This window comes from Aotus nancymaae, unplaced genomic scaffold (assembly GCF_030222135.1).
Source record: "Aotus nancymaae isolate 86718 unplaced genomic scaffold, 86718_ANA_hifiasm-v0.15.2.pri h1tg000250l, whole genome shotgun sequence".
Taxonomy (NCBI): domain Eukaryota; kingdom Metazoa; phylum Chordata; class Mammalia; order Primates; family Aotidae; genus Aotus; species Aotus nancymaae.
The window spans coordinates 2,248,074-2,463,986 of record NW_026988665.1 but is presented as its reverse complement, the minus strand read 5'-3'; the positions used below and the strand labels follow the sequence as shown (position 1 = coordinate 2,463,986).

Sequence of the window (215,913 nt, the reverse complement as noted above, 5' to 3'; positions counted from 1 at the left end):
AAGTGGGAAGTCCCGGGCCCCAGAGCTGGACGGTCGGCCAGGTGGTCCCCGGAGGAGGCAGGTCCAGCGAGGCCTGCGGGCTGCAGGACGCAATGGGCGGGAGGGGGTTTGGGGCTCTGCGAGGCCGAGGGCCCTGGCACCTTTTCCCCAGGGGCCGGGGGTACCCACGCTGGCCTGCGTACTGGGCAAAGGCGAGAGGGCCACACCGCCGCAACCTGGGTGACCAGCTGCGACCTCCTACCCTGGGGGAGCCGACCAGGCGTCCCTGTGCAGGACTCTCCTGTCTGGAGAGGCAGCCAGGACCTGCAGGTGACCCCGGGGCGGCTCCATGCGTCCTCCTTCCACTGCCTTGGGGGTTGTCTCTCCTTGTCATCGCCCTCCACACTGTCCCCCCACTCTTCCTGTTCACTCCGTTGGCCCCCACAATCGGAGGCCAGGCTTCTCTGTGTTAACACATTAGCCGGGTAAGAAGGTTATTTCCTTAAAAGGGATATTAAAAGGCCGGACTCGGTGGCTCATACCAGTAATCCCAGCACTTTGGGAGGCTGAGGCAGGCACATGACTTGAGCCCAGGAGTTGAAGACTAGCCTGGGCAATATAGTGACACCCTGTCTACAAAAAGTAATTTTTTAAAAATTAGTCAGGCATAGTGGCCTGCACCTGTGGTCTCAGCTACTTGGGAAGCTGAGGTGGGAACATTGCTTGAGCCCAGACGCTTGGGGCTGCAGGAAGTGGTGCCTGAGCCGCTGCACTCCAGTCTGGGTGACAGGGACACACCCTTTTTTTTGAGGCAGACCCTGTCTCAAAAAAAAAGGATATTTTTTTGTGTGTGTGCCGGGCGAAGTGGCTCACACTCGTAATCCCAGCCCTATAGGAGGCCAAGGCAGGTGGATTATTTGAGATCAGGAGTTTGAGACCAGCCTGGCCAACGTGGTGAAACCCCATCTTTACTAAAAATACAAAAAATTAGCTGGGCACAGTGGCAGGCGTCTGTCATCCCAGCTACTCAGGAGGCTGAGGCGCAAGAATTGCCTGAACCCGAGCGGCGGAGGGTGCAGTGAGCCTAGACTGCACCACTGCACTCCAGCCTGGACAATGGAGCGAGACTGTCTCAAAAAAAAAAAAGAAAAGAAAGAAAAGGGACTTCTTTGTTTTCTGGAAATGGGTTCGTTGGCCCACATTTTGTACCAAAAAAACAGCTAATGTCGCTCTTGATGTCACTTCCTTCCATCTGGATTTGAATTCCATACAACTCAGTCAAACTGTAACTCAAAGAAGGTGGCTGCAGCCAGGCCTGCTGGGAAGTGTCTCCAATCAAGCAGAGAATTCCTCCTGCTCCTCTGCTGAACCAGGGGCTCTGTGCAGGGCCCTAGCATGGGCAGTGCCCACCCAGAGCCTCTGCTTCCCTCTGCGCCTCTGGCTTTGCAGGGTCCTGGCCAGGGACCAACACTTTCTCCAGACTTTGGGCCCCTGGGAAGCAGCCAGAGGTGTGCAGTAGAGTGAAGGTGTGGGAACAGGGCACGGGGACAGGTAAGGGCCTGGAGCTGGCCTCTGAAGCTACCTCCACCTTTCTGGACTCTGAGACTTCCTTCCTCCAAGACCTCCGAGTTTCCAAGGCAGGGCCCCCACCCCACCCCACCAAAGATCAGAGCAGCCATGCCTAGAAGGAGCCAGCAGGGTCTTCTTTTCTCCCTGAGCTTGAGGCGGTCTCCCACCTGCTGGCCTTCCTCCCTGCGGCTCCGCCCAGCAGCTGCTCAGGCCAGTCACCTACTTAGGCCACTGTGCCGGCAGGCAGCGGGTCAAGGCTACAGGCCCAGCCATAGCGTGGAGTAGGGTGGGATGGACTTGGTGCCTGCCCAGAGGAGCCCTGGCCTGCAGGCAGGACAGGGACCTCCCAACTTGCTCCCTGGCCCCTGCCACGCTGACAGGCTTGGTCAGCTGGTCATGAGTGTGTCCCTTATTCGATGAGTTCCTACCACCGTGGACACTGGTGGTAAAGGACACGGGGAAGGGAGACCAGGTTGTGCCCTGTGTGGCTCCATTCCAGTCTGAGAGACAACAGCCAATCAGCAAACCTGCTAGTACAGGAGCGAGAGCCTTCAGCTCCCCAAAAGGCCTGGAGGGGCTGGGGCTGGCTTTAGGCAGGGAAGGCCTCGTGGGAGGCTGGCCTTGGAGTTGAGACACCCCACCCTAAGGAGCCAGTAGTGTGGTGATGAGCTGGACGGCGCTCCAGGACCAGAGCGAGGAGGACACTGGCAGAGCAAGGGGTCCCCCAAGCTTTCGGGGAGCTCGGAAACCTAGGTGGGGAAACGTCTCGCAGACCAGCTCTGCTCCACCCTGCCCTGCCCTGCCCTGCCCTGCCGCCACCCACTCTCTCCTCAGGAAGCAGAAGGAAGGCCTGGTAGCAGCCAGGCACAGACTGCCATTGGCAAAAACATGCTTAGTTACTGGGGAAAAACACCTTCAAATGTGAAAATAAAAATTGCTCGAGTAACATAAGCTTCGTAGAAATTTAACTTTTTTTGAGACAGAGTTTCACTCTTGTTGCCCAGGTTGGAGTGCAATGGCGCGATCTCCGCTCACTGCAACCTCTACCTCCAGGGTTCGGGCAGTTCTGCCTCAGCCTCCTGAGTAGCTGGGATCACAGGTGCCTGCCACCGCCAGCTAATGTTTTGTATTTTTAGTACAGACAGAGTTTTCCCATGTTGGCCAGGCTGGTCTCAAACTCCTGACCTCAAATAATCCACCTGCCTCGCCCTCCCGAAGTGCTGGGATTCCAGGCGTGAGCCACCGTGCCCGGTAGGTAGAAATTTTAAAAAGACCTTTGTCTTACTTTGGATTCCCCCAAAAGTAGGCCCTGAGACAAATATTTTATTTTATTTTATGTATTTATTTATTTTGAGACAGAGTCTCGCTTTGTCACCCAGGCTGGAGTGCAATGGCATGATCTCGACTCACTGCAGCCTCAGCCACTCGTGTTCAAGTGATTCTCCTGCCTCAGCCTCCCAAGTAACTGGGATTACAGACATATGCCACCATGCCCAGCTAATTTGTGTATATTTAGTAGAGACAGGGTTTCACCATGTTGGCCAGGCTGGTCTCAAACTCCTGACCTCAGGTGACCCGCCAGCCTTGGCCTCCCAAAGTGCTGAGATTGCAGGCGTGTGCCACCCTGCCTGGCCTTTTATTTAATTTTTTATTTATAGAGATGAGATCTCACTATGTTGCCCAGGTTGGTCTCAAACTCCTGAACTCAAATGTTCCTCTCCTCAGCCTCCCAAAGTGCCGGGATTACAGGTGTGAGCCACTGCACCCGGCCCAAGACAAAGATTTGAGTTCAGTGCTTTGCTTGGGAGGCCATCCAGGGAAGCACAGGTAGGGGTCAGAGCAAGTGAGCAGGGGAGGGGAAGCCAGGCCCTAAGGACGGGGCTGCAAAGCCTCTTACCCCTGGGCACCTGGAGCTGAATCCTCAGGGTAGAGCTCAGGGCTCAGAGCCATCCGGTGCTGCCCTCGTCAGAGCCCTAAGGGGGTGAGGGACCAGCACTGGAGCGGGAGATCGTTCCCCTCAGGAAATGAGCTCGGGGTCGCCAGAGTCGGTCTCTCGCTGCTAAAATATGGAAAGGGAAGAAGGAACCGTGTGGTATTGGATTGGAATTACCAGTCCCCGCGTGATCTCACACATGCCCATATGTATAAAGCAAACCGCTGATGTAAACGTGTCGGCCAGGCGCGGGGGCTCACGCCCGTCATCCCAGCACTTTGGGAGGCTGAGACGGGTGGATCACAAGGTCGGGAGTTTGAGACCAGCCTGACCAACATGGTGAAACCCCGTCTCTACTACAAATACAAAAATTAGCTGGGTGTGGTGGCGCATGTCTGTAATCCCAGCAACTCGGGAGGCTGAGGCAGGAGAATGGCTTGAACCCGGGAGGCGGAGGTTGCCGTGAGCTGAGATTGCACCACTGCACTCCAGCCTGGGTGACAGTGAGAATCCATCTCAAAAAAAAAAAAAAAAAAAAATGTGTCTTGTATAAACATATCCACCCTCACTCTGCCCACCAAGAGGAGGGCTACCTCAGCAGCAGTGAGCGCACCGGGAGCCTGTTCTGAACTCCTAATTTTCATTCTCTGAAGAGAACCAAAGTTTGTTTGTTTCTTTGTTTTTGAGACGGAGACTTGTTCTGTCGCCCAGGCTGGAGGGCAATGGCATGATCTCGGCTCACCACAACCTCCACCTCCTGGGTTCAAGAGAGTCTCCTTCCTCAGCCTCCTCAGTAGCTGGGACTACAGGTGTGCGCCACCACATCCAGATAATGTTTTGTATTTTTAGTAGAGACCGGGCTTCACTGTGTTAGCCAGGAGGGTCCCGATCTCCTGACCTTGTGATCTGCCCGCCTCGGCCTCCCGACGTGTTGGGATTACAGGTATGAGCCACCGCGCCTGGCTGGGAACCAGAGTTCTTTAAAGCGGTGGCTGACTCCAGGGCTGGGAAGGGAGAGACAGTAAGGACGAGAGGCGAGGCACAGCGGGTCACGTGGAGAGGGCCCTGAGCCACAGCCCCCGTCTGCCAAATCCGACCCAGTAACGACAGTAATAGATAGTAATGGTAGTAATGGGTTACAATTATCAAATAAAATAGGAAGCCGTATCTATACACATTTTAATATTTATCAAAATTAATATATTAATGAATTGAAAGCTTAAAAAAGCTATCTACATGGTTTGAAAGTATCAGCTGGGCATGGTGGCTCACGCCTGTAATGCCAGCACTTTTGGGGAGGCCAAGGTGGACGGGTTGCTTGAGCCCAGGAGTTTGTGACCAGCCTGGGCAACATAAAGGCCTTGCGTCTACAAAAAAGTTAACAATTAGCTAAGCGTGGTGTGCAGCCCTGTAGTCCCAGCTACTTGAGAGGCTGAAGCAGGAGGATCACTGGAACCCGGGAGCTCAAAGGTGCACTGAGCCATCATGGAGCCACTACACTCCAGCCTGAGCAACAGAGCAAGACCCTGTCTCAAAAATAAACAATAAAAATAACAAAAATTAGCCCCGCATGACGGCATGTACCTGTGGTCCCAGCAACTCAGGAAGCCGAGGCAGGAGGATTGCTTGGGCCAAGGAATGTGAGGCTTCAGTGAACTAGGGTAGCATCAGTGCCCTTCAGCCAGGACAACAGAGCGAGACCCTGTCTCTAAAGAGGGAGAAAGAGGGAAGAAAGAGAGAGGGAGGGAAGGAGAGAGACAGAGAGGGAGTGAGGGGGACGTAATCTCCCCCACAAAATGCTCATTCGTCACAAAGGGAAAAAGAATGTAAGTTCCAGTGGAGACACGGACCCCACCTTAACCGAGCTATCACAGCGGACTCCGTGATCCTGGCTCAGTCAGAATCCTGCCCCACCTGACAGGCGGGAGGAGCAGACCATGGCATCACATTTGTGCCCTTCCTGCAAAGATGCATAACCCACATCTGTCTGTGATGAGACCTCAGGCAGGGCCACATGGGGAAACTTCTCCAAAGAACAGTCAGGGCAAAGCCCAGGCAGGTCCGGACCAATGGGGACAGAAGCTATGATGACAGCTCAGTGCAAGGTGTGGACCCAGGCTGGTCTCTTTACTGCAAGGGACATCACTGGAACACCCAGAAAGCCCTGAGCGGGGCCTGGCTCCGTGTGATTTCCTGACCTGGACCGCTGTGTTGGGGCGTGTCCGAGAATGTCCTTGCTCCGGGTGTGGTAGAGCGCCGCGCCAGCAACAAACCCTCAGATGCTTCAGGGGAAAAAGTTCCTGTACTATTCTTGCAACTTTTCTGTAAGCTTGAGATTGTGTCAAAATACAAATTTTATTTTTAACGACGTTGGGAGGAGGAGGCACACGTTCTCCACTCGGCCCTGCTGAGCCTGAGCTGTTGGGCAGGCTGCAACCTGGGGCTTTTGACAGCCGAGGAGTGGGGCTCGGTGAGGGCGGGACCAGGAGCACAGGACACCAGAGCAACTGCTACAACTCCGGCCCAGATGGCGCAGGGTCCCCTTCTGAGTCCAACACAGATGCATGCTGGATAAAATAGATTTTTTTTTTTTTTTTTGAGATAAAGTCTCATTCTGTCACCCAGGCTGGAGTACAGTGGTGCGATCTCGACTCACTGCAAACTCTGCCTCTCAGGATCCAACAATTCTCCTGCCTCAGCCTCCCGAGTAGCTGCGATTACAGGTGCCTGCCACCACGCCCGGCTAATTTTTGTACTTATTTAGTAGAGATGGGGTTTCACCATGTTGGCCAGGTTGGTCTTAAACTCCTGACCTCAGGTGATCCGCGCACCTCGGCCTCCCACAGTGCTGGGATTACAAGTGTGAGCCACCGCGCCCGGCCAGATTTGCTTTTTAAATGTTCTGTAGAAAGGCACAAGAAAGGAAGGTGTGCGGAGCTAGAAGTGAAGGTCGCACTCAAGCCACAGTGGTAAGCGAGCACGGAGACCAAACTGCCAGGCTGAGGCTCGGGCCTGTTCTTCAGTTCCCTGAGGGCTACCGGTTAAGGCCAGTCAGAGACAGAGTCATGGTCACAGGACCTTTCTAAATGGGATCTGGAGCTGGGCTGCCATCAGGACAATAACAGCTAAGAAGGGTCTGTCCCAGTCCAGGAAGGGGACATGGAAATTTCTGCCCACCAACCTAGACATGGAGCCCAGAGAGTGAACAGCCCAGACTGAGACAGAAGGACACAGGGCTCCAGGAAAACAAAGAACCAATGGAACATAGCACGCAATTGACTAGATCAAACACTGTGTAGAGGGCTTGTCGGAAGATGTAGGTGGGATGGGCCGTAGGCACAGAGGAAACTCAGCAGATGAAAAAAGAAGGCCAACACTAACTCCAGGAAAAACAAAGAGAAAACCTAAGCAGAGTTCACTACTTGACTCGGCAGTGAGTTATAATACATAGTTATACTAGTGTCATCGACTTAAACAAATATGATGAAATTGCTTATTTGGGAAGACAGAAGAGAAGGTGGGGTGGAGCAGAGAGCACTGGGTAAGAGGAAAACCCTCATTCTCCAGTAACATCTCACCACATATAAAGCTGCTAACCCAAGAAGGAGCAGCAGGAGCACACAGTTTAGAAGTATGGAGAGAGCTAAAACCGAAACCCTGGCTAAGAGCTTTGGAAGAGGCTGATGCCAGGGCAATAGCGAGGCACAGAGGAGGGCTGGGGCCTGCTGAGTTCTACAGACTCTACGGTTTCAGTATTGAAACTGTACTAACTTTGGGGGTTCTTTTTATTTATTTTATCTATATACCTGTGTTTCTTCAGTAACTAATAAAATAAACACACTAGAATTCCAAACTAAAACTAAATAATAGGCCGGGCACGGTGGCTCATGCCTGTAATCCCAGCACTTTGGGAGGCCAAGGCAAGCAGATCACAAGGTCAAGAGATCAAGACCAGCCTGGCCAACATGGTGAAACCCCGTCTCTACTAAAAATACAAAAATTAGCCGGGTGCGGTGGTGTGTGCCTATAGTCCCAGCTAGTCAGTTGACTGAGGCTGGAGAATCACTTGTACCCAGGAGGCAGAGGTTGCAGTGAGCCGAGATTGCATCGCTGCACTCTAGCCTGGACAACAGATCGAGACTCCATCTCAGAAAAATACATAAATAAAAATAAATAACAAAGAAAAATGAGCACACATTCCCATCAAAAGTCACAATCATCTGGGACATTGAAAAATACTTTGAACATGTCATCAATTAAAGAAGGAATCAAAATGGAAACCACAATGTTTTAAATCGATGATGGAAACAGTAGGCCGTACGCAGTGGCTCACGCCTGTAATCCCAGCACTGTGGGAGGCCGAGGCAGGCGATTCACAAGGTCAGGAGTTCAAGACCAGCCTGGCTAACATGGTGAAACCCCTGTTTCTACTAAAAATACAAAACTTAGTTGGGCATGGTGGCACGCGCCTGTGGTCCCAGCTGCTCTGGAGGCTGAGGCAGGAAAACTGCTTGAACCTGGGAGGCAGAGGTGGCAGTGAGCCCAGATCCTACCACTGCACTCCAGCCTGGGCAACAAAGCAAGACTCAGTCTCAAAAAATGAAAAAATTTTAAAAAAGGAAGCACTGTCGCTGAGAATTCCTGGATGCAGCTTACTTTCGTGGTACTTAGAATTTTATAGCCTTCAGGTCATACCTCAAAAAACAAGAAAGTGATTTTTGCCAAGTGAAGAATCTACAGCTATCTTAAAGTTTCTCCTTTGTGCTCACCTGCAATTTCTTTTTTTTGCTTTATTTTTTTTGAGACAGAGTCTTGCTCTGTCTCCCAGGCTGGAGTGCAGTGGCATAATCTCAGCTCACTGCAACCTCCGCCTCCCGGGTTCAAGCGATTCTCCTGCCTTAGCCTCCCGAGTAGCTGCAATTACAGGCATGCGCCAACATGCCCAGCTAATTTTTTGTATTTTTAGTAGAGACGGGGTTTCATCATGCTGGCCGGGCTCGTCTCGATTTCCTGACCTCACGATCCGCCTGCCTCAGCCTCCGCAAGTGTCAGGATTCCAGGCGTGAGCCGCTGCGCCCGGCTGGCTTTCCAGCTAAGGAAGCTGCCTGCAGTTCCATTTACCCTCCCTGTTATTTTTCTCGAGACATCCTGCCCAGGAGAGCCCTCGGCCGCCATGGGGTCTTCTGTGAAGTCAGTGGCCTGACCTGTCCCGGGCCTGCTGGGCTTGGGTGGCCTCGGGCGTGTGCCAGCCTCCCTGTGGTGGTCTTGGAGCCACGGCCTGCTTCTTGAGGTCACTTGAGGTGATGTCTGGGAAGTGCTGGGCAGGGCACCTGCTCCTGGGGGCTGTGGATGGTCCTGCCCTTGTGGCCACAGGGAAGCAGAGGGTGAGACCACGTGGCTGGCCGACCACCTCACTCAGAGCCACAGCCTAGCACCTGCCCACTCCCCACAGGGACGAAGGCAGGTCAGGCGGCAGTGAGGTCACCCAGCCTCGCACAGCCTGGGCCAGGCGTTGGGCCATCCCGGGACCCAGGTGTCTACCCAACCCCACCTTGGCCCACACCCAGAGTGTGACAGGGCCCAGCCAGGCCCCAGGCTGGGAGACAAGGCTGGCTCTCTCAGGCTCCTCTTCCCACAGGAGCCCCCTGGCAGCCCCTGCCCAGGGGCACAGGGACCTTGGGGGCTGAGGGCGCAGCAGCAGGACGGATGGGCTGGAGGGAGGGAGGCGCAAAGAGCCTGCCTCTGAAGATGCGTCCACAGCCTGTGGACAGCCGGGGGACACTGGTGAGGCCCCGCCTGGGGGGCCGAGTGCTGAGCTGAAGAGTCTGCGTGGGCATCAGGCCCTGTAGCCCTCACCCAGTGGACCCTGTCCTGGGGACATCTTGTGCCTCTTGGCATGTGCACTGCACTGCTCACGGCTGCCCGGGGCCGGTGCCACCTCCTCCGTGCCCTCAGCACTTCACTGAGCCCGGGGCCCCAGGGCCAGAGCTCACTCTTGACTTAGCTAAAGCGGTCACGTGTAAAATGGGGGGCAGAGGAGAGGGGGGGACCTGGCCACAGCCTGGGCACCATCCGCGTCCTCCGAGGCCCTGGCCGCTGTCCTGCACCCATACGCAACACTGAGCATCACGAGGTGGGCCCGGGATGCGGGGCGCAGAAGGGCGCTGTCCTTGCCCAGCACTTCCCAAAAAGGGGGCCACTCCCCGCGTCGCTTTCCAGGGGCCCGAGGCTGTGTCACTGTTGGTCAAAATGGCAGAACCTCTGAGTCATCACAGGCACTGTTAACACGGTACCTGTGGGCCGGGCCTGGTTTCCCCGACGTGCTGAGCCAGGTGGCATTACCGCCACGTGTGCACCGGAGCACTCGGAGGCTCAGGGCTGCCTGGGACCCGCTGGAGCCCTCGGCTTGCTGGTCGGCTGGCTGGTCCGGGTGTGAGCTCAGGTAAGGGCGGGGCCTGTGTGAGGGCCAGACGTCGGGAGCCCGGTGCTCCCAAGGGCAGCGAGGGGCCCCTTCAAGCAGGTCCCACCCTTCAGTCACCCACGGCACCTGCCCGCAGCCTGCTACCCAGAGGGGCTGCAGCCTCCAGGCTCAGGCCAGGCCGTCCAGGGAGCCCGCCCCTCGCCTCCTGCTCTGCCTCTGTGTGGATGCCCCCTTCCCCATCCTCACCCTCCCCATCAGCAGCAGACACAGTCCCAGCCACTGTCTGGGCCACGGGCCCTGGGCCGCCCTTCCTGAGAGCAGGGTCTTCCCCACACTGGGCCCCCGGCACTGCCTTCGGCCCCTCAGGGAGTCCCCACCCGTCCTGCTTTCCTGCTTACAAGCTTGATGCACAGTCCAGGACCCTGCCAGAGACCCCTGCCAGCGCCCTGCCCTCCCCGGGCCCGGGGCCTGGCCTCCCCTCCCAGCATCCCCTCCTCCCAGTCATCCCTCCCTGCCAGGGCTGGCTGCCTTCCTAGGAATGGGCAGTGAGCTGACCAATGGCCGGCCTGGGCCCGGTGAGGTGCAGCTGTGCCAGGCCCTGCTGCTGGTGGGGCACAGTTCCCCATGCCAGGAGCCCCTTGGCACTGTGTTTGGAGGGGTGGCTCCCTCTAGGCTGAGGGCACTGCCCTGAGGACCCGTGCTATCACCCAGGCCCCAAGCACTGCCCAGAGGCCCTTACCATGGCCTCCCTGAAGCCCTTGCCCCTCTCAGGGCCTTGGGTCCCCTTCCAGGAGTGGAACGGGGCTGGGCCTGCCCCAGTGTGGGGGCCTGTGCAGCAGCGGGAGGGGAAGCCCAGGGTGGGGCCGGGACTCCAACAGGGAAGGGAGGAAGGGCAGGGGCGCCTGCGGGCACTAGGTCCAGCCCCGCCTCAGGGCCATCCTCAGCGCAGCATCCGCCCAGGGCCACGCTTGGAGGGCAGCTGACATTGGGGGAGCCGGCACTGCCTCCACCCACCCACCCCATCAAGGCCCCAGAGCTGCTCCTGGGGGTCCTGGGTGACTTAGGCCCCTTCCTCTGACATCACGGGCATGCTGGCGCCTGCTGGTGGGGGTGTGGGGTGGGCCAGTCACCCATAAGCCAAGTGACCAGCACAGCCACCTCAGGTCTAGCCTTACGTGGCACCACCCGGCCTTTGCTCCCTCCCAGGCCCCGCCCACCCCCTGCCACAGTGTGGGGGCCCTAGGTTGCAAAGGCCCCAGGCCCCTCTCTCCTCAAGGCAGGGCCGGGCTGGCTCCCCGTACGCCTGAGCCGCACTTGGCTTCCCGAGCAGGCCCCTCCCGCCCCTGCCGTCATTTCTGGCAGGCCCTCTGCGTGAGCTCACGCGTTACATAAGGCATGCAAGCTATGTCTTGGGGGAAGGAGCTCCCCCTACAAAGGCCTCTACGTCCCCTCACCCTCTCCAGCCACGAGCCACCACAAGACAAGGGAGGCCTGGGCGTGAGAGGTGAGACCCGTGCCCAAACCCCTGCCACCCTGAGAACAATGGTGTGTGCCGGAGAGAAGGGACGGCAGCTCTTTGAAGATATTCCAGGATTTAGCACCCAGGGAGTGGCGGCGGGCAGACCCAGCCCAGCAGCTCCACGTGAAAAAGGAGGGGGTCCCTCGCCTGCTCAGGAGAATCTTGGTTGCTGTAGTGGGCAGTTGCCCCCTCACCGAGAGCCACCCTCAGGCCCCCCCAAGAACAGTCGCTCTCCCGGGATGAGGCTTCCCTTCTCGGGGCTGGGAATCACCTGGACCCCTCCCGTTCCGGGTGCTCTTGGACCATCCGAGGGCTCCTGGGTCATTCTTGGCCCTGAGCCCAGGATAGTTCTGCCCAGGCTTGCGAGGCCGGGAGGAAGAAGCCGGGCAAGGCCCGCCGTCCCCCTGCGAAGCCCTGCCTGGGAGAGAGGAGCCCCCACAGACGCTGAGAGCCAAGACAGGGCAGTGTTTCTTGGAGGTGACACCGGGCCGGGGAGCCCCTCACAGCCGCAGGAGTTCTCGAAGGACTCCGCCATCTGGGGAGAGGGGCCCAGCGCCCTCGGGCCCCCTGCCGCCTGCCTGTGGCCTGGGACTTGGGGGGACCCATGAGGACACTGGGACCACCACAGGACGCAGCTGAAGGGAGGTGCAGACAGTGTGTACCGGCGTTTCCGGGGACTGAGCCCAGAGGAGCAGGACAGCCACCTCCTGGCCTGGAGGAACAGGAGGGCAGGAGGCCTTTCTCAGGCAGCCGCCCGTTTCCTCCTCCAAAACCAGGGCAGGAAAAGAGCGTTCAGCCCAGGCCGAGAAAACCCAGCTCCGTGCCCTCCTGCCCCGCCAGAGGCCGCCGGGAGGCCCAGAGTTCCGGCCTGGACGAGGCCTGGGAAGCTGAGCGGCTCACAGGCCACGGCCGCTTCCCCTTTCTCTCCGAGGAAGGAAAAGGCCCTGCAGAGCAGCCCTCGGGCTAAGGCTCTGGTGCCCAAGCAAAGGCAGGCGGCATGCTTGCAGACGCCTCCTGCTGGGAGCCTGCCACGCCCGCCACACCCTGTGCGGGGACAAAGCTCCCGGTGGCTGTGGCCGGGACACGCGGCGTGCGGGTGGCTGCGAGCCAGCAGCCCCGAGCGGCCCCGCCCGCTGGCCTCCCAGCCTGGGCCCTCTGTCCTCCCCGCAATGAGAACTTGTATGCCTCGCTTTTCAGAGACTCGGCTTCTTGGAACTTACACCCTCTTGGGTTTGCTATTTTTACCCACCCTGAGCCTTCCGGTCTCCATGGCGACGCCTCCAAACAGCAGATTCCAGGCGGCAATGACGTCATCTCTCCCTTTCCTGCCGCCCAGGCCTCTGAGGCACTGCTGCCTGGGGCTGGGGGGTGGGGGGCTGCAGGGCTTCCCTGGCCCCCTCCCATTCCCGCCTCGTGCTCCCCCAAGCAGAGACCCAAGGCCTGCGGGCCCCGGCTGGGGCTCTCCTGACTGCGGCCTGCCCGTCTGTCCTCGGAGGCAGCGTCCTTCCTTCTCTCTGCCCCTTGGAGCAGTTCTGCAGGAGCCCTCCAGCAGCCCGGCGGATTCAAGGCAGAAGGCAGCCACCCTCCTGCTCCGGGTCCTGGGGAGGAGGGTGCAAGCTGGCGCTGAGACAGCAACCCGCCTGTCCGGGAAGCCCCCTGCGGCCCTGCATCGGAAACTTGCTCTCAGCTGGGCTCGGTGGCTCATGTCTGTAATCCCAACACTTTGGAAGGCTGAGGCGGGTGGATCACCCAAGGTCAGGAGTTTGAGACCAGCCTGGCCAACATGATGAAACCCCGTTTCTAATAAAAATACAGATATTAGCCGGGCAGGATGGCAGGCACCTGTAATCCCAGCTACTTGGGAGGCTGAGTCAGGAGAATTGCTTGAACCCGGGAGGCAGAGTTTGCAGTGAGCCGAGATCACACCACTGCACTCCCACCTGGTCAACAAGGGAAACTCCATCTCAAAAAAAAAAAGGAACTTGTTCCCAAGAGAGGCAGTGACCGTGGTGGCAGGGGCCCAAGGAGCCCACAGAGTCCAGAGCAGGGTATGGCCTATAGAACGGCCTGCCAGGCACCTGCTGTGGTGCCCGAGGGCGTCCAGCCCCTGAGAGTGAAGCTGTCAGAGCGCCCTGGCCCCAGGTGGCACAGCTCCAAGGTTCCAGCGTGGGCAAGGCAGGTGCTGCAGGGTCCGGCCCCACTCCCCGGTCCCAACCAGGCACCTGGGATGGAGGGCAGTCCCTGTGCCAACGCCCAGTTCCCCCACAGCCGTCGCCAGCTTGTGTCCCTGTCTGGGACCACACTTTTCCCAGCTATCCCTGCAACACAGCCTGCCGTCTGTCCTTGGCCCAAACCGAGGATGGGGACACCCGAGACTGGACGGCCACTGGTGACCAGAGTGGTTGGGGGAGGCTGCCCATTCCCAGGGTCACCCTGCAGGAGAAGGGCCACAGCCCTGGTGTACAAGCATGTTTTGCTGTGGATAGACACCCGCAGAAGTGCCAGAAGGCTTGGCAGTGCCTTGCGAGAGGGACAGGTGCTGCCTAGAAAGCCCCACAGTCCCCAGAGGCCAGGAGGAGCCGCCCCACACGGCCCCGAGGGCCCGTCACCTTGTTGGAGGGTGCTGGGGTCCCACTGCCTAAGCAGGACCTATGACTCAATCAGCCCCACCTCCACCTGGCCTCGCCCCCATAGCAGGAGTGGAGGGAGGAGGGCAGGGTCTGGGGCGGGGGAGGCAGCAGGCAGGGCTGTGCGGCGCTGTGGGTGGCTGTAGCTCCTAGCACAGGTTGGGTGACGGTCGCAGCCGCCCTCTGTCCCACCAGAACCCAGATGGGAAAAGAGAACCCTCAGCAGGTGTCCACCGGCTGATGTCGACGCTCCCAGAAACGAAACGGAAAGAAGGTGGTTTCGAGGCTCACATTCCTGCCCTCCCGCTCCATTTCAGGGATGAAGTCCCAGCTCGCCTCTGTCTGACACAGGCAGGCACACTCGCAGGTCCAGGCATGAGGCAGGCAGGGGAGCCGCCCGTCTCCAGATCCCCCGAAGACCCTGTCACAGACCGGGTGCCTGGAGAGCACCGCCCCAGGGTGCTAGGTAGGGTGTTTCCCACTGGCCCCCCTCCTGGCCCCCACCCTAAGGCTGGGTCCCAGGGTGAGGCGCTGGGAAGAGAACTTTCAAGACGGGGCCCAGTGGGACAGAGGCCTCGTGAGCGTCTGGGTGCCCGGGGCGGGTTCTGTGCTCCCTGGAGCAGATGTGGCTGCAGCAGGGATGTGGACACGGTGCACGTCCACGGAAGCGCCTTCTCCGACAAGCTCTGTCTGGACGGAAAGCAGGAGGGAGGCTGGGCAGCTAAAGGGTGCTGGGGGTACGAGCAGGGCAGGAGGGAGGCTCACACTGAGGGTGTGAAGTCCTGCACAAGTGGGGTGGCCACAGCCACCAGCACCAAGCAGCCCCCTGGACTTTGTACGCCTCGGCCCGCTGCCCTCCTGCTGTTGGCTCAGGCTCCAGCTGTCCCCACCGAGCCCCATGGGAGGCCCCTGGCCTGAGCTCTGGTCAGCCAGGTGTGTCCTGCCTGACAAGGTCGGGTGGGTGCAGCCAGGGGGCTGGGCCCCGATGGCCGCTGGGTGGGTGAGCGTGGAACTGGTTTCTTCCCTGGAGCTGACTGCCTGCCTCCCTACAGGAAGCACACAGACACACCGGAAGGGGCGCCTGTTCTAGAGAGCTGGCAGCTTCCTAGGAGAGCAGAAAAAGTCAAGTCTCCAAATGTCGTCTGTGGGACAGGGGGGTCCATGTTCTTAAAAGGAATAGCCCAAAGTAAGTGGGAGGTGCTGAGTTGGAGGAGGACGTCCCATGAGGTCCATCTCAGCAGCCCTAAAATGGGTGAGGGATGGGCATTTGGGGCCGGGGCCAGCAGCGCAAAGGCCCGGTGGCAGGAGGGTGCTTGGGTCCCTGCCGGACACGTGCAGCGGGTGGAGGACAGAGTGGTACGACAGGATGCAAGGGGTGGGGTGGCAGAGGGTGGGCAGCATGGAGGTGGCACGGGGACACTGTGCCTGTTTGCTGTTGACTTCCAGCTTTGCTCCCCTGGGGGACCAGGCCTGGGGGCTCTTGACAGGCGAGGGTGGAGCAGCTGCTGGGTGTGGTGAGTGGGGGCTGGGCTCCGTGCCTCCCCCCACTGTGGGGGCTCCCCGAGGTGCTTGAGCCCATGACTCTCCATCCCTCCACTTCCCTGCTGGGAAAACTGAGGGCCAGATAAGAGGAATCGATTCAAAACAGATGGGGTTGGCTTTTTGCTGAACATTTTGTTCTCAGTCCTACCCCTCGCCTGGCATGAGCTGGAGTGAGCGGCTGAGGGGAGGGCCCTCGCCTGGCCCGGCCCAAGCCCCTCTGGGGCCCCAGCTGGCTCCTCCCAAGCCTGCCTAGGGACCTGCTGCCCACAGGCCTGCCCACTCTGGCCGAGCACGGAGGTTACATAAACAGGCACATTCGCGACTTCAAAGGGCGAGGTGAGAGGCTGGAGGGACCCAGGTATGGGCTCAGGGTGCTGGGGCCACCTGCGCCACCAGCTGCCCCCTAGATGCTGCAGGGAGGGTCCTGGCACTGCAGGCCTGGCAATCCCCCCTGCCAGCACCTTCCACAGGCAGGTCCACCTCCAGGCCAGGCGCTGCCCGGCGGGCTCTTGTCGCCATGAGTAATATTTAACTTGGAAGGGCCTGTGGACAACCGCAGGGGAGAAGCTAACAAGTTTGGATTGCAATCTGCTTGCCAGGAGCGGGGCAGAGAGAGGAAGGGAGGGAGAGAGGGTAAAGTTGAGAGGAAGAAGGAGGCAGAAGGCAGGCGGGGGGACGTGCGCTCCAGGGAGGCAGGGCTCAGAGGATGCGCTGGGCCTGGGACCCAGGGCCGTGGTCTGTGTGCAGTCAAGATCCTGGACTCCCATGAAGCCCAGGCCCAGGGCCAGGTGCCCATCGTGCCCAGGAGTGGGAGCTCTGAGGCTGACTGGATGGCAGACACCCCCCAGGCATGGGGCTGAGCCCTCCAAGCCTCAGTTTCCCCTGCAGGAAACACCCTGCATCCAAGAGGGGCCTTGGGGTCCAGTCCTGGGGCGGAAACCACCATACACACACCTGCACACACGTACACACACCTGCACACACAGAGGCACACAGGCACACACATGCTCACATGTACACACACAGGCACACACGTACACACACCTGCACACACACAGGCACACACATGCTCACATGTACACACACCTGCACACACACAGGCACGCATGCACACACGTACACACACATGCACACACGTACACACACAGGCACACAGATGCTCACACGTACACACACATGCACACACGTACACACACATGCACACACGTACACACACCTGCACACACACAGGCATGCAGGCACACACATGCTCACATGCCTACATGCATGTGTGCATGTGCACACGCGTGCAAACACACACACACACACACGGCTGTCAGCAAAACGGCCCCGCCTGAATTGCTAAGGCCTCAACCCAAGGCCGGAAAAGTCCATGACGCTGGAGCAGGGATGAGGTCCCAGCCAGCAGGCTGGGGGAGGGCGGTCGCACTGAGCCGGGACAGAGCTCTCCCTGAAGAGAGGCCTCCCGCAGCACAAACCCCGGCCTTCTGTGGGGTCAGCACCCCCGCAGGGCTGAGCACCATGTGCCTGGCTGGGTAGTGCTCCTGCCAGGGTGCCCTTCTCTACTGCAGGAAACACAGCCACTCCTGTGACAGTATCTGCTCTGCTGGGCATCCCCAGCGCCTGCCAGCCACGGAGTGCGTGCCCCCAAAACAGGGAGTTTCCAGTGTGAGAGTGGGAGTCTGGGCCCGGGTGGGGCAGAGGTGGAGCGGGCGCCGGGGAAGGACAGTGCTGGGCCAGGGATCAAGAGCGCCCGGCTTTTCTCCTGCCTCCATCTCCGACCGCCCAGACCATCTGGGGGCAGCTCCCTGACCCTGAGGGCCCAGCGTTCTCACCTAGGAAAGAGGAGAGCGACTTTCACTGTCTTCAGCCTCTTCCAGCTCCAGCTATTATCAGACCATGCCCGAGAAGGCTGGTGGGGGGGAGGGGGATGGTCCTCCTCTGAAGGGTCAAAAGGACAAGATGCCCTGGACGCACAGGCCACGTGGGCCTGCCCAGCTCTGCCCACACCAGGACCCAGCTCTGCCAGCAGCCCAGGAGCCTGCGGCCCCAGCTCCATTGGGCCAGGCAGAACGTCCTACCCGCCCCTCACCGGCCCAGCCCTCACTAGCCCCCCAACTCACCTCCACTCCAAAATATGGCACTTCTCTCTTTCCAATCAATTTTTTTTTTCACGAATGTGGACTTTGACAGGAAACCGTGCACTCCTCCCCTGACCTTGGTGTTTGGGTTTGCCCCTGGGCAAGAGAGTCTCCCCTCTTCCTGGATGCAGTGCAGGTCACTGACCTGAGGCAGGGCAGAAGCTGGCTGCACGCAGAGCTGCACCTCCTGGCCAGGAGGCCGTGGCCTGGGGCGCCTGGGGCTCCTGGGCAACGGTCCTGGACCCTCGATTTCAGCATCACACTCACCCCACGGAAGGTGCTCAAAGCGACCTTTTCCCACTGCTGGGCTCCCTGCAACTGCCTTTCACTGGAGTTAAACAAGCGCATTTTAGAACTCCCGGCCCAGGCCGTCTGTCACAGCTTTCCAACCCATCAGCCCACAAATCAGGCTGGACACAAGTAGACTGGAACAGGGCGCCTGGTGGCAAAGGTGGGGACAGTCGGGCCACTCCCTCCAAAAGGTGCCTCTGACGGGCGCTGTGCAGGGCTGCAGAAGACACACGGGGACCGGGGTCATGGACTCTTAGAGCCAGGGTCTCCCAGACAGGAGAGTCCTGTAGCCTCTATTCCTCCTTCACACTTTATTTCTCAAGGGGAAAATCGACCCTTGCTGCATTTGCAGACAGGTCGGGGAGCACCGACAGGGAAGTGACTTGACGGGGGTCCCCATCCCTGCCGTGAGCCCGGCTCTCAGGTCAGACTGAAAAGGAACGGGGCCTGAGGCTGCAGACAGGTGGGGCGGGGCCTGGGGTCTCCCCCGCGCCTCGCTGGCGATCTGGGCACCGCGGCGGAGGGACTCCCGCGCACACGGCGGAGCGCGACTCAGCCTTCCAGCCTCCGGGCGCGCCACTGAGGCCTGCGGCGCAGCGGGGACGGCCGCAGAACGCCCGGCCCGGGACGACGGCGAACGCTGTGAGGCGACGCGCTCGTGGCTTGCACGTGGAGTCCCCGCTGAAACGAAGCAGGCTCGACGCTGGAAACCGGCTCCAGTCGCCCCCTGCCGTCCGCAGGCGGCGACTGCACGCTCAGGGCCACCAGCGCGGGCCGCCCCGGAAGCGCGCTCGCCCCGGAGGTCACCGAGCGAGCGGCGCGAGCGCGGGGCTGGGCCCGCGGACCTGCAGGAAATTGGAGCGGCGAGGTGGCTGGGATGGGCCCACCCCTGGGGGGGCTCACGGGCGCAGCGACCCCAGCGGGGCGCTAGGACAGGGCCGGGGTGGGGCGAGACCCTGCGGGGCGGGGCGGGGCCTGGTTGTGTGGGTGGTGCCCGGGCGGGGCATGGGCGGTGCCTGGGAGGAGGGTGGAGCTCGGGGGCGGGGCATGGGCGGTGCCTGGGAGGAGGGTGCAGCTCGGGGGCGGGGCATGGGAAGAGCCAGGAGGAGGAGCGGGGGCGGGGTAGGGGGGGGCGCCCAGAGAGAGGGGCGGGGCTTGAAGAAGCCTGGGGAGGGGCGGGGCCTGAGGGCGGGGCGTGGGAGGAGCGTCCGGAAGAGGGGGTGGGGCTGGAGAGCTGGCGCGGGTCTGAGGTGGGGTGAGCTGGCAGCGCGGGAAACCACAGGCAGCGGCTTGCTGAGGCTGCAGCTAAGCGCTGATTTCCCCAGGACCCCGCAGTCCGTCATCCGCTAGTCCCGAAAGCGCTGGGCAGTGGGGTCGGCGGCAGGCGGGGCCCCAGAACAGGCCACGGGCTGTGAGCTGTGAGCTGTGACCGGCGTTGGGGGTCCAGGCTGAAGCCCGGAGGGACCCGGATGGCCAAGTCTCGCCCCACGTGGCCTGGAGGCTTTTTCCTGGCCCTCCTAACCTCAGCCAAAGGCTTTCCTTATGTGGAGAAGGGAGGTCACTATTTGGGGGAACTGACCGTCCCCAAGGCATGTCCCAGAGGGAAGAAATCCCTCTGAGGAGGCGCAGGGGATTCCCAGGCGGCCTCTGCATGCACCTCCATCTAGAATGTGCCACGCCGGGGCCGGGCGCGGTGACTCACGCCTGTAATCTCAGCACTTTGGGAGGCCGAGGTGGGCGGATCACCTGAGGTCAGGAGTTCAAGACCAGCCTGGCCAACATGGTGAAACCCCGTCTTTTTAAAAAAAAAAAAGGAAAAAAAATATTAGAATGTGCCAGGCTGGCAGACCACAGGCAGCCCAGGCCTGGCTCACGATGCTGGCAGAACAAGCAGCCAGGTGCCTGGGCCTGGGGACACCAGGGGGACACTGGTTGCACACGCAGGCTGCAGAGTTGGTGACTATGGGCAGTGCAGCCGCTGGGTGTTGGCTGGGGGGCCGTCTGTGAGGGTCTGTGGAGGCCAGCAAGGGGCTTTCACAGCCTGGAGGCTCATGGGGACCCGAGATGGTGGGAGCTGACATCACCAGCTGCCCAGATTTGAGCTGGTCTCCCAGTCTGGAGGGGTTGCCCCAGGTTGCTTGGAGAGCCAGGCACTTACTTCACTCCTGACCCCGACCCCCCATGGGAGGGGGTTGCAGTGAGCTGAGCTCTTGCCACTACACTCCAGCCTGGGTAACAGAGGGAGACTGTCTCAATAAATACATAAAAATAAAGAGGTGTTGAGGATTGCTTGAGCCCAGGAGGTAGAGGTTGCAGTGAATCAAGATCTCCAGGCGGCAGCATAGGAAAGCTCACATCAAGCTTGGCCACTCAGTCATGACAAGCGGACAGATACCCTGGGCCTCAGTTGGCCCATCTGTAAGTGGGGCCGAGTGACAGCACCTCCATCACAAGGCTGGGTGTGGGGTGAGCAGGCCGGCCCCTGGAGGCAAGTGGTGCGGTGCACTGAGGCCTGAGTCCGGGCTCCATTTGAGGCAGCTCAGAGAGGACCGGCCCAGCTCCCGGCCCCAGCCTGGCATCTCCCCTCTGCTCAGGCCCCAGGCGCAGCTGCATCCTGGAGTTGTTCTGAGAAATCCGGGAACTGCCCACCTCCACCCCAGGCAGGGGGTTCCAGCCAGCCCCAGAGCTGCCCACCTTCCCTGACAGGTGCACAGGTCAGCATCAGGCCAAGCCGAGAGCGAGAACCCTCGTGCTGGACTGAGCTGGAGCAGCAGGGCGGCCTGCACAGGTGAGGCAGCCAGGAACAGTCAGTGCAGCTGTGCCCAGGCCTGGGCAGGGCAGCCACGGGAGGGCGCTGACTGCCGAGGGGTGTCCGGAGGGCCTGCCCCACCATGGAGAAGCCTGTGGAGAAGAAGGCGGCGGGAGCGGGGGCGGGGCTGGTCTTGGTGGCCACTCTCCAGCGTGGCCTGATCCTAGCTGTGCCTTGGCCCCACCTGGGCTGCAGGCAAAGGGCCTGTTCAGAGATCCTGCTGGGCATCAGGCCACTGCGTCCAGTGGCCAGAAAGCTCCCTGGGGCCTCAGGACACTGGGCTGCCCTCTGGCCCGGAGGAAGGTTGCCAGGCCCTGGGCAGGGGGAGAAGCAGAAGGGGGATGGGAGGGGAGGAAAGTCTTAACCAGTGTCCCACTCCAGTCACCAGCCAGCTGGGAGGACAGCTCCCAGCACAGGATGGACCCAGGGAGGAGGACGGACCTTCACGTCCACCTCCCTCACACCACACAATTGGAAATTGCTCACACAGAAATGGGGGTAGATGCCACTTTAGGAGGCCAAGGCAGGAGGACTGCTTGAGGCCAGGAGTTTGACGAGACCAGCCTGGACAATATAGCAAGACCCTGTCTCTACAAAAAATAAAAGTAGCTGGGGCCCCGGTGCACTGGCTTACGCTTGAAATCCTAACACTTTGGGAGGCCAAGGCAAGAGGATCGCTTGAGCTCAGGAGTTCAAGACCAACATGGCAAAACCCTGTCTCTACAAAAAAAAAACAAAAATAGCCAGGTGCGGTGGCTTGTGCCTGTAGTCCCAGATACTGTGAAGGCTGAAGTGGGAGGATTGCCTGAGCCACGGTGGCAGAAGTTGCGGTGAGCCGAGATTGTGCCACTACACTCCAGCTTGGGTAATAAATAAATAAAATGAAAACAGAGAGGTGTTGAGGGTCACCGGAGCCCAGGAGGCAGAGGTTGCAGTGAATCGAGATCTGGCCACTGCACTCATGCCTGGGCGACAGAGCAAGACCCTGTCTCTAAAACCAAAACAGAAACAGAAATAGGGTTACTGACCGTGACCCAGCCGGGGCTTGCGGTGATGAGGTCCGGGTGGCACATACAGAGGGTACAGCTGGGAGGAACAGAGGCCACCTCCTCCTCGGCACCTGGTAGGGGAGAGGAGCCCTGGGCCAAGGCCACGCAGTGCTGGGGTTTGCGGACGGCCCGGAGTCTGCACAGGGGTCTCCTGGAGCCCGGTTCTCCGAACAGTCCCCGAGGGAGCACGTGGGGGAAAAGAGAAGCAGAAAACTGTGCCCACTTTTGGGCCATATCTTTCAGGTCACTTTTTCTCTCTCCTTTTTTTTTTTTTTGAGTTGGAGTCTCACTCTGTCACCCAGGCGGGAATGCAGTGGTGCCATCTTGGCTCTGTATACCGGGTTCAAGTGATTCTCCTGCCTCAGCCTCCCGAGTAGCTGGAACTACACAGAGGTGCGTGCGGCCATGCCTGGCTAATGTCTGTACTTTTTTGGTAGAGACGGGGTTTCACTGTATTGGTCAGGTTGGTCTGGTACTCCTGACTCCAGGTGATCCACCCACCTCGGCCTCCCAAAGTGCTGGGATTACAGGTGTGAGCCACCGCGCCCGGCCTCAAGTCACTTTCTCTAAAAGTCAGCAGTTCCACCAGATGAACAGACACGACCGAAGCCCCTGGCGGTGCCTTCTCGCTCCCTGCCTGCGGGTGACCCAGTCCTCCCGGGCTGTACAGAGGCTGCTCGCCGTGTGTGTCCCTGACCCTCTGGGGGACGCGCAGGGCCTGGGCCACCCACTGTCCTTATTTTGAAATGCTGGGGCGGCGAGGGAGGCATCGGATGCAGCCACCCCATGGCTCCCCCGTGAAGGTCTGCACGTCATTCAGAAAGTTTGGAGCTCACAGCACACAGCTGGCCGGCCTGCCCACGGGACACACCAAGCACAGTTTCCTACAAGTGGAGAGCTGTGCCCGGCAAGCCAGCTGGGTCCTGGAGGGTACAGGGACCAGCCAGCATCTCAGGGCATTAGGGGCTGTTCCCAGCCAGCAGATTTTCCATAAAAGGTGCTGAACAGGGGGCGGGAAAGATGATTCCGCAGAGCCGAGAAGCCAGACCTTCCCTGGGGACTCTGAGGGGCCGCTGCCCCCCGTCCACCTGCACCTCTTCCTCCGAGGGCTCTTTCCAGCTCTTCGCCCACGGGAGCCACTTCCTCAGCTCTGGGCATGGTGGACAGGAGACTAGGGCGCCCCGCCCAGAGCTGGGCTTCCAGTTTTCAAGCTGAACTTGGTGCGAGGTGGCTGGGAAAGCCGGAAGCCCGCTGTGTGTCTCCTGGGGCTGCTGTGAAAAAATGACCACACACTGGGAGCCTAAAACGACAATTATTCTCTGACAGCTGAGGCCGCCAAAGTCCAAAATCAGTGGCCGGGAGGGCTGCACTCCCTCTCAAGGCTCGGGGGCGGCTCCTTCAAGCCCCTTCCAGCCCGGGCCCCTGGCATTCCTTGGCTTGTGGCCGCACCATCCCCCAACCCCAAGCCTCCTCCCCGTGTCTCTGTGTCCAAATTTTCCTATCCTTTTTTTTGAGACGGAGTCTTGCTCTCGTTGCCCAGGCTGGAGTGCAGCCTCTGCTCACTGCCTCCTTCACCTCCAGGTTTCAAGTGAGTCTCCTGCCTCAGCCTCCCAAGTAGCTGGGACTACAGGTGCACGCCACCACGCCTGGCTAATTTTGTACTTTTTGTCAAGACGACGGAGTTTCGCGATGTCAGTCAGGCTGGTCTCAAACTCCTGACCTCACGTGATCCTCCCACCTCACCCTCCCAAAGTGCTGGGATCACAGGCGTGAGCCACCGTGCCAGCCAATTTTCCTTTTTTTCATGGGAACACTGATCACACTGCATCCAAGGCCGACCCTAACCCAGTGTGGCCTCAAGCTGATTGGATTACATGGGCGCAGACCCTGCTTCCAGTCAAGGCCACTTTCTCAGGTACTGGTGGGCATGAGTCTCTGGAGACACCATGCAACCCCCGGCACTCCGCTAGCTTGGTGTCTGTGACTCATTTTCCCCAGAGGACAGGCGCCCTGAGAGGTCTCCACTCCCTGGCTGGCTCCTTGGTGCCAAGCACTCCTCCAGGCTTCCCAGGGAACAGAGCACACAGGACCGCCCTCCTGGGAAGACCAGCCAGCATCTGTGCTCACAACTCTCGAGCAGGACAGTGGGGTGGAGCGAGCAGCCTGGGCTGGGCTCAGGAGGGGACAGGGAACGTCAGAGCAGGGTCCGGGGACGATAAAAGCCCACCCCTGGGTGGGGGCTGAGGGGGGCAGGGGGCTGAGCCTCAAGGATGGAGAACAGGCTGTGGGAGGCATGAGCGGGAGAGGCGGGTTCTCTGGGTGCTTGAGGGGTGTTGGGGACCTCAAGAGAGGTGGCTGGCCCTCTCTGGTCGGGGACGCTGGCCCAGACACAGGCCACGGCTGGGTGAGGGTTCAGAAGCAAGACCGCTGTCTCTCCTGGGCCAGGCCTCTCCTCAGCTGCCCCTGGCTATCTGGCTTTTGAGGGCGAGGGCAGGCCTGTGCCATGACCACACCACTGAGGCTGTGAGGAGGCTGTGGGTACCCGAGAGCACCAAGGCGTACCCCTACTCCCACGCTCCCATGTGTGGGCCCGAGCACCCGCCCTGTGCCCTACGGATCCTGCAACATTTCCCAGGCAACGGTCTCAACACAGCCTGTCTGCCTGACACTCCCATACCCCATAAATGCCACCACATCTGACTCTGGGCGGGCATGTCTCCCTGGCATCCCCGGGCTGGCAGGTGTCGGGGAGCACAGCCCACTGCCTGGCTGCGTCAGAAGGCTGCCCCGGCCTTTGGCCATCCTTGCCAGCAGGCGAGCACTGCCAGGGCACCTTGTATGGGTGCCGTGCCATTTAGCCATGTGGTAGGGTGGAGGCAGCACAGTGCCTTGAGCATGTGCCCAGGCTGCCTGCTGGCCGCAGGTCTCACTTGGAAATTAGGAGGGGGCACTGCCGCCGACTGCCCAGGCCCGCAGCCTCAGGACCATCAGCGCTGCGTTAACCCGATTTGCAGGTGTCAGTGCTGAGCAGAGACTCTGAGGATGCCAGTGGCTGGGACACTTGTTCCTTCAAGTGGAAGGAGTGAGAGAGGGCTGGCTCCCCACCTGTGGCCAGCAGACCTCACCTGGCTTCTGAAACCAGCTCTGTGGGCTGGGGCCCGATCCATTATCCACAGATGCCACAGAGGGTAAGGCCTCCCAGCCCACGGGCCCGCAGGTGTGGGAGTAGGAGGGAGGCGGCTTCCATGCCCCCGCCCACTTGAGCTCCTTCCGCTCTGCCTGGGGCACAAACTTCCGGGCTGAAACAGTCTTTGGTAAACATGAATTTGCATGTGTCAGTGCCCGCCAGAAATTATTTTCCAATAGAGCGAAACTCCCCGTCACCACAGCAGCAGATGGCTTGGAAGAAGTGAGCCTCTTCATCAAGTTCAATTTTGAAACTTCCACCAGCAGCACCAGCAGCAGCGCGGTGTCGTGCTGGTAACTTGGGGATGGGCAGGGCGAGGCGTGTTTGTTGGAGGCGAACGCGCTCACTTGTCTTGAGAGTCTTGAGTGGCCGGTCCCTGTCTGGGCTGTGGGCTGGCAGGCAGCTGTCGGGAAGGCTGTCTGGCGGGAGGGCATTGGGGGCAGGCTTCCTGACAAGCGGAGGCACCCGCCATGTGTCCAGAGCAGAAGTCAACCCCAGCTGTAGGTCACAGGGGCCTGCCCCTTCACCCCTTCCCCAGTGGTGACCTGGAAGGAGGGGAGATTAATCCAGAGCAGCAGATAAGCCGGAGGGGAAGAGCCCCCAGGAGGACATCTGTGACACGTTGTGCTGTCTCTGCGTCCCCAAAGCACCAGCCCAGAGGCCCTGCTTTCTGCCACACGGCACTGGCCTGGCCTGGGGCCCCAGCTCCTCTTCTCTGGTGGCCAGGGGTAAATGAGACCCACTGGGGTGGCTAAGGCCAAAGTGGGTGGGGGCCCCCAGCTTCGGTGCTGTAGGCTGGAGGCAGGCTCAGCCAGCCCTGAGGTCCCCACAGGCCTGGGTCTCCCAGCCTTGGGCCACCTGCAGTGAGAGCTTCCCAAGCAGCCCACGCCAGCCGGGCAGCGCAGGTGTCCCACGTCTGGGCCACTCGAGACCCCTCCCTGCTCCCGCTTCGCTCTGCCCCTCCTGGGCCCAGTGGCTGCAGCACCTGGGTCAGGGAGCTGCGAGGGGCCAGAAGGATGCCGAAGACCCCAGCAAAGCTCTAGTGTTTGGCCTCCCGGGGTGGGGGCTGGGTCCTCCTGCCCAGAAAGGCCCCTGTTCTGGAGTAGCAGCTGCACACAGGGGTCCCTCACATGCTCCTCTAGGACAGGGCAGGGTCTGAGGTCCCCCGGTGCTGCCCAAGGGATGCAGGCATGGCAGGAGAAGGGGCCCAGAGGCTTGGAGCCCATCCGGAGGCCGGCGGTCTCACAGCAGGAGGGCACCGGATGGTGAGGCCACGTGGGGGACCACCCCTGCTGCAACAGCGGGTGCGGAGCTGGAGCAGGGAGCGGAGGGGTGAACGCAGAGGAAGGGACGAGAACACAGTCCCCACGCCCAGCATGGCCCAGAGACCGGAGCAAACCCTTGTCATCAAGGGCCTTCCTCCTGCCTGTTTTTGTTTTTTGAGACGGAGTCTTGCTGTGTCGCCCAGGCTGGAGGGCAGTGGTGCAATCTTGGCTCACCACAACCTCCGCCTCCCAGGCTCAAGTGACTTTTGTGCCTCAACCACCTAAGTAGCTGAGATAGGTGTGCACCACCACGCCCACGCCCAGCTATATTTTTGTATTTGTAGTAGAGATGGAGGGTTTCTCCATGTTGGCCACGCTGGTCTCGAACTCCTGGCCTCAAGTGATCCTCCCGCCTTGGCCTCCCAAACTGCTGGGATTGCAGGCATGAGCAACCACACCTGGCCTTTTTTTTTTTTTGAGATGGGATCTCATTCTGTCATCCAGGCTGGAGTGCAGTGGCACAATCTTGGCTCACTGCAGCCTCCACCTCCCTGGGCTCAGGTGATCCTCCCACCACAGGCACATGCCACCATGCCCCACTATTTTTTTATGTATAGAGACAAGGTCATGTTGCCCAGGCTGGTCTCAAACTCCTAGGCTCCAGCAATCTGCCTGCCTGGGCCTCCCAAAGTCCTGGGATTCCAGGCATGAGCCACTGCACCTGGCCTTTCTCCTGTGCTGGGACGCTGCTGCCAGTCCTCCTGGAAGTCTCCAAGGCCCCTTGCAGACCGTGGTGACACTTCCAGGAGAGACCTAGAAGCTTGGAGCTGAAGCCCGGGCAGCCAAGCCTGTCGGGGAGCCCTGGACACTGGTGTTTGGGAGCGCTTGGTCAGCTGGCTCCTGCCATGTGGTGGACATGGAGCCGTGGAGATTCCACAGCTGCGCTTCTCTGCCTGAGAGCAGGCCCAGTCACCAGGTACCTCCCACAGGGCTCCCTGAGACCACACTGCCTGCAGCAGCCTCTCCAGACCCCCCGGCAGCACTCAGGACCGCATCACCATTCACTTACCCATGTTGCAGGGCCTGGGGGGGTTGGTGCCTCCGTCTTGTTCTGCTGGGAGTCTCCACCATCTAGAACAGAAATGTGTGCTGAAGAAAACCACTCATGCAGGGAGTGGGGACCCCCTGTCAGTCCAGGCCTGGCTCCTGACCCCTGCCCTGAACACCCACCCATGGCCTCCAGGCCAGGGCCACTTGCGTGACCTGGGTTCAGGGCTTGGCCCCACAGCTGAGTTCTGGAGGGAAGGCACAGAAGACGAGGGGCTGGGAGGGGCCTGGTGGGGGGCGGGAACAGCCAGGGAGCCCTGCAGGAGGGGTGCCCAGCATGGCCCCAAAACTGCTGGGGCTGGGCAGGGCAGAAACTGCCACGGAGTCCCAGAGCCCTGAGTGGTGTCTGGCAAGGGCCCTGGACCCTGATCCCTGTAGACTCCAGCCCTTCCGGAAGGGGCGTGCCCACTCCAGGGCCCAGTGGGGCCCAGGCAGAGGCAGGTGGCCTGAGCACAGCCAGGTGTGGCACGAGGGTGCCTGGGCGTCTGCTGCCACCAAGTGGCGGACTTTGAGGTCGCAGAGCCCAGGGTCCAGGCAGGAAAGCCCCTCAGCTGCGCCCGGGGTCCGGGCCTCGGCTCAGGCCTTGAGGCCCCAGTGAGCCACCTAGACTTTGTCACTTCGTCTCTTGTTTCTTGTCTAAGGAGCTTGAGCTCCCCGCCTTTTGTAAAGCGACGGCGGTGGCGACGGCGGATTTCAAGCTTTATTTACTCCTGGAGCGGTCATGGAAGGAGAGGCGGCTCCGCAGAGCCGGAAACGGGGGCGGGAGCTGTGGGGTGCAGCCGGGAGGAGGCGGGGCCCGGGCGGGGCTCCCTCACCTGGCCTCCGCCCCACCGCAGGCCCCCTTCTGCGGTGCTGGACGAAGGAACCCTGGCCTCGGTTTCCTGCAGGCTGGGATCAGGGTTCCGGGGTTCCTACTGTCTCGGAGGGGGACGCCTCACCGCCGAGCGCCGGGGGCGGAGCCTGGGGGGCCGGGGGGCCTGAGGCCGGGGCGGGGCCTGAAGGCTGGAGGCGGGGCCTGGAGGCCGGGGGCGGGGCCCGGAGGCCGGGGGCGGGGCCTGGGGGGGCCTGGGGGCGGGGGGGCCTGGGCCTAGGCGGGGTCTGGAGGCCGGGGCGGGGCCTGAGGATCGGGGCGGGGCCTGAAGCCTGGAGGCGGGGCCTGGAGGCCGGGGCGGGGCCTGGGGCGGGACCTGAAGGCCGGGGCGGGACCTGGAGGCCGGGGCGGGGCCTGCGCTTACTTCCGTCCGGCGCGCAGCTCCGATGGAGGCGGTGCGGAGGCCGCGTCTGGGGCTGAGCCGTCGGAGGCCTCCCCCGGCGGGCGGGTGAGGCCGGGGGCCGGGCGGGGGCGCGACCGGCTTTCCCGCTCCCGCGTGCTTCCCGGAGCCCCCGGGGGCCTCCCTCCATCTTCTCCCCGTAGGGAAGGCTCCCGCCCCCGGGTCCGCCCCCAAGCCCGTAGCCCACATCCTCCCCCACCCCGCCCCGCCCAGGCCCTGTCCCATCATCGCGTCCCCCCGACGGCCCCCATCTCCCCCTCTATTTTCCCCAGGCCCTTCGCAGTCTCCCCCAGCATCGTCTCCTGCCGAGGACCCCACATCTCCACCCCTCCACCGCTCCCCCGACCCCAATACGTCTCATCTTTTCACTGTCTGCTCTAGCAGGCCCTCCCCCAACGCTGCTCGCTACCTCCCCCCACCGAATCTCCCTCTAGTGCACCCTGTCTCCCCGCTCTCTGCTCCAGGCCCTCCCCGGCCTCCCCCACCATAGCATTTCCCCTGCTGACTACCCCCGTCTCCCTTTTCTGTCCGCCCCAGGCCTTCTGGCGACCGCCCCTGGTTTCTCCTGGGGGGTGATGAACGGGAGCGGCTCTGGGTCGAGCTGCTGCGCACCGTGAGCCCAGAGCTGAGCCTGGATCAGGAGCTGCCTCCACTGCCCGCCTTCCCTGGACAGGTGTGTCCACCAGGCCCATCGGAGTGGCGGAGGGGTTTCCAGGGTGGGGGCCACCGCTGGGGCAAGACCCAACAGCTCTGTGTTGCAGGAGCGCAGCTGCAGCCCGGGACCCACTGAAGTCTTCACTGTGGGACCCAAGACCTTCTCCTGGACGCCCTTTCCGCCAAACCTGTGGGGCCCGGGTCGCTCCTACTGGCTGCTTCACAGGGCAGGAGGGCACCTGGAGTCCCCCGACAGGTCCCCTCCCCAGCACCCGGCACCTGATCCCTGCAGGGCACCCAGCCTGGAGCCGCAGCCATCTGTGGGGGGTGCCGTGGCCCTGCGCAGCTGCCCTATGTGCCAGAAGGAGTTCACCCCCAGGTGAGTGAGCCACCCCTGAGCCTGGCCGGTTACCCATCCCTGTTTGGAAACCACAGCCCTTTGGAAGGCCAAGAGGTGGCCGAGCTCAGCGCTGGCTTTTAAAGCCGTTTCACACCTGGCAAGGTGGCCCGGTGCCGTGACCTGGCACGTCGGGTGGCTGTCACAGGTCTGGGGTCCACCTGCTGTCTGTGCTCTGGGGCGAGGGCAGGCTGGGGACTCTCAGACGGCATAGGAGGAAGGCGGGAGCACTGGCCCCCGGTCCACCTGGCCGTCCTGGCAGCTGGTGGCGCCAGCATGCCCAGGCCCAGGCCAAGGGAACACCTTTCCGAGGGTGGGTCATGGGTTTTAAAAATGAAGTTAGGTTTTTTTTGTCTGGAGATGCTTTTTCTTATTTTTGAAGTCCAATGTGTATTTTTATACATTTTTTAAGTAAAGGGTAATGGAACCCAGTTTTGCTGACCAGGTAACCCAAACTGCCCAGTGCTGGCCTCGTGTCTGGTGACCTCTGGGCCCTCGGCCTCCCTAACAGGTACTGGGGCCAGGGCTGGGTGAATGGTGCTGGTTCGTGACTTTTGGTTAGGTTAATGGGCGGTAAGTTTCAGACCTCACGTGGCCAGGAGACTGGTCCTTCAGTCGTGCCTGACGCCCTGGTCTTCTAGAAGCAAAAACAGTTCAGGAAGGCGAAGGGAGCAGAGTCCAAAGTCAGCAGCCAGCAAAACCAAAGACAGGCCGGGCGCAGTGGCTCATCCCAGCCCTTTGGGTGGCCGAGGCGGGCAGATCACGAGGTCAGGAGTTCGAGACCAGCCTGGCCAATATGGTGAAACCCATGTCTACTAAAAATACAAAAATTAGCTGGGCGTGGTGGCGCACACCTGTAGTCCCAGCTACTCGGGAGGCTGAGGCAGGAGAATGGCTTGAACCCGGGAGGCAGAGGTTGCAGTGAGCTGAGATCGCGCCGCTGCACTCCAGCCTGGGCCACAGAGCAAGACTCTGTCTCAAAAAAAAAAAAAGTCCAGGGACAGAAGGTACTGTTGGGGGCCCTGGGGCGAAATCCATGTTCTTGGCTGAAGCCCTGAGCCTGCCCCCCGCCCCCGGGTAGGGGCTTTTGTCTGGATCACCTGCTTTTCCAGATACCCTAAAAAAAGACTCCCGGAGACAGGAGATTCACGAGGAAGAAGTTGCTGCTTTGAGCATTTGAAGCCGTTGCTGGAAGGTTGGCAGATGGCCTCGAGTTTTCCTAAGTAGGCGTCAGCGAAGCCAGGTCCAGGCCTGGCTGGAGTGCTTCAAGCACCTTCTAACACTTGATTGTAGGGAGAGTCAGTACCGGAACCGGAACTCATCTCTGAGGCTGTGGCCGAGGCACGGGCAGGCTGGCTGGGGGACAAGCCCTCCCGTGTCTTCGGGAACAAGGGTTCCCATGGCCACCCTGGGATGCCCTGGGGCTCATGACTGCAGGACCCCAGCAAGGAGGCCGCCTGGCCAGAGCGTCTGGCCTAACAGCCGGACTTGGCCTTGGCCCACCGCCCTGTCCTGTGCAGGCGCCTCCTGCCTCAGCCTCCTGAGAAGCTGGGATTACAGGCACACGCCACCACGCCTGGCTGATTTTTGTATTTTTAGTAGAGACGGGGTTTCACCATGTTGGTCAGACTGGTTTCGAACTCCTGACCTCAGATGACCTGCCCGCCTTGGCCTCCCAAAGTGCTGGGATTAGAGGTGTGAGCCACTGAGTCCCGCCAGTCATTAGGATTTTAACAGCCCTGAGGCCCCTCACATTGCCAGGTGCCTGCCCACTCTGCAGCCCTGCCCCCCAACCCCCTGCCCACACGCAGAAGCCACAGGAGGCTTCTGGGCCGGGCCCTCGCTGTTCTGTAGCCTGGATGTACCACGGGGCCTGGATGTGTCTGCTCAGTAGCCAAAGCCCCATGGACGGGGCAGATCAGGCCGAGGTCTGAAGGCATCTCAGAGGGCCCCAACCAAGGGACACTACCTGGAAACACCGGGACAAGATGACCTCGGTTCAGATCTTAGGACCTTCCGGTGGCCGTGGGGAGAGCATGTGGAGGTGGGGCTGGTTCCCAGGATGGGCAGAAGCGGGAAAGTCTCAGACTGAGTGACCCTCGGGGGCTTCAGAAGACACTGGGTGGGCTCTGCCAGAGAGAAGGCAGCTGCTGGCGGCTGGAGCCGGCCCCGGGAGTGGGGGTCCAGCTATGGTCTGGAGAGGGGGATTTGAGGGCTGCAGTGGCCACATGGACGGGGCACAGGAGCCACAGGAAGGGACACAGCAGAGCCCAGGCTGAGCGGTGCACCGTGGACTCCTGAGACGTGCCTGGTCTGAGGGCAGCGGCTGTAGGGTAGTGAGGGGTGGTGTGGCTGACAGGTGGACACAGGGACACGTGTCCTGTGACTTAGCCGCTCAGCGGAGGTGTGTCCCCAGCAGCGGTGTTCGAGGGAGGGTTACTCTGAGGGGACGCTGACCACTGGGCCTCCAGCAAGATCTAGGCCCGAGTCTAGGCCACAGCCACCCACTATGCGCCTGGACATGTCCCAGGCAGCTGCACTGAGCTCCCCGCCCTGGCACCCTCTGGGCGTCATGGCTGGAAGGTGACTCTCCCGGCTCCCAGGGCCGCACCTTGGCCAGGCCTGGGGAAGGTCACTCCCAGCCACTCCAGTTGGGCTGCGATGGGGCCAGATTGAGGCCAGGGATAGAAAGTGGCTGTGCTGACACCCTCCTGCCCTGCCAGAAGCCCAGGGTGGTGACTCACAGGCCTCAGTGGCTTTTCCCCACCACCTCTGCCTGGCCGGCCACCCTCCCAGTGCCAGCGCCCTCCTGAGGTGCCCGGGTTGTGTGGGGCCTCCCAGCGTGGTGGGTTGGCAGCCTGCATGCCGGTGACTGGGTTCCCCTTTGTCAAAAACACAAATTCTCCGACTTGAGCCGCGTAGCTGCTGCCGGCCGTGTCTGCTTTCCCGCTTCCTGTACACGTAGTGGTGGCGGTGGCTCTCCCTGGCAGGCGGCTGCCCTCCTGACTCTTCTCCGGGTCAGGCCACCTGTCTGCTGGCTCCCTTGGCCTGCAGATGGGCTCCTGGCCCATCGGATGGGCCCTACAGTGAGCACGTTCTCAAGCTGAGCAGGTGCCAGAATCCCATAGGGGGCTTGTTCAGACACAGCCTCCCACCCCCAGCTCAGACGCAGAGGGCCTGGGTGGCCTGAGCATGGTATCGAGGGCCTAGCCAAGAGCCTCTGGCCTGGAGCAGCCTCCTCATGGGCAGGGTGTGGAGATGCTGCCAGCGGCGGGTGTGGTCTCCCAGGTGCCTTAGCCCCCGGGGCGGCCCCATCCCTTACTTCCGAGCAGCCGGATCCTCTCCAGCGGCAGCAGCAGGGAGGGCCTGGGGGTCAGAGGGTGCTCCCTGTGGCCAGCGCGCCTTGGAGGTGGCCTAGTGACCATAGCTCCTCCCTTACAGGCTGACCCAGCTGGATGTTGATAGCCACCTGGCCGAGTGCTTGGCTGAAAGCACAGAAGATGTGATGTGGTGAGCGCCTTCCAGGGAGCCCGGCACTGTGTGCGATGCCCGGACACGCCCTCCCCCTGCCAGAAGCCCCTCCTCCCCCTGCCAGAAGCCCCTCCCCCTGCCAGAAGCCCCTCCTCCCCCTGCCAGAAGCCCTTCCTCCCCCTGCCAGAAGCCCCTCCTCCCCCTGCCAGAAGCCCGTCCTCCCACCTCTCCAGCTTGCGCAATAAAGCAGGCGGTGCACCCGTCTGTGTGATTTTCTGGCGTTTGGTTCAGGGCAAACTCACAGCAGTGAAATCAGAACCAGACAAAGCCCTGGGTAGGTCAGCCGACCCCTTTCACCCAGCAGCCCCACTGAGGACGGGGCAGGCTGGGGTAGCTCGTTTTCCTGGCTTTGTGGACAGGCGTGGTTGGCTCACGTGCCGTCACGGTTTTGTTTGGTCTTTTGAGACGGTCTCGCTCTGTCGCCCAGGCCGGAGTCAGTGGTGCAGTCACGGCTCACTGCAGACTGGAGGCTTGATGATCCTCCCACCTCAGCCTCCTGAATAGCAGGGACTACAGGTGCACGTCCCCACGCCCAGCTAATTTTAGTAGTTTTTTGTACAGATTGGGGGCCTCTTATCATGTTGCCCAGGCTGGTCTCAGACTTCTGGGGTCAAGCGATCCTCCCGCCTTGGCCTCCTGACGTGCCGAGATTACATGCCTGAGCCACTGGCCCAGCTTCCAGTCGGGCCTTTTTTTTTTTTGGTGGAGTCTCGCTCTGTCGCCCAGGCTGGAGGGCAGTGGTGCAATCTTTGCTCACTACAACCTCCGCCTCCCAGGTTCAAGCGATTCTCCTGCCTCAGCCTCCTGAATAGCTGGAATTACAGGTACCTGCCATCAAGCCTGGCTAATGTTTTGTATTTTTAGTAGAGCTGGGGTTTCACTGTGTTCGCCAGGGTGGTCTTGATCTCCTGACCTGGTGATCTGCCTGCCTCGGCCTCCCAAAGTGCAGGGATTACAGGCGTGAGCCACCGCGCCTGGCCCTCAGTTGAGTTCTAATTCCTCAAAGTGAACGTGCAGCTGTAGTGAGTTGTGAGAAGCGCAGGCTCCTGCTCCACGTGCTGCGGGCCACGTGCCGGGAGCTCCATTCCTAGGTTGAAATCCTCACCAGGTGGTGGCACAGGAGGCGAGGCTTCTGCCGGGCCAGGAGGTCGGGGCGATGGCTCTCGTGAGATGAGGGCCCCATAACGGAGACTCCGGGGAGCTCCTTGGCTCCTTCCGCCCTGTGGGACACAGGCCGGAAGAGAGCCCTTCTCTGGAGCCAGAGTCTGCTTGAAGCCCCAGGTCCGTGGTCATGTGTTAGGGCTGCAGGAGCTGAGACTCCGTGGGGGCTCCAGGGCCTCATCGCCACCTGCCAGGGGCTTTGAGGCATCTTCTTCTGAAATGGGGAGTTTCTGGGGAAGGACAGCAGCAGTGGGCATCCGGCTCATGCAGACCTGTCAGCCACCGTCCGCGTGGCTCACCGTCTGGGCGGGGCATGGGACCGGTGTCCTCAGGGAGCTTCCTGTGCACTGCTGCTCAGCCCCCTGGTTCTAGAGAGCCGGGCTCCGCTGATTCAGCCCTGACCCCCCTCTTCGGTGGCCGAGGGAACAGGCCTGGGGAAAGATGTGGTGTGGAAACCCAAGATGAACACTCGGATGTCTGTATTTTCCTTTCAGTCACGGCTACAGATAGGCCTTGAAAGACATGGAACCATAAACACACATCACTGAGGGAGAGAAAACGCTGCACACTGCGATTCCAACCCCAGGGTGTCCTGGAAAGGGCAACACCGTGAGGACCAAAAACATCAGAGGGCGCAGGGGCGGGGAGGCGCAGGCGGGCCCCACAGTAGTGAATCCACACTGTCACAGGCCTGTGCACACCCATGGGACTGACGGTGCAGAGTGTGAGCCCGGCGGGGACTCTGGGTGCGGGTGATGACAAGGGCACGCCCAGCAGCTGTCAGCAGTGCGCCCTGGTAAGGGAGGCTGGGCAGGGCAGGGCAGGGGCAGGGCTGCATGGGGACTCTGCACCTTCTGCTCATTTTGGTGGGAGCCTAAACCTGCCCTGACATAAGCCTACTTAAGAAAATGGCTTCAGGCTGGGCTCGGTGGCTCACGCCTGTAATCCCAGCACTTTGGGAGGCCAAGGCGGGTGGATCACCTGAGGTCAGGAGTTCGAGACCATCCTGGCAAACATGGAGAAACCCAATCTCTACTAAAAAATTAGCCAGACATGGGGGTGGGCACCTGTAATCCCAGCCACTTGGGAGGCTGAGGCAGGAGAAGTGCTTGAACCCGGGAGGCGGAGGCTGCAGTGAGCCGAGATAGCACCACTGCACTCTAGCCTGGGAGACAGAGCGAGACTCTGTCTCAAAAAAAAAAAGTCTTCAAAAACCTTTGCTTCTTGGAAACACCTACTTTTAAGTAAAATAATATAAGCATCTTCATTAAAGTCTTTAAAGGATGTGCAAGACTCTGGATTACCTTGGCCATGGAGGGGGAGTGTCACCCACAGGAGCTGGCCAGCCACGGCTCCACGGGCCGCCGCCCCGCCCCGCGCCCACGCAGGCCCCGCCCCGCGCCCACGCAGGCCCACCGTGCAGCCCCGTCCCCATAGTTTTCAGGAACCACTTCCGTAAGACACAGCATTGTGACCAGAGCCACTGGCAAATACCAGGATTCTTCAAACCACACTTCAGCACATCCTCCACTTTAATTTATAAAACAAATGACTGAATATAAAAGTCTCCCTCTGATGGGCACAGCGTTATTGACACATTGTGTACAAGAGCAGCCCACCTGCTAACCTGCATGCTGTCGGCAACACGGCAGGACGTGGGTATGGGCCTTACGGTTCACAAATCGAGGAGGCTTATGGAAGGCGGTTTGCTTGTCAGCACTTCCGGGACACACTGGGGTCTCTCCCACTTGGTGGGGTCCTGGCAGCCCCACTCCTCCAGCAGGTGTGACTGCAGCGGCTACAGGCCGGGCCCCGCTACCTGGACATCCCCACGCTGGCCTGGGACGCCTGTGAGACCCATGTCGGCTCCTGGCTCTGCCCTGGGGTTTCTTACTTTCTGTCTTTGGAGTTAAGTCCCACCGGCTAAGGTTGGGAGGGTGGCCAAAACGCATCTCCACATTCCGCCCAGAAGCCTGAGCTGGGGGAGGGCGGGGTGGCCAGGGTCTCCGGCCGTGGGGACGGACAAGGGGCCGGCAGTGCGCCCAGCGCTGGCATTCCTGTCCCAGCACCTGGGGCCCGGGTGAAATCCACGATGCCGTGCTCAGTGCAGGCATTGGCAGCACCCTGAGACCCGAGTGTGTCAGGGGTGGCCGGGCTCACCTGCTGGGGATGGCCTGGAGGCGTGGTGCCAACCTTTGACCTGAGATTTTCCTTATCCTCTCCTCCCCAAGCCACCAGCCGCACCATGGGGCGGGGTGGCCCCGAGTCATGGAGGCCTGGGGTCTCTGCGCCTGGCTGAGGGGTGCATGGCAATTCCCACACCTGTGCACCAGGCCTCACTCAGAGGCACGAGGTGCTGTGACCCCCTCTCCCAGGGAGCCCAGAAGACGGCTCAGCCACACCTGGCACCTGACACCTGGCACCTAGCAGACCTGCCTCTAGAAGCCTCAGCTCTGGGCAGCTGTCCCTTCACCTGAGGAGTGGGAACACGGGGAGCGCAGGGGCATCCCAGAAGCGGGAGGCCGCTCCGCTGGGAAATGCGTGTTTCTGGGTGTCTGTAGGGTCATCGTTCAGCTTTAAGGCTGGGGTCTGTGCACCTTTTAGTTTTCCCTAATTCTGAGTACCGTGCGACAGGCAAGAATATTTTCCAAAACTCAAGAGGCGTCGCCCGAGGCATCACGCAGGCACTGCTGAGTGTGTCAGAAACGCGGATTTAATTCTTAGTTTTCCCGTCCTCTTTTGGTCTGCCGCGCTTTGGTGAGCCACGTGTTAGAACTGCTATGATTTGGTTCCCGCATGGGTCCCGTGAGCTGGCTGGCCCAGCCGCCCTCTGCTTAAGGTGTCACTTCACCCTCCGGCCCCAGCGGCTGGGCCCACGCGCTGCAGGAAGACAACGGGAACTTACCGGAACTTAAGACACGGCAGAGTTTGTACAATTTTTCGCCGCAGCAGGTCCCACAGGCACTTAGACCCCCGCCCCGCCGTGTCCCTCTGGCTCCTAAACTGCCCCCCTACGTGTGGGTTGCGTCTGAGTGCGGGGCAGGCGCCACTCACGGAAAAAAGGCATCAGAGGAGCTTCGGCATCATCGGAACATTTTATTCCTCGGGACGCTACACGCTCGCTTTCCTGGCGGAGCAGGTCACTGCACGGAGTTGTGTCTCCGTGGAAGATGTGCGCCTCCGGAGCTGCACGACAGCCCCTCGGCGGGGTCCCGCGGTCCGCCACGACAGCAAGTTCCTCCGGCGCGGAGCTGGCCTGCCGGGCCCAGGCACGAGGGGCCGTTCCGCCCCAGCAGCGCCCGCGACTTCCTCAGCAGTCTCGGCGCGAGCGTCCGTCCCCAGCTGCCCTCGGAGCCGTGCCCAGCCTGGCATGCATATGCGGTGGTGAAGGATACAGTTAAAGGGTCAATCCCGCGTGTCCACAACAGAGACGCACGCAGCCTCACACGGACTCCTCCGTGGACAGCAGCAGCGGGTTGATGTACTCGAAGCCTTCGAACTCCGACTGGTCAATCCTCTTTATGGTATCCCTGCGGGGAAGGCGGGGGTGACCGTGTGTTCATTCCCTTGGGGGAGCAGAGTCACAGTTGCCTAAGACTCCTCCCCCCACGCGCACTGGGGAGATGACGCAGGCGGGTGTGCGTCAAGGGCGGGCCGGGTCCCGAGGGGTGCTCCAGGGTCCCCGCTTTCCCGCCCCCAGTGGGACTTACTCGTCGTCTGGGGTCAGCTGCACGGGCTCGCTGGTGAACTGGGTGTCAAAATTGTCCAGACCGTAGTCGTCTGTGATCTGTGGCTGGAACGGAGGGAGCGCCTGCTTCTTCTCCAGCTTGGAAAAACAATGTGAGAAGAGTCAGCTCCACGCGGCGTCACCCCTACCAGTTCAGTATTTTGCATGCACTTGGATCATGACATGAAACAGTAAGAAACCCGCATTTCAATCTGCCTAGCATTTGAATGCTAAGTGATTTTTCTTACAAAACAAAATATAGGAAATGCCTGAAGTCAAAAAAAGTGTCATTAAGCTGAAAAATGCCAGAAGTGCGGGCCACGCTGGCCACTGGGTACCCGTGCGAGGCCTCCCCCAATCCTGGGGGTCCTTGTTCAGAGGGGCACGAACACTAACCGGCCAACAAGCTGTCTGATGGCGTCCTGGAACCCTGACCATAAAGGTGCGGGACCTGGCCACGGCACCCTGCCCACGCCGGCACCCCAGGGACCCATCTGTCAGGAGCCTGCTGCTGGCCCGTTTCTGTCTATCCAGGCAGCGACTTCGGAATCTCAGGTGCAGCTTGCAGGAGAATGCCAGGCAGGCGGACCTGGGCCGTGGCGCAAAGCTCACTTCTGGCTGCTGCGTACCAGGCCTTGGTGATGCGTCTATGCCAGGGAGGGCAGAACGCCACAACACACACGGGTGAGGACAGCGAAAGCCCTCAGCCCCCCTCACTCACGGCTACGTCCCAGAGACATGGCCACGCCCTCCTACTCTCCCACAATAGGGTCTGAATGCGTCCCCGATTCCCGGCGAGAAACTCACTCCCCAGAGCAAGAGTGGGAGGTGGGGCCGGACGGGAGCCCACCCTCACAGCCGCTTCCTGCAGCTGTAAAGAGGGTGTGGGCCTGGACTCCTCCCTGCCTTCTGCCGCTCGGGGCAGGCGGCCTTCCTCCCTCTCCTCCGGGGACTGTAGTGTTTGGGCGCCACCTTGGAAGCAGAGATCTGGCCTCGCCAGACACCAAGCCCGCTGGCACCGTGACCTGGGACTCCCGGCCTCCAGAGCGGAGAGACCTGTGCTCCCTGGAAATTACCCGGCTCAGACACTGTTACAGCAGCACCGAAGACCGAGGCATTCGCTCACTCACTACCCCGCTCTCCAGCCCACGCCCTCCTTCGCTCTCTCGCTCCCCGGTTCTCCAGCCCACTCACTGGCTCACTCAGTCTAACCCACTTTCCCCCTCATTCCTCGCCTGCTCTCCAGCCCACCCTCAAACACTCGTTCAGCTGCTCACCGGCCCTCCCCTTAGGTGTGTGCTCCTGTGCCAGGCCCAGCTTGCTCTAGACTGAGATACAGCTGTAAGCAGAGCCCAGCCTGGTGGAGCCACCATTCACCAGGCTTGAGGGGAGGGCATCACATCCGCTCTGCTCCTTGTGAAGCCTGGAGCCAGGCATGGGGCCGGGTGGGTGCGGCTGGTAAAAAATGCAGCCACCCTCCAAGGCCCCCATCTCCCTGCTCACTGAGCACAACGGCCCAGCTTATGGGCAGATCACTGGGCACCCAGCAGCCACCTTCCCCCTGTGAGAGCCAAGGCTCCCAAGCCCAGAAATGCCCCCAGTGTGGCCTTGCTTCAGCGGTGCCCTGCCTGCTGGGGGCAACACGCCCCAGTCGATCAACACTGGCACCGCACGGACCCCCGCCCTCAGGACCCTCCAGCTGTTCAAGCTGGAATCAACCTGTGTCTGCCTATTTAGGCCTCCACCTCCGAATCCAGGTGCTGCTTGGCGGGAAGATGCAGGGTGGGGGGCCTGGGCCTCGGATGGAGGCTGCCGGTGAACCCCCCGCTCTCCACTTCGGGCCCAGGGTGGTCAAGAACACCAACGACAAAAGCTGAACTGGGAATGGAATCGTGGAAAAAACCCTCAGAGGTTTTTGGGAACTTATAAACAAATGCTCACATACATTCTACTAATGTGACATCTACTAGGATGTCACAAAAACAGACAAATCCTTTGCACACAAGGCTGGACCGTGTGAGGGCTGTGGCTGTCTGAAAGCTGGACCACCGAGTAGAGGAGACTGTGCCGAGGAGCCAAAGGCAGGGACAGGGCTGTCCCCGCGGGCAGGTGTGTCGTGCGCACAGAAGGGCTGTGGGGACGGGACGCCCCCTTCGTTCATCAGGTACCTGTATTCTTTGCCAGTAAGAAACATTTCCCGATAAAATGTGAAAAAAAGGGAGCATTTCCCAAACGACTTTCCCTCCCTCAGTCCCGGGCTGCTTCAGTTTCCGAAGCAGCAGGGCTGGGCACGGAGCGGGACCCAGCTGGAGCCGCCCAGGGTCCTCCAGCCCCCGGCCCCGCCGGTTCTCTGCTCCAGGAGTTTGAGGTGGCCTCTTTCCCTGACGGCATCCCCAGGGGCCAGCGTTGCCTCTTCTTGCTCCAAAGCCCTCGGTGGCCATCTCTGCAGCTCGAACGCAGGCTCCAGGTCGGGGCCCATGATGCCTGACGTGGTTTCCCACTGCCACCCCTTGCACCCAGCCACAGGCACCCTGGCCTCTCAGAGCAGCGCGTCTGAGCGCACACTGGCCCCGAGTCGGACTCTGGCAGTAGCAGGAGCCGCCCCTATGGCCGTAACCACAGCAGTGAGCTGAGATACAACAGGGTGTCTGCCCCGTGTCAATGGGGCTGGGGACCTGAGAAATGGCCTGAAGGAGGTGAAGACAGGCCTGGGGAGGACGTGTGGGCGGGGCACAGTTGGGCAAAGGCCCCAGGGTGGGCGTGTGCCCCATGTGCTGGGGACCGCAGAGGGGTCACAAGGCCCGAGGAGGCTGAAGGGGAGGAGGCTTCTGGACACAGGAGGACACTGCTGGTCCGTAGGGCTGGGCAGGACACTGGAGGCTTGGTGGGGGTGGCAGGGGTGGGGTGGGGTGAAGCAGCAGGGCTGAGGGGCTGGGCTGGGCACCGCCTGGCAGAGCATGGATGGGCCCTGCAGGCCTCCAAGGGGTCAGCACGCTTGGGGCCGCTTTGGCCAAACTCACTGGCCGCATGGAAACAGCCCAGAGCCAGTTCTTGGCAATGATGTGGGGAGGCTCCCAAGATCACCCTGCGCTGTTGGGGTGATGACTGGTGAGACGTGGGCGGCCACCAGAGGCAGGGCTGGGCCCAGGAGGCAGTGCCCGGGGGGTAGCAGGGGACTCCTGACTCCTGGTGCCCAAACCACAGGAAACTCCTAGAGTGCCCCAGGGTAGTGGCACAGCGCACAGTTGTCTGTGCGTCCGAGTCATCCGTGTGTCTGAGCCGTCTGTGTGTCCGGGTGTGTGCGTCTGAATCGTCTGTGTGTCCGGGTGTGTGTGTCTGAGTCATCTGTGTGTCCAGGTGTGTGCGTCTGAGTTGTCCATGTGTCTGAGTCGTCTATGTGTCTGGGTGTGTGCGTGTGAGTCGTCTGTGTGTCCGGGTGTGTGTGAGTTGTCTGTGTGTCCGGGTGTGTGCGTGTGAGTCGTCCGTGTGTCCGGGTGTGTGCGTGTGAGTCGTCTGTGTGTCCGAGTCGTCCACGTGTCTGGGTGTGTGCGTGTGAGTCGTCCGTGTGTCCGGGTGTGTGCATGTGAGTTGTCTGTGTCTGGGTGTGTGTGTCTGAGTCGTCCGTGTGTCCGGGTGTGTGCGTGTGAGTTGTCTGTGTGTCCGGGTGTGTGTGTCTGAGTCGTCCGTGTGTCCTGAGTCGTCCGTGTGTCCGGGTGTGTGCGTGTGAGTTGTCTATGTGTCTGGGTGTGTGTGTCTGAGTCGTCCGTGTGTCCAGGTGTGTGCGTGTGAGTTGTCTGTGTCCGGGTGTGTGCATGTGAGTTGTCTGTGTCTGGGTGTGTGTGTCTGAGTCGTCCGTGTGTCCGGGTGTGTGCGTGTGAGTTGTCTGTGTGTCCGGGTGTGTGTGTCTGAGTCGTCTGTGTGTCCGGGTCGTCTGTGTGTCCGGGTGTGTGCGTGTGAGTTGTCTGTGTGTCCGGGTGTGTGTGTCTGAGTCGTCTGTGTGTCCGAGTCGTCTTGTGTGTCCGGGTGTGTGCGTGTGAGTTGTCTGTGTGTCTGAGTCGTCTGTGTGTCCGGGTCGTCTGTGTCTGGGTGTGTGCGTGTGAGTTGTCTGTGTGCAGGTGTGTGTGTCAGAGTCGTCTGTGTGTCCGGGTGTGTGCGTGTGAGTTCTCTGTGTGTCTGGGTGTGTGTGTCTGAGTCGTCCGTGTGTCTGAGTCGTCTGTGTGTCCAGGTGTGTGCGTCTGAGTCGTCCGTGTGTCTGCAGCTGGTCCCCACATGCATTTTCATAAACACACTCAGGTCGGCCTTGTGTGTAACACCCCCCAGGGGCACTGAGAAAGGAGAACTGTGCAGACCCCCAGGCAGTTAGTGCCTGGGGCGTAACTCACTGCTTACTATACTAGCTTATATATATAATCACACTTAGTCCCATGTAATCTTTCTACATAATCATACAGGTATTATAGTCAGAGCTGTACCGACACATTTAGTGCCTATTTGTACAATCCTTCCATATAACCATACAGTAGTTTGTAGTAGGAGGAATGCCTAGAGCAGTCACAGAACAGAAGCCGTACGTGGGAAAACAGCCAGACCAGGACGAGAACCAAAGACCCAGGCGGTGGCGTCCCTGCCTGAAAGGGCACACGCTGTATGGCGGGCTTGGAGCAGGAGCCTCTCCTCCTGATAAAGGAGCTGTAGCACCTTGCGTCCAGTTCCTGTGGAAAGTCGGCCTCGGGCCTGAGATCCTGGAAGTAACCGAGGGAAAAGAACCCCTCTGGTGTGACCAGTCACGGCGGCTGTACACCCTGTCAGTCTTTTCTCGCTTCTGTGCCAGCTCAAATCATCCTCCCATAAATATCTTAAGAGAAGGGCACAAGTCTGTCAGCTCCCACCGCATTGGCTGACAGTATCCTTCTATTAGAAATCCTCTGAAGTCTCCAGCCCCCAGATAAGAAGTGTTGCGCACGACACCTGTTGCACACAGCCCACCCCTGCCTCGGTGACCTAATGGGGGTGGACCCCTTTTCTGTACACGACCCTCTACTACTGCGCACGGCATGGCGTCCTACTGCGCACGGCCCACCTCTCTGCCCAGGTGACAATGGGGTGGCCCCCTGTAGATGATGACCTCACTTATGACCCTCCCCCTGCCTGTACCTAATAAATGCAGACGCTTCTGCGTGTTCAAGGCCTCGCCTGTCCCCGCTCACAGGTGGCGTGGCCCCCGAGTCCAGATGCTCTTCTCCAGTTCTTCAGTGTCCTGTCTCTTTACTTCTCAGATCCTGCACCTCAGCACAGCATAAGGGACACCCCACGACCTTGTGGGGCCCAACAGCCCTACAGGCCTTAAATCCTGGCCGAGGTTCCACTACTCAAGGCTCCAGCTGGATACCCTACACCTGCCCCGTGCCACACAGCATGGGGGGACAGAGGGGTTCACGGTGGCCAGGCCAGGGCACTGCTGCCTTCGGCACACTCCAGGCACGAGAGTTTTATGGCCACACAGGTGGGCCCTGGGTAGCGGGGCCGGCACCAGCCCAGCTGTAGGGCCTAGCCCTCCCTGTGAAGTTGCAGCTGTGACCCCCACTCCTGACGGCCTCCACCGCCCCACGCCTCCCACAGCCACTTCCCGCCCGGTCCCACCGCTGCCCAGGCCCAGGTGTCCTTTCTGTGGCCTCCTGTTACCCGCCCTCCTCTGCATCTTCCCATTTTCCCCTCCTCTGTCACCAGCTCCTTGCACAGCACATGAAGTAGCTGGGTTCCTCCCACCGAGCTCCTAGGAATGTGCCTGTCACGCATGGGAAAGTCCAGAGGCTCCCACAACACAAAGCATCAGAGTCCTTGCTCCTCCCTGGAGCCTCCCACTGGCAGCCCTGGACCCACGTCATGGACGTGATGGGGGTGGGAGGTAAACTGTTCCTGGCTCAGAGGCAGAATCTCCTTAGCAACGTGGCAGCAAACGACTCTCAAGAGGAACGGCTGTCACCACACAAACGTTTCCACCCATGGGGAGGCGAGTTAGCGCAGCACTGCCCGGCCACGTTCGACGTGTGGGGTTGGGCAGCAGGTGGTGGCTCGGCTGTTAACCCGCTGCCCCCGTTCATATCAGTGGGGAGCTGGGACCACACTGGGAAATCCAGCACTTCGAATCCCAGACTCCTGATATTCACAAGGAGTACGTAACATGTTCCACAAACCCTCGGCCTTTGCACTGAGCACGGGGGGTCCCGCAGCAACAAGGACTCTCTCAGAGTGGCAGCCGCAGCCAGCAGCCCAGGACCTGCTGTCAGGACCCAGTTCCTTCAGGATGGGCCTGTCCGTCACTCAATGCTCACCCGGGACGGGCCCAGCAGCTTCCCCATGGCCTTTGCTCCCAGACAAACCAGAGGGCTCAGGATACAGGAGACTGAGAACGCGCCTGGACCCGGCGGAGGGTGGGGTCTGGACACAGCCCATGGGAGCCCCTGACAAGACAAAGAAACACATTCCACCTCCTGGTACTTAGGGTAAGGAAGGTGAATCTGCCCTGCTGGTGGGCGGGCCCTCGGCAGACAGGCCTGTCTTCTCCAGGGCAGCGGACAGGAAGGCCGGCTCCAGGAGGAAAGCAGGGGTAGGGACCCGGTGCTGCACATCTCAGTGGCCGCCGCTGACGGAGCAGTGCCAGGGGTAGGCAAGGAGGGGCTGGGGCGGCTCGGGGGTGACTGTAACCCCGTCCCAGCTCTACCCTCGGACACTCAGAGGGGGAGGGGGTGGGCACCATGCGCTTTCACCATCCACCCCACTGCTCCACAGCCTTCCCGAAGTTCGAGAAGGAGACCCTGTGTCCACACGTGGGGACCAAGGCCTCGTGCCTGCCCCATTCCCACAGAGAGCTGACACCCACCGAGGGGCCGTTCTCATGCTATGCCCACTACAGCCCGTGGAACTGAGTCCAGCACAGCACTGAGGGGCCCCAAAGGGACCAGAAAGCAGCGCTGCAGGAAGAGGCAGCCCCCTTGAAAGGCTAGACCAAGACCAGTGGACCGGCAACTGTGCTCTGAGCATCTGCCCCAGAGAAACGCACATGCATTCACACAGAAACGCACCTGCCCCAGAGAAATGCACACGCGTCCACACAGGAACACATCTGCCCAAGAGAAACACACACACGTCCACACAGAAATGCATCTGCCCAAGAGAAACCGACACGGGTCTACACAGAAATGCATCTGCCCAAGAGAAACCCACACGCGTCCACACAGAAATGCATCTGCCCAAAAGAAACCAACACGGGTCTACACAGAAATGCATCTGCCCAAGAGAAACACACACACGTCCACACAGAAACGCACCTGCCCAAGAGAAACCCACACGTGTCCACACAGAAATGCATCTGCCCAAGAGAAACGCACACGTGTCCACACACAAACACATCTGCCCCAGAGAAACGCACATGCGTCCACCCAGAAACGCATCTGCCCAAGAGAAACACACATGCATCCACCCAGAAACGCATCTGCCCCAGAGAAACGCACATGCGTCCACACAGAAAAGTATCTGCCCCAGAGAAACACACGTGGCCAAACACAAATGCATCTGCCCCAGAGAAACGCTGCGTCCACACAGAAACGGTTCACAGGTGTGCAAGGCTGCGCGGTTCACAATGGCCAGTAGGTGGAGCCCACCCGGTGTCCACTGAGGGCAGCTGTGTGACGCGGTGTCCACGCAGCGGTTGGGGCTCAGCCACAGGGTGGAGGAGGCAGCGCCACGTGTTACTGCATGGGTGCACCTTTTGGAGACAACGCTGAGGGGAGGGGCAGGAGTGGAAGGCCACGGTGTGCCCAGGTCCGTTTCCACGACACGTCCAAACCAGGCAGAGCTGTAGAGCCCGGCGGGGTGGCTGCTGCAGGGTGTGAGGAGAGGCTGGAGTGGGTTCGGATCTCCTCTGGCTATGGGGTGATGAAGTGATGAAAGTGATCGAGGTGACGGTCATGTAATTCTGGGACTGCTCAAAACCACTGAGTTCTGGACGTTGGGTGAATGCAGGGAGCACCCACCTTCTGCCAGGATCACCTGGTGCAGCCTAACCCCGCTGACGCCAGCTAAACCAATCTGGCCAAAATAGCCACACCTCTTCCTAGAAGCCACAGAAGCTGACGGGCGGTGAGGAGGCAGTAGAAGCAGGGCTGGTGGCTGGTGGCAAGCCCTTCGCAGCCTCTCAGGCCGGGGACAGAAGTCACAATGCAGCCCGCAGAGCCAGGAAGAAGCGGGGCGACGGGACGCCACCCACGTCGGGGTTCTGCAGTAGTGGGACCCAGGTGGGACTCAGGGCCACTGACGGCCTTCTGAGAGACAGCCGTGGTGATTGTGAGCTGGAGTCACTTGGCGATCGCGGCAGAGACGCAGACCTCTCCCAGCCAGAGGCCAAGGGTGGCCTCGTGGTCCCCTTGAGTTCCAGCTAGGGTAGGGTTAGACTCATGCTCAATTAAGACAGTGCTCCAAAGAGGAGCCCGTCGCTTTGCAGGCGGTCATCTGCCCTCATCCGTCCACTCCCAGTAAAGCCAGAGTGGTTGAGAGACAAGATCGGGGCCCGGCGGGCAACAAGGCTGCATCCAGGATCCGGCTCTCGCTAGAGCCCACAGCGCTGGAGGAGCCCACGGAGCTGCAGGACCCCACGGCGCTAGAGGAACCCACACGGTGGGCTTGGAAGAGAGGGTGGGAAAGGCATGGGGAAGAGTGAGCTGAGACAGGCGAGGGGAGGTGGCTGGGAGAGGGTGCTGGCTCTCCATGTAATCCTACTACGTACCTGCCACCGGCTCAGCCAGGTGGCACCTGGACCCAAGTGTGTGGACCAGAGGGCTTCTGTGGGCCAGAGACTAGGCCAGGTGTGCCTGAGCCAGAGACGGTGCTGGGTTGGGGATACCACCTGTAACCCCGGCTTGGCAGGCCCTGGGCCACGGGATGAGGTTCAGAACCGAAGGCGGAACTCTTCTTCCTTGTGTGACTGAGGCATAAGGTTAAAGGAAGAGTTTGCGAAGCTGATTCTGTAGCAGGTCCTATGCTCAGAACATTTCTTGAACTCCCGACCTCAGGTGATCCGCCCGCCTTGGCCTCCAAAGTGCTTGGTACAGGCGTGAGCCACTGCGCCCAGCCTCTATGCTCAGAACGTTTCTAAGTGTGTGCATCTGACAACCAAATGACCGAGAGTGGCCTTGTCCTGGTTCTGCGGCAGCCCAGCCGGGCTCTGGGGCAGCGGCACGTTCTGACCACCTCACTCCTCATGTGGTGGTCCGGCCCCTCCCTCCCACCTTCCCCCACGGTCCCACACATGCACAGGAAAAGAAAGTCCTTGAGCCAGAATGTGACTTGGGCCATGTGGACAAGGGTCCCCACTGCTCACAGGGGCTGGGGGGTGACCCCCCACGTTGGCCAAGGGGCTGCCTGGAAAAGTGGGGGTGGGGAAGGGGAGCTCCCGCTGCCTCAGAGCTGGGCTTTCTCCTGATCATTTCAACCTCATCCAAAATGCACTTGATGAGGTAGCCAATCTGTTTTTTTCCCTCAAAGAGTGTATCTTAAAGGTTTTATTTCAGCAGCTCTGCAACTATTTACACAGCTGGAAACAAAGTTCACAGACGCTCCTGAGCTTCAGACGGGGCACCTCCCAATAAGCCTCTGCACCCCGCAAACATCCCAGGTGGAGCACACGCTTCCTACACTGACCCACGACCGACACTGCGCGGCCTTCACTGCCTTAACCTGCCAGACACTCACGCCAGCCCACGGTCCGGCAAAAGCCCCTGCGCACAGAGTCCCTCGGAGCGTCCGGCCCCCTCCTGATCACGTGGCCCCCCGGGGGCTGTGGTCACTGCCGCTGGTCACAGGAGAGTACTAACTGCATGCAGCCAGCCAGGAACGGTCCAAACTCAAAGTACAGTTTCTACCGATCGCGTCCTGCCCGTGCACCACTGAAATCAGACTCCTAAATCAACCAGAGCAAGTCCGACACTACCTGCAGGCTCCTCCTCCTTCAATACCAGGGACCCTGGCACTAAAGTGGAAGCTGTGAATGCTGCAACTGCGGATAAACCTAGCCACAAAAACCACAGCAAACACTTCTCTAGAGTGGCCCCCAGGAGCAGCTCTCCTGTAGAACCAACAGGCAGTGTGGTCACAGGCCAGGAAGCACGTGCCACTGGCTCCGAGCCAGCACAGCCAGGGGTCATCAGGAAGTGCTACGGGCCGAGCTCATCCGGCCCCTCACTCTCCTCGCTCCTGAGGACAAAATGTGTCTCCCCATCCCTCTTAGGGGCCCTGGAGGGCAACCCCCCATTCCCAGTTGACCTTTCTGGGAGACAGGAGCCTTGGCTCCATGCAGGTGGGCCATGCCAAGGATCACCCTGGCGGTGCACAAGCTCACACAACCCACCCCACCCACACAGCCCCCACCCTGTCCACCATGGCTGGGGGGTTGGAGGGGCGGGGTTGGGTTGGGGGTGTGGGGTTGGATAGATATCGGGGTTGGGGTGGGAGGTCAGGTTGGCGGTGGGGTACGGGCTGGGGTGGATATTGGGGTTGGGTGGATATTGGGGTTGAGGTGGGGGAGCTGGGGCTGGCAGTGGGGTAGAGTTGGGTGGATTTGGGGTTGACATGGATATTGAGGTTGGGTTGGGGGTGTTGGGTTTGGGGTCGGGGTTGGGTGGGTATTGGGGTTGGGTTGAGGTGGGGCTTGGAGTGGGGGTTGGGATGGGGGTGGGGGTGTAAATGGGCTTTGCAATGCTTTACCAAGTCCCAGTCTATGCTGCGGAAGAACGCGTGGGACTTAATGTCAGAGAATCCAGTCTGTGGCCGGCAGCCGAGCCTCTCTTTGGGATCCTGGAGGTTAGAGTTCAAACAAGGACAAGTCAGCCCCACCCTGGAAGCCCCACGACCCGCTCCCCTGGGTGCCGCTCCCAGCGCTGACAAACCCTCCCCCACGCTCTGACCCACCCGGTGGAAATCAGATGTTTCCTTTACCGAACATCACTTCCCCCGGCACGGTCAGCTTCGTTCCGTTTTCCTTGGGCATCTGCTCTCATTTTATTTTGTTTATTTTGTTAGGTATGAATGCAAACAGGCAATTCACAGAACACAGAGCTCAAATACCGAAGCAGAAAATCAACCCACACGCGCGATATGCAGCAGCCGATGTGAAAAAAACGGCCAACAGCCGTGACTGGGCGCTGCCCCCAACACAAGAGAGCTTGTCAGAGTGGCCAGAAACGTACCTTATTTAAAAATCCTTTTAAAACGTGGGAGGCTTTGACGGAGAGGAACCGGGGGATCCGGATGGGCTTCTCCAGGATCACTGCAAGGACGGAGATTGGTGAGGGCTCTCCCGTGTCATGTGCAGTTTGCCCAGCGCCGCCCAGACTCCACTTCTGAGCAGGAGCTTTGGGAGCTCAGGCTTGGGGCCCCGGGACCCCCCCTTCCTACAGACCAGCAAGATCTAGAACCCGGAGTCCCGCCGAGTCCCCCCAGGCCTCCCGGTTACATGCGGTGGGATGTGTGGCATCCAGCGTGAACCAGCGGCTCCCCCTCCTCAGCCCCGAGACAGCAGGTACGTGGGTGTCTCTGCACGCTGGCCACCAGAGGGCACTGCTGAGACACCCACGGTCCCGGACCCCACATCCCCGGCACTGAATTCTGGACCAGGTGGGAAGGAGCCCATGATGGTGGCTGTGTGTTTTGGGGGCGGGGGCTGTGCTTTCAGCTCTGTGCAGCCATTAGCCGGGGATCGGGGCTGTGCTGCTGACCCAGAGCAAGTGTGGTGCGGTCACCCCACCCCATGGCCACGCTCCCATGTGCACAGCCCGGTGGGCAGCATGTAACAGGGTCCGGCCAGGAGGAACGGTCCCCGGTGTGCTGTGTGGCACTGTGACTCCCAGTCTGGGACTCCACCACCTGCGCCTTTGAAACGGAAGGAAGATAGCCGTGCAGTGAGGGTGAGCGCAGGCGGGCACAAACCTTGGAAAAGGTAGTCCTCTGTGTTCATGTCCGGGTTGTCGGTGATGATGTCGAACGGGGAGCGCCCGGCCATCATCTCGAACATGAGGACGCCCAGCGCCCACCAGTCCACGCTGAACCCTGGGGAGAGCACATGGCATCACCCGACAGGCGCCACGCGGGCCGGTGGCAGGGTGAGCCCGGCTGGGGTTGGTTTTCATGCCCAGTCAACACGAGTGTGAGCCAGGCTTGAGTGGGCAGCACAGAGGCGCCTGTGACTTCCAATCCACTTCCCGGAAGAACCAGCAGCTCGGCCCGGCAGTCCGGCCTCCCTGCCACCGTCCTGGGCACCTGTTCTTCCTCCCCGTCCCTGACACCGTGGAGGTCTCCCAGGCTGTCTCTGGGCTGTGGGTCCTGCTGGGGCGCCTGTGACCACACAGCCATGAGGCCCTGGTGGAACCTGCGGATGGCCCTCCTCCCGTGTCTGCTTTTACAGAACTAAGCTTGAAGGAGCCCCCTCTCTACAGTAACGGAAATCCTCTCCTGTGTCTTCTTCCACGGTAGTTTTGCTTTTTAGAGATGTTCCAGCAGGCTGCTGGGAACGTGTTTCAGCAAATGAGGGTAGGAGACCTTGACCAGTTGTGCCCAAGGATGGCAACTCCCCCGGGGCCCCAGAAGTCCACCTGCTCCCTGCTGAGGTGAGACGCTGCCACCATCCCACATGGGATCCCCATCCTGAGCTGGGTTCTAGACTCCGCTCCAGTCCTCCAGTCTGCTGTCCGTCCTTCTCTGGCTACTGAGACTTCCACCGCGGCAGCTGGGGAGCCCAGTTATCCTGGGGCGAGTCACCTGCCCACCCTGCCTACCCCACCCCCCGTGTGATAGCAAAAGAATGTGTAAAGATGTGTGAAGGCACACTCATGACATGCCTCATTGAAAACTCCAGGATGCAAAAGTGGATGGGGTGTGTACAAACACAGCACACATGTGCACACACAGACACACAACGCATACATGAACGCTCAGCAAAACACACCGGCACACACACACAGGACTGGACACACGTGCCCATGTCCCTGTTTCACACCCATTGAAGGGAGAAGAGCAGAAACACTCAGCGTGCGTGGCACCCTCAGCTGTAGAGGCTGTACCCACCTCCCCCCACGCACCCCAGACACCTGCTTCTCCCCCAGCCAGCCACGCCGCAGCACGGGGGATCAGGCCCCGCCCCTGTCCTGCCCCAGCCTGACTTTGCTTTCCGCGTCTCTCCCTTCCCCGTTCCCTTGGGGCTCCTTGGTAGGAGGAATCCTGTGACCTCCCCCAGGGGCTGCTCAAGTGGACACGGGAGGTTTTCAAGGATTCAAATAGGGGCTGAGGCCAGATGACGACTTCGGGCTGGGAAAAAGAGTGCGTCTGTGGATTCTGGGTGGAAGACGGTCAGGGAACCTCTCCCTGGCTGCTGGGCCGGCCGGAGCCGCCTCACCGCGTGTGCTCTGAGGGGCGGGGCGGGGGCACCGCGTGTGCTCTGAGGGGGCGGGGCGGCGGCACTCACCGCGTGTGCTCTGAGGGGCGGGGCGGCGGCACTCGCCGCGTGTGCGCTGAGGGGCGGGGCGGCGGCACTCGCCGCGTGTGCGCTGAGGGGCGGGGCGGCGGCACTCGCCGCGTGTGCGCTGAGGGGCGGGGCGGCGGCACCGCGTGTGCTCTGAGGGGCGGGGCGGCGGCACTCACCGCGTGTGCTCTGAGGGGCGGGGCGGGGGCACCGCGTGTGCTCTGAGGGGCGGGGCGGGGGCACTCGCCGCGTGTGCTCTGAGGGGCGGGGCGGCGGCACTCGCCGCGTGTGCTCTGAGGGGGCGGGGCGGGGGCACTCGCCGCGTGTGCTCTGAGGGGGCGGGGCGGGGGCACTCACCGCGTGTGCTCTGAGGGGCGGGGCGGGGGCACCGCGTGTGCTCTGAGGGGCGGGGCGGCGGCACTCACCGCGTGTGCTCTGAGGGGCGGGGCGGGGGCACCGCGTGTGCTCTGAGGGGCGGGGCGGGGGCACTCGCCGCGTGTGCTCTGAGGGGCGGGGCGGCGGCACTCGCCGCGTGTGCTCTGAGGGGGCGGGGCGGGGGCACTCGCCGCGTGTGCTCTGAGGGGGCGGGGCGGGGGCACTCACCGCGTGTGCTCTGAGGGGCGGGGCGGGGGCACCGCGTGTGCTCTGAGGGGCGGGGCGGGGGCACTCGCCGCGTGTGCGCTGAGGGGGCGGGGCGGCGGCACTCACCGCGTGTGCTCTGAGGGGCGGGGCGGCGGCACTCGCCGCGTGTGCTCTGAGGGGCGGGGCGGGGGCACCGCGTGTGCTCTGAGGGGCGGGGCGGCGGCACTCACCGCGTGTGCGCTGAGGGGGCGGGGCGGCGGCACTCACCGCGTGTGCTCTGAGGGGGCGGGGCGGGGGCACCGCGTGTGCTCTGAGGGGCGGGGCGGGGGCACTCGCCGCGTGTGCTCTGAGGGGCGGGGCGGCGGCACTCGCCGCGTGTGCTCTGAGGGGGCGGGGCGGGGGCACTCGCCGCGTGTGCTCTGAGGCGCGGGGCGGCGGCACTCGCCGCGTGTGCTCTGAGGGGGCGGGGCGGGGGCACCGCGTGTGCTCTGAGGGGCGGGGCGGCGGCACTCGCCGTGTGTGCTGAGGGGGCGGGGCGGGGGCACTCACCGCGTGTGCTCTGAGGGGGCGGGGCGGGGGCACTCGCCGCGTGTGCTCTGAAGGGGCGGGGCGGCGGCACTCGCCGCGTGTGCTCTGAGGGGCGGGGCGGCGGCACTCACCATACTCCTCTCCCCGCAGGATTTCGGGGGCGATGTAATTTGGGGTTCCGCAGAAAGTGCTCGTCGTGTCTCCAGGGCCCAGGCCTTCCTGTGGGGGCAGAGTTATCGGGAGGCGGTTCCTGTAGACCTGACCCCGTGGGCAGGTGCCCCAAGGCACGCACCTTGCACATGCCGTAGTCCGTGAGTTTGATGTGCCCGTCCGCGTCCAGGAGGACGTTGTCCAACTTCAGGTCCCGATAGATGATCCCCCTCTCGTGCAGGAAGTTGAGGGCGATGCAGATCTCGGCCGCGTAGAACCTGGGGGCGGGGACGCCGTCATGAGGGCAGCGCCTGTGCCAGAGGCTGTGCCAACAGCTCCAGCTGGGGGCCACAGGCTCCCGCCTGCCCCACCACGGGCCCGGCATCCTCTCAGTGACCAGGCCCGGCATTTCCAAGTGCAGTGCACGGGGCCAGGAGGGGAGACGCCAACGAAAGCTCCAGGACACCACCCCACGTGCCTTCAGGTGGCCTGCTGTCCAAGACACAGAGCGACATGGCGGCTTCCACACAGGGAGGAGTGCGGAAATCAGTTTATTAAATAGTAACATTAAATAATTCCAAATTTATTTATTTATCTTTTTTGAGATGGAGTCTCATTCTGTCGCCCAGGCTGGAGTGCAGCGCAATCTCGGCTCACTGCAACCTCCACCTCCCGGGGTCAAGCGATTCTCCTGCCTCAGCTTCCTGAGTAGCTGGAATTACAGGCACCTGCCACCACACCCGTCTAATTTTTGTATTTTTAGTAGAGACGAGGTTTCACCATGTTGGCCAGGTTGATCTTGAACGCCTGACCTCAAGTGACCCTCCCACCTCAGCCTCTCAAAGTGCTGGGATTACAGGCGTGAGCCACTGCGCCCAGCCTAAGAATGGAATTATTACGTGGTTAGCAACTCAATTTCTGGGTGTGTACCCAGAAGAACCGGAAGCAGTTTGTTTAAGAGATTACACCCATTTTCACAGCAGCACTGTTCACCGTGGCCAATGTGGACGCCACTCAAATGCCCCCGAGGGATGGATGGATAAGCAAAGTGTGGTCCCTCCATCCAACAGGGCATTATGCAGCCTGAAAAAGGAAGGCAATTCTGAGACAGGCTGCAGCATGGATGAACCCTAAGGACACCACGTTCAGGGAGATCGAAGGACAAACACTGTGATCCCACTCCTACGAGGGCCCTAGAGTCCCTGAATCAGAGGGACAGAATGCGGGGCGTGCCCATCTGGGGTAAGGATGCGGGGACGAGAGGGAGTGTCTGACGGCCCAGCTTCAGCAGGGAAGAGGGGCGCGCTCTGGAGATGGGGGCCGGCGGCAGCTACATGGCACGAGGTGTGCCCCACGCCACTAACTCCACGCCCCAAATGCTACCTTTTATGTTGTGTGTACCTTGCCAGTTTTAACAAGAGGGTCGTGGGAAGTGCGCCGTTCTAACATATCACCTGCTGTCCCCAGAAGGATCTAATGTGACTCATAAAACTGCATGGAACGTTTTTCAGTAAGGAAATGAGGAAAAGGAGATACCACAGAAGACAGGAAAGGTTCAAGGAGCTGAAATAAGCCCCGAACCATCCTGGAGGCCCCTTGGCTGCTGGGGGAGGCGCAAAGACATCAGAGACGAAAGGGACGGCGGGAGGAACGTCTCAGGTCACTCTAGAAAGAGACCATTCTCGTTCTGCTCCTAATGCTGAGTGAACACAAACAGGGCGGAGGGCAGAGCCGGGCAGAGCCATCATGAAGACAACACGGTTCCAGGACACCCCCGCTATTCTTGGATGAGGCACAGCGCTGCTTCAGGGGCGGGCCCGGGACACTGGTTCCGAGGCATCAGGAGACCCTCCCGAATGTTGAGACTCTGGAGCAACTGTGGAATGTGTCACACTGCGGGGGACGTGGCACCTCTGCCATCCTCCCCGGACCTCCCTCCCTTGAGCTCCCCACTGACCCCTGGAGAAGGTCCCTGGCCCCCTCTGCGAGCGCCCACCTGGCCCCCTCTGGGTACGGCCACCCGGTCCCGTCTGAGACCGCCTACCTGGCGTGCTCCTCGGGGAGCTTCCTCTGCCTCTGCATGTGGAACATCAGGTCCCCGCCGTTGACGTACTCAATGACCAGGAACAGCCTGTGGAGAGAGAGGCGCTGGAGGCTGCAGTCACTGTGGCGGATGGTGGCCTCCTTAGACAAAAGCCCCACAGAAGCAGCCTTCGTGGGTCCGAACACTTCCAGAGGTTCCATCTTGTAGAGGCCTGGAGCGTGGGGGGCCAGGGACAGCAAAGAGCAGCGGGACCACACTGGCGGCAGAAAGGGACTGGCAGGGACGGGCTGCAGGGCGGCTTGCACAGTGCGCAGGTGAGGGAGTCACACAGGGCCTGGACGTGCTGTGTGGACCTGGGGAGCGAAGTGTGGGTGGGCCCCGGAGTGAAGGAGATGGCCTGTCACCAGATGGGAGCGGAGGTGGCTTGGACCAGAGCCGGGGGCTGGGACAGGATCTCCCATGGGCTGGAGGGACCGAGGCAGTGTCTTGCCTGGGGACAGCCCTGCAGGCCCGGGGTGGGGTGGTCTCAAGGCCTGGCTCCATCATGTCTGCGAAACTGGGATGCCACTTCCTGCCTGCCTCTCCCTGACCCCAGCTTGTCCCCCCGGGAGGGCTGAGGGGTCCTCTGAGGGGACAAGCTGGGGTCAGGGAGAGGCAGGCAGGAAGTGGCATCGCAGTTTCGTGGACATGATCGTAGGATTTTAGGATATCCATGGATGTCATCAGGACCACACAGGCGCTCCCATCTCAGGGACTGAGCCACGTGGTTGCTTTTCCTAATAGGGTCTTTCAATTTTCAAAATTAAATTCGCAAACAGTCTCCCAGAAACACCCTCTGGTGGGCACCTCTCAGGTTTTTAGGCCAGCAGCTCCTCTGGCACCTGAATTGTTTATTTGCCTCAGACCAGCTGGTCCTGGCTGCCCCTCGTGGAGCGGGGCATGGACGAGGGAGGCGTGTGGCGAATCTGCCGGTTTCCCTCGATCCCACACAAGCTGTTACACCTCAAGGCACCTGTCCCTGCTCCTGCCCTCCACGAGCTCCCAGGATTATGCCAGAGAGGACAGAGGGCAGTTTACACAGAGCATGAGAACGGCTGCAAATCATCCGTGAAGCTTCTGATTAGAAACAAACTCCTAAACATCAAAAGAGCCCTGGGCACCGAGTGAGGAGCTGGAGGCTCCACCTGGCCAACGGGGCATCCTGAAGAAGCTGCGCCTGTGGGGAGCAGCTCAAGGCTCCATCCCTCGCTTCTGTCTCCCCTGCCTCCACTGGACGTGCCTGGAAATTCTCTGGTAACCTTGCCCTCGCCCTCGGGGATCGCCAGTCCACTGCTGCCTGTTTTGTAAATAAAGTTTTATTGGTACAAAGCCACGCTCATTTGCATACCTATTATCTGTGGCTACTTTCAGGCCACCGTGGCAGAGGGAGTCACTAACAGAGACCCTGTGGCCTGCAAAGCCGAAAATGCCTATCCTCGGGCTCTTAAAGAAACGTTTGCCAATCCTTGGTATAAACAAAACGGCAACGACAGAGCAGCCCTCGGTGTGCCGGGAACTGCCCTCAGCGCCTCTGTGGAGGAACTCGTGCAGTAATGCCAACCCCACGGGAAGGAAGCTCTGTGAAGGCTGCTGACCCCCGGAGGACACCCAAGACCTAAGAGTTCAACAAATTCTTTCTTTTAAGAAACAATTTATTCAAAACCCTTAGAGTAGCCAGGTGCAGTGGTTCACGCCTGTAATCCCAGCACTCTGGGAGGCTGAGCGGGGCAGATCACTTGAGGTCAGGAGTTCAAGACCAGCCTGGCCAACATGGTGAAACCCCGTCTCTACTAAAGATACAAAAATTAGCCGGAGTTGGTGGCGTGTGCCTGTGATCCCAGCTATTCAAGAGGCAGGAGAACTGCCTGAACCCAGGAGGCAGAGGGTGCAGTGAGCTGAGATAGCATCACCGCACTCCAGCCTGGGTGACAGAGCGAGACTCCGTCTCAAAAAATAAAAATACGAAAAACACAAAAACCCTTCGGGGACCTCACTGCAGATTTTTCGCCACCAGGAGTTACACGCCCCAGTGGGTGCTGGTCCCTTCCGACCGTCCCACCCAAGAGGGAACACGTTCACCCAGTAGCACTGCTGCAGTGCGCCCGGAAGGGCCTCCCCTGCCTGTGTGGATTCGTCGTCACTTCATGACAGCCCACGGGACAGGGACATGTCCAGAGAAAATAAAGAAATCATGAATTCTAGAGAAATGTTACAATAAAATGCCTCAGGAAGCTGAGAGAATTTCGGGGACATTTAAACACAGAGAGGAGAGGCGGAGGCTGCTTCCTTGTCCTCTCAAGAGAAAAGCCCATCGCGGGAACTGTGCTGAAAGCCATTTCTCTCTGCCCAAGGCCTAGGACCCAGGCAGCATGCTGAGGAAGGAATTTATTTAATTTGCAACCGCTTAAGCCGCAATGACGGTTTTTTTGTGTGTACAGATAAAACCTTAGTGCTACTTTTGACATTTCTTCAGAGCAAAAATCCACCCAGACAATCTGGTGTTGATTCACTCTGAAGGCAACTCTGCGTGGCAGAGGCTGGGACAAAACGCCCAGCACCCACAGCTGAGCACCCACGGCTGAGCACCCACGGCTGAGCACCCACGGCTGAGTACCCACGGCTGAGCACCCACGGCTGAGAAACCACGGCTGAGCACCCACGGCTGAGCACCCACGGCTGAGCACCCACGGCTGAGCACGCACTGAGCCTGCTCCTCTCCTCACAGGCTTGGCCTACGTGGTTGCCCCGCAGGCTCCATCCTGCATAGAGGCTCTCAGGCAGGAGCTCCAGGCCAGGTCAGGGGGCGTGTGTGGCTTCACCCATAGCCTCTTGGTGACATGTGCAGTTCCAACCCCAAGGGACGCTGGGAAGTGTGGCCTGGTGGGGGCTGGGGCTGCGCTCTGTGTCCCGGCAGCCACACTCGCCATGCTCCTCCCATGTTTGCATTCACCACACGTGAAGAGAGAGGATCGACCAGAGCCCAGGCAGGAGGCGGGAGGCATCTTAGAGCTGTTTTTTTGAGATGGGATCCTGCTCTGTCACCCAAGCTGGAATGCAATGGCGTGATCATGGCTCACTGCAATCCTCCCACTTTAGCCTCTTGAGGGGCTGGGACCACAGGCTCGCACCACCACCGCCAGCCAATTTTTAAATGTTTTATAGAGATGGGGTCTCGAGATATTTCCCAGGCTGATCTCGAACCCCTGGCCTTAAGTGACCCTCCGGCCTCAGCCTCTCAAAGCGCTGGGATTACAGGTGTGCACCACTGCACCTTCCTGTCTGCAATACTTAATCAAATACGCAAATGTGAAGAACGCAGTAAAAACGGATTTATCAACAACGAGTTCTGGCCTCAGGAACCAGGTGAGATGCTGACTGCAGCTGGATCCAGTCCCTGACCCTACCCTGGGAACCACCAGTATCCAACAGACTTGGGAAGGGTAGGGACAGAAGCAGCCAGGGGCTGCCAGAAGCTCCCAAACCCGCCCAGGCGTGGCTGGGGAAGCTCCCAAACCCACCCAGGAGGTGGCTGGGGAAGGTCCCAAACCCGCCCAGGAGGTGGGCCCCGTCCTTGGTGATGTCCCCTCCTCGCCACTCCCCACACCCACTCCGGGAATGCAAAGTGCCCGGCTCAGAGGGAGGAACCGGAGCTGTCTCCTGGAGGCACAGGAGACTCCGCTCTGAGAGTCAAGAAGTAAGGAGATGGGTCCGGGCCGGCCGCCGCCATGTGTGTACAGAAAGTTCTGGTGGAACACAGCACACACATCGCTTGGTACAGTGTCTAAGGCTGCTTCTGGTTAGAACGCAGAGTTGCCACTCCAGGTCCATCTGTGTTAATGCACTTGACCCCATCACCAGGGAGTAAGTTCAGCCCTTGCCCCATTTTACAGATGGGGAAGCCAAGGCACAGACAGATTGGGTGACATTCTTCGGCTCACACAGCTCCTGGCTTATCAGAGCCACCATCAGACGACTTAGGTGGGCCCAGGACCCTTGCTTGGAAACCCCACTTTCAGGTCCTGCCCCGCCTCACAGCAGAGACCACAGCAGTGACAGAGCTGCCCCCGAAGAGGGAGGAGGCTGAGGTCACCTGAGTCCAAGGAACAGGAGAGGAGAATGGAAGATCAGCAAAGGGGCTGGACACAGGCTGGCGGCCCACGGGACACACAGGTGTGGCCACAGCACCGTCACTACAGGGCATACTGGGAAATCAGATTCCTGACTCAGAGAGCAAGACTTTGGGAAGCTGAGGTGGGAGAATTGCTTGAGCCCAGGAGTTTGAGATCGGATTAGTCGGGCAACATAGCAAACCCCCATCTCTAATAATAATAATAATAATAATTATTATTATTATTAGACAAGAACTGAAAAAAGTACGTGAAGACTTCAAGTCTCTTCAGAGAGGATTTGAGTGAATGAAAAGGTAAACTGGGCTCCTGAACGGGAAGATCCAACATGAGAAGGGTGTCAATTTTCCCCAGGTAATGTGTGAACTTAACTCCCAATGAAAAAGGGGCCAGGCCTGGCGGCTCACGCCTATAATCCCAACACTTTGGGAAGTCGAGGCAGGCAGATCACTTGAAGTCAGGAGTTTGAGACCATCCTGGCCAACATGGTGAAATCCTGTCTCTACTAAAAATACAAAGATTAGCTGGGTGTGATGACGCATGCCTGCAATCCCAGCTACTCGAGGAGGTTGAGGCTTGAGAACTGCCTGAACCCAGGAGGCGGGGGTTGCAGTGAGCCAAGATTGCGCCACTGCACTCCAGCCTGGTGGACAGAGCAAGACTCCCTCTCAAAAAAAAAAAAAGAAAATGCCGGCTTCTTTTATTTTCTGGAGCCAGACAGGTTGATTCTAAAGTCCACATGGAAAAATAAACAAGAGAAAAGGAAAAGCAAGAGGTGAAACTGCCTGGATGGCACTGCTGGCTCGTTCAGGGCATCTGGGGTGTGGACCCAGGTGGTTCCCTCTCAGTACTCTCCTGCACGGTAAATGGGATACGATTTCAGAAAGAGGCTGTTTACGTGGTCTCTGTCGGCATCTAGTAGTTCAGCAGCAAAGGCACAATTTCAAGGACGTTCCTGAAACTTCCTCCAACTAAGGAGACCCCAGGTGGCTCCAGGGCCGCCACCCCATCCCTGCCCGCTCCTGGGAACCATACAGGGTGCAGAGGCGTGGGACGTTCAGGTCTGGGTGGAGGAGGGGAGGTGCCACGGCCTCATCTCTGCTCACTACCAGCAAAACCATCTCCAAGCCTGGCAGTGGAGATCACCGGTCCTAACCTGACAGTCTGTGGAGCGTGTGACCCCCAAATGGCAATGACACCTGCCCCCGACCTGTTCTAAGAGTGGCCGCTACCTCCCAATTAGAAACAATGAATCCCTTTCTCCCATGTTCTGCACAGCCATGTGGCCTGCGACACCACAGAAGGAAACAGCAGGGCCCCCGTGTGCTGCAGGTGTGTCCCCGAGGGCCCCTCACTGCCCAGGGCTCCAGGATGATTCATGCACAGCTGTCCACGGTGCTCCCAAAGAGTGCAGGATGCCCTTGCGATGCAGAAGGCAAAGCAACCCGCTGGCTCCTCCCAGGCCCCAGATGCCAGGAAGAGCCCCTTCTCCCATGCACAGCCTCGTGGGGGCCACGGCCCAAGTGTCCTGCTCTTTAGTGCTAGGGTTTGGGTTGGCACTTTTACCGTTTTAGGCAACCCCGCTGAAAAGTGAGCAAACCAGGGCTGATGAGCCGTCACCGTGTGTCGGAAGAACAAAGCTGAGGTGGCTGCGCCCACGCTGGGCCCTACGGGTGTCAATCAGCATCTGCTCCTTCTGTTCTGAGCTCCCGTGACTCTGGCACATGGATGGGTTTTGAAAGGGCGGTGACTCATGTTCCCAAAGAAGAGGCACCTGCCCTTGCTGAGGTCGTGGCCGAGCCTGGCCTTGCTGTGGCACCTGCTGAGCCCTTCCCTCTACTGCCCCCACCCCCATAGAGCTGCCTCCTCCTCCAGCCCCGAGGAGGCAGCACCCTAGGGTCGGACCCTGTCACACCCTCACCTCTCTCACACACCCACAACCACCCCCAAGTACGTCTCCACCCCAGGCCCCAGCACCCCCGAGGCCTCCACATCCAGGCTGGCCCTGCCCTGTGTCTGTCCTGCCAGCACTGCCCTGACTTCTGGGAACTGGGATGACTCCCCTGCATGGAGACAGGCCCCCCTCCCCGCCCCCTAAGGCCTCCCTCCAGGCCATGACAGGCTCCCCTGCATGGGGACAGGCCTCCCTCCAGGCCGTGACAGGCTCCCCTGCATGGGGACAGGCCTCCCTCCAGGCCATGACAGGCCCGGCAGGTCCCTCTGGCTTCTGCGGCCCAGACCCTACTCCCCACGCCAGTGCCTGCTCAACACCAGGCCTGCACTGAGAATCCCAGGACCTCCGTGTCCCAGGTCATCTTGGCCAAGTCCAGCTTCTGAAGTCCCTGGCACCTTCAGGCCCGGTTCTCTTCCGACCCTGACACACACCGTTGCCCTTGTCCTTCCCACAGGACTGTCCCCCATGAGCCCCTCCCTCTGCACAGTCCCAATCTGCTCCCTGCAGGCCCTCCCCGGTGCCACGGCTCCTGATGCTAGTGACCGATTCCAGGGACCTCACTGTCTGCTGTTAGTAACGCTGTCTCCCCCTCCAGAGCCGCGGGCAGGCTTCAAACTGTAACTGATGAAGAATAGCACACAAGGCACAGCACTGGGCGAAGTGCTTGTCACGTCTAAAGCCACCCTGACCGAGAGGAACTCACTCGAGTGTCTAAGTCAGCGACGGCCGGGGAAGCATGTCCACAGATAAGCAGGGCTGTGTGTGTGTTTGTTCTTTTTAGAGAAACACATTCTGTGGGTGAATGAATGTAAAATAATCAACCGTGGCGAACAGTAAGAGGTTTTATTTTAGAACAGTGAGTGAACGGGCATATTTTAGGGTAGTTTGCTCACCTACCATCTGAGATCATCGTGCCTTAGTGAGAAAAGTGTCCTCAGACTCCAGTTTAATGGGGCGGGGGACGCTGAGAGTAGTAACTTCAGCTAAACCTCCAGTTACCCAGTTCTCCTGAAACAGCTTAAACTGAAGTGATTTCAGGTCTTGGAGACTTTAAGGCTCGTTTTAACCCCACTGCTGTGTGGAAAAGGGGGGCCGCCTGTGTGGACGTGGGCTGTGGTGCCCATCAAGCACATGTTTACTGTGTCTTCAAATGTGAATGATCGTTTCTCGCCATCTGTACACATGAGGTGAGATTCATGTTGCGCTGTGACGTTCAGAGACTCTCTATAGCCACCCCGCGGACATGAACACGGCTGGCCGGAAGGGGCACGACCAGATTTGGGGCAAAAAGGAAGCAATTTTGACTTTTTTTTTTTTTTTTTGAGACAGAGTCTCGCTTTGTTGCCCAGGCTGGAGTACAGTTGGCACGATCTTGGCTCACTGCCACCTCTGCCTCCCGGGTTCAAGTGATTCTCCTGCCTCAGCTGCCCAAGTACCTGGGACTACAGGTGTGCACCACCATGACCGGCTAATTTTTGCATTTTTAGTAGAGACCGGGCACCACGTTAGCCAGAATGGTCTCAATCTCTTGACCTCATGATCCACCCACCTTGGCATCCCAAAGTGTTGGGATTACAGGCGTGAGCCACCACACCCAGACTGCAATTCTGACTTTTTCCCACTCGGAGACCCTTTGTGGGAACGAAGCTTGTGTGGAAGGACTTGCAGTTTCATTCCCCAGGTGTTCCCCGACGTGGCCCGGGAGCCGTGAGGCCACCCACAGTGAATGGGTGTCCTGTCCTGCGTGTCATTCACCTGGCCGTCAGCCAGGGGCCCAGACAAATCCTCAGCTGGATGTTCTGGTGAACATCAGGTGGGGGTCTGGAGCTGTGCGGTCAGTGAGGACTTGTGGGAGTTTTCACAGCCCCCCAGCATTTGACTCAGGCAGCGGCCCGTCCTATCCCCACCCCAGAGCTCACACAGAACACTATTGGTCTGTCCATTCAAACATATGGTGCCAACCAGAAGAAAGGCCCCACGACGAGGGAGCGGGCCCCCACGCACCCGCCTCACTGTGGACGGTTGGGTCCCCGCTTTACCAATGCCCACAGTAGCTACATGGGGGGGCGCACCTGCTGTCTGTTTCCAGGGAGGAAATGGGGGTGCCAAGGGTCCCGAGGTGAGGGGCCGCAGAGCTGACAGGCACGTGCCCCTGGACCTCAGCTGTGCTGCCGTCGGGAAACACTGCAAGAGGCTTTGGAGCTATCGGGGACACGCTCTTCTCAGTTGTCTGTGTCTGTGGGGTCCACAGGGGTCTCTCAGGCATTTCCCAACTTGGAAGGCACACGCAACCGACAGCAGTGTAAGCAACGCAGATGAGCAAGCGAGGCCGGTCCGTGCAGACGGCCGGTTCCCACCGGCCCCGCCAGCTCCGTGCCTCTCTGCGACTCCGCGTCTCATCTCTCTGTGACTCCGCCTCGGCGGCCAATCGCCTGTGTCTGTGCGGACTCCGAAGACTCCTTTGAGTGGCTGTAACATCTTACTAGGCCCCTAGTTCACTAGAGAGTTACATACAATCTGACACATGTCCATGTTCTATTTGTATGAGAAACGATTATGTCACTTTTTAATTTTTTTTAAGAGATTGTCATCTAATACCACTGCCACTAAGTGTCAAGTGTCAAATGCTGGGGACTAGAGAACAGACAGCAGGGTCCCACTCATGAGTTCGCTTCTCATGGGGGAGACACGTCTGTAGCTAACTTTGGGGTTAAAGCCGACTCCTAACAGCTGGGGAGAGACAGGCTACCCTGACCAACCACGTGTCAGATACTCTGGAAGTCACTGAAAGATTCAGTTTAAAAAAAAGAAAAAAAGGCAAAACAACTGGACATGTGGAGGAATGACTCCCAGGATGCAGCCCCCCGACTGTGCATGCCACACGTTGTCACAGGACAGTGAGTCGTGCTGCTGCAGGGGTCCCATGGAGACACCCCACAGGTAGCAATTCTTTCAGTTTGAGTTTATGGACCTGGGAACCTGTGACTTGGGAGAAGATTCCAGACTCAAGTGCAGAAGGGGCTGCGCTTTGGGCCACTTGGGTGGAAGTGAGGGTGGGATATTGGACCCTTTACATCTACTTCCCTACGTGTTCACACAGGAAGAGGAACCAAAGCGAAACAAAATCCTTCTCGGAACCTTCCCATTCAGGAAGCGCGGGGGCATTGGGCCGCCTTCCCCGGGCGTATTCCAAAATCACAATGGATGGCAGTTGCTGAGGACAGAGGCCTGGAAAAGTGTGACGGAGTGCACAAAGGGAGCCATTGACTCTCTCTGGGAAGGAGGGTACGGGAGGAAAGGGGACAGAGCCGTCAGGCGCAGGCGGCGTGGGCGGGGGTGCCATGCCGGAGCACGCACTGGGGCATGGGACACTGGGGCCTGGTCACCACAAGCCTCATCTACATGCACAAGAAACTTGGAATTTACCCTAAAAGTAAGTGGGGAGGAAATGAGAGGAGCTTTGAGGCAGGAGAAAGGCACTCAGATCTCTGTTTTTTCACATATGGCTCAGATCCAACATGGGGAAGCCGACAGTGGAGAGCCCTGGGGTCGGGTTGTCGGTGGGGGGGGCCTGAAACACACTGAGGCGCGGAAGCAGTGAGAAGAGAACCCGACCAGGGAGGCACAGCAGGCGGGGCAGGGCGGGGACGGACAGGTGGCTCCTGAGCAGGGCAGGAACAGGGCCCTGAGGTCAGGAGTGCCGAGAGTGCAGTGGAGGGGCACAAGATGCCAGGCGTACAGATCAGAATCGGGCAGCAGAGGGTTGCACCCAGGGCCTGGGACCGCTGTGCTCAGGAAGCCCAGACCGCAAAGCTGGCCCGGAGCTAGGGCTGGGAGTGTGACGCTTCCACATAACGGCCAGGCACAGTGGCGCACACCTGTAATCCCAGCACTTTGGGAGGCTGAGGCGGGAGCCCAGCAGTTTGAGACCACCATGGGCAACACAGCAGGACCCATCTTTATTAAGAAAAAAAAAAAAAAAGCTTTAGGGGCTGGGCATGGTGGCTCATGCCTATAATCCCAGCACTTCGGGAGGCCGCAGAGGGCAGATGACTTGAGGTCAGGAGTTCAAGACTGGCCTGGCCAACATAGTGAAACCCTTGTCTCTGCTAAAAATACAAAAGTTAGCCAGCCATGGTGGAGGGTGCCTATAATTCCCAGCTACTCGGGAGGCTGAGGCAGGAGAATCGCTTGAACCCTAGAGGTGGTGACAGCAATGAGCTAAGATGGTACCACTGCCCTCCAGCCTAGGTGACAGAGCGAGACTCTTGTCTCAAAATCAACAACAACAGAAACACGTTAAAAAGCTTTGGAATAAGAGCCGCTCGCTGTGCCCAAACTGTGTGTGCGTGAACAGGATGCCTTGCGCTTGTGACGGTGAATTCTACGGCCCCTGACGGGACACAGGACAGCTGACTGCACGTGATTTCTGGGTGTGCCTGTGAAGGTGCTTCTGGAAGTCTGCAGACTGAGTAAAGCAGACGGCCCTCCTTGAAGGAGACGGGCATCGTCCGGTCCCCCAGGGGCATGGAGAGAACAGAAAGGGGAGGAAGGCTGCGTTTCCCTGACTACCGGCCCCCTTGCTCCCGGCTCTGAGGCCTTCAGACCCGCACCGGAATCCACCCCGTCGGCTCCTGGCTCTGAGGCCTTCAGACCCACGCCGGAATCCACCCCATCGGCTCCTGGCTCTGAGGCCTTCCAGCTGCACCACAGGCTCTCTTGGGCCTCCAGCCTGCAGATGGTGGATTGTGGATTTCTCAGCCTCCATAATCCCATGAGCCAGTATCTTCTAATAAATCTCTTTACACACACCACACACACACACACACGTGCACACTACTGCTGCTATTTCTCAGGAGAACCCTGACAAACGCAATGCTGAACACCTGCTCTCCGGCTGGGAGTCTGGAATCTTGCTTTGTGTCAGATAGCAAGCGTCGGCATGACAAGCCCTCGACAAAAACCCTGAGTCATCACAATTCGTTGCTGGACGAACTGGGGCAGGGCTCTTGGGAACTTGGACTGGTTTCTTCTGGAATTTTCCCCATGCGCCTTTTTCCTTGGCCAAGTCTCCTTTATCCCTCCTGTGCAGGGCACCAGCTGTGGCTGCAAGTGCAACCACATGGCTCATCCCAGGCGTCCTCCTAGCACATCGCACGTGGGATGGTCTTGATGACTTAATGCAGAACACAGTCAACGACTCTTCAGATAAACACATCAGGTAGGTCAGAGTCAACTGGCCCCCAAAATTCTAAACAAAGCATACATTTAATGTCTCAGCTCACTAGCTTTCAAACGTTTTCGAAGCCACAGAATTCCAATACGTGTAAGGTTGAAGGTGAAGCTGAACATGTTTAAGAAGCACTCAGAAATCCACCTCTCTCGCTTACCTTCGTAGCCCCGGCCCCCGATCCAATGCCGGCACTCAGTGGGATGCCTCCCATAAATACTTTGTAAATGGAATTAAATAACCTAAGTTCAGATCATGAAATTAACATGATACCAACCACGGAGAACAACAAAGAGAGCCTGCTCACCTAAAAACACCCACACAGCCACAGGGAGAACCTCAGAGGTGACATGTGACACGTCACACCAGACTCAGCTTCCGTGCAGTTCCAATCTGAAATCTGCAGAATATCAGAAACGCCCTTCTTTTTCTTACCGACTTGTGGTCTGGAAGCAGGAGTGTAGCCCGACCAGGAAGGGGTTGCTGGATGCCTGCTCAAATACGTGCTTCTCTGTCTGTACCCAGTCGATATCCTGAAACAGAAACCAGAGAGTGGTAATGAGGCTCCTGAACGCTCTTCACAGGCACCTGGACACGGGGGAGGCAAGGGAGGAGTCTCTCCCCTCTGCTTTCGGGAAGACAATGCAGAGAGGAAAAGAAAACACCCATTAGGAACTGCATCACCACCACTGTCACCAACCACCCCACCTCCACCCACACCACCATCATCACTGTGGCTGTCACCATCACCACCACCATCACCGTCATCACCATCCACCCCACCTCTACCCCCACCATCATCGTTGTCACCGTCACCATCACCTTCACCACTGCCATAATCACTACTGTCATCAATGTCACCATCCACTCCCACCACCATCATCACTGTCACTGTCACTATCCACCCCCACCTCCACCCCCAACCACCATCAGCACTGTCACTGTCACTATCCACCCCCACCTCCACTCCCACCACCATCATCACTGTCACTGTCACTATCCACCCCCACCTCCACTCCCACCACCATCATCACTGTCACTGTCACTATCCACCCCCACCTCCACCCCCAACCACCATCAGCACTGTCACTGTCACTATCCACCCCCACCTCCACTCCCACCACCATCAGCACTGTCACTGTCACTATCCACCCCCACCTCCACCCCCACCACCATCATCACTGTCACTGTCACTATCCACCCCCACCTCCACCCCCAACCACCATCATCACTGTCACTGTCACTATCCACCCCCACCTCCACTCCCACCACCATCAGCACTGTCACTGTCACTATCCACCCCCACCTCCACCCCCAACCACCATCAGCACTGTCACTGTCACTATCCACCCCCACCTCCACTCCCACCACCATCATCACTGTCACTGTCACTATCCACCCCCACCTCCACCCCCATCACCATCATCACTGTCACTGTCACTATCCACCCCCACCACCATCATCACTGTGGCTGTTACTATCACCTTCACCACCACCGCCATCATTACCACCATCACCACCGCCAACACTGTCATCACCATGTTCAACATCATCATCAGTCATCACCACCAATGTCACCATCCATTCCACCTCCACCCTACCACCATCACTGTTGCTGTCACCATCACGTTCACCACCAGTTACCACCACCATCATCACCGTCGTCACTACCACTGTCATCAGTGTCATTACCACCACCGTCATCACCACCGCCATCACTGTCAACACTACCACCACCATCACCACCGTCATCACCATCACCACTGTCATCACCACAGTCACCATTACCACCCCATCATCTCCACCACGATCACCAAAGCCACCAGCTCTGGTGGTATGCTGGCCTGTGGCCTCTGGGCTTTGCCCTAACAGTTCCGGGAGGCAGGTATTATTATTTCCAGCTGGGACACAAGGAAACTGAGGTGGAGGGCTAAGCAGATTCTGCCAGGTCCCACAGCTACTAATAAGCCTGGGACAAGCCCACGCCCATCGCCAAAGCACTAGCTCTAACCACAAAGCTGTCACCCTCCTAATTCACTCTGGAGTTCAGCAAGATGTTGCAAGGTCAAAGTCAACTTCAGAGTCACAAAGATCCTACAGCTTGGTCTCATCTTGACCCCAGAAAGCAGAGCTGGACAAGGCTCCCAAGCCCTCCTAGATCAACCCCTTGTCTTATCCTCAGGGTTAGAAAATGACAGTGAAAAAGATGCGTCCAAAATAGGCTGGAGTGCAGGGGTGCGATCACTGCTCACTGAAGCCTCGACCTCCGGGGTTCCAGGGATCCTCCCTCCTGAGCCGGCTGGAGTGCAGGGGTGCGATCACCGCTCACTGAAGCCTCGACCTCCAGGGCTCCATCGATCCTCCTACCTCCAGGGGCTGAAAACCTGGTGGGTTGGCTGTGACTCCTCCACCCCTCCCCCAACGACCCTCACCGGCAGCACCCACCCACTGTGGGCCTTCAGGGACGTGAGTGTTGGCATCACGACCTTCATAGCCCTCAGCAAAACCAAGTGGACACCCTCCTGGAGGCAGCGCTGCTGAGTTCAAGGCATGCCCGGCTCTGTGTGGGGCCGGCACAGCGCAACTGGTGGGAAGGGGCTTGCCAGTGACTCCCCGGGGAACAAGAGGCAAGCCTGGCCCCAGAGAGTCTGGTCTCTTTGTGGGGAGAAAGAAATTTCTAGAACCAACCATCCAAGCATTCAACAACTCCTGGAATCAGGCTCGGCTCCAAAGAGAACCCGAGTCCCCATCTCCGCATCCTGGTGCACAGAGGATGATTTCAAGACAGAACAAAACCGCAGCAGGGACTCTTCCAAATGCCTTTTGTCAGGTCCCTCTAACTTGCTCTCATACCTCCCATTAACTTTCCAGCTGGCTGGGGCGGGCTGCAAAGCGGGTGGGAATCGTCTTGTGCTGCCACTGGCCATCAGCAGGGCCGTCAGCAGGGCACCACACCTCTCAGGCCTCCGTTCCTCCACGCGGGGCATGGACGCTGGCACCCACTTGTGAGCTCATCATCCAGGAATGAGGGGCCGCTGGACAGCCTGTGCACTGCACAGACACGGCCTGCTGGGAGGGCGAGGAAAGGCTCAGCCCCAGCCCCAGCTCCGCCCTCCCAGCCCCAAGCCTGGCAGGCGGGAGGGAGCCCCTCTGTGGCCCATCGGGGCTGGATGAGCACCCACCCAGCTGCCTTCTGTGCTCGCAGCACTTGGTGACAGCAGCGTTCCTGCCACCCACACATCGGCCTTTTTTCTGCTCCTGAGAGACACAACCTGCATTCAACTATAAAAGCGGAGTCCAAAATTACAAGAAGCCAACAAGTGCATGAAGACGCTGAAACCATCAGAGGAACGCAAGTCAAAGCCCCAGCTGCGCGCTCGTTAGGATGGCGATCATCAAAATGACACGTGTTGCTGCGGACCTGCAGAAACGGGCCGTGCGCTGCTGGCGGGGAGGTGACATGGGGCGGCTGCGTGGGAGACAGTCTGGCAGGTCCCCACCGGTTGAACGGAGAATTACCACGTGACCAAGCAACCCCACTGCTAGGTCTGCACTCGAAAGAACTGGAAATAGACTCAAACGGATTCTTGTATGCGAGCTTTGCAGCAGCACCGCTCACGACAGCCAAGAGTGTGGATGCTGCAAATGCGCCTCAGCAGCTGCATGTACACACGTGGGCACCCACCGTCCAGCGGGACAACATTACCCGCCAGGCAGAGAGGAAGGCCTGAGGCGGGCGGAGCACCCACCGTCCAGCGGGACAACAGTACCCGCCAGGCAGAGAGGAAGGCCTGAGGCGGGCGGAGCACCCACCGTCCAGCGGGACAACAGTACCCGCCAGGCAGAGAGGAAGGCCTGAGGCGGGCAGAGCACCCACCGTCCAGCGGGACAACAGTACCCGCCAGGCAGAGAGGAAGGCCTGAGGCGGGCGGAGCGCCCACCGTCCAGCGGGACAACATTACCCGCCAGGCAGAGAGGAAGGCCTGAGGCGGGCGGAGCACCCACCGTCCAGCGGGACAACAGTACCCGCCAGGCAGAGAGGAAGGCCTGAGGCGGGCGGAGCACCCACCGTCCAGCGGGACAACATTACCCTCCAGGCAGAGAGGAAGGCCTGAGGCGGGCAGAGCACCCACCGTCCAGCGGGACAACATTACCCTCCAGGCAGAGAGGAAGGCCTGAGGCGGGCGGAGCGCCCACCGTCCAGCGGGACAACATTACCCGCCAGGCAGAGAGGAAGGCCTGAGGCGGGCGGAGGACCCACCGTCCAGCGGGACAACATTACCCTCCAGGCAGAGAGGAAGGCCTGAGGCGGGCGGAGCGCCCACCGTCCAGCGGGACAACAGTACCCGCCAGGCAGAGAGGAAGGCCTGAGGCGGGCGGAGCGCCCACCGTCCAGCCGGACAACATTACCCTCCAGGCAGAGAGGAAGGCCTGAGGCGGGCGGAGCACCCACCGTCCAGCGGGACAACAGTACCCGCCAGGCAGAGAGGAAGGCCTGAGGCGGGCGGAGCACCCACCGTCCAACGGGACAACAGTACCCGCCAGGCAGAGAGGAAGGCCTGAGGCGGGCGGAGCACCCACCGTCCAGCGGGACAACAGTACCCGCCAGGCAGAGAGGAAGGCCTGAGGCGGGCGGAGCGCCCACCGTCCAGCCGGACAACATTACCCTCCAGGCAGAGAGGAAGGCCTGAGGCGGGCGGAGCACCCACCGTCCAGCGGGACAACAGTACCCGCCAGGCAGAGAGGAAGGCCTGAGGCGGGCGGAGCACCCACCGTCCAGCGGGACAACAGTACCCGCCAGGCAGAGAGGAAGGCCTGAGGCGGGCAGAGCACCCACCGTCCAGCGGGACAACAGTACCCGCCAGGCAGAGAGGAAGGCCTGAGGCGGGCGGAGCGCCCACCGTCCAGCGGGACAACATTACCCGCCAGGCAGAGAGGAAGGCCTGAGGCGGGCGGAGCACCCACCGTCCAGCGGGACAACAGTACCCGCCAGGCAGAGAGGAAGGCCTGAGGCGGGCGGAGGACCCACCGTCCAGCGGGACAACATTACCCTCCAGGCAGAGAGGAAGGCCTGAGGTGGGCGGAGTGCCCACCGTCCAGCGGGACAACAGTACCCGCCAGGCAGAGAGGAAGGCCTGAGGCGGGCGGAGCGCCCACCGTCCAGCCGGACAACATTACCCTCCAGGCAGAGAGGAAGGCCTGAGGCGGGCGGAGCACCCACCGTCCAGCGGGACAACAGTAGCCGCCAGGCAGAGAGGAAGGCCTGAGGCGGGCGGAGCACCCACCGTCCAGCGGGACAACATTACCCTCCAGGCAGAGAGGAAGGCCTGAGGTGGGCGGAGCGCCCACCGTCCAGCGGGACAACAGTACCCGCCAGGCAGAGAGGAAGGCCTGAGGCGGGCGGAGCGCCCACCGTCCAGCCGGATCAACATTACCCGCCAGGCAGAGAGGAAGGCCTGAGGCGGGCGGAGCGCCCACCATCCAGCGGGACAACATTACCCGCCAGGCAGAGAGGAAGGCCTGAGGCGGGCAGAGCACCCACCGTCCAGCCGGATCAACATTACCCGCCAGGCAGAGAGGAAGGCCTGAGGCGGGCGGAGCACCCACCGTCCAGCCGGACAACATTACCCTCCAGGCAGAGAGGAAGGCCTGAGGCGGGCGGAGCACCCACCGTCCAGCGGGACAACAGTACCCGCCAGGCAGAGAGGAAGGCCTGAGGCGGGCGGAGCACCCACCGTCCAGCCGGACAACATTACCCTCCAGGCAGAGAGGAAGGCCTGAGGCGGGCAGAGCACCCACCGTCCAGCCGGACAACATTACCCGCCAGGCAGAGAGGAAGGCCTGAGGCGGGCGGCCATGCCTGCGGCCACTGAAGAAGCCGGACACCAAGTTCACAGAGACTCTGTTCTGTAAATTGCGCAGAAGCAGGAAGTCTACAGAGACAGAAGGCTGATCGGAGGCCACCAGAGCTGACGAAGAGGGGAAGTGGGGAGTGGGGAGGGGGTCTTCTTTTGGGGTGAGGAAAACGTTCTGGAATCAGACCGAGGTGATAGGTGCCTAACACCATACTCAATGTTCGAAAGGCTGCCTAACTGCACACTTTATTTCTTTATTTCTTTATTTTTTTTAGACAGAGTCTCATTCTGTCATCCAGGCTGGAGTGCAGTGGCGTGATCTTGGCTCACTGCAACCTCCACCTCCCGGGTTCAAGAGATTCTCCTGTCTCAGCCTCTGAGTAGCTAGAATTACAAGTGTGTGCCACCATGCCTGGTGAATTTTTGTGTTTTTAGTAGAGCTGGGGTTTCATCACATTGGTCAGGCTGGTCTTGAACTCCTGACCTCAAGTGATCCACCCGTCTCAGCCTCCCCAAGTGTTGGGATTACAGGCATGCGCCACTACACCCGGGCATAACTATACATTTTAAAATGGCAATTTCTATGTCATGTGTATTTTACTATAATTAAAAGAAAAAGGTCTATGAAGTCAGAATTAAGATTTCAACGAACAGGCCAGGAGCAGTGGCTCATGCTTGTAATTCCAGCACGCTGGGAGGCCAAGGCAAGCAGAGTGCATGAGCACAAGAATTTGAGACCAGCCTGGGCAACAGAGCGGAACCCCATCTCTACAAAAAACACAAAAATAGGCCGGTGCGGTGCTCATACTTGTAATCCCAGCAATTTGCAAGGCCAAGGAGGGCAGATCACCAGGTCAGGAGTTCGAGACCAGTCTGGCCAGCATAGTAAAACTCTGCCTCTACTAAAAATGCAAAAGATTAGCTGGGCATGGTGGCGGGCGCCTGTAATTCCAGCTACTTGGGAGGCTGAGGCAGGAGAATTGCTTGAACCTAGGAGGTGGAGTTTCCAGTGAGCCAAGCTCACGCCAATGCACTCCAGCCTGGGCAACAGTGTGAGACTCCATCTCAAAAAAAAAAAAAAAACCCACAAAAAATAGCCAGGAGTGGTGGTGCACACCTGTAGTCCTGGTTCCCCCAGAGGCAGAGGTGGGAGGATCACCTGAGCCCGGCAGGAGGTGAGCCGTGATCACACTTTGCACTCCAGCCTGGGTGACAGAGTGAGATGCTGCCTCCACAAAAAATACAAAAGTTATACAGCTGGGGGGTCACCCATGCCTGTAGTCCCAACACCCCAGAGGCTGAGGTGGGAGGACCACTTGAGCTGGGGAGTCTGAAGCTACAGTGGGCTGTGATCAAGTCACTCCAGCCTGGGTAACAGAGTGAGACCCTGTTTCAAGGGAAAAAAAAAAGATTTCAACAAATAAACCATGGATCCTATAACCAATAAACATCTCCCCCAGAAACAGCTGACATGGGACGGTCTGCTATAAAGAGCCACAGCAGCTTGGTGCATCCAGAAAAGCTGGGGCCTCGTGCAGGACGGAGTGGGGCAGAGCCTCTGGGCAGCTTCCTGTCCCACCCCATCATCCACCCGGTTCAGCTCAAGCCCAGGGACTTCCTAACAAGGGTGACAACATCCTCAAACTCAACCACGGAGACCAGGATCCCATCTTCACCTTTTTTAAGCTCAGACACACACATGCTGTGTGTGTGTCCACTCGTGGCTGTGGTGGGCAGTGCGCTGAGCGCCGTACGGGCTCACAGCCTACCACAGAGCTGGCTGCGCTGTCCAGGTTTGTGGAGCACACACTGGGATGTCCACACTACGGTGCAATCACCTAACCAGGCACTTGCCAGAACACATCCTGGGTGCGACACAATGCATGACTATTGATTTTGCACAAACTCCGTCAACATGAGGCTAGGGTTCTTGTGCACAGATTAACTCTGGTAAAGCCCGGAGCGTTCATTACGACCTTCTACTGTCCTCTCCCCAAGGAGGTGGCCCCAGGGCAGCGCGTCATGGGACCCCGAGCCCCGTGAGATGTGGCACCTACCCCAGGCGGCGTGTCTGGGACCCCGTGCCCCATGAGAAGTGGCACCTACCCCAGGCGGCGTGTCCGGGACCCCATGCCCCATGAGAAGTGGCACCTACCCCAGTCGGCGTGTCCAGGACCCCGTGCCCCATGAGAAGTGGCACCTACCCCAGGCGGCGTGTCCGGGACCCCGTGCCCCATGAGAAGTGGCACCTACCCCAGGCGGCGTGTCCGGGACCCTGTGCCCCATGAGAAGCGGCACCTACCTCATCGTCGTGCACCAGCTCTTTCTTCACCACTTTCATGGCATAAATTTGGTCGTTCTTCTTCAACCGCACCAGGAGGACCTTGGCGTAACTCCCGCGCCCGATGACTCTGATTAGGTCGAAGTCCTGCAGCCCAAGCCCCTGAGAGATTTTGATTCCATCCATCCCATCGATAACTGGCTTAAGGTCCTATGGAGGGAGAACAAGACCCCAGAAAGTGAGGGGGATGCTCTAGGAGAACTCAGAGGACCAGGCATCGCTCGTGTGGCCCCAACAGAGATCTGCACCTCAGAGCTCAGAGCCCCACAATTCAAGTCTCAGCTCTATGCCCCACAGATCCCACCCGCAAACTCCCATCTAAACTAGGTCACAAAAGGTAAGAACTTAGGCCTGTGTGCTTCTGAGGAAGGCCCCAGAAAGCCGAAAGCTGTTTCTGCAGACCATGGCTCTGGTCACAGGTGCAGGTGGGAGGAACCCCCAGGCCCTGAGCCCTATCAGTTGGGCTGAAGAGGTGGCCACAGGGACACACGACCCAGGGCCTGGGCTCATCCTTCCCCACCAGGGCCCTTGCTCAGGGGAAAGAAGGTAAAGCAAATGCAGCTAATGCCTGCCAAGAGCTGCCAGACTGGCAAGCATGCATGATTAGAAATAATTATTAGAAATGAAAAGGAGAAAGGCACTCCGAGGAAGAACAGAAGGCTCTGCCTCCCACCACTATACCTGGCAAGGATGTCGGGGTGGAGGAGGTAGCTAACTGGGAGGTGCTGTTCTGTGCAGCAAAATGGGTTCTGCTTTTTCTGAGACAGGGTCTTGCTCTGCTGCCCAGACTGGAGTGCAGGGGTGCGATCTCGGCTCACTGTAGCCTCCGCCTCCCAGGCTCAGGCGGTCCTCCCAACTCACCTCCCAAGCAGCTGGGACCACAGGCCCACACCACCATGCCAGGCTAATTTATTTCTGTAGGAACAGGGTTTTGCTATGCTGCCCAGGCTGTTCTTGAATTCCCTGACTCAAGCGATCTGCCTGGCCCAACCTCTCAAAATGTCAGGATTGGAGGCGTGAGCCACCGTACCCGGCCTTGGATTCTTCTTTCTAAGTGCCCCAGCCTCCCTCTAGACAGGATGGCCAGGCAGGAGCATGAGTTGTGAGGGTGACATGTGCTGGCACTCTGGAAAGGCGTGGGCTTCGCCGGCACAGCCCTTTCCTGGGTTTTATGAGCCGAGGCTGAGAACGCAGCAAGCTTCTGTTCCCTTCTCAGGATTTATGGGGCAGAGATGGCCAGATATGAGGCTCAAATTGAGCCTGTTGGCTCAAGTTGGGGAAGGACATGAAAGGGCATCAGAGAAGGTTTGCAGGGTGGCCAAATGAGGCAACGAAGGGAAGGCGGTGGTGCAGACACAACTTGATAAAAATTGCAGCTCAGAAGCCAGCCCCTGGGCCACTGCGCCGCCTGAGTGAAGAGGGTGCAGGGGCACAGCTTTCCCCCAGGGTGTGGTCTCCAGAACAACTTCGAGGACAGCTGCCTCCAGGGATTCATCAAGGACATGCCTGAAGCAAGACCCAAGAATAAGGACTTCCTTCTAGGCACCCCTCCCCTCTGCTGTAAAGATCAGCAGTGTCCAGGACCGATCCTACTTCACATCTAGATTTCCATGGCTGTTCTGGAGACAGGCTCACAGGCTTTCCAGAGGACGTCGGAAATGGTAGCGAACTGCTTCGCACTCACCTCGGAGTCGTCTTTAATGCTGTCATGTTTCCGGGATGAGGAAATGTAAGCAACTGGTGAGAGAGGAAGGAAGGAAGGGGCGTTACGGGTGCCGTCAGGAACATGCTGGCAACACAGTGACCCTGTGGGCTTCGCTCCTCCGCAGGGTAGCGGTGAAGGGTGACTCTACACAGCAGCCGAGTCTGATTCTAGTTAGGAGGCTTCTGAAAATGCAGTTTCCTGGGCCCCACCCAGACCTGCTGACTCTGACCATGGGACCTGGGGATGTATATTTGTGACACACATCCCTAGGGTGCATCTGCAGATAATTAGTCATCAGATTTTGGTGTCTAGAGAATGGGTGGGTGGGGGCAGGAGTGGATGGATGGAGGATGAATGGATGCATGGATGGAAGATGGAAAGATGGAGAGGTGAGTGGACAACAGGAGGATGGGTGGAAGGTGGCTGGAGGATGGCTGTCTGGCTGACTAGATGGATGGATGGATGGATGGATGGAGGGTAGACGGATGGGTGGGTGGATAGATGGAGAATGGGTGGGTGGAGAATGGATGGATGGTTGGATGGATGGATGGATGGATGATAGATGGATGGGTGGGTGGAAGATGGCTGGCTGAGGGCTGGCTGGATGGCTAGGTGGGTGGATGGATGAGGTACGGACGTATATATGTTAGAGGATGGGTGGGTGGAGGATGGATGGATGGAGGATGGATGGATAGATGATGGATGGATGGAGGATGGATGGTTGGATAGAGGATGAATGGATGATGGTTGGATGGATGGATGATGGACAGATGGATGGAAGATGGATGGATGGAGGATGGATGGATGATGGATGGAGGATGGATGGATAGATGGAGGATAAATGGGTGGATGGATGGATGGATGGATGGAGGATGGATGGACAGATGGAGGATGGATGGATGGATGGAGGATGGATGGAGGATGGATGGATAGATGGAGGATGGATGGATGGAAGATGGATGAATGGATGGAGGATGGATGGATGGATGATGGATGGATAGATGGAGGATGGATGGATGCATGGAGGATGGATGGATAGATGGAGGATGGATGGATGGATGGAGGATGGATGGATAGATGGAGGATGGATGGATGGAGGGTAGACGGATGGGTGGGTGGATAGATGGAGAATGGGTGGGTGGAGAATGGATGGATGGATGGATGGATGGATGGATAGATGGATGGGTGGGTGGAAGATGGCTGGCTGAGGGCTGGCTGGATGGCTAGGTGGGTGGATGGATGAGGTACGGATGTATATATGTTAGAGGATGGGTGGGTGGAGGATGGATGGATGGATAGATGATGGATGGATGGATGGAGGATGGATGGTTGGATAGAGGATGAATGGATGATGGTTGGATGGAGGATGGATGGATGGATGGAGGATGGACAGATGGATGGAGGATGGATGGATGGAGGATGGATGGATGATGGATGGAGGATGGATGGATAAATGGAGGATGGATGGATGGATGGAAGATGGATGAATGGATGGAGGATGGATAGATGGATGGATGATGGATGGATGGATGGAGGATGGATGGATAGATGGAGGATGGATGGAGGGATGGAAGATGGATGAATGGATGGAGGATGGATAGATGGATGGATGATGGATGGATGGATGGAGGATGGATGGATAGATGGAGGATGGATGGAGGGATGGATGGAGGCTGGATGGATGGATGATGGATAGATGAATGGATGGATGGAGGATGGACAGATGGATGGAGGATGGATGGATGGATGATGGATGGATAGATGGAGGATGGATGGATGGATGGAGGATGGATGGATGGATAGATGGATGATGGATGGATGGATGGATGATGGATGGATGGATGGAGGGTGGATGGACAGAGGATGGATGGATGGATGGGAGGATGGATGGATGGATGGATGGAGGATGGATGGATGATGGATGGATGGAGTATGGATGGATTGAGGATGGATGGATGGATGGAGGATGGATGGATGATGAATGGATGGATGGATGGATGGAGGATGGATGGATGATGGATGGATGGATGGAGGATGGATGGAGGATGGATGGATGGATGATGGATGGATAGATGGAGGATGGATGGATGGATGGAGGATGGATGGATGGATAGATGAATACATGAGGTACGGATGTATATATGTACAGAGGACGGTGGGTGGAGGGTGGGTGGGCAGGCAGTTGTTTGTGAGGCAACTTTTGCGTGAGGCACTGAGTGCACGTAAGTGTTTTATGTCCTGTGGTCTCATGTGTCCTTCCAGGCTCCCAACAGGACAGAACTCACATGCATCAAGTGAAAGTGAGGGTCTTGCACCTCGTGCGGTGGTGCAGGTTTGGAGGCCCAGAGCTGGGCTGTGAGTCCACCTGGTGTTTGAGATCTCTGAATAGCTTCTCAGCATAAAAGAAGCCCCACCCCTAAACAAAACCTCACAAAACTCCAAGGACCATGCCCCGGCCACGCTGTGCGCGCAGCAGCCACCTCGCCAGCCTTTCCCCAGACAGGGCTCAGCTCTACGCAGCAGCCAGACTGCGGAGGTGCCCAGTGGTGGCCGCTGTGCTAAGTGCCTTTGAGAACCCCTGGAGCTGGTGTACAGGAAGAGGCTCTGCACCCCCAGGCTCCCACAACAGTGCTTCACGGAGGCATCCCTGCCCAGCAGCCTCCAGGGAGGGCCAGCTTGCCCTGCCCGTCTCTGCCGGGGATTGAGAGGAGGCCCTGGAGAGCCTCGTCCCCAGCCTCGGGGAAGGGTGGCCAGGCTTGCAGACAATGACCCCTGTAGAGCAGACAGGCCTGAGAAAGGACTCGTGGCCAGAGGCAGATGTGAGCAGGGTGAGGCAACGCCCAGGCTCCACCCAGCCAGAAGGGAGCAGCACCTACTTCCATCTGTCCCCTCGGAAGGAAGGTCGGCGTCCTCGTTCTTGTCGTCTACTGGAGGTTCTTGGGAAGGCATGACAGAATCCTGGCAGAGAGACGGAGGGATGGCAGCGTGACTGAGTGCTGGAGCAGGTGTTATAATGCAGCTTCCATAAACACTTTATGACATTTTGTAATTAAAAAAAATTTTACAGACAGGGTCACACTTTGTCATCGTCCAGGCTGGAGTGCAGTGGCACGATCACGGCTCACTGCAGCTTCAACCTCCTGAGCTCAAGCAATCCTCCCACCTCAGCTTCCAGAGTGGTTGGGACTACAGGCGTGCACTACCCCACCTGGCTAATTTTTGTATTTTTTGTAGAGATGAGGTCTCACCATATAGCCCAGGCTGGTCTTGAACTCCTGGCCTCAAGTGATCTTCCCACCCTGGGCCCCCAAACTTGGGATTACAGGTGTGGGCCACCGCATCTGGCCACTTCAAAACTTTCTATGATTTACATATTTACATATTACAATGGGCATATTGTAACACGGTGTATAAGAATATAATTGTGGCCGGGCGTGGTGGCTCATGCCTGAAATCCAAGCACTTTGGAGGCCAAGGCGGGCGGATCACCTGAGCTCGTGAGTTCAAGACCAGCCTGACCAAGACGGTGAAACCCCATCTTAAAAAAATAAAAAAGTAAAAGAAAAAAAAGAATATAATTGTTACGCTATCGCACTGAATATATGAAAAACATAAACGTTACCTATGATTCTACAGACAGAGGCGACCACTCAGTACTGTAGGTCATGACCTTTCCATCATGTGCTTTATAAACGGGACATTTTGCACAACGCGTGGTAACCCCCCATCCCGATGCCACATCTTGTCCGTAACCAGGCATCCAAGGGCCAACCTAAGGGCCTCTGGGTCCTGCCTGCAGATGGGTCATCATGGAGCCACCCCTATGAGTGGCCAGTTGGGTGGCAGGCGCTGGCCTCCCTTCACCTCTAGCTGGCCACATCTGGGGCTGGTCTCATTTGCTTACGCTAAAGCAGACCTATGGGGTCAAAGGGCATGGCAGGCTTTTTGGCAGATGCAGCTAAAGGACCTCTGGAAGGACTGTCCCAATGCATGCGTGGCCCCCATCCCTGTGCCTGGTGATCCTGGGGTGACACCCCGATCTGGACTCTGTCATTGTCCCGTAACAGAAGAGAGGGCATGTCACCCCCAAAAGCACCTTTCCTCCCACACCACAGCAAGATGCAGACAAGCCACCCTCCCCGACACAGCCCCCGCACGCTGCAGACAAGCCACCCTCCCCGGACACACCCCCTGCACGCTGCAGACAAGCCACCCTCCCCAGGTACACTCCCCGCACGCTGCAGACAAGCCACCCTCCCCGGACACACCCCCTGCACGCTGCAGTGGGGCCCAGTGGGTTAATGTTCAGTCCAGGCCGAGGCCCAGGATTCAGTGAGACGCAGGGGGTCACACAGAAATCCCAGAGACGGCCTGAGGACTCAGTAAGGCAAAGTCAACCAGGCCCCAAAAGGCCTGGACACTTCAAGTCCAAGCACTCAGGGACAGGGGAGGGAAGGTGCCAACCTCATCACAGGCTGGGCACGGCTTCCCAAGGAGGATGCCAGGGAGGGGCTCCAGATGTTTGGAGCCTCTTGGCGTGCCCAGTGCTACTGGGTCAGACCTGGCTCTCACCTCCATAGCCCCAAGAGCCGGTGCAGGACTGGGGTATGAATGAACCGTGCCCCTGCCCCACTGATCAGAGGGTGCCAGGGGCTCGTGGGGGCTCAGGAAGACAGGTCCCATCCGAGACTGCTGCCTAGCCTCACACTGCAGCCCAGAGACAGGACAGCACCATGGTCCCTCTTGAAGAACCCAGGGTCATCAAGGTCAGCTTGGACGGTGGGCTGGCGGCCGCACCCCGGCCCTGCCTGCGCTCCCCAGGGGCTCCCCAGCCCCGCCACTCACCATATGCCTCCTGCAGGTCAGCGGGACGAGGCCGTGGCAGCGCTTATGGACCAGCAGTTTGCAGTTGATGCACCTGTAGCCTTGCTTCGCGAGGCCCCATATCCTCTCACTGCACTGGCCGCAGTACGCTCTCTGCAGACAGGAACACATCAGGCCCAGGCCACGCTGAGCGGCCAGGCAGGGCCTTCCACACCTGCACCTTCTCAAAAGAGGACACTGAGCCGGGCCACAGGTGGCCCCGGTCCCTTGTCCCTTCCAGGCGCCAGGCTGGCCAGAGCTCAGTAGCCCCGTCTTGGATCCATGCCAAGGTTGGGGGAACCAATGGCCCCAAGGGGAGGCATGGAACCCTGCTCTGTGTGAGGGGACACAGGGGAGGTCCCACAGGCAGAAGTCCTCCCGCGTCCCCTCACACAGAGCAGGCGCTGCCTCAGGCAAGGCCCCCTGGCTCGCAGAGGCTGGGGGCTGCAGCTCCTGCCGTGCTCTGCGTACAGCGGTCTGGGGTCCCGTCTAGGGCTGGGCAGAGTGTGGGGGGTGACCCCTGCTTGGCGTTCACTCAGACAGAACCCCCTCCCAACAGCCTCAGAGAAGGCGAACTTGGACTCATGAGCATCTTGAACCGACATGGCAGCCTGCAATTATCTCAGTGTTCTTTGTTCAGTATTTTTCAAGATTTAAAACGATCCTTCTTTATTCTTCATGGTTCTAAACAATTCGAAAATGACAGTAATTATCAGCTTGTTTGGTGATGTTTTCACAAATGTTTAAACGTTACAAAGGGCACGAAAATGAATGTTGTTGGGGCCTGCCTGGGTGCTTGCTGCCTTGCCCAAGTGCCCGAAGGGGTCCTGGCAGTTAAGGGCGCGTCTGCACCATCACCGCGCACCCGGAGTCTCCACTTTAGATTTTTTCCAGACAACCTTTCGTACGCTTTTCCCTACATTACTATTTTTCACGAATTTCCTTCCTATTAGACAGCCTCACTTCGCTCTCGAGTTAGGAAGCAGGGACACAGTGCACTGTGAACGGCCTGCACTGAATTCACGTGAGGAAGCGGGGACCCTCAGCACGTGCAGGCGCTGGGTGCAGCTGAGCAAACAGGGCCCACGCCCTGTACGGGACTCTTCTGCTATCAGGAAGAGCCTGCTTGGGACACCAGCCCCCGGGGACTCTTCCCCACAGCGTGACTAGCACCTAGGACAGTGCCCAGCACACAGTGAGCACCGGGCAAGAAAACACGCACTCACCATCACTTCCAACTTCCGTAACAGGAAAATGAGCTGGCGGCACATCCTTGGCACATGCCACCTACATCAGCCCACCCACGGCAGAGCCAGACTGGGACCGTGCACTCTATCTGAACGAGGGAGGGGTGAGGGGCATCCCACCCAAGACCTCCAACTCGGGGCCAATCTAGCTTAATGCTGGCATCAGGAGTTTTGCCCCAGTCGGCACCTGCTGAATGCAGGGACCCTGGAATGAAAGGAGGCGCTTTGGCTGTGCAGACCTGCTCCACTCTCCTCTGTTTCCACAGCGCAGGAGAACACCAGCTTCCATTTCTAATGCCGTTATTTAAAAATCAAGTTTTTTTGGCTATAACGTGCCTAACGTGCTTGGCTTTCTCTCAGTCACCATTTAACATCTTACTCTGCAATGCTAGGGTCCTATTTAAGACCAAATTCGCAGCCACCAGGTGTCTTTACAAACTAACCCAGGTTGGTCGGGTGCAGTGGCTCATGCCTGTAATCCCAGCATTCTGTGGGAGGCCGAGGCAGGTGGATCACTTGAGGTCAGGAGTTCAAAGCAAGCCTGGCCAACATGGTGAAACCCCATCTCTACTAAAATGCAAAAATTAGCCAGGCGTGGTGGCGGCACCTGTAATCCCAGCTACTCAGGAGGCCGAGGCAGAAGAACTGCTTGAACCTGGGAGGCAGAGGTTGCAGTGAGCCGAGATCACACCACTGCACTACAGCCTGGCAGAGTGAGACTGTGTCTCAAAAAAAAAAAAAAAAACCCAAACAAAAAATTGACCAGGTTCCTTTCTGCGGGGAGCCGCCCTTAGCTGGGGTCAGGCCAGGCCAACTGCTGACAAGGGCAGCGTCAGTCTGTCGAGGGCCAGTGCCCGCCAGAGACCTCGTGTGTGCTTTGTAGGTGAGGCTGCCCAAGCTCTATCAAAGGCTCTTGTTTCAAACCTACATTTCAATGAGCAACATTTCGGGAAACGTGACATTAAAAAAATAAAACCTAAACTCCAAGTTTCCATTCTCAGAAACTTACAGGAATTCATAGCTCAATGGTAAAATGTTTGTCTGTTTTACATGCTGCCAACTTGTTCCCTGCTCATATTTTCTTTCTTTTTTTTTCTGAGACAGTCTTGCTCTGTTGCCCAGGTTGGAGTGGAGTGGCATGATCTCAGCTCACTGCAACCTCTGCCTCCCAGGTTCAAGTGATTCTCCAGCCTCAGCCTCCCGAGTAGCTGGGATTACAGGCACCCGCCACCACACCCAGCTAATTTTTGTATTTTTAGTAGTGAAAAGGTTTCACCATGTTGGCCAGGCTTATCATGAACTCCTGACCTCAGATAATCTGCCTGACTTGACCTCCCAAAGTGCTGGGATTACAGGCGTGAGCCACCGCACCCGGCCTCCCTGCTCATGTTTTCAATGGCCCATTTCCGTGTTTTAGACACACCACAACTTTACCTACTCTGCTGGTCAGAGCCCCTGTCTGGGCTTTTGCCAGCTCGGGCTCACGACAGTCTGCTTCCCACTGTGTTCTGTGGTTTTCGACTGTGAGCTCAGATGCCTGATTCATTTATCGGCGGGAATTCTTTGAGGCTGGCTTGAAGAGGAGCTGCGTTGGCCTCTGCCAGCCACCTGAGGGCACTGCTTGAACCAAGCCTCACAGGCACTGCTGCTCCTGGGTGGCATCTTCTCATTTCCCTTCCCTACCCTCACCCTCTAGAGCCTCTTCTTCTCCAGGGACCCAAGTGGTCACTCCTCTGTCCACTCACGATAAAGGCCAAAGTCCTGGGTCGCCCACCCAGCTGCCCCTGTGGCACGCGTGGCCTGTGAGCCACCAGCAGAGGGGGCTCTCCAGCAGCCACAGCTCGGAGACGTGGCCCACCACGGTTTATATCCCACGTGATGGAGTGGGTTGTTCACAGCAAAGGGAGCAGCTAACTCCACACGCGATTCCCACTCTTGCTTGTAAAAATAATGCTGAGCTGATCTTCCCCAAACACAAACCTCCGAATGATGGGTGACTGCTTATGAAGAGAGGCCGGACAGGAACATGGCAGGGCCACACATTTCCTGTGTGATTTCCAGAGAGCAGGGTCCGTGTCTACCTTACATCCCAGGATCAGCAGACCCCATGACAGCAACCCTGGGCTTTAATTACTTTTAACATCTTCGATATTGACAGAGAAAACGTCGTGTGTTTCCTTGATCACCTGTGGTCAAGCTGTCCTCACCTATAAATTATTACAGTCTTATTTCCTCAGTCATTCACACCCGTGCTCAGCTTCTCAGTCCCAGCAGCTACCAAAAGCCCTCGCATAGGAGCTCTTTAATCCAAAGTGTGAGTTGTTTGGATCTCTTCTGGGTTTTAGGTGCTACACTTTTCCCGTGTGTTTTTTTGCATTTAATTTGTAAAGTAAAAAAATCTGAGAAGTCCGTGTGGCTGAGTCTGAAGACCCTCTGGTCCTCACCGCCAAGTTTTGCTCCAGAGATCTGCACGGCTTCTAGGTTTATTTTTATTTATTTATTTGAGACGTAGTCTCACTCTGTCACCCAGGGGCACAATGTCAGCTCACTGTAACCCTCACCTCCCGGGTTCAAGCAATTCTCCTGCGTCAGACTCCTGAGTAGCTGGGATTACGGGCACACAGCACCATGCCCAGCTAATTTTTCTATTTGTAGTGGAGAAGGGGTTTCACCATGTTGGCCAGGTGGATCTCGAACTCCTGGCTTTAAGCGATCCACCCACCTTGGCCTCCCAAAGTTTTGGGATTACAGGCGTGAGCCACCTCGTCTGGCCGTTTTTTTTAACCTCAATCCACCTGCAGTTTACAGTGATGGGAGCCACAGCCTGGATTTCTGCTCACCTCCCCCCTCCCCACCCCGTTCTGGGGCGGATAATTAACCAATCGCCTCCTCAGGATTTACTGGGGGATCCCCTCCGTCCTCCTTTATGGGAAGTGCTCGGCCCCGGGGGCCCAGCGCCAGCTCCGACCCAGCAGCTCTGACCCACTGAGTGGGCTTCCCTGTCCCCCAGCACAGTCCCTCACGGGGAGGAGGCAGCCCCTCCTCACCTCCTCCTCCAGAACCTCGCTGGCTCTCTCCCTTTGGCTCCCCCATGGAGCACTTCCTTCTCATGGCCCAAGGACAGTCATTTCAAGTCCACACAAAGACCCAGGCAGGGAGCCCCAGTCCCGAGCGACTGACACTCACTCTTTCATCCTCAGCTCACCAATAAAGAGCATGGAAAAGTCCTCCTAGGTGCTTGTTGCCCTTTAAGTCTTGCTGATTCACACAAAACCAAGCGCTTCCCTCCTGAAATGCCCCTTTTAAGTGACAGTAGAGGTGATCTGAGCGGTCCTGAAATTAACACGCAGTGAGCGCTACATGGAGCAGCTCTGAGGTCTGGGCAGAGAACATCACTGGCAGGAGGGGAGATCAGAGCCCGGGCACAATTAGTGGGGAACGGGGCGGGGTGAACCACAGGGCAGTTGCCCTCCCTGCTGCAGGCTTTTGCCCCATCTTGCCTCGGCCTCTGTGTTTGTGAAACTGGCTTGTCCATGCGCCCGGGAGGGCTGCGGTGGGTCCACCTGCCACCCGCTTCTCCAGTGTCCAGAAGAAGGAAAAGCTTCTGCTCCTGGTGGTGGAGAGGGTCACTTATGGTCTGCACCAGCCATCAGCAGAACAGACTTTTCTCCTAAAAGCTGCTCGGTCAAAGGCCAGCACCCAGCGCTGCCTGGAGCCCTGGCCCGTGTCACTGGGTGGGCACATGCAACGGAAGGAGGGTGAGTGGTTCCTCTGTGAGCCTGGGAACAATGCTGCGTGCAGCTCCCAGAGGTTGTGGGGGAAGGAGCGTGGCGCTGTGGCACCGTGATGGGTAATGTCACCTAGAGAACCGGGGACGTACTGCTTCCAGGTGTGTCTGAGGGCGCCACCAGGAGACTGACATTTCAGTCAGTGGACTGGGACAGCGAGACCCACCCTCAGTGTGGGTGGGCACCGTCCAGTCGGCTGCCAATGCGGCCGAGACGAAGCAGGAGCAGGCGGAAGCGGGTGGGAGGAGCGGCTTGCTGGGTCTCTGGCTTTCATCGTCCTCCCAGGCTGGATGCTTCCTGCCGTTCATCCTGCCCTTGGACATCAGACTACAGGTTCTTCGGCCTCTGGACTCTGGGACTTACGCCAGTGGTTTGCTGGGGCATTCTGGGGCCTGCAGTGTTGACTTCCCTGCTTTTGAGGCTTTTGGAATCAGAATGAGCCACCACTGACTTCCTTCTTCTCCAGTCTGCCAGACGGCCTATCATGGGGCTTTGCCTTGTGAGCACGAGGGCCAATTCTCCCTAATAAACTCCTTTCACGTACACCCATCCTATCGCTTCTGTCCCTCTAATAAAGATGCCTTCGCTTCGGACTTCTAGCCCCCAACTGTGGGACAGCAAGTTTCTGTGGTTTAAGCCGCCAGTTATTGGTGCTCTGTTCTGCAGCCCTGGAAAGCTCACACTGTGTGTCCTCAGAGAAGGCGGCCAGGGTGGGCTGGGGGTACCGACAGGATCTCTGTGCTGCAACCCTCCCTGGTACCATTCTCCACAGACACCCCCAATGTGGCCACCTCCAGCCACACTCTCCTGAGTGCCAGCCTGGGCCAGCCTGCCTGTTCACCCACAACCACCTGCCCTAAGCACACAGCCACCTAGGCTCTCCACATCCTGGTGTCCCCAACCTCATCCTCAGGGCCTCCCAGACACTGGCTGAACTCTCCCGTGCCTGCCACATTCTTGGTACTCCTGGCATCTCCTCTGCACCAACCTCCCAGGCAGTATGATCAGATGCCTCCTTCTCCAGGAAGTTCTCTGGGCTCTCCAGGCAATGCCTAGGTCTTCCCAGCACTGGCCTGCTCATCTTCTGGAGTCTAGTTCCCTCCACACCCGTCTTCAGTCACTCAGGAGCTCGTCCTGCATCTCTGCCTGGGTCAGCCCGAAGAGGGATGGGAGTCCAGGGAGTCCAGACCCATTCTTGCCACATGATGGGGACCGCAGAAACAGTGGGCAGGAGTGGCTCACATGCACAGAACTGCCTGATGGTCTAGAGGGCTGACCACGGGAGCAGAAACAGGGGCAGGTGACCTGGGGGCACTCCAGGAGACGGAGGGGCCAGATGCCCAGCAGAGGTTGACATGTGAGACCACGTGGCAGGTGGGCGTGGAACGCAAAGGTAGCCCCGGGGCCACCACTCCTGACAACCGGGCAGCCTCTGGGAGGCTCTCTCGCAGTGACACATGTCCGTGAATGCTCCTGCCACTAAGCATAGGGAGGGTGGGGTGGAGACAGAGGAAGCAGTCGGGCTGGGACTGAACCAGCACGCAGTGGCCTCAGTGCCTCATTGGGCTGGAGACGGCTGGGTTGGCAGCCACGTGTCATGGGGACAGACTGCAGGAGGCACAGGGCTGACTGGGAGGTGGCATGTGAGGGGCTGTGGGGTGCTCTGTGTGGAATCCCACAGTGGGGACAGGCCCTGTACACTTCCATGCACCCCCAAATTACTCCTTGTGTGGGACAAACTCCAGGGCCACCAAGGCACCCCAGACACCTCCCCTTCCACTGTGAAATAGAACAATTACAAAAGCATCTGAATCACCCATTTTGTAGGAACTAGAAAAGCATCATAAACAGGAACAAGGGACGTAATCTAAGCGTCCTATGTAAAGGGCCCCTGTGGGCGGCCAGTAGAAAGACAGAGGGCCAAGCAGGGATGGGGGCTGAAGGAGCTTCCGGGGCTCCCGGACACTCTTGCCACCGACATGAAACCCTGTGTGCAGCCAGGAACACGTATCTGGCGCTTCATGTGGAATGTGGCCACCCTACTCTGGATGCAGGCAGACTGGGGCCTCAGGCCAGCGAGCCAGCTCTGAGCCCTGCTAAGAGTCACATAGCCTGGCAGACACAGACGCCATTCACTGGGCAGCCTCCATGCAGGGAAAGGCCCAGAGAGCACTTCCCGCCTCAGACAGCCCTAGCCAAGGCCCCATCCTGCACCAGAGAAAGCATTTCTGTAACTCTGCCCTCAGGCACCGAAAAGAGCTCAGCCTGGGCTCAGCAGGACGTGCCTCCCCTCCTCTCTCTCTGCTTTTAAAAGTAACAAAAGGCCCCTTGAGGGACCAGTCCCGAGGGGCACTCACCCTGTTAAAGCGCTTGGCTTGGAAGAGATGGCCGTTGGCACGGTACAGTTTTCTCCATCTTCTGGCTCCTCGGCGGTAGATAGATTCTGGAAAGGATAGGAGAAAGGCATAAAGAAACAGGTGGCGGCCACAAGCCCACACAGGGTGCAGCTGGGACAGGCCACTGCTGTCCAGGTGATGGGGGCCGCAGCATCCTCCCAGGCTGGGAAGGCAGGGCTGGAATGGCGGCCTCTCTCTGCCTCCCCTCACATGATCCTCACAGTGTCATGGCCTCAGCAGCTGCAGACGGTGGCCCAGGTGAGGATGGAGCTGGAGTCCTTCCGGCGGCTCACTGACTGAGGAACCGTGAAGTCGCCCCAGGCTAGCACAGGCCGGCCCGTCTGCCCTCCCCCTGTTTTCCTCTCCACCCTACTTCTCCCCAGGCGGCCCCATGAAAAACAGGCCTTTTTTCCACACAGGGACAGTTCAAATGGGCCTCGATATTTACACATGACTGTCAGAGGAGAGAGAGTGGACGGCACGCTGGGGCCTGAGCCAGCCTAAGACACAGAGCGCCGCTGAGTTCAGCAACTCGCCAGACACAGGCGGCGCGAGGCCCGGGCTCCCCAGTCGAGTTTCCTTTAACCTAATAAATCTCAGGGCAGGAGAGCCAAGCCCACCGCGCACTCATTTCCATTCGCGAGTTACCGGAAGCATCACCTTTCTAACTCGCATCTGACAGTCGGCCCACGTGGACGGCGCTGCTTACGGAAAATGCTGGCAGCAAGCCGTAGCCAGAAGGCTGCTCCTGTCCCTCCTCGTAACCGGGTCTCCCTTCGCACCTCCGAAACACTTTGAAGCGAACGTGTGTGCAAACAGAATCTTCCGAAACACAACATACAACGGGAAGCTTTGTGCTTTTATAAAATCCCATCATAAAAGCGACTTTCATGACCCGAATGAGAGTGCCGCGAACACACTGAAGTGTAAACTCTAACGGAATGTTTTTAAAACAAGAGAATGACTAGCTCTGGCTGGAACGGCTGGAATCGGGTCACACGGAGGGGAAACCTGCTCCTCTTCCTCTAAACGGGAGGCTCAGTGCAAAACCCAGCAGTCAGGGGTCCTCGGGAGCGCGGGGTCCCGACGCCCTGAGCACAGCGCGGGACTGACACAGGCCTGGCGACACAGGCGCGGCTCGCAGAGACTCGAGGGCAGCCTGGGCCGTGCGGCCTGCGCCCCTTCCGCCCTCCACCCTCCCGGGCGCCAGGCCTGGGCTCCACACGAGGCGCAGCCCGGGAGCGGCCACTTTCGGCCCCGGTGGCCCTCAGCCCTGAGGAGGTCGGGTGAGCCCCCACGTGGCTCTGCCCACGAAAACGGGGCCCGCGTCTTGCCCTGACCAGCCCACAGTAGGTCCCGGCTCCACGAGTCCGCAGGCCTGACCGTCCCCTCGGGGGGCGCCCGTGCCCCTCCAACCGTCTCCGAAAAGAGAGAAAAGCGGGTGGAGCGGAGGAGACAGAGGCGCTATGGGCCACAGAAGCGAGGGCGCACAGCCGGGGGCGGAGCCGAAGGCGGGACGCACAGCCGGGGAGGTGGAGCCGAGGGTCGGACGCACAGCTGGGGGCGGAGCCTAGAGTGGGACGCACAGCCGGGGGGCGGAGCCCAGGGCTGGATGCACAGCCGGGGAGGTGGAGCCGAGGGCCGGACGCACAGCCGGGGAGGTGGAGCCGAGGGCCGGACGCACAGCCGGGGGCGGAGCCGAGAGTGGGACGCACAGCCGGGGAGGTGGAGCCGAGGGCCGGACGCACAGCCGGGGAGGTGGAGCCGAGGGCCGGACGCACAGCCGGGGGCGGAGCCGAGAGTGGGACGCACAGCCGGGGGCAGAGCCGAAGGCGGGACGCAGAGCCGGGGGCGGAGCCCAGGGCTGGATGCACAGCCGGGAGGCGGAACCAAGGGCTGGATGCAAAGCCGGGGGCGGAGCCGAGGGTGGGACGCAAGCCAGGGGGCGGAGCCCAGGGCCGGACGCACAGCCGGGGAGGTGGAGCCGAGGGCCGGACGCACAGCCGGGGGCGGAGCCGAGAGTGGGACGCACAGCCGGGGGCAGAGCCGAAGGCGGGACGCAGAGCCGGGGGCGGAGCCCAGGGCTGGATGCACAGCCGGGAGGCGGAACCAAGGGCTGGATGCAAAGCCGGGGGCGGAGCCGAGGGTGGGACGCAAGCCAGGGGGCGGAGCCCAGGGCCGGATGCACAGCCGGGGAGGTGGAGCCGAGGGCCGGACGCACAGCCGCGAGGCGGAACCAAGGGCTGGACGCAAAGCCGGGGGTGGGATGCACAGCTGGGGGCAGAGCCGAGAGTCGAACACGCAGCTGGGGGCGGAGCCAAGGACCGAACGCACAGCTCGGGGACGAAGCCGAGGGCTGGACACACAGCCGGGGGGTGGAGCCCGGGGCAGATGCACAGCCGGGGAGGTACCAAGGGGCGGGAGCATAGCCAAGGGGCGGAGCTGAGGGTCGGACGCACAGCTCTGGACCTAGCAGGCCGGATGGGGACACGTGGGACCCACCCCCAGTGCACCTGGGAAAGTCTGAAAATGCGCCAACTGGACACCCTTCAGGTTTAATCAGTAAAGAGACTCGATGTCCTAGTAGATGCGAGGCTCATCAGGCAGCCCCCAGCAGGGTGAACAAACGCTCCCAGGGGACACAGCACACAGCCCGGTGTCCCCAGTCTCCGCCGGGACGAACTCAAGTGTCCCCATCCCTTCCTGTCCGGGGGCCCACGTGTCTCCGTCCCGGCTCGTCCGGGGGCCCACGTGTCTCCATCCTGGCTCATGGGCCCCGCTGCGCTGTGAATTCCTCAGACTCCCCTCGCTTTCTGGCTGTGACAGTTCTGAGTGCAGGCTGGGTGTCTGCAGGACGCTCCTCCGTTGGGACTGGCCTGATGTTTGTCTCAAGGCGAGACTGCTCTCAGAGCCTCCTTAGCTTCTGAATCAAAGCAGCACCTTCCTTGAAAAATCCACATTCCTACTTTTTTAGGGGATTCTGCAACTGCCAAAACAAGCAACCACGAACCCCCTCCCCTCCAACTTTCTAACTTCAGACAACTGACTAGAAGTTTCCCCAAGTACAGGGAGCCTGGACACACTGGCTGGCAGTCACTCTGCCTTTCTGGGCCTGCTGATGGGGACGCTGGGGGGACCTGGCAGCCCCTGCCCCTCAAAGGTCACAGTCGCATCTTCAGCGTTTGGGTTTCTGTCCAGAAAGTGACAGGCCTATTCCTGACCTAAGCAACAGTCGGCGCTGTGAAAAGAAGAAGGGCACGTGGGCACGGAGCCCATCTGGGGAGCACACTCTGAATGGCCCCTGGCCCCCAGGTCCCACTGCAAGGAGGCTGTGGGCCCAGCACTGCGAAGCCACCTGGCCACCTCTGCGGAAAAGGGTCCCAAAAGCCCCTCCAGGGGTGTCTCTGGACACAGCCTGGGGTCTCCCACAATGCCCCCCACACAGTGGATGGCACAGCCGCGTGGGTCAGGCTGAACGCTGGCTGTGGCAGGAGGGACCTGGGTCCAGAGTCAGAGCTGGCTCGATGTCACATGCCCACTAGGGACCCCATTCTGCCACCTCCCTGGGTGCCAGGCTCCACTGAGGCAAGCAGGGAACAAAATTGTGGAGAACACAAGGGCCGCTACCCCTCTTTCAGCCTTAACTCTGACAGTCTCAAGGGGCTCTGTGCGTTCCTTTGAGATTCTATAATTAGGAGGCCACAGGAATTCTGAGGAGCTCAGTTTCCATGGCAATCTCGCGCCTTGCATGCTGACAAGACGTAGAAAACACATTTTAACACGCTAAGCTTGGAGCAGCAGGCTGGGACAGGTGACAGCCCTGGGGTGTGGGGACAGTGAGGGAGGGGCCGCGTCCCCAGGAGCAGATCAGGGGGCACTTGAGGCCTCCCTGTTCCCTGGACACGGCCCTGCTACATGGCGTGACCAGCACAGCCCAAAGCAACGCCACAGGACAGGCCTGCGGTGCCCAGACAGGGGCAAGTCAGCAGCCAAGTGACATGCAGACAGCCAAGTGCCTCCTATGGTGGCCCAGGTCAGTGACCAGGAAGACAGGCTAGTGAGGTGCCCTTGGGACCCGGGGTCCCCAGAAGCCGGGGTGCAGCTGTCACCAAGGGTGCGGGTAAAACGGGCACTGCCACCTCCAGACTCTGCGTCTTCCCTGGGCAGCGACTTCCACTGGATTCTGAGCTCCAGGAGCGCGGGGCCACCTGCCTTCCTCTCCAGGTCTCTGCAGCACAGTCAGCTGCCGGCATGTCCAGGGCAAATCGAGACATGAGAGTAGCAGCGACCGCAAATGCATGTCCAGAGCTACGGTGTCCCGGCGCTGCCCACGGCCCAGATGCTGGAGTTTGCGGTTTGGGGTGGGACTCCTCACTTTGCCTGGCTCAGCCTGGTTGGCCATCAGTCCACAAACTGACCTGCACCCTCTATGGTGGGCACTGGGCCACCCTGGCAGGGGACTGTCAGGAACAGCAGGGCACACGGACGCAGAGTCCTAAAAAGCCACCAAAAGCCGCAGGAAAACGCCATTCGCCTATTTACTGGTGCGGAGCCCCCGAGCCTTGGCTACCCCTGCATCAGGGTTCCCGCCGCCTTTCCGGCCGGAGCGCCCCCGGCAGAGCTGCCTGAACATCAGTCCTTCCTTCCTTCTGCACTGGAGAGCACCAGCCACGCAGGCACTGTCAGAGGGGCTGAGGGCAGTGGGAGACAGGACGTGGGGTGGTGGGATGGGCCAGTAGGACCAGAGGGTGAAGAGACACAGGGAGGAGCACCCGAGGACCTGGGTGGCCCCAGAGCGGGGGCGGGGCGGTGGAGGTGCAGCCCCTGCGAGGGACCCGCCCGGATGGCAAGCCTGCAACTCAAACTTCCCATTTCTAACCAGGATCTACTTCCCAGCTGAAAATGCAATTGAGAACATGCTATACTTTTAACGGGGACTGAAGAATAACAAAGCCACGGAAGCAGATGTAGAAAAAGGTTTCCGGCACCGCTGTAGTGGGGATTGGATGGCTGCCTGGGGCACAGGGTCTGTTTCAGGGACGGGCAGCCACCGCCCAGGCCCCCACAGAGGTGACCACTTCCCACTTCCTATAGCCACTAAGCGCAACCACACAGCACAGAAGAGCTTGAGAGACAGAAGAGGCACAGCCGAGGCGTGAGTCGGGCGAGCGGGGAGCAGAGCTCTGCTGACTTCTGTCCTCTCACGTCCAGGCACATGGGACACCCAGACCCCTGGGAACAGGCAGAGCCCGCCCTGTGGGGGCCAGGGCCATGTGGTGTGGCACAATGGGTATCACGGTGTCGGTGATACAGGGGACAGACAGGTGGATGTGGGGCCGAGGAGGGATGGGCGGGCGTGTCCCTGGGACAATGCAGCAGCAGGGGGGCTCCTCAGGTGGTGGCGGCCCTCGGGGAGGTGACCCCAGGTGAGGGGCAGGCGGCAAGCCTGGGCCAGTCTCACAGTCCAAGCCTCAGGTCCCCTTGTGGTGGAGCTGGGCGATGCCATTCCCCAGCCATGGGCCGTGGTCACAGCGTGCAGCTGCCCCCACGGGTAGCTCTGACACCCAAGGCCCTGCGCTTGCTCATCTGGGGTCTAAGCCAATCAGACGAGCGCATTCCCTGGTGATGTCGTGGGCCCAGGGAGGCCAGATGACCGAGACATACAATCAGCCTGGAGGGGGCAGGGGGCGGGCAGGGTCCCCACACCAGGGAGGCCAGGGAATGAGCTGGGCTACCCATCAGCAGCACATGGACACATGGCAGATCAGCTGCCCATCACCTGTAGCCAAACAACCTGTGGGTAGCATCCGCCTGGGCCACTACCCCGGCCAGGCAGCCCCCGCAGCCCAGGCCAGCAGACCAGCCCTCCGAGGCCACCAATGCCAGCAGACCTTGGTTTTTGAACTGGACATTTTAAAAGTCTATAAAACAGAGCCTGCTCACTGAGGAAGTTTCCCGTGGAGGAAGCAGACAGGCCTTGGCAGCCGGGTCTCTGGTGCGTGCTGCCAGCAGGGGCAGGAGCCACAACGGGAGAGTGCTGGGTGCTGTGTGAGAGGCCGCGCAGGACCCCTAGGTGACGCTGCCCCAGGCAGCCTTGGACAGAGTGATGGGGCGGCAGCCTTCAGGATGGGGCCACGTGCTCCGGCCCTGGCAGTCCCACTTGTGGGAACTCAGCTGCCCGACGCCCTCCCACAGTGGCCAACATGGACACCTGGGACAGGAACTGCGCTCCGTGGAAGGACAAAGAAGTGGTACCTGTTGGCAAGAAGCAGTCAACGGCTCCTTCCAAGGAGCAAATCCCCGCGTGGATGGGAGGACGTCCTGGCTCGGACGCGTGAGCCCCCGAGCGACAGCCGCTAAGACATGGACTGCCCGAAGGGCCCTGAGCAAATTTGATGGGGAAACCTGGTGCTGCCCTCTGCCCAGGCTCTAGCTTCCTTCGAGTAATCGGGCCCACCTGCCAAGGAAGGTGGGGGGCACCACAGAGGCCTCCGAGTTTTCCTGGGCTCTCTGGGAGCGTGTCAAAGGTCACAGGGACCCATGGTCACTCTGCATCTTGTGGCCAGCCCAGGGCCCCCCTTCTCCCTCCTCAGGGGAGCAGGGCTGGGACAAGGGCCACAGCGTCCAGTTCCCAAGAAGCCAGGCCCCCCCACGGTGTCCCCCGTCCTCAGACGCTGTCAGCAGCTGTGCAGGAAAGTGCCCCGAGAGATGTTTGCGGAAGGAATTACATCCCAACAGTTTGGCCTCACAGTCGGTTCTGCTGAAAACACCCTAATTTGCTGTAATATAAATCAAGGTTTTGTGAAATGACTGAGAGCCTGGCCGGTATTTTCCGTTTCCGTGGAAAGATGTATGCCAACTTCCAAGCAGTCAGCTGCAAATAAATTCACACCAAATACCGCCCCTTTCTATGGAAGACTTTTTTTTCCTGGATTCACTAACACAAACAAGACACTCCAACGCCAACAGGAAGCTGCTCCGAGCTCCTCACCGCGGAGCTCCGTGACCCCACCCGAAAACAGACCCGAAGGGCCTGGCACACAGCCACACCGGCAAGGCCGCGGCGCCCAGGACGTGGCCAGGGACGCCACGCACCCGGTGGGAGTCCCACCCTCCTCCCACGAGCAATCCGCAAGAGCCGGAAAATGTGCAAAACCGTCTTGGAGGCATCTGAAGAGGAGGCGGCTCCAGAGAGACGCAGCACTGGGCTCCGCGCCTGCTGACCCTCCGGAGGCCACACAGAAAGCCGGGCCGGCCATCCCACTGGACACAAAAACCAAAACCAGGGTTCAGGGCCACCAAGACAATCAAGACCCACGACTGCTCAGTCGGCTCGGCCGCCATGCAAACTACCACAGATCGGGCGGCTGCAGTGACAGGCATTTACTTCCTCACGTTTCTGAGGCTGGAGTCAGGATGAGGGCACCTGCAGGGCTGGTTTCTCCTCACCGGCTGGCGGCCACACACTCACCATGCTCTCACGTGGTGGGGAGAGCACAGGCACAGCCTCTCATGCGTCTCATCCTCTCATCTTAGAAGAGTAGGATTTATCCTACCACAAGGGCTCTACCCCGTGACCCTACCTACCTACTGCTGTGATCCTAACTACCACCATGACCCTAACTAACTACCACCGTGATCCTAACTACCACCATGACCCTAACTAACTACCACTGTGATCCTAACTACCACCATGACCCTAACTACCACTGTGATCCTAACTACCGCCATGACCCTAACTACTGCCATGACCCTAGCTACCGCTGTGACCCTAACTACCACCATGACCCTAACTACCGCCATGACCCTAACTACCGCCATGACCCTAACTACCGCCGTGACCCTAACTACCACCGTGATCCTAACTACCGCCGTGATCCTAACTACCGTCGTGACCCTAACTAACTACCACCGTGATCCTAACTACCGCCATGACCCTAACTACCGCCATGACCCTAACTAACTACCACCATGATCCTACCGCCATGACCCTAACTACCGCCATGACCCTAACTACCGCCATGACCCTAACTACCGCCATGATCCTAACTACCACCGTGATCCTAACTACCGTCGTGACCCTAACTACCACCGTGACCCTAACTACCACCGTGACCCTAACTAACTACCACCATGATCCTAACTACCGCCATGACCCTAACTACCACCATGACCCTACCGCCATGACCCTAACTACTGCCATGACCCTAACTACCGCCGTGATCCTAACTACCATCGTGACCCTAACTAACTACCACCGTGATCCTAACTACCGCCATGACCCTAACTAACTACCACCGTGATCCTAACTACCGTCATGACCCTAACTACCGCCGTGACCCTAACTACCGCCGTGACCCTAGCTAACTACCGCCATGACCCTAGCTAACTACCGCCGTGACCTTAACTACCGCCGTGACCCTAACTACCGCCGTGACCCAACCTACTGCTGTGACCCTAACTACCGCCATGACCCTAACTACCGCCGTGAGCCTACCGCCGTGACCGTAACTACCACTGTGACCCTAGCTAACTACCACCGTGACCCTAACTACCGCCGTGACCCTAACTACCGCCGTGATCCTAACTACCGCCGTGACCCTAACTACCGCCGTGACCCTAACTAACTACCGCCGTGACCCTAACTACCACCGTGACTCTAACTACTGCCGTGACCCTAGCTAACTAACACCGTGACCCAAGCTAACTACCGCCGTGACCCAAACTACCGCCGTGACCCTAGCTAACTACCGCCGTGACCCTAACTACCGCCATGACCCTACCTACCGCCGTGACCCTACCTACCGCCGTGACCCTACCTACCACCGTGATCCTAACTACTGCCATGACCCTAACTAACTACCACCATGATCCTAACTACCCCCGTGACCCTAACTACCACCGTGATCCTAACTACCGCCATGACCCTAACTACCGCCGTGACTCAAGCTAACCACCGTCGTGACCCTAACTACCACCATGACCCTAACTACCACCGTGATTCTAACTACCACCATGACCCTAACTACCACTGTGATCCTAACTACGGCCGTGACCCTAACTACCACCATGACCCTAGCTAACTACCACGGTGACCCTAACTCACTACCACGGTGACCCTAACTACTGTCGTGACCCTAACTACCACCGTGACCCTAACTACCGCCGTGATCCTAACTACCACCGTGACCCTAACTACCGCCGTGACCCTAACTACCGCCGTGACTCTAACTACCACCGTGACCCTACCTACCACTGTGATCCTAACTACCGCCATGACCCTAGCTAACTACCACGGTGACCCTAACTCACTACCACGGTGACCCTAACTACCGTCGTGACCCTAACTACCACCGTGACCCTAACTACCGCCGTGATCCTAACTACCACCGTGACCCTAACTACCGCCGTGACCCTAACTACCGCCGTGACTCTAACTACCACCGTGACCCTACCTACCACTGTGATCCTAACTACCGCTGTGACCCTAACTACCACCGTGACCCTAGCTAACTACCGCCGTGACCCTACCTACCGCCGTGACCCTACCTACCGCCGTGACCCTACCTACCGCCGTGACCCTAACTACCGCCGTGATCCTAACTACCGCCATGACCCTAACTACCGCCATGACCCTAACTACCGCCGTGACTCAAGCTAACCACCGCCGTGACCCTAACTACCACCATGACCCTAACTACCACCATCATTCTAACTACCACCATGACCCTAACTACCACTGTGATCCTAACTACCACTGTGACCCTAACTACCACCATGACCCTAGCTAACTACCACGGTGACCCTAACTACCGCCGTGACCCTAACTACCACCGTGATCCTAACTACCGCCGTGACCCTAACTACCGCCTTGACCCTATCTACCACTGTAATCCTAACTACCACCGTGACCCTAACTACCACCGTGACTCTAACTACCGCCGTGACCCTATCTACCACTGTAATCCTAACTACCACTGTGACCCTAACTACCGCCGTGACCCTAGCTAACTACCACCATGACTCTACCGCCATGACCCAAACTACCACCATGACCCTAATTACCTACTGCTGTGATCCTACCGCCATGACCCTAACTACCGCCGTGACCGTAACTACCACAATGACCATAACTATCACCATGACCCTAACTACCTACCGCCATGACCCTAACTACCGCTGTGACCCTAACTACCACCATGACCCTAACTAACTACTGCTATAATGCTAACTACTGCCGTGACCCTAACTACCATAACCCTAACTAGTACATGAACTTAACTACCACCATGACCCTAACTAACTACTGCCATGACCCTAACTACCTTCCAAAGGCTTCGTCTCCAAATACCATCATGCTGAGGGGTTAGGGCTTACACATATGGATTCAGGGGAGACACTCAGTACATAACATTCTGCCCGGGACCCCGGAAGTGCACGCCCTGCTCGGTTACGCTGGCCCACAGCCAGGGAGGAACTTGGCCTCAGGAGGAATGGGCCTCCAGGCTCCCCCACACCTGGTTCAGATGCCACACTGGGTGAAGTTAAGGCTTCTGGGGCCGCTGGGATGTAATGAACATATTTTGCATGTGAGAAGGACACAGGATAGACATCCCCACCCCAGAAGCAAGAACCAGGATGCCGGTGCAGTGGCTCAAGCCTGTAATGCCAGCACTTTGGGAGGCTGGGGCAAGCAGGATCACCTGAGGTCAGAAATCCCCAATCCCAAGTGCTGGGATTACATACCTGTGTATCATCAGAAGTTCGAGACCAGCCTGGCCAACATGGCAAAAACTCCATCTCTAACAAAAATGTAAAAGTTAGCTGGGCATGGTGGTGTGAGCCTGTAATCCCAGTTACTTAGGAGGCTGAGGCAGGAACACTGCTTGAACCCAGAAGGTGGAGGTCGCAGTGAGCCAAGATGGCGTCACTTCACTCCAGCCATCCTGGGCAGAAAAAAAGAATCAAATGGAAATTCTAAAAGTAAAAAACAAAGTGATTGAAATTAATAATTTAAAGGGTAGATTTAAGAGTAGATTGGGTGAAATAAGAGATGTCAGTAGAAAAAAATCCAGATTGAAGCACACAGCGGGAAAAAACCAAGACGGAAGAAATCCAGAAAAAAGAGCACATTAGACTTGCAGGTGTGTGAGACGGTGTGAGGCGTGGGGGTCCAAGGGGACACAGAACAGGATGATATTTGAAAAGTCAAGGGCTGGCACTTGGGAGGCCCAGGCGGGTGTATCATCAGGAGTTTGAGACCAGCCTGGCCGACGTGGCGAAACCCTAGCTCTACCATAAATATAAAGCGAATTAGCTGTTCATGGTGGCGGGCGCCTGTAATCCCAGCTACTTGGGAGGCTGAGGCAGGAGAATCACCTGAATCCGGGAGGCAGAAGTTGCAGTGGGCCGAGATTGCACCATTGCACTCCAGCCTGGACCACAACAGCAAAACTCTGTCTCAAAAAACAAGAAAAGTCAAGGGCTGATATTTTCCAAAAGAGACAAAAGGCATCATCTCCCTGACTTGAAAAGCTCTATAAACCTCCATTAGGAGAAGTTCTCCTCTCCTTCACAAGGCTGCTGTTGTGATGAAGACATTTTTAACAGGAGTCAGAGAAAACAGAGGCTGCCTTCCAGGGCAGCAGTGAGGCTGGAAGGAATGACGGACACCCCATGACAACGTGAAACCTGCGAGGGGAACCCCCTGCCTACCCAGAACTCCACCCCGCGTGGAGAACACCCTCCAGAAAGAAGACCAAAGACATTTTCCAGACAAACAAAAAACAGATAGATAGCTGTCAGCAAGCCTGTACTGAAAGGAATACTAAAGGGAGTACTTCAGGCGGGAGGAAGAGCGTCTCCACGTAAGCTCCGTCCTGCAGAAAACCTAGAGTGCCTACAAGGGTAGCCCGGGGGTCAATGTGAAGGACCGCTGTTTAAGACAACACTTGGTTTGTGGGTCTGAAATACATGTAGAATTTACGGGCATAATAATAACAGCACAAACAATACAGAAAGAAGAATTAGGCCAGGCGAGGTGGCTCATGCCTATAATCCCAGCACTTTGGGAGGCCAAGGCGGACAGATCACTTGAGGCCAGGAGTTTGATACCAACCTGGTGAATATGGTGAAACCCTGCCTCTAAATACAAAAAATAGTTGGGCATGGTGATGGGCACCTGTAATCCCAACTACTTGGGAGGCTGAGGCAGGAGAATCACTTGAACATGAGAGGTGGAGGTTGCAGTGAGCCACGGTAGTGCCACTGCACTCTAGCCTGGGCAAGAGCAAAACTCCAACTCAAAAATAAAATAAAACAAAATAAAAAAAATTAAACCGCTGTAAGGTTTTGAAGGAAATGGTAAAAGTATTAATTGAAGCTGCGTTCTAAGAATGTGACTCCTAATTTCTAAGGTAGCCATTAAAATCACATGAAGAGAAGTATGACTTAACAAAGTGGAATAAAAACACTTGATTAAACCAAAAGAAGGCGAGAGAGAGGAACAAAGGAAAGAACAGACAGGACAAGTAAGACCGACAGCAAGATGACAGGGCTGCAGCGTAACGCACCAGCCTGACATCAGATGTAAACGGACTCCATCATCTAAAACACAGCCATTTTCAGACTAGATTAAAAATACCTAACTTCTGCTTATAAGGGCCGTTTCTAAAATATAGAGAAAAGAAAGTAAAAGGATGAAAAAACAGCATACAAACACTAAGTCCCCTTCTTCCCCCCTCTCAACTCCCCCCACAGCTGGTTAATGACAATAACACTTTTCACCTAAAAGAGCAACATTTCATGATGATAAAAGCATCAATCAAAAGGAAAATATGGCTGGGCACTGTGACTCACGCCTGTGATCCCAGGACTCTGGGAGGCTGAGGCAGGCGGATCACCTAAGGTCAGGAGTTCAAGACCAGCCTGGCCAACATGGTGAAACCCCATCTCTGTCAAAAATTAGGCCGGGCGCAGTGGCTCAAGCCTGTAATCCCAGCACTTTGGGAGGCCGAGGTGGGTGGATCACGAGGTCAAGAGATCGAGACCATCCTGGTCAACATGGTGAAACCCCGTCTCCACTAACACAAAAAATTAGCTGGGCATGGTGGCGCGTGCCTGTAATCCCAGCTACTCGGGAGGCTGAGGCAGGAGAATTGCCTGAACCCAGGAGGCGGAGGTTGCGGTGAGCCGAGATCGCGCCATTGCACTCCGGCCTGGGTAACAAGAGCAAAACTCCGCCTCAAAAAAAAAAAAACAAAAAAAAAACAAAAATTAGTCGGCGTGGTGGTGGGCGCCTGTAATCCCAGCACTTTGGGAGGCCGAGGCGGGTGGATCATGAGGTCAAGAGATCAAGACCATCCTGGTCAACATGGTGAAACCCTGTCTCTACTAATACAAAAAATTAGCTGGGCATGGTGGCGCGTGCCTGTAATCCCAGCTACTCGGGAGGCTGAGGCAGGAGAATTGCCTGAACCCAGGAGGCAGAAGTTGCGGTGAGCCGAGATCGCGCCATTGCACTCCAGCCTGGGTAACAAGAGTGAAACTTCGCCTCAAAAAAAAAAAAAAAATACAAAAATTAGTCGGCGTGGTGGTGGACGCCTGTAATCCCAGCTACTTGGGAGGCTGAGGCGGGAGAATCACTGGAACCCGGGAGGCAGAGGTTGCAGTGAGCCAAGATAACGCCACTGCACTCCAGCCTGGGCGACAGAGTGAGACTCAATCAAAAAAAAAAAAAAAAGGAAATAAGCAAATCTGTCTCATAAATACAGCTGCAAAAACAACAAACAAAATAACAGCAAATGGAATCAAGCAAAATCTAAAAAGGCCAAACAAGGAGCTAAAGGAATGTCATCGGTCTACCGCTAAAAGTGAATCCACAGAATTCGCCGTATTAACAGAATAAAGGAGAAACGTTCTGTCACGTCAACAGATGAAGGAAAACAAGCATTTGAAAAAATTCAACACCATTCATGATAACAACTTTCAACTAGGAATAAAACAGAACCTCTTTCATTTGCTGGTGGAGCGTCACAAAGGAAAAAAAGCATTTCCGCAAACAGCACCCTTAATGGAATTCTTAAAGCTTTTCCCTGAGATCAGGCCCAAGAGGATGCGGCTGTCACCACTTCTGTCCCACACTGTTTTGGAAGGATCAACAGTGCCCAGGGTAACAAGGCAACAGCTGAAGGAAAGGTAGGAACAAACAGCTGGTCGCTGGCGAGATGGCAGCACACAGAGGGCTCCGGAGCAACCACGGAGAAGCCACGAGGACCGGTGCAGGCAGCACACAGAGGGCTCCGGAGCAACCACGGAGAAGCCACGAGGACCGGTGCAGGCAGCACACAGAGGGCTCCGGAGCAACCACGGAGAAGCCACGAGGACCGGTGCAGGCAGCACACAGAGGGCTCCGGAGCAACCACGGAGAAGCCACGAGGACCGGTGCAGGCAGCACACAGAGGGCTCCGGAGCAACCACGGAGAAGCCACGAGGACCGGTGCAGGCAGCACACAGAGGGCTCCGGAGCAACCACGGAGAAGCCACGAGGACCGGTGCAGGCAGCACACAGAGGGCTCCGGAGCAACCACGGAGAAGCCACGAGGACCGGTGCAGGCAGCACACAGAGGGCTCCGGAGCAACCACGGAGAAGCCACGAGGACCGGTGCAGGCAGCACACAGAGGGCTCCGGAGTAACCACGGAGAAGCCACGAGGACCGGCGCAGGCCAAGACCAACCAGCTAATCGCATTCTCCACACACCGCTATCTACAAAAACATTGAAAACCGAACTGTGAAAGTAATACTGCTTAAAATAGCATAAACATTGAAATATCAGGGAATCATCTGAACGAAAATATTATTTAAAGAATTTAAGGCCAGGTGCAGTGGCTCACGCCTGTAATCCCAGCACTTTGGGAAGCTGAGGCAGGAGGATCACTTGAGCCCAGGAGTTCAAAACCAGCCTGGGCAACATAGGGAGACCCCGTCCCTATAAAAAAATACAAAAATAGCTGGGCATGGTGGTGCACACCTGTAGCCCAGCTACTTGGGAGTCTGAGGTGGGAGGATTGCTTGAGCCCAGGAGATCAAGGCTGCAGCGAACCATGATCACACCACTGCACTCCAGCCTGGACAAGAGATCCTGTCGCGCGGCCCCCAAAAAAAGGTCAAACAAAGGCCTAAAGATATGTTCATGGATTGGAAACCTCAGTACTGTAAAGATGCCAATTTCCCAGGCTGATGTGTAAATCCAATTGCAATCTAAGTGTCTTACTGGGCTTTTGAAAATAAAGAAGCCCATTGTAAATGGCTTATTAATCAACAAGCCCATTTGCATGGAAATGTAAAAAGCCAACAACGACCAAAACGGTCTTGAAAAATAAAAACCCCAAGTCAAAGGCTCACAACACAAGTCACCAATGGTGATTACAAAGCGGAAGAAATCAGAACGGCACGACTCGGGGGCAAAACACAAAGGGGACAGATGAGTCCAGAAAGAGGCCCCCCACAGCCAGGACCCAAAGGCCCTAATTACAAAGTCAGCTTTCACTTTCTGTACATCAGAAGACACCATCCATGGAGAGGAGGGCGAGCTGTGGAGTGACGGAAGGTGTCTGCATCACAAGTAATCAAAGCCTTTGTCCCTAAAACACACACACCCCCCACGAACAAACAAACAAAGACGAGCGGCCCGTGACATTTTTCAACACCCAAATTGTGAAACAGGCAGAAGACGGGAACAGGCAGCTTTGTGAAGCAGGGTCCTCCATCCCCCGGGAAACTTGGAGAAGCAGCTCACCTCAGCCTTGAGGAGGCCACAGCCGGGAGGCTTTCAGGCCTGGTCCCTGTGCTGGAAGGGGTGGGTCCAGGAATTCCCACACACCCGACTGTGCCATCAACACAGATCCAGCCTTTGTCTCAGTTTCCCAGTGCACAGCCCCCCTGACCCTAGGAATCCTGGAGTGTGGTGAGAGCGTCTTTTTGCATGCTAATGAGATGACGGGGCACTGGGAGCCCCCAGACAGCTCTGGGACGCAAGGTCTTTAGCAAGACGCAGAATGCTTAGCAGGTCGGAACATTCTGTCCCACAGCCCAGGGTCCAGAGAGGAGACAGGAGAGCCCAAGTTAGTTACCACGGGCAGGCTGTTTACTCAATCGTGCCTGTGGCATGAAGCCTCCACAAAACCCCTACACGATCTGGTTTGGAGAGCGACTGCGTGGCTGAATACAGCGCGGCGCTGGAGGGTGGCGTGGCCGGAGAGGCCCGGATGCTCCGAACCCCCCAGACCTTAGCCCGGGCAGCGCCCCTGCTTGGCAGCTCCTCGCTAATAAACAGGTGCACTAAGCAAAGTGTTTCCCTGAGTTCCGTGAGCAATTCCAGCCAACCCCTGAGCTTAAGGAAGGGGTTGTGGACACCTCGATTCACAGCAGGTTGGTCAGAATCCAGGATGCCACCTGGTACTTGCAGCTGGTCCCCGCGTGGGGCGGCGTGGTGGGAGCGAGCCCTTCCTCTGCGGGGTCTGCACTAACGTCAGGCCATTCGTGTCAGAGCTGAATGGAGATACTGGACACCCAGTGGCATCAGAGTGGCCGTGGGTGCAGAAAAACTCACACGACTGGGCCAGAGAAACAGCACAGAGTGTGGACTCACAGCCGCTCGAGAGAAACATCTATTTCCTGCAAACTCCACTCCTGGGTATACAAAAATGAAGGCTCGCCATGGGCAACAGAAGGTGCTCGGATGTCTGTGGCAGCCAAAAGCCAGGACCCTAGTGTGGGTGACACTCCCCATGGGCACCGGAAGGAGAACGGTCCAGACCCCAGGCACAACCAGTGCCTGAAGAATATCTTAGTTTATAGTGTTACTGCTCAGCTGTTTCCTTTATATAATCCTTCATATATAATCATATATTAGTTTATAGAATTAGTGCCTGAAGTATAACTTACTGCTTACATGTATCTAGTTTATATAATCATACTTAATACTTATATCTGCTTAGTTCTATATAATCTTTCTATATAATCATAGAGGTATTGTAGTCAGAGCTGTACCGACATATTTAGTGCCTATTTATACAATCCTTCTATATAACCATATAGTAGTTTGTAGTAGGAGGAATGCCTAGAGCAGGCACAGAACAGAAGCAGTACGTGGGAAAACAGCCAGACCAGGACGAGAACCAAAGACCCAGGCGGTGGCGTCCCTGCCTGAAAGGGCACACGCTGTATGGCGGGCTTGGAGCAGGAGTCTCTCCTCCTGATAAAGGAGTTGTAGCACCTTGCATCCAGTTCCTGTGGAAAGTCGGCCTCGGGCCTGAGATCCTGGAACTAACCGAGGGAGAAGAACCCCTCTGCTGTGACCAGTCACGGCGGCTGTACACCCTGTCAGTCTTTTCTCGCTTCTGTGCCAGCGCAAATCATCCTCCCATAAATATCTTAAGAGAAGGGCACAAGTCTGTCAGCTCCCACCGCATTGGCTGACAGTATCCTTCTGTTAGAAATCCTCTGAAGTCTCCAGCCCCCAGGTAAGAAGTGTTGCGCACGACACCTGTTGCACACAGCCCACCCCTGCCTCGGTGACCTAATGGGGGTGGACCCCTTTTCTGTACACGACCCTCTACTACTGCTCACGGCACAGCCCCCTTCTGTGCATGGCCCACCTCTCTGCCCAGGTGACATAATGGGGTGGCCCCCTCGCTTGTGACTTGTGATTATGTATGCCCTATTGCTAAGCCTACAGATGATGACCTCACGACCCTGCCCCCTGCTTGTACCTAATAAATACAGATGCTCTGGGGCATTTGGGGCCGTTACTGATCTCCGCTCACAGGTGGCGTGGCCCCCCAAGTCCAGATGCTCTTCACCAGTTCTTCAGTGTCCTGTCTCTTTACCTCTCGGATCCTGCACCTCAACACAGCAAAAGGGACACCCCACAACCATGTGGGGCCCGCAGCCCTACACCCCAGTGCCCCCAAGATGAGGGTGGATACGTAAGACGTGGGAAATTCAGCTGGCAGAGCAGCCCCGAGGCAGGGACGGACACGGCAGAACCACACCCCACACCACGGGAAAGCCCCACACATGGCCAGACTGGGTGGCCACACTTGGGGTGGACGGCACGGAACCCCAAGACAAAAGCTGAAAACAAGCAAACTCTGCAGGCACAGAGGCCGGGGAAGGGCAGGTCATGCCTGGGGTCATCTCGGGGTGGGGACGGCCCTGCATGCAGGGGAGGAGCTACGCACGGATCAGCTGTGTGACATGGCGCAGTTTGCTTTGTGAAAACTCATGGAGTTGAACACTCCAGATTTCATGTTTTCTGGAGTTTTGTTTCAGAAAGTCAAAAGAGAAAAAGAAGTCAGAGAATGGAGGCACCCAGACCATGACCTTCTTTCCATAAAGAAAAGCCGAGACCCCACGGCAGGACGGCGACACCTGCTGCATCTTATCTTTTTTTTTTTCCTTTTTCTTTTTTGAGATGGTGTCTTGCTCTGCCGCACAGGCTGGAGTGCAGTGGTGCAATCTCAGCTTACTGCAACCTCCACCTCCTGGGTTCAAGCGATTCTCCTGCCTCAGCGTCCCGAGTAACTGGGACTACAGGCGTGCGCCACCACGCCCAGCTAATTTTTGTATTTTTAGTAGAGATGGGGTTTCACCATATTGGCCAGGCTGGTGTTGAACTCCTGACCTGGTGATCCGCCTGCCTGAGCCCCCCAGGGTACGGGGAATCCCACTGTACAGGGCGGGGGCTGGAGGCGCCGCCATCTTACCTTTTTCTTTGGCTTATTTTCTTTATTTGCTCTATAAGCTTCACTTTTGCAAGCCGAACCCAAAAGTTAACCTGCTGTTTGATGATTTTTGTCAATTATTTCAAACAAAACTTCTTTTATTAACCTTACGTAAGGATCACGTCTACACACAAACCCCAAATACCATTTCATGAGCAATTTAGGAGACTGAAGTAAAGCCTGTGTTTCGCCTTCTAGGTGGACTCCGGGAGCCCATAGCCTGTAACCCAGGCACCGGCAAAGGGAGGAAAAGGGAGAAGATTTGATGAAAACCACACTCCGGAAGGATTTGAACTCAGTTTGGAAAACACTTGGATTTTGGGAGATGCTTTACCGCAGAATCATGGAAATGACTGTGCCGAGGAAACATCGCCTCGAAGACGACCACAGTGACGCAAAGGGTGGGGCTGCGAGGCTGGCACACGGCACTGCCCTCCCAGGTCTCCTGAGAGGACACCGTGTTCCCTCCCCCAACACCGTCTCTTCCATGTGGGTGAACATCCAGAAGACCGACAGACAGTCGGGCAGGAGGCTGGACCCACGGGTGCCTGCATCCCTCCTGCACGTCCTGAGGCTGTAGGCCAAAGGGCAGGAGACAAGGGTGGAGCCAGGATGTGGGTCCCGCCCGCACTGGACAGAGGGTCTGGCTGGCAGGGAGTCGAGGGCACGGCTGGAGGCTGAGGGTCCTGAGTCCAGGTGGGCAGTAGCCCCGCCGCTTCCTTGCCCAGACCTGAGAACCCCGACAATGGTGGGCGTGGCACAGCAGGCAGGGTATGGCTCCCAATGCCAGGGGACCGGGTGACCAGTGTCCCCATCAGGAAAGAGGCCTAGGCTCCCCTCCTCCCCCCCACCACACACGCCTCCCTAACCCCAGCCCCTCCTTGTCCGCCTGAGTCCTGGGAACCAGCTTCTCCAGCGACACCTGAACCACCGAGGTGCACCCCTCGTTCTGTGATCCCCCGTGGCCCCTCGTCCCCTCGTCCTGCCCATCATTGCTGGGAGGTTCAGCCCCCGGCCTCCATGTTGGACCCCCCACCTGTCCCTGCCAACCTGGGACCATCCCTGGCTCTGCCCAGACCTTCCCAGTTGGTGTGGGATGCTCTCCCAGTGTCCCAAGTGGTCCACAGACACCCCCTCTGCCTCTTCTTTTCCCACAGCACCCTGAGGGCTCGGTAACCTCAGCTAAGCCCGTCAGCCCGACACGCAGAGCTGGCCCCACACCTCCCGGCACCCACCTCGGCTCCTCCTCACCTTCCCCGCCGCCTCAACACCCACGGGCGCAGCAGGCCTCTGACTCTCTTTCTGCGTTCCACTCTGAGCCCTCACCTGACTCACTGTGTGAACTGGCCTGGGTCCTGCCCTCAGGGAGGGCAAGGGGTTGGGGGAGGGAGCTCAGGATGGCAGGCCTGGCACCCCGAGGGGAAGACCCCAGTTGGGGGGGCTGTGTACCAAGTTTCCAGTGCCTCACCTGACGGCCCAGCGCCTTGGGGACTTCAGCCTCCACCACCCCTACCCCGGCTCTGCAGGGAGTCAACTGTCACCAGCCCCACCCCCCCCCACTACCCCCTTAGGGACTCCACTGCCACCAGCCCCACCCTGATCCCTCAGAGACTCACTGTCACCACCCCTGCCCCTCCCAGGGACTCTACTGTCACTAGCCTCGCCCCCCCATTCCACTGTCAACAACCTCCCCTCGACTCCACAGTCACCAACCCTGCCCCCCCCGGGACTCCACTGTCACCAACCCCCCCCACTCTGCTGTCACTAACCCCATCCCCCGCAGGGACTTCGCTGTCCCCAACCCCCCCGGCTGTCACTAGCCCCACCCCCCGCAGGGACTTCGCTGTCACCAGCCCCCCTCCCACAGCACTGTTCTCCCCGCTGCTCCTTAGCTCCCTGAGGACCCAGCCCGCCCCACTCATACTCGCATGGTTTCAGGCAGAGGCTCACGGCTGCCGAGGCCGATCCAAACCCCTCTTTCCCTGGGCCAGGGATGGTATGAGGGCGGACACCTGACCCAAGGGCATCGAGGGCCCAGTGGACTCGAGGGACCTTGGTACCAGAAGAGTCTCTGTTTCCTCCCTGAAGGTGCGACCCAGGAGCCATGGGCTGCCATGGAACCAGAGCCCCCTGACCAGGGACGAAGTCTGAGTGGAGGCGGCTCACCCCTGGGGCCACTGCTGGAGCCAAGGTCAGCCCTGGACATTCGGTTTCTCGCCTCTGGGGTCCTCTTTGCTGGGACCCATTGGTTTTAGGTCCTTGGCTGCCCCCAGGGAGGGCCCCGAGGAAATGCCCCGAGCTGGCCAGCTCTTCTTCCTCTTGCCCAGCCTGGGAGACACTGGACATTTCTGGGGTCCACCCCACTGCCCTGGCCCTCTCCCATCCGGCCCTGGGATGATGGCTTTCCCCAGCAGCTCCCACCACCGACACCACAAAATCTGAGTGACGTGGCCCAGCCCAGAGGCCCCTGGCCCGGACCTCCCCCGCCTCTGCAGGCTGGGCTGTAAAATGGGGAGAATGAGAGTTGCACCCGTAAATGGTGTAGGCCCAGCACCGCCTTCCGGACACTGCAGTGGCATGAGCTCCTGCAACCCCGTGTCCTCGCCACGGCCAGGACTCGCTATGTCCCAGGGACTCTCGATACAGCCACTTGGTCCCGTGTGACCCCCTTGCCCACAGCCAGACCCATACCTGGCTGTGTCTGTTCAACCTTCCAAAGGAGCCCTGTCCAGCGTTGCATGTTTCCTGCATGTTTAATATTTGTGACTACACCTGCTCTCAGGACAGTCCATCCAGGAGGATGGGGCAGGTATGGTGCAGACCACTTCACAGATGAAAAAACTGAGGCCACCAAGGTCAAGGGGCACCCCAGACGGAGAGCTGAAGGTGGATTCCAGGGCCCCCTCCCTCGCCCGTGTGTCCAGCAGTGCCTCCGTCGGGGTGCCCTCACTCCAGGAATCCCTCCAGTGCGGGACGGGAACCTCCAACACCAGGTGTCTGGAAGCACCCAGGGTCAGCTGCGCAAAAGCCCAGAGTCCCATGTCCAAGCCCCAGGCCCCGAGACCGTCCCACCTTCCATGGCATGGGGGACTTCGCAGACGATGAAGTTAAGGAGGTGGGGACGGGGAGATGCTTCTGGATGATGTGGGTGGGCTCCTGTCATCACAGGGTCCTCATAACGGGGGGGGGCAGCTGAGTCAGAGGCGGTGACGTGAAGTGGAGGCAGAGGCTGGGGTGACTCAGGGCTGCACTGAGGGGCCCAAGGCCTCAGACGCTGGAGAAGGCGGGAAATGGGGTCTCCCCGGGAACCTCCAGAGGAACCTGCCCGGATGGCGCCTTGACTTTAGCCCAGTGAAATCCATCTGGACTCACACCCTCCAGACCTCTGAGTTCACAACAGTGTGCTGCTTTAAGCCGCCCAGTGGTGGCCGCAGGAGGGCAGGGGCATCAGGGGCCTTATTCACAGCCATGGAGACTCGGGGCCTGTTTCTCCCATGGCCAACAGGGCAACTACGCGAGAGTCCCAAGGACATGGCTGGACACAGGGGCTGCCGCCGGCTGTGCACACAGGAGGCCGGAGAGGTCTCCGCTGTCCCACACACGGCCGCGCCAGGCAGGCCAACCGCCTCCTTACAGGCAGGCCAGGGGAGACCTGGATGGCACCCACTCTTGAGAGGCCACAGTGGTGGCACCTCCAAGCCACCACGGCCCACGTACCCAGGCTGCGCCTCTCACCCACAGGGGATGAGTACGCAGCTCGGCCTCCGGGAGCCATGGAGGTCAATGCATGGCCACAGGGACAAGGGGGCATGCCTGTCAGGCCGGAGGGGGCCAGGTAGGCTTCCTGGAGGAGGTGAGGAGGAGAGAACAGGTGAGGGGGCAGGGGCGAAGAGGGCGGGGCTCCCGCCCCGGGATCACATGGGGACTCCAGTGCAGCATCTACTGTGACGCCTTTACTCTGAAGCTCTATTGAGAGTGCGGCCTGGGCGACCTGACTTCTCCACACCCTGAACAGGCACCCAACCACCCCGACTGGCACAGGCCTAAGGCTGGTAGCACCCCACTGTGGCAGGCTCCCTTGACACTGCCAGGGTGGGGGGCTCCCTTGAAACTGCCCTGGGGGGCTCCCTCAACACTGCCCTGGGGGGCTCCCTAGACAATGCCCTGGGGGGGCTCCCTAGACAATGCCCTGGGGTGGTTCCCTCGACACTGCCCTGGGGGGGCTCCCTCGACACTGCCCTGGGGGGCTCCCTCGACAATGCCCTGGGGGGCTCCCTTGACACTGCTGGGGTGGGGGGCTCCCTCGACACTGCCCTGGGGGGGCTCCCTCGACACTGCCCTGGGGGGCTCCCTCGACAATGCCTTGGGGGGGCTCCCTTGACACTGCCGGTGGTGGTGGTGGGGGGCTCCCTTGACACGAGAGGTACAACCGGGAAGGAGGGGAATTTGGCAGCCCAGAGAACCCAAGATCAGAGTTAAAAGAAGGCCTACACCTCGCAGGGCTTGCTCTCCCCCACCGTGCTGCTTCTGGGGGTTCGGTTCTGAGGGGGTTCACCCTTCAGTCCTCTACTTCTAGGAATCGATCCCAAAAAAGCCCCGGCACAAAAGTAAAGCAGGAGGCGTCTGCACACGGCTTCCCGCCACAGCTCCATCTGCAGCTGAAACAGACGGGACAGGGCCCCTCCACGCATCAGTCAGCCCGGCCCACCCCGGCACGGGAGTGTGTGCGTCCGTGGGAGCAGCGAGGAGGCGTCAATGGAAGGTCTCAGGACACGTGACGTGTGGGAAAAAGCAGGTCTGGAACAGGCTCTGGCTCAAGGGCAGGAGGACGTGATCCGGGTCCCAGGGCTGCTGGACCAGGGAGAGGGTGGACTCCATATGGCACCCCACAGGGCCACGAAAGGCAGCCGGGAGTCAGTGCAGGCAGCGCCCACCGTCACACAAACTACACACAAGACAGATGAGCCCTGCACCCCACTCAGACACGGAGCCCCGAGGAAACAAGGCCGAGGCAGAGCGAGGCCTGGGAGACAGACAGCCCTGCACCCCACTCGGACACGGAGCCCTGAGGAAACACGGCCGAGGCAGAGCGAGGCCTGGGAGACAGACAGCCCTGTACCCCACTCGGACACGGAGCCCCGAGGAAACACGGCTGAGGCAGAGCGAGGCCCGTGAGGTGTGGGCTTCTTCTCATGTTGATCTCAGAAGCACGAACGCTCTGAAAAAATTGAGACGGCCAGAAAAACCGCAATCCTGGCTGCATTTGGCAAAATCAGGAAGTGACTCCTGCGCTGACGTTTTCTTGGGTCTGGTGGGTGATTCGTGTGGAGGGCCTCTCGCCTCCTCCACCAAGGGGCTTGCTGAGGAGTCACAGGTACCGGCTGGGGTCCAGGCTGCCAGGAGCCAGGCAGGGTGTGCACAAGGCTTTGCTACGTAATTCTTCACTTCTGTCAGTCTGATGTTTTCCATAATAAAAACTTTAAATACCAAGCAGCTGAGCTCTGCCTTTTGATGTCTGGACCCCTGGGCTGGAGCTGCACCTCCCTTCCCTGGCTCTGGGTCTGGCCTTTTCTTTCCCTGGCTCTAGGGGATTTCTGTGTCCATGAGATGTGAGGCCACTCCGTCAGCCACAGGGGGTTGGGGGGATACCCCATCAAAGTCCTGTGCAAAGCCCTTATCTCCCCACAGTCCTGAGGCCCAGCCCGGCATGGCCAGAAGGAGCGGGAGGGCCACATGCAAATGAGGTGGCACCTCTCAGGCACAGCACGACGCAGGAGCCCCCTTATCCTCAGGGGGTGCCTCTTGTGGTCCCAGCATACGTGTGTTGTTGGGGGGCAGCCTCATCCAGTCCTGGTGGGCAGTCCCTCCCACCCGAGACCTGAGAATAATTCTCATCCGACGATGACAATGACACGTCTCAAAGCGACCTTCCCAGCATCACCTGGTCGTCGCCCACAGCGGTTCCCAGTGGACCTCTGCCACCCTGCTCCTCCTGGCAGCTCTCGGCCATGTGACTACTTTACCCCAAATTCATTTGCTTGGACATTTATTTAAAAAAGACCGGGCTGGGCATGGAGGCTCATGCCTGTAATCCCAGCACTTTGGGAGGCCAAGGTGGGTGGACCACCTGAGGTCAGGAGTTTGAGACCAGCCTGGCCAACATGGTAAAATCCTGTCTCTACTAAAAAATATAAAAATTAGCTGGTGGCTAATTTAAAATATAAAAATTAGTATGGTGGCGGGCACCTGTAATCCCAGCTACTCAAGAGGCAGAGGTAGGAGAATTGCTTGAACCCAGGAGGCGGAGGTTGTGGTGAGCTGAGACCAGGCCCCTGCACTCCAGCCTGGGCGACAGAGCGAGAAAAAACAAGAAAAGAAAAGGAGAAAAAAGGAAAGAAAGAAAAAGAAAGGAGGGAGGGAAGGGAAGGAAGAGGGAGGGAAGGGGAGGGAGAGGGGAGGGAGAGGGGAGGGAGAGGGGAGGGAGAGGGGAGGGAATGGGGAGGGGAGGGGAAAGAAGGAAGGAAGGAAGGAAGGGGAGAGAGAGAGACAGACAGAGAGAGAGAGAGAGAAAGGACTGGGAAGGGAGAGAGGGCAGGGCAGGGCAGGGCAGAGCAAGCAGGCCTAACATGACCCGTGACCCTTTTGACCAAATGCCTGCTGCACTTACTTGCTTCCTGAGCCGGAGCCTCGCTCTGTCACAGCTGGAGTGCAGTGGGGCTTTATGCCCGGATGGGCCCTGGGCACCCTCGTGACCAAGCCCCATCCTCGGGGCCTTTCAAGAGTTGCGTCTGCAAACACCCAGTAGGCCCCTCACCCTCGGCCAGGGACAAACCAGCTGCTGGGGTCACCTGCTGGCCTGCAGTGCTGGCACAGGACAGCAAGCGCTGTCGACGGCTTTAAAGCCATGGGGGATGGGAAACGGCTTTGGCACGACAGATGTGTACCATGATAAGGATTACTCTTCTCAACAACGCTGGGTACGCAATGTCCTCGAGAAGCCTGAACCCACAGGGGAGCCGTCACGGATCAAGGTCAAGGAGCCAGGGTGGCTGTTGGGGGCGAGGCCGGCCGTGCCCTCCTGAATAATTAAGGCCTGGGTGCTGTGTAATGAGGTGTGAAGAATAAACTCTACTCACCCTGAAAGCTGCCCTTCTCTCTCTGAAGACAGTGCACACTCACTAGCCCATGCTCAGCCGCAACACCCCATGAGGGACCACCCTCCAGCTCTCCCTTTCATGTTTGGCCCAGGCGACAGCCGAGGGCCCCACAGGCCAGCCCACTGCGTCCTGCCCGCTCAGCACCGAGCGATGTCCTGACCACCCCTTGCCAGGGCAGGGCAGGCCCGGCCGCCCAGCCTTCCAGTCCCCAGCCACACCGCTTTCCCCTGCATGCTCCCTGCCTGGACTCCACCCCAGGGCCCCATTACAGCCATCCCCTGCCACCTTGCCAGCTGGGATGGTCCCTTCCCAGCCTCCCCTCTTAGGGCCCTGCCCACCACTCACACTGCCAGCCTCCAGGGCTCACCTGTCTGTCCCCTCTCTCCGCTAGAACGCACGCCCCTCGCAGACCAATGGTGCCGTCCTGGCCCCTGAGCTGGACACAGAGGCCCTGAGGTTCAGGCCGCCTCCTTGCCCTGCAGCTCTGGGTCAAGCACTGGCATCCACCCAACCACCAACTGTGGCCTCCCCTCAACCCATGGTGCTGGGCGTCCAGGCTTCCGCCAAAGAAATCGCAACCAGGAGTCGGACCCGATTTTTCATATTTGACTGCTGCCGGCATTTGAGGGACCCGCTCCCCTCCCGCCCGAATCCCAGTGTGCTGATGGGGCCTGGTGCTCTCTCCCTTGGCCCTGGGGTAAGTTCAAACCCTGCGAGCCCCAGCCCCTGCTCACCCGCCTCACCCCCGAACCACCATGTAAACCGAGGAAGTCGCCTTTCCGGCGCGCTCAAGACCTCTCTGGACCAGCCTGGAAGGCCCCTCGGCCCCTGCTCTCCCCAGAAAGCCTCGCCGTGTGGGCAAGAAGCCTCTCCCCTCTGTGTGCATGGCTGTCATCCGTGTGGACACTGGTGCCAGATTTTGGGTGAGGTCCATCCCAACTCTTTGGGGTGGCCTGTAATTACACGTGAAGAGCTGGTGTCCAGGCCAGGGGTGTTTAAATGGGGGTGCATTGCCCTACACCCCTCCTCCGACTGCTGCCTCGGGTGCAGCCCCCGGAGACCACAGGAACACGTGGAGAGGGGGCGGCCCCGCTCACCCCGCCGAGAGGCCTTCCTTCCATCACCTGCTTTGCGGTTCTGTCTCTCTCTGTCGCCCAGGCTGGGGTGCAGTGGTGCAATCACAGCCCTGCAGCCTCGCCCTCCTGACTCAAGTGGTCCTCCCTCAGAGCTGGGCCCGCAGACATGCCCCGCTGTGCCCAGTCTCATGCCTCTCTTCAAGGAAGGGGGTTTGTGCTAAGGAGAAAAAGTGCATGACCATGTGACTGATGGAGCTTGGGGGGCTTCTTCGGGCTGGGGGCAGCTCTCCCTGCAGAGCCCCCAGGTCCCCTCCAGGCCTTCGCAAGGCACACACGCCGCTGGACGTGCTGGCTGCCGAGCGCTGGCCACTACAGCCTGCTCTGTGTAACTGTCCTGAACTGATCAATGTGTCAGTCATGACAAATAAACCTTCACTACTCAGGCAGCTGTGTCGGCCGCTCTCCCCTGGAAGCCTTCCCCAGTCACTGGGGCCACAGCTTGCTTTCTGGAGTCCCGCTTAGAACAAGGCTGGATGAGACATCAGCGGCTGTCTGTCCACTAACCATCAGCAAGACCCACGGTGAAAGCAGAGGGATGGCACAATTCTTGCCCTCAAAAACCCACAGGCTAGCCAGGCGTGATGGCTCACACTTGCAATCCCAGCACTTTGGGAGGCCGAGGCAGGAGAATCACTCGGGGCATTCGAGACCAGCCTGGGTAACGAAGCCAGACCCCCATCTCTACTAAAAATAAACAATTAGCCAAGCATGGCAGTGAACGCCTGAAGTCCCAGCTGGTTGGGAGGCTGCGGTGGGAGGCTTGCTTGAACCTGGCTGCAGTGAGCCACGTACTCCAGCCTGGGAGACAAAGCAAGACCCTGCTTCTTGAGAACAACAGAGCGGGAGAGAGGCATGGCCCTTCCCAGGGTGGGGGGCAAATTCTAAGAACTGTAGGAGTCGGAAGGGTGAGGCCCCTCCAGCACCGCAGTTTCTGGGCCCCGAGTCTCCTGGTTTTGAACCAACCCACGACGCAGGAGAGCAGGGAGGGGATCCTGCATTTTTAGACTGTTTCTACAAACTTGAAATAAAGTGGAGAAAAAAAATACAGAAACTTCCTAGAAATTTATCATTACCCATAACGAAGTAAAACAAACAGAAACATATTAAAAATGTGCACCAGGCCTCACCAAGCCCACACAAGACCCTGGAAATGAATGAATAAAATTACCCACCCATCCACCCTGGGCAGGACCCGGGGCTGAACTGGTGTGGAGGTTGGGGCGAGGACAGGCAGGTGCCAGGGACTGCCCATCCGCCCTGGCATGTGGCCGCTCCTGAACCTGGCCCCCAGGATGGAAGTCACCTTCTCCACCTGCCGCTGGGTGGGAGTGGGGACCAGGGGCAGGAGACAGGATATGAAAACTGAACAATGTTTCCAAAGCTCCATCTGTAATTCTTCTTTGCGTAAAGGGCCCCAGGACCCCCAGAAGACACAGTCCTCTGGGTGACACTCCTGACTTCTTATCAGCATGTGTGGTACCTATAACATACCTACCATGTATCTGTTAGACACCTACGACATCTGCTGTATCCACCACATACCCAGAACGTATCTCTCCCGTGCATCCTTACGCGTCCGTCACACCTTACCACACACCTCTGCTGTGCCTACTCAGTACCTGCTGCTCAGCACCTGCTAAGTATCAACTGCAGTCCAGACCCAGGATGCACTGGCTCAGTTCATCCCCATGAGCCCCCCAGGGGAGGCCCATCCCCAATCCCTGGCTCTATGGGAAGGGGAACGGAAGCCCAGGGCACTTAGAAGATCTTTGTCCTGGGCCCTGCAGCCAGCGGCAGACACAGGCCCAACTTGGGCTGGCTGATGGTCTCCACGGCTGAGCTTGAATGAATGAATGAATGAATGAATGAAATAAACATGGAAACAAATGAGGGAACAAGTAAATCAGCAAGAGGACGCCTCGCACCAGGGGTTGTCCCTGGAGTCTGATGACAAAGTCGAGGGAAAGAAACAGGAGAGGGCTGGGGGTGGGGGGACATCAGTCAGACACCACCAGGAAAAGGGCGAGGAGGGGAGGTGCCCACTGCCCTCCCCCTACTTAGGAAACGTGGCCAGTGCATTCTCTTAGACTTCTTTTTTTTTTTGAGACAGACTCTTGCTCTGGCGCCAGGCGCCAGGCTGGAGTGCAGCGGGGCGATCTCGGCTCACTGCAACCTCCGCCTCCCGGGTTTAAGCAATTCTCCTGCCTCAGCCTCCCAAGTAGCTGGGACTACAGGTGCGCGCCACCACATCCAGCTAATTTTTGTATTTTTTTACTAGAGACGGGGCTTCACCATGTTGGCCAGGATGGTCTCAATCTCTTGACCTTGTGCTCCGCCCGCCTTGGCCTCCCAAAGTGCTGGGCTTACAGGCTTGAGCCACCGCGCCCGGCCACATTTTGTTAGACTTCTTAAATCACATTTGAGATGCAAGACCGCTTTAGTAACTAAACACACAAAAGCCGTTCAAAAGATTTTAAGAAGGTATGGGGGTAAAGTCTCCAGTTGTCACAACTAAGATCAGATTTGGGAACTTACATGTTGCTTAGAGGGAAAACAAGACAGGTGACAGGGCCACTCCCAGAGGAGACGCCTCCTCGGGATCCCTCTACAAAGGAGAATCATCTAATGCCTTCTTTTTACAAAATAAATTGTCTTAAGTCATTTCAGAAACGATAGAGAAAGTCAGACACAGCACAAAAGGTGGAATGGGCCGGGAGCCGCAGCCTGGAGGGGCAGGACTGCGTCAGGCAGGGACGGCCTCCCTCACACCTCCAGGGGGTGCTGAAGAGATTATGCAGCAAAGAGAGAATGAAAATGTCATCTGCCATGTCTTGGAATTTCTAGCAAGACCAAAACTCCCTCTGTAAAGTCTCCTCCCACCCACGAGGCCTCTGCAGATCCACCTGCCCAGGGCTGGGCCCGCCTGACCTGCTGTGGCCACTGCTGTTCAGTGCACACCACCGGCCGTGCCCCTTCCTCCTGTGTCCTGTCCCGCGCCCGCCCCCCGAGGCCCCGCTCGCACACTCCAGGGCAGCAGACGACCTCCACTTCCTGTGCAAACTTGCAAATTACCCGAGTTCCTGTATCAGAGACATCGCTGTCCACGCGGAGCTGGCCCGAGCCCGTGTCTGGAGGACGCCGTCCAGGGAAAGGACGCAAAGCTAGAGGTCCAAAGGCAGGGCCTTGGGAACAAAACCTGGACTCCGGAGATCAGGAGGTGCCAGGAGGAAGGGGCAGCTGGGGCCTCGGGGCAGGGACAGACAGAGGTCTGGCTGGCAGCTCCTGCTGTCTGCCGAGCTGGGCAGCGAAGCCACTGCCTCCGTGGAATTCTCGGTTGCCGCAGATGGTCACCCTGACGTGGGTGTTTCTCCACGTGGCAGATTTGGAAATAATTTTAGCAAAACCACCTCTACCACTGCAAAATAAAATTAAACGCAGGGAAGGCCAGCAGCATGCATTTGGGGGCGGGGGGTCAGAAGCGGGGCGAGACTAAGCTGCCTCCCCGCTGGCCCCCACAGGAATCCTAACGACGGTGTCAGCAAGGCATGGGGAGTGGCTGGCCTGTGACAGGGGCCACCGGCTCTTTCAGAAGATGAGAAATGACGTCTGGTTTCGATAAGCTGGTTCAAGGCAGGGACCGCGGGTCACCCCCGACAGACACACTCACTGCTGTGAGGGTGCAGACCCTGGAGTCCGGTCTTTTCCCACAGAGGCATCAGTATCTCACTTTCACTAATTTAAAAGCATATTTCAAGATTTTTCCATTCCTTGCCAGTGATCTGGTTCAGCACGACACGACTAACGACATTCTGCTTAAGTGGAACGGGAAATGGGTCACACCCAGGCTTCACTGAGTTAGCTCCTTACAAAGTCATGATGAGTACAGCTAACACAGCCCGAGCCTCCCGAGGGGCCCTCACCGACCCTCGCCCCCACGCTGCCCTGCCCAGAGCTCCCCTCAGTCAGTGCCCGGCTCCACCCTCACACACAGCCACGGCCTGTGCTGTGCCCCCGCTGCCCACAGGGTCCTTGCTCCCCTCCTTCCGGGCACAGTCCTGTGAGCCTCATCTCACAGTCACTCCTCCCCACGCCTGCCCCGCCCCTCCCACCGCTTCCTTCCTGGCAGCCGCTGGTGTCAATCACACCCTGGAACTGTCAATCACCGGTCCGCACAGCGAGCCCGCTTTGCTTTCACCTGCCAGCCCATTAGCAAGGGGCGGTTCCGGACTGCGCCTCCAGCAGCCGCCCAGCCTAGCAAGGGACGAATGAATGAATGAACCAACGACAGGGCTCCAGCCGGGAAAAGGTCTCAGACATCACAGGGAGGATGATCTTAGCGCCAGCTGCATCCAGCTGAAAACTCCCATTTATTGCCTAATTTCATATCCCAGCGGCTTGTGAGGGGGGTGCCCTGCCTCTGGATGATGGTGATGAAGGAGGGCTGAGTCCCGCCCAGCTGTGTGGCTCCTTCTGCAACAGAACTGTGGCACAACACCGCAGGCACAACACAGACAACCGTGCATGCGATCAGGTCCAGAGCAGCAAAATCATCACTCTTCGGTCCCTGAGTGAGAAGCAGGGAGCCTGAATGAGTTTTCTACGAGGCCGGCAGTGACGACTGGGCACCCCCTCACCAGCCTCACATGCTGGCCCAGGTTTCACTGTCACAGTGCAGATTCCAGACACGGCTCCACAGTCTCCGGGCCCCTTCAGGACACGCCTCACAGAAGCCAGCAGCTGGAAGGGCTGGAGCGGGGCGGGGCTGAGGCACAGCCGCTCCTTGTCCCTGCGGAAGGCCAGACCACAGCAACTCTCCGCAGCCCTGAGCCACTGTCCCCTGGAGCCCTGCCGGGAGTAGGGTGTGAGGCATGCCTTCCGGGGTGCATGGGCCCCGCAGCCGCTGGACTCCACGCAGTCTTGTGCCCAAGGCTCACCTCTGACCACATTTTCCCAGATTTTTTAAGTTAAAAAATATGTCTTTAAGCGAAGCATCTCCTACGTTTGCAGAAGTGCTTTGAAAGCCCACGCCAGTCACTGGCTTGCGGGGTGCGCAGGGCAGGTAAGGAATGCCTTCAGGTTGCTCGCCCAGACACTCGGCTCTCTGGCCAGTGACCCGTGCTTCTGAGAGCAGAGGGGGTACTGGAGCCACACCTCCTGAATTCAATATCAGCCCAGTTTGTTCCAGGCTTTTCCAAAGACCCTGAGAGGGGCCCAGAAAGGTATTGTGGTCCCTGAACCCTTGGTCATGTGGTCCCTGAACCCTTGGTCACACTCAGAATACGACGCCGGCCCAGGCCTTCCCGGGTGGCCACATGCCCCGCACCGGATACAGCAAGAGGGCAGAACCCAAAACCACGGAGCGTGGACACTGCCGTGGCCAGCCCTGGTCCTAATGAACTGCTCTGCTGTTCCCTGGCCATGTCAAGGGCCGGCTGTGGCCCCAAGACCAACCGATCCCTCTAGGCCTCTTCCTGTAGTGGCAATGAAGCCTCTGAAGCGTGGATTCGGAGCCTGTGGCTTAAGCACCAGCGCTGTCCAGAGTTAAGGGCTGCGTGGACCTTGCTTCACAGGGATTGGTGCTGGTCGGCGAGACACCGAGGGCCAGTGTCCAGGCACACGTGCAATGCCAAGCCCTGCTGGGACCTACCTTGAGCTTCCTAGATCCCAGGTTCAGCCTCATGGGTCCTCGTCCTGAGCCCGTCCCAGGTGCCTCACGGTAACCCAGGCTGGAGATTCAGTGCTGGGCGAGGTCTGGATGACCTGGCTGACCCTTCTCTCAGCTGCCCCTGGACACCACTAGAGGAAAACTCAGGAATCTGGCGAAGTTCACAAGCTGAACGAGCAACCCGACCCAGACTCGGAGCCACTCAGCTCCACAGTCACCTCCTCGCTGCACAGCCCAGCGCCACGCCTAACCATGGCGATGACGACCACAGAAGCAGCCACTGTCCACACCCGCCGTGGGGCTGCTCCCCAGGAGACCCCTGGGCCACCTCTCAGAACTAGGTCAACGGCACCTGTGCCGTTCACAACCGCCTCCGAGCGCCCACCAGGACGCGCCTGGCGCCGTCTTTACACACTGCTACGTTAGCTCCTCAGGATGTCTGTGCACCTGCGCTCCTGGTGTCCACGCTGCCATCTGGGGAAACTCTGGCCCAGAAAAGGGAGGCACCTCACCCATGCTCCCAGTGGGGCGCTGGCACCCGTGCTCCCAGCTGCCTGGCAGCTGGGCCTCTCTTGGTGGCAGCTACTCCAGACGCCGATCCAGCCTCTGTGCCGCTGTGACACTCAGGGACCTATCACACTGCCGTACGCCTCTCAGGCACACACTACACAAAACCACCTGTCTAGTCAGAGGGATGAGGTCACAGGGAAGCCGCCGCCACCCACCCAGGAGGTCAGCCACAGAGAGGCCCAGCCCGTGCCAGTCTCGGGGTCAGCAGGGTCCCCATCTGCTTGACTGCCTTCAGAGTCAGCTGCCTGTCCCTGGGACCACGCCTGCTCCCGAAGCAGCCCCCGCCTGGCCACCCTGGCCCCAGACAGACCTGGCCCCCACACCCACTGACTCAGCAGAGTGAAGGCCCGGCTCTGCCCTGACCCCAGGACACAGCAGAGACAAAGGTCAAAAGCACACCCCTCAGGGAGGGGACGGGAGGGTGGACAAGCACACGGACGTGAGCCCACGCCAGGGCACAGAGACGGGGAAGGGGCACGGCTTTGGGCATAGCCGGCCGGCACCACCCATGCAGGACACACGCATCTGCTCGAAGCGCAAATCCTCCTCCTCTTTCATGGTCTTCTCTGAACAACCGACAGAAACTTGAAAAGGCACCCATGGGAGGAGGGTCTGGCTCCCATCTACCTCTTCGGGGGGGGTCCCTCACTCCCCGGGCCCACAGTGGGCACCAGCGACTCAACCACTGGGCACCGGTCGTGCCTCTTCCACCAGTGCTCAGTCTTACATGTGCCATGCCCACCCCAGAGGACAGCACGGGGCTCTGCCCACCACCTCCCAGCCACATCCAAAACCACGGTGAGCTCAGGATATACACCAGGGCCCTGCCAGCAGGGCAGCCCCTTCCCCTACAGAGGGAACCTGAAGGAATCCCACCGGCCACCACAGACCCAGAGGGTCTGGAAAGCAGAGAAGCAGCCCTGACCCTGGGTGCCAGGAGCACAGATGCCCCAGGGAGAAGGCATGGCCACGGTCAGGCAGAGGTGACCTGGGACACGGTGGTGATGTGCTTAGACTCTCGGGGACCAGCGCACCTGGCTGCCCATGCACCGCAGGGCCCGGGGTGTGACGCAGCAGCACGCGGTGGGGGGTGGGGGTGACGGCCGGTGTCTGCGGCTGCGTCACGCTCGGGCGTCGCTCAGGCGTCACTCTGGCGCCAGCGTCTGTGTCATGCCAGTGGGGTCAGGAGGCAAACGAGTGTGGAGCAGGGAATCCAGGGCAGGGCTTTTTATAGGCAGGAAAGAGAGAGGCCAAACCAGGCCCTAAGAAAAGTGATGCTGCAGCTCCAGAAACGAATCCAAGACCAAGAGAGCCAGGAGAGAAGCCGGATGGCAAAAGCCACGGCAGACACCTCAGAACAGCCAGCGCCCGAGGTTCACGGAGCGGGGACTGCTGCCTCCCCACTGCCGGCAAGCACCACGTGGCTCCCCATGCACCTTCACGGGGAGGGGGACGAGCTGAGACCAGGAAGCCGAGGGCACCCCTGGTCACCGTGCTGGGTGCAGCAGGACTGGAACCTCAACCCTTCCGGCTCCCGTCCGAGACAGGCAGGTGGGGGGCCTCCTGGGCAGGGGAGGGCTCTGAGGTTGTGCATCAGATAGAACGTTCCAGAGACAAGCAGGTTCCCAAGGGACGTGGCTGCGCTAGGACACGACAAACAGCAGGGTCACCCAAAGAGGGGTGGCAGGTGCCGTGGCCGAGCCATGGGAGCAAACACGTGTGTCGGGTGGCACTGCCTCCGCCCCGGGCCCAGCGCTGCTGATGGCCACAGATGTCCACGTCAATGCCAGGATTCTCTGGACGCATCCCGTCCCCTGCCCGCCAAGGGCAGTTCCAAGCACAGGCGGGGTCAGGCTGCAGGGAGGAGGCACGGACGTCGCAGGTCCTCTGAGAGGCACTGGGGTTCCTCAGGGCTCTTCCACGGGCCTCCCTCTTCTCAGCCCTCCATGGTTGGGGGCAGAGGCGGGGCTGAAGTCCCAGCTCAGCGTGTACAGGTCCCAGGGGCCCTGCACCAATGGCCACCCAGACACCTTGACCTTTGAGGAGGGCACCGGCCACAGCAGTGAGCAGTGACTGTCACCAGGGCCATTTCCAGGGAGACTGGCTTAGCAGCCCCCAGCCCCAGTCAAAGAGACCCGTCCCTGCCTTTCGTCTTCCAGAGAAGTGGACACTGGGCCAGGCCCAGTGGCGAGGTCAGATGGGCCACAGCCAAGTCACAGCATCCCCGAGTCCCCGTACAAAGCAGGGTCGGGCAGAAAAAGGCACACACCCCCTCCCCACACACACCCAGGCCGTCTGACCTGCCCCAGGGCGGCCAGAGGACACTGGCCTCCCGCAAAGAGCCAGGCTGGGGCCAGGCGGTGAGGGGTGGCAGATGGGCCGCAGGAAGACCAGGAGGCAGCGAGGCCGGCAAGGCCCACGCTCCACACCTGACCTCACCACACCCCTGGCGTCCACCAGGAGGAGGCGCTTTTCTGGGCAGTGGTGCAGCTGACGGGGGTCTCGCCACCTGCCCCCTCTCCCACCAGGGCTCTCGGGGCTAAAGCTGCAGCCCTGTCCTCACAGGCACCAACTTTTCTCTTGACGTCCTGTTGAAAATCACCCATCATGTGGCATCTCTGGGCACCTCGGCCTTGTGAGTGTGTAGTGGGGGAGGTGGGCTGTCTCAGGCCTGGAAGCTGACACTGTGGAGGCACCTGAGGTCTGGGCCCTGATGCCAAAGACAAGGAGATGTCTCCACTGGGACTGGAATTCAGAGCCAGCCGCTAGCTGGGCCCACTAAGCCGTGGGTGACCTGAGACCCTCAGTGTCTTCTGGCCCACAGGGGACCCCCACCCCTCTTCCCGAGCCCTGTCCCCAGGGCCCTCCCTGCTCACTCTGAAGACCAGGGCCTCCAGCTGCCTCGGATACACCATCCTCTAATGCTTAAAAATAATTAAATTTAAAAGCTCCCATTGTACAAAAACAGACCAGCTACAATCCACGAATACATTACGTGTGTTTCGTTCACTTCCAAGATCAACGTCTTCAAGAGCAACGAATTCATGTCTTAAACAAACCCACAGAGTGTCAAGTCCACCTGGCCCCACTGCTCCTTCTAAAATCTAAAAGCTAAGAAAGCGAGGGCGCTTTCCCTTTGCCTGGGGTCTATCCTGGTCGGGGCCCAGCGGTAGCTCTGAATATGGGGGAGGGCGCTGCTGAGCCCCGGCCGTTTCAGACACAGCTGGTGCTGAGCTGCACACTTTGCTCCCAGCTGGGGTGTCCCCACCCTCCCTGGGCACCAGGACACCCTGAGGCAGGACCAGTGGGCTCCGTCCTGCCATGGGCTTCTCTTGGGCGGGGTTTCCCTACAAAGCGGCAAGGGCTGCCCTCAGCTTCACGTGGAGCCCACAGGGTCCCCAGCCTCCTCCTCTGATCAAGGATTCACCTCATGTAGAAAGACAGGCGGAGGCGGGTGAGAGGATGAAGCCCTGGGAAGGGGCCAGGGCCAAGGGAGTGGCTGCCACGGCCAGAGTATCTGGGGAGGAACTCAACGCCTGCCGGTCCCTCCTATCTCACGCTGCGGCCGCACGGGTCTCACAGATTCGTCCACCGGCTCCTGGGGTCAGGCCATTCACCGTCTGTTACGATGCTTCTGCTCTACACAAGTCTTCTCCTTAACGAATTTTTATAAAGATTTATGAAGATTTGGATGATACCAAAGAAAGTAGAAGAAACAATCGCCCACAACTCCGTGGCCAGCGTCACGTAGGGGTCGTGGGATGCGCGTCTGTCCTCCTGCTGCCTCCTGCTCCTCCCACCTGGTAATCAGTGGGTCTGCACATAAGAGGTAGGATCAATTCACACGGCGTGCGCCTGTCAACCGCCCCCCAGGACAACGCAGCCACAGAAACAAGGAACTCAGTTACAAAACGGGCAAAGGACCCGAGCAGACGTTTCTCCAAAGCCGACGCACGAGTGGCCACAGGCACGGGAGGCTCAACATCACCGACCACGGGGAGAGGCAAACTAGACCCACACTGCACCACCTTGCCCCAGGAGGACGGCCGGAAACAGCAAGTGAGCCGTGTCAGCCAGACGCAGAGATGTCGCAGCTCCGTGTGCCGCGGTGGGAGTGTAGAGGTTCCGCTGCAAGGCGTGAACAAACTCTGGCGACCAGGGTGCACACGGGAATGTACTTTACTGAATTACGCACTTAGCAATGGTTACAATGGTGAATTTTATGTCATGAGTATTTTACCGCAATTAGAAAACAAACAGGCCAGGCGTGGTGGCTCACGCCTGTAATCCCACCACTTTGGGAGGCCGAGATGGGTGGATCACCTGAGGTCAGGAGTTCAAGACCAGCCAGGCCAACATGGTGAAACCCGTCTCTACTAAAAATACAAAAATTAGCCAGACATGGTGGTGGGCACCTGTGATCCCAGCTGCTCTCGAGGCCTAGTGAGGAGAAGAGCTTGAAACCGGGAGGCAGAGGTTGCAGTGAACTGAGATTGCGCCACTGCACTCCAGCCTGGGTAACAAGAGCGAGAGTCCATCTCAAAACAAACAAACAGACGAAAACTACAGTGGGCCCAGTTCTCTGACTGGGTTATTAAAGTACATCTACACGAAGGTACGTATGGCGGTTTTAAAACATGGTATTTAAACATGTGTTCAATAATCTGCTTAGATCATAATGCCAAGAAAACGGAGTTTCCAGAAGTTCCACAGAGAGAGCTCAATTAATGTGGTCAAATCATCTGCGTGGGAAAAAGTCTGAAAATACGTAAACCAAATGTTAAAACCGAAAACCCGCACCCAGGATCCATGGCCTCCCAGATCGGAGGGTTCCCCCCACCCTGGAGCTGGTTTTCTCCCAGACACCCTGGCCGCTGCTCCCAGGGCACCCACGCCAGGTGCCAGGAGCAAAACCACACACGTGGCGCAGGAGGGGCACGTGGCCACGGGAGGACGCCGGGCTTCATTCCTACGCGTTCATGGGGCCTCCTTGGAGAAGCACCTGTGTTTCTTCAAAACCATCCCAGGGTGGGCTCTGACCCCAGGGACGGGCAGACTTTAGGGGCCTTAAGCTCCTAGAAGGAGGAGCTGAGGTGAGGGACATCTGGCCCGGGTGGCGTCCCCTTGGTGGTGAGACGACCAGCAGCGTCCTGAGGGGACACAGGGCACGGGCCCTGGCAGTGCTGAGACCATGCCCCTCGGTCAGCAGGGCCCTCGGAACAGGTGCCCCCAGCCGCTACAAAACCGTGGGTGCAGAGGGGGCCGCGGGCCCCTTCTAGAGGGGAGCTGGGTGCAGCTAGCCGCAAGGACTGGGGACTGGGGGCCATGGGAAGCCCCTGCCAAGGTGTAGCCCCCAGGGGCTCAGCATGAGCACAATTGAACCCACCCAGAATTCAGGCCGCCGCCTTGACCCGGGAGCTCAGAACATGCCCTTCTTTACACATGGGGCACTGCAGATGTAACGAGTTAAGTGAGAGAGGTCATCACAGCCGGCTCTATCCGAAACAACTGCTGTCCCCACAACAGAGGGAAACGCGGACACGGCCACACGAGGAGGAAGGCCCCGGTGGAGGCAGCGACAGCTCCGCCAGCCCAGGGGCCCGGCCCGGCTCCTCATGGCCTCCGGGAAGCACCCCGCGGAAACCAGGCTCTCGGAGAAGCCAGGGCCGCCGCGCACAGTGAGAGAAGCCGGGAGAGAAGCTGGGGCCGCCATGCACAGTGAGAGAAGCCGAGAGAAAAGCCGGGAGAGAAGCCGGGGCCGCCGCACACACCGACAGAACCGGCTTCGATTGCATGAGCCGCCATCTATGGCTCGTTGCCACAGCAGTCCCTGAACTGTGACCCGAATGTTCACCTCCCGCCGAAGTCACACGATGAAACCCTCACCCACCGCGAAGGCGTCAGGAGGCAAGGCCTTGGGGAGGGCTGAAGTGGTGAGGGGGCCTTCCGGAATGGGATGATTAGTTCCTTTCAAAGGGACCCCCAGAGGGTTCGCTCGTCGCCACCTGAAGACTCTGAGCAGACTCGTCTATGAACCCGTCCTCGTCAGGAGCCAAAGCTGCCGGCACCCTGCTTGGCGTCCCGCCTCCAGCACTGCCAGCGATCGGGGTCCTCGTGAGGTCTTCCCACAGAGGCCGAGGCAAATGCACGCAGACCTGGAGGAGCAGACGCGCCCCGACTCCCACCCTCAAGCCCTCCTGGCTCTGAGCACCCTCACGCCCACACCTCCATCTCCACGTTTCTGCCAGCGCAGCCCCCAGAAGTAGAGACCTCCGGGTCCTCTCTCATCGGCTTCCGCCATCGCCCGGCGGAACTCTGCTCAGGGACCTCGGGAACAGGGTAGTGAGTTCTAAAACCAGGACTGACCCTGGCTAAGGAGGAAACTTCGGTAAGCTCTGCGTTTTAAAAAGAAACAGTACGTCTGGAACCGAACCGACACAGTTGTGACTGTAGTTATTCGCTGATGACAGGGAGGAATTCTAACCTCGTGTCATCAGTATTTTCTACAAAAACCCACACACATATAAACCAGAAGGAAATTTAAAACAAAACGCTCTCAGAAAACACAACAAGTGACATGCTCTCCAGGAAGTACAGCTGCGAGCAATTTTGACTTTTTTGACTTCCTGCTGTATGTTTCAATGCCCTGTAGTCCACACGTGCTGCTTTTACAGCCAGAAACACTGACTCCTGTTTTTTAAGAGCTGGGGATCTTACTATGTTGCCCAGGGTGGTCTCGAACTCCTGGTTCAAGTGACCCTCTCACCTTGGCCTCCCGAAGCTCGAGGGGATGACAGGTGAGGCCCCTGAGTGCCCCCGACACTACTTCCAGGTGCTTCCGCCACGACCCGAGATGCGCTGAGCCCCAGCTGGAGCCTGGGAGGGGCCTCCCGCAGACAAGCTGTGCACGCATGACCTGGGCGTGGTTGGGCTCCGAGGCTCCCACAGCCTGACCTAGAAAGGAGAGGTGACATTCCACACCGTAGATGGTGTCTACGGGAAAACTCTGTCTCATCCTGGAGCCCAGGCTCCGGGACCTCCGGAAGCCGCTCTGGGCGTGGGAAGGCGAGGCCAAATCACATGGCAGCCACTCGCCAGGGCCGTCTTCACTCCAGGACCTGAGGACATTCAGCAAATGTTCACGGAGCCCTGCTGGATCCCAGACACCGTTTTCAGCCCTAAGGATGCAACTGGGGTCCCGGGAAGCCGACAGAAAGGGGCAGCTCTGAACTGAGACTGCAGGGGAGGAACGCGGAGGAGGAGGGAGAGGCGTGCAGACCCCATGGGGCGTGCCAGCCGGGTGTGGGGGGACGGGGCAGAGCTGTGCCTCCTCTCGGGTGGGCTGGGCGGCATCATCCAGGTGAGGGAGGCAGAGCCTGGGCCAGGTGGGTGAGGACACTGCCGAGTGACCTTCCTAAAGTTACACGAGTGGGAAACTGTGAAACCAAAACCCCAACTCTGGCAGCATCCAGCCCCGAGGCCCCCGCCCCACACGGCAGAGAGAGAAAGCCACTATTCAGGACGGTCTCTGCGCCATCAGAACAAAGGCCCCCTTCACTGAGTGTCCAGCAGCCTGCACGTGCCAGGCACCAGCAGCCTATCCTTCACGCCCGTCCCAGCGTCCCCAGCCTCGAGGCCATGCTTCCCTGGGTGCGGGCAGTGACCTGCCTGGCTCCCGAGGGCCTGGACACTGCCCTCAGTACCCAGAAGGCCAGACGCTGGGCCTCCTCAGTGGCCTCCAGGGACTCCTTTCCAGGGTTGGGCATTTTTTCTTACTGGGCATCCAGTTAGGGGATCAGGAAGGTTTTAAACCGCCGCCCCACCAAAGGCGATTTCAGAGCAAAACCACGTGCTCTTCATTCCCTCGCGCCACGTCTTCCCGGTGGCATCTACACATACCACTGAAGGATCCTGCCACACGCCACTGGGCAACACACCACCAAATGTTCCGGGTGATGAGATATGAGCAAGTTAACGCAGAAATAAGGACGTCACGAAAAACCCTTCAGAGCAAGGGTTTCATGTGACTCTGCCAGGCACCGCCGGACACCATCCACAGCTGTGGCACGGTGCTGCCACGGTGAGCTGTGGCCCTGTAAGCCACGATGCCTCACAACCCAATGGTAAGTAAAATAAACAAGAATGGGGGCCGGGCGCAGCAGCTCAAGCCTGTAATCCCAGCACTTTGGGAGGCCAAGGAGGGCGGATCACTTGAGTCAGGAGTTCGGGACCAGCCTGGCCGACATGGTGAAACCCCACTTCTACTAAAAATACAAAAATTAGCCCGGTGTGGTGGTGTGTGCCTATAATTCCAGCTACTCAGGAGGCTGAGGTGGGAGAATCACTTGAACCCAGGAGGCGGCGGTTGCAGTGAGCCGAGATCACACCACCACATTCCAGCCTGGGTGACAGAGCAAGACTCCATCTCAGAAAAAAAAAAAAAAAAAGGAATGGGAAAATACACTAAAATCAAATGCAAACAGAAATAAATACACTCAACAACTATCACAGCACAGCATAACCAACAGAGGAACCAAGTTAACTTCTAGAAGCTGCTCTCCAAGGGCTCGGGCGTGCGGGGGGAGGTACTCTGAGGACAAGAGGATGCTCAGGAGCCCTGACCTGGCTGGGTCTGCTGCTCTGGTGATGGAGGCCGCGGCTCTGACACCGTCTCATCCGCATTTGAAGCCACAGCACATGAGTGAACAGACCCACGCTGTGCAGATGGAGACCCCATTCAGAAGGAGAGAAGGAGCCTGCGGCTCTGGGAGCCACCGCCGGAACTCCAGATCGAATCCCCACACAGCCCCGGCCCACCACCCACTGAGCACAGCCCCCCCGGCATCTGGGAGCAGCAGGCAGGTTGGTTTCTAAAGCCTACCCTCCTCCAAAGGAAGCCGAGCTCCGTGGAGAAACGGCCAGGTCCAAGCTAGAGTGGAAAGGGCCGCAGGGACGCAGAGCCTGCTGCCGGGAAGCGAGCAGCATACAAAACCTGATGAAGATGGGGCGTCGCGGGGGAAGCCGCTCACCGAGGCCCCGCCAGCCAAACCTGGGAGGACCAGAGCCTCATGATGAAGAATGACAGAAATAGATGATTACAGGCCAGGCGCGCAGGCTCACACCTGTAATCCCAGCACTTTGGGAGGCTAAGGCGGGAGTTCAAGAACAGCCTGGGCAAAATGGAGAAACCCCATCTCTAGTAAAATACAAAAATTAGCCAGGTGTGGTGCCTTGCGCCTGTAGTCCCAGCTACTTGGGAGGCTGAGATGGGAGAATTGCTTGAACCCAGGAGGTGGAGGTTGCAGTGAGCAGAGATTGCGCCACTGCACTCTAGCCTGGTGACAGAGCGAGACCCCGTCTCAGTTTTTAAAGAGTGGATGACAAACTCAGTTTTTAGAAAATCCTTGAGTTCGCATTAGGATCAAGATTCCTTCAAACAGGGAGGGGAGAAGAGACAGCTCTTTCTTGTAGGACAATGGAGAAGGGAACAAGAGAAAGAGAAAAGGGCCGCTCTGCCCTGGCGCAGCAAGGCCGCGGGCTGGCCACACCCACCGCGAGTGCAGCCCTGCCTGTGAGCGGGAAGCTGGGCCAGGGCCCCCAGGTCCTCAGCTGCTCCAGCACAGGCTGCACGGGCTCTGAGCCGGCACCTTCAGAGGATGCGGGTGGTGAAAAATGCAATCAGCAAACGCCAGGCTTGGCAAGAGGCCCCACGTGTGGCCACCAGTCTGGGCTTTGGCCCCAGTCCTACCGGGAGGGAAAGTCAAGCCCGGTGACTGGCGGGCCGAAGACCCCAGGTGAGGAGGAAGACGGTCAAGAGACTGGAGGCGCATTCTGAAGGTCTGGTAGCACAGGGTGCAAAGCTGCTGGCTCAGGGCCAGCTCCTGCTCTAGGACCTTCTGTGTGCTGCCAGCTTCACGCCCACGCCAGGTAGGGCTGATGGCGCAACGTGTCCTGGAAAAGTGGCTGAAGGTGTCGGAGAGCCGTGCAGTCCTTGTCTTCCCTTTAAGTAAATACGCACCCAACTGCCTCTCCATCTCCTCACCCAGCTGGCAGAGGCCTTGCCCCCTACCCACAGAGCCACAGGAACGGCAGGGACAGGGCACCTCGTCGGCCATGTCGGGGTGGGCATGGCCCGCCTACCTTCTGGGCCTGACTCACATCTTGTCCCACTCTGTCGCCCAGGCTGGACTGAAGTGGCATAATCTCAGCTCACTGTAGCCCTGAACTCCTGAGCTCAGGCAATCCTCCCACCTCAGCCCCACCGAGGAGCTGGAACTGCAGGTGTGAGCCACCACACCCAGCTAATTTTTATAGTTTTTGTAGAGACGGGTTCTGCCATGTTGCCCAGGCTGGTCTCGAACTCCTGGGCTCCGGCGATCCACCTGCCTCAGCCTCCCGAAGGGCTGGGATGACAGGTGTGAGCCACCGTGCCCGGCTGACCCCAGAGCTGATCCCCACTGGCTGACAAGGTGCAGCCACACACACCTGAAGCTGGGCATCCCCGGGGGGCTGGCGCTGAGAGCTGGTGGGCTCAGAATGCCTCTGTGCCCCGCTCACCCCCATCCACAGTCCAGGGGAGACCAGGGCAGGGTGAGCGCACGGGGCTGCAGGTGGGGGTGGGGGGCGGGCACAGGGATGCCCATCTGTGAGCCGGCCAGCAGGGCATGTGTTATGCCATATGGCGAAGCGGCGGGAATCAGCCGAGGCCAGTGAGGCCCAGGGATGCCTGGGGGTCCCGAAGACCCCGCAGGGGAGCCGTGATGCCAGCTATGCCATAATCCTGAGGGGTGGCACCTGCCTTCTTCACACTCGCTCTTGCACGCGCGCAGAAGGGAATTTTCCACGGCACTTTGGAAGACCTGCATAACCCAGTGAAGCAACATTTCCAACTGCTAACATGTATTTCGTTTTGTTATTTTTTTGTTTTTCGTGGTTTTTTTTAGACAAAGTTTCGCTCTGTTGCCCAGGCTGCAGTGCAACGTGCAATCTTGGCTCACTGCAACCTCTACCTCCCAGATTCAAGGCGATGCTCGTGCCTCAGACTCCCGAGTAGCTGGGATTACAGGCGCCCACCACCACGCCCAACTAATTTTTGTATTTTTAGTAGTGACAGGTTTTGCCATGTTGGCCAGGCTGGTCTTGAACTCCTGACCTCAGGTGATCCGCCCACCCTGGCCTCCCAAAGTGCAGGGATTACAGGCGTGAGCCACGGCGCCCGGCCCACATGTGATTTTTAAAACACACACGTGGGTAATAAACACAGAGAGGCAGTGGCTTTTTAATGAGCTGCAGGAAAATGGCACCAATACGGTTCAGATTCTACGTTTCGACTGACATTTAGGAAACGACCACGTGTCGAGTTTTAGAGAAGTATCAAAGAAGAATGCCCACGTTTACCAGAGAAAGCTGTGAAAACACCCCAGCCTTCTCACGCACTGGATTTTTCTCATACTCCAAGCCAACACCACAGCAGCCTCAACGAAGAGGCAGGTGTCAGGCTGGGCCGTCTTCTGCTCGGCCACATGCAAAAATGTTGCCACACTCTAGCTGATTTTTTTTGTTTGGGAAAATAGTCATTTTTCATTAAAACGGTATGATTAATGTTAACAGACAGTGGGTTTATTTTAGAATTAATCTCATGAATCATAAATTAATTAGAGTTAATGAAAAAGAAATATTCCTTGTTCTAAATTTTCAGTACAGTTGACACTGGCAGCTACAGCCCTTTACCCAAAAGCTCTTTGAGGACCTCAATAATTTTTGTGAACGTGGGAGGGGGGTCCTGAGACCACTGGCTGAACTCGGAGCTGGAATCAGAGACTGGTAAGCAGGGGACAGAGGCTGCAGGGACGGAGAGGCAGGGAGTAGCTCCATCCGGACAGACACAGAGGCAGCTGCATCCCCTCGAACCAACCCTCCTCCCACAACATCCCTGCACCCCCAGGGGCTCCGAGCGTGCTCCACCCAGTGAACCAAACGCTCTGGGGCCAGCCACATGGGAAACGCTAAAGATATGTGTTTGAAAATTTGGACCAAGGTATTTAAAACTGATCTCAACTGCATGGCCGCCCTAAATGTAACTTCCTGTTCAGACCTATCAGGACACGAGGAGGGGGATGGGGGCACCGGAGGTGTGGACACCTGCTGCCCGAGGTCACCCCCTCCACCGTCTCCCTGCTACCGGATCCTGAGTGCCACGTGAAGGAGGACAGGTGCCCTCAGAGCTGCCCCCGGATGCTCAGGCAAGGAACCAAATGGAACCAGGTCCCCTGACATCCTCCACCTCCAGGGGAAGGCTGGGCGGGGGGACCAACTCTTGGAAGCAGCCCGTGTGCACCCTTGCCCAGCTCCACCTGCAGTGACCCCTCCCCTTTGGTGGCCTAAAATCGACCGTGGCGGGAGCATTTACACCAGGGAAATCGATGGAGCGACAAATCCAGTGTCGTTTGATCCTCACAGAGCAGGCAGCAGCACAGCGCCACCCACGCCACAAAACAAGTTGCTAAGAACAGCTGCGTGATCTGACATTCACGAATGAAATTTCAGTCCTTACGCAAAATCGATTCTCTCTGTTGCCCAAGGTAACAAACACATAAAACCCAGCAGACCTCACTCTGTCTACGGCAGACGGATAGCCGGCAGCTTGAAAGAGGTGATTTACCTCCGGCAGCCACGAGCTTCTGCATGTGTGATCACGCCGGCGGAGAGCCACCCAGGTCCCGCTGGGGCCTGCCCATCCCTCTCGCCAGACACACAGCCCTGGAGCAGGGAAAGGGCGCACACGACAGGCGGGATAAAGCGGGTGACGCTGCCAAGGGCTGCAAAGAACACGTCTGGCACCTCTGACTACGTCCAACCTCAGACAGCCACGTGGAAAGACGCTCAGGCGCCTTATGGTCACGACTGTGAGCTGCTGAGTCCCACACGATCCCTATGCAGAGCCAGGGCTGCTGACCCCACAGCACTGCTGACTCAGCTGGGAGAAGAGTACAGGGCGGTACAGCCCCTCTGCTGCCCCCACATCACCACGAAGCCCAGTCCAGGCACAGTGAAGTCCCTTCTCCCCTCCCCACCTCGACCCAGCACCACCTGGGTGCGACCCTGGAGCTCTGGTTGCGGCACCAATCATGTTCCGGGGCCAAAACCCCACACTGGGATCTGCAGTCCTGGGACATCCTGGCCACACAGGCCCCTTCTGGGGGTCCTTGCCCACAGCCCAGACTCCCTGAGACCCACCTTAGGACCTGGGACCTGCTCCCTGCAGCCTGCCCCCTCCTGCCAGAGACCACTCAACACCAGTACCCACCGCCAACTCGCCCAGTGTCTGGCCTCATCGCTGCCCCAACAGCCGTCCTGCAAGAGCCCCAGTGCCCAAAGCTGGAACAATCTGAGCAGCAAAGTAAGCGAGACAGTGTCGAATTCTAACCCAAAGTACAAAATTGACACCTGCGAGTCCACACAGACAGAAGTGATTAAATAATCAACGGGAGGACACACGTGCAAATCCTGCGCAAAACTCGACACAGCGTACACAGCTCCCAACCTGAGGTGCGGGCCGCGCACGCCTCACTCAGCAGAGAGAGGATAGCACTGGGGAAGAGGCACAGGCCAGCGGGCACCGACAAACACACGGCGGCAATTGACACTGAGGCCAACACGGACAAACACACGGCGGCAGGTGACAGAGGCCAACACGCACCGACAAACACACGGCTGCAGGTGACAGAGGCCAACACGGACATACACACGGCGGCAGGTGACAGTGGCCAACACGGACAAACACACGGCGGCAGGTGACAGAGGCCAACACAGACATACACACGGCGGCAGGTGACAGAGGCCAACACGCACCAACAAACACATGGCAGCAGGTGACAGAGGCCAACACGGACATACACACGGCGGCAGGTGACAGAGGCCAACACGGACAAACACACGGCGGCAGGTGACAGAGGCCAACACGGACAAACACACGGCGGCAGGTGACAGAGGCCAACACGGACAAACACACGGCGGCAGGTGACAGAGGCCAAAACGGACAAACACACAACGGCAGGTGACAGAGGCCAACACGGGAAAACACACAGCGGCAGGTGACAGAGGCCAACACACACCGACAAACACATGGCGGCAGGTGACAGAGGCCAACAAGGACATACACACGGCGGCAGGTGACAGAGGCCAACACGCACCGACAAACACATGGTGGCAGGTGACAGAGGCCAACACGCACCGACAAACACACGGCAGCAGGTGACAGAGGCCAACACGGACATACACACGGCGGCAGGTGACAGAGGCCAACACGGACAAACACACGGCGGCAGGTGACAGAGGCCAACATGGACAAACACACAACGGCAGGTGACAGAGGCCAACACGGAAAAACACACAGCGGCAGGTGACAGAGGCCAACACGCATCGACAAACACACGGCAGCAGGTGACAGAGGCCAACACGGACATATACACGGCGGCAGGTGACAGAGGCCAACACGGACATACACACGGCGGCAGGTGACAGAGGCCAACAGGGATATACACACGGCGGCAGGTGACAGAGGCCAACACGCAGCGACAAACACACGGCGGCAGGTGACAGAAGCCAACACGGACATACACACGGCGGCAGGTGACAGAGGCCAACACGCACCGACAAACACACGGCGGCAGGTGACAGAAGCCAACACGGACATACACACGGCGGCAGGTGACAGAGGCCAACACGCACCGACAAACACACGGCGGCAGGTGACAGAAGCCAACACGGACATACACACGGCGGCAGGTGACAGAGGCCAACACGTACCGACAAACACACGGCGGCAGGTGACAGAAGCCAACACGCACCGACAAACACACAGCGGCAGGTGACAGAAGCCAACACGGACATACACACGGCGGCAGGTGACAGAGGCCAACACGCACCGACAAACACACGGCGGCAGGTGACAGAGGCCAACATGCACCAACACACGGCGGCAGGTGACAGAGGCCAACACGCACCGACAAACACACGGCGGCAGGTGACAGAAGCCAACACAGACATACACACGGCGGCAGGTGACAGAGGCCAACACGGACATACACACGGCGGCAGGTGACAGAGGCCAACACGGACATACACACGGCGGCAGGTGACAGAGGCCAACACGCACCGACAAACACACGCGGCAGGTGACAGAGGCCAACACGCACCGACAAACACACGCGGCAGGTGACAGAGGCCAACACGCACCGACAAACACACGCGGCAGGTGACAGAGGCCAACACGGACAAACACACGGCGGCAGGTGACAGAGGCCAACACGCACCGACAAACACACGGCGGCAGGTGACAGAGGCCAACACGCACCTACAAACACACGGCGGCAGGTGACAGAGGCCAACACGCACCTACAAACACACGGCGGCAGGTGACAGAGGCCAACACGCACCGACAAACACACGGCGGCAGGTGACAGAGGCCAACATGCACCAACACACGGCGGCAGGTGACAGAGGCCAACACACACCGACAAACACACGGCGGCAGGTGACAGAGGCCAACACGGACATACACACGGCGGCAGGTGACAGAGGCCGACACGCACCGACAAACACACGGCGGCAGGTGACAGAGGCCAACGCTGACAAACACACGGCGGCAGGTGACAGAGGCCAACACGCACCGACAAACACACGGCGGCAGGTGACAGAGGCCAACATGCACCAACACACGGCGGCAGGTGACAGAGGCCAACACGCACCGACAAACACACGGCGGCAGGTGACAGAGGCCAACACGGACATACACACGGCGGCAGGTGACAGAGGCCAACACGGACATACACACGGCGGCAGGTGACAGAGGCCAACACGGACATACACACGGCGGCAGGTGACAGAGGCCAACACGCACCGACAAACACACGCGGCAGGTGACAGAGGCCAACACGCACCGACAAACACACGCGGCAGGTGACAGAGGCCAACACGCACCAACACACGGCGGCTGGTGACAGAGGCCAACACGCACCGACAAACACGGCGGCAGGTGACGTGCAAAGCCAACATGGATGCGTGTGTGGAGGGTGTGGACCTGGACCTGGAGCGAGACAAGGAGGCTTCACCTCCGTGCCCTTCCTCCCAAAGCCCGGAGCCCCAGTCCTTTGGAAAAAAACACGCGGCAAACCCCAGTGAAGGGATATCCTACAAAGCACCTGACCAGCCCACCTTAAAACTCCTAAGGTCATCGAAAACAAGGCAAGTCTGACAGACTGTCACAGTGACAGGCGACTAAGGAGATGTGATGGGGAAGTGCCACGTGGGGCCCTGGACGGAATCCCGGGACAGAGGGGCACAAGGGGATACTGAGGCGAGTGGAATGAAGCCTTAGCTGGAGAGGCACCCAGATAGGCTGAGTAACTCACCTGTCGTGCTGACCAGGAGGGAACGGAAAACGCCCATGTGCTACTCCTGGTCTTGATTTTTCTATAAATCCAAGACCATTCCAAAAACTGGTCTTCCCAACACTTCACTGAACGAGGGGGTGACAACCAAACTCACCAGGGCCGAGCATTTGAAAATCACCCCCAGGCCGCATGGTGGGGCCAGCATCAAGGAAAAACCTTTGCCCTCCTTAAAACTCTGCCCTGAACCCTCCGGCCCCTGAGGATGCAGAGGGGTGGGACGTGCTGGTTCACACCTGCCATGTCCATGTGCACCGCCACGTCCACGTGCACTGCCACATGCACACATCGCCACGTCCACTGCCACATCCACGCACGCTGTCCCCACCTACAACACCTTCTCCAACTCTGGTTTCCCACATACTTTAGCTTTCGGAAGGTGTCATCGCAACAGTTTCCAGGTAGACACAGCAGCATGAACATGTCAATGACCAACCCTCCCTCCCAAGACCAAAGAAAAACTCCAACAAACCCAAAACAGCAGAAGGGGGGCTGGGCAGCAACACCCTGGGACCTGGAAGGCAGAGGGCCCCGTGGCCACCAGAAGACTGCACTGGGCCAAACCCCAAAGAAGGGTTCAGAGTCAAAAGCTCCAGGTAGCGAGAAAGTTGGGGGGCCCACCATGCAGGGTCCTAGTCACTGAGGAGTTGATCCCCAGATGCCCTGCCTCACCCAAGACAGCCCGGGAACAAGAGGGCTTCCAGGGGTGGCAGTCTCCTTACCCAGGCACAAGACGCCTGGCCCTCCCAGGCAAGACACTCCCCGGGGACTTCCGCCACCACCGGCTCCGTCGTGCCCCACAAGTCAATGTAGGCAGACAAACAAGGGTCGCCAGGGGCCGAGGAGGCCACAAAGGCCAGGACAAACAGAAAAAAGGACCCTCGGTGGGAACAGCCAAGTACAAGGCCAAAGGTAACACCGAAAGGAGCCGTGATTACCAGCCGCCGCCAGCACACACCCTCCCACTGTGTGCCACGATCAGCAGCAGCCAGGGTGCCAGTGCTGTGGCTTAGTTACTGACTCATCCTGTGACAGCCTCGGGAGCCAAGCCTTTTACCATCATGCCCACTTACAAGGGGGGTCTGAGACAAGGTGGACAGTGTGGTGGCCGAGGTCACACGGCTGCTGAGTGGCAGAGCTGGGTCCTGACCACACGGCTTCAGGCCCCAGGGCATGTGGCAAATAGCGTGGGCTCAGGCCTGGCCCTTGGGGTTTGAGTCTCTACCCAAACTGTGTGATTTTGGGAAATTTCTTGACCTCTCTGTGCTTCAGGTGCTGTTCTTTCCCCATAATGAAGAAAACTATGGTGCCTACCCCACAGGGAACTGAGAAGATGACAGGAGTTCACACACAGGAAGCCTGGCAGCCACAGATGTGCCAGGCACTGCTCAACTGCCACATGATACCACGGTGCCTCTCGGCCGGGATGAATAAGCCCAGAGGAGAAGTGCGATGTGCCTTTAATACACAAGGGCAGGACACTCCGCCTTAAAAAGGCACCTTCAAAGAACGAAAAAGAGCTCCTGGAAATTAAAAGATAAGAACGGGAACAAGGTGACAAACCTAACAGATGGTCTGGACAGGAAAGCCTGAAGGTAGCTCCTAGAACATAAGAAATGGAAAAGAGAGAAGAGAATTAAAGGACCAGCCTGGGAGGACCAACAAATATCAGTGTCACCTCTAAAACACAGTCAGAGAAGGGGACTCAGCCATGTGATACATAACTGGGTATAAAGCTCCCCACATCCAACTGTCACAAGTTCCTAGCACAAGAGACAAAGAAGGTCCCACGGAAAGGAACATTATCATGAAACTTGGGAACCCTGAAGACAAAAGACTATAAAAGACTTTCAGGAGAAAAAAAAAATCGAAACGGCACCTGACTTCTCGGCCACATAAGAAGCCAGAAGACAATGACGCAATCCCTTCAAAATGCAAAGGGAAAATTCTTTCCAATACAGAATTACATACCTAGCTAAACTATCCTTAAGTGTGTGGCCGGAGGAAAAGCATTTTCCAACTAGATCCCCCAAACTGGCCTCCCACACTGTCTTTCTCAGAAAGCTGCCGGAGGAGTCTTAACTGGAGATTAAGCCAAGAAAGAGGAAGACAGGGAGCCAGAGATCAAGACTGTAGGCACAGGACAGAGGAGGGGGCTGCTCCCAGCTCGGGCACAGGGAAGCCTCACAGCATGTGGAGTGGGGGCCTGGGTGCACCAGGAGGGAGGGGACGCAGGCATCGCGGGGAGCTGCCCCTCTGCTGTGAAGAGGAAACTGGACTAAATTAGAGACAGGACTTCTAGGAAATCGATTTAAACAATGACGATGTATTAACTCCAAGGAAAACCAAAAGTTGTGCAAACAAGGGAACGCAATCCTGGTGGCTCATGAGTATTCACACCACAATTAGGTAAACACTCAGTGATTAAAAACAATAAATCGTGACATAACTCCGTTGGAAGGAGGGAAGAAGGAAGGAGGAGATGAGATGATGTGTCCCACAGAAAGTGGGGAAGTAACATCCTACACGGAAAACTCTAGAAATAGCAACAGAAATGTGTTATTTAGAAACGTGGAAATAAATGTCAAGAAGAAGCTGCTAAGTGATCCCCTCCAGGGAGTGGGAGCTGGAGCACCAGGGGCACTAGGGACACCTGTTCTCTTTCTGTAAGGCCCACAGGACCATCAACACCTTCAAACAGAAAAGATCTAAAATTCAAAATAAGATTTTACATATAAAAATAATGTACAATGCAAACTTTACACACAAGCAGTTATCAAGGGCAACAATGCAACTTCCTGACCAGCACAAGACGCCAGGCCTGGCCTGTCTAAACCTGACGTGACTTCATGGGATTCTTTCAACAGTCGAGGTTCACTAAGGAGCAGAGGAAGCCACCCGGGCGGCAATGGGGCTGAGCTGCCAGTCTGCCCTGGGGCCCCACAGCCCCTTTGGACACAGGGCGGCTCTGTCTTGCAGTCAGTGAAATGTTTTCAAACTTCCCAAAGAAGAGACACTAAAGGAGAAAATTCCAGAAAAACAAGACACACTCAAAATTCAAAGAAAACATCAAGTCAGGGCCCCTCCCGCCCACCAGAGCCCGTGCAGACGCTCCCGTGTGCCCAGTACGTGAGCATGGAGGAAACAAAGCCCGAGCGGCGCCCCAGCCCCCTGTCAGAGGCGCTCACGGCACCACGGGAACCACAGCAGCATCAACTTGGGGTCTCCCCTCTCCCGACTGTGACTCTCTCTCGGGGGCAACAGCAGACCTGCCAGCCCACCAAGGCTGCCCGGTGATGGCGGACTCGCTGGTTCTCCTGGAGGCCTCAGAGACACGAGGGAGAAGCAGCCAGTCCTGAGCGGAGGGTGCCCTCCTTCATGTGTTCAGGATCATTCTAGAAATGAGCCGCCAGCCCCGATGCACAGAGCGGGGCTCTGCCACAGCAGCTCCTGTATGAGCCACTGCCGCCACTTTGTGACCAAAAGCAAGCGGAACGCTGGACGACCAGTGGGTGCAGGTGGCGTCTTTGGAATAAAGTTTTTTTTCTTTTTTGAGATGGAGTCTCGCTCTGTCACCCAGGCCGGAGTGCAGCGGTGCCATCTCGACTCACCGCAACCTCCACCTCCCGGGTTCAAGCGATTCTCCTGCCTCAGCCTCCCGAATGGTTGGGATTACAGGCGCACACCGCCACGATGCCTGGCTAATTTTTCTATTTTTAGTAAAGATGGGGGTCTCACCATGTTTGCCAGGCTGGTTTCAAACTCCTGACCTCAGGGGATCCTCCACCTTGGCCTCCAAAGTGCTGGGAGGCGTGAGTTACTGTGCCTGGCCTGAACAAAGCTTTCTCTAGCCTTTGCAATAAAAGGACAAACGTCTCTGGAGGCCCTGCTTCGTGCCGGCCCCAGGGCTGGGGGATGGGGACATGAAGGTTGGTGGGAGCGGTGGCCGCACAGTCCATTCCCCCTGCCATGTGAGTGGCAGGGAGATCGCCAGGGAGTGAGTGGGCACCGGGAGACCAGAGCTGCCGACCCCACACGCGAGCACCACGAGCAGCCCAGCAAGGCACTGTTTCTGGTTTTTCGGGCGTCATCACGCTCTCCCACAGGCTTGCCCTCGATGGCATCAGGCACCCCCTCAGCCCTGGCCCCAAGCAGCCCATTCAGGGCCTGGCCCTGCGACAGCTCCCTGCCTGGCTCCGGGGAAAAGCTCTGTGCCAGCACGGAGAGGACGGCTACCCCACACTTTGAGATCCTCAGCAGAGGCTGGTGCCCGACCCCATGGTCAGCCCCCTGCCCTGACGGTTCAACTGCATGCGCCCAGCTGAGTCCTCGGTGATCAATGTCCAGCAGATGAGATGCAGCCCCAACCGTGACACACGGGAGAACAGGCCACAAGCATGGGAACTTCTGAGGATGCTCAGTGGGCGTCCCCATCGGGGCCACCGACAGCCCTGGCAGGTCCTCACCAGACCTTGCGGAAGGTCTAGGGCACCCAGTCTAGATGGGCCGGGCTCTCGGGCACTCTGTGGACACTCTGGGCTGAGGGATCTCATTAACCGGGAGCCTGGGAAACATCGCAGCAGAGCCCGGGGCCCGGAGGTGAGTCTAGGAGGTGGGACAGAGCTCGGAGCTGGGCAGAGGAACACACAACTCCTTACATAACCACCAGTGGCTCCGAAGTCTAGGAAGATGGCCGGAGAAGGGGCCCCGCTGACGGCCGACGCAGCTGAGACAGGAGCGTGGAAGACGCGTGCCAGTCTGGCCCAGACACAGACACTGGTGCGATGCAGCCACAGCCGGCCCCGGCGGCATCAGCACGAAACGGCTTCGGGGGATGGCCCTCGGCCCCTCCAAGATGCCCCGATCCCAGCTCTGACTCAGCTCTGACTCACCCAGCGAGGGCAATCAGACCAAAAGCCAGGAACTGCTCGAATCCTGCTCCTGGCCACAGCACCCCCATCCCAGCAGCGTCTTCACGCCGCAAGGGACCGTGCCAGTCGTGCACGGCCAGCGTGGGCTCATATGAAAGCAGAGGCCAAGCCGTCCCAGGCACCGAGGAAACTATGACACAGCACGTTTCTCCTCGCGGGCAGGCGCACGTGTGAAAACCACCCCTGCTCCGTCTCTCTCCCACTCACCCATCAACACAGAATCTCCATCATTCAAGGACCCCTGCAGCCCAAGCTGGCCGAGCACAGCAGCCCCACGTCTGCTGAGGTCCCTCTGCGCCCGGGAAGGGGCGCGCTGCCAGCCTCCCCAGCACCCAGCACCCCCTGAGGGGGTAAGCTGCCTCCCCCAGCAGCCCAGTCCGCCCAGGCCCACGGCCCCCTACAAGCCTGACTGGGGAGGCTGGTTGTTGTTTCGTTTTTTGTTTTGTTTTTTTTTTTAAACGAAAACACCTTGCAAAATGGTCGTCAGAAAAGCACCCACATTCCCACATTCCTGCCAAAGACCGTGCAGCCCCCAGACCCCTGAGTCTACCTCCAACCATTTCAGAATAGAAAACAGGATGCTGCAGCCCCGCTCCTCGCCACCATCCGAGGACCCCGACGGAGTGAGCCGTGCACATTAACCCTGCCGTGTCACCCAGATTCCAACCCGATGCTGTCCATGCAAAACGGGGGCTCAGCAGGCGAGAGGGCAGGCTCACGAGGGGAAGACCGCAAGCCCGGAACAGGTGCTGGCTGTTCCCACCGCCAGCCCTGGCCCCTGCGGTCTCCAGACTTCAGCCCTGTGGTCTCACTGATCTGCCCACCTGCAGCAATGCAGAATGGAGGGAAGGCAGCAGACAGGCCATCCGTGCTGGCCCCAACACAGACTCACAACCGAGGAGCATCAGCCACAGCCAAACTCCCAGCAGCCAGCGACTCCCCAGGGCCAGGCAGGCCGACGAGCCCAAGACGCCTTCCCTGTGCCCCCGGCCCCCAGCCCTCCGTGGCTGCTGCCATGCATCCGCCAGGCCTGGGCCACACACCATCCGTCCGTGGGGCGTGCATCTCCCCCCGGCAGCCCCTGCTTCACTCGCAAGGTCCTCCACAGCCTTATTTTTCTAAAAATCTGTCTCCCGCAAAACAACAGCCTCTCACTGTGTTTCCCCCGACACCGCCGGGGGCTGCTGCAGGCGCGCGTCTTGCCCGGGCCGTGGCACCCGCCGTGTTGCTGCCCGGAGCATCTGTGCAGCGCACAGGCGGCTGCAACGCCAGGACTCGGACCCAAAATGCTGACTCGGGCACCGTCCTCTGTAGGCACGGGCCTGCAGCACGGTGGGCCCGGCCCAGCGGTGGGTGGTGGGGGTACGGAAAATCCACGGAGGAGATGCCCCGACTCACCGCCTTTCTTATCCTGGCTCCTCGTTGCAGGCTCTTTATGCTCTGTGCGCGGCGGGCGTGCAGGGAGGCATCTTCCTTCCCGAGGACAAGCTGATGCTGCGGCGGCTCGCCTCCGGCCCCACAATAGGCAGGGAGGCTGGAGCGCGAGGAGCAGATGTTTAACGCAAGGCCAGCCGTCCCGTCCCCCGCCCCTCACATCCCTGCCTCCTCATGTCTCCAGGCCCGGGTGGTACCCGGCTCCCCCGGGAAGCTGGAGCCAGCAGCTGAGGCACGAACTAAAACACGGCATGGATGTGGAGGAGCTGACGTCACAGGAAAACAAGCATCTCTGCATCAGCACGGCCCAGAGAGCGGGCGGCCGGCAGCCAGACCCCGGCAGGGCTCGGACTCGGCGGACCTTGAAAATGCGACACCGGAGCAGAGCGCAGCGAGCCCAGGGTCCCGCAGGTCGGCCTGCCGGGCTGGGAGGGGGGTGCGGCGCAGCTGTGGCCCTGGCGGGTGACCTCTGACCTGCGTCCAGAGGCTGCGAATGTGCCGGACACCAATGCCCAAGGGCCCCGAGCACCGTCCTGCAGCCCAGGAACGGGAGGTGGAGAGGAGGCAGGGACCCCGTCAGGCCTGGGCCAAACCCCAGGAATGGGGTGAGAGAAGAGGAGGCAGGGATCCTGTCAGGGCTGGGCCAAGCCCCAGAGTCAGATGGCCTTGCGATGTGGTTGTGTTCACCCCTCGAACCCACCAGTGTGGGGGGACGGTGGGCACTGGGGGGCAGAAACAGGAATGGCCAAGCTTCCCCAGACTGAAAACTGTCCCAGCTGGCCGGGAACCACATACCCCCAGCCTAAGGCAGGAAACCGCTATTCCTGAGGCTGGACCTCACGTGCTGTGCTGTGTCTGGTTGTGGCCGGCCTGGGCTCCCAAAGGGACCCAGAGCCGCCACCACCATTGGGTGGCCTGGCCCTTCAACCCCCACCCTGGTACCCTAACAATCCCAAGGACCTGGTCATCACTGGCAAATGAGAGCTGGCCTTTTTCTCCAGTCATAAGAAATATGGGGGGCAGGGGGTGCTCAGCTGGGAATTCTGCCCACGTCCCCAAACCCGATCGGCACTTGTGTTGACCCTCCCTCTGGCTCTGACCAGTCACACTAGCAGGCTACCTGCCTTCTTTTTTTTGTGGAGACATAGTCTTGCTCTGCTACTCAGGCTGGAGTGCAGTGGTGCGATCTCAGCTCACTGCAACCTCTAAAAGGGTTCAAGCCATTCTTCTGCCTCAGCCTCCCAAGTAGCTGGGATTACAAGCACCTGCCACCACATCCAGCTAACTTTTCTATTTTCAGTACAGTTGGGGTTTCACTGTGTTGGCCAGGCTGGTCTCGAACTCCTGACCTCATGATCCACCCGCCTCAGCCTCCCAAAGTGCTGGGATTCCAGGCGTGAGCACCGTGCCCGGCCGCTCCTGCATTCTTACGTGCTGTGCCCTCGACGCTCCAGCACCTGCGGACCTGCTGACCCTGAAGGGACAACCCCTTGAGGGGCCAACTGATTCCTAGAGACAGCAAAGGACTCATCCCAGAGCGAACCTTTCAAATCAAACCCACTAGCCCAGAGCCCTGACTTGGGCCCACCTCCTCCCCGGGCCCCCAATCACTCCAGGGCCGCCCCAGGTCACAGGGACAGCCCCTGCACTCCAGAGCCCGCTGAAGTTACTCCACCCAGCCGACCCAACACCGGCTCCTCCTACCTTTCCCACGGAAACCAGAGAAAGGTTCCACCCACGCAGCCCCCTGCCTACCACCCCCAACCCCTGCACGTCCCTGAAGGGTCCTGCTTGGGAGCTGAGTAATAAATGACCTTCTCCACGGCATCATCCCCTGTTCACTGGCCTCCCATACCTGCTTGACCGGTAGGTAATAAAACCTCCATTTAAATCACCAAGCTCATAAACCTGTGTTTATCTGCGTTCACGAAGTGGACTCCGGGCCAACGCCCAGGTTCAAATTCCAGCTCCACCAGCAGCTCACCATGAGGCACAGCTACTTCTCTGAAGGGTCATGCTCCCTCCGTCCGCGGCTGCCCAGCTGTGTGAGTCATTCCATAAAACACCAACACATAAACATCACACGTGCGTTTCACTTGAGTCCCCAGATCTTTACAGGAACGAGGGCTGGCAACCTACAGGGCCCGGTGCTCCAAACCCGCCTGCTAGGAACGGTTTCTATGCTTGTAATTGTCTCAATAAAATGAAAAGGATAACAATAATTTGAAACCCAGGAAGCATCTATGAAATTCAGATTTCAGCGTGCATAAAATTTCACGAGGGCACGGCCACGCACCTCCTCGGGTGCCGTTCACACCTGCTCAGAACCCTGGTTTCAACTACCTGGCTCTGGACGGAAGCAGCTCGCAGACCCCCGGCTAGGCCTATAACATCGTGAGACCACCATACGCCACAGCCACGCTGCGCCCCATCAGGAAATACGCATTTATCCTGGTCCAACGTAAAATTCACACAGACGACGGGCTTGGCATCATGACCACTGTCCTGCAGCGAACCCCTCCTTGTAATCCATCCCAAAATATCCAGCTTTGCAAAACTCTAGAAAATTCAGGCTCAGCGGGCAGACTGCCAATTTTATTAGAAGCCTATTTTAGGCGGAAAACTAACTTTTCCAGTTTGTTGCAAATAATTTGAGACAAAGCTGAATGAAACTGGATTTTTTAATAAAACAACAGACACACCTATAAATCCCAGGGAATCACAGGCGTGCATGGTAACACGCCCACCTAGGCCTGGAGGACACCAGCAGGATCCCCACTGCTCCACAGGCAGCCGCGCAGCCCCCAAGACTTAGCTGCCTCATCTCGGGCGCCGCGGGCCCAGCACACGCTGGGTGGGGGCCCTCCCTTCCCACTTGAACCTCCCTGGGTGGGAGAGGTGGCAAGGCAGCCTCCCTGAGCACCTACTGTGCTCCAGGAGCCCCCTCAACTCTGTTGAGCCTCACAAAGCCCCCTTTTACAGAGGAGGAAACTGAGGCACAGGGAGCCCCGCCCCCTGCCCAAAGCCACAGAGCGGGCTCCCTGCTGGTGGGGTTTGAACCCGGCACAGGTGCTACCTGAGCACACCGCCCCATACCGTTCAGGTCATATGTGCGGGTGCACTGGCTGCTCCCAGCAGGCGACTCCATAGCAACTCCAGGACCAGCATCCTCTGCTTCCCTGTGGGGATGGTGCCCCAGCGAAGGACCCCTCCCTGCCCCAGGCGCAGGGCTGTGAGGGTGGGTGGCAGACGGGCTAAGGGATGGACCTGGGGACCTGGCCATGGCCCCAAGTGAGACGCTGCAGCCAGAAGGCCCCAGTGCCCCAAGAGCCCCTTCCTCTTTATTGCCCACCCTGGCCCTTGCAGCTGAAGACTGTCCCCTGCCAGCCCCACCCCAGCCCCCACTGTGGGGTCAGGAAGGGGAAAGAGAAAAGGGGCCCCTACTATGCCCCGCACGGCTCCACCCATGTGGCTCCAGCCCCTTCCCCTGCTGTCTGCCCCGGGACCACAGGCCGGGAGAGCCCCGCCTCCTCCACTTCCCCTACACAGGGCCAATGCGACTTTGCCACCTTGCGTCCAGGGACCTGCTTTAACATCCCAGCCGTGGAAACCTCCTTTCTGCCAAGTAGAAACGGTCCTGGAGCTGGTTTGAGGGTCTGAGCAGGGGATACACCCAGTGCGCCTGCCAGACGCAAGGGCTGAGGCTCGGGAGGGTCACAGCTGCCTGGGGCCTGACCCAAGTGTTATGGGCTCCAGAACCCACTACCGGGACCACTCTAAGTGACAAGAAGGGCTGCAGAGGGGTGGGGCTGCCTGCTCCGGGCAGAACATGGGATGCCTCTCCCCAGGGTGCAGGCTGGAGGTGGGTCCCGCCACCCAGGGATGCCATCTGTGCCACAGACAGGCAGGAACCAATAACGTGAAACGCACAGGACACTGGCTCTGGGGACCCTGAGGGTACTGCCAGCTGCTGAGTGGGGTCTGTAGGTGCCCAGCCCAGCGGATTCTGTTTCCTCCATGGACTGGGGTCTCCGGTTGCCCAGCCCGATGGATTCTGTTTCCTCCATGGACTGGGGTCTCCGGCTGCCCGGCCCGGTGGATTCTGAGTTTCCTCTGTGGACTCTAAGGACCTCGTGGGCCTGGTCCAGCTGCCCACCCAGCACTGCCCTCAGCAGGATCTTGGTACAGAGCCCAGGCTTCCTCTGGCACCTCCTCCACAAGGCAGGCACCTTGAGTCTCCACCACACACCACAGGGAGGCCAATGCAGCCTGATTGGGAAACCACCCTGTCCCCTGGACCCTGCCCAGGCCCAAGTCTACCCACAGAGGAGCCCCAGACCCTCTGGACTGCAGCAGACACAGAAATGACCCCCACAAAGGTAGGCTGGGGCCAGCTATCTGCAGAGTCCACCCTTCCCTCCACATAATGGGCCTGGCCATCTGGAAACAGCACCTTCTCCTCCAGGAAGCTCCTGGGGCCAACACAGAGGGGCCAGGGTATCGGGAAGCCTCTCTCCCTGCTGGGGTTCAGGGGCCATCCACCACCCACCAGGGGAAGTGGCAGAAAGGACCCTGGCTGTCATCTTGACGTCTCCCCTGCGACTTCCACCTGCTGTCCTTGGAGACAGGTATCAACACTCGCTCTAAGTGGGGGCTGGGCCCAAGCACTTTACAGTCACCGTGTTACCTACAATCACCACATTTTACAGGTAAAGAAAAGGCATCACTAAACGAATCAGTCATTTGCTCCAGGTAATAGCAACGTTCTGGTCGGTGGAGCCCCAGGAACTCCCAGGACACCTACCTGCTTTCCACCCCATGCGTCCTCGCCCAGGACCCGCCCTGACGGGTGCAGCAGCCTCCACCCACAGGGGTTCTCCAGCTGCCCGTCACCTCCTGAGCCACGCCTCCCAAGAGGACCACCATGGCCAGGGCCTACAGCTGGGGCTGGGTCCGGAGAGGCCAAAGGCTGGAGGATCTCGGTTTCAACAACCACAGCATGGACGCAGGGGAGGGCTCTCCCAGGCAGGGCTGACGGAGGTTGCAGGGGGTCACATCAGCTGGAGTGTTGCTGGAACACTACGGACAATCAACTGCAGAAGGGACGCTGTTCAAGATGGCCAGTGGGGTGGTGACCAGTGGGAAGCCAGCCACGTGTGCCGGTGGTGGCCGGTGGGGTGACCAGTGGGAAGCCAGCCACGTGTCCCGGTGGTGGCCGGTGGGGTGGTGACCAGGGAACCCAGCCACATGTCCCGGTGGTGGCCGGTGGGGTGACCAGTGGGAAGCCAGCCACGTGTCCCGGTGGTGGCCGGTGGGGTAACCAGTGGGAAGCCAGCCACGTGTCCCGGTGGTGGCCGGTGGGGTGGTGACCAGGGAACCCAGCCACATGTCCCAGTGGTGGCCGGTGGGGTGGTGACCAGGGAACCCAGCCACGTGTCCTGGTGGCGGCCAGCAGAGTGGTGGACTGGTGGAAACCAGGCCACGTGCCCCCACATCTGAGGGGAGGCTGCCCACCCAGGCCTCCCTGCTAAGAGGGGTCTGCAAGGGGCTTCAGTCTCAGTTACGCTGAGCGCCGGTTGGGCCTGTCCCAGCCAGAGGAGCCTACAAAAGAGCCACCCACCTGACAGTCTGTCCTGCCAGGCACCAGGCCCGCACACGGTCCCGACAGCCAGCACCACCAGCAGCACAAACCTCTCACGGGGTAAGGCCTGGGCAGTGTTTCCCGGGGACAGAGCACACCTACACGGCGCTGGTGGGGACAGGCCACCTCACCCCTCCAGATCAGAAGGGAACCTTGATGTAGTCACCATGGTGTGCTCAAGATGCACCGCAAAAAAGACAAGTCGCGTCCTCCTCCCAGAACCTGTGAGTATGCCCTTAGTTTGGAAAAGGTTCCTGTACATGTGATTAGGTCAACACCTCAAGGGGCGTGTCCTGGACTGCCCAGGTGGACCCCAAAGCCAACCCCTGGCGTCCCCGTGAGAAGAGACACAGACACCAGAGGGCCTCAGGGTGACCGGACAGAGGCTGCAGTGGCGTCTACAAGCCAAGGGCTGACCGCAGTCCCAGAGCAGGGCAGCCAGGAGGCAGGCTCCTCACAGCCTCCCAAGAGAGCCAGCCCCAGCCACACCTCAACCCCCGGCTCTGAGCCAGGCCCCCATACCTGGGCCCTGGGTCTGCGGCCTCCAGGCTCCACAGCTTCCCCTCTGGGGTGGGGCTGAAGGAAGGAGGGGGTCTCTGAGAGTGGCCCTCCCGCACGGCTGCATGGACACTGGGCCGCCGCACCACTCCCTGGCAAAGCCCTCCTGTCACCAGGGCCGGCCGAGGCCACAGCAGGATCTACCCCAGAGGAGCTACTTGGAGACCTTCAGTCCAGCCTTGGTCTTGCCGCTGCCCCAAGGAATGCATTGCTGCCTCTCATAGCAGACGCGGCTCAGGCCAACAGCACGCCATGCATCCAGAGTCCCACGGCCTGAGGGATCTGCGCTGGCTGCACTGTGCGCTGTGAGTCTCATCTGCTCAAGTCCGTGAGAGAAGCCCTGTCCCAGGTCGGCCCAGGAGCCAGACGATGCCGCCCAGACACAGACGCTCATGCAAAGCGGCTCAAAGACCGAATGCGAGAAAATATGTTTGTATCACTAGGGGAAGCCAGAAGGGAAAATATGAACAGATTCGAGTATTGAAACAAAAACCACACACACCATTTCTGTGTGAGCAGACACAGCAAGGGGGGACAAAGAGGAGGGACCTAGAGAATCTACTGGCCACGCACTGGCGTCACCCGGCCAGCGCTGCAGTGAGCAGACGGTGAAGAGGACAAACAAGTAGCCTGAGGGGCCCGAGGCACCTGCGACCCCTCATGCCCCCCCGACCCTGTGCCACTACCCTCCTGGGCCGTGGGCAGCCGGGCACACGGGGCAGCAGGCAGAGCCCACAGACTCCAGCTCCACCACCTACCCTGGCTCCACTGCCTGACCCCAGCTCCATCACCTACCCCAGCTCCATCGCCCGACCCCAGCTCCACCGCCAGATCCCGGCTCCGCCGCCTGACCCCGGCTCCACCACCTACTCCAGCTCCACCGCCAGATCCTGGCTCCACCGCCCGACCCTGGCTCCACCACCTACTCCAGCTCCACCGCCAGATCCCGGCTCCACCGCCTGACCCCAGCTCCACCACCTACCCCAGCTCCATCGCCCGACCCCAGCTCCACCGCCAGATCCCGGCTCCACCGCCTGACCCCAGCTCCACCACCTACTCCAGCTCCATCGCCAGATCCCGGCTCCACCGCCTGACCCCAGCTCCACCACCTACTCCAGCTCCATCGCCAGATCCCGGCTCCACCACCTACTCCAGCTCCACCATCCGACCCCGGCTCCACCGCCCGATTCCTCTGCCTCAACACCACCGAGGCCGTCACAGACACACACTGGGGATCCCCACTCGACCAGGGTGTGACCAGCCCTCACCTCTCACAAACCACCAGGCACTCCTGATCTCATCACAGGTTCAGCCCCGAATGCCCAGCCCCTACCGGTGTCCATCAGTAGAGGAACAGACAGACAGATGGGGTGAATCACATCACAGAGAAACATCCAGACATAAAAAGGAATGAAAAAGCAACCAGGGAGAAGACACATAAAGAAACAGAGGACTTGGCCTGTAATCCCAGCACTTTGGGAGGCCAAGGCAGGCGGATCATGAGGTCAAGAGATCGAGACCATCTTGGCCAACACGGTGAAACCCCATCTGTACTAAAACACAAAAATTATCCAGGCATGGCAGTGTGTGTCTGTAGTCCCAGCTACTTGGGAGGCTCAGGCAGGAGAATTGCTTGAACCTGGGAGGTGGAGGTTGCAGTGAGCCGAAATTCTGCTACTGCACTCCAGCCTGGCGCCTGGCAACAGAGCAAGACTCTGTCACACACACACACACACAAAAAGCAACAGAGGACTTGAACAACATAATAAAGCACGTAGCTCTGGCAGACATGGCAAAGCGCTAGGCCCACAACGGGTGCGAACTCTCAGCACACACGGGACGTTCTCCAGGACAGAACAAGAGTGAGCCACAGACTCGGCCACAGTAGGTTCAAAACAACAGACATCCTCCAAAGTATCTTCTCCAACTACATCAAGATGACCTTAGAAATCAGTTAACAGACCAGGCGCAGTGGCTCATGCCTGTAATCCCAGCACTTTGGGAGGCTGAGGCAGGCGGATCACCTGAGGTCAGGAGTTCGAGACCAGCCTGACCAACATGGAGAAAACCCCCATCTCTACTAAAAATACAAAATTAGCCGAACCTGGTGGCGCATGCCTGTAATCCCAGCTACTGAGGAGGCTGAGGCAGGAGAGTCACTTGAAGCCGGGAGGCGGAGGCTGCGGTGAGCTGAGATCATACCACTGCACTCCAGCCCGGGCAACAAGAGTGAAACTCCATCTCAAAAAAAAAGAGAAAGGAAGAAATCAGTAACAGACAACAAAAATTCACAAACATAAGGAAATAACACTGCACACTCAACCAACAGACAGAAGACAAAATCACAAAGAAAACCAAAAAGTTCTCAGATGAATGAAAACAGAAACACAACATATTGAAATTTAAGGGGTGCACAGAGAAAGCAGAAAATTTATAGTGCTAAACTTTTTTTTTGAGATGGAGTCTCACTCTGTCACCCACGCTGGAGTGCAGTGACGCAATCTCGGCTCACTGCAACCTCCACCTCCCGGGTTCAAGCAATTCTCCTGCCTCAGCCTCTTGAGTACCTGAGATTACAGGCATGTGGCAGCACACCCGGCTAATTTTTGTATTTTTAGTAGAGACAGGGTTTCTCCATGTTGGGCAGGCTGGTCTCAAACTCCTGACCTTGCGATCCGCCTGCCTCGGTCCCCGCAAAGTGCTGGGATTACAGGCGTGAGCCACCGCGTTTGGCCATAATGAACTTTGTGTGTGTGTGAAACACAGTTTTGCCATGTGGCCCCAGGCTGGTCTCCAACTCCTGGCCTCAAGTGATCCTCCGGCTTCACCCTCCCAAAGCACTGAAGTTACAGGCGTAAGCCACAGCACCTGGCTACAGTGATAAATATTTGAAATAAAAAACAAGAAAGATCTCAAATTCATAACTGAATTTTACCCTTTAAGGAACTAGACAAAGAACAAAAGCTGGCCGACGGAATAATAAAGATGAGAGCAGGGCCGGGCATGGCAGCCAATACCTGTAATCCCCACAGTTTGGGAGGCCGAGGCAGGCAGATCACCTGAGGTCAGGAGTTCAAGACCAGCCTGGCCAACATGGTGAAACCCCGTCTCTACTCAAAGTACAAAAATTAGCCAGGTGTGATGGCGTGTGCCTGTAATGCCAGCTACTCAGGAGGCTAAGGCAAGAGAATCACTTGAATCCAGGAGATGGAGGATGCCATGAGCTGAGATCGCGCCACTGCACTCCAGCCAGGATGACAGAGCAAGACTCCATCTCTCAAGAAGAAAGAAAGAAAGAACCTCCTAACAAAGCAAAGCCCAGGGCCTCATGGCTTCACAGGCAAATTCTACCAAACAATTGAAAAAGAACACCAGTTTTTCTCAAACTTTCCCAAAAAAAATGAAGAGGAAGGAACACTTCCTTACTTGTTCTATGAGACCAGCACTACTCTGACACCAAAGCCAAAGTCACAACAAGAAAGTCTCCGACCACTGACCCTTATGAACACGGACATAATTATCCCTTATGAACGCGGATGTGATTATTCCCGTGAACGCGGACGTTATTCCCGTGAACGCGGACGTGATTATTCCCGTGAACGCGGACGTGATTATTCCCGTGAACGCGGACGTGATTATTCCCGTGAACGCGGACGTGATTATTCCCGTGAACGCGGACGTGATTACTCCCGTGAACGCGGACGTGATTACTCCCGTGAACGCGGACGTGATTATTCCCGTGAACGCGGACGTGATTACTCCCGTGAACGCGGACGTGATTACTCCCGTGAACGCGGACGTGATTACTCCCGTGAACGCGGATGTGATTACTCCCGTGAACGCGGATGTGATTACTCCCGTGAACGCGGATGTGATTACTCCCGTGAACGCGGATGTGATTACTCCCGTGAACGCGGATGTGATTATTCCCGTGAACGCGGATGTGATTATTCCCGTGAACGCGGCGTAATTATTCCCGTGAACGCGTGATGTGATTATTCCCGTGAACGCGGCGTAATTATTCCCGTGAACGCGGATGTGATTATTCCCGTGAATGCGGCGTAATTATTCCCGTGAACGCGGACGTGATTATTCCCGTCAACGCGGACGTGATTATTCCCGTGAACGCGGACGTGATTATTCCCGTGAACGCGGACGTGATTATCCCTTATGAACGTGGCGTGATTACTCCCGTGAACGCGGATGTGATTACTCCCGTGAACGCGGATGTGATCATTCCCGTGAACGCGGATGTGATCATTCCCGTGAACGCGGATGTGATCATTCCCGTGAACGCGGATGTGATTATTCCCGTGAACGCGGTGTAATTATTCCCGTGAACGCGGCGTAATTCTTCCCGTGAACGCGTGATGTGATTATTCCCGTGAACGCGGACGTGATTATTCCCGTGAACGCGGACGTGATTATTCCCGTGAACGCGGACGTGATTATTCCCGTGAACGCGGACGTGATTATCCCTTATGAACGCAGGGATAATTATTCCTATGAACATAGATGCGATTATTCCTATGAATACAGATGTGATTATTCCTGTGAACATGGATGTGATTATTCCTGTGAACATGGATGTGATTATTCCTATGAACACAGATGTAATTGTCTCTTATGAACACAAACATAAAAATCCTCAACAAAATACTAGTAAAATGAATTCAGCAGCATATCAAGAAAATTACACACCACGAGCAACCAGGACTTACCATGGGATGCAAGGATGGTTCAATGTGTGAGATTTAAAGTAATATACCACATTAACAAAATGAAGGAAAAACCACATGATCATCTCAACTGATGCAGAAGCATGTGACAAAATTCAAAGCCCTTTCATGATAAAAACAATTGACGAACATGGAACACAAGGAAACTATCCCGATATAATAAAACCCATGTATGAAACACCCACAGCAGACATCACACTCAATGATGAAAACCTGAAAGCTTGGCCAGCCGCAGTGTCTCACACCTGTAATCCCAGCAATTTGGGAGGCCAAGGCGGGTGGATCACCGGAGGTCAGGAGTTCGAGACCAGCCTGGTCAACATGGTGAAATCCTGTCTCTATTTAAAAAAGAGAGAGAGAGAGACAGAGAGAGAAACCTTAAAGCTTTTCTTTGAATATATCAGGAGAAAAGCAAGGATGATTGATCACACCACTTTTATTCAACAGAATAGTGGAATTCTAGCCAGAATAATTAGGAAAGAAATACAAGGCATGCAAATTAGGAAGAAAGACCTAAAATTATCTCTTTGCACAGAAGATATGATCTTACACACAAGAAAGCCCTAAGCCAGCCGCAGTGGCTCACGCCTGTAATCCCAGCACTCTGGGAGGCTGAGGTGGGTGGATCATTTGAGGTCAGAAGTTTGAGACCAGCCTGGCCAACATGGTGAAACCCCGTCACTACTAAAAATATAAAAATTAGCCAGGCACGGTGTGTGTACCTGTAATCCCAGCTCCTCGGGAGGCTAAGGCAGGAGAATCACTTGAACCCAGGAGGCAGAGGTTGCAGTGAGCTGAGATCACACCACTGCACTCCAGCCTGGGTGATACGAGTGAGACCATCTCTAAAAAAAAAAGAGGCTGGGTGTGGTGCCTCACGCCTGTAATCCCAGCACTGTGGAAGGTAGAGGAGGGCAGATTATAAAGGTCAGGAGATTGAGACCAATCTGGCCAACACAGTGAAACCCTGTCTCTACTATAAATACAAAAAATTAGCTGGGTGTAGTGGTGCACACCTGTAATCCCAGCTACTGGAGAGGCTGAGGCAGAAAAATCACATGAACCCAGGAGGCAGAGGTTGCAGTGAGCTGAGATCGCGCCACTGCACTCCAGCCCGGACAACAGTGCAAGACTCTGCCTCAAAAAAATGAAAAAAAAAAAGAGAGAAATGGCCAACAGGCACATGAAAAAATGCTCAGTATCACTTATCATCAAGGAAATGAGACCCAAAACCACAACGACATGCCACCCCATGCTCATTAGGGCGGCTCTTGTCAAGAAACAGAAACGACAGAGCTGGAGAGGACGTGGAGACGGTCTCGCTGGTGCGCTACCACAGCGAGCGGAAGACGCCGCAACCGCTGTGGGAAACAGCATGGCGGTTCTTTAAACAGTTATTGGCCAGGCACGGTGGCTCACGCCTGTAATCCCAACACTTTGGGTGACTGAGGTGGGCAGACTGCTTGAGCCCAGGAGTTCAAGACCAGCCTGGGCAACATGATGAAACCCTGTCTCTACAACAAATACAAAACTTAGCCAGGCATGGTGGCACATGCCTTTAGTCCCAGCTACTTGGGAGGCCAAGACAGGAGAATTGCTTGAGCCCATGAGGCGGAGGCTGCAGGAGCCGTGATCACAGCACTGCACTCCAGCCTGGGCGACACAGTGAGACCCTGTCTCAAAAATAAGTCAATAAAAATGGAACGACCAATGATCCAGCAATTCTGCTTGTGGGTCTACACCCAGAAGAACCGAAGGCAGGGTCTCCAGAAGTCACTATGCACTGTGCTCACAGGCACATCATTCATGACGGCTAAGCCGTGGAAGCCACCCAAGTGTCCAAACAAAATACACCCAGACAACAAGCCTGTGATTTGGTCTTAAGGAAGGAACGAGATTCTGATGCAGGCTCCACATGACGCAGCCCGAGGACACGGTGCGGAATGAAATAGGCCGTCAGAAAAGGACTGTTCCTGCGCGATTCCACTCACGGGGCCCCTGGAGTCACCAAACTCAAAGAACAGAAAGCGGAAGGGTGGGTGTCGCGGGCTGGGGAGGCAGAATGGGGAGTGAGTGTTTCATGAGACAGGGGCTGTGTGGGAAGGTGAAAAGTGACTTCTGGAGATGGACGGTGGTGATGACCGCACAGCAATCAATGCGAGTATGGAATACTGATGAATTCTACCCTTAAAAATGGCTAAGACGGGGCCGGGCTCAGTGGCTCACATCTGTAATCCCAGTACTTTGGGAGGCCGAGATGGGTAGGTCACTTGAGCCCAGGAGCTCGAGACTAGCCCGGGCAACATGGCAAAACCCCGTCTGTACAAAAAAAGAGTTAGCGGAGCGTGGTGACACGCACCTGTGGTCCCAGCCACTCGGGAGGCTGAAGCACAAGGACCACTTGAGCCTGGGAGGCAGAGGCTACAGTGAGCAAGACACCGTCCCCCCTCCCAAAAAAAAGTTAAGATGGCAAAAACAGATGTTATGTACATTTTACCAGACTAGAAAAGAGAGACCTGCGGCGCTAAGAAGGCCCCGGCACGGACGAGCCTTAGGAAGGTCAGGGGGAGAAAAGAACACGCAGGATTTCACTGACACCAAATGTCCAGAATCCGCAGGGCCACAGAGACAGAGGCCAAGTGGAGGCGGCCAGGGGCCAGGGCTGGAGAGGGACAGGGAGTGACCGCTGATGGGGGCCGGGGCTGGAGAGGGACAGGGAATGGCCACTGATGGGCGCTGGGGCTGGAGGGGGACAGGGAGTGGCCACTGACAGGGCCAGGGCTGGAGAGGGACAGGGAGTGACCGCTGACAGGGGCCAGGGCTGGAGAGGGACAGGGAGTGACCGCTGACGGGAGCCGGGGCTGGAGAGGGACAGGGAGTGACCGCTGACGGGCGCTGGGGCTGGAGAGAGACAGGGAGTGGCCGCTGACAGGGTCGGGGCTGGAGAGGGACAGGGAGTGACCACTGACGGGTGCCGGGGCTGGAGAGGGACAGGGAGTGACCACTGACGGGTGCCAGGGCTGGAGAGGGACAGGGAGTGGCCGCTGATGGGGGCCGGGGCTGGAGAGGGACAGGGAGTGACCGCTGACGGGTGCCGGGGCTGGAGAGGGACAGGGAGTGGCCGCTGATGGGGGCCGGGGCTGGAGAGGGACAGGGAGTGGCCGCTGACGGGGGCCGGGGCTGGAGAGGGACAGGGAGTGGCCGCTGACGGGGGCCGGGACTGGAGAGGGACAGGGAGTGGCCGCTGACAGGCGCTAGGGCTGGAGAGGGACAGGGAGTGACGCTGAACGGGGCCAGGACTGGAGAGGGACAGGGAGTGGCCGCTGACGGGCACGGGGTTTCCTTTCTGAATCTATTTTGGGTTTGGAACCATATAGAGTAAGGTGGTAGTTTTAAGTATGGTTTAGAATTTTTTTAAAACTCTATAAAACCAATTAAATTCATAGAGACACACATAGATTGTGCCGGAAGGTCCTCTGCTGACGGTGAGGCCAGGCCCACGGTGCAGCTGCAGGCCTGTCCTCGTCCGCCTCCGGCACCCTCTGTCCACCATCCACACCTCCCAGTCTGACCCTTCTCACTGACCCTGGGCGGTGCTGCCTGAGGTCAAAAACACCTGTGAACACCCCACAGGTGCTAAAACCACAAAGCCCGGGGCAGCGGCCACTGGCGACCAGAGCAGGGTGTCCTGTCTAAGGTAAGTGCTGAAGTCAGAGTAAAAGCGTAGGATGTTAGGGAGAGCGCCAGCCCCGAGCCCTGGTGGCCTGGGCCGCCGTGGGGGCAGCATGAGAACACATACTCACGACACCAGTGCCACGAAACCCACGCCACATCCGGGTTGACATCAGCACACGGGGCAGGGCAGGGATCCCCACCCCCATCACCCACCTCCGACCTCCTCGACAAAGACTCCCCCCACCAAGGCTCTGGTGGAACATCCCCAGCCCGGCTGAGTGGCCCCCAAAGCCATGGAGCCACCCCTGGTCAACATCTCAAGGACCTACTCACGCATCCCAGGAGGTCCTTCCTCAGGGCTTGGCCACGTTCTCTGCATTCCCCACAGTGACTCAGCTGCCACCCCCACGACACCCTCCCCCGCATCCTGTGACCCCAACGTCCCATTCTGCCAATGCAGAGCCGGGCCAATGCGGGCCTCCCTTCCCTACACGAGGCCGGCAGGTCGCCCACATGGACAGAGACAGGCCACTGAGATTACAGACAGAAAGAGCAGACCTCAGACCCCCAGTAGGGCTGAGACGAGAGGTAAATGTGTCGCAGGAATACGCCAGGCTTCCCTGTTCCTGGGGGACACTGGCCACATGGGGACACCCTTGGGTGTGCGCAGTCTCAGCACAGGTGGGACGGATGAGCACAGTCCTGTCACCAACTCAAAAAGTCATCCAGGTGGCAAATAAACACGGCCCGCGGGTCCCCTCCTATAGAGAGCAGCGTGAGGCCACAGGGCACCATGGAGGGGACAACCATTGTCTCACCCACGGGGAGTGCCTATCTTGTTTACGCATTTCTGTATCTGTAAAAATGCACAGATGGTTACGGTGACCCATGTCCTCCCAGGGTTCGTGCTCCAGGGTCCGTGGGGCATGGGCACCCAGAGGGAGGGTCCCAGGAAAGGTCACCACTAGGACAGCTGTGGAGGCGACCGGGGCAGCTATGGGGGTGACCAGGGCAGCTGTGGGGGTGACCGGGGCAGCTGTGGGGGTGATCGGGGCAGCTGTGGAGGTGAGCGGGGCCCTGAAGCCCACGTCTGACCAACTGCCTCCAAACCCTTCCCTCCCAGGGTCAGGGGTTCATGCAGGTGGGTTTTCATGTCACAAGGTCTGCTCCCACCCAGCCCTGCCCTGAGCTGCTCCAGGAACCCTCTGAACAGCCCCACCTCAGAAACTCTCCCTGACCCACCCCTGCAGGGCCCCTGCAGCTCACAGCCGGCCCCAGTCCCACCAGAAGCAAAATGACACGTGGGCCGAGCACCCCTGCTCCTGGACCTCCAGCCTGTGTGGCCTCCATCTAGCACTCTCGGGACCCAGGACACCCTTACCCCTGGGACTCCCTATCCCTCCACTGCCTTCTCAATATGGCCCCTGAATTCCAACCTGCACCCTCGCCCGGCCGCTCCCACCCCATGCCACGGACCTCTCATGTGTCATCTCCCCTCCACCTGCATCCCATCGGGACACATGAGGTCCCCGTCTCTCCGGCCCAGGCGGTACCCACCTCCAAGAGGCACAACCAGGGCTAAACAAAGGAGCTAGCATCGCCTCCACCTCCTCACACCCGCCCCACACTCCCAAATCCATCCCAGGTGTCCACCTGCCACGGCCACACCACACCTCCCTGTCAGGCCCTGGGCAGGTCCAACCCTCGGACCACACGCTCCACTCCTGCCAGGGCCCCCTCTGGATATCTCCTCAGCCTTGCTGGCAATGGTTCAGGGATCCCTGTTCACTGAGGACCTGGAACCGGGAAGCAACGCCACCCTGTCCCCGGGGAGATGGTGGAAATCCCGTGGCCCCTGGGGCCTCCCTCAGGCTAAGCGCCGCCAAAGCTCTGTTCAGCCCCAACTTCTCGCTGGAAGCCGAGACTCTCACCCCGACTGTCCACTTGCCCTGTTGGCCCAAATCTGCTCCCATCCCCGGTTCCCGCCCAACACAGCACCGCAGACACCCAGCATCCAGCCTGAGGCCAGCCTGGAGTACGCCCTGGCAGCAGGGGTTGGGGACACCCTGCCAGAAGGACACTGAGCCACGTGCCCTGCGCTGGACAGGCAGTGGCCTCAGTCCAGGAGCTCCTGCCCACACAATGAACAAGGCGTGGCACAGACGCTGGAAGCAGTGAAGGGCCATGGGATGCACGGCCCGAGGGCAGTGTGGCCACCTGCTCAGGGCCCAGCGGTTTCCAGGATACGGTAGAAGTTGCCTCTGAGGCCACAGCCCCCGGGACTCACTTTCCTTCCTCTCCTCCTGATGAGCCAGAGTGGAATGAAAGGAGACCCTACCCCAGCTCAGGGGCCAGCAGGGCCAGGAGGGGCGGTCAGCTGGCGCGGGGTGGTCACGAACTGAGGCAGCTACATGGGAGCAGTGCCTGTCCAGCCTCCCACCTGGCCTCTCCCTCCTGGGGAGACAGCGGGGCACCCTGGACTTCTCATGCCACCAACTAGCCACGCAAGTCCCCCGTCACACGGTGCCGTCAGCCAGAACACACACGGGTCACCACGGCTGCTCGCACCTCGACACTCCGCGAGGGCAAACCTCCGAAGACAGCACCGCTGCCACCTTGGCACGACAAGCCCGGCGCAGGCGCTCCCAGTACTCACTGTCTTCTCCTGGACACGGCATGCCTGGCTGCTCGGGGGTGCTCGGGAACACTGGGCGAGAGAGGAAGAGACAGTGTCAGCGCCCCGCAGCCGCCATTCAGCACGGTCCCAAGGAAGTCCCGCCCCAGTCAGGCTGAGCACTGACAGTGTGACTTCACGTGAGACCCCCGTGGCGTTGCCGAGAGCCCGCTGCTGGGGGACGTGAAACCCAGTGTGTCCACACAGGCCTGGCTCCATTACGTAGGACTTTAAAACCCACGGAAAAATTTAGGGTAAACGGCAATCAGAGGGACCTGGACAGCAAAGCTGCCGGGAAGCTAGTGATTCGTGCCCTTAAATGACGTGAAGATGCGGAAGCACTGCAATTACTTTCAAAGTTGACTTTTAAAAGCACGTTGGACTCCATTTCCTTATATTCAAAACTGAATTCAAAATTATTTTAACATACATCCGGGACTTCCACAGAAAATTATTAAAATAGATGCTTAGGAAGTATTAACACTTGGCCGGGCACAGTGACTCGCACCTGTAATCCCAGGACTCTGGGAGGCCCAGATGAAAGGATGCCTCGAGGCCAGGAGTTCAACACCAGCCTGGCCAACACGATGAAACCCTGTCTCTACTAAAAATACAAAAATTAGGCGGGCATGGTGGCACACACCTGTGGTCCCAACTACCTGGGAGACCGAGGCAGGAGAATCGCTTGTACCAGGAGGCAGAGGTTGCAGTGAGCAGAGATCGCGCCACTGCACTCCAGCCTGGGGGACAGAGACTCGGAAAAGCCAAATCAAAACAAAAAGTTTTGGAGAGATGGAGGTCTCACTGGTGCCCAGGTTGGTCTCGAACTCCTAGGCTGAAGTGATCTCGGCCTCCCAAAGTACTGGGATTACAGGCATGAGGCACTGCACTCGGCCTAAGCTTTAAATCTAAATCCACATGGATGTAAAGGGCTACAAAGATTAAGTATTGTAACCAAGTAGCCTGGTGTCCAGGAGAATGACGGACCTGCAGGAACTGCGGGCGGCCCCAGCTCTCGTCCCATCTTGAGCTCAGTGGTCCATGGCCAGCCAGAAGTGGACACAGATGTGGCTGGCTGGCCACAGCTGCTGGAACCACACTAGCAGGCCCCACAGACGCCCCGCAGACCCCCGGCAGGACTGGGAGCAGCTAAAGTGTCCCCAAAGGCAGTGGAAATGACAAGTCACATCTCCCATGCATCAGCTCATTACGGGGCTTCGCACTTGAAGCTGAGGACAGCTGTGAGCCTGCAGTCAGGCCCAGAGAGCACGGGGCAGGTGAGGTGGCTGGTGGGGCCGTCCCCACTGTCCGCACGCACCGCAGGCCCCACGCTGGCCACTGGAGCCTCTGAGCGGCTTATGGGCTCTTCATAAGAGCAGTTTTCATTTGGGCTCATAAAATGTCAAAGAGCAAAAAAACTCAATGGCATTACATTAGACATCCCTAAAGCCCCTGGCATCATGAGATTTTAAACCATGATCCTATATGGCTTCCAACCCCCTAGGCGGTCTGGCAGACACCTATGGCCAGGAACAGCCCCCCAGAGCCACCCACCACAGACCCCGCCACTGACCATGGATGATGAGGTCTTCGTCCCTGTGCTGACGGGCCAGGCGGAAAGCCTCCTCCAGCTCCATCTGGGAGGACACCGTGCAAGGGTCACCTGGGCAGGGCAGGAGACGGTGCTGAAGTCACTGAAGGCCCAAGGCAAAGGGGGCCGTGACAGGCCCCCTGAGCACACTGGACAAGAGTCTGGGGACAAAGTCTCACTGCTCAGACCGGCCACCTCCCGGTAGGGTCGGGAGGTCCAAGGATGGCCGTCCACACTCAGGAGTCACCCAGCCCCCATGCCATGTCAGAGTCTACACCCGCGAAGGGAAGTCAGTCCCCCGCAGCCCTGGGTGCTGCCTGGAGGGCTCAGCAGTGAGCAGGTCTGAGGACATTCTCCTGGGCAGAGGGAAACCTCCTCGCCCTCTACAGCTGGACAAGGACACGGTAGTGTACAGAACCCACGCCCTGCAGGGCTGCACCCAACCTAACGGCAGCGCCATCAGGCTCCGCCTGCACGGCCGTGGCCTCGGCCAACAGCTGCCTGCCGGTCCCTGGAGAAAGGGGTCTCTCTGGACGTCTCCCAATCCCCTCATTTCTTAGGATGTGTGTCTGACTAAGAGAGAGGAGGTGCAGCCTGCAGGCCCTGGCTGCACGCGCCCTCCCCTTGGTCCTTAGAAAATGAAAAGCCTGTGTATGATAGAACATGTTAGGAAGAATAATAAAAAGGAAAATGAAGAGCCCATCCTCGCAGAGGCACCTATGGAAAAGTCCAGGACACGAGAAGGGCGGTCAGAGGAGGGTGTGAGGAACTGCCCAGGGTGGGCCAGGGAGACCCCCTGCAGCCCCCTCCTGGTGACCACGACCACAGCCCTTCCAAGGGGCATCTGGGCCCAGGTCCACTCTAAGCATTTTCGGCCACCCTCTTTCCCACCATCCCCGCTGGGGAAACTTTGGCTTCAACAAGCTTAATTCCAGGGTTTTAAGTCTCCCCACAGAAGAGGCTGAGCAGACTATGCACACAGAGGCTCCAGGCGAAGTCCCTGAGGCTGAGGACGTGGGACAAGGGCTACCTTCACTGTCCACCCACTTGAGGGTGAGTGGGTGCTCCTGGTGCAGACGGCACATGTCTCTCACTTCCTCACAGAGCTCCTCGAAGGTGGTGGCGGCATCCACGCTGGTGATGAAGATGTCCCTGGGGCAGGGGGGACATGGGCGCCTGTTACCGTGTGGCATATTGGAATCCACTTGAATAATGATTACTGATTAACCAAATCATTGATTAGATCAATGAAACTTTCCCCAAACACAATACGACAGCCCCACCCACCCATACACACAAAAGAGAACCATTAACTATAACGTTACATAGTTTAAATAAACTACCACCATAAGCTTCCTTGCACAGAGAAGAAAGCGCTACCACCTGGCTGGCAAGACTGAGGCCAAAAACGTCAGAAGAGAAAGCGCCCTCTTGTGGGAAGCCGGGTAACCGCACCTGCTAGGGCACCCATTCAAGTTCACCCAAATGTAGGTGACCTCGACGGTGGGAGAGCCCGGTCACTTCAGGCCCGCTGGCTTCGTGAAGGTCGAGGAACCCAGTCCAACCTCCCCCCAGACCCCGATGGTGCCAGTAGTGGAAGCCAGACCTTCAGGCGTGACGTGGCAGGGGATTACGTGATTCCATAGTGAAAGGCCCCTCTTTAGACCCTGGCCGGGGACTGGGTCCCTCATGCAGCTATCACAGAAACCCAGGCACATTGCCTTTTGAAAACCCAGTCCCAGTGTGTCACTGTCTTTTATCTATTCAGCCAGAGACAGGACCCGACCCCCACGGACTGGAGAAGCTCGGGGACTCCCGGGCACCCCTAGAGGGCTGGCCTTCCCTGCTGAGGGAACCAACATCCTCCCAGCGCCCCCTGCACGGAGCACCCCCCTTGTGGAGGGAAGAGCCCACCGTGGGCCCTGCTGGTGTTTCCTGAACCTCTGAGCGGGAATCACACCCTCACGGAACACACTGAAATTGCAGGAAAATCCACAACTTTCTGACACCCACAAGAGCGCGGGGCAAGAGCTCATACCTCTAACGAGAAGCCCGAAGGGCTGTGAGACATCCCGAATGACAGAGACGCAGGCTCCGCTCTCCGCTGACGCCTGGCTCCCCATCAGGGCTAACTGAATTCATCAGACAAGTTTCCAGAAACAAAGTTCTCGTCCCAGACAAGAGCTCCAGTGCAAACAGAACACAAGATCCCTCCACAGCCAGGCACAGCAGCCCAGGCCTCCGGCCCACAGGCCTCACACAGTCACCCTGGGCCACCTGGGGCTGGGTGAAGACGCCCCAGCTACCCACCCCTTCCTGCTGGAACCGGCCCCACAGGGACCAACCTGGCTCCGTCTTCACCACCTCCCTCGGCATCACAGCAGATTAGAAAAGTGAGGAATGGGGGTCACACACCTGTCACCCTGGGGTCACCCCAAGCTGGCATCCACGCTTTCTGCCTGACCTGGCATCCACCAGTCCAGCCACCAGAAACTCCAGAGGGGGAGTGGGCTAGCCCTTCACCTTTGACCTCCTCTTGCCCCATGCCCCTCCCCCTACAGTCTTGCCCCCAGGTTGAAGCCACTGTTTTCCTGCCAATCTGGAGGCCAGGTGGGCAGCTCCAGTAAAACCCCAGGGCCACCTGGGGAAGTGTCCGGTCACCACCTCCAACCCCATCCCAATCCTGAATCAAACAGCTGCTCTGTCCCTTGGAAAGGGCATCCAGGACCCAGCACCCAGCTGGACCGCCAGGGATAAGACTCCTGTGCCTCCGTGGGCCCCAGCACCAAGTCCTGGGCTTTGCACACAGAAGCTCCCTGAACACAAAAGTTTTGGTAAAAGGCTGAGCTGGGCCAGGTGCGGTTCCTCACACCTGTAATCCCAGCGCTTTGGGAGGCTGAAGCGAGCAGATCACAAGGTCAGGAGTTCGAGACCATCCTGGCCAACATGGTGAAACCCCGTCCCTACTAAAAATACAAAAAATTAGCTGGGCATGATGGCGGGTGCCTGTAATCCCAGCTACTCGGGAGGCTGAGGCAGGAGAATCGCTTGAACCTGGGAGGTGGAGGTTTCGGTGAGCTGAGACCACACCACTGCACTCCAGCCTGGGCGACAGAGAGACTCCCTCTCAAAAGAAAAAGTCTGCACTGAAGAGGAAAGAGCCAGCACCAGTGTTTATGACCCTAGCAGGGGGGGCACCTGAGACCCGGTCTGGGAGCCTGGCCCAGGTCACCTGAGACTCCCTGAAAACACAGGTGCCTGGGGACCCCTCGGGCCCTCGAGTAACTGCCATAGGGGGCGGGGAGGGGGGGTCGAGGATTGGATCTCAAGTGCACCCAGAGGGCCCTGAGGGGATGGGCAAAGATAACGGGGTGGCCATGCCCCATGGGGGTGACTGAAGAGCTCCCGCTTTTTCTAGAGACTAGTCTTCCATGTGTCAAGGACAGCAGCGTCTCACCCCAGTGATGGAGTTTCTAGGGCTTTCCATAACCCAGTGCTGATCCTGGCAGGTGCCTTCTGCAACTGCGTCACTGCCCTAAGGCCTGGTCTCCCACCCCACAGCCAGTCCCCTGGGAGGCACTGGGTGCCCGGAGGGGAGATGGGAGAAGGAATGGTAAGAGGGTGGATAGCCAGAGGGGAGAAGCACCCTGGGGGTGGGGGAGGGGCTGACAGGAGGAAGGTGAAGGAAAGGGTGCAGCAGGGAAGGGAGAGAGGGGAGAGGGGGAAGGGCAGGGAAAACAACAGGGAAAGAGGGAGGAAGAGGAGGGGGTGGGGAGAGAGGGGAGAGAGTCCAGGAAGGGAGGGAAGAGGAAGGGGTGGGAGCTCGGTCTCTCCAGCCAGGGAAACCAGAGTCACCGGGTGGAATTACACCCGCTCCACAACCAAAGTGCTCCCAGGGGCCGAAGCAGGGAGAAGGAGGACGACCGGCCCAGAGCTCTGGGGGAATCCAGTCCCCGCAATGCAGAAGGGTCCAGGCCCCTGCAGCCCTGCGGGTGTGGACCTCCCTCTCCCAGGACACCCCTGACCCCCGCACCATCCCCTGCGGCCCAATGTGATGGCTCCAGGCTGGGAAGGAGACAGAAGCCCAGGTCCCGGGACAAATCCGACAGCCAGGACCTCAACGATGACACGTTTAACCCGCCGACCTCCAGGACAGAACACATGGGTGCCGTGGAACCCTCGGGGTCCGTCCCCCAGAAATCCCTTTCTTCCAGCTCTGGCACCAAACTCACCCCCAGCGCACCCCGAGGGTTCCAGTGCTTGCCAGAGGGGGGCTGCAGAGGCCCCAACCTTCCCAAAGAAGAGACAACCAAGCCTCCTCAACAAACCAGGGGCCACGCAGCCCCGGAGGCCTGACCTGAGACCCCAAGACAAGATTCGCAAGGAGCTGAACCCCTCAGATTCACAGGGCGGCACAGAGACCTCCCGGGCACAGTCCTGAGTGGGCGTGGCCCGGGAAAGGTGTCACCCGTCTCCCCTCTCTCCCCACCGCCAATCCCTGCCTCTGGGGGTCAGGCCGCCACCGCGGGAGCTGAGTGCGCGCCGGGCTGGAGAAGGCCTTCGGGATCCCCAGGACCCCCCCGGTGAAACCCGAAGCCTGCACTCCGCTCCCCTCCCGCACACGCAGCAGCGGCCACCCCGCGGGAGCCGAGGTCCGAGTTCGGGGCTCCTGGAGACGCGCGCGCCGGAGGAGGAACACTCGCGGGTCCCGCCTTCCCCACCGCCCGCACTTCGGGGGCAGCGGCCCCTCCGCGGAGCCTGAGCCCGGCCACCCGGAGCGCCCCCTCCGCCCCCGCAGCGCGGCCCAGAGGCCGAGGCCCGGGGTCCAGGAGCCCCGGTTCCGACCCTGCCCACCCCCACCGCCAGGCAGCGACCCCGGGGGCAGCTCGGCCACGCCGTCGCCCCCAAACGCCCCGGTCCCCGCCCGACCCCCGAACCCTGCCGGGGGCTGCACCGGAGCCACCGCGCCCGCGCCCCGGGGCCTGGGACTCGGCCTCAAGCGAGACCCACTGCCGAAAACGACGGGAGAAAGTGGAGAAAACGCCGATTTTAAGACACTCGCCAGGAGTTTCCACAACTCGATGGAAACGTTTCGTTCTCACAGGTTTCTGACCTGAACGCCGCTGCCCAACTTTCCGGCGAAAACGTCCCCGACGGAGACCGGGGAGGAGCGCGCGGCTCGGGTGCGAGCCGGGAACCCGCTCCGGGAAGGGGCCCCGCGCTGCCGACAGGCGTCCGCGGGTGACGCTCGGTGGGCTCGGAACCTCCCGAGACAGCCCCGGGCCCGCCGCGATCTCGCCGCCGCCGCCCGCTTTCCCCTCCCTCCGCGCAGGAGCCCCGACGGCGCAGTCCCCGCACCTCCCGCCGCTGCTCCCGCCTCACCCTCCGTAGTGCGCCTTGAGGCGGACGCGGCCGCTGCTCCCGTCCATCTTGGGGCCGGTCCTGCTGGGCATGGCGCGCTCCGCCGGCCGCCGTCAGCGCGGCGCCCCGGGTGCTGCGGCCATGGCGCGGGGCCCGGGCGGCGGGGCGGGGGCGCCCGGAGGGGTCGCGGCGGAACGCGGAAGGCAGCGCGCAGGGGGACCGACGGCGCCGGGCCGGCCGACCACGCGGAACTCCGGCGGCGCGCGGGGCTGGGGGTGCGCGCGGGGCGGGTGGGACGAGCGGGGAAGGAGCGGGGACGGAGCGGGGCGCGAGGGGGCGCGCGGGACCGGACCGTCCGGCGAGGGCGGGGGCGGTGTCCGAACATGGCGGACCGAGGTAGAGCCGGCGGCCAATCCACAGGGCGGGCGGTCCCAGGGCGGGCGGTGGCACCTGCGGCCAATGAGGGCGAGGCGGGGCCGCCACCTGGGCCAATCCTCGGGGGACCCCGGCCGCGGCCCAATGGCGAGGCGCGGGCGGCTACCTGTCGGGCGGGGCGCGCGCACCTGCGCCAATGGGACCGCGCGCTGCCCGGCTCTGCCCAGCAACCCTCGGGGCCCCGGCCCGGGGGACGGAGCGGCACTCTCCGCGCGGGACCCTCGGCGAAGCGCTCCCGGCCGCGGCGTCCCCGGGACCTCGCTGGAAACGCCAGTTCTCGGCCCCGCCCAGACCCTCCGAATCGAAACTCCTGCGGCCCGCGCTGCCAGCCTGAGGGCCCGGCCGTCCAGGGATCCCCGACATCTCACACGGGCGGTACTGAAGCTGCGAGGGGCGGAGAACCCGGCCAAGGCCGCGCACGGGAGGCTTCGGACTCGGGTTCTCGGGGCCCCAGCCCCGCTCCCACCCCGGCGAATCCAAGGTCCCCTGGAGGGAAGGTCCGTCCACACTCGCCGAGTACTCCCGCTCGCTCCTCCTCCCAGATCAAGGACACGGCATTGGCCCGAGTCGCCAGGAACCTCATTTCTGAAAACACAGCCTCTCGAGCCTTACTCAGGGGGCTTGATCTGGGCAGTCGCCCCCCAGGCCCCTCCACCGCCGCTCAGCTCCTTGCCTCCTGGGCTCCTCCCCTGAAATGCGGTCGTTTTCCCTGATCAGCCCATCCCGTCCTGGCTCCATCCACTGAAGCCTAGATCTGCTGCCCGCAGGACCTCACACAAGGACCAGGTGGACACGCCCCTCATCCAGGCACAGCTTAGGCCACGCCCTCACGCTCCTCCCCCAGGCACAGCTCAGGCCACGCCCTCACGCCCCTCACCCAGACACAGCTCAGGCCGCGCCCTCACGCCCCTCATCCAGACACAGCTCAGGCCACGCCCTCACTCCCCTCACCCGGGCGCAGCTCAGGCCACGCCCTCACGCTCCTCCCCCAGGCACAGCTCAGGCCACGCCCTCACGCCCCTCACCCACACACAGCTCAGGCCACGCCCTCACGCCCCTCACCCAGACGCAGCTCAGGCCACGCCCTCACGCCCCTCACCCAGACGCAGCTCAGGCCACGCCCTCACGCCCCTCACCCAGACGCAGCTCAGGCCACGCCCTCACGCCCCTCACCCAGACGCAGCTCAGGCCACGCCCTCACGCCCCTCACCCAGACACAGCTCAGGCCACGCCCTCACGCCCCTCACCCAGACACAGCTCAGGCCACGCCCTCACGCCCCTCACCCGGGCGCAGCTCAGGCCACGCCCTCACGCCCCTCACCCGGGTGCAGCTCAGGCCACGCCCTCACGCCACTCACCCAGACACAGCTCAGGCCACGCCCTCACGCCCCTCACCCAGACGCAGCTCAGGCCACGCCCTCACGCCCCTCCCCCAGGCACAGCTCCGGCCACGCCCTCTCCTCCGAAGCTGTCTTTCCTTCTTTTTTTTTATAGTTAGAAGTTGTTTTATTATATCATTGTTACAGCTTTCCATAAAAGGGTGCAAGATTTGTACGTGTGAATAGAAGACAAGATAAAAATTACCGTCGAATACGTCTATACCTTGATTGTAAAATGAATTTATTTTCTTCATTAAATAAACAGCGTTCATTGTATATCTTCAGTTTCAAATAATTTTATCTACACTGTCTAGATAATTAGCCAGTGATAGCAACCCTACTTCCTCTAAAAATACCTGATATTTGAAAGGCTAAACATGGAAAGCAATACTATATGACGGATGTGGCAGGAAATATAAATCACTCCAAAATTTGGTCTCCCCTTTTCAATCATAGTATAAACAATAACTTTTATACAGTTTGTATTTTCAGATAGATGTTTCTATATCAATAGCTTCCAATGAGTGAGATTCAAGCAAAATATGTTTGGTTGAAAATTTTTGTAACATTATCTTAAAAGACAATTACTAATTGCCTTACCCCCCTTATTCTTATTCTTTTTGTTTTTCTTCTGGGTTGAGGTATAAATATAATGGCAAGATTTGGACCAACTGTGTTAGACTATGAGTTCAAACTGGAAATAGAATTCAGGCTTGAAGAAAAAAGCTATGGGATGCTGGTTCCATGAGTATGTTAATATTACCAATACTGTCTTTGGACGACCTAATTTTACACTCTGTGTGAGAGGAGACCAAACTATGTATTGAATTTAAGATTCTTTTTTTTTAATTGCATTTTAGGTTTTGGGGTACATGTGAAAAACATGCAAGATTGTTGCATAGGTGCATACATGGCAGTGTGATTTGCTGCCTTCCTCCCCTTCACCTATATGTGGCATTTCTCCCCATGCTATCTCTCCCCGACTCCCCATCCCCTGCTGTCCCCCCCACTCCCCACCAACAGACCCCAGTGTATAGTGCTCCCCTCCCTGTGTCCATGTGTTCCCATTGTTCAACACCCATCTATGAGTGAGAACATGCGATATTTGATTTTGTGATCTTGTGTCAGTTTGCTAAGAATGATGGTTTCCAGGTTCATCCATGTCCCTACAAAGGACACGAACTCATCGTTTTTTATGGCTGCATAATATTCCATGGTGTATATGTGCCACATTTTTCCCGTCCAGTCTATCATCGATGGGCATTTGGGTTGTTTCCAGGTCTTTGCTATTGTAAACTGTGCTGCAATGAACATTCGTGTGCATGTGTCCTTATAGTAGAATGATTTATAATCCTTTGGATATATACCCAGTAATGGGACTCCTGTGTCAAATGGAATTTCTATTTCTAGGTCCTTGAGGAATCGCCACACTGTCTTCCACAATGGTTGCACTAATTTACACTCCCACCAACAGTGTAAAAGTGTTCCTATTTCTCCACATCCTCTCCAGCATCTGTTGTCTCCAGATTTTTTAATGATTGCCATTCTAACTGGCGTGAGATGATATCTCAATGTAGTTTTCATTTGCATTTCTCTAATGACCAGTGATGATGAGCATTTTTTCATATGCTTGTTGGCCTCATATATGTCTTCTTTTGTAAAGTATCTGTTAATATCCTTCGCCCATTTTGAATGGGCTTGTTTGTTTTTTTCTTGTAAATCTGTTCTACTTCGTTGTAAATTCTGGATATCAGCCCTTTGTCAGATGGGTAGATTGCAAAATTTTTTTCCCATTCTGTTGGTTGCCGATTCACTCTAATGACTGTTTTTTTTGCTGTGCAGAAGCTGTGGAGTTTGATTAGGTCCTATTTGTCTATTTTGGCTTTTGTTGCCAATGCTTTTGGTGTTTTGGTCATGAAGTCCTTGCCTACGCCTATGTCCTGAATGGTTTTGCCTAGGTTTTCTTCTAGGGTTTTTATGGTTTTAGGTCTTATGTTTAAGTCTTTAATCCATCTGGAGTTAATTTTAGTGTAAGGTGTCAGGAAGGGGTCCAGTTTCTGCTTTCTGCACATGGCTAGCCAGTTTTCCCAACACCACTTATTGAACATGGAATCCTTTCCCCATTGCTTGTTTTTTTCAGGTTTGTCAAAGATCGGATGGTTGTAGATTTGTTGTGTCGCCTCCGACGCCTCTGTTCTGTTCCATTGGTCTATATCTCTGTTTTGGTACCAGTACCATGCTGTTTTGATTACTGTCCTTCCTTCTTAAACACCTTTTGCACCCTCCCTCCGCCCGCCAACCCATCGCTCCTCCTCCTCAGCAAAGCTTCTGCCAAGCCGGCCCCTCCCTGGCTGCCTCTCCTGCTGCCAGCCACTCCCACGTTTTAAATACAGGGGTCGTTTCTCAGACCTTTTCCTTTTTTTTTTCTTGAGACAGAGTTTCACTCTTGTCGTCCAGGCTGGAGTGCCGTGGCACAATCTCAGCTCACTGCAACCTCTGCCTACCGGGTTCAAGCCATTCTCCTGCCTCAGCCTCCTGAGTAACTGAGATTGTAAGTGCCCGCCACCACGCCCAACTGATTTTTGTATTTTTAGTAGAGATGAGGTTTCACCATGTTGGTCAGGCTGGTCTCAAACTCCCGACCTCAGGTGATTCCCCCTCCTCGGCCTCCCAAAGTGCTGGGATGACATTTTCTTATCAGAAACCTACTGAAAAGGCTCACACGTCCCCCACCCCCGGTTCCAGCTCCCCAAATCTCCCATCCATCCCCCTCCTGGTCTGCAGCTTTTAAAAGTGTGGAGCCCTGGCCTCGACCTTTGGACCACTTCACAGCCCCAGCTCACATGGCCCTGCTGAGCTCCTGACCAAGGCTCACCGGCCCCGGGCGTCCTCCTAACCAGCTTCTCAGCTAACCTCTTCCCCACCTTGGTGGCACCCACTCCATCTTTCTGGGTCATCAAAGTCCCCCTGGTGGTTCCCATCACTCCTGGAGGGAAAGCCTGCTCCTCTGCCCTGGCCTCCCAGCCTCCCTGCTGCCCCAGCCTCCCGGCCTTTGCTCAGCCACTCCTCTCCCAGGAGCACCTGCCTGCAGAGACCCGCTGGACTGGCGCCCACACTTCTTGGAGTCCCTAGCATGCCTGATACACATTTCGGCAATCTACTCCTCTCCCCCATCTCCATGAGGCAACCCCCTCTGTGTCCCTAGCACGGGCACGAAGCCCCATGCCCATCAGCTGGACATGAATGGGGCAGAGAGTAGAGGTGATGGAGCGCCCTGGCAGGGCAGCGATGAGCGGGAATCTAGCAGCCTGGGAGCCAGGCACCTGTCGGCCCAGCTCTCCCACTCCAGGCCCCATGTCCAGAGCTGTGGCTTTGTCCGAAGTCCAGCCTGGCAACGTGGCCTGGGCGCTTCCTGATGGGCAGGGAAGAGCAGGGTTTCGCCCCGGTGGGGCCGTGCTTGGAAGGGGTCACTGGCGCCCACAGGACTTCCTGGCTGGCGTTCTGATCCGAGGAGGCAGCAAGACCCAGTCCTTGATGCCACTGCCCACAGTGAGCAGGACTGACCCTCGGTTGTGTCCTTCCCTGCCATGGGACACCTATCCTTGGGCCTGCCCCACCCAACGCCCCGGAGGACCCTTTCTAACCAGAGACACCCCTCCTAGGACAGGCCTTCAGCGCTGGCCTCCCCCAGGAGATCCCTGCTGCCAGGCAGGGGAGCCTCTGTCCCAGAAGCCAGTTCCAGGGTCATGGCCAGAGCCCCAGTCCCAGCGAGGGAAGGTGGGGAGCAAGGCCGTATTCTCCGTGGGGTTGGGAGGGAGACGGCAGCCTCGGTGAACGGTCCTCCCCAGTGTTGGACTTTGTTCAGCCCTAAGCCCAGTGGAGGAGGGTGGGGTCAGATGCAGGTCCCGAAAGGCTCCAGCCCTGGGCTGCAGGCAAAGGGGCTGCCCGAAAAGTCCCGAAAGCTTCCCCCAGGACCCGCTCTGGCCTCCCCTCCACTCATGAGATCTGCAAAACGAAGACCTGGTCCGCCCAGTCCCTGGGACCTGCCTCTGGGCAAATGGGCAGATCACTGGGGAGTTCCCAGGTCCTCTGCCCCAGCCTGCACCCCTGAGACCACCCCCTGAAGGCAGAGGGCGCTTCCTGAGGCACGGATAAGCTCGCCAGCTGGCGGTGGTGTCACTGTGACGCCGGGCCACAGACACGGGGTGTGTGCTCTGGAATCTGCCAACCACTCCCTTCCGGATCCCCGCTGAGGGAGGGTGAGCCCTGTTAGGCAGGGTCCCCACAGCCTCTCCAGGCACCTGGCACACAGGGAATGAGTGAGTGACTGAGGAAACCCCCCTCAAGAGTGCTGGGGCCGGGCAGCCTCGGAGGACCCCGGGGGAGGGGCAGAGTCACAGTCCTGTCCCCACCTCCAACGGAGCCCAGGACACACGGAGAACGCACAGTCCTGGCAGCTCCCGAGGACTCGCGCTGGGGCCTCCAGGGCCAGTGGGGTGTGCAGGTGACCTTTGGAATGGGCAGGGCAGCTCTGAGAAGGGCCTTTGGGTGGCTAAAGGCCAGTCTTTTCCATCTCTCGGCAGTTTCTGTAGCTCCCAAATTTTTCATGAAGTCCTCATATACTTCCGTAATTATCAACACCTATTTTGTTTTTTGAGATGAAGTGTCACTCTGTCGCCCAGGCTGGAGAGCAATGTAGTGATCTCAGCTCACTGCAGCCTCCGCCTCAAGCGATTCTCTGCCTCAGCCTCCCGAGCAGCTGGGACCACAGGCGCCCGCCACCACCCGGCTCATTTTTGTACTTTTAGTAGAGATAGGTTTTGCCATGTTGGCCAGGTCTTGAACTTCTGACCTCATGACCTGCCCGCCTTGGCCTCCCAAAGTGCTGGGATTACAGGTGTGGCCCACCACGCCCCGCCAACACCTTTTATTTTAAAATGAAAAAAAAAAAACAAACAACAGGTTGTAAAAGTGACACCAGCTCATTATAAAATTCGAGCAACACAGAAAGGCATAGGGAGGGGTGAAGCCTCTTCCCCAAACAGGGAGGACACAGCTGCGACACGGACACCTTCCCTCCCTGCTGCCTGGGACCGCAAAAGGGGGTGCACTCTTCGCCCACAGAGCCCTTGCTCCCCGGGACCACAGGGCTCTCTCCCTGCACACATCCTCAGTCCCGGGACCTCCCTCTCGTCCAGGGCCTGCCTCTCCCCTGGACCTGCCTCTCCCCCCCCCCCACCTGCCTCTCCCCTGGGCCTGCCTCTCCCCTGGACCTGCCTCTCCCCCGGGGCCTGCCTCTCCCCTGGACCTGCCTCTCCCCCGGGCCTGCCTCTCCCCCCCCCCCACCTGCCTCTCCCCTGGGCCTGCCTCTCCCCTGGACCTGCCTCTCCCCCGGGGCCTGCCTCTCCCCTGGACCTGCCTCTCCCCCGGGCCTGCCTCTCCCCCCCCCCACCTGCCTCTCCCCCGGGGCCAGCCTCTCCCCCCGGGCCTGCCTCTCCCCCGGGGCCTGCCTCTCCCCCCGGACCTGCCTCTCCCCCGGGGCCTGCCTCTCCCCCCGGACCTGCCTCTCCCCCGGGGCCAGCCTCTCCCCCCGGACCTGCCTCTCCCCCGGGGCCAGCCTCTCCCCTGGACCTGCCTCTCCCCTGGGGCCAGCCTCTCCCCTGGACCTGCCTCTCCCCTGGACCTGCCTCTCCCCCGGGGCCTGCCTCTCCCCTGGACCTGCCTCTCCCCCGGGGCCTGCCTCTCCCCCCGGACCTGCCTCTCCCCCGGGACCTGCCTCTCCCCCGGGGCCTGCCTCTCCCCTGGACCTGCCTCTCCCCCGGGGCCAGCCTCTCCCCCCGGACCTGCCTCTCCCCCGGGGCCAGCCTCTCCCCCCGGACCTGCCTCTCCCCCGGGACCTGCCTCTCCCCCGGGGCCTGCCTCTCCCCCGGGGCCAGCCTCTCCCCCTGACCTGCCTCTCCCCCGGGGCCTGCCTCTCCCCCGGGGCCAGCCTCTCCCCTGGGACCTGCCTCTCCCCCCGGACCTGCCTCTCCCCCGGGGCCAGCCTCTCCCCTGGGACCTGCCTCTCCCCCCGGACCTGCCTCTCCCCCGGGGCCAGCCTCTCCCCCGGGACCTGCCTCTCCCCTGGACCTGCCTCTCCCCTGGACCTGCCTCTCCCCTGGACCTGCCTCTCCCCCAGGGCCTGCCTCTCCCCCGGGACCAGCCTCTCTCCCAGCCTGGGCAGCACTGCTCAGCCATTCTGTACTCCTGTGGTTCCCAGACAGTGGCCGGTCTCCAGCCTCCCGTGAGGATACAACCCCGCCCGGCCAGCTTGCTGCTGTTTTTCTGGTTCAGCTCCTGCCCTCCATCCAGTAGGCCCTCAACCAACGTCCATCGAATGAACCAGTGAAGCTGACATCATCACTTGAGCCAGTTTTTCCAAATCCCGTGATCCCTGACACAGAAAGGAAACATCTGCTGGCCAGTCCCGCGCAGGGCTGCTGTGCCCAGAACCTGTCAGCAAATGCCTGCCCCTTCCTGTGACGGTGGTCCTCACAGGACTCCACAGGGCAGCCTGGCACCTGCAGGAAGACCCACCCGGGCCCTGGGGGCTCTGTGAGAAGCCCGATCCTGCCAGGCACCTTTCTGGGCAGCCCTGAGCATTGAACTGGCACAAATGCAGTCTTTGAGCCTGATGAGAGAGGCCTCCTCTGGCCAACGCACCTCCTCTCTCCTAAAAGGTCTCGACATCACACCACAGTATCATCAAAGGACTCTTTCTAAGGAAAATCAGGGTGAGCCACCCTGGCACGGGGGTCAGGGGATGGGTCCTGTGTGCCCCAGCCCGGCTGGAAGGCCACCCTCAGCCAGGCCCTGTGCCCACACTGCCCTGTGCCAGTCACCCCTCAACCCCTAGCCTGAAGAGGCCAGGCTGCTCCCTGGAGGAGGGTGGGGGTAGGGAGGGTCAGGAAGCCTCCGGCAGGGTCCGCAGATGTGAGTGCCTGTGTGCGCGTCTGAGTCTTTATGTGTTGGTGTCTGTGTGCGCTGTGTGTACGTGTATTTGCGTGTCCACGTGTGTGTTATACACATCCGTGCTTGTATGTCTGTGTTGACGTATGTGTTTCTATGTGTGTACAGATGTGTCTGCGTGCGTTTTTTTTTTCAGGCAGGGTCTCACTGTGTCTGTCGTCCAGGCTGGAGGGCAGTGGTGCCATATCTCAGCTCACTGCAGCCTGGACCTCCTGGGCTCAGGTGATCCTCCCACCTCAGCCTCTTGAGTAGCTGGGACCACAGGCACCCACCACTGCGCCCAGCTAATTTTTGTATTTTTTGTAGACATGGGGTCTCATTATGCTTCCCAGGCTGGTCTTGAACTCCTGGGCTCAAGCTGTCCTGGTGCCTCAGTCTCCCGAAGTGCAGGGATGAGAGGCATGAGCCCCCGGCCGGCCTGTGTGTGTTCCTGTGTCCACGTGTCTGTGTGTGTCTGCGCACACGTGTCTGTCGGTCACCGCGTCCACGACCCCGTTTGCCCCTCACTCCACAGCCACCCTCCTGCGCCCAAGCTTCTGGGTGCCATTCCTTGGGCAGGCTTTCAGGCCTGGCACTGCCGGCCTCGGGGAGTCGGGGAGGGTCCCCCGCGGGCTGTCCTGGCCTTGGGCGCTGGGCGGACCCGGCTGCCGGCGGCCGCGCGCAGTTCGGAGCTTGCCCAGGAGGGGGCGCGGGAGGGACGCGCGGGGAGAAGGGCCCGGGGGCGGCGCCCAGCTCGTCCCGCACGCGGTCCCACCCCGGGGCGCTTCCTGCTCGGCGCGGCCGCCCCGGCCCGGCCTGGGGTCCATCCCCTTGCGGCCGCCCGCAGCCCCGTGTTCGAGTCGCCCCTGCGGACGGCCCGTGCACTTTCGGCACTTTGGGAGACCGAGGCGGGCGGATCGCGTGAGGCCCGGAGTCCCGGACCAGCCTGGGCAACGTGGTGAAACTGGTCTCTACAAAGAAATTAGAAATTAGCCGGCGCGGTGCTGCGAGCTTGTGATCCCCGCTAGTCGGGAGGCGGAGGCCGCCGTGAGCCCAGACGCGGCACCACTGCCCTCCGGCCCGGGCGACAGCAGAGCCCAGCCTCCAGAAAAAACATAGTAACTTAAAAAATTACATCTTCAGATTGGACCTGACAAACGCCATCTCTGCATATGTGTGTGTGTGTATTCTTCACAGGCACCTGTGTGTGTGTGTGTGTGCGCGTGTGTATTCTTCACAGGCACCTGTGTGTGTCTGTGTGTATTCTTCACAGGCACCTGTGTGTGTGTGTGTTTATTCTTCACAGGCACCGGTGTGTGTGTGTAGGGGGGTAGTTCTTCACAGGCACCTGTGTGTATGTGTGTGTGTAAAGCTCTGTGTGTACCTGCGTGTGTGTGTGGAGCTGTCTGTGTGTACTTGTGTGTCTGTGTAGCTCTGAGTGTAACTGTGTGTATGTTTGTGTGTTTGTAGCTCTCTGAGTGTACCTCTGTGTGTGTGTAGCTCTCTGTGTGCACCTGTGTGTGTATGTGTGTACCTGTGTGTGTATGTGTGTACGTGTGTGTGGAGCTCTGTATGTACTTGTGTGTGTATGTGTGTGTATAGCTGTGTGTACCTGTGTGTGTGTGTAGCTCTGTGTACCTGTGTATGTGTGTGTGTACAGCTCTGTGTGTACCTGTGTGTGTGTAGCTTTGTGTGTACTTGTGTGTGTGTGTAGCTGTGTGTACCTGTGTATGTGTGTGTGTACAGCTCTGTGTGTACCTGTGTGTGTGTAGCTCTGTGTGTACCTGTGTGTGTAGCTTTGTGTGTACTTGTGTGTGTATGTGTGTGCATATAGCTGTGTGTACCTGTGTGTGTGTGTGTAGCTCTGTGTACCTGTGTATGTATGTGTATAGCTGTGTGTACCTGTGTGTGTGTATAGCTGTGTGTACCTGTGTGTGTGTGTAGCTCTGTGTACCTGTGTATGTGTGTGTGTACAGCTCTGTGTGTACCTGTGTGTGTGTAGCTTTGTGTGTACTTGTGTGTGTATGTGTGTGTATAGCTGTGTGTACCTGTGTGTGTGTAGCTTTGTGTGTACTTGTGTATGTGTGTGTATAGCTGTGTGTACCTGTGTGTGTGTGTAGCTCTGTGTGTACCTGTGTATGTGTGTGTGTACAGCTCTGTGTGTACCTGTGTGTGTGTGTAGCTCTGTGTGTACTTGTGTGTGTATAGCTGTGTGTACCTGTGTGTATGTGTGTGTAGCTCTGTGTGTACCTGTGTGTGTGTGTAGCTCTGTGTGTACTTGTGTGTGTGTATAGCTGTGTGTACCTGTGTGTATCTGTGTGTAGCTCTGTGTGTACCTGTGTGTGTGTAGCTTTGTGTGTACTTGTGTGTGTATGTGTGTGTATAGCTGTGTGTACCTGTGTGTGTGTGTAGCTCTGTGTGTACCTGTGTGTGTGTAGCTCTGTGTGTACCTGTGTGTGTGTAGCTCTGTGCGTACTTGTGTGTGTGTATAGCTGTGTGTACCTGTGTGTGTGTATAGCTGTGTGTACCTGTGTGTATGTGTGTGTAGCTCTGTGTGTACCTGTGTGTGTGTAGCTTTGTGTGTACTTGTGTGTGTATGTGTGTGTGTAGCTCTGTGTGTACCTGTGTGTGTGTGTAGCTCTGTGTGTACTTGTGTGTGTGTATAGCTGTGTGTACCTGTGTGTATCTGTGTGTAGCTCTGTGTGTACCTGTGTGTGTGTAGCTTTGTGTGTACTTGTGTGTGTATAGCTGTGTGTACCTGTGTGTGTGTGTAGCTCTGTGTGTACCTGTGTGTGTAGCTTTGTGTGTACTTGTGTGTGTATGTGTGTGTGTGTAGCTCTGTGTGTACCTATGTGTGTGTAGCTTTGTGTACTTGTGTGTGTATGTGTGTGTGTAGCTGTGTGTACCTGTGTGTGTGTAGCTCTGTGTGTACTTGTGTGTGTGTATAGCTGTGTGTACCTGTGTGTATGTGTGTGTAGCTCTATGTGTACCTGTGTGTGTAGCTTTGTGTGTACTTGTGTGTGTATAGCTGTGTGTACCTGTGTGTGTGTGTAGCTCTGTGTGTACCTGTGTGTGTAGCTTTGTGTGTACTTGTGTGTGTGTGTGTGTAGCTCTGTGTGTACCTATGTGTGTGTAGCTTTGTGTGTACTTGTGTGTGTATGTGTGTGTGTAGCTGTGTGTACCTGTGTGTGTGTAGCTCTGTGTGTACTTGTGTGTGTATAGCTGTGTGTACCTGTGTGTATGTGTGTGTAGCTCTATGTGTACCTGTGTGTGTGTAGCTTTGTGTGTACTTGTGTGTGTATGTGTGTGTGTATAGCTGTGTGTACCCGTGTGTGTGTATGTGCACATGCTGCAGGGAGCCAGCACAGTGAGAGGAGTGGGGCTACCGTGTCCAGGGTGTGGAGAGGACAGCGTAGACGAGGAGGCTGGCCTGGGAGACAGAGCAGCTGGGAGCGCACCTGGGGCAGGCAGGGAAGGGCTGGACGCCGCCAGGCTGGGCTCTGCACGCAGCTTCCTTGGCTGAGTCTCATCAGGAGGCACGGCCCCTCGCCTAACCCTAACCCCGCCCCAAACAATGTACCTTCCCTGGGAGGACACTCTGTGTCCTCACCTCTGGGACCCTCAGCCCCTCCCTGGGACGTGAGAATCATGACCCCGTTCTCTGGATGAGACACGAGGGCCGGGGTTACTCCATGCCTGGTCCAGAGCCACACGCCCGCAGGGGACAGGGCCTGGCGGGGCAGGGCTGGGCGGGACCTCAGGGCCCAGGCCACTGGGGGACACACTGCACATCTGTTGCTCTGGGCTGGACGCACCCTCAGAGTAGAGCACCTCTCCGGGGACAGAGCGCCAGGGCCCAAGACCAGCTTGTCAACACCGTGGACGGGCCCTGCCACTCCAGCACCGAGAGGTCCAGCGGTGGCTGCCGGGTGGTGGACCCCACCTCCGCCCCGCTGCCTGGGGTTATTTCAGACGCGGCGCAAGGCTGGTGCGTCTGAGGAGGCAGCACCGGAACTTGGTCACCATGGCAATGCGCGGAACTGTTGGTGGGGCTGTTCCGCACGCTATTTTAGCCTTGTGAAAATAGACAAAATCTCAGTTCTCTCAAACCTTCATGGGGAGATGCCGAGGCGGGGGGCCGGGAAAGGCCTCCCCCAAGCTCCTCCCCATCCTGCCACGCCCATCCACGCGAGGCTGGAGGGCCCGTCAGCCATGGGGCCAAGGTCCCTGCGAGCCCCGCCCTTGCTCTTGTCTTGCCTTTTACTCGAAGATTAAGTGCCAGGGCCCCGGAAGCCCTGAGGTGTGGTGGTGTTTACGCACCACTCAAGGGCCAGGCTGCCCTGGGAAGACACGGCCTGGCAAGGGCACCAGAGAAGGGACCCTGCACGCCACCCACCATGGGAGCTGCATCTGGGACCGTCCTCTAGAAAGCAGGTTGACAGAAGGCACCCAGAGCCTGAAAGATGTCCACGTCATCTGGTCTCACACTTCCACTTCTGGGACACATCTCAAGGAAGGACCTCGAAATGCAGACGCCCCTGTTAACCAGAGGTCTTCCTCCAAGTCAGCTGCAGTGGGAGGCAACTGTGGCCAGCAGCAGAGTGGAATCCACTGTGGACTCCTCGTGGCTGGTGGCTCTATAGCCTTTGAGATTAAGAGCTGCACATTCACACACACATATGCACACACATGCATACACCCACATGCATGCAGATAGCACACATGCGTCCCCACATGCCCATGCACACACAGCTACACACAGCACACACAGCACACGTGCACACACATGCAGACACGTGCAGACAGCACACATGCACACACACATACATAGGCGGCACACATGCACATACACATGCACGTGCCACACACATGCACATGCACACACCCACACATGCACAGACAGCACACATCACACACATGCACATACCCACACACATGCAGACAGCACACATGCACACACACATACATAAGCGGCACACATGCACATACACATGCACATGCCACACACATGCACATGCACACACCCACACATGCACAGACAGCACACATCACACACACGCACATACCCACACACATGCAGACAGCACACACGCACACACACATAGCATACATGCACACCCACACATTCACACACATGCACATACCCACACATGCACAGACAGCACACATCACACACACGCACATACCCACACACATGCAGACAGCACACACGCACACACACATAGCACACATGCACACCCACACATTCACACACATGCACATACCCACACATGCACAGACAGCATACATCACACACATGCACACACACACAGACAGTACATATACACATACATGTACACCCCACATGCATGCACACACACATGCACACACCCGCACATGCACAGACAGCACACATGCACACACACATGCACACACACACACACACACACACACATGCATATACTCTGGTGCTCCCCTCGCCAGGCAAAAGCAGCTCTGCTAGGACAGAAGGAGCCATGCCCCCTGCCAGGTGGCACTGGCCCCAACAAGCCAGCAGATGGATGGACAGGGCGCTGCCCAGCAGGGAGGCTCCAGACCCAAGGCCTTTCCGCTGTGCTTTACCGGTGTCTCTCTTTGGAAAGTGTCCCAGTCCCCCTTGCAGGGAGCAGATCCCCGGGACCTTGTCACCAGATCGGGAGTGCTCTGCAGGGGCGAAGGGGTGGGGCTCTCCTGGTGCAGAGGCTTCTGCCGACCTGGGCATGGGCCGGCCTGGGGGCACTTGGGGAGGCTCCCTGATGCAGGGCTGAGGATGTAGGGGGGTGTCCGAGCCAGCTGGACTGGAATCCTTCCCACTCTGTGGCCAGGAGCTGCTCCGCTAACTTTGCTGGGCCTCAGGCTCCTCCTGTGTGAGATGGAAACTGTGCCACGAGTGGGAGGGGAGACGCGGGCTCCAGCTGTCAGTGCCAGTGCCCGGCTTGTTGTGAAGCTCTCTCCGCCTGCTTGAGCTGTTTGCCTTCCTCGCTGTGGCTCTTCTGACCTGAGCATTGCTTGGATACCCAGGGCGAATCCGCTGCCACTGGGTCCCGGGCCGACTCGGAGCTGCGAGCTGGCTCTAGCCAGCCCCACTCCGCTCTCTCGGCTGGCAAAGTGGGAGCCCTGAGTTCAGAACGAGTCCCACAGGACCCAGGTCAGGCCCCCAGCGGGGCGTCCTCGGCCCTTCCCGGGGGCGCTTGGGGTGGGGAGCACGGTCAGAGGCCACGGAACCCGGGGGGGAAGACAGCGTCATGCACACACTCTTACCGCTCCTCCGTCCCTGTCCCTTCTCGAGCCCCCATGTCCCACGCAGCAGGAAAAGCAGTAGCTCCAGTTCACCTGAACCTGTCATTCAAATAAGTGTTCAGGCTCTGCTCAGTCCCCAGAGGTCGCTGACCCATCTCGTGACCCCACGAAATGACATCTGGGTGTGGAGGGAAAGGGGCTCCTGTGAACTCAGGGCAGAGGCTTGGGGGGCTCCTCAGATCCCAAAGTGCCCAGACCCGCGCCGTGCCTGGCTGTGGAGTGACTGCCCTGGGCTTGCTGGGTGAGGTTGGGCAGCTGGGCGTCTCACTTGCACACACGGCTGACATTGTGGCGGAGGAAGTGTCTAGAGCTGTGAAGGACCCGAGACTGCACAAAGGACAAACTAGCTGGTCTCAGTCTCACGGATATGTCAGAAGACACCAGAGACAAAGGATTTTTTTTTTTTGAGACAGAGTCTTGCTCTGTCGCCCAGGCTAGAGTGCAGTGGCACGATCTCGGTTCACCACAACCTCCACCTCTGAGCTTTTTTTTTTTTTTTTTTTGAGGCGGAGTTTCGCTGTTGTTACTCAGACTGGAGTGCAATGGCGCCATCTCGGCTCACCGCAACCTCCGCCTCCTGGGTTCAAGCGATTCTCCTGCCTCAGCCTCCTGAGTAGCTGGGATTACAGGCACATGCCACCATGCCCAGCTAATTTTTGTATTTTTAGTAGAGACAGAGTTTCACCATGTTGACCAGGATGGTCTCGATCTCTTGACCTCGTGATCCGTCTGCTCGGCCTCCCAAAGTGCTGGGATTACAGGCGTGAGCTGCCGCGCCCGGCCCCACCTCCGAGTTTTAAGCAATCCTCCAGCCTCAGCCTCCCAAGTAGCTGTAGGTGCCTACCACCACACCCAGCTAATTTTTGTATTTTTAGTACAGATGGGGTTTCGCCATGTTGGTCAGGCTGGTCTTGAACTCCTGACTTCAGGTGATCTGCCTGCCTCAGCCTCCCAAAGTGCTGGGATTATAAGCGTGAGCCACTGTGCCCAGCCAGAGACAAAAGATTTGTCTGGTTGCATCAAGTGCCTGACCAGGCTCCTCGTCCCCAACGTGCCATTCAGCTCCTCGGTCTTCGCGGAGCCCCCAGCCTCTCTCCTGAGGTCTCCCCCTTGGCCTCGGTGGACGCAAGCCTGTCACTCTAGAAGCTCAAGACGGTGGGCCAGACAATCCGCCTGGTGTGGCCACGGTGGCCACTTAGTGCCGGGAGCCAGCAGGAGCCCTCTTCCTCCACTCTGCACCTGTCTCCTCCTTCCGATTCTCCTGGGCCTGGAGAGGCGGGTTTTCCCCGTTTCTTAGGTGAAATCCTTCTCCGCGGGGCAGGAAGCATGATTGGCAGCACACTTAGGGGCACACTTATGACCAAATCTCCTCCAGTCACCCTTAGGGACATGGTAACCGGGAGCTGAGAGAGGTAAGGAAATGGGGTTTTTCGAGACAGGGTCTTGCTCTGTTGCCCAGGCTAGAATGCAGTGGCACGATCATGGCTCACTGCAGCCTCGACCTCCTGGGCTTCAGCGATCCTCCTGCCTCAGCCTCCCGAGTAATTGGGACTGTAGCCACACATCATCGCACCTGGCTAATTTTTGTATTTTTTGTAGAGATGGGATTTTACCATGTTGCTCAGCGTGGTTTCAAACTCCTGAACTCCAGTGTCCACTCACCTCTGCCTCCCAAAGTGCTAAGATTACAGGCAGGAGCCACCATGCCTGGCCTAGTAAGGGAATTTTTTTTTTTTTGAGACAGAGTCTCACTCACTCTGTCACCTAGGCTGGAGTGCAGTGGTGCAATCTCAGCTCACTGCAGCCTCCATCTCCAGGGTTCATGCAATCCTTGTGCCTCAGCCTCCCTAGAAGCTGGGATTACAGGCACGTGCTACCACATCTGGCTAATTTTTATATTTTCAGTAGAGACAAGGTTTCACCATGTTGGCCAAGCTGGTCTCGAACTCCTGACCTCAGGTGATCCGCCCATCTCGGCCTCCCAAAGTGCTGGGATTACAGGCGTAAGCCACCGGGCCCAGCCAGATAGGGAATTTTTAACACAATAGTCCAGATTGCAAAGCTATTATCTTGCTGTAAATCCTATTTCCAGTGTCTAAACCTAAATAGTAACGAGTGTTGTTTCTGCATTTCTTCTCTGACAAGGCTGATCTCTGCCCAAGCCAGGCAGGCGGCTGCCTTAGACCAGCTAATAAAAGTGAATGACTGAGCCGTAGCACTCCAGGCGCCGGCCCGGCTGCGTCTTACTGATGACGACCCCTGTTGAGGCTCAAAATAACCCGGTGAGGGAGTGTCATCCCCGTCCCCATTTTCGGGATGAAGATGTTGAGGCCTGGGGTAAATGCCTTGCCCAGGGTTACATATCCGGTCAGTACAGCTGGCCAGCTGGTCACTGCAGAGCCCGCGCTCCTAGCCACCGACGTAGGCGAAGCTCTGTATCTAGGAAGGCGAGAGAGAAAAGCACGTTCATTTTCCCCAAAATGTCTCAAAAAAAAAGGTTACGTTTGTTTTGTGGGAAATCGCTGGCCTCCTGGCCGCAGGTGCCCCGGGTATCCTGGGCCATATGCCGTCTGCCTGCCTATAGTTTCAGGGGCCTGGGGTGGGCTGTCACCAGGCACCCGGCAAGTCTCATCCAAACACTGCCCCCGCCTCTGCGGCTGTTCTGCCTTGGGACTTTCTCCGACTCCACAGCAAACTGTTCAGCCCAGGTGCTGGGCAGCCTGAAAGGTGGGGAGTTCTCCCCGGGGGCACCCCTCAGGCAACCGGGCTGCAGATTGGCTCCTCCATGCCCCAACGTCCTGTGCTTAGAAGGACAATTCTGAGGGGCATTCCTGTGGCTCCTCAGGGCCCCAGGGACGTAGGGACAGTACAGATGACCCCCAAGGCAGCCCCTGCAATCACACAGGCATTTCCTCCCCGTCTCACCCCACCTCTCACTCCTACCTCCTGGGATCACCTCCCGAAATAACTACAGCGCTGAAGTCTCATATCAGGCTCGGCTTTGGGGACCACCCAAGCTAAGACAGTGGGTCCTGGAGGTGGTCTTATAAACCCCAGGGTGGGGTTGTGGCGCTGGGTCTCACCGGGACAGTGACAACGAGGGCCTCCTGCAAGTGGAAGGTGGGGCAACTGAAAGCTGGCCTGCACAGCGCTCCCCGGGGCTGAGTCTGGAGCCAGCTGCGGCCTCAGGGAATTCTGCGGAAGCCAGAAAGTTCTCCATGGTGGCATTGGAAGGACCCTTCTCTCCTGCAGCCAGAAAGCAGATGGTGCTGAAAATCAGGCCCAGGCGCTGAGCAGAAGAGCCACAGTCCGCAGAGAAGACCGCCGAGCAGTCATATAGGTCGGTTACGCCAAGCTCAGGGCCCCAGCAGGAAGGGCGTCGGAACCGAGGCCTGGCTTGGGGTCACTGGGGGTGAATTCACCCGTGAGTATTACGCTCCCAAGTTCCAGCCCACGTGTTAGAGGAGACGAGGCTTCTATCTGGAGTCTGAAATGATCTCGCCTGGGGCACCTACCTTGAGAGATGCTGGTTGATCAGTTTCCTGTGGCTGCCGTGACAAATGGCCACACAAGGGGTGACTTCTGGCAACAGGAATGTGTTGTCTCATAGTCCTGGAGGCCCGAAGGCCGAAACCGAGGTGTGGGCGGCGCGGGCCCTTTCGCGGCCGTGTGGGAGGGTCTGCCACGGCCTCTCTCCTGGTGCTGGTGGTCCTCGGCTTGTAGGTATGCCACCTCAATCTCCATGTGTCCCCACCAGCCCTCTTCCCCACGCCTCTGTCCTCTTGGCCTAGAAAGACAGAGTGTGGGTTCAGGGCTGACCCTAATCTAACAGGACTCCATCTGACTCCGTCTTCAAAGAGCCTATTTCCAAGTACGGTCCTCCTCCCTGGTGCCAGGGGCGGGGACTCCAGTGTCTCCTGGGGGACGTTACTCGTGACACTCGTCCTCTTCAGAGTGTGCCCTGCCTTCTCTCACCGCAGCCGGGACCCAAGCTGGAGCCTCTGCACAGCCGCAGCAGGGAGGCGATGGCGCGGGTCACCGCGGGTCCTGGCTGGTGGCTCTGGTGAGAACTGGCGGTCTTGGCTGGGATGGTGCAGAGGATGCTGGACCAGGGGCGGCGGGAGGAGGACGTGGAAGCACCCATTTATGGTGACGGATTTCATGTCCCAGCAAGGCAGAAGCGGTCCTGATTCACCTGGAGGAGCGTGAGGAAGGGGTTGCTGTGGGCTGAATGTTTCTGTCGCCCCAAAATTCCTAGGTTGAAATCCTGCCCCCAGGGGTGATGGTGTTAGGAAGTGGGGCCTTTGTGAGGTGCGGAGGTGAGCGGGATGACATCAGGGCCCCCGGAAGAGGCCTGAGAAGGCTTTGGCCACTTTCTGCCACATAAGGACACAGCAGGCAGTCGGCGTCTGCAGCCGGAAGAGGAGGAGGGCCTCACCAGGCCCCCACGCGTGGCACCCTCATCTCAGGCCTGACCGCCCACCCGTCCATGGCAGCCGAAACAGACGCAGGCGGGGTCTGGGGCTGGGGGTGGGCTTGCTGTTGATTTCCTGATTTATTTATTTCTAATTTGTTTTTGAGACAGGTCTCATTCTGTTGCCCAGGCTGAGTGCAGTCACAGCTCACTGCAGCCTTGAGTTCCTGGGCTCAAGCGATCCTCCCACCTCAGCCTCCCGAGGAGTGGGGACCACAGGTGTGCACCACCACACCTGGCTATTTTGTATTATTCTGTTTGTTTTGTAGAGATAGTGTCTCCCTGTGTTCCCCAGGCTCCCAGGCTGGCTTTGAAGTCCTGAACTCAAGAAATCCTCCCACCTCAACCTCCCAAAGTGCTGGGCAGTGCCCAGCTGGGGGGCGGCCCCACTGGGTGAGACCACAGGGACTGCCACCTGCCTGGGTCCCAGGAGGGTCCAGAGGACATGCTCATAGTGGAGCGTCTGGCATGGTGCGGGCACGAGGCAGAGCTGCTGAGAAGCTCCAGGGCAGCTGAGCTGTGCGAACGGCGTCAGCAGGAGGACGCGCCGCCCCGCATCCTGCGACAGGAGCCATGTGGCTGCGCCAGCCACTGGAGGCAAGGTGGGTGTCGGCGCAGGGACGGAGCAGCCCGGGTGCCTGACCCTCGCCGTCAGTGGCTCGTGGACCGCCGTGTCCCTGGGGTGGGCGATGAACACGCAGCTGAGACGGCACCAGACTTGAATAGCCAGAAACAACCCAGGGCCGGGAAGAGAAGGCCGGGACCCGCAGGCGCGGCGGGAAACTGACTCGGTCGCTCATTTCCAGAACTCGGCCGGACGCTGGTTGGAGGAGAGGCTTGGTCTCCTGCAGCACCACACACAGGTGTGATGGAGACCCCCAGCCCATCACTGCTGTGTCTTCAGAGCAGCTCTGTCCCGGAGAAGGGAAGGACTTTGGGATCTCTGGGGGTGCTGAGTGACCAGTGGAGTCCCGGCCCATGGCCATCTGGCAGGTGCATGGACCCATCTGGGGTCCTGCGCTGGTCTGTGGAGTCCACGGCAGTTTGGAGGCCTGAGCCGCTGCCCGGATCCTCACTGTTTCCCTGACCTGTGGGGCGAGGCCCACGGTGGCGGAGAAGGCAAAGCCAGGGCCTCTGGAACCACCCTCGACCCCGGCAAGGACGGCAGCTCCGAAGTCAGCCTTCCTCTGGAGCCCCCCGGCTGGTGGGCTGCGGGCACAGGCAGGGGTTGCCCCACTGAGTTAGCACGAGAGAGTGTTTGCAGGGAGGAGAATGCCTGCAGCTCGGGGGGTCCACCTCTGTGGCTCCCATGCAGGGGCCCAGAGCGGCGCCTGACAAGCGGATGACGAGGCTCTGCCCTCAGTGGGGTCTGGGCCACAGAGCTTGGAGGGTCCACACCTGTGGCTCCCATGCAGGGGCCCAGAGCGGCGCCTGACAAGCGGGTGACGAGGCTCTGCCCTCAGTGGGGTCTGGGCCACAGAGCTTGGAGGGTCCACACCTGTGGCTCCCATGCAGGGGCCCAGAGCGGCGCCTGACAAGCGGGTGACGAGGCTCTGCCCTCAGTGGGGTCTGGGCCACAGAGCTTGGAGGGTCCACACCTGTGGCTCCCATGCAGGGGCCCAGAGCGACGACGACAGTGACACCACCTGACAGGCCGGTGACCGAGGCTCGCCCCTCGGCAGGGCCTCGGTCACTGCGTCAGACGTAACCTCTGCCAGCAGGAGGAGGAGGAGGGCCTCCTGCCGTGGGGGTGCCCGCAGGCTGGCTCGTCACCAGCCCCCGTGACTTCCACGGCTGTCGACGTTGCTGCGGCTGCCACCACCCTGAAGATTCAGCCACGGACGAGCTGAACGTGGCATCTGCTGGAGCAGGTGCAGGCAGAGCGGGGGCTCCCAGCTGCTCTGGGGCCTGGGCTGCGCCCCCCACCCGGCCGCATCTGGTTTAAGCAGCAGCTGTGGGGGCGGATAAAACGCACGCGCGGTCGGTGCCGCCTCCAGCGCCCTCCGTAGCATTGCAGGGTCTCGTCCAGCTTGTACGCTGGGCAGACCTGGGGGTGTGAGCTGGGTGGGGGATGGGGAATAAACGCCCAGCCCCTCATTTTTCAAAAGGACAATTCAGGCTGGGTGGGGTGGCTCGGGTCTGTAATCCCAGTGCTTTTGGAGGCTGAGGCAGGAGGATGCTTGAGCCCCAGGAGTTCAAGACCAGCCTGGGTAACATAGCGAGATCCTGTCTATACTAAAAATTTTGTTTTAAATTTAAAACAATATTTTTAAAGGACGGTATGGAGGCACATTCCCCTTGGCTCTGGGCAGGGGTCCCCAGTGGGGCTGGGACCTGGCTGTCCCAGGTTGTAAAGCGCATTCCTGTTTTTCCTTCTCCCTCCTCCCTCTCTATGGAGCCCAGAGTCACTCGGGGCCTCAGAATGTTGACCTTGTTTCAAGCTAGGGTCTTTGCAGGTGCAGTTAGGACGAGGCCGTGCTTAAGGGGGCAGACCCTAAATCCTTGGCAGGTCCCCGAGAAGAGGAGAAGAGACAGAGGCGGCAGAGTGACTCAGAGACAAGGCAGAGACTGCGGCGGTGCGCCTGCCAGCCCGGGACAGCCAGGGGTTCCCAGCAGCTCCAGAAGCAGGAGGGGCGGGGGGAGGGTTCTACCCGGAGCCTCCACAGGAAACCAGCCCTGCATCACCTTCGTTTGGGGCGTTCGGCCTCCAGAACCAGGAGACAACGGATTTCTGTTGTTTTAAGGCGCCTGGTTCTTGGTAGTCGGTTTAGGCAGTGGACACCCCCAGCCCCAACTAAACTCTCAGCACCCAAGTCTTTGCTTCAGGCTCTGTTTCTAGGGTAACTCACACGAGGACTCTCTCAGGTGTGAGCTCCGTGTGGCCTGTGCACCGCCTGCCTTGCTGGAGGGGAGGGCCGGGGTGATGGCTGACGCCTGCCCCGCCCGGAGAACCTGGACGCTATCCCCTACGTCCTGGCCCTTCTCGCCCCACCTGCAGCCTCCAGCCTCGGGGAAGAGGGGGCCCAGCTCTCAGGGGGCGCTCAGGGGTCAATGTTCATGGCACGCGGTCCAGCCTTCCACGGAGACCAGGAAGCCATCAGCCCCCAAAGACTTGTCCCTGCTGGGATGAGGGCTCATGGAGCCCCGGCAGCCTCTCTGCCCATCAACCTCGGCCCCAGGTTCCTCCGTCACAGGCAACACGGCCTCCCCCTCCCAGGCAGGTTCCTCTCGGCTGCAAACCCTGACCCGCCCCCGCCTTCAGTCTGCTCCTGCCCTCACCACCGGAATAGAAGTCGCATTTGAAAGCATGCACCCTCCCGTCCTTCTTCCTGGCCCTGTAAATATGTGGGCAGACACAGCAGCCTGCCGGGGGGAGTGCGTGCTGGTTGCAGAATCAGGCTCGGCTGCTGCCCGGGCGGGCCTGGCTGCGTGGGTGCCCGAGGCAGTTGCAAAGGCTGGCTTTAAATAGCTCCCCGTGGGTACCAGCCTGAGAAAGAGGGCAGCCTGCGGCCACAAGGAGGACAAGGCAGAGATGGGGCCCAGGGTCCTCCCAACAGAGAGGGGTGTGGGGGGTGGCCCAATAGCCTGCAGGTCCAGGGGATGCCCCCAAATAGTTTCCAGAATCTTGAACCCACCCACCCTTCCCCCAAAGTCCCAGGAGTTGGAGCCGACCGCCCCGGCTGCCCTGGGTGGAAGGCCTGCCCCTGGGTCAGGAGCCTGGGGGCCTGGGGTGGGCGGTGGTGGTGGCAGCCTCGGGCCCAGACTGTAGCTACAGGGTGCGCCATCTGTGGCCTGGGCTCTCGCCCCAGAGCAACGTGGGCTCCAGGGAGGAGGGAGCGGAACCCTGCAGAGAGGCCCAGGGAGCAGAGGGCCGGAGGCGGGATGGTGAGCGGGCCCTGCAGGGGTGTCCCCGTCCTTGGACAGGGAGCTGGCCGGGCTCAGTCTGCCTCGCCCTGGTGTCAGGAGGTGGCTGGGAGCTGCAGCTGACCTAGATCTGGCTCTGCTGCTCCCGGCCACCTGTCCTCTGCTTGCTTCTGATCCGTGGCTACACCAGAGCCCGGTCCGTCCCACCCCCAGGATGCCCTGCTGAACCTCACAACCTCGCCCTGCAGAGCAGGGGCCCAAAAGGGCAGCCTGGGAGTGAGGAGCGGCTGTTAGTAGGTGGCGTGGGGGGTTCCAGCAGGGGACACAGGTGCAGCATGGGGCCATGGTCTGGGCAGGAGGGGGCAATGCCCTCATCTGCTCTCGGGCACAGCCTGGCCCTGGGGGGCGGCAGCTCGGCCTTCGTCCATCCCTAGGTGCAATGCCTGGGCCCCAGGGGTGACTTGATCTCGCTGCCCGCCCCACCCATCGGGGCCGCCACAGGTCATGCTGAAGACAGGTGGCTCATACGGTCACCCTGGGTCCTCGGTGGTATGGGGGTGGGGCCCCCAGACCCAGTTGCCACCCTGATTCCACGGGGCACTGCCCTGGCCAACTTTGCCACCTTGCAAGCCGTCGTGTGGTGGCTCCGGACACCTGGACCCTGCGGCGATGGCAGAGCCCTGGCAGATGCTCCAACTGCTCCCTTCAGGCTCTTCCTCGAGTCGTGACCCGGCACCCCGGAAAACCTGGACCCCTCATTCAGAGCTGCCCATTAGCTGCTCCGATGGCCGGAGGGGTCCTTGGGCTGCAGGGCGGTCACCCTGTGTCTGTGGCAGTGGCCACAGGTGGGAAGGGGCTGTGGTGTTTGTGGGGCCTCGGTGGCCTCAGAGAGCCTATCCTCACATCCAAGAGGGGGCCACGGTGGCACTTAGCCCTGGACACCCACTGGACAAGGGCCCCAGGGACCAAGGGGGCAGCAGTCCTTCTCGCCCCCTCCAGGCCTCTTCTGCATCTCGGCCCTCCCTCAGTACCCCAGACGTGGCTCATCTGGGGTGCAGCCCTTGAGCCCCTGTGTCACCGAGTCTCTGTCCCCGTCTGGTGTTGAGCCCCAGGATCCCAGGAAGGCACCTCAAAAGCCCTGGCTGTGGGACCAGCAGCCCTGAGCTCCCTCCGTCCCAAGGTCACCACAGGCTCCTGCCTCACACCCCTGGAGAAAATGGCCTCATCACAGCCCAGGGACACAGATAGGAGACCCAGTGCCTGAAGTCAGCATCACAAAACCTGGCTCCTCACTTCCCGAAGCTCTTCCCTCGAAGCCTCTCCTGCTTCTCAGGACCCTGCTCCTCTGTTTCCCCTGGGCGAGGTGTGCCCCACCCTGGGTGTTCTGTGGGCTTCCACAGCTAGCTCCCACCAAACGCCGCCCCGCCGCCCGGGAGCCTGCAGCTGGAGAAGGGTGTCGGGCAGCTGGGGTGGGCTCCAGGCAGCTGCACAGGAGTGAGGTGCCCCACAGTGAGCGAGAAGGAACCGGCCCCCGGCCAAGGCTTTATTTCATGCTGGGACCAGCGAGACCTCACAGACGCCTTCGCTGTTCACCGGGTGGACGTCCGCTCCCGCCTCCCACGCGCTCATCCTGATCCCACAGAGCAAAGACCTAGAAACCAGGATCACTGTCTGAGGCTAAAAATCCATGGCTTCTGAAGGGCCCAGACCCCAGCCGGGCTCGGCCTCTCGGTCACACCGTCTGCTGCTTCGTCCGTGCGGGTCTCACGCCGCCTGCCGGGAGCTCCAGGCTGGCCTTTCGGGTGAGGCTGGGGTCCGAGCTCAGGAGGCCGAGGCTTCCCCTTGTTTTCCGAGGCGAGGGTCATCCCACCTCGAAACACGCAGAGAGGAAACACGGCCCGAGGGCTCCTTCTCCCAGGAAGTTTCCGGGCTGCTGCAGCCGGGCAGCAGGATAAGCGAGGGTGGCCCGGGTCCCGCGCTCACATGGCGTACGCCGCCCAGTAGATGACATTGACGGCCGCGAACGCCGCGGGGAACACGGCGCGGGCGTAAATATCGATGGTGTCTGCGTCGATGGGCCTGAGCCGGGCGCGGATGCCCCCCTGGCCTCCGGAGCGGGCTGCCCCCTCCTTCTTGGTCTCTCCCGTCTCCACCCCCACCGACCTGTAGGAGCCCATCAGGTTCCCTGGGATGCGGCGCTGCCGGCGGGAGATGGCTAGCTCCTGCGTGACGCCGGCGGCAGAAAGGGAGAACAGGACGATTGCGTTCCTCACGTCCATCTGCACAGGGCCGGTGGGGAGACAGGGCTGAGTGCCGGTCCACAGGAACTCCCACGCGGGGCCCCAGCCCCCCACGCTCAGGGAGCGCAGCTGGGACCTGCAGTGGGCGGGGGCGGCTGAGGGGTCCTGGTCGGGGCCCCCAGCAGCACTGTCCCTGGCTCAGCCCCAGGCCTCACCTCCGCCCTGGGCCTGGAGACCTTGACCTTGGCCTTCTGCTTCTGCTTCTTCCTGTAGTCAGCGTTGAAGTGCGCGAAGGCATACTCCACCAGAGCGGCGAACACAAAGACGTAGCAGATCCAGAAGTAAACGTCCAGGGCCTTGATGGCCGACGCCCGCGGCAGGGACGAGCGGGCACTGACCATGAGTGTGGTCATCGTCAGCACCGTGGTGATGCCTGCGGGCACAGGTGGTGCCATCACCGTAGCCCTGCCCTCACGCCGCTTGGCCCCAGCCTCGGCGCCTGTGACCCACAGATGAGGGTCTGCTGGCCTCCACCCCCATGCCCACCCCAGGGAGCAGGTACTGCTCCCCCAACTCGGCCTGGTCTGGCTGGTCCTTGCCCCGGGACAGCTGGCACGGTCCGGAGGCCAATGCCGGGCCCCCGGCCAAGGGGTAGGGAGTCCTGCTCCCCAGGCGCCCCTTCCAGCTCCCTTGGAGCAGCGGTGAAGCCCCGTACCTAGAGACACCCTGGCGGGCACTGCTGCCTGACTAATCCAGAAGGAAACCCAGGACATGGCGACCAGCAGGACGGAGGGCATGTATGACTGGATGATGTAGACGCCGCGGTTCCTCCGCAGGTGGAAATGCAGGCTGAGCCGCGGGAACTGGCCGGCTGCGGGGACAGCCACCGTCAGCCCCACCATTGCCCAGCCCAGCCCGCAGCGGGACTCCAGGGCTTCAGGGTTTGGCGGCTGCAGGACCCCCGGCCAGTCTCAGAAGAGCGACAGAGACCCTGCTCTACCCACCAGCCACATGGCCGGAAGTGTCAGGGGACTGGGCCCTAGGTCTGGCTGCAGGACAGGCTGGTCCTGAGCAGGGTCACCCAGAGGAGAGGGAGAGGCTAACGTTGCTCCTGGCCTCACGTTTGCCGGACTTGCCCTGAGGGACCCTCACAGCCAATGGGGAGGGCTCACCCCTTTCTCTCCTAAGGCTCCTGCAGGCACAGCCGGGCTCTGGAAGGAGCCAGCACGGGGCTCACCGGCTCCAGATGATAGGGGGTGGAGGGGAGAAAGGGTGGTGGGGCTGGGGGAGAAGGTGGCCGTGGAAAGCTTGGCCCCTGAGCCCTGCAGACCCCAGGCTAAAAGAGCTCCCCACGCCTCAGGTTCCCTGTAAACCTGGAGTGCTGGGAAGAGGATGAAGATGGGAAGGCCTGACCCAGCCCACACGATGGCAGGCCCGGAGGCCCCGGCCCGGGTGCAGCCAGCGCCAGTGAGCAGGTTCCTAAGGCAGCAGCGTGCCAGCTGCATCCTGGGGGCCCTGGGGGCCTGCGCATGGCTCGACCACAAAGCGTGAAAACCCCAGGCGGGTGCATGGGGAGGGGTGGCAGGTGCTTGTGGAGGGCGGGGGCCCTACCGGACTTGAAGTTCATTAGCTCCGTGGTGAAGCGGTAGCTGGTGATGGTGAACTGCGCCAGCTGCAGCTTGTCCAGCCCGTGGATGTGCTCCTGGCTCTCAGACCAGTAGTAGACGATGTCCTCGGATGAGTAACCGTCTGCGGGAGAAGCACACAGGTGGGCGGCAGAGCCTGGCCCTGGCCCTGGGAGCCCTGGCAGGAGGGCTCCGTCCACACAGAAAGCCTGCAGGGGCTGACGCCATCGTGGCGGGACCCAGCAGGACCCCAGCCGGGAGCGAGGAGGCCCTCGGATCTGGGACCACGTCTGGCTCCCCTGGGCAGGTGGATAGGACAAAGGTGGGGTCATGATTGTCAGGTGACACACAGGGGCTGCTGAGCTGGCTCGGTGGTACCAACCACCAGCCCAGCTCCCCAGGCAGGGCACTGACCCGCCGGCCCGGCTCCCCAGGCAGGGTGCTGACCCACTGGCCCGGCTGCCCAGGCCTTCCGGCCCCTTCTCCTCCTGCCCAGGCTTCTGGATCATGGGGAAGCTGGTTTGGTACTTCTCTGCACCCTGAGCCGGGCCAGGCTGAGCCTCTGTCCCTGCTGGAGAAGCCAGCATGCCCCTCCCCAGGCCGAGAGAAGCCCCCGCCCGCCTCGCATGTCCACTCACAGCTCTCCAGGTCCAGCATGCACTCCTGCTCGTCCATGGGGTACTTGGCCAGGTCCATGTCGCAGGCCACGGTGGAGGTGATTCTGCCAGGACAAGCAGGTCGGTGAGGCCTCGGGGTAAGCCCAGCACTCCAGGGAGCCTGGCAGTTCCCCTGCAGAGACGGCCCCTGAGCACTGGGCTGCCTGGAGCCCCAGCTACATCCAGGCTTTGTTTGCTCAGAATCCGGATAAACCTGAAAACTACGCTCAACTTCACAGACGTTTGTGAGTCTTCCTTTAGGACCATCGAGCACCCAGGCCCTGGCCCAAGCGACTGAGGGCCACATGGGAATCAGCCCAGAGCTGCCACGCACTTGGTTTTCTAGGAGAGGTCAGATATTTAAATTCTTGTGCAAAATATCCTGATTTTTTTGTTTGTCTTTGAGACAGGGTCTCATTCTGTCACCGAAGGTGGAGTGCGGTGGTGCAATCTTGATTCACTACAGCCTCAACACCCGGGGGCTCATGTGATCCTCCCACCTCCACCTCCCAACTAGCTGAGACCACAGGTGCAGACCACCAAGCCCAGCTCATATTTTTCATTATTTTTGTAGAGGCACGGTGCTCCTTCTGTTGCCCAAGCTGGTCTCGAACTCCCGGGCTCAAGAGATCCTCCCACCTCAGCCTCCAAAAAGTGCTGAGATTACATGCATGAGCCACTACACCCAGCTGCCTTCTGATTTTTCAAACGTTGTGAACTAATTCCATTTTTAAGAGGCATGTGTCTGAAAACAGGCTCTCAGACGAATCCGCGCACACACGTGTTCACAGCAGCATATTCACATTCGCCGGCGCCGGAAGCGACCCAAGCGCCCTCGGCAGAGGGATGGGAGGCAGGTGCGGCGTGTCCCTGCAGAGGGCATCACCTGGCCGTGAAGGGGAAGGCGGCCCCGACCCCAGCTTCAGCAGGGATGGACCCTGAGGACAAAAAGCTAGGAACGAAGTCGGAGTCACAGAGGGCCCCACACGTGGCATGCGATTCCCTTTCAATGAGCTCTTCCTGTCTCTGGGCAGATCCGCAGAGACAGAGAGCAGACGGGCGGCCGCTGGGGCTCCGCGGGGCGGCGTCGGGAGGACCTGCTCCGAGGCCGCGTCTCCTTCCGGGGTCCTGACATGTTTTGGGCTGGACAGAGGTGGGTCGCACAACGTGGCGAATCTGCCAGATGCCACCGAATCGTTCACTTTAAAAAGGTTAATTTCGTGTTATGTGAATTCCACCTCATTTTCAGAACCAAAAGGCACTGCATTGGCCAAAAAGCCACATCTGCCGGCTTTCTGTCGGCGACCTTGGAGCGGCTGCTCCCCGGCAGCTGCGGGGGATAAAAATAACCGCACAACCTCGGCCCCCACCCCCAGCTCCCGGCAGCAGAAACCGCTCGAGCCTTCCTGAGCCCCGCAGCATCTGGGCGCCGTCGCGGGGCCTGGGCCGGCTCTCCCGTCAGGGCACTGACCCACCGGCCAGGGCCAGGTGACGCCCGCTCACCGGATGCTGTACAGGATCACGCCGTCGGGCTGCAGCCGGATGAGCTTGTTCTCCACCGTCACGTCGTGGAACCAGGCCGACTTGGCGTTCACGATGAAGGTGTCTGGCAGCCAGAGCTTGTCCACGAAGCGGCTGTCCAGGCCCAGGGTCTCGTTGGTGTGGTTGTAGGACAGCCTGCTGTCCCGCCAGCTCTGGTGCAGGAACACCGTCATGGTGTACTCCTGTGGAGGAGGGGGAGCCGGGGGTCAGCTCACTCCTCCCCCAGGGATGTGCAGCCCGGGGCAGAGGCCGTGGGCACCCACCGTGCCCGGGGCACCTACCATGTTGGCCTCTGAGATGTGGTCGATGCTGGCCACCTCCAGGGCGAGGGCCACATTCACTGGGGGACCTGCGAGGAAGGGGCAAAACGCAGGAGGGCTGAGGCCGGCCCAGCGCGGGAGCCGGGATGGGACCCTGAACGGGTCCCAGTCACACGCAGTCGGCCGTCACGGCCCTAGAAGCTGCACCTCCCTGTCCTTCTCTGTGGGGGCCTGGCTCCGACAGAGCCTCCTGGGATAGCCAGCCTCCCTTGCCCAGAGCCCAGCAGGCCACACACCCACAGCCTCGCCCAGCTCCCGCGGCTCCTGCCGGCCTGGACAACCCCTCACCTCCGATGCCTGGCCGGAAGTTGCGGGCGTAGCCGGCTATCAGCCCGTCCAGGTTGGGGAGCCAGGAGATTTCCAGGTTGGAGCCCACGTAGTCGCCGATGTCATTCATTGCTCTGGGGATGCAAGGCCACTGGTCAGATGGGCCAGGACTTAACTGGATTCCACTGAGCCCGGGTCCCTTCTGGGGACGCAACACTGTTCTGGGCACTTGTTCTGGGCCAGGGCGCAGGGGGCCCGCTGTGGGAGCCCTGGTAGGCAGGGACCTGGCCAGTCCCTGAGGCTCTAGCTGGCCACAAGGATGCCGGGGAGGTCCTCAGCCTCTTCCACCGGCCCTGACCCGGCTTCCTCCTCTGACCTCAGCGTGCACTCTGCCCTCCTGGCTTTGAGGGAGGTGGCCTGGCGTGGGCCAAGCTCCCAGGATAACAGCCAAGACCCCCCCAGCATGGGCCAAGCTCCCAGGATAACAGCCTCCCTGACTCCCTCCTCTGCCAGCCCTCAGAGGCCGGCCTCAGGGTCTCCACCACTGGGGTCCCTCACCGAAGACGCCTCCCTGTCAGCTTCTGAGGGCGAAGCTTCCCCCCGTAGGTGGTGTGGAGAAGGGGAATGTGAGGAGGAGGCAAGGGGTGGGGACAGGAAGCGGACAGGGCCCCAAAATCAGGGCCCACAGCCTCCTGCTCTGTCTCCTCCCAGGAAGGCCCAGGGTGGGGCCCAGGTCCCCAAGTGCCATGTGCTCCTGGGGTGTAGCTCAACCTCGGCGCAGCTTGGGGCAGCTCTCAGGGCCGGGGGATGCCCACGCTTGAGGGAGGCATCCCCTCCCCGTGCACACCATGCTGTCAGAGCCAGGAGCACCCCAGCACCCCCGGCCCCATCCGCTCGCCTGCACTGGGTTCAACAGTGGCCCCCAAAATGCACATCTACCCGAGCCTCATGTGAGCTTATGTGGGAATGAGGTCTTGGCAGCTGTAACTAGTTAAGATGAGGCCACACTGGATTGTGTGGGCCCTAGACCCAAGCACCGGTGTCCTGAGAAGAGAAGAGGGAAGCAGCCCGGTAACCGTGGAGGCAGAAATTGCGGCGAGGTGTCCACGGGCCACGGGAGACCGGCCGGGAACAGAGCTTCCCTCAGAGCCTCCAGGGAGCCAGCCCCACCCACACCGTGACTTCCAGCTTCTGGCCTCCCGAGCTGTGAGAGGAGGAGCGTCCATCATTTGGAGCCGTCCAGTTTGTGGCGATGGTCGCACCCGTCCTCCTGCACACAGGGCGGGGATTGGTCCCGGGCTGCGACCTTGAGAATAACCCCCCTGCATCCTCAGAATCACTTCTACCCAAGCGGGTGGAGGAGTGGCTGCAGGCGTGGCCTCCGGCTCACCAAGCCCCTGAGCCTGGCCCGAGCCCTCCCGGAGAGGTGAGGGGTGGAGACCGGAGTCAGCGGCCTCCAGCTCCCCAGCCAGCCTAGAGACAGATTCGACCCCAGGGCAGACACAGCCTCGAGCAGACGCCCCATGCTGGGCCACTCCACCAGGCCAGCCAGCGAAGAGCACAGTCCCTGGCTTCCTCCACGCCTGACTCCCAGGACCCTCCTGAGTGCACCTCCCGCCACAGCCCTCGGCCTTCTGCTCCCTCAGAGACCGCGACCTGGGCTTGGGGCGCCCCTCTGCACTGCCTGTCAGGCACAGCCAAGCGAGCAGCCCCCTCCCCATCGTCCCACGAAGGCCACCTGCAGCCCACTCTCCTTGTCTCTCCAGCTCCAGCTCCAGCCCCCTTGAGTCCTGGGATTCCGAAGGGGGAGGCAAGGGGCGGGGCCCAGGGGTCCAGGGCTTCAGGCTCAGTCCGGCCCATGGTGCTGCGTGAGCAGATCCAAAGCTTAAACCCGCAGTTCTGGAGAAGCACAAGGGCGCAGGGAGGTGGACACTCCCCCTGCCTCTCCCCAAGTCCTGCCTTGACCCTGCTCCGTACACTTTACCCTCAGGTGCATCCTGGGGCCCCTGAGGACCACCGGGGTTTGGGAGACAGCAGGCGGCGCTCAGGCCCTCTCTCTTTCCATCGGAACCACGTTTCTTCTTGTTTCACACACTGGCCTTTCACAGATTTTGACTTTGAACCAAACGCTCCTCAGCTAACGAGATTTTGCCAACCCCGATCTGTCCCGGATGACCACGGTGGCCCAACTCTGGCAGGAGGAGCAACCCAAAGGCAGCCTCCAGGGCCGCTGTCCACCCAGACCCACGACACCACGCCCACCGGACCCCCAGGAGTGGCCCGGCGCAGGGCTACAGAGGGGCAGGCACTTTGGTGACCAAGGATAAGATGGAATCAAATTAAGTCCCGGCCTGAGTAAAGCACAATTAAAAATGCAAATGGAAGTCGCCCTGAAGGTCAGATGCAAAGGGATCTGAGTGAGGCTTTATTTTTGGACCAGCCCAGCTGCCATCTAGCCTGCCTGGAATGAGGCCATAGGAGACACCGTCCTTCCCGGGCCACGTCTCTTGCCCATCTCGGGGTGGTGGCATGTGTGGGGGTGCACAAAGCCAAGGCCAGGGGCAGCCTCCACTATGAAGCTCACCTGGAGGCGCCTCTGCCATCCCCTGGGTGCGAGAAGGAAGCGGGCTCCACGCCATTTCTCACCTAGGAGAGCGGCCAGTCGCTTTCCCACTGTGAACAGATGGGAAGGGCCAGCGTGCAGAGGGCGGTGTGCTTCATGCCAGACTCTGGGGTCTGGAGGGCCCCCACGTCCTCAGTTCAGGATGTACAGGGCAGGCAGAGTTAGTGGGGTTGGGGGCACACGCCCTGCACCTGGGGGGCTTGGCACGGGGTTGGGACGTCTGGACTCTGGTGAGTCGTGGCGATCTCGGGAGAGGGCTGCTGCCTCACCTGGTGGCCCTGGGGCCCAGTAGTGGCTTGGGCTTGGAGTTTCCTTTGGGTGGATGGACAGAGAGGCCCAGGGCCCTACACCAGGCTACAAGTCTACACTCGGATTTAGGACTCCAAACTCGGGGACAGAGTGGGCGCCCTGAACACATGGCAGCTTCCACCTCTGGTTGCTCTCCATGCTCGCCCGGCCTCCTGCCCTCCTGGCCCCGCTGAAAAACAAAGCCATCCCTGTCACTTGTCTGTGCCCTGGGGATAGACAGGAAAGGTAGGTGTAGCCAGGATCCTCCCCCTCCAGGCTCCTCCACGGCGCACACCCAGCCCACAGATCCCACAGCTCTGCTTTTAGAGCAGCACAAGGCTCCCAGCGTCGCAGTTACCAAGGCAAAGAGGAGCCCCGCCACCAGCGCACCGCGAGCTGGCACGGCAGGAGCCGCCGCACAGCTTCTCCAGGGAGACAGAGGTGCCGCCAGCCCGGAGGGCCACCCACACGGGCACGCAGGCGGCAAGCTCGGTGCCTGCTGCGTGCACCGGGCTTCAGACTCTGGCCCGACCCACGGCCGCCACGCAGGATGCTCCCTTCCTATCCCGCCCAGCCTTTCCCACCAGGAACTGCTGCCATGGGGACCTGGGGTGATGGCCGGAACGGGTCCCAGGACCTCTAGCACTGCTCCAGACGAGGACCCCGAGACTCAGGGAAGGGAGAGCGGCTGTCCTGGGTTCTGCAGTGGATGGGCACAGACACGGACGGGAGGAGAGGCCTGCATGGACAGCACCCTGCTAAGTCTGAAGGTGGCCCCAGGGCTGAGCCGGCAAGTGCTTCCACCCTGGGGGGACTCCCCAGGCCTGCCCCTAGACACCAAGAGCAGCGGGTCGAGCCCACACGTGTGTGTGGACAGGATGGCCTCAAAGGAGAGGCTGTAGCGTGCAGCCAGGTGGGAGCTGTTTTTACCCAGAGAGTGAGATGGGAGCTCAGAGAAGCAGTGCGCCTCCCACCTTGCAAGGTGTGCTCCCCAATGGCACCCCTCTTCCAGGGATGGCAATGACCACGGGCCCAGAGGCCGCCCTCCTGGCTGGGTCATGGCCTTCTAGCTTTTCTGCTCTGGGAAACAGGCACAGAATCCCTTCCCCAATAGCCCAGGAGCCAGATGCAGGCCACAATTAAGCATCTTCAGATTTTAGAAAAGGGAGATGGTGCACCCAGGGGCTGGGGCTGGGGGCAGCCTGGAGGATTTCCCGGCAGGAAACGTATATAGATAGGCCCCGAGGCAGGATTAATAAAGGTGAGAGGAGCCTCACGTCTGTGTAGGACAGGACTTGCCCCAAACGAGCTCTGGTGTCAACCTAGGGCTAAAACTTTGGGGATTCAGAGCGGTCTGGAGTTTAGCCTCTTGGCTAAGTGGCTGTGGGCCTGGGCTGGCAGCTGGCCCCATGCCTCCAGCACGGCATCTACGACTGTGCCCCGACGCTCTGCCCTTCCTCTCACCTTGAAGGAGAGAAAGGACAAAAGGGACTGATGGAAGAACAAAGCTCTCCCCAGGACAGGGGCTGCTTAGAGCCGAGCAGTGCTGGCCCCGAGGCCTCCTGACGGGCACACGGCCTCCTGGGCTCTGTCCCCTGCACCTCCAACAGGAAAGCTCTGAACCTCGTCCAGGGCTGGGTGCCGCCACCTCTACTGAGGCCAGCCACCACTATCTCCACATCTTCACCGTCTCAGATCCCGAATGCTGGGGGATGGGTTTTTGCTGTTTCTTCTGCGGTCTTTGAGATGATTTTCAAAGACACCCCTAAATGTCCTCCCAGGAGTGGCTCCTAGGGAAGGTGGCCATGCCCAGTGGTGGGGCCAAGTTGCCCGGGGGTGTCTGGGGAGCCTGTTTCAGATCTCCAGAGAAGAGGGAAGTGGGGGGGACTCTGTAAGCCAGAGGGGCTCCCAGACCTGGGGGACCTTCTTCTCAGCCTCTTCCTTCTCTGGGGAGGCCCCCCCAATACAGTGAAGAAATCCACCATCTCTTTTCTGTTGCCAGGGGCGCCTGGCCGCCGTCCACCTGCACACACTCAGGAGTTCTGTCTACATCATTTGAAACGGGCTCCGAAAGGGGCCCCCGGAGGCCGGGCCCACCCTCCACAGCGACACAGCCCGTCAGTACCGGACCCGTTGGCTGGGGAAGCTCATTCGGATAAACTGAAAGCGTCCCCCGCAGCGAAGCGAGCAGCCTCCCCGCGCCGAGGTCCCGGGTCTCTCCTCCCTCCTGCCTGCGGTCCGCGGCGGGACCCCCGAGTGCCGGGACCGGGGCCCTCCACGCGCGCGGCGGAGCTGGAGGAACCGGGGGGCTCGGACGCCCTCGCCTCGCTCGGGGCGCCGGTTCAGCACCGGACGGTGGACAGCGCCGGGGCGGGGGCGGGGGCGCGTGGCCGCGTCCCGGGCCAAGGGCAGCGTCGGGGCGAGTTCGCCCCGGGCGCCCGAGGGCGAGACCCGGGGGAGGAAGGACGCGGGGGAGGAGGGAGGACGCGGGGCTCGCAGACTCGGGGGGCGCGGGGTGGCGCGGCCGCTCTCCCAGCCGCTCTCTCGGGCAGAAGCGGGACCCCCCATCCCCCGACTCCCCTCGACCCCCCGCACCCCGGACCCCCGGACCCCCGGAGCCCGCCCGCTCACCGGGTGCCGCGGAGCAGCTGCGCGCAGAGCAGCAGGAGCGGGGCCAGCAGCCGGGCGGGCGCGTCCATGGCCGCGGCGGGCTCGGCGGGACGGGGTCCGCGCAAACTTGGCTCGCGGCGGCCGCGGCGGCGGCACAGGCGGGCGGGAGACCGGAGAGCGCGGCGCGAGCGCGAGGGGGCGGATGGAGCGCGGAGCCCGCCCCGAACCCGCCCCGAGCCCGCCCCGAGCCCGCCCCAGCCCGCGGCTGCCCTCCCCCTTTCCCTCCCCTCCCCTCCCCCCGCCCCCACCCGCCTCTCCGCCAGCAGCGCCCCCACTTCGCGGGCGGCGCCCCCGGACCAGGGCCGGACACTCCGGACCGCCGCCCTTGCGCCGCAGATGGGACCTCCGCGTGTCCGCGTGGGAGGCGACCCAGGCGCAAACCCCCGTGGACACGGCGGCCGAACCTCGTCCCGAGGCGGTGTGTGGGACTGCACGTCCGCGTGGCGGATTTTGGGTTTTGGCAGTGCCAGGGGTTTGGTTGTTGAGGGGATGGGGAGTGGGGAGGGGGCATCCCCGCAGCTGCGGGCGGGGGGCGGGGGAGAGAGAGAGTCACCGACGACACGACTTTGGGAGCAGTCCTGGTCCTGGGGACCCTGGATGGGGCGGGTGGGGAGGAAAAGCGGATGGCGGCTGTCCCCGCAGGCCGCAGGTCGCAGGTCTGACTGCACCGCCCCCTGCCCTCCCCGCCTCGGGGCCCCAGGTCCGCCCTCCGCGCCCCCAGGATCTGAGCGAGCGGAGGCCTCACCATCTCCTGCCTTCACTCTTTTGAACGTGAACTTGTGCTGCTCACAAACTTTAACGTCGCTGTGTCGTGTATTCACTCCTGGGCTCGTGATGTCGCTGACCCACACTGTGACCCCTCGTGAAAACACTTGGAAATGGCGAAGCTGTCCCCTGGCTGAGAGCTTCTGGATGAAGGGCCCCGCCACAGGCGCAGGGGGCAGATGGAGGCAAGTCCAGAGACCGGCCTGCTGCGGATTCCGGCCCAGTCCCTCCTGCGGGGAACAGGAGAATGAGGCTGGGCCCAGCTTGCTTTCTCAAATCGGGGACGGGGCCCCAAAAAAGCTCAGCAGGTCTCAGCTCCAAGGCCCCCTTCCCGGCTGCTCACCGGCCCCTCCCGAAGGGGGTCCTTTGGGTACAGAAGCACTGGCCCCACCTCCCCCGTGTGCCCGGGGTTCCCGGCCCAGCCTGTGCTGTGCACCCGTCTCTCTGGGCATCGGCAACCTGGTTCCCACGTGTCCCTGGGTGCCCAGAGCTGGACCCGCCCCCGGTGAGAGGCACTATTGTTTTCATTCCTCGCCCTCCAAACGGGGGTCTTGTCCGTCTTCTCCTTGGTGGTGTCTCGGACACAGTAGGGGCTCAGCAAATGCAGGAGGTGCAGGCCCGCGTCTGCAAAGCCCACGCGCCCGCCGTGGCCAGCGCCTCTGCCTCAGGACAGTGCCCTCCCTCCCCGCCGCCCTCCCTGTCCTTCATTCCTGAGCTTTGGAACCAAGCAGTGTTGACCTTGACTCCCTCCACCCAGCTCATTCAAGATGACTCAGACCCCACCGCCATTTTCTTCACTCTCCTCTATTATCTGGGGCACCACGTTAACATTTCATTTTCTTGCTTTTTTTTTTAAGAGACAGGGTCTTGCTCTGTAGCCCAGGCTGGAGTGCAGTGGCACGATCTCAGCTCACTGTAGCCTCCACCTCCTGGGTTCAAGGGATCCTTCCACCTCAGCTTCTGGAGGAGCTGGGGCCACAGATGCAGGTCACTACACCCAGATAATTTTCTGTTTTTTGTAGAGATGGGATCTCACTGTGTTTCCCAGCCTGGTCTCAAACTCCCAGCATCAAGGGATCCTTCTCCTTGACTTCCCAAAGTGCTGGGATTGCAGGCGTGAGCCTCTGCGCCCGGCCTTCTGACTGGTGTTTCACTTTAGATCTGAAGAACGGGAATTTTCATAATTTCTTATTCAAGGTTTTCGAGAATTAGTTTGTTGACATTTCCGAACTTCCGTCCCATTCTGATGTGTATAAGCCGTCGGCCTCCTTATCCCCATCCTCCACCCAGAGAAGCTCCGACCACCCCAGAACCAGGAACGCCAGCCGGGGAGCAGCCTCGCCCAGCGGTCAGGAGCTGGCGCCTGCGTGGCCGGCACCTGGTGGAGGGACCCTGGGACAGGGAGTTTCCATGTCCCTGAGATGGAAGCAGCTCACTCCTCGGCCACTTTTGGGAATCTGGGAAGAGCTGCAGGAGTCGGAGGTCTGGGTGCCAGTCCCAGCTCCGCTCCAAACTGGCTGGTGACCTCAGGGAATTATTTCCCAGCTTTGTTTTCTTCTTTTACAAAATGATGGGGTGAGAGTCGCAATTGGGTTCCTCGGTGTCAGAAGTGCAGGACGCTGAACTCTGTTAGAAAGAGTCTTGGGTCGTCTTGTTTGACGACGAGCATCCCCCTTGCAGAGGCGTGGGCTGCCTGCTCTCTGGGGAACATGGAGCCTATGCCCTGCAACGTCTTGTTCTTCGGGAGAACCCACCCTCCGAGTGAGACTTTGATGAGGCTTTCAGAATCAGCCACAAGGAGGATGTCCATCAGTGCAAGTCTCCCCATTTGAGATGAGGTGTGTGCTCCTCACCCCCTTGTCTTGGCACCGAGAGTGCAAAGTGGGGGGTCTGGCAGCTCAGACTTCACACCCAGAGCCCTCGGCCCCTACACACCCAGTATTCCTTCACAGCCACTCTCACTGCTTACTGGAGCACGTGGAACTGCCTCTCCATTGGGAGGATCTGTCCAGAGCCCTCTGCGTGGGTGCTTAGGGCAAGAGCTGCTGCCTGTTTCTTCTGCTCAGCGCAGGGAGGTTATACCCTCCCCACATGGCGTGGAGCGGAATGCGCGCACTTGGCTCCGGAAGGAATGAACGTCCTGCGCCTTAGCCCCTGGGAGTCGCTGCCTCGGTTCTTCCCTGGGCAGCGACGTCCTACAGGGCACGCAGAAAGCCACACAAGTGTGGTCTGCGGGTTGAGGTGGACATTCAGCCGCCGGCCTGCAGCCCACTTACACTGTTTCTTCTGGGCTGACACCTTGCCGGATGCTGGGATGCCCACAGCGCAGGGGAAGGGACGGCGTCGAGTCCGAGGCGTGGGCGGGGAGCTGGCCCCTGTCCACTGCTTCAGCTCGGCAGCAGCAGGACGGCCCCGGGAGGTGGAGGTGACTCACCGGGATCCGCGAGAGAAAACGGCGCTCGCTAAATTTAAACCCCTCTCCTGATGTATTTGTGAGGTTGTTCTGCTACTTTCCTGGGAAAATGCAGCAAACACAGAAAACGGCAGGGACGCAGGGAAGAACGTTACCGAGTTTGGATGACAATTATTAATCCTGTGATTTTCAGATGGATCCGTTCATTTGGATAAGCAGAGGAAACTTGGCAGAAACGACCGGATGCGAAATGCGTGCAGCAGCCTGAGCCGGGCCGTGGCCTGCCGTGAAGGCTGCGGTTCCCCCAGAACCCACGCTCAGTGGCGCTGCTGCCTCCAGCCTCCAGGGCCCTGAGGACCGGAGAGCAATCCAGCTCCACCACTTAGAACATTTTTTCCATACTTGAGTTAAATAGATATCCAAGAACAATTACTCATTTCTAATGTGGAGAAGTCGGTGTTCTATTCTCGGATTTTATGTTTTTAAAGTGGCAATTTGAATTCTTTCTGCGGTAGAAAACCTTAAAGACAAAGTAACATTTCTAACAAAAGGGCTGTCGATCAAGTGACAAACACATCCTGCTTTACATCCCAGCACGACTGAGGCGACAGCATGCAAACGCCTCAGACGGGCTGCTGGGGGAGGCAGGAGTTGGCCACCCGACACACGGACATGGGGCTTTGCCATGTTGGCCAGGCTGATCTCGAACTCCTGACCTCAGGTGATCAGCAGCTCGTCAACAGGACTGTCCAGCAGGAAGCTGGGTTTGCAGCCTCTTCCCAGGGCTCCCGCGATCCCTCCCATCGTGTGGTGTGGCCTTCCTCCTCACATGTGATCCGGACCAAGCAACCTGCCGTTCCCATCCATCAAGAGTGATGGGCCAGACACGGCGGCCACGCCTGTGATCCCAGCACTGTGGGAGGCCGAGGCATGAGGATCAGTTGACCCCAGGAGATTGAGATCAGCCTGGGCAACATAGGGAGACCCCATCTCTACAGAAAAAAAGTTAGACATGTGTGGTGGTGCAGGCCTGTGGTCCCAGGTATTCAGGAGGCTGCAGTAGGAGGATGGTTTGATTACAGGAGGTGGAAACCACAGTGAGCCATGATCGCACCACTGCACTCCAGCCTGGGTGACAGAGCGAGACCCTGTGTCTAAAAATAAAAATCAAAAGGCAGGTGCAGTGGCTCACACCTGGAATCCCAGCATATTGGGAGGCCGAGGCAGGCAGATCACTTGAGGACAGGAGTTCGAGACCAGCTTGGCCAACATGGTGAAACCCCATCTTTTCTAAAATACAAAAATTAGCCTGGTGTGGTGCTGTGTGCCTGTGATCCCAGCTACTGGGGAGGCTAAGCGGGAAGCGGAGATTGCAGTGAGCCGAGATCGCACCACTGTACTCCAGCCTGGGTGACAGAGACCATCTCAAAAAATAAAATAAAAAGAGTGATGAGACATCCGAGATTCATTTATAAAAAGCTGTGGTTCAGGTCTCGGGGCACTCTTGCCCCTCCTCACTTTGATGAAGCCAGTGCTGTGTTGCCCGCTGAGGTGGGGAGGCTCACGGGCCAGGAACTGAAGGCAGCCGTGAGAGTCAGGCCCTACGCCCCACCCCGAGACAGAGGGAACTCACTCCGACAGCCACTCTGGGATGCTGCCGCCGTTGAGCGTGGAGGCCGCGGTCCTGGCTGACATCTGACTGCAGCTTTGTGAGAGAGACTGAGCTGGGACGCAGACCTCCCAAGCCCAAGACGACACACTGCTTTCAGCTGCCGCGTGTCACCGTGTGCCGTGGACTCCTCGCAGAGCAGTCCTGTGTGCCTGGCGTCCCTCAGCGCCACACTCGGTAGAGCCGCCACCCTGCGAATTGTTTACTGCTGAGTAATACTTCACTCCACTGCACGCTCACACCTCGGTCTGTTTACTGCCGAGTAATACTTCACTCCACTGCACGCTCACACCTCGGTCTGTTTAACTGCCGAGTAATACTTCACTCCACTGCACGCTCACACCTCGGTCTGTTTAACTGCCGAGTAATACTTCACTCCACTGCACGCTCACACCTCGGTCTGTTTAACTGCCGAGTAATACTTCACTCCACTGCACGCTCACACCTCGGTCTGTTTACTGCCGAGTAATACTTCACTCCACTGCACGCTCACACCTCGGTCTGTTTAACTGCCGAGTAATACTTCACTCCACTGCACGCTCACACCTCGGTCTGTTTACTGCCGAGTAATACTTCACTCCACTGCACGCTCACACCTCGGTCTGTTTACTGCCGAGTAATACTTCGCTCCACTGCACGCTCACACCTCGGTCTGTTTACTGCCGAGTAATACTTCACTCCACTGCATGCTCACACCTCGGTCTGTTTACTGAGGAGTAATATTTCACTCCACTGCACGCTCACACCTCGGTCTGTTTACTGCCGAGTAATATTTCACTCCACTGCACGCTCACACCTCGGTCTGTTTAACTGCCGAGTAATACTTCGCTCCACTGCACGCTCACACCTCGGTCTGTTTACTGCCGAGTAATACTTCACTCCACTGCACGCTCACACCTCGGTCTGTTTACTGCCGAGTAATATTTCACTCCACTGCACGCTCACACCTCGGTCTGTTTACTGCCGAGTAATATTTCACTCCACTGCACGCTCACACCTCGGTCTGTTTAACTGCCGAGTAATACTTCACTCCACTGCACGCTCACACCTCGGTCTGTTTACTGCCGAGTAATACTTCGCTCCACTGCACGCTCACACCTCGGTCTGTTTACTGCTGAGTAATACTTCACTCCACTGCACGCTCACACCTCGGTCTGTTTAACTGCCGAGTAATACTTCGCTCCACTGCACGCTCACACCTCGGTCTGTTTACTGCCGAGTAATACTTCGCTCCACTGCCCGCTCACACCTCGGTCTGTTTACTGCCGAGTAATACTTCACTCCACTGCACGCTCACACCTCGGTCTGTTTACTGCCGAGTAATATTTCACTCCACTGCACGCTCACACCTCGGTCTGTTTACTGCCGAGTAATATTTCACTCCACTGCACGCTCAAACCTCGGTCTGTTTAACTGCCGAGTAATACTTCACTCCACTGCACGCTCACACCTCGGTCTGTTTACTGCCGAGTAATACTTCGCTCCACTGCCCGCTCACACCTCGGTCTGTTTACTGCCGAGTAATACTTCGCTCCACTGCACGCTCACACCTCGGTCTGTTTACTGCCGAGTAATACTTCACTCCACTGCACGCTCACACCTCGGTCTGTTTAACTGCCGAGTAATACTTCACTCCACTGCACGCTCACGCCTCGGTGTGTTTACTGCCGAGTAATATTTCACTCCACTGCACGCTCACGCCTCGGTCTGTTTAACTGCCGAGTAATACTTCGCTCCACTGCACGCTCACACCTCGGTCTGTTTAACTGCCGAGTAATACTTCACTCCACTGCACGCTCACACCTCGGTCTGTTTACTGCCGAGTAATATTTCACTCCACTGCACGCTCACACCTCGGTCTGTTTAACTGCCGAGTAATACTTCACTCCACTGCACGCTCACACCTCGGTCTGTTTAACTGCCGAGTAATACTTCACTCCACTGCACGCTCACACCTCGGTCTGTTTACTGCTGAGTAATATTTCACTCCACTGCACGCTCACACCTCGGTCTGTTTACTGCTGAGTAATACTTCACTCCACTGCACGCTCACACCTCGGTCTGTTTACTGCTGAGTAATATTTCACTCCACTGCACGCTCACACCTCGGTCTGTTTAACTGCTGAGTAATACTTCACTCCACTGCACGCTCACACCTCGGTCTGTTTACTGCTGAGTAATATTTCACTCCACTGCACGCTCACACCTCGGTCTGTTTAACTGCTGAGTAATATTTCACTCCACTGCACGCTCACACCTCGGTCTGTTTAACTGGTGAGTAATATTTCACTCCACTGCACGCTCACACCTCGGTCTGTTTAACTGCTGAGTAATATTTCACTCCACTGCACGCTCACACCTCGGTCTGTTTAACTGGTGAGTAATATTTCACTCCACTGCACGCTCACACCTCGGTCTGTTTACTGCTGAGTAATACTTCACTCCACTGCACGCTCACACCTCGGTCTGTTTACTGCCGAGTAATACTTCGCTCCACTGCACGCTCACACCTCGGTCTGTTTACTGCCGAGTAATACTTTACTCCACTGCATGCTCACACCTCGGTCTGTTTACTGAGGAGTAATATTTCACTCCACTGCACGCTCACACCTCGGTCTGTTTACTGCCGAGTAATATTTCACTCCACTGCACGCTCACACCTCGGTCTGTTTAACTGCCGAGTAATACTTCACTCCACTGCACGCTCACACCTCGGTCTGTTTACTGCCGAGTAATACTTCGCTCCACTGCACGCTCACACCTCGGTCTGTTTACTGCCGAGTAATACTTCACTCCACTGCACGCTCACACCTCGGTCTGTTTAACTGCCGAGTAATACTTCGCTCCACTGCACGCTCACACCTCGGTCTGTTTAACTGGTGAGTAATATTTCACTCCACTGCACGCTCACACCTCGGTCTGTTTAACTGCTGAGTAATATTTCACTCCACTGCACGCTCACACCTCGGTCTGTTTAACTGCTGAGTAATATTTCACTCCACTGCACGCTCACACCTCGGTCTGTTTACTGCTGAGTAATACTTCACTCCACTGCACGCTCACACCTCGGTCTGTTTACTGCTGAGTAATACTTCACTCCACTGCATGCTCACACCTCAGTCTGTTTAACTGCTGAGTAATATTTCACTCCACTGCACGCTCACACCTTGGTCTGTTTAACTGCCTACCTGCTGATGGGCGCTGGGCACGTACGCCGTTCTGGGCTCTCGTGAGGAAAGCTGCTCTTAACACTTAAATACGAGTCTGTGTATGGACAGGTTTTCATTTCTTTTGAATGAATATGTGTGGGATTACTTGAGTTTAAGGGAACTGTATGTTTAACTTGGTAAGAAACTGCCAATCTGCTCACTCTTTCTTTCTTTCTTTCTTCTTTCCTTCTTTCTTTCTTCTTTCCCTTCCTCCCTCCCTCCCTCCCTCCCTCTCTCTCTCTTTCTTTCTTTCTTTCTGCTGGAGTCTTGCTCTGTCACCCAGGCTGGAGTGCAGCGGCACAATCTCGACTCACTGCAACCTCCGCCTCCTGGGTTCAAGAGAATCTCCTATCTCAGCCTCCTGAGTAGCTGGGATTACAGGCATGTACCACCTTGCCCAGCTAATTTTGTATTTTTAGTAGAGATAGGGTTTTGCCATGTTGGCCAGGCTGGTCTCGAACTCCTGACCTCTGGTGATCTGCCTGCCTCAGTCTTCCAAAGTACTGGGATTATAGGAGTGAGCCACCATGCCCAGCTCTTTTTAAATTTTTATTTTATTTTATTAAATAGAGATAGCATCTCACTATGTTGCCCAGACTGGCCTCAAACTCCTGGGTTCAAGCAATTTTCCTGCCTCAGCCTCCCAAAGTGCTGGGATTAGCAGGGTTAGCCGCCTCAGCTGGCCAGCATGCATTTTCTTAATGACTAATAAGCATTTTTTATGAGCTTATTTATTGGCGTATCTTTTGGTGACATACGTGTCTGTTCAAATCTTTTAAAAGCCTAATGTTTTTTAAAATGAAGTTGCCAGGCCAGGCGCAGTGGCTCACGCCTGTAATCCCAGCACTTTGGGAGCCTGTGGCAGGCAGATCACAAGGTCAGGAGTTTGAGACCAGCCTGGCCAATATGGTAAAGGCTCGTCTCTACTAAAAATGCAAAAATTAGCCGGGTGTGGAAAGAAGCGTGCCTGTAATACCAGCTACTGGGGAGGCTGAGGCAGGAGAATGGCTTGAACCCAGGAGGTGGAGGTTGCAGTGAGTCAAGATCATGCCACTGCACTCCAGCCTGGGCGACAGAGCGAGCTTCCATCTCAAAAATAAATAAACAAATAAATTTTAAAAGATGAAGTTGTCAATCTCTCTTTATCACCAGGAGCTCGTCCTGTGTTTTAGGTGGCGTCTTTTGTCGGATGCATGCTTTGCAAATACTTCCTCCCAGTCTGGGGCCTGCTGACCCATTTTCTCAAGAGCGTCTTTTGAAGAACCAAAGTTTGCCATCCTGACAATGCAACCGTGCCACTTCACGGCCATGCCCCACCCTGACTCCCCTTCCCTGTGTGGTGGCCGGGACGCCTTCCCAGGCAAGTAGCCAGTGTCCTCGAGGGCTCCCCTCGCCCATCTCCCCCCTCAGGATCTTGTCCGTGGTGTCCTGATGTCCTATGTCTTGGGGGCTGCTGTCTCACGTTTCGCTGAGTCTTTCCGTTGTTTCTGGCGTGAGGCAAATCCATCCCTGCTACTCCACCTCCGCCAGAAGTAGAAACTTACCTCATTAAAAAAAAAAAATTAGACTGGGCACAGTGGCTCACACCTGTAATCCCAGCACTTTGGGAGGCTGAGGCAGGCAGATCACCTGAGGTCAGGAGTTCAAGACCAGCCTGACCAACATGGTAAAACCCCATCTCCACTAAAAATACAGAAGAAAGTTACCTGGGTGTGGTGGCAGGTGCCTGTAGTCCCAGCTACTCAGAAGGCTGAGGCAGGAGAATGGCTTGAACCCGGGAGGCGAAGGTTGCAGTGAGCCGAGATCGTGCCACTGCACTCCAGCCTGGGCGACAGAGCGAGACTCAGTCTCCAAACAAAACAATCTGCTGAGATCGGAGTCACACAGCAGCAGGAACCCACCTTCACGTCGGAAAGTCGCTTAGGTCCTCGGCGCCGTGCCCGTCTGGCCTCTCAGCACTGCCAAGTTGCTTCTTGTCTTCTGGCTTCACGGTTTCTCGCGAGGACTTTGCTGGCGTCTCCGTTGCGCCGTGTGCATGTGTGTCCTCACACCCGCTGTTGTAACGAGGCGTGCTTTCTCCTTTTCATCAGTTTGCTTGCTGAGCGTCTTGGCTGGATTTTCTTCCGTTTACTCTGCTGAGGGCTTGTCGAGTTTCTTGGATCTGCGGGTTTATAGGCTTCTTGGAGTTGGGGAGATTTCCAGCCACTGTGGCGCTGAGTGTTTCCACCCACGGGGCCTCGCCAAGGCGTCAAGTCCCTCCTCCCACGAGAACACCCCGCGTCACTCAGCCCCCCTTTCCGCCCTCTGTCCTGGCTCGAGCCCCTCCAAGCCGTTCTCACGGCCGCTTCCTGTTGCTGGTTCTGAGGGCTGCTTCCCTTTCACCAGGCCCAGCTGATATTTGCCCCGTGTTAAACACAGAATTTTAACAAATGTAGTGTGGAGATCAAATTGGCTTTCATTAGCAATTCATGAATTGGGCAGTGTCTCACCTAAAGGTTTAGAAAAGGTGCTCCCAGCCAGGCGTGGTGGCGCACGCCTGTAATCCCAGCTTCTTGGGAGGTGGAGGCTGCAGTGAGCCGAGATGGTGCCATTGCACTCCAGCCTGGGCAGTAAGAGTGAAACTCGGTGTCAAAAGAAGAAAATGGCCGGGCGTGGTGGCTCACGCCTGTAATCCAAGCACTTTGGAGGCCAAGACGGGCGGATGTTGGGAGTTCAAGACCAGCCTGACCGATATGGTGAAACCCCGTCTTTAAAAAGAAAAAAGATAAAAGAAAAAAAGATGCTCGCCTGGGCACAGCAGAGCAGCCAGGTTTTGTGAGGAGTCTGTGCAGGACGAGGAAACAGCAGAACCAAGAAGCAACTGCTTCATCTCGGGTTACTCAGGGCTCTCTTCCTGTCAGGGCTAAAGCGGGGGGACTGCCTATGTGGCTGCCGGCCCGGCTGTCATGGCTCTCTCCTGGCTTCCCAGAAGGTCACAGAGGCACCCTCGTTTGGTTTGGGGGACACGGAACCTTTGCACGGCTGACTCTTTTGGTCTGGCCTGTGGGGGCCTAGTCCAGGAGCTCAGTCCAAAACACGGAGCTGCTGTAACGGTCTTCAACTCTAGGCCACGCTGCAGCCCGCCCCTCGTCACCAGCCTGGCAGCCGAGGAGGGTGGGGACGGGTCCTGAGGAAGCCGTGTTGCCTTTTTGGGAAGACCTCTGTGGTGTCCTCCTATACTCGGGGGGTGGGGGGCAGAGGGTGCCAGCTCTTCCTCGGGAGGC

General features: G+C 58.9%; 3 protein-coding genes, 2 long non-coding RNA genes and 1 pseudogene across 11 annotated transcripts; 3 read left to right on the top strand and 3 right to left on the bottom strand.

Annotated features, from left to right (window-relative positions):
• Window positions 1-20,920: 20,920 nt before the first annotated feature.
• Window positions 20,921-27,817, bottom strand: LOC110567589 (uncharacterized). The gene is made up of 3 exons (XR_010340947.1): window positions 27,563-27,817; window positions 27,402-27,463; window positions 20,921-25,612 (listed from the first exon to the last, which is right to left on the bottom strand). It is a non-coding gene; the product is annotated as an uncharacterized LOC110567589 (long non-coding RNA).
• An 879-nt stretch (window positions 27,818-28,696) lies between these two features.
• Window positions 28,697-33,490, top strand: LOC105727750 (FA core complex associated protein 20). Its single transcript, XM_064371958.1, has 4 exons — window positions 28,697-28,758; window positions 29,248-29,383; window positions 29,472-29,743; window positions 33,203-33,490. The coding sequence occupies exons 1-4, from the start codon at window positions 28,697-28,699 to the stop codon at window positions 33,273-33,275; spliced, it is 543 nt and encodes a 180-aa protein (XP_064228028.1). The 3' UTR covers window positions 33,276-33,490.
• A 3,231-nt stretch (window positions 33,491-36,721) lies between these two features.
• On the top strand, window positions 36,722-37,854 carry LOC135273065 (uncharacterized; annotated as a pseudogene).
• Window positions 37,530-169,175, bottom strand: PRKCZ (protein kinase C zeta). 6 transcript variants are annotated; one of them, XM_064371952.1, is made up of 18 exons: window positions 168,928-169,175; window positions 164,576-164,697; window positions 163,528-163,617; window positions 161,937-161,987; window positions 88,498-88,583; window positions 81,088-81,219; window positions 79,119-79,200; window positions 76,222-76,274; window positions 74,499-74,687; window positions 66,777-66,874; window positions 54,992-55,078; window positions 53,090-53,225; window positions 52,929-53,016; window positions 50,160-50,279; window positions 49,421-49,500; window positions 48,939-49,028; window positions 38,164-38,279; window positions 37,530-37,983 (listed from the first exon to the last, which is right to left on the bottom strand). In XM_064371952.1, exons 1-18 carry the CDS (start codon window positions 168,996-168,998, stop codon window positions 37,896-37,898), a joined length of 1,779 nt encoding a protein of 592 aa, XP_064228022.1. In that variant the 5' UTR covers window positions 168,999-169,175; the 3' UTR covers window positions 37,530-37,895. The 6 variants fall into 6 exon arrangements, with proteins under 6 accessions (XP_064228022.1, XP_064228025.1, XP_064228024.1 ...); XM_064371955.1 differs by lacking the exons at window positions 161,937-161,987; window positions 163,528-163,617; window positions 164,576-164,697; window positions 168,928-169,175 and adding an exon at window positions 155,819-155,837; XM_064371954.1 differs by lacking the exons at window positions 161,937-161,987; window positions 163,528-163,617; window positions 164,576-164,697; window positions 168,928-169,175 and adding an exon at window positions 144,632-144,896.
• Window positions 169,176-193,892: 24,717 nt separating this feature from the next.
• Window positions 193,893-204,703, bottom strand: GABRD (gamma-aminobutyric acid type A receptor subunit delta). Of its 2 annotated transcripts, none has more exons than XM_064371921.1 (9): window positions 204,556-204,703; window positions 199,035-199,147; window positions 198,708-198,775; window positions 198,388-198,608; window positions 196,867-196,949; window positions 196,215-196,352; window positions 195,319-195,474; window positions 194,819-195,036; window positions 193,893-194,642 (listed from the first exon to the last, which is right to left on the bottom strand). In XM_064371921.1, exons 1-9 carry the CDS (start codon window positions 204,621-204,623, stop codon window positions 194,343-194,345), a joined length of 1,365 nt encoding a protein of 454 aa, XP_064227991.1. In that variant the 5' UTR covers window positions 204,624-204,703; the 3' UTR covers window positions 193,893-194,342. The 2 variants fall into 2 exon arrangements, with proteins under 2 accessions (XP_064227991.1, XP_012323307.2); XM_012467884.3 differs by lacking the exon at window positions 204,556-204,703 and adding an exon at window positions 201,598-201,703.
• A 593-nt stretch (window positions 204,704-205,296) lies between these two features.
• Window positions 205,297-208,588, top strand: LOC135273064 (uncharacterized). Its single transcript, XR_010340941.1, has 3 exons — window positions 205,297-205,544; window positions 206,382-207,197; window positions 207,966-208,588. It is a non-coding gene; the product is annotated as an uncharacterized LOC135273064 (long non-coding RNA).
• Window positions 208,589-215,913: the final 7,325 nt, after the last annotated feature.

Excerpts from the sequence above, each read along its gene's own strand:
- LOC105727750 (XM_064371958.1), top strand. The coding sequence starts at position 28,697 with ATGGAGGCGGTGCGGAGGCCGCGTCTGGGGCTGAGCCGTCGGAGGCCT. Across the intron at positions 28,759-29,247 it reads AGGCCTCCCCCGGCGGGCGG|GCCTTCTGGCGACCGCCCCT; the intron begins GTGAGGCCGGGG and ends TGTCCGCCCCAG. Across the intron at positions 29,384-29,471 it reads TGCCCGCCTTCCCTGGACAG|GAGCGCAGCTGCAGCCCGGG; the intron begins GTGTGTCCACCA and ends TCTGTGTTGCAG.
- PRKCZ (XM_064371952.1), bottom strand. The coding sequence starts at position 168,998 with ATGCCCAGCAGGACCGGCCCCAAGATGGACGGGAGCAGCGGCCGCGTC. Across the intron at positions 76,275-79,118 it reads TTCCGAGGGGACAGATGGAA|TTGCTTACATTTCCTCATCC; the intron begins GTAGGTGCTGCT and ends CTCTCTCACCAG. Across the intron at positions 53,017-53,089 it reads CGGACTACGGCATGTGCAAG|GAAGGCCTGGGCCCTGGAGA; the intron begins GTGCGTGCCTTG and ends CTGCCCCCACAG.
- GABRD (XM_064371921.1), bottom strand. The coding sequence starts at position 204,623 with ATGGACGCGCCCGCCCGGCTGCTGGCCCCGCTCCTGCTGCTCTGCGCG. Across the intron at positions 196,950-198,387 it reads GTGATCCTGTACAGCATCCG|AATCACCTCCACCGTGGCCT; the intron begins GTGAGCGGGCGT and ends TTGTCCTGGCAG. Across the intron at positions 194,643-194,818 it reads TCTCCAGGCCCAGGGCGGAG|ATGGACGTGAGGAACGCAAT; the intron begins GTGAGGCCTGGG and ends GGCCCTGTGCAG.